A 288,358-nucleotide genomic window follows, 5' to 3' on the forward strand; every position below is an offset into this window, starting at 1 on the left:
AGAAACAGTGACCTAACTATAACTACCTACTGATATATACCTTTTGACACCACATACGAAACACGATCAGCCCATCTCACTGACACAGACACATGGGCCCCGGCCAGAACTACTTTCAGAAGAAAATCTAAATTTGTGCCAATCTTGCCCAGAGATAACATTGATGTTTTTAGTGACCTAGTCAAAGAAGACTTGGATAAGTTACTAAGAGATCGAAAAATCTGTAACAATGTGAGCAAAGATCAATGGAATACGATTAAAAGCCTCCAGCAGAACACTGATATTATCATTAAACCCTCAGATAAGGGCGGAAATATTGTCATAATGCCAAGAGATTAGTATGTAGAAGAGGCAAAGAGACAGTTATTGGATGAAACATGCTACTGCAAAGTAGATAAACGCTATGTAGTTAATCTGCAGGAGCCTTATTTTAAACAACTGGAGCACTGGGAAAATAAGGGTTTGTTGACATGGACGAAGAGAGATATCTCCACAAAGAAAATCCCACAACACCAACTTTTTACCTACTACCAAAGGTATATAAGAACATGACTAAACTACCTGGGAGGCCTATAGTCTCATCCATAAATAGCCTTTTTGAACATACAAGCATTTACATAGACCACTTTCTTTTTCCCTATGTAAAAGAACTATCCTCATATGTGAAAGACACTACTGATTTCATCCATAAAATCTCCAAAATTGAATTGGATGAGCACTGCTGGGTTGTAAGCCTAGATGTCGAGTTGCTTTATACAAGCATTAGACACAAGGATGGCATCAAGGCATGCCAGTTTTTTCTGAAACAACGGAAACTGGAATATTTGGAGCATACCTGCATGTTACTTGAAATGATCCGACTATGCTTGAATGAAAATGTTTTTCTGTTTGATAAAACATACTATAGACAACAACAAGGGACTTCCATGGGCACCTGCTTCGCCCCCAGCTATGCCAACCTTCTGGTTGGCTGGTGGGAGAGGCAGGTGCTCTGGAATGACCTTACGGAAAGATGGGCATTGAATGTGGTCAAGTGGATGAGGTATATAGACGACGTCTTTTTTATTTAGCGAGGACAACTTGAACTATTTTATTGATTGTCTTAACATCAACAATGTGAATTTAAAGTTTACAAGGCACTACAGTAGAGACTCGGTAGATTTTCTGGACGTCAAAGTCATTAAAGCAGACAATAAATTAACTACCTCGCTTTTCCGCAAAGAAACGGCAGGGAACTCGTTACTCCATTCCTCCAGTGCTCATCCTCCAAGTTTTAGATGGGGAATTCCATTCAGTGAATTCTTAAGAGCAAAACGTAACTGTTCCACTGAATCCCAGTTTCAGAGAACAAAGGAGGAGATGAAAGAGAGGTTCAAAGCTAGGGGGTACTCTAATAAATCACTCAGAGAGGCAGAATCCAGAGTTGAAAAAGTATCAAGAGAAGAAGCTCTTACCCCCAAAGATAGAATTCTGACAACCAATCTTGGAACCCCGAAAGTGAGATTTATAACTAAATTGTGTAGCCAGTCAAATCAAATATGGCAAATATCAAAAAACAGATGGGAGTCGCTAAGACAAGATCCCATCCTGAGAAATGCTGTCGGTACCACTCCGAGCATCTCATACCAACGAGGTCAATCTTTAAAAGATTACTTAGTGCAAAGTCATCTATCCCCTAAAGAGACTGACTGGCAATGAACCACTAAAGGCTTCAGGAAATGTGGGAATTGCAATGAGATCCTTCTACCAAAAACAGGAATGAAATGGAAGATCAACACTCTGATCACATGCACTACAGAATATGTGGTGTACCTAATACGTTGCCCTTGCAACCTATGGTATATAGGGTCAACCACAGCTTCTGTAAAAAAATGCATCTTAGAGCACTGGCGTGCAATCACTAATCAGGACTTCTCATATAGCACTGGAAGGCATTTCAGTCGATTCCACCAGAATGATTCGTCCAAAGTACGCTATATAGGGATTGCAACGATCAGAAGCAATATCAGAGGTGGAGACAGATTGGGGGCACTACGCAAATTAGAGTCAAGGTTGATTCTATTGGCCGGTACCCACTTTCCGGGTGGCCTAAATATGGACGAGGAGTTACACTCCCACCTTTAAACAAACACACTATTCGAAGCAGACAGTGGTGGAGAGAGTATAAAGGCTGTATCCTCATCACGTAAATTCATACCTTTTAAAATTTCCCCTTCCCGCACAACCTTACACCTCTGTCATTTATACCAGCTCTACTCAACAATGGAATATATGACGTAAAAGATTTAAATGTATTTTTACATTTTCTTGTTTGGTTATTGAAGAGTCAATATTTGATTTTTTTAATGAAATATTGAAAGCATATCAATATACTTTCTCCTTTTTCTTCCTTTTTAGGTCTGGAATAGGAAACAACAAAATCAACCTTCTTCTGTATCCCTTTTTTTGTACCTCTTAGTTCTTTGCACTATAGATTGTTAGAATGTAACAAAACATGGGTGCACAAAAATTATAGTGATCAAGTCAGGTATGTGAAATAATACCATGAATCACATCTGAACTTTAATGGTCAAATATGGAATATTGCACTGATGTCTTCTTTATATTTTCTATTTTGCTTGGATTAACGAATTGCGTACAAATAGAATTGGTCGAATCAGATATACGGTACTATACCCTGATTTGCGCCGTGAGCTAGAAAGGTTGATTACGAAATAGTGCCCTCTTACTATACCTGAACTTCAGAACACAATTTGTAATAATCTTTTGAACTAAATTGCAATAATAAACTGGTTTTCACCTTTCACTGTAAATATGATGTAAATGTTCACACAAAAAAAACACAAGTATCATTATTAACTATAGCACTTTAAGTCAGTGACGTTAACTGATTATGATATGAATCCAAAACTGTGGAAACTTCAAAGGAAAGATGTTTTCTATTTTCATTAACTTGTGTGCAATACACCTTTAAAAAGCAGTATGAGGTGAACGCGGGTCATGTGACCAAGAACAACTTGTTGTTCGAAACGCGTTATCCCTCAACTTTGTGACTGCCAAATTAAAGACCTTTGGAACGAACTACGGGCTCGCCTGAATTCTTTGTACCTGGATTCTGTGTTCGTATGTATATATATATATATATATATATATATATATATATATATATATATATATATATATATATATATATATATATATATATATATATATATATATATATATATATATATATATATATATTTATATATATATATTTATATATATATATGTATATATATATATATATATATATATATATTGGTTATTTGAAGATTTATTTTCACACTGATTTGATGAGTCTCTGGCCCTTTTTTTAAAAATATTTTGTTCTTGTTCACTACACTCTTGAAACTGAGCCTTTGGACTTCCTAGTACACACACTCCTTGAGTATACACTGTGCACAAGCCTGGAACTTTTCTGTGAAGAAATATGTTATATGTTATATGGGTATTTATTACTCTTGACTATCCTGGCGCGGAACCAAACCACAAAGAAATCACATAACCGAAACACAACATTATTTTAGTAAGCTTGATTGAAGAGGTGAGTTTTAAGAAGCTTTTTAAAGCAGCTAAGGTCTCTGGTGTCCCTGAGAATAAACGGAAGGGCATTCCAGAGGGTAGCTGCTTTTACTGAGAATGATTGACCACCCAGTCTGGTGCGCCTAAAGCGCGGTGTTACCAGCCGGCGTTGGGAAGCTTACCTGAGGTGTCTGCTAGGCACGTGGAACGTCACTCTTTCCCTGAAATAAACTGGGCCAGTATCGTGTAGGGCTCGATGAGTGAAAACCAGAGCCTTGAATTGAACTCTTTGGGCCACCGGCAGCCAGTGCAGTGAGGCCAATTGTGATCTTAAGGAGGGGCAACATTTTTGCTTGCTTCCACTGCCTAGGAACCGTTGCAGATTGCAGTGACCAGTTGACCATAGCTGTAACTTCTGTCACTACACAATCTGCTACTCCAGCCAAAACTCTTGCCGGGCAAGGGTCCGCGGGAGAGCCCGATTTAAGAGATTTCAGCAGAGTGAGAATGTCCGATTGATCGGCCATAGTAAATTTGGCAAGGCAATTGCTCGAGGGAGAGCCGGGCGTCACCTCCATCGGAAGTGCGGCAGCAACACTCAAGGCAAATCCCTCTTCAATAAGCTTGATCTTGTTAATGAAAAAGGAGGAGATCTCCTCACACCAGTCTGCGGAAACCGGAATCTTTTTTTCCTACGCTAGAGGCGACAAAAAGCTTTGGACTATAGCGAAGATCTCCTTATCATTGTTATCCGCCTTTAAGATTCTAGTCGCAAAGTAGGCGCCTGTTGCAGTCTTAACTGCGGTATAGTATTCTCTTTGGACTAGGTGGAGGTCGGCTTTGGCTTGTGGAGAGTAAGCAGCCCTCCAGAGCCGCTCAGATTTTTTACATGACCTTTTTAGCTCTTTAAGCGCTGGCGTATACCAGGGTTGAGAGGGTAGAGTGCGTCGGTGGATTTGCGAGGCAGGTTTGGAAGTGGCCTCTACTCCTCGACTGACCCAGGCATTGAAGAGGTCCACTTGGCCCTCTAGATTGCTAGCGAGAGCCATCTGGGAGTGCGTAAGGGCTTCTGCCAGCCCAGGGATATTAATTTTCCGTACTGGGGGGCCAGCCAGAGGAGAAGAATGGCGTGATGGTTGTGCCATGGCCCAGGAGAAGTTGACTACAGCATGGTCGGACCAGGTAACCGGGTGGGGATCTTTAAGGGCCAGTGTGAAGTTGGAACATACCAGGTCCAACACATGTCCACGGGAGTGCGTTGGTTTAGCGACCCACTGAGTTAAGTGTGTTATACCTAAAAGGTCTTGGAGAGCCAGCACATCTGGGGAACCGGGAGAGACCCAGTGAATGTGGAAATCTCCAAGAAGGAGAAATTTCGGAAAGCGTAACACGCGTTCCGCTAGTGCGTCTCCTAAGGAGCTTAGAAAGGAACCAATCGGCCCCGGCGGTCTATAAATCAAAGTACCTCCTACGGTAAAGTGAGGGGAAAGAATGAAGGAGAAGTCGAATGCTTCTCCCTCCAACACACTCAAAGATTTATCACAGGAGAAGGCCCATGCTTCCCTAAATACTACAGCAGAGCCGCCCCCTCTACCTAAGATGCGATCGGCCCTAGCCAAGCGGTAGCCACGTGGGACAGCCAGTTCTACCACTGGGGCACAGGAATCGCTAAGCCACATTTCAGTGATGAATAGAATGTCCAGATTATTGTCCCGGATGAGCTCGTAGATGTTATCGGCATGTTTCACCATAGAACGGGCATTGATGAGGGCAGCCTTAATTAAAGGCTCGTTCTGGGCTTTCGGCGCCGAATGTGTTAGGAAGGGGGGGAGGTGGAAATTGCAGTCCTTGCATTCCCATCCCCTATCGGGGCACGGAGGGCACCTTTGCAGACCTACATGAGAGCCTGGGTTCAGAGAAAGCAGGGTTTCGCGACTGTAGGTGAGTGAGTTCGAGATGTCTTGGACTAGAAGGGCAGCCGGACCGGCCCTGGGCACGGGCCAGGCGCGGACGGGCGCAGACGGGCTTACCTTAGGCGCACCATCGGCGCGCCATCGTCGCGCCCGCTGCGCCCGTCCGCTGCGCCCTTGCCAACACATGGTGATAAATACTTGTCTCTAGTAACTTTGACACAGTTATTGATTTATTCTCTGTGGTACACTTTGCTCAAACCTGTTTTTGGAGACACTATTTACTAACTCTTCTGCTCATGTGCAGTAACCACACTGCTTCCAGACTCGAAACGCCACTGCACATGTGCCAGAAAATGACGCTGTCCTTTGAACTGATTTTTCTCTGAAAGTTTCTTCAAAATCAATGTGCCATGGAGACATTACCATTCTCCTCAGGAATCCAGTTGAAGTGTGCCACGCACTGTTCACGCACGCGCAATGAATTGCATTTGTCCCAACTAGTAGACTGCAATGATTTTTCATTGTGTACACTGGCGGCCATCTTCCTATGTCCTTGCATTTCTTTAAATACTGAGTGAAACAACATCATCCTGCAAGGATATAGTTTCTTTCACAATGAATATTGCCTGACAAACAGATATTTGGCATTTTTTAGCTTTCTTTCAGAGCTTAGGTCATTACAATGCAGTGGGTTCTTGACAGGCAGTGCCATATCTACAAAGATGTGGCGCTGCTCTGCTCTCTCTCCTTCCTTTGGCCCCTTTTACGCTAACATGCGCCAACACAGGTGCCCATGAGCCATAGTGTAACAGTGTCTGCATTGTCTGAAGCATAGTTATTTCACTTGGAAGGGTCTCTTCCAGTAACAAGAACTGTTAATGCCAATAGTTCTGGCTTTAAAGGAATGTTTTATGGTAATTAGAAGCATTACAAGTAAATCTCATGGAAATTGATATGTATTTGTGTGGAAGCAAAGAACTGTTGAAAAATATTTGTGTTGGTTAAAAGGTCAGGTGACAGTTGCACTGTCAAGCCAGAGCTAAACGTCCTTGTAGGTTAATGACTGCCCTCCTCTCATATGTGTTGCTGCCAGGGAAAAACAATATACATTATTTAGTTATCCATGACACTTTCAAACCATTATAATGTCACATATGTGCCCCTAAAAGTTCATGCTCAGGCAGCTGGATAAACAATATGATCACAGCGGTGTGGAGGGCACACACTTTTTTGTGGAAGCAGACAACTTCTGTCCTTTCAAAACATGTACTCCTGGTTCCCAACATGTGGGAGGAGCCAAAGCCCCTCTCTAGTGATGCTCACATAAATGTCTGGCGACAATTGCGCTGTCGCGCCAGACCATAAAAACTATGCTTTAAGGCTTTTCACACTGTGTTTGTGTGCTGTATGATGCAGCACACGGGCAAAGTGGGAAAAACAAGAAGAAATAAAAAAAACTGCCTCAATAAGGCTCAGCATTCTGGCGCAAATCCCTCTCTACATTACTTCGTAGAGATTGATTTGCATCACGACTCCTTGATGGTTGCAAGGGGACACCCATGCACCACCAATGGAAAGTCCTCTTGACGCAAAGCAACACAAGGCAATGCATTACGCAACTTTACTTTACTTTAGGTTACAATCCAATGCATTTGAGATTTGCATTGGATTGTAAATCCTGAGGGAACACTTTGTGTTGGGTTTGTGTTAGAAAAGGCTGCTAGTAGATCCAGGGGTATGAGCCTTGCCAGAGATTCTGATTCTGCAGTGTATCATAATCAATCCGACACTAACAGCAATACCATCTTTTCTTCCATGATAATGGCTCAATGAGCTGAACACTAGAAACAGAAAAATTCCGCCGGTCAGTAGTTGAAATCCTGAATAGCCTTCCATCATTCTGGAGTTGAAAAATTGAGTAGCATAACTTGGGTAATAGTAACATCTGTTATTAACTGTGCTTAGAATGCCAGAAGCAGTGGCGTAACAACAGCCCCCTCTAAGCGGGGGTCGGGGGCAAGCTCCAGGGGGCCCCTGAGGTTCTGTAATTCTCGAGACTGACTCCATTTTATATTGTGCCACCATTTTGTGTTGCCCTCACGTAGGCCTGTGAAGGTAGCCTGGCGAACAAAGTGGCCTGGCCTTCTTAGTCCATGTATACAGTAACTAGGTTTCTTTCTGACTCTGGAATGAACTGTAAGAAACTGACCTCTTCACCTGAAACTGACCTCGCAAAACCAATTTCCCTGATCGATCTTTGTCTGAGATTGCCAATCAATGTTCAGGACATCGTTAACCTTTAGTTTCCTTGTATATGCCTTATCTTGTTCATCATCTGTTACTGTTTCTTTTTTATGTTTCTTCATTACATGGGTTATGCTTTTAATTATAGGTTTGTCCGGCTTTTGGAGATTGAATTTGGGACATTCCTAATGATTAACTTTTGGGTTGGGATACTGTACATGTAATCATGCCATACCCTGCAGTGTCATCTAAATCAGATTAACCTTTGTGAACTATGTAATTATAATGTTTTGCCCATATCCTGCTAAAACCCCAAAGGCTACTCACCTGCTGACCCTCCAGATTTTCCATTTGTTTAGGAATCTAATTGGTATAACTCCCTTACATGCCTGAGGCAGGATAAAGAGTGAAGTAAGACCATTCTAGCAGACTGCCTCATTCAGTTGCTAAGGCTTCTGTGTGACGTAGTCTCACCTCATTTAAGGTTAATAAAAATGTTCTTTTATATTTCAGCTTCATGCCCAAATTCTTTATTATTGGTTTGAATGGACTAAGTATCAGTGAGACCCCTGAGAAGGAGTTCAGATTTCTTCACCCCATCAGGCACCGTGCCCAGGTTGCGGCTGGGCGCTCCTGACCGGGTGCAGAGCACGGGGAGCCCCCCCCATGCACTTTGCAGGGGGGCCCCCTCGAGCAGCGTTACACCACTGACCCAAAGTGTGGTATGATCGACCATGTAAACAAAACAAGCTATTACATCAAATGGCCAGAAGACTCATCTTCTGTGGTGTCATTGAATTTCTATGTATGACACACATGTACGGTTGTCATTATGTCCACTACTGAAACTAACTAAAAAATTGAGGCTTACATTGTGTGGTCCACTGCAGAATTAACTTGCATTACTTCCTGGTTGCCGCTGCATAGTAGGATCATACTTGGGTAGCCACATTTAAACAGGAGCAAAATGATCCTAATTAAAATAGAAATGGAGGCTTAGTTTTGTAAATAAAAAGTAATAAATATAATAAAACAGTTTCGACCGCTCCGCAAAGCTATCCTCCGGATGTAATTAGGAGAGGCCCAGAGCACATCAAGTTTACAGCCACCATCGTAAATCTTATTCATAGAGGCCCGGCTGTAACGAAAATGGAGATATTTTTAGTGACATAGAAAAAGCAATCATCGTTCTGAGTTAGAGTCTCAAAAAAAGAGGAAGTTTATTCATTGCACGGCAATAGAGAATCATGACATTTTTTAGATCTCTACCAACAGCTGATGCTCCTTTAAAGAGGTCTCCTGCACGACTATAGGGATTAAGTTGTCAAAATGTTTGTTCAATCTAGAATGCAAACCTGGGACTATCGTTCAAAAATTGGGAAAGTGCTGATAGTTCCCAGAAAAGGAATGGGTGGGCAGTGGCGGCTCGCATAGGGCGTGCTGCGGGGCAGTGAGGTCAGGGCGGGGCAGGGTGGGGGTAGTAAACTCGGACATACGACGGAACGGAGGAAAGTAATTATCATGTTCCTCCGTTCCATCGTATGTCCGAGTTTACTACGCCCCCACCCTGCCCCTCCCCTGCCCCACTCCACCACCCCGCAGCAGGTCCTATGCGAGCCGCCACTGTGGGTGGGTGATTTTTCTTTCTTAAATTTGGGAGGAAACAGGAATAGTGTTTGACCTTTGCAGGGGCCTCTTTCAGCCTGCTTTTGATTGTTTGTTTGCTAGGTAGTTTGGTTTTTCATGGTAGAGAGCTGGGTGCGTCATGCAGGCCGTTTTGAATATGCTTCTTGGTTTGAATAGTAGCCTGTTGAGTTTCTTAAGTGTGGGAGTGATATTATCATAGTGGCTCGCTCCAGAGAGAAGTCTAGCCACTGCGTTCAGTGAGGCTTTCATAGGGATAAGGTGTTCTTATGCGGTATCAATGATCATTGCATTACCTAAGCCCAGCTTAGAGAGGACTAGGGATTCTACTATCTTCTTTAGGTCTTCAATGGGGATGAAGAGTTTGATTTCTTTTAGGTGTTTCAACTCGTAGAAGGCAGTTTTTGCTGAGGCATTAATATGGTATTTCATGCTCAGGTTTTTTTCAAGTGTAATCCCTAGTGACTTAACAGATTTGGAAATAGATAGTTTACAGTTTAATGCAGTGAGGTTGCCAAGCCAGTTATGGATTGGATAGGACTTTCCTTTTGGCTGCTTGAGGAGGAGCTCGGTTTTGTTGGGGTAAAGCTTTAACAGGTTCTTGGTCAGCTAGGATTGTCCCACAGAAAGAGTGTTGTTTAGGTGCTGCATGTTGTAGCATGTTACGTATTGGGCCTGTAGTGGTGAACTAAATGAAAGTCCTCCATTGGCCAGTGACATGTGACAGACCTCTTCAATTATTACATGTTTGTTCAGTATGTCATGGGCGGTTTAGGGCTGTTGACAGGTACAGTACTGGGTGAGGGACATGATCTATAGCAGTTATGTTTTATGTGAATGTGAGAATATCAAGTAGTGTAAGGCAATTATTATGCCGTCTGTAAGAACTACAGCATTAGTGAGTGTTGCATTTTGCATAGTACTGTAATTGCATTTACATGGCACTTACTACCCTGAAGAGGTATTGTAGTGCTTCACGTCGAGCAGCAAGCTGCTCTAGAACCCAGAATTTGTAGGGCTTTTTGGCTTATTGTTGGTTATTAGGGTTAGTCTTGCACTCTTAGGGAAACTATGCATGCATTTATCACAGTTTCTATGCAGTAGATAATATTATTAGGAGTTAGATGTGCTGTTTTGTTAGAGAGGGGAATTCATGAATTCATGCATTGGTTGGCAAAGTTGATAGAAGCTACAGGAGAGGTATTGTTAGTTTTCAGGTGTATTCCTTTTAAAAGAGGTATTGCAATATTTGAAAGGAGTTGTGGGAATATGTTGAGATACAATGATAGGGACTAAAGCAAACATACATTTGACTTAAAGTAGGCTGTGCTTGGAGAGAGGAGGCATGCAGCGGAAGGAATGGAAGGAGAGAGTTATATGAAAGAAAAATTGACAATCAGAAGTTTCAATTCAAAGTTTACATGCAGGGATTTTAGGAATATTGTGGAAGATTCTTGAGATTGTATGCAAAACAACATTACTTGCATGTGTTGCAATATTACTGTGGGCCTTCAGAACACCAGTGAGCACACACATCACCATCACCTGTGGGTAAATAGAGTTAAAATAAATATTTTCATTTTCCCAAAAATCATATGGAAGAATGACTTAGTGCGCAAGTCGGTCTGGCCATCCTAAGACGGACACTCTCCCTCCATGACTGCCCCGCGATGCCCCCCCCCCCAAGACTTTGCCCTTTAAACTTGAAAAATAAAACAATAAACCTGTTTTATTATTGTATCATTTTTCAAGGTTGAGGCTGCTGGCGGGGGCGGGGCAAAGCTCCTACGCCATAGTGGATAGATAGGTTGTTTCCAACACAGGCACAATGAAGTGTGAAATCTTGCACCTTGCTGGCATTCATCCTTCCCTTAGCGGTAATCAGACACACAAAAGGAAAGGAAAGGCTCTGCTTAGCAAGTTCCTCAACCCAACAATAGAAACTACAGCCTGCCCCCCCCGTACTTACCATCTACCACCTAATCACTTAATCTTCCCGTGCCTAAAAAAAATAAAAAATAAACAAATGTGGCCTTGTGTAATGTAACTAGTGCTCAAGTAAAGCGTTCAATACCTTCGAGTCAAGTTTGCGCTAAATGAAATTGCACAAAAGCAAAGTGCAGGACTAATTAATGCATGCTGATAGCCCTGCACTCAGCGCAGACATTTCTCAAGTGCCTAGCAGTACACTTTACCTTTAGTTCACAACTTCACAAGTAAAAGTGTCACAATAATGTCAGATCAATTTAGGCTGCCTCTTAAAGCGTGAAGAGTTGTTGGACAGCGCTGCAAGAACGCAATATGCCCTGCCAACAACGGCACTTGTACAAACGGCTACACACACTCATCTCCCAGCGCCGTCAAAGATTAGCACTTGAGCGCCCCTCCCCGAACCCTTCTTACCGAATGACAAGTCATCAAGTGCATCTTGATCGAAATCACTCACCAAAACCTGCAGCTGCACCATGCCCTACCCAACTTTTCTTTCGTGCTCTCTTTGGTCTGTTAATTCAGTGCTCTGTTCCTGGGTGTCTGATGATAAACATATAGTTGTTCTCTACTGTGATAGAAAGCTGTGACCTGCAAGACACAGACCCATCACTGTAGCAGATGGAATCCCCAGCGGGCAGTCGTACTGGGGCTGGAACCTAGATTATACAAGTGCTTAATTTGTAGTGGACTAGGGGGCATATTTACAAGGGCTTTATCTCTTCTTTTTTCGTTTACAAAACCAAAAAAACAGAGATAAAACAAGTGCCCCATTTACAAGAGGGTGCTAAGATGCATAATCGTATATTAGCACTCTTTTTCCCAACGCCTCCCTTGGCATCTCCAATGAGCAAAGTGGGTGTTACTGGGCGTACCCCAGATGGACTACCTTGCAAATATTGCTGATGTTTACATTGCAATATTGACATGGCAGTCCACATGATTTTAGCTCACATTAGATTTTGGCAAAAACGGCTGTTTTCGCCAAAATGTAACGTCTGCTAAAATCCTGACTTAGCCTTTCCTAACATAGGGGGTGGGTTATGCTGATACGACCCTGTGGGTCGTATCAGCAAGGTTATTGCCCTTTTGTAGGGAACATCACTGGAAAACCAGCAATGTTCCCTTCAAAAGGGCGATGAAATCGCTATCTCTGGAATTTTTATCGCCCTGGAGTAACGCGTTGTTAATTACGCACTTCCAGGGCGATAAATACCAGAGATAGCCTGCGATAATATAATTATCGCTAAGCACGGCCAGCGATAATAGGGAAATTGTACAGACCCCTCAAATACGACAGACAACCAAAGAATGTCTTGATAAAGGTGGACCACAATTACACGAAACCACCGAAACGCGTCAACGCATCTGCATAGTACAATTAAAACCTACACCATTAACGTTTATATCTAACAATCTCTAGTGATAAAACAGTGGTGTATACAACTGGGATTTCTTTTAATGTACAATTTGTATTTTACCATTTGTGTGTTTTACAAACCTTTGTCTGTCTTTTGTTTTGTGCAGGTCACAATACAAGTGTTATTGTTGTTCCCCCAAAACATTTTTAGGCACTATAATCTGTATAAAATGTGTTAATGAATTGTTTTTAATTATATTTTGAGTTTAATAAATTTGTTAATCCTTTCACTTCTGTGCCTATATGAGTTCTTACAGAGAGAATGTTCTTTGAGGCTAATTTTTAGCTTGTGTTGTAATCATCTTCAAGGGAATTATCTCTTTTTCACTCGTTGTCAATATGCCCCTAAGTGTCAGTGCACAAGACTTTGCTCTGAAAACCGTGGCCGGTGCAATGAAATGTCGGAGCACTGAATGCCAAGGCTGTGGGGTCTTCAAACAACCGCAGGCCTCTTTATTCCACTGCCAGACACGCCCTGTCCTTTATCTCATTCTTACAGACTCCTGCTTTCTTCCTTTATGATGGTTTTTTCGTCATTCTTTTCCTCCGTCTTTCTGCTTTGTTTGTTTTTCAGTCTCTTGCTCTCTGGTGCAGAAAAATAACTGTTAGTGCACAAAAATGAGTGCCGGTGCTCCCCGCCGGCAACCACCGGCTCAGATTAAGCACTGGATTTTACACAATGATACTTGTTATACACAAATCATCACTGCTGGCACAACAGTCCAGTGAGCTGCGATCCATAGTTTGTACAGATATCTCTACAGCAGGTGCATTAACCCACAGAGATTGGTAGTAGTGCCAAGAATCCCTTTAGCTAGCTCACTTGAATCATAATGACGCAACGCCAGTCGGCTGCATACTGTTCGCGCAGAAGGTGCATTATCACAATGAGTTATTTTGTCAGCTTTAACCCAAATCGGCCCACCACAACTTTGCTGAGCACAGCACCCCAGATTCACTAGTCTCTGCGCGCCTGTGGAGACCTCTGCGACTTTGGACCAAAGCCCCGCTTAGACGACAGGGAACAGGCTGGTGCAGAAAGGGTAAAAGGGACAGGTTTTAAAGGTCCAGAGTCCTCGGTGTGCCAAGGTTATTTATTTATTAATTTATTTATTTGCAAAGTTTTATATAGCGCTGGCTAGACCCGTAGGTATCAGAGCGCTTTACATGAGGATCAGCAAGTTAAAGATTACATAATTACTTCAGTTACAGATTCCGAGTATAGACATAAGAGAAAGATAGAGGGAGGGAAACATAATGGGGAGGCGAGGAATGCAATGTCAGATGTCCGGCTGAGTAGGTGACGGCCAAAGGGGTGAACCAGGGCCGAACTCCTCTATAGCTGCATAGGACAGCTCCACCGGGAATCGGCCAAGGTTGATCGAACTCCCAAGTGAGAACAGACAGTCAAAAAACATGCTATTACACGATAACATACGTTATTTTCGTGTTATGTAGAAAAGACAAAATGTCTTATGTGGAATGAAAGGAAGAGGGGGAGACGTAAACAGGGGAAAAAAGAATGCAGGTAGCATCAGGCAGACTAGAGGGGTGGAGGGACTTCAGGGGAAACAAGCAGTCAAAGTGAAAGATAGACAAGACCGTGAAGCAAGGTTAGTATGATGTTAGCTTGGTGTGGTGGGTACGAAGTATTTGAGAGGCAGCGCAGTGGGCACTTGGTCCTCTCCCCTGTGGAACTCGCACAGGTCTTCTCTACTGGTGCATGTAGAGCCATACACCTACCTCAAACAGGCAAAAATGTTGACAATGTGTTGAACCTCCAATTACCCTAAACAATGTTTGCCCTGAGAGCCACCATAGGGACTTAACCCCTCCCATGTTCATGACGAGCTGAGCTCGTCATGAGCCACGGCGCTCGGGTGCTCATGATGAGCTCAGCTCGTCATGGCCTGTGGAACGCTCAGGTGCGGGGAGAATTCCCCTGCTGTGCTGAGCGTTCCACGGGAGCCGGAGCAACTGTGACGAGCTCAGCTCGTCATGGGCACAGGAGCGCCATGCCTCATGACGAGCTGAGCTCGTCATGAGCATGCGGGCGCTGTGCGCGCCTCCTCCCCCCAGCACAGCGGGGAAATTACCCTCGCAGCGAAGGGGTTAAACACAAACTGCATCATGTAAGGATCATTCCCAACATACACAAATCTGCACCATAAGTAGACATGGAAAGAAAAGCAACCAGAAGCATTCACCAGGAGATGCCCGTCCACAGTACAAAATCCACCAACTCCAGATAATCTTGAATATAATGTAAGAAGGTCATGACCCATTCAGATGGCAAGCTGTCTCCGGTGCCAGGTATCTGAAGGTTACCACCACCACTAATGTTACTGATGATCTTTTTCAGGCCAACTGAGAACCAATCTTGAGAAACGTACTTCTAAAATGGCGGATTGGCATGTCTAACCAATCGGATAATTCGCACATCTAATTTTGTTAAAATGAATATCGACTGAACATACTTTTGCGTAGAAGTTTTTCTGTAAAATTGATTCTGCTTTATCCAGCTTTGTTTTTCGGGTAGCACAAGCTATGGAGGGCAGTAAAATGTTGGAAATCGCTTAGAGACAAAGTTGGATGGGTTCTCCCAGTCTTCAAGTCATGTTTTTGGGCGAACACGGCCACATATACTGTGATTTTATTTAATGCAACAACCCACCAGGTGGTAGCCTCTATCTATCATCCCAAATTGTGGCAAGACGTCTAAGGCATTTTTAGTTTTTGCAGTTTCAAGAACCTAGCTATATTAAGAAATAAGGTTTAAGACAGTGGAGACAGCTCTTTGCATTTGGAAGGATTGGCAAATGATTTTTAATATTGCACAAATCACAATCTACACTGCAAAACGAGATTATACATGGTTACCATGGATTTTCCAAGAGGCACAATGCAGTTTGGCAAGAATGTGGACTCTGTCATATGGAAGACCTCAAGCAAAAAAGGGGAATTAGCCTCTTTACAGTGTATTCTAGTACATTATATTATCCAGAAATCTAGCTTTTATAAATATGTAAAATTACATTTAGACACAAATTCATGATATTATTGAGCATTTTCAGGATCGTAACCAAAAGGCTATGATCCGCCAATATGTAACATATTCAGGAACTATGTTGAAGATGATATCAAGAGACATTGAACTACTGGATGCCCCCTGTGGGCCCCCAGAGTGAAGGAGAGGTGGGGGTGCACATGGGGGGGTACCATTTGCATAAACAAAGTGGCAGGCACCGCTTGGTGCCTGCCGCTTTGTGTATGCAAATGCACACGTGCATTTTTAGCATTGTGGCGGGCGGTGCTGAGAGCACCGCCTGCCACAATGCTAAAAATGCAGGATGCGCCCGCCACAGTGGCGGGCACATCTTAATGTCCCCCACAGGACCCCGCCCTCATGGCGGGCGGTCCCAATGACCGATAGGATGGCGGGCGGACTAAGTCCGCCCGCCATCCTAATGACCCCCTAAGTTTTGAACTCACTAATTTGGTATTATTTTCTGCAAATCATAAGGTTCAACATTTTAAAGAATGCCCCAGCTATATCAAACATCACCCAGGCTCTTCAATTGAAGATGCCGTCTGAGGTTTAGCAGTGGGAGTGATGAGGCTGATTTAGAGCAGAGACTTGGTACATGTCTAAACATATTATCGGTCAAACATTTCTGAAAGACTACAGTTACTCACCAGCTCTGTTGTTGAGATTTCAACACGCCTAATTCTTTTTGTGTACAGAGTTTGAATGTAATGCAGATTTGCCATTTTGTTTTTTCATCTGTGGTTATTGCCAGGCTCCGCACCATCGAAGCTTGAGGTTCGAATGATCCTCGATGATAGAAATTAGACAAGTTAAGCTATTGGACAGTATAAATTAGATGCCGTTTTGTTCAAAGTGAAGATAATGAAGGGCCCAGAGACTATATGAACTTATAATACATGAAAACCTGCAATATTTGTATAGAAGTTATGTTATGTTATGTTAAGGCCGTACATTTAGAGCGCACGGCTACCCAAAGAGGTGTCCCGGCGCTTTAGCAAAGAGACCTGAATCCAAGAACACAACGACAAACAAACGCTACAGTCATAGTGATTACACGGAAAAGAGCATGGTCTTCAGCTCTTTCCTGAAAGCCAAGAGGCTGTTAGCTTTGTGGAGGGAGAGAAGTCTGTCTCTAATTTCCTTATTGCACCTGCTCAACTGTAATAGGTTATTACATTTGAGTTGTGACGTCACTACACCTGCTGCCAGAGTCTGCCACTGAGGGGAAAGGCAAGTCATGGACCATAATGAAAATTGCACTTTAAACCGTTACAAAAAAAATTGGCCTTTCCTTCTTCTGTTCTATTTTTCTAGATGAACAGTGATAAGCAGCAAGGGGCTATTTATTGCAAAATGGTTATTTTTTTCATGCTTGAATTCTGAGCGACACCATTTTGATAAATCTTACTTGTACTAAATTGATTCTAATTTCTTTTTGCAATAAATAGCTAACTGCTTTTTAGGGAGTTTCATATTGAATTAGCTATTCTAATATTATTCTTCATGTTTACAAACATCTTATCTCTTTCGTATGAAGGAGCACTACATCAACAATATAAGTGGTTTGTGGAAAGGGTTATGGTGCGACCATGTGTTATAAGGAATAAAGTAGACCCTGCCATACAATATAAATATAGTGCAAGCCACCTCGGAGTGCCAGGATCTTATGAAGGAACTCAGCTGCCTGCCTCATTCCTCTATATGGTTACATAACTCCTCATTTGACTTGCAATAGCCTTATAATGCATGATAGGGTAATCTTTATCCCATATATCTAGGGAGATGATCAGAGCTAGATTGGTCAGAGATGTTTTGTAACAACTCAGGCCCAAGTACTAACTTAGAATAAAATTTAAGTCTGTGGCTTGGTATGTTTCCCCTTCTCTTCGACCCTTTGATTTACTTATCTGCAATATGTAAGATGCAATATCTCATATAAACTGCCAACACTTTCTCGCCATAAAAAATATTTTACTTACTGTGATATTATTACATACGATGTATGCTAAGCAGGACAGATACCTATTTGCCAATGGCTAGGGTCTGGGGGCAAAAGACTGGTTAAGGTGAACCTTATTCAATTTGTAATGGTTTGTTTTTATATGGTTATCTCCTATCCCATTCATCTGAATCAAAGCATGTGGGGATCTGCTTAGCATTTCAAAAACATTCTAATTTCAGTCAGTTGTAAACAAGTTCCATACACTCTTCCTCCATCACATGGCACTTGGCAGTTCATGTTATTTATCAGTCTCACTAATTGCTGTGTGTGATGTGGAAGTTAATGGCCAAGGCTTGTTAATCTTCTGTCTCTCTCTAGTGGATGATAGAAAGGGATATATGGGCATTGCTTTTCAGTGGGCGTCTCGTTCATTTGCACACCGGTCTTAATCTCCCGCCAGCTCTGACTTTTAAATTAACTGCACCTGTGACACCTTCTTGAATTTAAAGACCCACATTCCTTAAAATAATACATACTATTTTTGATGTTTAAAAAATACTTTTGAAAATCCTCATACTTGGATTGTAGTTCTCTGGCATGAGGATGAATATAAACACACAGGCCATATGTATAAGGAGATTGAGCCACCTGCATGTCACTTTTTTCAACGTTTTTTTTTCTTCAGATTTATGCAGCGCGAGCTCGACCCGCAGGTAATGGAGCATTTTACATGAGCACCAGTTACATTACACAAGGACATATGCATTATTCCTTTTGGTAGGCATGGGGAGAGAGAGTGCTTTACCCAGAATCACAGGATGTGACGTCTACCCGAGGCTCGAACCTTGGTTTCCCAGCTCCAAAGTTGCCAGCTCTAGCCTTGAGACCACATCCTCGTTCTGGTGGCGCAATGCTCTACACCATATTAACAATGGGACATTAAGCCACTTTGCATGGCTTAACAATACATTGTAAATATGGTACGCTTTCACGCATGTATCTGTGTGAAAGGGGTGTGCAATGGGTGTTGCTTTGGGCGTTCACCCGTAGCACCCATTGCTGTTTGACGCTGTCCCAGATTTACAAGGGTGTGTAAATCTGAGACAGAGCTATAAACTAACGCCATGCAAAAGAAAGCCTTAGATTGGCGCAACAAGGAGAAATACTTTTATTTCTCTTCATTTTTGCTTTTTACATGGGTGCTGCATTGTGCAGGACACAAAGAAAGAGTAAAATACCATAAACATTGTTTTTGTTCAGAAAGGTGTCCCTTCCTGCACAACAATCATTTAATTATGGCGATTTGCTACTTCTATGTGTCCTGCAGAATGCTGCACACATAGTAGTAGAAAGTCTCCATCATTGATTGCAGTGGCGTCACTAGGGTTGGTGTCACCCGGTGCGGGTAACTCATGGTGTCACCCCTCACAACTTACCGGATGGACCAACTCACCCTCTGCCTGCACCAGGTCCCCTCTGGTTACACCATCTCCCCTCCGCCTGCACCATCTCTCCCTCTGCCTGCACCATCTCTGCCTCTGCCTGCACCATCTCTCCCTCTGCCTGCACCATCTCCCCTTTGCCTGCACCATCTCTCCCTCTGCCTGCACCATCTCCCCTCCGCCTGCACCATCTCTCCCTCTGCCTGCACCATCTCTCCCTCTGCCTTCACCATCTCCCCTCCGCCTGCAACATCTCTCCCTCTGTCTGCACCATCTCCCCTTCGCCTGCACCATTTCACCCCCTGCCTGCACCATCTTTCCCTCAGCCTACACCATCTCACCCTCTGCCTGCACCATCTCCCCTCTGCCTGCACCATCTCCCCTCTGGTTGCACCATCTCCCCCTGTATCCACACAATCTCCCCACCGCCTACACCATCTCTCCCTCTGCCTGCACCATCTCTCCCTCTGCCTGCACCATCTCTCCCTCTACCTGCACCATCTCTCCCTCTGCTTGCACCATTTCACCCTCTGCCTGCACCATCTCCCCTCTGCCTGCACCATCCCCCCTCTGCCTGCACCATCTCTCACTTTGTCCACACTATCTCCCCTCTGCCTGCACCACCTCTCCCTCTGCCTGCACCATGTCTCCTCTGCCTGTACCATCTCTTCCTCTGTCTGCATCATCTCCCCTCCGCTGCACCATCTGACCCCCTGCCTGCACCATCTCTCTCTGTCTGCACCATCTCACCCTCTGCCTGTACCATCTCTCCCTCTGCCTGCACCATCTCCCCTCCGCCTGCACCATCTCTCCCTCTGCCTGCAACATCTCTCCCTCTGTCTGCACCTTCTCCCCTCCACCTGCACCATCTCACCCCCTGCCTGCACCATCTCTCCCTCTGCCTGCACCATCTCAACCTCTGCCTGCACCATCTCCCCTCTGCCTGCACCATCTCTCCCTTTGTCCACACTATCTCCATTCTGCCTGCACCGTCTCTCCCTCTGCCTGCACCATCTCTCCCTCTGCCTGCACCAACTCACCCTCTGCCTGCACCATCTCCCCTCTGCCTGCACCATCTCTCGCTTTGTCCACACTATCTCCCCTCTGCCTGCAACATCTCCCCTCCGCTGCACATCTCACCCCCTGCCTGCACCATCTCTCTCTGCCTGCACCATCTCACCCTGTGCCTGCACCATCTCTCCCTCTGCCTGCACCATCTCCCCTCCGCCTGCACCATCTCACCCTCTGCCTGCACCATCCCTTCCCCTCCACCTGCACCCCCTCCCCCGCCTGCTGCTCTTTTAACCCTTTCCTCGTCGCCTTCTCCGCCCCCACCCCTCCCCCCCCCCATGGTTTCTCCCTCACAGTTCTCGGCTTTTCTCAAAGTGACTGAAATAAACACATGAAATGTGCTTTGAATTTGTGCGTGTGCCGCTGAGGATACGTTTAAATAGACACAGAGCAGAGGCGAGGCTGCAGAGCTGTGTTACATACACAGCGTAACCAGATGGTGTCACATCATGTGAGGGTGTCACCCGGTGCGGTCTGCACCCCCCGCACCCCCCTAGTGACGCCAATGATTGATTGTGTATGTGCAGGAAGGGGCCACATTCCTGCACAAACATGCAAAGCAGGCACTCTTGCACTATGGCACAATGGTGGCTGTGTTGGCACTAGGCATCTATTTTAGTGCCTGCGCAAGAAAAACACAGAGGTGTGCTGTATTCTTGTAGTACATACGGTGCATCCCTATGTTTTTGGAATGATACATAGTGGTACTGTAAAGTTTGCGGCAGTACTGCACTGCACCATTTCCTTGAACATATTCCCCACGGAGTGGAATGGTACGTTGGAAGATGACCAGCCAATCAGTAAGCTCCCTTTGCTGGCCATATCTAATATTACAGGCCCCAAAGGAAGCAGCCTATGGCTGATGGGGGCCACCGGCACTCATATTTGGGGACAGGCACTTATTTTTTTGCATCAGACATTTACGAGAGCAACAGAGAGAAAAACACACAAAACTGAGAGACCAGAAAAATGCCACAAAGGGAGAAAACAGGAAGATGCAAGTGTGGGATTAAAGAGCAAGGAGTGTCTAGCAGAATATTAAAGAGGCATGAGATGGATTTAGGACTACACAGCCTTGATATTAGGTTGCTGACATTCGATTGCACCAGCCGTGAGCCTCTGGAGCTCAGCCACGGTCACCAGCACACATTATTTTACAAGTTATGCACTAAATATCATAGAACATCTTGGAGCACTAAGGGGCACATTAGGATGGCGTTGTAAAAAGGAACCGCCCGCCATAAAGGCGGGGGTCCCGTGGGTGCCTTTAGGATGCGCCTGCCACAGTGGTGGGCGCATCCTGCATTCCTAACATTGTGATGGGCAGTGCACTCATCACCGCCCGCCACAATGCCAGGAAGGCATGTTGTGCACTTCCATGCACAACATGGCAGGCACTGCGCGGTGCCTGCCATGTTGTTTATGGAACTGCAGGGCGGTACCATAGGTACCCCCATGTGCACCCCTACCCCCCAGGAGTCCCTCGGGGCCCGCAACAGGCACCTCAAGCAGATTCTACATGCCTTTCCGTTGTGGCAATGCCGCAACAGAAACGCATTTCAAAACCAACATTCTAATATGGCTGACGGTGTCTTTCAGAAACGGCCACCATATTGAACCCTTTTCCGCCCTGTCGACATATCGACTGGGCGGAAAAGCGGCAGACGGTATTTCCGTCCGCCGCGGACCCCACAGCCATTGTAATATGGAGGGGGGGTCATTTCTGCACGGATGGCGGGCGGATCGCCCCCGCCGGGCTGTCGGTGACTACCACCGGCCCAGCGGGGGCGATCCGCCCACCATCCTAATGGGGCCCTAAGTATTGAACTCACAAATTTGGCATTATTTTCTGCCAATCTCAAGGTTCAACATTTTAAAACATGCCCCAGCTATATCAAATACCACCCAGACTCTTCAATTAAAGTTGCCGTCTTAGGTCTTTCTGTGGGAGTGATGAGGCTGATTTAGAGCAGAGGCTTGGTACATGTCTAAAATTATTATCGGTCAAACATTTCTGACAGACTTCAGAAAATCTCCAGCTCTGTTGTTGAGATTTCACCACACCTAATTCTTTTTATGTACAGAGTTTGAATGTAATGCGGATTTGCCATTTTGTTTTTGCATCTGTGGTTATTGCCAGGCTCCGCACCATCAAAGCTTGAGCTTCAAATGATCCAGATGATAGAAATGTGTCAAGTTAAGCTAATGGATCAGTAAAATTAGAAGCAGTTTTGTTCAAAGTGAAGATAATGAAGGGCTCAGAGACTATATGAATTTATAATACATGAAAGCCTGCAATACTTGTATAGAAGTCTGTCTCACATTTCCTTATTTCACCTGCTCAACTGTAATAAGTTATTACATTTGAGTTGTGAGGTCACTACGCCTGCTACTGAGGGGAAAGGCAAGTCATGGAGCATAATGAAAATTGCACTTTAAATAGTTACAACAAAAACTGGCCTTTCCTTCTTCTGTTCTATTTTTCTAGATGAACAGTGATAGGCAGCAAGAGGCTATTTATTGCAAAATGGTTATTTGTTTCACGCTTGCATTCTGAGCTACACCATTTTGTTAAATCTTACTTGTACTAAATTGATTAAATCTTTTTGCAATAAATAGCTAACTGCTTTTTAGGGAGTTTCATGTTGCATTAGAGATTCTAATATTATTCTTCATACTTACAAACATCTGATCTCTTTCGTATGAAAGAGCACTACATCTAGAATATAAGAGGTTTGTGGAAAGGGTTATGGTGTGACCATGTATTATAAGGAATAAAGTAGACCCTGCCACACATTATAAATATAGTGCAAGCCACCTCGGAGTTCCAGGATCTTATGAGGGAACTCAGCTGACTGCCTCATTCCTTTATATGGTTAAATAACTCCTCATTTGACTGGCATTAGCCTAATAATGCATGACAGGGGATACTTTATCCCATATATCTAGGGAGATGATCAGTGTTGGATTGGTCTGAGATGCTTTGTACCAACTCAGACCCAAGTACTAACTTAGCATAAAATAGAAGGCTGTGGCCTGGTATGTTTCCCCTTCTCCTCGACCCTTTGATTTACTTTTCTGCAATATATAAGATGCAATATCTCATATAAACTGGCAACACTTTCTCGCCCAAAAAAGATGTCACTTACTGTGACATTATTACATACGATGTATGCTAAGCAGATACCTCTTTGCCGATGGCTAGGTTTTGGGGGAAAATATTGGTTAAGGTGAACATTATTCCATTTGTAAATGTTTGTTTTTATATTGTTATCTCCTATCTCATTCATCCGAAGCAAAGCATTTGGGGATCTGCTTAGTTTCAGTCAGTTGTAAACAAGCTCCATAAAATCTTTCTCCATCACATGGTACTTGGCAGTTCATGTTATTTATCAGTCTCACTAATTGCTGTGTGTGATGTGGAAGTTAATGGCCAAGGCTTGTTAATCTTCTTTCTCTCTCTAGTGGATGATAGAAAGGGATATATGGGCATTGCTTTTCAGTGGGCGTCTCGTTCATTTGCACACCGGTCTTAATCTCCCGCCAGCTCTGACTTTTAAATTAAGTGCACCTGTGGCACCTTCTTGAATTTTTAAAGACCCACATTCCTTAAAATAATACATACTATTTTTGATTTTTAAAAAATACTTTTGAAAATCCTCATACTTGGGGTGCAGTCCTCTGGCATGGGGATGAAAATAAACCCACAGGGCATATGTACAAGGAGATGGAGCCACAGGCATGTCACTTTTTTCAACTTTTTTTTATAATCAGATTTATGCTGCGCGAGATCGACCCGCAGGTATTGTAGCAGTTTACATGAGCACCAGTTACATTAAAGAAGGACATATTCATTATTCCTTTTGGTAGGCATGGGGAGATTGAGTGCTTTGCCCAGAATCACAGGATGTGACGTCTACCCGAGGCTCGAACCTTGGTTTCCGAGCTCCAAAGTTGCCAGCTCTATCCGTGAGACCACATCCTCGTTCTGGTGGCGCAATGCTCTACACCATATTAACAATGGGACGTTAAGCCACTTTGCATGGCTTAACAATACATTGTAAATATGGTACCCTTTCATGCATGTATCTGTGTGAAAGGGGTGTGCAGTGGGTGTTGCTTTGGGCGTTCAACCGTAGCACCCATTGCTGTTTGACGCTGTCCCAGATTTACAAGGATGTGTAAATCTGAGACAGAGCTATAAACTAACGCCATGCAAAAGAAGGCGTTAGATTGGCGCAATAAGGAGAAATACTTTTATTTCTCTTTGTTTTTGCTTTTTCTATGGGTGCTGTATTGTGCAGGACACAAAGCAAGAGCAAAACACCATAAACATTGTTTTTGTTCAGAAAGGTGTCCCTCACTGCACAACAATCATTTAATTATGGCGATTTGCTACTTCTATGTGTGCTGCAGAATAATGCACACATAGAAGTAGAAAGTCTCCAACATTTATTGTTTATGTGCAGGAAGGGGCCACATTCCTGCACATACATGCAAAGCAGGCACTCTTGCACTATGGCACAAGGGTGGCTGTGTTGGCAGGAATCTATTTTAGTGCCTGCGCAAGAAAAACAGAGGTGTGCTGTATTCTTGTACATACTGGGCATCCCTATGTTTTTGGAATGATACATAGTGGTACTGTAAAGTTTGAGGCAGTACTGCACTGCACCATTTCCTTGAACATATTCCCCACGGAGTGGAATGGTACGTTGGAAGATGACCAGCCAATCAGTAAGCTCCCTTTGTTGGCCATATCTAATATTACAGGCCCACAAGGAAGGCTGATGGGGGCCACCGGCACTCATATTTGGGGACAGGCACTTATTTTTCTGCATCAGACATTTACGAGAGCAACAGAGAGAAAAACACACAAAACTGAGAGACCAGAAAAATGCCAAAAAAGGGAGAAAGCGGGAAGATGCAAGTGTGGGATTAAAGAGCAAGGAGTGTCTAGCAGAATATTAAAGAGGCATGAGATGGATTTAGGACTACACAGCCTTGATATTAGGTTGCTGACATTCAATTGCACCAGCCGTGAGCCTCTGGAGCTCAGCCACAGTCACCGGCACACATTTCTTTACAAGTTATGCACTGAATATCATAGAACATCTTTGAGCACTAAAGGGCACATTAGGATGGCGGGCGGACTTTCCGCCCGCCATCCCTTTGTAAAAAAGGAACCGCCGTCCATAAAGGCGGAGGTCCCGTGGGTGCCTTTAGGATGCGCCTGCCACAGTGGTGGGCGCATCCTGCATTCCTAACATTATGGCGTTCAGTGCACTCATCACCGCCCGCCACAATGCCAGGTAGGCATGTTGTGCACTTCCATGCACAACATGGGAGGCTCTGCGCGGTGCCTGTCATGTTGTTCATGGAACTGCAGGGCGGTATCATAGGTACCCCCCATGTGCACCTCCACCCCCCAGGAGTCCCTCGGGCCCGCAACAGGCACCTCAAGCAGATTCTGCATGCCTTTCCGTGGCGGCAATGCCGCCACAGAAACGCATTTCAAAACCCACATTCTAATATGGCTGGCGGTGTCTTTCAGAAACGGACACCATATTGAACCCTTTTCCGCCCTGTCGACATATCGACTGGGCGGAAAAGCGGCGGACGGTCTTTCCGTCCGCCGCGGACCCCACAGCCATTGTAATATGGGGGGGGGTCATTTCTGCACGGATGGCGGGCGGATCGCCCCTGCCGGGCTGGCTGTGACTACCGCCGGCCCAGCAGGGTCGATCCGCCCACCATCTCAATGGGGCCGTGTTAGACCCGTCTGCTTCTGAGAGTCCCCTCACCACTATGATTTCTTTTGTTCCCCTGTACCTCCCAAAATTTGTCGCTTTTTATTTGTCTACCAGGACTTTTTATGTGTTTCTCATGGGGTTAGATGTTCCTTGATGCCCAGTTGCTCACAAGGTTTGTGGCACCTATTTACAAGGCGCCTGGCCCAAACCTGTGGCATTACAAACTGGGGTTGTCAACCTGTATAAATGAACTTAAAATGGTGGACACCCTTTTTCCTCATGTGAAGTGACTCCCATTGGAGCCTTCATGAACCCTGGCCTTTTGAGGTTTTGGCGCCCTTTGGTTGGCGCGCATTTCTGACAGGAATTCTTTTATTTTCCTCAGGTACACAAAATGGCTGCTCTAGAACCCCAGTACGGTGGCTGTGAGTGTCCTAAATACCCCTCAAGAGTGCCTTGTCATTGTCACAGCCAGAGAAGGTTCTAGAACCTTCTGGCTCGTGCCAGTACCCCAGGGCACTGGCTATATAAGGCCCAGTCCCTGGCGGCCATTTGAGAAGATGATGATGAAGTTCAGATTAGAGAAGAGATTCCAGACTTGACACCAGATTGACACCTGCCCTGTTGACCCCTGAGGTGGCTGGTAGCGCAGGCAGTAGAGCAGCAAAGGGTTGCTGGCGTTGTGTCTGACTGGCGTTCCAGTCAGCTACGTGAGAAGTGATCTAGCGCCTACAGCGCCTGCCCAGCGAGTACCTCATTGCCCCCAAAAGACTGTGGCCAGATTCGTGTGCCTCCCCGCCCCCCCGGTGGTGAACTGTGATCGATTTATCAAGTCGCGAGGCGAGAGCAAGTTCGCCGCGACCGCGATCGTCAGCTGTGCCCCCTTCGCGACAGGTGCCTCTAGAGGGGAGCTCGGACGTCTCCGAGCCCCACCAGCGTAGAGCGCTTCCTGCGCAGATAGAAGGTGAGGTGGTGCGCCGGGGCGGGGAAAGGCCGGCCTTCGTTGGGCGGGACCAGCGTCTCTGCCACTCCCCAGTGACCCGGGAGCTGTAGCTGTGGGCGGGAACCCCCCTGTATGCGGAAGTCAGAGGGAGGTCCGTGAAGCCCCTGAGAGCCCCGTCGCTAACGAGAGTAGTGCTGTGCCCGACTGAATCGTATCTTGACTGCAGCCGATGTGAGGTGGGCCCGTTTCCTCATAGTGAATGCAGCGTTTTGAAGGAACTGTGAACCGGCATTTATTTGACTGTGCGCAAAGGTTGTGTGACCTCTCCGGCAGCCCGATCGTCGATCTAATGACTTTGAACTGGTGCCGCCTGTGCTCAAGTGGTGCTAAAGCCCGTAGGCGCGCATAGACTTCACCGGCAAAGCAGAGATCCTATCTCGGTGACCGCCGAGTGCAAATGATGTATTTACTGTGTTTCCTTGCCTTCTAGATATACGTGCATACGCCTTGAGTGATTATTAAAGAGTCCCAAACCTTATTTTGTGCTCAGAGAAGCCGTATACCTGGTCATTGAAAACAGCATAAACTGTAAGAGTTATCTTTCCCATTTGAAGCGTATTGCACATGTAATGATTCTAAAGTATTTAATTGGTGGCAGCGATACCAGAAGAAACATGTGGTTGTTTATTTAAATGAACCAATATTTATTCTGATATTTATTCTGATATTTATCCTGATATTTATTCCGATATTTATTGTGATACTCATCCCTGAAGTTATTCTATTTATTAATACTATTTATTACCAGAACTGTATGACCAAAAGAAATGTATATGTGCTTTCCCAGTCAACCCTATTTACAACAAAGAACTTTTATATAAAGGAATCGTATTTTTCTACAGAAGTGGTGTGGTGTCCTTCTTTTTGGTGTGGATGTACAAGGAGTTATTATTGGGTCAGAGCCGGCTTAACACTACAGCCTTCACTTGCCTTGTCACTTGAGCCAAGCTACCCCCTTTGTGCTGGGCTTGCCCATCGCAGGTCCAACATAAAATTGGTGCTCAGAGGGTGGGATTGCGAGCCGTGCTTGTTTTGAACCCCATAATAATTCAGTGTGCACCACAGGTACACACCTGGAGTTTTCTCCTAGCGGCCCTCCAATTCAACGTTTTGTTTTTTCCAAATTCTTTCCTGGAGGTGGGTGGAAGTGACCCTCAAAGTTCTTATCCTGGTCATCTACTTCGGGGTGGTTGTCCACACTTTTCACTGACAAGATGGAATTCGAAATGTCAGAGCTGGAGACCTATACTGTGGCACAGCTCAAGGATTTCTGTCAGGAGAGGGGAGTGTTTGTCAGGCGAGGGGCCAAAAGAGAGGAGCTCCGTACTAGTCTGCGAGCATGGGTGGAAGCACACACGGAGGGAACGGTGGAGGAGGAGGAATCGGACAGAGGTACTGTCATTGATAGGACTGCGGAATGTCCCCCGGGGGTGGGTGAGATGTCAATCAGCCCCAAGGCAACCTCACGGGAGGGCAGCAGTGTGTCATCGAGAGGGTTGTCAGAAACCGAGTTAGCTGACAGGAGAGAGGAAAGACTGTTAAGGTGGGAAATAGCAAAAATGGAGTTGGAAGAAAGGAGGGAGGGGAGGAGGATGGAACACGAGTTCAAGCTACGAGAACTCGAATTCCAGGCCCCTAACATCACTCCGAAGGATTTCGAGTCAAAGGAATTTGCCAGGGAGCCCAGGCCCCATTTACCCAAAGACGTAGTCGCCAGTTATACCGCTGGAGACGACATAGCCAAGTGGCTGGCAGCCTATGAGGTCTCCTTAAGAGCCCATGGGATCCATGAGAAGCATTGGGGTGGTGGATTATACCGGTACATGCCTCCGACAGGTAGGGATTAAGCATGGGCGTAAAATCCGCTCCGCTCGCGGATTTTTCGGATTTTCGGCAAATCCGCAATCCGCGAACGCTCGCGAATTTGTCGAAAATCCGTGAATCCGCTCGCGGCGGATTTTTTGCTTGGTTGCGGCGCGCGGCGTGGTGCACGGCGTTCACTTTCCGTCATTTTAGCGTTTGCCGAGTTGTTTTTCTTTGCGAGTGACGCGCCATTTTAGATCTTGCTGCGTGTTCCCGCGGGAGTTTGTCGCCCGCGAATACGTACTCGCGGCTTGCCACCTTGCACAGCACACCTCGCGAGAGTTCGCAATTGCGAACATGTAGTTGCGGCGGAAAGGAACAATCTCGCACTTGCGAAATAGAGATTTTGCAATTTCGCACAAGAAAATCACCAGCAAACAGGATAAACCTTCAGAAAATTATGATTTTTATCAGAATCACTCCTCAGGTTGACATTTGCATGGCCTTTTTTTTTGCAAGGAGTCCATTTTGGGGGGGGGGGGAAGGAAGGAAGTGCCCCACAGTCTCCAACTTCCTGTTCCTGTCCAGCAGGCTCCTCCCAGTGCTTTGTCCATCTCCTGGTCACTTTCATTTGGATCTGGAGCTGGAAGGATTACTTTTTGTGGGTGCTGCTGGATATTTGGATTTGAGGCCTTTTTGACTGTCTTTGGATCACTTTTGGATTAGAAATCAACTTTCACAAGTAAGTTTGTTTGGGGCATTACAGTTGCTGCAAGTACAATTTTGGAACTTTTTCAGAAAATTAAATAAATTATATTGTGGGTAGCCACAGTATCCAGTAGGACCAGGGTTGGTTATGGGTGCATGATACAACTGTTTTGTTGAATTTAAACACCATTGAGGCCATGGATGGGCTGGGATTGTGCAGATTTTATTGTTTTTTGTCGTTTTTTTGGGCCTGCTGGTGTGGCCCTTTGCCCAGGGGTGGTGAGTGTTGCATGGGCCTAGTCTTTCTGTGGGGTGTCTTCTTGAATTTAAACATAATTGAGGCCATGGATGGGCTGGGATTGTGCTTATTTTATTGTTTTTTGTCGTTTTTGGGGGGCTGCTGGTGTGGCCTTTTGCTTGCCCAGGGGTGGTGGTGGTGCATGGACTGAGTGTGCCTGTGGTGTTGTCTCACTCTCTTTGATGTAAACATCATGGATGGCATTGGATTGTGGTGATTTCTGGCTGTTTTTCTGTTTTTTGGGGGTGTACTGTTGATGTGGTCTGGCCATGTGGGTGGTGGTGGTGGCCATCTTGAGTGCTGGCTGGTACAGGCAACATGTGCTTGGGGTGTAAGGGGGCCATTTTGAGGAGAGGCAGTGTCTGAGGCCTGCACTTATTTTGCCTACTTTTCATCCCTTATGCCCAGGGGTAGTGAGTGTTGCATGGGCCTAGTGTTTCTGAGGGGTGTCTTCTTGAATTTAAACACCATTGAGGCCATGGATGGGCTGGGATTGTGCAGATTTTATTGTTTTTTTGTCGTTTTTTTGGGCCTGCTGGTGTGGCCCTTTGCCCAGGGGTGGTGAGTGTTGCATGGGCCTAGTCTTTCTGTGGGGTGTCTTCTTGAATTTAAACATAATTGAGGCCATGGATGGGCTGGGATTGTGCTTATTTTATTGTTTTTTGTCGTTTTTGGGGGGCTGCTGGTGTGGCCTTTTGCTTGCCCAGGGGTGGTGGTGGTGCATGGACTGAGTGTGCCTGTGGTGTTGTCTCACTCTCTTTGATGTAAACATCATGGATGGCATTGGATTGTGGTGATTTCTGGCTGTTTTTCTGTTTTTTGGGGGTGTACTGTTGATGTGGTCTGGCCATGTGGGTGGTGGTGGTGGCCATCTTGAGTGCTGGCTGGTACAGGCAACATGTGCTTGGGGTGTAAGGGGGCCATTTTGAGGAGAGGCAGTGTCTGAGGCCTGCACTTATTTTGCCTACTTTTCATCCCTTATGCCCAGGGGTAGTGAGTGTTGCATGGGCCTAGTGTTTCTGAGGGGTGTCTTCTTGAATTTAAACACCATTGAGGCCATGGATGGGCTGGGATTGTGCAGATTTTATTGTTTTTTGTCGTTTTTTTGGGCCTGCTGGTGTGGCCCTTTGCCCAGGGGTGGTGAGTGTTGCATGGGCCTAGTCTTTCTGTGGGGTGTCTTCTTGAATTTAAACACCATTGAGGCCATGGATGGGCTGGGATTGTGCAGATTTTATTGTTTTTTGTCGTTTTTTTGGGCCTGCTGGTGTGGCCCTTTGCCCAGGGGTGGTGAGTGTTGCATGGGCCTAGTCTTTCTGTGGGGTGTCTTCTTGAATTTAAACACCATTGAGGCCATGGATGGGCTGGGATTGTGCAGATTTTATTGTTTTTTGTCGTTTTTTTGGGCCTGCTGGTGTGGCCCTTTGCCCAGGGGTGGTGAGTGTTGCATGGGCCTAGTCTTTCTGTGGGGTGTCTTCTTGAATTTAAACATAATTGAGGCCATGGATGGGCTGGGATTGTGCTTATTTTATTGTTTTTTGTCGTTTTTGGGGGGCTGCTGGTGTGGCCTTTTGCTTGCCCAGGGGTGGTGGTGGTGCATGGACTGAGTGTGCCTGTGGTGTTGTCTCACTCTTTTTGATGTAAACATCATGGATGGCATTGGATTGTGGTGATTTCTGGCAGTTTTTCTGTTTTTTGGGGGTGTACTGTTGATGTGGACTGGCCATGTGGGTGGTGGTGGTGGCCATCTTGAGTGCTGGCTGGTACAGGCAACATGTGCTTGGGGTGTAAGGGGGCCATTTTGAGGAGAGGCAGTGTCTGAGGCCTGCACTTATTTTGCCTACTTTTCATCCCTTATGCCCAGGGGTAGTGAGTGTTGCATGGGCCTAGTGTTTCTGAGGGGTGTCTTCTTGAATTTAAACACCATTGAGGTCATGGATGGACTGGGAATGTGCAGATTTTATTGGTTTTTGTCGTTTTTTTGGGCCTGCTGGTGTGGCCCTTTGCCCAGGGGTGGTGAGTGTTGCATGGGCCTAGTCTTTCTGTGGGGTGTCTTCTTGAATTTAAACACCATTGAGGCCATGGATGGGCTGGGATTGTGCAGATTTTATTGTTTTTTGTCGTTTTTTTGGGCCTGCTGGTGTGGCCCTTTGCCCAGGGGTGGTGAGTGTTGCATGGGCCTAGTCTTTCTGTGGGGTGTCTTCTTGAATTTAAACATAATTGAGGCCATGGATGGGCTGGGATTGTGCTTATTTTATTGTTTTTTGTCGTTTTTGGGGGGCTGCTGGTGTGGCCTTTTGCTTGCCCAGGGGTGGTGGTGGTGCATGGACTGAGTGTGCCTGTGGTGTTGTCTCACTCTCTTTGATGTAAACATCATGGATGGCATTGGATTGTGGTGATTTCTGGCTGTTTTTCTGTTTTTTGGGGGTGTACTGTTGATGTGGACTGGCCATGTGGGTGGTGGTGGTGGTGGCCATCTTGAGTGCTGGCTGGTACAGGCAACATGTGCTTGGGGTGTAAGGGGGCCATTTTGAGGAGAGGCAGTGTCTGAGGCCTGCACTTATTTTGCCTACTTTTCATCCCTTATGCCCAGGGGTAGTGAGTGTTGCATACTTGCATGTCCCTAGTCTTTCTGTGGGGTGTCTTCAATGTAAACATCATGGATGGCATGGGATTGTGCTCATTTTTCTGTGTTTTGTCGATTTTTTGGGGTGTATAACTGAACTGATGTTCCTCTGTCTTCCATTGCTTTTAGGTGCACAAGAAGACTCAATAGAACCACCAGTGCCAGGAAGAAGTCCTGCAGCGGTGTGTGCAGCATAACGTCACGCGACGTCACGTCTGGACACAGAACCCTCTGCAACTCGTGCAACTGCTGCCTGCTGACCTGCTCTGAAGAAGATGGCCCCAAAAAAAGTAACCCGTAGCTCCTCTAGCAAGAAAGGTGCCAGTAAGGAGCAGAAGAAGCAAGTTACCAAGGACACTGGTGTGCCGCCCGCCCCTTTTTTTGTGAGTAAAAAAAAAAGTATGCCTGCAGCAGCTGCAGCGGGATCTGCTGGGGACCAAGCTGGCAGCAGCACCCCCGCTCCATTGGGCTCAGTGCCACCACCACCACCACGCCAACTTAAGTCCAAGCCCTTGAGTGCTGCAGAGGCAGCCAGTATACTTCTTCAATCACCATCGACCAGTGATGTTGGCTCATCGCAAGAAAGCAGCAGCAATGTCCCTCAATCAACACAGGTTGTTGTAGCTCATCTGACGAGTGTTGAACAACCACAGCGGCAACAACAATCACATGTGCAAGTACAAGCCCAAGTACATGTGGAAGGAGAGGCAGCGCAAGGAGATGCGCATGCAGAGGTGCATGGAGGGTCACAACAAGTGCCCACAATAGTTGTTCCTCCCGAAGTAGGGGCACATCAGGAAATCGACAATCAAGGCGAGGTATCATTTGAGGAAGCCACTCCTCCTGATGATCCTTCATTGTCTTCCACAACCCTAGCAAGGAAGAGATCAAGGGTGGTGTCTACATCCTCTTCAAGCACACCTCCTTCTGATGATACGGATCAAACTTGGGAACCAGCACCACAGCCGTCTGAGAGTGAGGCACACCATGATCCAACAAAGGTACTTAAGCGTAAAAGGAAGCTCGTCCAAAGTCTCAGACTTATGGAGTGTGATGAGGCTCAACAAGAAGTGGCGGATACTGCTGCTGATGAAGACTCTGCCAACGACGACCCAGTCATCATAAAGGTCACTGCAGCCCCAGCGGGCATGCAGCAAACAGACATTTTGACCCTAGCCCGAAGAGCTGCTGCGCGTGATGATGATGATGATGATGTTGTCGATGAGGAGGCAGTGGAAACACCACAATCATTGGAGTTAAGTAGTACACCAACTCGTCCCGCTTCCATATTTCTTTCTGGCAAGAAGAGACCTGCGTCAACCTCGACCTTAATTAGTGGCGGTGAAAGTGGAAAACGTACAAAAGTTGGCCAATCCAGATCCTCCACTTCATCTGGCATTAGCTTCATGACCACCACCACCACCAGTATCGCCGCCTCCTCCAGGTCCCACAGACACTTCAAGTCCCCAGTTTGGGACTTCTTTACTGTTTGTCCCAAAAATCCAAGGTTTGCCATTTGTACCCTTTGTAAGCTTGCAGTTAGTCGTGGTAAGCCAGGTAGCAACTATGGTACCGGCGGCCAGAGTGGTCATCTTGACAGAAAGCACGGTGTCCAATGGTTTGCGCACCTAGCTGCGATCAAGAAAGGCCAAAATCAAGGAAACGTTGATGTTTCATCTGATGTTGACGAGCAGGAAGAAGACGTGTCAAACACTTCCCTTACACCCAGTACCCCTCTCAGCAGCACACCCAATGTGAGGCACACTAAGAGTGTTGGAGCGAGTGAGACACCAACGCACAAAAGTTCACCAGCGAGCAAAATTGGGTCAACGAAGTCATTATCAGCCCGTAAATGCTTGGTCCAGGCCAACATTAGAACAATGCTTACTTCAGACGTGCCATATGAACGCAACCACCCACTGACGCGTCTGTATAACACTAAGCTGGCTAAAATGCTAGCTGTGGACCTTCTACCTTTTTCTTTTGTAGAAGCGGTAGGTTTTCTTGAATTAGTTGCAACGCTCTGCCCTAAATGGAAGGTTCCGAGCCGGTTCTATTTTGCCAGAGTTGCGGTTCCAGCACTACATGAAGATGTGCTGCAGGCGATTGGGGCAGCTTTGCAGAAGAGTGCTGTTCACACAATACATCTGACAACAGACATGTGGACCAGTGGCCCAGGCGATGATTACATGTGCATCACTGCACACTGGGTCTCTTTTTCAGGTGTTATAGCAAAGCTAAACGCAGGTGTTGACCCGGACCAAGTTTTCAAAGCTGCTCGGAAACATGCAACACTAGCCATGTTTGCCTTGGAGAAAAGTCACACAGCAGAAAACCTTTTGGAAGAGTTTGACAAAAAGGTGTTGTCAATGCTATCCCCCCTAAAACGCAAGATTGGTTATGTTTCCACGGATAATGGCGCCAATGTAGTTAAGGCCATGTCACAGGGTCACCATGTTAGAGTGCCGTGTTTGGCGCACTGTATCAACCTGGTAGTTCAAAAATTCTTGAGTGATAAAGAGAGTCCAGCGTTCGAGGTAATGGCCACCTGCCGCAAAATGTGCAACCATTTCAGCCATTCTTTTAAGGCCCGGAAGCATCTGCGGAGACTGCTACTTCAACGTGGAATGCCAGTGAAAGCACTCATCCAGGAGGTGGCAACACGTTGGAACTCAACCTTCTACATGCTTGAGCGTCTGCATGAGCAGTATACGGTACTCGATCACTATTTCTTGACAGAGGCTACATCTCAGAAGGAGGACCTGCGGATGAGTAAGGCGCAATGGGCCATAGTTAAAAGCCTGACAGACATGCTTCGTCCTTTTGAGTTCTTCACGCGTGCAGTCAGCCAGGAGGACTGTAATTTGGGAAAAGCTATCCCATTGTTGTGCATACTGGAGCACCAACTGATGGCGGTTTCTTCTGAGTTTGAAAAAGATGAAAAAAAAAAAAACCATTTCATTTTGTCTGAGAAATTATTACATCGCCTACGTGGTGATGAACGTCTTAAAAACATCAACTCAGATCAGCATTACATTTGTGCTACTATTCTGGATCCACGCTACAAAAAGGCGCTGGCAGACAACGCATTCTTTCCTTTCGCTGATGCAGATGTTCAAAAGTACAAACATTGGTTAGCCTGGTCAGCCAAGAGGTTTGAAAAAGAACGGCAGGTTATTGAAGGAGAAGCCAGTACATCAGCATCAGCATCAGCAGGCCATCCGCAGTCACAAGAATCCACTTCTGCACCTGTGGCTGGGGCACAAGTGACCTCTCAGCCGTTAAAGACACCGGCAACTGGATCATCTGCACCACACACAATGACAACACTAACAGTGGCTGGGGAGGAGGATTGGCTAAGTTTGATGGGGTATGGTTCTCTAAAAAATTTCACAGGCACAGCAAAAAGTAAGCAAAGTGGAGGAACAGTTGATGACCTTGAGTCGATGGTGCAGGACTATCTGAATGACTCAACAGTGGTCTTTCTTAATGAGGAGCCATTGCAGTATTGGCATGGCAAAAAACAATTGTGGCCACAGCTCTACAACCTGGCTATAAACTATTTGTCTTGCCCACTCGCAAGTGTGTCTTCTGAACGTGTTTTCAGTGCTGCTGGTGGCATTGTAACTGCCAAACGGAGCCGCCTATCGCCCAAAAATGTGGAGCGGCTGACAATGATCAAGATGAATCAGCACCTCATACCACCAGATTACAAAGTGCGAGAAAGCACGCCACATGAAGACGATGAGGACAGCAACGTAGATGAGGGGATTTTTTCTCTGTTCGGTGCCACTGACCTCATCCAGCCTGAATTCGCAGAGTATGATGACGAAATCTTGTTCTTATTCCCTGACACCGAGCCCTGAAAATGAGACAATCAATCAAGAACTTTCTTTTTCGTCCTTATTCACTTTTATTCCTGTGTGCTTTGTGTCTCTCTTTCTTTGTTTTGCACAGTTAATTTAATTCAAACTTTAATCACCTAATCCCAAAAACAAGACCATCATCAGAACTGTCTTCACTTGTTTGCTTATTGATTTGAAGGTGCCGCAGTCTACATTCCTCAGGTTCACAAGTTCTGAAGAACATGCTCCTCTATCCTCCTCCTCCAGACTGCGATTTCCCTCCAAGCAGAGTGCTGGATTACGCACAATGAAGAAAGACTCAGCACTTGTGGGGGTGTTGTACTTCTTTGCGGGTGAGTTGACGGTTTTGGGCCCATTGCTGTGAAGCTCTAATAATGGACAAAAGTGTTTTGGACCAAATATGAGGTGGAAATTTCTTGCCGTTTTTGCTGACTTGCTTGCCTTTGAGGTGCTCTTTGGCGGGGTTCCGGGGGTTTGTGTGTAATTTTTGGTGTCTGTCGAAGCACTGCTGCGACAGTCTAATCTTGATTGCATTTGCTTTTCAGGAAATCCGTGGTGGAAAACAGGAGTTATGATGATTGATGATGACCTAGCTGCACAGCGCGTTACTTTGGACCGAAGGCCGAGAGATATTGTAAGTATGAGATTTAGCTTTTTCGCTGTTTGGGGGTGTTGTCGGGTGTTTTTTTGCGGGTGGGTTGGCGCCGGCGGGTCTTGCCTGGGGCATTCCTGGGAAGGTCTAATACCGGATACAAGTGTTTTGGACAAAATCCATAAGGAACAGCCTTTTTTTTGCCATTTCTTCAGACATCTTGCTCAATGTAGCCTTTTGGGGGGCTTCCTGCTGTTCGTGGGTGGGTTGCGGCCGGGGTCTCTGTCGAAGCACTGCTGCGACAGTCTAATCTTGATTGCATTTGCTTTTCAGGAAATCCGTGGTGGAAAACAGGAGTTATGATGATTGATGATGATGACGACCTAGCTGCACAGCGCCGCGTTTGGACCGAAGGCCGAGAGACATTGTAAGTATGAGATTTAGCTTTTTCGCTGTTTGGGGGTGTTGTCGGGTGTTTTTTTGCGGGTGGGTTGGCGCCGGCGGGTCTTGCCTGGGGCATTCCTGGGAAGGTCTAATACCGGATACAAGTGTTTTGGACAAAATCCATAAGGAACAGCCTTTTTTTTGCCATTTCTTCAGACATCTTGCTCAATGTAGCCTTTTGGGGGGCTTCCTGCTGTTCGTGGGTGGGTTGCGGCCGGGGTCTCTGTCGAAGCACTGCTGCGACAGTCTAATCTTGATTGCATTTGCTTTTCAGGAAATCCGTGGTGGAAAACAGGAGTTATGATGATTGATGATGATGATGACGACCTAGCTGCACAGCGCCGCGTTTGGACCGAAGGCCGAGAGACATTGTAAGTATGAGATTTAGCTTTTTCGCTGTTTGGTGGTGTTGTGTCGGGTGTTTTTTTGCGGGTGGGTTGGCGGGTCTTGCCTGGGGCATTCCTGGGAAGGTCTAATACCGGCTAGAAGTTAGTTGGACAAAATCCATAAGGAAACACCAGTTTTGGCACTTTTTGTAAGTTAGGGTTCGTTAGGGTTAGCCCTAGCAGCAGGATTGCATGTGTTTAGGGGGGTTCTATTGCAACGCGGTTCTGTTGTTGTAGAGCACTGTTGGAGCGATGCTGGCTATGGATACTTTTGCTTGCAGGCAAGTGGTTTAAATACAATCCACGGTCTGTATTTGGGTCTACTGTTACTTTCAAAGTACGTTTTGTAACCATTTTTCTGCTAGGCATCGTTTTTGGAGATATGATTGGGTTCTTCTACATTTTTGCGACTGGCTTTAGTAAGGGTCTTGGTGGGAGCATTGCTGGGAAGGTCAAATTTTGTTCTAAAACACAGTAGTACACCCACCTTGAGGGGAAAGATCCGCTATAATATTTTGGCCATACTTATTGATCCTTAAAAAGGTGACTCAGACAGAGCACGCAATTTCAAAAATATTGTACTGTCTATTAGGGAAATCAAAGTGTGACTTTTTGAACCACACAGCGTACATACCTTTTATTTATTTATCAGTGGTATTGTAATAGCACTTCCTGTTTTCCGTTCAATAATTACAGGCCGGGTTTCAGTCAACATCCGCCAGGCAGGCAGTGGACAGGGTGTCTCTTCTGTCAGTGGTCACCACCACATTGATGGACGAAGCGTCAGCTGGAATGGAGGAGTGCCGCCAATAAGAGGAATTGTTTGCTGCATGCAACTTACTTACCAATTTCAACAGGACAACTCCAACAACATACGCAATACAGATACAGTATCCATTGTTGTCTTTTATTCTATGAGTGTGACTGCATGTGCTTACCTTTACTTTGTAACCAAAGATTGTCTGTAAACTCTGTATCTTCAATTATTGTTTGTCCATGCTCTGCTTTTTTTTCTTCTCTCAACAAAACCTACCCAAAAAGAAACCCCCATTCCCATCCATTTTACAAACCCTAACCCTCTTCCCCCGGGCTGTGTTGTTTTGCTTGATGTCTGACTAAAATGACATCAATAATTCCACACACTTGCTGGGGAGGATAAGGTGATAGCAGCAACAGGCTGGTGAAGGAATACGAGGATATCTTCTAGACTTACTCAGCTTCAGTACTATATCTTCTAGTAGTAGTAGCCAATGTCAAATAAATTCAACGCAAGTACTAGTTATACTTGCAATACTTTACCATTTGTTAGGCTACATTATGGCACTGTTCTAGTGTACTGTCACCTGCTATTTTCTCGATCGTACCGTAACCGTTGTAATGCTACAGTAAGGAGTACAAACAAGGTTTCGTTTTCTTTTTTTCCATAGGCATGCAACTGCCACTGTGTCACACCACTAGTAACACCGCAATGAGGAAATGTCACCCGCCCAGGAATGACAACGTTAATCCCCATTTCACCTGGAGCCAGCCCTGGGCCTAGCCCTAATTTCTAACACAAATTACAGGTAAGATAAGCGTTTGGTGGGAGGTAGTATAATGGAGTATTATTTCGGAGTAGACAAGAGTTTGACGGTTGTACTACTAAAGTCCTACGACTGTTCAGGAAAACAAAGTTACTGTTACACCCCCGCCCCCCACCCACCAGACTGAAAAGCAGTAAAAAACAGGTATGGTCAGATAAAGTAGTTGAAAAATATATTTATTTATCCCTAACAAAATAATCTCCCTCACCCACCCTAACCCCAACGATTGTCTCTGAAACGTCCCAAAACGATCCCAACTCCCAAATCCCACCCCCCAAAAGTCTATAAAAAAAGGGCAAGGGACACTCCACTACTGGAGGGTGCTGGTGCTGGTGCATGATGCGGCATGGGCATCATACTCCTTGCGGAGGGTGGCAAGCTCGGAGCGGAGGCCCTTAACCAAGGTCTTATACCTCAGGACCTCCTGCTCCAGGTTGGACATGCGGACTCGTAGGCGGTGTTGGCGTTCCTTGCAGCTCCTGTGGGGGGCAGCTGGTGTTTCGGGTGCTTGGCGGTGGCGGTCGGCTTTCTTAGCCCGGCTCGGTCCCGCTGGTTTAGTCACGGAGGAGGATGCAGTCGAAGATGTTGCCCCGCTCGACTGCGTGTCCTCCTCCTCCTCCAGGGCCACCAGCCGCCGATACTCGGCGACTGTGGCCTCCAGCCTCCGTTGCCGGGCCAATCTAGCCTGCTCCCTCCTTGTTGTTGATTTGGAAGAAGGAGCAACTATATGAAGAAAGAAAGACATAGTCTGTAACCAATGCTCCTTATTAATAACACAAAGTGATTGAGCCGAAAGTTGGGTCACAGAGTACAAGTAGCAAATTGAAAGCACAGTACATAACTATTGAGGACAGTATCTATGTAACCCTCCCACTTCTGCATCCTTGCTCTAACAGTAGTGGTAGTTTAATGAACTAATTCTACGACCACTATGGACTTCCATTACAGTCGACTATGACAGTACACCAGTCTTATTCTTCTTCTTCTCTCTTGTTTAGGGAAATGGGTACGTTATCTTATGCAAGCCGGCAGAATGACATGGACACAGCACAGTGAAGTTGCACCCGAGAAAAAAAGTTGCACACCATGATGATGGAGACAGACTTGCGTTACTGTACCGGTCCAGTACATGCAGGTGGTGAAGCTATTACTTTTCTATTACGGGTGGCACTGAGAATACTCTGTTACAAGGGCTACTGCTTAATTAATTTACCTTTCACCCTACAGTGCAAATGAGTACTAGAAAAGGAAACTGAAGAAGCTAACTAATTTGATTATCTATCACTTCACATGGGACGTATTTAATGACAGATGAGATGACTTTAGGTGCTTTGCTTAATATTGAGTGAACACAGTGATACACCCACACATGAATGACGTACTACAAGTAAACTAAAGTTATTAAGAGAGGTACGGAGTGTCCACCGTAATAACCAGATATATGCTGTGAATGCAAACGCAATACAAAGTACTGCTACTATTCATGGTAGTATTGGACACATTTACAATTTCTTTTCCTTGCCTTCCCTGCACTGGGACGGACGTGCGGGTGCGGTGGTACATGCTCTTCAAGGTAACACTTACTTCACCTGGCGACCATCTACTCTCTCTAGATACACATTTGCTATGTAAGAGTCAGAGAATACCATGCTCCAGGCATCCATTCATTCAAAGTATACGCACACATACAGTTTCTGTTTCACCCACCCAGGCTGCTGTCCTTCCACCCATCCTTGCTTCATCATTGACCCAGCCATGCACCATACCATATTCTTTCCTTCCCAGCCACCTCTGGGTCCAAGCAAACACATATCGTTCTTCTTTGCCAGCCATCATACAAGTTCGCGTCCCACTTACTTACACCCTTCTTTCGCTTTTCGTTCATCCCATCCATCACGTTCGTCTAAGAACTTATTGGGATTCTTCTCACCAAAAACTTCACAGCTAAGTCGAAGTACATTTCGAGGAGGCTACTACCTGGTTGATTTGTAATTGTAATACACCCGTGCAGAAAGCACACTATGCAGTCTTCAATCTCAATAAGTAAGGAATATATAGCTTACCTGTTTCCGCCACCACCGTTTGATCCCCCACAGGAACGGCCACCAGCTCTTCTACCGCCGCATCCTCCCCAGAGGCCTCCGAGTCCAAGTCCAACACATCAGCCACCTCCGCGCTGGCCCCGTCACCAGATGTTACATCTACAAAGTACATTTAAGAAAGTTAGAATACACCACTCACTACTATATAATATTTGGTCTAGGAGAAATGTTAAAAAAACAGAATACAATGTAATAATTTGTGACTGTCTACTCCATAGTAAAAATGTCCCATTTTCCAGGGAAGGCTGTTGTCTTGCTGCACTTTTATGCACAACTGATGAATGCTTGCTTTTGATTTTTAACACGCACCACTTTTTCTCCTAACAGACAGAAGCTTGACTCCTGAGTCCTAAGAACACGACCAGGATCAAGTTCAAAGTAGGTGAGAGTTCGGCTCGACCACAAGAAATGTGTCCAATTAATCGTCAGCACTAACCACTTTTCCGTTTACAGTTAAATAGTTTTATGACAAAGTAGATTTCAATAAATGTGTTTACTTTTAATAAAGCTTTTACACTTAAATAGACTCTGTGGTTTTTGTTCCTCTAGACTAGAGTGGATGAGCTAAAGGTTTTGGAATTTTTGCAAGCATGAGTGCCTCTGACACTTCTTGACTGTGCTGTGACTCCGTACTACTCTCTTGTCCTGCGTACGATAATCTAGAGATCATTGGGGATCTATAATCGGTGACTTCGGGAGCTGAATGACTCTGCCACACTATCTAGTCAGTAAGGAGACAGTGCATAGAGGTATTGCTGAATATAATGGGAGTCCAATGGAATTGCCAAATGTCCAATCTTAGTTAGCTACACAGACAGACTAATAAGAATAGTCTAGTAATACCACAGGGAGTCATATTCGAGGCAGGATAAGAATTTATATCCAGTCTACAAGAAGATCAAAGACGATTTAGAAAAAATCGAATGAGGAACGCTAGGAAAAAATAGGTACTGTTTAGTAAAATGTAAACTTACTGGGGCCAGCAAAGGAGCCCTCGCCTGCCCGATCCTGGCCTGCATCCTCAGCACCCTCCTCCTGTGTCCTCTTGCCCTTGGGGGGAGCTGATGTACAACATGAAAGAAAGAAAAACCATAAAACATGGATGAGATTTTTCAACCAAATCAAACATTTCAAAAGAACAATAACAACATATTTTGGAAAAATAGCAAATAGATAGACAACTATTCCACGGGATCTATCTCATGTGGTATACTACGTTATTCGTATTGCCTGATTTGCGGAACGTTGACTTAGAAAGTTCCTATGTAACTCAATAAACAGACTACTAAAGAGGTTTGCCTAGGCCTGGCACTGCAGGCAGTAGTGCACAACACGTGACAGACAAAGTCCATCCTGCTTGCAGATCAGTGAATACTCAAACTATCAATCCACCCGCCACCACCGCCACTATTTCTTCTGATAGCCATGTGACTGTCTAAAGGAAGGACACTGGACTTCAGTCTGTTGGGGCTGATTTATAAGTCCCTTGCGGAAGTTGCGGCTGATTTTCCTCCATTGTTGCGTGCCTTTTCTGACGCAGCGGCAGAACAAAAGACTCGCCATGGTGTTGGTGCGGCGTATATATTAAAAAAAAAAACACATATGGGCATATGGGCGATGCATCACGTTGTAAAGCCCTGCGCCATCAGGGGGCGTTCCGGCGCAAGGGAGGGCGTACCTGCGCAGGAACGAATCCTAAAAGTGGCTGAGGGAAATCTACAAGATGTCAATCAGTCATTTTTATGACAATGATGCATGACTCAAACCCTGCGCGCTTGAAGCCGACGTACGGCTTGATGCAGCATTGGGGAGATAGGGTACCCCAGAGCATTGCTGGAGCTGCGCCATCGTTGGCACGCAACTCCAGCAATGCGCTGCCTTTACGGCACAGATGCGTAAGGCTTCTGTGACGTTTTGGGCCAATGGGTGGTGGTGGCATGGCACACAATTACTGCCGCATCCCTGCTACTTTGCAGGGATGCGCCGGTAATTGAAAATATGACCCTTACTGTCTAGCATTACGCAGTTCTTTTCTTTACAGTACACTGATACATAATTTCTCAGGCCAATGAAATGCTTCTGAACACAACATACAAAACAAAGAAGCATAGTAGCAAGCAAGGCTACTGAGAAGGAGAGCAGTGCACCTGAAAATGAAATGCATAGAAGATTTTGAAATATAATTTACCTCAATGTAATCGGCAGCATTATTGCTCTTGGTAAAGAACAAAGATTTGCAAATAACAGAGCAGGATAAAACAGAGTAGTAAATGTACTACTACTACTACTCACCAAGCCCGGGGACCTCTACGCCGAGCGCGTCCAGCAAGTCCCGCTCCCGGTCCATGACATCGGTCCAGCGGTGGGTGGCCTGGTTATATGTGCGCCGGACCCCAGAGATCTTGTACATGGCCCGGCACACCTTCTCCCACCGCTGGCGGCGCTCCCGGATGCCATAGCCGGTCGCGATCTTGCCGCCTCCCAGGATCGTCTTGGGGAGGCGGCGCTGGACATGGAAGATCAGTGCCGCCACTTCCTCCGCGCTAAAGATCTCCCTCGGGACCACTTGCTCCCCCCTTAAACGCCCGCACGGGAGCCGGGCACGGGGTGCGGGACCCTTCCCCTTCTCAGGGTGCTTCCCGGCTCCCTTTACCATGGTCTGGGCAGAAATAAACTTAAATGATAAAGAAGAAATAGAATAGTGAAGAAGAAAATAAAAGAGTTTAAAAAAGTAGTTTAAAAGTAACTAAAAGCTGCAGAAAACACAAAAATATAGAGCTAGAAAAATAGAGGGTTAGATAATAAGTAAAATTAGATCAAAAAAACTTCAAACAAGCAAAGGATGGCAGAGATTGAGAGAGGATAGAGAAAGCATGCCCAGAACCATAGCAATGAATGAGAAACAAGATGGCCGCGCCCGTTCACGACCGCGTGGGTAAGTTCGCGCGAGATTTTCCTTGCGAGTACGCGCGAACTTGTACTCGCGAGCAGCACACTTTGCGAGATTACACATAGCGGGCGGAAACGGAATTACGTCACGCCAACAAGATGGCCGCGCCCGTGTACGACCGATAGGGTAACTTGGCAAACGAATAGCTAGAAGCGCCTCGCGAACACGCGCAAGATCACGCGAACATACACGTCGCAACAAAAACAATTTTGTATTCGCACGTATTCGCGGCTTCCGAAATCGATCTCGCACGGATTCGCGCCCCAAATAACGCGCGAAATTGCAAAAAAAACGATTTTAGCTAAAATGAAAGCAATGAGCAGGTGCAAAAGTTCAAACTTAACATTAGTAACATTCAAGGTAGTGCTTCCTGATGGGCCCCTCCAGAGTTTGCAACAATTCTATGACCCTGCTATGACCCAAACAGCAGGCTCATAGAATAGCACCATAAAGGTCCTGTAAAAAAAAAAATTCACTGCAACAAAAAGCAAATTACAGATAAGGAAGGAAGCAGGTGCCAGCCAGACTGGAACTTTCAAAATTACTGACACATTAATGAAACACAAATTAATTGATGGCAGTTGAAGAAGGGCAGGTGTGCTAGCTTTTTTCAACCACCATAATCTACAGTAATAAATAAACCTAATAGGTGCCTGTGAGGATGTACTAGAGGGTGGCATGGGTGTCCCAGAGGGTGGCAGTGGTGAAACAGAGGGTGCTGTGAACCTGTGATGATAAACCAGACGTAGAAACAACATAGTCGCGGCCGTTGCAAGCCGAAAAGTAAGTTCGCAATTGCGAACTTGTCCCAAAATCGGCGCGAACACGCGCCAACACAAAAAACGGAAAAATCCGCAAGTCCGCTAGAGTTCGCGGATCTTCGCGGATTGCGAATCCGTAAATACGCAAGTTCGCGGATTGCCAATCCGCAAAATCCGCCCATGCTTAGTAGGGATGCCCTATTGGCCCTAGACCGGGAGGAACAGGTTAATTACCCCGCCATGAAGGTGGCGCTCATCAGGAAGTTTGGGTTGACCCCTGAGAAATACCGGCAAAGGTTTAGGGGCAGCCACAAGCTGAGCTCACAGAATTGGGTTGACTTCCTGGATTTTGCTAAGAAAGCCCTGGATGGGTGGGTACAAGGTAAAGAGGTGGAGGACTATCGAGGGTTGTACGACCTGATACTCAAGGAACATCTACTCGAGAAATGTCTTCCCAAGCTGAGGCAACACCTGGTAGACAGCAAACTTACTTGCCCCCGTAAGCTTGCTGAGGAGGCGGACATTTGGGCAAGTACCCGAGTGTCCACGAAGGGGACGGGAGGAGATTCTCAGAAGTCCGGACAGGGCGCTCCCCAGAAGAAAGAGGGGGGAGATAACAAGAAGCAGGAGTTCTCCAAAGGCCCCCAAAATACCTTTAAGGGGAAAAGTTTCTTCTCCACTTCTAAGGCTAACCCGCAGAAGAACCCTAATCCTGGCCAGAGTCAGCAGCCAAGGGTTATCCATTGCTATGAGTGCGGTGGTATTGGACATTATAAGGGAGACGTGAAATGCCCAAAGAGACCACCCCCTCCCACTGGAGGAAAGGCCCCGGGAGTCGCTAGTGTAGCGCTCGGGGAGGAGATGCCCTTAGTTAAGGGGGGGGAGTGGGCGGGTGTCACCTTAGTGTCCCTGGGTGATCGGGAGGTGGTTCCAAAGATCCAGGTGCCCTCAAATACTACCAAGTATGGGCAATGGGTCACCATCAATGGCCATAGAGGGGAAGCTCTGAGAGATACAGGAGCCAGTATGACTATGGTAAGGAGTCATCTGGTGTCCTCAGAGCAGGTGATTCCAGGCGTACTTCATCGAGCCGCGATGGCTGACGGCAGAATGGGCCACTATCCTGTGGCCGAGGTTCCCTTTGAGTGGGGAGGGGTTGCAGGTTCACTTCGAGTTGCCGTAAGCCCCGCCGTGCCAGTCGATTGTCTGCTGGGCAATGATATGGAGCACAATGCTTGGAAGGAGGTGGAATACCGGACTCATACTGAGATGCTGGGTACACCTGATTGGGCCTGTGTGAGTACCAGGTCTGCGGCTGCTCGGGAGGAGAAGTCGCGTGGGTTGGAGCCTGGAACAGAGGCCCACCCAGCTGCTGATGAGGGAACATTTCGAGGACAGGAGGAGCCTGCCTCGATGTCCATGCCCCGTGAGACGGATAGGCCACCTGTGGAGGTGGACCCGGAGTCCGCGGAGGAGGACATGGTTCCGTTGGAGGACTTGCCTATCCCCGCTGAGTGGCGAGTGGAAGGAGGACCATCCAGGGAGGAACTGAGCAAGGGACAAAGGGAATGTCCCACCCTCGAGGGTCTGAGGCAACAGGCTGAAGCCCAGGCAGCAGGTAACGAGTCTGGGAACTATCGTGTTTACTGGGAGGATGGTCTCCTCTACAGTGAACCCAGGGCGCCAGTGCACGGATTGTCACGGGCCCTGGTAGTCCCACAGTGTTACCGAGCCTTCCTATTAGAGTTGGCTCATGAGATTCCCTTGGCAGGACACTTGGGTCAGGACAAGACCTTTGCCCGGCTTGTCCCCCACTGTTATTGGCCTCGAATGAGGGTGGCGTCCGACACATACTGTCGGTCATGCGTGTCATGCCAAGCCAGTGGGAAAACAGGGACGAAGCTGAAGGCTCCCCTGGAACCACTTCCCGTCGTTGGCACCCCCTTTGAAAGGGTGGGAATCGACATTGCTGGGCCCCTAGATCCACCTACATCATCCGGTCACAGGTTTATCCTGGTCCTGGTGGATCACGCCACAAGGTATCCAGAGGCAATTCCTCTGAGAACCATTACTGCACCAGTAGTGGCCAAGGCCCTGATGGGGATCTTTACCCGAGTGGGATTCCCCAAGGAAGTTGTGTCTGACAGGGGGACCAACTTCCTGTCAGCATATATGCGGGCCATGTGGAAGGAGTGTGGAGTGACTTACAGGTTCACCACTCCTTATCACCCACAGACCAATGGTCTTGTGGAAAGGTTCAACCAAACCTTGAAGGGTATGATCAGAAGTCTACCCGAAAGCCTGTGGAGGAAATGGGACGTCCTCCTACCCTGTTTGCTCTTTTCCTACAGGGAAGTGCCGCAAAAGGGAGTGGGCTTCAGCCCCTTCGAGCTTTTGTACGGGCACCCTGTACGTGGACCTCTCAGCCTGGTGAGGGACTCCTGGGAAAAATCTCCCCGAAAAGTTCCCCAGGATGTGGTGAGCTACATGCTGGCCTTCCGAAGCCAAATGGCTAAGTTGTGGAAGCAAGCTTCTGACAACTTGGAAGCCAGTCAGGCGGTCATGAAAGCGTGGTATGACCACAACGCTCACCCAGTGGAGTTGGAGCCTGGCCAGAAGGTGTGGGTGATGGGGCCTGGAGAGCTGAGTGCCCTCCAGGACCGTTGGACAGGCCCCTATGAGGTATTGGAGAAGAAGGGCAAGTCTACCTATCTGGTGGAAGTAAAGACCCATCGGCATCCGCATCGGGTGTTACATGCCAATCGCCTCAAGCCCCACTACGAGAGGCCCGAAGTCATGTTGGTTATGGTGACTGACGGATCGGAGGAAGAGGACACGGAGCCTCTCCCCGACCTTTTTGCGTCTCAAGAAAAGGATGGGTCAGTGGAGGGAGTGAAACTCTCGCCAACCCTGACTCCTGAACAGCAGGAGGAATGTCGCCAGGTCTTGGGGTCATTCGCTCCTCTGTTCTCCCTTGTCCCGGGTAAGACCCATCTGTGTACCCATGACGTGGACACAGGGGACAGCCCACCTGTAAAGTCAAAGTCTTACCGGCTGTCTGACAAGGTGAAGGCCAGTATCCAAAGCGAAGTAGCTAAGATGCTGGAGCTAGGAGTCATCGAACCTTCAAGTAGCCCTTGGTCTAGCCCGGTGGTGTTAGTTCCTAAAGCTGCCCCACCTGGCACCACACCAGAATTGAGATTCTGTGTGGACTACCGAGGACTTAATTCGGTAACCAAAACGGATGCTCATCCGATCCCTCGGGCGGATGAATTGATTGACCGGTTGGGAGCTGCCCAATATCTCAGTACCATTGACCTCACTGCAGGGTACTGGCAGATTCCCATGTCTAATGGAGCCAAGGAAAGGTCAGCCTTCTCCACACCTGATGGACACTACCAGGTTTGCGTCATGCCCTTTGGGCTCAAGAACGCTCCTGCCACTTTTCAGCGGCTGGTGAACACAATCCTCATCGGGATGGAGTCATTCTCTGCTGCTTACTTGGATGACATAGCTGTCTTCAGTAGCAGCTGGGAGGATCACTTGCAGCACTTGCAAGCCGTTCTCCAGGCCCTGGAATGGGCTGGCTTGACGATCAAGGCCAGCAAATGTCAGATTGGACAGGGGTCGGTAGTGTACTTAGGACACTTGGTGGGCCAGGGAACGGTGCAGCCCCTTCAGGCGAAGATTGAGGCAATCATGGCCTGGAAACCCCCCAAGACCCAGACTGAGGTCCGAGCCTTCCTGGGCCTCACAGGTTACTACAGACAATTCGTGAAGGGATATGGCACTATCGTGGCACCCCTTACAGAACTCACGGCCAAAAAGCAACCCAGGAGAGTCATTTGGACGGAGGCTTGCCAGCGAGCCTTCGACACTCTGAAACAAGCATTGTGTAAAGCTCCAGTCCTGAAGGCTCCAGATTTTTCAAAAGAGTTCATTGTCCAGACAGATGCATCCGACATTGGCATTGGGGCGGTGCTATCGCAACTCAATGAAGAGGGTCTGGATCAACCCGTGGTCTTTCTGTCACGGAGACTGCTTCCCCGGGAACAGAGGTGGAGTACCATCGAGCGGGAAGCCTTTGCGGTGGTCTGGGCACTGAAGAAGCTGCGACCATATTTGTTTGGTTCACACTTCCTTGTTCAGACAGACCACCGACCCCTTCGTTGGCTCATGCAAATGAAGGGGGAAAATCCCAAACTGTTGAGGTGGTCTATCTCCCTACAGGGAATGGACTTTCGGGTGGAACACCGGCCCGGAGTTGACCACGCCAATGCAGACGGTCTCTCCAGGTATTTCCGCCTTAGTGTTGAGGACTCCCAAGGGGTTGGGTAGCTCTCCCCACTTTCAGCTGGGGGGGACGCGTGTTAGACCCGTCTGCTTCTGAGAGTCCCCTCACCACTATGATTTCTTTTGTTCCCCTGTACCTCCCAAAATTTGTCGCTTTTTATTTGTCTACCAGGACTTTTTATGTGTTGTCTCATGGGGTTAGATGTTCCTTGATGCCCAGTTGCTCACAAGGTTTGTGGCACCTATTTACAAGGCGCCTGGCCCAAACCTGTGGCATTACAAACTGGGGTTGTCAACCTGTATAAATGAACTTAAAATGGTGGACACCCTTTTTCCTCATGTGAGGTGACTCCCATTGGAGCCTTCATGAACCCTGGCCTTTTGAGGTTTTGGCGCCCTTTGGTTGGCGCGCATTTCTGACAGGAATTCCTTTATTTTCCTCAGGTACACAAAATGGCTGCTCTAGAACCCCAGTACGGTGGCTGTGAGTGTCCTAAATACCCCTCAAGAGTGCCTTGTCATTGTCACAGCCAGAGAAGGTTCTAGAACCATCTGGCTCGTGCCAGTACCCCAGGGCACTGGCTATATAAGGCCCAGTCCCTGGCGGCCATTTGAGAAGATGATGATGAAGTTCAGATTAGAGAAGAGATTCCAGACTTGACACCAGATTGACACCTGCCCTGTTAACCCCTGAGGTGGCTGGTAGCGCAGGCAGTAGAGCAGCAAAGGGTTGCTGGTGTTGTGTCTGACTGGCGTTCCAGTCAGCTACGTGAGAAGTGATCTAGCGCCTACAGCGCCTGCCCAGCGAGTACCTCATTGCCCCCAAAAGACTGTGGCCAGATTCGTGTGCCTCCCCGCCCCCCCGGTGGTGAACTGTGATCGATTTATCGAGTCGCGAGGCGAGAGCAAGTTCGCCGCGACCGCGATCGTCAGCTGTGCCCCCTTCGCGACAGGTGCCTCTAGAGGGGAGCTCGGACGTCTCCGAGCCCCACCAGCGTAGAGCGCTTCCTGCGCAGATAGAAGGTGGGGTGGTGCGCCGGGGCGGGGAAAGGCCGGCCTTCGTTGGGCGGGACCAGCGTCTCTGCCACTCCCCAGTGACCCGGGAGCTATAGCTGTGGGCGGGAACCCCCCTGTATGCGGAAGTCGGAGGGAGGTCCGTGGAGCCCCTGAGAGCCCCGTCGCTAACGAGAGGAGTGCTGTGCCCGACTGAATCGTATCTTGAATGCAGCCGATGTGAGGTGGGCCCGTTTCCTCATAGTGAATGCAGCGTTGTGAAGGAACTGTGAACCGGCATTTATTTGACTGTGCGCAAAGGTTGTGTGACCTCTCCGGCAGCCCGTTCGTCGGTCTAATGACTTTGAACTGGTGCCGCCTGTGCTCAAGTGGTGCTAAAGCCCGTAGGCGCACATAGACTTCACCAGCAAAGCAGAGATCCTATCCCGGTGACCGCCGAGTGCAAATGATGTATTTACTGTGTTTCCTTGCCTTCTAGATATACGCGCATACGCCTTGAGTGATTATTAAAGAGTCCCAAACCTTATTTTGTGCTCAGAGAAGCCGTATACCTGGTCATTGAAAACAGCATAAACTGTAAGAGTTATCTTTCCCATTTGAAGCGTATTGCACATGTAATGATTCTAAAGTATTTAATTGGTGGCAGCGATACCAGAAGAAACATGTGGTTGTTTATTTAAATGAACCAATATTTATTCTGATATTTATTCTGATATTTATCCTGATATTTATTCTGATATTTATTGTGATGCTCATCCCTGAAGTTATTCTATTTATTAATACTATTTATTACCAGAACTGTATGACCAAAAGAAATGTATATGTGCTTTCCCAGTCAACCCTATTTACAACAAAGAACTTTTATATAAAGGAATCGTATTTTTCTACAGAAGTGGTGTGGTGTCCTTCTTTTTGGTGTGGATGTACAAGGAGTTATTATTGGGTCAGAGCCGGCTTAACACTACAGCCTTCACTTGCCTTGTCACTTGAGCCAAGCTACCCCCTTTGTGCTGGGCTTGCCCATCGCAGGTCCAACAGGCCCTAAGTATTGAACTCACAAATTTGGTATTATTTTCTGCCAATCTCAAGGTTCAACATTTTAAAGCATGCCCCAGCTATATCAAATACCACCCAGACTATTCAATTAAAGTTGCCGTCTGAGGTCTTTCTGTGGTAGTGATGAGGCTGATTTAGAGCAGAGGTTTGGTACATGTCTAAAATTATTATCGGTCAAACATTTCTGACAGACTTCAGAAAATCTCCCGCTCTGTTGTTGAGATTTCACCACACCTAATTCTTTTTATGTACAGAGTTTGAATGTAATGCGGATTTGCCATTTTGTTTTTGCATCTGTGGTTATTGCCAGGCTCCGCACCATCAAAGCTTGAGCTTCAAATGATCCAGATGATAGAAATGTGTCAAGTTAAGCTAATGGACCAGTAAAATTAGAAACAGTTTTGTTCAAAGTGAAGATAATGAAGGGCTCAGAGACTATATGAGCTTATAATACATGAAAGCCTGCAATACTTGTATAGAAGTCTGTCTCAAATTTCCTTATTGCAGCCGCTCAACTGTAATAAGTTATTACATTTGAGTGACATCACTACACCTGCTGCGAGAGTCTGCCACTGAGGGGAAAGGCAAGTCATGGAGCATATTGAAAATTGAACTTTGAACTGTTAGAACAAAAACTGTCCTTTCCTTCTTCTGTTCGATTTTTCTAGATGAACAGTGATAAGCAGCAAGGGGCTATTTATTGCAAAATGGTTATTATCTCCACGCTTGCATTCTGAACTACACCATTTTTGTTAAATCTTACTTGTACTAAATTTATTCTAATATCTTTTTGCAGCAAATACCTAACTGCTTTTTAGGGCGTTTCATTTTGCATTACAGATTCTAATATTATTCTTCATGTTTACAAACATCTTATCTCGTGTGAAAGAGCACTACATCAAGAATATAAGTGGTTTGTGGAAAGGGTTATGGTGTGACCATGAATTATAAGGAATAAAGTAGACCCTGCCATACATTATAAATATAGTGCAAGCCACCTCGGAGTTCCAGGATCTTATGAGGGAACTCAGCTGACTGTCTCATTCCTTATAAGGTTAAATAACTCCTCATTTGACTTGCAATAGCCTAATAATGCATGACAGGGGATACTTTATCCCATATATCTAGGGAGATGATCAGTGCTGGATTGGTCTGAGATGTTTTGTAAAAACTCAGACCCAAGTACTAACTTAGCATCAAATATAAGGCAGTGGCTTGGTATGTTTCCCCTTCTCCTCGACCTTTGATTTACTTTTCTGCAATATGTAAGATGCAATATCTCATATAAACTGGCAACACTTTCTCGTCCAAAATAGATGTCACATACTGTGACATTATTACATACGATGTATGCTAAGCAGGACAGTTACCTCTTTGCCGATGGCTAGGTTTTGGGGAAAAGATTGGTTAAGGTGAACATTATTCCATTTGTAAATGTTTGTTTTACATGGTTGTCTCATATACCATTCATCTGAAGCAAAGCATTTGGGGATCTGCTTAGTTTCAGTCAGTTGTAAACAAGTTCCATAAAATCTTTCTCCATCACATGGTACTTGGCAGTTCATGTTATTTATCAGTCTCACTAATTGCTGTGTGTGATGTGGAAGTTAATGGCCAAGGCTTGTTAATCTTCTGTCTCTCTCTAGTGGGTGATAGAAAGGGATATATGGGCATTGCTTTTCAGTGGGCGTCTCGTTCATTTGCACACCGGTCTTAATCTCCCGCCAGCTCTGACTTTTAAATTAAGTGCACCTGTGGCACCTTCTTGAATTTAAAGACACACATTCCTTAAAATAATACATACTATTTTTGATGTTTAAAAAATACTTTTGAAAACCCCCATACTTGGGGTGCAGTCCTCTGGCATGAGGATGAATATAAACACACAGGGTATATGTACAAGGAGATTGAGCCACCGGCATGTCACTTTTTTCAACGTTTTTTTTTTTTTGCAGATTTATACAGCGTGAGCTCGACCCGCAGGTAATGGAGCATTTTACATGAGCACCAGTTACATTACACAAGGACATATTCATTATTCCTTTTGGTAGGCACGGGGAGATTAAGTGAGTTGCCCAGAATCACAGGATGTGGAGTCGACCCGCGGCTCGAACCTTGGTGTCCCAGGTCCAAAGTCGGCATCTCTAGCCATGAGACCACATCCCCTACACCATATTAAAACCTTCAATGCTACAGGGTATTTTTCTCCTGTGCTGCAAATCGATATTTACCCTTATTCATGACAAGGTCAGCTCGTCATAAGCACAGCTCCAGTGGTACTGCACCCATTCCACATATCTGTGTGAAAGGGGTGTGGAATGGGTGTTGCTTTGGGCGTTCAAACGTAGCACCCATTGCTTTTTGTCGCTGCCCCAGATTTACAAAAATGTGTAAATCGGAGTTAGAGCCATAAACTAACGCAATGCAAAAGCAGGCCTTACATTGGCGCATTGTGGAGAAATACTTTTATTTCTCTTCATTTTTGCTTTTGCTGTGGGTGCTGCATTGTGTAGCACACACAGAAAGAGCAAAACACCATAAATATTTTTGTTCAAGAAGGTGTACCTTCCTGCACAACAATCATTTAATTATGGCGATTTGCTACTTCTATGTGTGCTGCACAGACAGCAAGGCGCAATTTCCTACCAGCAAAATGAATCCTTCAACAACTAAAAATATCATACGCTCTGCTGTACACAGCCAAACTATGCGTTGACACAGACGGCAAACCATGTTACTTCACGGATTCCAAGGCTGCCATGACTTCTCCTCTCTTATTTGCAATAGCAATGAAACCACTAGCTGCTCGGCTACGTCAACACCACACAGGGCGAGGCACTGGCTTTACGGCCAGATGCCTTGTGGTATCTATGTATGCTGATGATATTACGCAATATATTTGTGAACCTCACAAGCATCTAGAGCCCATGATGAGAGAGATAATCCTTTTCGGTGGCCACTCTGGAGTGCACAATAATTGGAATAAATCCATACTGTTTCTGCTTACTGAAGCTATGCGCCCTTACCAAACAGAATACCCACTAAAATGGGCAACTGAACTAGCCAAATATCTCGGCATATGGGTAAGCAGAGACCAGGAAGAACTCTGGAGGGCAACTTTTGGCCATGCAGTAGAGTAGCTCAAAACTAGGATCCAGGCACGGAACAAACTTCTGCTTTCAATGGCTGGGCGCATTGCGTTAGGTAAGATGGTCGTCTTGCCAACATTTCTATACCTATTTCTCAATGTCCCACTCCCCCTCACAGCACAGTTCCTTAAAAGGCTACATTCTGCCATGATATCGCTGACATGGGCCGGCTGACTGCAGAGGATCGCTTAGGAAACCCTGACACTGCCCTTCACACGTGGCTGAATGGGGGCCCCAGATCTAAAGTTGTATGCGCTCTGCACTCAGGCAAGTTTTCTACATTTCTGTTTATACCCAATGCCGTTTAAGCCACATTTGGTGGTGGAAGCGGATAAGATATCTCTGTGGCCAATAACAACAACACTCTTCCAGCTGTATAAAGCACCTAAAGATGAAATAAATAAGGTAGAATGTGTGCGCTCAGCTTGGGAAGGCAACAGCAGATGGACAGGCTCCGACATGTTATATGCACCATCTGTTGCACTGGCAGAGAACCCCTCCATCCCCTCACTGCATAACAAAGGAATGGCACATCGAGCCATATATACATATTGAACGAGGCGTTTTGTCCGGACCACTCGACGTTTTCGTCACATGCAGACTACTGGCGGTCTTGCTGTCACTCAGTATACGGGGCTATTAATACTAACCCGTTATCAAATTGAGACGCCTATACTATAAGGATTCGGGCGTTTGGAGGACATTGGATATGCCTTCTAATTTTGTAGTCAGATATATATACAAGAACAAAGATACAGCTTATTGAACACTGTGTGATCACGCTGCCCGTCCTCTGTGAGGAATTCCATGAGAATCTGCAGTATATCAAAAAGACACTCTATATAATTGTGTGACTCATATACTTTGTCCTGAAGAAGGTGTTGGCTTTTAAACTCTATGCCCACCGAAACGCGTTGATGCATTATCTGAGTATTGACGCAATAAGTCCTTGAAGCAACAACTCTAATCAAGATAGCGATACATGTGATAGAGTGAGATTGTACTGTTTGGACTATTGTGTCTTCCTCAGCTGTATAGAAATTATATCTTCCTTTCTCTTGTGTCCTACCTGTGATGTACATTTTTGTGTTAAAGAATTTTTTTTAATGGCAATGTATTGTTGAACATGTTTTAATGTATATTTGAATACATTTTGCATAATTTTTAAATCAACCTACTTTTTATATTTTCTCCTTTGCTCCTACTTGATTTGAATGCAGTTTTGTTGATTTTGTACTTCTTGTTATCATAGCTCAAAGGGGAAATTTAGTTTTGACAATTGTCGTTTGGTACCCTACTTCTTTGGGTCTTTGGGTCCCTCTCTTTTACTAGAGACATCGAGCCAAGGTACAGGACTTACATACATATACAGACCTATACCTAGACGGACAGTTTCTCCCCCCCCATTACTAATACAGCAATGCGCGAAGCAATATAATTGGATACTTTATTATACTATCAAATCGGAGTGACCTGTAGAAATACAAACCACGTGTTCCCAGACACCCCACCAGCCAACACGGCGCTTGAATATGCACATACAGCCACAACACTGCAGAAAATTATAAGCCAACTCATCACCACTAGCAGCCTCCCCACTGGACACTGCACTGGCTCGCCAGGCCTGGAAAAAGAACATGGGCATGGGCTTGACTATGGATCCATGGCAATCCTGCTGTAACCAGGCTGAGCGACTTTCCCTGAACTACAGATTGTGATTGATACACTTCAAATATCTACATAGACTATATCGCACCCCAGTGGTTCTCTATAGGATGGGACTGGCGAACAATGCAAGTTGCTTACGGTGCTCTGCTCCAGTAGCCACATTTATGCACCTAGCTTGGACGTGCTTACGAGTAGCGGGCTACTGGCATGTGGTATGTGAGACAATAAGTGCCATCCCATCAGACCCCATAACACCAGCCTTTTGCCTATGTGTTTATTGGGATATGTCAAGGAAATCCCAGACACAAATTGGCGATTAGTAGCGGTATTATTGCTGCTGGCCAAGCGTAGGGTGGCACTTCACTGGCATCGTAAACCAGCACCATTGGTTCAAGCATGGCTCACTGATGCTGCACACTGTCAGATGCACCTGACCACATATTGGGACCTCATGCCCCCAGCGAGTCGTCCACACAATATACGGGACCCACTTGTAACATACCTTCGTCAATTAGATGATACTGAAACAAATCCACGCTCCCCTAGCGTACATTCATAAAACGAACTACACCAGGTCTTTGCGTGAAGATAAAGCATCACCTTGCCTGTTCCTAAATGATCATTGATCCCACACGCTATCCACACCAGTAACACCCAAAATAATTACATGTGCTACTGTGTAATTTGTTGACATGCTTTTGTGCCAAATTGCCATCGCAATTGAACATTACCAACTTATTATACTGGAATGAAACTAAATGTATGCCACTCTTGAAATATGAATAAAGTCTTTAAAAAAAAGTGCCTGCGCTGGATGTCAACTCACCAAAATTACAGAGGTAGAGGAAGTTACGTAATGCCTCTTTGGTTCATCTATGAAACAACTGGGTTGACCAATTGCCCCATTCTTCACCTCTCAGTTTCCTCCTCTTTACTCATGAGGTTCTTGTGGAATGTGTTTGGATTGGAACTACAGGAAGAAAATAGGGTTCATTGAGCGTTGCGTACTTTCTGTACCTGCAACTTCCCTCTTTACCTGCAAGACCAGATGTAACAAGGGCAGTGCCAGGGGTAATACAGGCAATGCTAAACTTGTAAACAAGTCACAGGGCTCTGGTGAGGAGGCCACTGCAGCTTGCACCACACATTGCCCCTGCCATGCTGCTAATGATAGTAACAGCACATCTACTAACCATCACACTTCTGTAAGTGGGACAACTCTGACTATTCCAGGCCCCTAAAGCTATAAGAGTGGCTGTAGCAGCAGATAATAGTCATTTTGAATGTATATTGAATTAATAATTGACTGCTGTTTTGGTGATCACAGACAGTGCCTCCTTGTGGCAAACTGTCACAAGCACCGATGTTGACAATTAAGTGCTGGTGCCGAGCACCGGAAAGCACCGGCTCAAATTATGCACTGAATACAGGGCTCCTGGAGGTAGCTCATGCTATGTCTGGCTTCCCCCCTTTTTGACATCGGTGGTCCCCGCTACAGTGATCCCTCAAAATCTAAAGCAGGTACTTATTGGTGGTGATATATTGAAGCAGGATTCTCAATCTTTTAAAATTGCTTTTCTAATATATCAGACTGAACGTTCATTCAATGAAAGCAAAAGTGGGTAAAGTGATTAACTGTTTCAAGGTGCATATATATATATATATATATATATATATATATATATATATATCCAAACAATCCTTCGTCAATAGACAAAAAGAAGCCGAGCCCAAATCCTTAGTAGTGTGTAATTTTAATAAGACATGTAGCAAACAACGCCCGACACGTTTCGGTGCAGTCGCACCTGTGTCACGGGACCAAGATGCGGCCTCTGCCTTACACCGTGAGATAGAACCCTGGGCTATCACAGGGTTGAACCTGGCCCTTTAGCAGTGGTGTCATTGAGCAGGCCAAATGACTAGAGTGGCTCCATTCGTCGGTAAACCTCAATTATCACTGACACTAACAGGCTATGCAGGTTGGAGACTGAATGTGTCTGTCTGTAATGCAACTGGTGCTCATGTAAAGTGCTCTGATACCTTCAGCTCAAATTGGCGCTGTATAAACTTGCACCAATTTTTATTTTTATTTTAACACAGTGAAATTGGCAGCCCTCACTCCAACAAATGATGCAAGGGCGCCTTTATGTCTTGATCCAACAGGAAACAAAACAGAAAAGAAAAATCAATAATGTCAGTCTTAATATTTATAATACTGTTCTATGGTTTTTGTTCACTGTATTGTTGACGATTTTCATAGAAGTAGAGCAAAAACACTTTTGCATATATGACGTCTTCCAAATCTACATTATGTTAATTTGAAATCCTTGCCACCCAGAGGACCTAGGGTCTAGCCCAGTTACTCTTGCAAGTCGCACAAATCCGTCTCACAAATACAATGCTAACTGCCATGGCTGTCAGAAATAGTACACTGGTTAAAGGATGCTTTAAGAAGTCCCTTTATCCTTCACCACCAAAAGTCAACTCTGTTGTGGTACCCAAGCTCATTGCTCTTCACATTACAGCAGAATGCAGAGTGCCTAGACCTCTTTCATTTAACCTAATGAAGTCGGAAGATACTGTCCAAACTTAGCTCCTGATTTAGAGTTGGGAGGATGGGTTACTCCTTCGCAAATGTGACAGATATCCTGCCCGCTATTACAAGTGCATAGTGCATTATAAATAGGGCTTCCGGGTTTATGGTATTAATTTTTTCAACACTTCAGTCTGTATTTATCCATATTTATTCTTTGGCCATCTTGTTGTTATTTATTTATATTTGTTTAGTATTTTGTGAATAAAGGAAACCAGAACTTGCATATGTCCAAATTTATTTAAATGTGCACTTTTACTTTGATGCTGGTTGTGTTTTAGCAAATTTACCAGTCAAATATAATAAAACAGTCAACCCAAATGAGAATAATCAATCAATCAATCAAAGCATTTGTATAGCGTGCTACTCACCCGGAGGGTCTCAAGGCGTTTGGGGGAGGGGGGTCCGCTACTGTTCAAACAGCCGGGTCTTGAGTTGCTTCCTGAAGGAGAGGTGGTCTTGGGTCAGGCGGAGGTGGATGGGTAGGGAGTTCCACGTCTTGGCAGCCAGGTAGGAGAAGGATCTTCCTCCCGTTGTGGCTCTTCGGATGCGGGGAACGGCGGTGAGGGCGTGGTTGGTCGATCGAAGCTGGCGGGTGGGAGTGTAGAAGGTCAGGCGGTCGTTGAGGTATCTGGGGCCTTGGTTGTGGAGAGCTTTGTGTGCGTGGGTGAGGAGTCGGAACGTGATTCTCTTGCTGACGGGGAGCCAGTGCAGGTCTCTCAGGTGTCCGGCGATGTGGCTGTGTCGGGGGATGTCCAGGATGAGTCGTGCTGAGGCGTTCTGGATGCGTTGGAGTCTTTTCTGAAGTTTGGCTGTGGTTCCGGCATAGAGGGAGTTGCCGTAGTCCAGTCGGCTGGTGACGAGAATATTAGCCATTATAGCACTAGCATATTTTGAGATATACAGTCATTTAAACAAATCTCATCGTATTTTTTTGAATGCCTCATGAAGTCAATATGCACAGCTACTGGCCTGGAATTTGTGAATGACAGAATGAAAAGTTACTTAAAAGAAGCCAGATTTTCTGTATTTTTCTCAGTTTAAAAATAAATACTGAAAAGAAACCGATTGCTTTCTGTCCATATTTTCCTAAAAAAGTCAGTAAAAGCAGAAAACTACGAGCCTTAATTATAACCTATTGCACTTGTAATACGGTTGATGGGATATTCATCATGTTTGTGACAAAACACCTACCCACCAAATTCTCAATTAGGTCCTTAGATTAGACACCATTTTTCACCCATCCCTAATTCTCAATTTTACATTTGCCAATGTCTCTACCACATTAACTTTTCAGATGTTGTGCATGACCAGGTATATGTGCATAGGCAACAAAACAATAGGGATGTCGTGTATGACTCAAGGCTTCAGGGCAGCTGGTGGAGACACAGCTCAGCTTCTTCTTAGTAGAGTTCTCGCTTGGTGAGCTCCACTGAGGAGATGTTGATATCATTGATGATCTGCACTTTGGTGATGAGCGAGAGGTGCTTCAGGCGGTGCCTGTACTGCAGGATCTTAATGTCATCTATGAAGACCTGAAAATGTTCTTGGTCGGGGTAGATTTCAATCTGAAAGAGACAAAAGATGTTTCAAAATGCACCACCTGGAGCGATTTTATGCGTTGACAAAACTGCAATCCTGGAGAAGGTCTTAACAGCCCTGGTGTGGTCATTTTCCCTCTCCATGTATCCTTCTGTGCCATGGACAGACACAGGTACAGGTGTGCGCACTCACTCAAAAGTGCATGCACTCAGGCACACACATGACTTCACCAATAGTTCACTTTCACATTTATTAGAAGCAGAGCACAAATATTTTGTTTGTGGTGTGAATGGATTAATGACCTTGGCCAGTGGAGTAACAAGAGTCCCTGGAGCCCCCACGGTGCAGTGGGCCCTGAACTTCAAATAAACCCCTCAAGCACTGTGCATGGGTGGCGGCTGAGAGCTCCTAACTGGGTCCGGAGCAAAAGGGGCACCTCCTGCATGCACTATGCAGGGGGGGGGCTCGAGTTTCGTTACGCCACTGAGCTTGGCAAAATAGTTTTTCTGATGAGTGAGACAGTGTGTTGAACACTTTTTAGCATTCAAAAGATGAGTGAGGATTGAGTATAGTACAGAATTTCGAATCCCGAATATCAATGGGGCAGGATATCACTGCAACAGTATTGAGGGACAAAATAGATAAGAGCACAGAGGGAGGAAATGATATATTATTCGTAACTCTAAATCAACATACCTTAGTGCAGGGGTTGCCAACCTTTTTTGTACTGAGAGCTACTTATGTTCAATGAAACGCACTAAGGGGCTGATTACGATGGAGGATTTCCCGCATCCTCCGGTCCGGCGGAAGCCCCCGCCGGCCCGGAGGATGCGGGAAATCCTCTGCGGAACCACCAAAGACCCACCGCCACATTAGGATGGCTGGTGGGTCCTGGTTTCAGTCCGCTGCTTTTCCGCCGCGGTTGACTTACAACCGCGGCGGAAAAGGCCTAATATGGTGGCGGTGTCTCTCAGAAACCGCCAGATATATTAGGATGGCTGTGCAAACATGCTTTTCCGCGGCGGATTCTCCGCCGAGGAAAAGCATGTGGATCTTCACCTCGGGGCCCGTAGCGGGCCCCCTGGGTGAAGGGGGGGTGGGGGTTGCACATGGCCTTTGCGTGCACGAAGCGGCAGGCACCGCGCGGTGCCTGACGCTTTGTGCATGCAAATGCACTGCTTTCATTTTTTACAATGTGCGGGTGCTGCTTCAAGCAGCACCCGCCATAATGTAAAAAATACAGGATGTGACCGCCAGGGTGGCGGTCACATCCTAATTGCCATGGAGGGACCGCCGCTGCCCATGCGGACGGTCCCTCTTACTCAGGGGTGGCGGGCGGACGCAAGTCCGTCCGCCATCATAATAGGGCCCTAAGGGCCAGATGTAGGAAGGGTATTACCGGTCGGTAACAACCGAAATTAACGAATTTCGGCCGTTACAGACCGGTAATAGGCTTTTATGATGTAGGGGCCGAAATTAACGATTCGGTAATTTACCGAATCAGTAATTTAAGGATTCAGTAAATTACCGATTTCTTAAATACCGATTTGGTAAATTACCGAATTCCTAATGTAGGGAGCACTTAAATGAGTGCTTATCCCATGTTAGGATTCGTTATTTACCACCAACTACAAGTTGGTGGTAAATAACGAAAACACCCCAAAAAGCAATTTTATGCAAATTGTTTCAGTACCATGTTGCAGACATACATGCCCTTAGGGCATGTATGTCTGCAACATGTGCACCCATACACAATTGAGGGGTGCAACAGGGTGTCAAAGTGACACCCTGCCACCCTTCAATGTTTTCCCCCTATTACCGGTAATTGACATTCATTCCTATGGGCCTCCAGGCCATGAATTGGTAACTACAGATTCGGTAAATACTGAATCTTAACGATTCAGTAATTTTTACCGAATGATTTGCTACATAGCATTTACCGATTCGAAAATAGCGAATTGGTAAAATTCTGTATTTTCGAATCGGTAAATGCTATTTACCTACATCGGGCCCTAAGACAGCTACTAATATTATTAGTGCTGTATAAATAACGGCAGCAGAACAGGAAATGCACTCTTAGGGTAGATTTTATTCTAATTTACTCGGCATTTAGTACTATTTTCTTAGTGCAAAATGCACCCTTGTGTCCAAAATGGATGCAAGGATGCATTTTTGCACCGAGAAATAGAGCTAGATGCAGCAGAACACAATTAGCGAGCATCCGTTTGCGCTCGCTAAATGTGCTCTTGTAGTAGGATTGTTTCCCAAAATTACACAAGCAGGTGCAATCACATAATTATTGGTAATTCCGCATCAGAGATTATCAAAAATAACTCTGATTACTCCAGAGTAATTGAAATTCCACCCAAGCCTTGTAGCGATATTCTGCCCAGTCAATATTCGGGACTCGATATTCCCAGCCTGTACCATGAGAATTATATAACCTAAGATGAACAGTACCTGGATAGTTGAATCCAACAAAATACCCAGAATGCCCAGAGCACCCTGGAGGTAAACAAATTCACTGACTATAGTTGATAATTTGCCCTCTTTCAAACCAGAGAAAACTCATATACTTCCTGGATAGGAATGTTTAAATAATCAAGTTCACATTCAGGCCCAGATGTAGGTAAATACTATTTACCTATTCTTAAATACCGAATCATACGGATTCGGTATTTAAGAATAGGTAAATATTATGTAGGTCATTTTTCGGTAAATTTTACCGAATCTGTAACATTCGGTATTTACTGAATCGGTAATTACCGATTCGGTAATTTGCCTTCATTCCTATGGGCCTGGAGGCCCATAGGAATGAATGTCAATCACCGAATCGGTAAATACCGATTCGGTAAAAGGGGGAAAACATTGAAGGGCGGCAAGGTGTCACTTTGACACCCTGTTGCACCCCTCAATTGTATATGGGTGCAGATGGTGAAGACATACATGCCCTAAAGGCATGTATGTCTGCAACATGGCACTGTTGGAAAAGCAAAAGAAATCATTTTTCAAAGGTATTCATTATTTACCACCAACTTGTAGTTGGTGGCAAATAACGAATCTTTAACTGAGGAATGCACTAACTTGAGTGCTCTCTACATCCTGGATTCGGTAATTTACCGAATCGGTATGTTAAGAATTCGGTATTTTACCGAATCCTTAAATTACCGATTCGGTAAAATACCGAATCCTACAAAAATGCCACCTACATCTAAAAAGCCCAATACCGGTCGGTAACGGCCGAAATTCGGTAATTGGGCTACCTACATCTGGCCCTAAATCCTATGTTTTCTGGCTGTAGGGACAGTAGCATTTTAATAAGAGAATATAATTTTACGAGTTGGGGGTCACTTGGTGGCTTTATTCAATTTGCTTTTATTTCAGTTCGAATCCGTAAAAAGCATTTATAAAACTTTTCATACAACGGAGTTCAACACAGTTTCCAATTTTTTTGTATTTTTTTTGTGTTTAAATAGCTGTATTGAAGCAAATAGGTATATGGTACAACAATATAACAATAGTCATATAAAAAAATAGCAGGAAAAAGTTGCGTACAGAATATACAATATAAAGGGATAAGCAACATTAAGATAACTGTCACTGATAAATGAATAAATTCGAAAGTTAGGAGCAATAATAAAAAGTTATACCTAAAAAAAAAATAGCATTTGATCATTTTGAAAAGAAAAGGGAATGAAAAAGGAAAAAGAAAAGTAAAGAAAGAGAAAGGGAAAAAAGGGAAGAAGAGAGAAAAGAGAAGAAAAAGAAAGAAGGAAGGAATAGTTTCCAATGTTGATCTGACACCTTGGTGGCTATACCCAGATAAAGAATATAGGGCCAGATGTAGGTAGGCAAATACCAGTCGGTAACGGCCGAAATTCGGTAATTTCGTCCGTTACCGACCGGTATTTGGAAAATGAGATGTAGGTTGGAATTTTACTGATTCGGTAAGTTACCGAATCGATATTTTAAGGATTCGGTAAATTACCGATTCCTTAAAATACCGAATCGGTAAATTACAGATTGTGCTATGTAGGGAGCACTCAAATGAGTGTTTTTCCCCTTTTAGGATTCGTTATTTACCACCAACTACAAGTTGGTGGTAAATAACGAAAACCTTGGAAAAAGCATTTTTTTCGCTTTTCCAACAGTGCCATGTTGCAGTGTATGTATTTACCGATTCGGTATTACCAAAACTTACCGATTCAGTAATTTTTTCGGTAAAATTACCTACATCCCATTTGCCTGTTCTTAAATACCGAATCGGTAGGATTCGGTATTTAAGAATCTGTAATCTGGGATTACCTACATCGGGCCCATAATGAGCGGCTGTTACAGCACAGGGTCTCCTTAGAAGAAAAGCCCCACAGGGATGTGTTTTACGTTCACCTGGAAGGGCTCCTTTGCCTCCAGCGGGAATGCGTCCGCGCGCTCCTCTTGCCCCCAGCGGCTGGACAGAAACGAATTGCAGACAATCCTTGATTCAGAAAAGCGGGGGTTGAAGTGGAAGGCAATCTGTTCTATCGCGTCCGAGAGGAAATTAATTTCAAACCTAGAAAGAATGTTACAGAAAAAAATATTTACGAGCAGCACAGCTGTGGCCGACATTCCAGAACTACAGAAATAGAAAAGAAATGGAAGAAGAGAGGGTACTCCTGGGTTCTGAATACTTTTCTTTACTCTGCATTTTTGTGCTTTTATTTATAAACCTCGATATTTTTACTCTTAAAAAAATGAGATGAGAGACAATTTGAATGGGTCTGTGCTTTCATGATCATTATAAGGGAAGCACAGTCACGACATAAGATAACTCCCAAACTGCACTAAAGACTTCATCCAAAGACTCATTTTCGTGACACTAAAATTAACTACTGAGGGCAGGAGGGGCAGGCGAACCTTCAATATTTCGACTGCGGAGACTTCTCCATTTCCGTCACCGACATAGCCCCCAAACCAGCAAAATGCCCCCCTCTGCCATGGGAGAAAACTCGCATGGGGAGGTGGGCGCTGTTTTTTTTTTCATTTTCAAAAACTTAGGGGCATATTATCAAGGGGGTTTATCTCTGCTTTTTTGGCTTTAAAAGCCAAGAAAGCGGAGATAAAATTATCTCCCTATTACCTAGGTGTCGCTAACACCAGTTAGCGACAGCTAGTAGGAGATAGCAACCATCTTGGGCCCCACTTTGCATGTCAGTGATATTTATCACTAATGACATGCAAAGTGGGCGTGCCAAGATGTTAGCGACTGGAAACAGTCGCTAACATCGCTATCTCCTATTACCAACTTTTGGAGATATTCGCGCTAAGCGCGAATATCTCCAAAAGCTAACACCTGCCCTGAGCAGTTCTTAGCCATGTTATCCAATGGGAAGTGGATAACATGGCTAAGAGCATTAGCTCGGTAATGCATGAATATCGCTGACTTTTCAGCGATATTCATGCATTGCGGCCGTTTTTTATCGCATTTACCAAGGTTTATCTGCGTTAAAAATCGCCGCAGCGCAGCATTAAATTTTTGTCTCTAACCAAGCAATAGCGATAATTATCAGGGAGATGGAGTACTTTACTCTGACGCCGTTACAACGTAAAACCCGTTTGACAAACTATAAATCACACCCAATTCTCAATTATGCCTAATTGCGTAATCTCAGGTATTTCTTATAACAGTATTAATGAGAAATGCCAGAAATTTCGACATGATTACTCCAGCATGAATTAGGATGCAGACTTTGATAGGGTTCAGGGCTTTAAGTGGGATGCAAAAACTGGGGAGTCTCTCAAAGGGGTGTGGACAATGTAATTAAGGGCGTGGCTTAAAAACACATAAGCTAAAAATCTGTGCTTAGCATAGTGTGCCGCCCGACTTGTATATTGCTGTTTATGTTGCATCCAGATATATGATACAACAAGTAACATCATACCTACAAAAAGTCAGGAATATGGGCTTTGTCAATGTTTGTTAGTTGCATAAGATAAATAAGCAGCAACTATGGCTTGTTACATATAATATTGAAAAAGCTTCCACTTAAAGCCCTGCTGACACCACAACAATGTTGCTGCTCCTGAGTTTCAAAAAGAGAAGGGAAATCCAGAGAGAAAATGACTCTCTTTAAAGGATTTCCCTTCCCCTACAACACTCATCTGGCATGACGTCATGCTGTAACTTCTCCACTAGTGAGAAGTGAGCAGTGTGAGCAGGCGCACATCGATGTGCCTGCTGTCTGCAGTCCGGAAAAAAATGGACCGCCTGTGCCAGGGCACAAAATAGAGCCCGATAGAGACCCGTTTCGAGGCTCCCTTAAAAAACTGCCAGTGCTCGGAACCGGTGAGACCCGAACCACTTAAAACCCTGGTCATAGCAAAATATTTGGGTGGAGTCGCATAAGGCAGTAATTTTTCAGCCTTGAAAGGATAACATTCTGAGTAAATCTGCCATCATTCAAATGTGTTATTTAAAGGCTGCATTCAGATATCTAGGGCAAGCACCTTAAACAATTAACTTATGTCAATATATGTTGTCAACTCGTATTTCCTTGTAATTGACCAGTTATTAACAGTTGTTCATGCACCGCATGTAAACATTATGTGCTGCATTTTTTTATCCCCAACCAAATTCTCCACCTTTGCTTTTTCTCTCCTCCAGCCGTCTAGCCTCCACCAATGTGGTTGGTTCCTGAAAAGCACCTCTACTCCTAAGGCTGAAAGCAGAAGGTCATATCACACCTTGGTATCTTCATTTTACTGCAATTCATCGATCTATTATGTTGTCTACTGAAGTTCTGGGCCCTACCAAGGACGGGCCAAGTTCAATTATCCCCGACTCCATTTTCTTTGTGAAGATCCTGCCCTTGCTGGAGGAAAGAGGCCCTGGAAGCTAAGTTCAGTCACTTCTAGCTCAAATATCTATGAGATTGCAGAAAATAGTGAGTTTTAAACCAGAAGTCACTCTTGGTCCATAGAACGCATTGGGTCTTAGGGAGATTGTGAAGCACAGTTAAGATTTCTCAAATATTCAGAAGTGCACTTTCTAGAAACGAGGAGAAAAGTTACATTTTTTAAGCTAGGAGGAGACTCCATCATAGAGGAGGAAAAGAGCAACCTCCTGCAGTGATGGCTCAAAAAATTAACAGCTGTGGCATATCAACGAGTGTAGCACAAAAAAAAATGTTCCAATGGATACCTCTAACCACAGATTCCTTACATTGTGAATACTCACGGATGCCAGATTGGATCTGGAGAATACTTTCCAGCAATTCTTTAGTATACAAGGGCGTGGCATCGAGCCACTCTGCATCAGCTCCTACCTACCCGGGAAGTAATATTGGAAACATATATAACTGCCATTCCTGTGTGCTGACATCAGTTCCTTTCTTTCTGTGCCTTTGGATGGAGATCCAGATCTTGCTTCCTCAACTTTTCTGTAGTTTGACAGGACTTTTTGTCCAAATCTTCGGAGAGTGTGCAAGGGATAGGTCTCCTTTATAGATTTCATGACTTAAAGCCTGCAGGGACCGTCACAAACAGCCTCTAGTGCCTGGTGTGGTTGCTTGACTCCAGGTCTTGTGGGGACTGTCTCAGGATTAATCCAAAGGCGATCTGGGAATGCGAAACCAAACTCTACTCCACCGAGCACTGTTGGAAAGAGCATAAGGGCTGGACTTGGTCCCATTCTAATTTTTTATGTCATTCTCAGGAAATGTCCTCTTTGACTCTCCATCTTTTCTCCACTCTCATCAGGAGAAGTCTCCTGGACGACATGGTGCCTCTTGATCTCAGTCCCGGTGTCCAACCATGGAGCCAATCCCACAATGTATCCAATTCCAACCCAAATTTCAGCGCCTATCAGCATTGTTTCAACAAGCCAAGGACTTCATGGAGGAAATGTTGTGCATTTTTTGCACCCTTCTGGAGCTGTCTGGTGTGCATGTGAGCCCAAGGGATACGAGGAGACCTTCATTTGGATTACCGGATGTATGACGTTACAACGCATACTTTTACAACGCCTACCTTTACAACGCAATTTTTACAACGCAGGATCCATTACACCGAATATTATTACAACGCATGTTTTTACAACGCATATACCTTTACAACGCATACCATTACAACGTAAGTATTGGTAAGTATATATTTTTTTTAATGTAAATTAATTAAAATTATTTTAATTTAATTTAATTTAATTTAATTTAATTTAATTTAATTTAAATTTAATTTTACTTTATTTTTACCCTGTACCCCTGTACCCCAAAACCCAAACCTAGCCCTGAACCCTAAAAATACTCCTGTACCCAAAAACCCAAACCTAGCCCTGAACCCTAAAAATACCCCTGTACCCAAAAACCCAAACCTAGCCCTGAACCCTAAAACTACCCCTGTACCCAAAAACACAAACCTAGCCCTGAACCCTAAAAATACCCCTGTACCCAAAAACCCAAACCTAGCCCTGAACCCTAAAAATACCCCTGTACCCAAAAACCCAAACCTAGCCCTGAACCCTAAAAATACCCTTGTACCCAAAAACCCAAACCTAGCCCTGAACCCTAAAAATACCCCTGTACCCAAAAACCCAAACCTAGCCCTGAACCCTAAAAATACCCCTGTACCCAAAAACCCAAACCTAGCCCTGAACCCTAAAAATACCCCTGTACCCAAAAACCCAAACCTAGCCCTGAACCCTAAAAATACCCCTGTACCCAAAAACCCAAACCTAGCCCTGAACCCTAAAAATACCCCTGTACCCAAAAACCCAAACCTAGCCCTGAACGCTAAAAATACCCCTGTACCCAAAAACCCAAACCTAGCCCTGAACACAAAAAATACCCCTTTACCCAAAAACCCAATCCTAGCCCTGAACGCTAAAAATACCCCTGTACCCAAAAACCCAAACCTAGCCCTGAACACTAAAAATACCCCTTTACCCAAAAACCCAATCCTATAAAATGTTTACTATAATTATATACGTACCTATACTTACGTTGTAATGGTATGCGTTGTAAAGGTATTTGCGTTGTAAAAAAATGCGTTGTAATGGAATTCGTTGTAATGGATCCTGCGTTGTAAAAGTTGCGTTGTAAAAGTAGTCCGTTTTAATAGTTGCGTTGTAATGGCTGTTTCCCGGATTACCATTGGTAGATCCATTTTGGATGCTGCCAGTGCCTTGTGACGCTGATGGTGGGTCCACCCCAACTCTGGGTTAACACTCATCCAAACTTCACACCCAGTGACAACATATCTGCCGGTACCCTGCGCATCAATGCTGATGCTGCCGACAAAGGAAGAGGAACAAATTGTTCTTTTTGGATTCAGAAGAAAATCCAGAACAGCAACCAAAGTCACACCCTCCTCAGCCTCAACCAAAGCTGATTAAATCCCATTCTGACTTAGGTGGAACCCAACCATTACATAGGCCAATACACATTTCTTTGGCTTCCGAATCTGACTTACACAAGGATTGTGTTGATTGGAATGATACACCCTACTTATATGACGAGATAAATCTTTTCATGGATGCCAGTTGGCTAGACACCTCACTGAATACCGGATTGAACTTCCCCACTGACTCCTCTGCAGAGGATTTGGCTTCCTTTTCTGTGGTGATACAGAGGGCTGTAGAAGTTTTGGGCATCTAACTTCTATTGGTTGTGGTCAAGACCAGCGTCGGAAGTTCTACAACCTAGACAGTTTTCCACTAAACCACTCCTCCCATTTAACATGGCTCTTATGGACACGCTAATGGGTACTTGGGCCAAACCAGGATCTTGACCGCCAATTAACCAACAAGTTGCTAGCTTAAAAGGCCTGCTACTGGAGACCCGCCTTTCCTACTACAACATCTTACACTTGAAAGCATAGTGGTCCAGGTATCAACAAGCAGGCTCAACCAAATTCATTCCCTACTACGGCTCCGGATAGGGAATCCAATCAAAAGGAGTTATTCGGAAAGTGGATGTTTTCTTCACCCAGTCACACCTTCTGCTCAGTGAATGTTAGTTGCTACCTGAGACGCTACTCACATGCATTATAGGACGTGGTCGGCAAGATCGTGCCCACAGTTCTTGATGAATTCTACACCAATATTGTGCAGGTTATGCAGGAAGTCCAACTTGTATAGGAATATGTCATCTGCTCGGGCTGGACACCACCAACTGCTTGGGCAGGGATGTTGGTCCAGCGTGGTGCTTTGATTCTACATGTGGATGATATCCATAGGCTTCTCTAGTGATTTACAGGTGCCACTGATGGACATACCATTTGGTGGCACCAGTCTCTTCGGAGACAAAGCAAACTCGGTCCTTGAGCACTTCAAAGAGAGCAAGAATACACAGCATGCTATCTTGGCCTCCTTGAGCCTGTGCACTAGTATCCCCAGAAGTGTCTGCCCCTCTGAGGCTTTAGACAAGGCTTAGTGTAACTGCAATACCAAGATTCACCTCCTCAACAACAGACCCCCAACCTTTCGAGGAAGTTCTCAGAGATCTGCGCAAATATGTCCAGGCCATCTGGGGCAACATATTGCTCAATCACTAGCTCTCTCGCCACCGTTACCAAACCACATTAGCTTGCCCTCAGTGGCACATAGCAGCCCGATGAAGGTAGAATAGTATTACCTCTAAAGATGGCAGGGCATCACATCAGACAGATGGGTGCTTCAAATCGTTCAGCGAAAATATGCACTACCATTGCTTTTCACTCAACCACATTTACCACCTATACCAGAGAGGGCATCAGAGGACCACTTATCCATCTTCCAGAATGAAGCCTAGGCAATCTGGACAAAGGGACCATTAAGAAGCAGGGACTGGATTTTACTCCTGCTATTTCCTGGTGTCAAAGAAGGATGAAGACCTTTTTCCTATTTCAGACCTTCTCCCCTTCAACTTCTTTTACAAGAAAGACAAAATCAAAATGCTCACGCTGGCCCATGTTCTATCTGCCCTGAATCCAGGAGACTAGGATGTGGTGTTGAATTTGCACAGCACCTATTTCCACATTCCTGTCCTACAATCTCACAGGTGCTACCTGTGGTTCAAGGTGGACCATGAAAATTGTCAGTTTTCCTGTTGCTACCTTTCCTGACCAAAGTCCTGAAGAAGATCAAGAACAACCAGGCCCGAGCCATCTTAGTGGTTCTGGATTGGGCCTGGAGAGTGTGGTCCCAGAACTTTTGGCCATGAGCATCTGTTCTCCAGTCACGCTGCTGCTTCAGGAGGATCTTCAATTGCAGCAGCAGGGCTCACTCCTACACCTGGGCCTGCAGAGCTTACACCTCCATGCATGGTGACTGAGCGACAACAGCTGACTGCTTTTGACCTCCTTCCTTAGGTAGTGAATGTTCTCTTGGCAATAAGACGTCTATTCATGAAAAACCTTTATGTTGGATTTTTGGTGAAGGTTGTGGCATGATGTACTTCTCGGTGGGTACAACCACTGCTAGCCAAATTGTCTGATGTGTTGCTGTTTGTGCTACCTTTGGCCCAGCAAGGTATTGTTGTAGCCATGGTTAATGGATACTTATCATCCTTGTTGACATTTTTTACTTTTCCAAGATTAACCATCATTGTTTAAATCACTGGTTGTGATGTGTTTACTGAAATGGGTACTCCACGTTTCCACCTAAATCTTTTGTGATGCACAGTGTACCTTAATTTGGTTCTCACATACTTGATGTGCGCCCCATTTGAGCCAATGCACAGCTGTGACTCTGAAAACAATCTTCCTCATAGGGATCATCAGCTCATCGCATTAGTGAGGTACATGTGCGGTCCGTCCCAGCCATGTATCACATTTTTTCCAGACAAACTGGTGCTCCAAACTAGCACAGCATTCCTGCCAAAGGTTGTGATTTCTTTCCATGTCAGACAATCCATCACCCTTCTTGCTCCACCTTATCCCATGAAAGAGGAACAAAGGCTGCATCATTTGGATCCCAAAAGAGTTTTGACCTTTGACATTGATCGTAAGAAGGACCATTGAATGAATGATCAACTCTTTGCGGGGTTTGCAGCAGCAAAAAAGGGCAGGACAGAGCCATTTCAAGGTAGATAGTCTTCTGCTTCACAATTTGCCATGCACTGGGCAAGAAGCAGTACCTAGAGTTTCCAGCGCGCCCCCTACAACAAGTCGTTGATACGACTTGCAATGTAATGGCACGAGTGGTAACAATGCGGTCGTTCTAATGACTGCGTTGTAAAGCCAAGCATTGTGAATGTATGTGTTGAAATGTCATACATTCGGCACTACTGTGTTAATAGCGAGGTCTAATGGGAGGGACATTTTTGCCCATTTGGTCCAGTAGAACTTTTTAGTCTGAGCCATTCCATCAACCCACCAACTTGGGAGGAACTGTACTGGTATTTCTTCACAAGGTTAGGAAACTGCAGTTAGAAGTATCCATCGGAAGAACAAGTTACTTACCCTCTGTAGTGCTCCTTCTGGAGGATACTCAATTGACCCTCCTCCCTCTCTGTGCTGTCGAATGGACTATTTTTTTCCTTCGTACACATGTCCCATTTTAGAGATCTGCACACTGTCAAACCTGATCAACCAATGGCTCCACTTTCAAAGGTGCAGACATCGTTCAAAGGGAAAGTGACATCAGTGGGCAAGGGTTGTGGTAATTTGTGGCTTCACCCAATTGCGGGGCGATACGGAATTGATGCAAAGCTACATGATGCCACCTACTGGCTTGGTGAAACTTCCCCGAGGCAAAGGGGATGCCTCGCAAAGAATGACACATAATCTGGTCCTAGGGAGTGACACCGGAGTCGTCCGAGCATGACCTCACCTGCTTCTTTATTAATCTCCTGACATTGTGCCCAGCACCAGAATTCAAGCATGTGTGAATGTGATGACATCACACACATTGTGTCACACTACACACTAGATTCCTCCCCCAATTTTTTTGCTTTGAACACCAACCTCTAAATGGAACATATGCAGTCCACAATGCTGCTTGATGAACTTATACCTAACTGTCATTTAGGAATACATATAGTCCCTTGGTCTGGTGGACAACTGGATATATGTTCTTAAGTGAGAAGGGTGCCGTCGGGCACAGCACCTTCACCACCCAGTCCAACAGCGGGCTGACTGCTACTGGGTACTTGTCAGTTTCTGAAGTTGAGGGCCCTGGACTGGCTGGAGCTTCATTTTGTTCATCACTCCCAAAGCCACTGACATTAGCATCCTCCATGATGGATGTCCAGGAGACTCCCCAATTGAAAATTCTGGCAGCTTTACACTTGCGGAAAGCATACACATTTCTCATAACCTAAGAGGTTCAAAATGGGTCTAAACTAGAATGGGGTGACGTGCAAAAACACAATGGATTGAGCCAAGATCTGTGACTGGGGCTCAATGTTTGATTTCTTCAGCATTCCATCCATCATCTGTTCTTTTTGCACTTGTCGCCCTAAGTGAGAAGGGTATGCCCAGACATGGATCCCATGCTCGCTACGCCACCAGATTCAAGCTAGCCTGACTGATGAGGGGTGATTCCCCGAAACCAGTCCCAGGATGCTTGTTTTTGGTTCCAGGAGAACCTGGCCTGGCAGGTCGGGCTGGACTGTTCCCATGGGGAGCAGGGTCTAGACTGATTTGCATATGGCTGGATCTAACCTGGAATGGGGAAGTGTGCAAAAAAAACAATGGATTTAACCTAGATCTGTGACTGGGAAAGAATGTTTTATTTGGTCAGGATTCCGTCAATCATCTGTTCTTTTTGCTTTTGTCATCCTAACTGGGAAGGGTATTCCCAGTTGTAGGTCCTGTGCTCGCAACGCCACCCGATTCAAGCTAGCCTGACTGATACCCTGAAACCGGGGCCAGGATGCTTGTTTCTGGTCTAGGGAGGACCCGGCCTGGCAGTTTGGGCTGGACTGTTCCCATGAGGAGCAAGGTCAATACTGATTTAAATATGGCTGGGTCTACAATTGAATGGTATTGCGTGCAAAAAATATTGGATTTAAATCCGATCTGTGGCCGGGGGCGAATAAATGATTTGTTCAGCATTCCTTCCATCATCTGTTCTTTTTGCATTTGTTGCCTAAGTGAGAGAGTTATTCCCAGATGTGGGTCCCGAGCTCGCTATGACACCAGATTCAAGCTAGCCTGCCTGATGAGGGGTGATACCCCGAAATCAGTCCCAGGATGCTTGTTTCTGGTCTAGGGAGGACCTGGCCTGGCAATTCGGGCTAGACTGTTCCCATGGGAGCAGTCTAGCAGGACAGATTTGCTTATGGTAGGGTGTAAATTGGAATGGCGTGGTGTGCATAACAACAATGGATTTAACCCAGATCTGTGACTGGGGGTAAATGTTTGATTTTTTTCAGCATTCCGTCCATCATCTATTCTTTTTGCATTTGTGGCGGTAAGTGGGAAGGGTATGACCAGACATGGGTTCCGTGTTCGCTACACCACCAGATTCAGGTGGTGTACCCTGAAACCGGTCCCAAGATGCTTGTTTCTGGCTGGGTCTAAACTGGAAAGCCACGGCATGCTAAAAAATAATAAATTTAACCCAGATCTGTGACTAGGGGTGAATGTTTGATTTGTTCAGCATTCTATCCATCATCTGTTCTTTTTACCATGATTCTTTGTAGTTGGGTCACTAGGAAAGGGTGTCTTTTCAAAGGAAGGCAAAACTTCCTTACACTCGTCCTGTTGCAGATGAGCACCCAGTCTCCTACAGCAATATTTGACTCACGTGCCTGTCTCATGTGCCTGTCGGGAGCTACTCACCTGTGTGTTATTCTGTGCTTGGGCTTGCTGATGGTCACCCATATTGAGAGGCTGTGGGTGACCGTGACTGGGCATGGGGGATAATATATCTTATAGCTCATCCAAACAAGACCACTGGGTTGTAATTTTGGGTGTTCTTCTGTAGGCACTGAGGAACATATGTATGACTTCCTCGGCCTCATTCCATTGTTCGATGCCATACTGATACCTTCATTTAATGTCCTCTTCAGTGTTTTTACTTCTCCATACGACTGTGGCCATCGAGGTGTTATTTTTCAATGGGCAAATCCTGGGCATTCCAGACATTCTTTGAAGCCATCTCTATGCAATGCTGGGCCATTACCGATCTTTATGCTTGGCTTCTAAATAACCTCATGGGTGATAAGCTGCGCCCAACAAATCCCCATAACAGAACATAATGCTTTGCAGGATTATGAATGTCTTTTCTGGGCATTACCTTGTGTGTTCAAAGTTGATACTCGTCATAATCTCCAGGACAGGAAATTTGTACAATGCATCCAAAAGTCCAACATGTGACGCTCGTCTGGTGATCTCCCAAAGGCCATGCTGATATTGTGCCATGGTTCTGTCCTTGACTCTTCCATAATGATAGGAGCGGGTCCATCAGGTGCACTGTGTACTTGGCACTATTGGCACTGGGCAATGGCCTGATCCACATGGGAGTCAAGAGCTGGGAGCCTCAATTTTTAGGATGATCTTTGGGACCTCTTGTATATACTTTAGTATATACTTATATGTGTATGTACTTTGTGGGCTCTGAAGATAAGCCCTAGGACTTGTCTGCTTCCGCTTAGGGACTTCTTTTTCTGTTCAACTGCCTATATTAAACAGTCTTGATAGAAAACGACCACTAGAGGTCAGTAAGATACCAGAATTGCTTTCTGCTGAGAGACTATCTTTTTTAAAAATGTTCTGGCAACTGCCTCTATTTAACGTTCTGGATAGAAAACAACCAGCTGAGGTCAGTAAATACCAGAATCACTTTAGCATTCTCTAGATTCCAGTTCGTAGGAATTGTCGTCAACGAGCACCCGTAGACAACAATATTTTTTTCAAATTTTGTATTTTCAGTGATATGACCACCGAAGGAAATGATTTTAAATTAAAAACAGAGCTTTGGGACTATACTATATCCAGCTGAACTGCAATATTTCTCTCCATGTGTTCCCATACCTGGCGTGTCACGCAGTTTGGTGCTTACTTTCCCTCCATGTTAAAGAACAGCAGATGTTTCAGCACCGAGGCTAATGTGCTGCATAGCTAAATACATATAAGGTCCCAAAGGCGAGACTGATTGCATTGCGAATGCTTGTTCTTATAGCTGTGTTTTCGCTTCGGTGGCACCTTTATGACCAATATGAGCCAGTTAGACAATCTGTCTCCTCATTACTGACAGAATGAATGATGAGCTGAGGTCCACTCAGCAGAAGGGCTTCTCCCATGGTGCTCAATTCAATTTCAATTCAATTCAATTTCATCTTTATTCGGATGGGAGACAGCCATAAAAGTACAGGATAAAATGTTAAAATATACATCAAAACCAGAAACCGGTGCTGAACTCCTCACTCACGTGCCACACTGCCATGGCTGCTATCATCGTCACAGCTGCTTATGTCCTATAGGAAGCGTTCTCACTGGTTGCTCGGTGCTGCTGTATAGGCATGTTGGAGGCAGGGACCATTTTTTGTAGCTGCAGTAATATTGGACAGCTTGACGGTGTGCGGACAGTTTAAAACAGAAAGTCACTTAAGGTATTCACCCACTCCTGCATTACCTCTTGCTGTGAATGAGTCAGGATATTGCAATGTCCTGAGAGATAATTGGCTGGGTTGGTAAATCCTGGCATATACCTAAGTGTGAATTGATATTTTTACAACTGGAGTACCCATTTTTCTACTTGTGAGGATCAGTGTGGTGCCACCCTGCAAATAAGGGAATCAGAGTCTTGTGGTGGGTCATGACTGTGCAAGTTTATCCATAGATATATCAGTGAAAATGGGTGCCTCCCAATTTTATCGCCAAAGCTTTGTTTTTGACGTGGGTGCAGGTCTGTGTTGTGGCCAGGGGAGCTCCACTGGTTTCCATTAAGGTCATGTTTGGTTTGTTGAATCAAGACACCTCCTAACTATGAGCTCAGAGTCATGAGTGGGATTAAAATATGCCATTGTCTTGTCTCGCAGGAGAGAATCTTTTACACTTTGGAAGGCACCCTTTTTGTACTGCTACCATTGTCAGGGTATCAATTTTTTCGTGAGTTCTCGCAGTGATTCCACAAGTGTGGACAGGCAAGGAATGAACCATTGTAAGACCCTAAAACTTTTGACTTACTGAGGGGACTGAGGGGGCATAGCGTCCTTGATGTCTTCCCTTTTTGCAGGGTCATAACAAATGCCTTGAGCAGAGAAAATGCACCTGTAGAATTCTACACCCAATGGAGGAACCTGCTTTCAATTTGTTTAGCGTAAATCCCATGTTGCTAATCCTCGGAAGAACTGCAGATCAGCAGTCCGATGAGCCTCGATGGTGGAAACATAGATCAGGATATCATCGCTGAAAAAATTTGCTCCAATGATGAGATGCCAAAGTTTAGGCGACAGTACCGCCAGAGGCCCAAATGGGTCAAAAGGGTGGTTCTGTAGTGACAGCCTGCTTTGAGTTCCAACTGATGGTAGCTGGAATTTAAAGCAAGTTTTGAAAACCAGCGAGGTTCATTTAGGTTGTCTGTTGTCAGAGTGATGTGACTTTCCCTTTTGATCGCATTGTTGGGAAGGCGCATGTCAATACAGATTTGAATGTGGCTTGGCTGTTTGGGCTTGCTGGCTACAGCCATTGATGAGATCCAGAGAGTGGGACCTTCAACTTTCTCTATGACTGTGGCTTCCTCAAGTCTCTTCAATTCCTCCCCGATTGCTGAGTAGAGGTGAAACGGTATCTGCTGATGTTTGAGGGCCACTGGCCTTATCATAGGGTCAATGTGAAGAGACACAGTAGTGCCTTCAGTTTCCCTAGCCCGTGAAGAGATGTTGGGATTTTTTTTGTATTTCTTCCACACTACTGGAATGTATGGCTGACGCAAACTCGGAGAGTTGAAGTTTTTCAGCTGTAACGCAGCGAGTAGGGTCTCAATTCCTCGATGGGCAACATAGTACTTCACAGTGCATGACGTCTCTGCATGCACCACTGAGCACTCAAACGTGACTTCTAGGGTGAGAGGGGCAGATCCCCTGTATGCATAGATCTTGATGTGGGTCGGCCGCAGCTTGGTCCTAATCAGCAATCTTTAAACTGCCTTTTACTGATTACATAAACTGATATCCCAGTGAGGGAAATTATAGTTGTCCCAAGCATGAGAATTTGACATGTTGGATGTGAACCCCTGACGTGTTTCAGATCTTCGCTGGCACAGACCCTTCCTGCACAAAAACAATCCTGCGTGCTATGCACGGCACAAGGGTGCCTGCACGGCCACTAGGCAGCACATTGTGCGTCAGCACAAGGAAAGGACAGGAATTACGCATTCCTGTTACATATGGCCCATTCCCGGCCTTTCACATTCACGCAGCGCAGCACAGCAAGTAGCTTGCTGTGCTGCGTGAAATAATAATAAATCTTCTCCAACGTGTTATGCTAGAGTCTAGCATATTGCTTTGTCTTTTAGAAATAAAACCAGGTTTTGAAAAGCTCCAAGCTTCCCATAAAGTTTTTGATTTGTGTATACTTTTTTGTGAATTAAAGAATATATTTCATATTTTGTGCATTGCTTTGATGTAAAATTGTTTCTATAATTGTGTCTATATTTTCGAGGTTCAAGTCATAGAAATTGCTTGGGTGGTGGTCCATGGCTACCAAAAGTGATTCAGTGGGGGTCGACAGAAGTCATGGGGTTAAGAAGGGCTGACGTAGAAGACATCAGCAAAATAGCTGCTAGAGACAGCTCTCCACAACCTTTCAAAATAGGCTCGCAAGTCTTTCCTTGTTTTTCCTTATTGCTGGAAGCCAGAAACGCTATGTAACCACGCATTTATTAAGCCTCTCCTTTCCAGGAACCAGGATGCCAAGATTAATCATTGTTTTGCAAGTGTGTGGCATATTTTATATTGGATACTCGATTCTAGTCTCTGCTCCAATTAACATGTTATATTACCCTGAGGCCTGGTTGGTTGAGACCTAAAAGTGATACCCGCGGCGTGTTTTTCATAATTTATTGCGAAGAGGAACCGAAACGCAAACAGGGAAATAATTTGCAAATGTTTTCTATCGAAGTTTAGGAGCAGAAATCGAGGCACATAATGATTGATAGTTCCTGCTATCACAGATCTGTCCTCAAAGGGGGTGAAGGGGAGTATACGTCAGCGGTGACCTGGAAGTGCATCCACAGACGCGCGTGAGCGTGTGCCTACCGAGTGTGTTTTTATGTGTATAACCTGACACAGAGGGCTGTTAGTGGGCCGGGTCCTGCCGGTGCTCAGCACAGGCAGTTCTCAACAAGCATTTTCAATGCAATAGGTCTCGCATTTATTAGAGTTTGAGCTATTGGCATTGTAAATGACAATGCCTTTTATTTATGTGTTGTTTTTAAAATAGATAGCTAAAAGGCATTGTCATTTACAATGCCAATGGCTTAAACTCTCGTGAGACCTATTGCATTGCAAATGCGTGCTTTAAAAATAAAACAAGCTGAAGAGGCCAGACTCAGCAGCTTTTCTTCTTCATGAAGGAAGCATGTCCGCGGTAGTGATGCCAAGGGCCTAAACTCATATAAGTTCACTAAAAATGTATCTTACAGGGAGGTCCTCATTATACCAACGTTTCCAAAATATTTGTTAGTCTGTGCTCTAAGGATGGAGTGGAGGGAACACTGTAGCCTGATGTCTTGTATCCCCGAGGCTCTGTCCTGTGTCTATTTTCCCCTAGAGACGTGGTCTGTGTGTTGGCAAACCCGGGGTAACCGAGTGCCCCAAAGGTATTTACTTGGGATTGAAAAGGAAGAAGTACATTTTTCACTATTAGTATCTGTGGAATTTTGCATCTGAGAAGTCTCTGCAGATACATGTACATCTACAACAGTGTAAATTCCCTTACATATCAACAGTTGCAACAAATATCCTGTGTGGCCTCATTCAGCAGCAAAAGTGCTTCCCCAGAACAGTAAACTCTCAGGCCACTGACCTCAACGGGCTCCATGTCTGGGGAGGAATTGTAGCTTCACAGCCAGAGCGGCCGACCTTGGATCTGGTGAACTAGGTTTGAGTTCTTTCTCGGGAGGATGAGTATAGTCTAGTGATAGTGGCGCCTCACTTAATTGATGGTGTGTCTGTACTGTACTATTTAGTGTGTTATGGTGCTTAGGGAGGGGGTCCTCATCCTTGACCTCATCATTCAGAACTCCTACATGAGAACTGTACAAATTTAGTTACAATGTCCTAGCACACATAAATCCTTATACCATTTTGTTCATATATATACAAAAAATATAGCACTAAATAGTCTCTGTATTCGTATTTTCTTTTCTTTATTACAGTAGTTGTTGCCAACACGTGTTTCGTCGCTGCCTGGGTAGTTCACCCGTGACTTCGTCAGGGCTGTAATATTGGAATCCAGATCAGCTGGCCTTCCGACCGGTTGTACTTCCGTCCCGGCCAATTGACGGCCTGGGTGAGGATGTAGGTATCAGTGATTGTACGCGTCAGCGAACCCCAATATCTAGACCCGTACTCGGGTTGGAAAGAGAATCGCCGGACTCTGAGTAAGGATTGTGGATTCACGTACCAATTTTACTGGGGAAGACAAAGCCACTACAAAGTTCAGCCTTCTCCCTTATTTACCTGTTACGAGCCTTCCGAGACACACGCAAGAATTCTGAACATACAATCACTGATACCTACATCCTCACCCAGGCCGTCAATCGGCCGGGACGGAAGTACAACCGGTCGGAAGGCCAGCTGATCTGGATTCCAGTATTACAGTCCTGACGAAGTCGCGGGTGAACTACCCAGGCAGCGACGAAACACGTGTTGGCATCAACTACTGGAATAAAGAAAAGAAAATACGAATACATAGACTATTTACTGATATATTTTTTGTATATATATATGAACGAAATGGAATAAGGATTTATGTGTGCTAGGACATTGTAACTAGGTTTGAGTTCTTGTTTGAATCACTAAACTTACTGTGCCTAAAATAATGAGCAATGTCCTCTGGATCTCATGTAAAGGGATCTTATGGCATTGAATATATATCGAACTACAAAAAAAATCTTCAAATGTGCCTTACCCCTTTGTAAGTAGTTAGCATTATGCACGGTGCACAGGGTTGTGAATGCAATCCTGACCTTGGCCAGCATCCAGTGTAGTGCTTTGAAGGGTGCCATCAGGTTTCCTCCAGTTGCATGTCAGCCTCCTTGCCCTGTTTTGCGCTTGGTGTCTGTCCATGAGTTTTGTCGAAGGTCTTGCAGGACTAGGTTGCAGTAGTCCAGTAGAGCAATGAGCATCGCTCTGGGTAGCTACACACCGTTTGTTCTGTTGTAATTGTAGGCCTTTGTGGAGCGGTGTAAATTGGAAATGTATATCCGTAATCATTTCATGCACTGGTGGGGTAAATATAGGGCCCGCACCCCCAAGATTCCTGTCTCCTCTGCATGAAGGCGTGCCTACGATAGTAACTGTTGCTGCTGATTTTAATGTGATGGCGGTCGCCGGTGGGTTAAAAGTGCAGCAACACACACTACAGAATGTCAGCTAACCGACCCTGCTGCAGGCAGATACAAACAAGCTTTTCACTTGAAGTTCAGATGAGACAGACGTGTTTAGCCTGCACCCGCAGTAGCATTTAATTTACTGAATTGGATTTACCAAGTGCGATGCATTGCACGGCCTCTGAAAGTGCTGTTCTTAGACGACCAGTGCTAGATAGGTCCCTTGTGCACAAATGAATTGTTCTCTGCAAATGCTGTTGCTGTAAGGAAGACAGTAGCCAATTATTTCCTAAGAGCAGCTACCGAATAACCATGAAGCTGAAAGGGTAGTCAACAAATATTGACAGCAAATATTAACAGCTCTCCCCTATCTAAATGGAAGACAATTCTTTTCATGAAGAAATTGATTATTTTGCTCACTTAGCTAGAATGACCTAAATTCTGAGCAGTCAGTGGAAGGCTATAAAGTTTGTCTCCCTTTACACCCTCCTCATTTCAACGTCTTTTAGACATCATACTTTTTTTTTTACAGACAGAAGAGGCTTCTGTGTGCGAAACAAGCAACGGATTGGTACTTTTCTGGACACTGTTGCTTTTAATATAAAGTTAATTTACAACAGTGTGTCCAAAGCAACCTTACTGCATGGTGCTCTCGCTAACTATGCCGAGTATCTGTGCAAAAAAAAAAAGCAATCTAGTTGTCGGCCTTCTTCTGAAAACAACACACCCAAAGTAGAGCCTCTATAATAATATCACAGTGAAATATTTCCGACTGCAGTTTCTATCGCGGTTTATGGCGATATGATATTGTGACTGAGGCTTTAAGAGGACCCTTTCGAACCAAAGTGCTTAAAACTTACTTAACTAGAATAAGGTTTACAATCTTTTTGACCCAATGTTTTTCCTAAGTTTAAATCAGATGCTATTGAAACACGGTCTCTTGTCATGCACTGGCCGGTGCTAGCAGTGGGGAGGAGACAATGCAAGATGACACTAAGCTGACGCAGCACAACATGCATGTGACAGCTCTGTGCACACGAGGGTCGAGTCTGCTCTGCCCTCTTTTCAGTCCGGTACTAATTAAAGCAATTTCAGTCCTTGCTTGCTGAGGTCAATGATTAATGCATGTCGCCATCGATGCCCTGTGGGACCCACAATGTACCCCCATGAACCCGGCCCTGGCGGTACTCACACTTCTTGGACAGCGCCGCTCGGTTGCTGGGTGCTCCCGGGTAGTTCATCATCATCATCAGAAGTGGTAGATTGGCGGAGGGAGACAGGGGGGAGTCCTCATCCCCCAGCACTGCCGTCCGTCTGCCACTGAGCTCTGGGCTGCTCCCCAAATCTGCCTGCGGCAGGTGCTGGCGGGCCTCAGGGTAGAGGAAGACAGGCGGGGGCAGTGGTGACACTTGGGAGTCGCGCCGGGCGCCATCTCCCTCGTCGTGTCCCCTGACACAAGGGTTCCCCGCGTCGCCGCTGGCCGCCCACCATGGTCGCTTCGCTCCAACCCTCCAGCAACCGCGGGGACTCCACCATCTTCAGCTCCGCTTTCTGCCTGATCGCCCCTGCTGCAGCCATGCCCTGCACCCGGAGCACGAGCCCACTCCCGGTCTACGAGTGCACACAAACTCTGGCTGCTTGACACTACCGTACCCATGACAGTGGTGGAGCCAGCACTTCCCAAATCTCAGGTCCCGTTCCTTATTTTATTACAACAAAAATCGCTATCCTACAACGGCAGAGAAAACAAGAAACAAGGAAAGCGATCACTTTCACTTTCGCAACACAGATGAAGCCGCAAGTGGTGCACGCGCGCCACAGCGAGCCATAGGGTTTCTATTACGCGCAGAAATGCGCGTAATAGACACCAATAGGCCATGGGGGGAGCTATGCGCCCGCCTCTGGCCTATTGTGCGTGATCTTTAAAACAAACATGCACGCAAAGGCCAATAGCAGGCCGCAAAAGTAAAAACACAAGCACGAGAGTGTTCATTTCCAGGGTCCATTTCTGAAACCCTGTCAAAAGGACTCTCGCTGCGCGAACACTGCTGCGCAGTGTAACGCTAGAACTAAAAACAGGTGCTGAGACGGGTCCCTATCAGACTCTCCATTTTTGCCCTTCCTCTCAGGGGGAAAAAAAATCTTACCTCTGCAGCAAAGGAAAGATGTGAGGCCCCTCTAATTTGAATGTGACATCACAAGAATTTACATCATAGAAAACCAACATCACAGTACTTTTGATCATCTTTGTCATTGCTGAAGAAACCTATGGGCATATGTACAACAGAATGGAGAAATATAGCGTCAAGCAAACATTGCTAACGCCATGCTTCTGCATTCTGAAAACGCAGGGCTGGACATTTTCAAGAATATGATGCAGCCCTGCGTTTCCACCATAATGCAAGGGTGCCTGTGTTGAAGGGAATCTTGAAATGCTGTTTTGTAACTTCTATGTGTGCTGCTTAATGCATTATTTATGTGCAGAAAGTGGGACCTTCCTGCACCCAAACGATCATGGGCAATTTGCTGTTTCTATGTGTGCTTCACAAGGGGATTGGATAGCAAATCTTTAAATAAACAAGGCCTGGGGAGGATGCAAGCGGTTGATAGCAGAATAGTTTTGTTAGGTGCACCCTGGTTGTATACCTGCAGATCAAGTTTGAATCTATGCAAGGCACAATCGTCCTTCCTGGGTCCATTATATGAGCGTCATTAAATGGGATGTATGTCAGTACAACGCGATCTTTTAGATCGCGGTACTTGACATCGCAGGTTTTACAACGCAAGTCGTTACAACGACTTGCGTTGGAGGGCGCGGATTTAGGAATTTTTTAATTTTATATTCCAACACCAGTCCCCGTAACAGTAGGGAAGGTGTTGGACTAAAAAAATAAAACATTCCTTATCCCACAGCGCCATCCAGCGCAAGTCGTAGTAACGACTTGTGTTGTAATAGCTGCGGGGAAAAGGTCGTGCGGTGTAAACACCGCGTTGTAAACGATGTTTCCCCATTAAATGGTATAATAGTAACTACGTGGAATGAAACACTATTATATGTAAGTGATAATTTAAATGACAGCTAAAAATACCTTTGGCACACCACCACTGCATTAATACCCAATGAGTTGTGTGCATCCTAACATGCTACATATTATAGGAAAAGGATCAGAATAACATCACTGTTACCAAGCACTGGCAAAGTCAATAGGTCTCTCCTATAAGAACTATTGGCTTTGGCAATGTGTATGTGCCGTGTTGTACACCAGTGTGGCTGTTCTTCAGCATGGTTAAAAGTTAGTGGCGTGGAGTAGCCTTGAGGGGAGTGGTAGGAGTAGAGTGTCATAGACTGGATTTGTTGGAGTAGAGTGTTGTTGAGTGGAGTAGGCGGAATAGAGTGTCATACAGTTGAGTAGAGGGGAGTCGAGTTCAGTGGCAGAGAGTGTTGTAGAGTGCAGAGTCGTAGAGCGGAGTGCCGTAGTGTGGAATCGGGTGGAGTGGGTTGGAGTGTATTGAGATAGTGAGTGAATTGGATTGGAGTAGATTGGGGTGAAGTGAGGTGGATTAATTTGATTAGAGTGGGTGGATTGAAATGGGGTGAGGTGGATTGGTTTGTTGTGGATTGGAGTAGAGTGAATTAAAGAAGAGTGTATTAGATTAGTTTGGGATGGATTGGATTTGGGTGGGAAGGCAAGATGGCGGCCGCTTGAGACCGCAGTGCGGGTCGCTCAGTGCTCTCAGTTGAGAAAACTCTGCCCTAAGATGTGGTAGTGCGCACTACACGGACTACACGGACTGTCAGCGAGAGGCTATCCCATAGGAGAACATCGGCATAGGCAAAGTGATCGATAATCTGGCCTGGCTTATGTCCCAGTGAAGCCCTGTCTCATCGCCCTGTCTCATCGCATAATGGTCTCAGAGAACCTTCTTAAAGAACAGACTGCGCGTGTGAAGAATCAAATTCCTGCGCTAGCTACGGCAATTGGACTCGCCCTTATTCAATACTATTGTCACCTTACTAAAAGACATCAAGACTGCTGCCTGTCCTACCTGCGTTGCTCCGAGGACTTTGAGCCGAAGCCAAAGCCGAGTGAGTGCTCTGTGGGTATGCCACCGAAGAGTGCTGCCTCGGCAGCAGCTGCTGCAAAGACGAGAACGGCGAAACTCGCTCTTCGAGAAAACATGGAGGCGTCCATAAGAGGAGCGGTGAAGAGTCCGGCTGTTGTGGGGACCCCGGAGAAGACGCCCGGCAAGTCGAATGCAGCGGCTGGTGCCGCTCGGAAAGGCGGCCAGAGTGCTCCCTCGGTGGTAGAGCTCCTCCGTAAAATCCCGGGGAAGCTCCTTCCGGGTCAAGGCACACAGAGTCAGTCGGGAGCTGAACACGCATCTCAGATGCCACCTACAGAAACTGAATCGGCTGTCGTTACAGAAACTGTTACACACAGAGGAGAACGGACAGAAGGAGAGGGAGCCCGGGATAATACGGTGAGCAGGATTAATGTGGAGAGTTTGGACGGGGTGAGGAAGGATGCACTGGTGATAACAAACGGGCAGACTATTGCAAGTGGGCTGGCTGACTCACTGATAACAGTCCCGTCATTGATGAATGCTAACCTACTCAATACTCCCCCTTTGACTGTAACTACAGGAACTGTTGATGGCATCCCCGGGGGTATAAACACTATATCAGCTACACAACCAGAACTGTTGGAAGGGTCTGAGAAAGTAGGCGTAGTTCTTGTACAACCTATTATATCCTCCTCGGTTATCTCGGGTGCAGATACCAACGCAGGCAATCTTGGGGTGGTTAGTACTCCACACAATACTCCACACAATACAGAAACTGCAATCCCTGTAATTCCTTCAATTCCTGTCGAATTTTAAAATCACAGTTTGGAGCACATACATCTAGATCCAGTCGCAGCTATACCTATGGAGACCCAGGTCGAGGCTCGGTTGGAAAATCAGGGCGCTCTGCAGCTGAAACAAAAGGCGATACTCCTCGAAGACCCATGTAACCTGAGCGATGACGACCCAGACAAGGATAAAGACACGGATAAGGATAAGGATAAGGACCCAAGTGATTTCTATTCTTTTTCGGATGAGCTGGGCTGGTCAACAGGTACAGGCTCACACCTAAGTGACTCTAGTGACGATGAAACTAGTATTAAGGCGGTGAACACTGCTCAAAAAACTGTATTAAGACACAGAAGGAGCCATCCCGATTCTGCTGAGTTGGCATTGGACTACGCATCTACTAGCAGTATGCCTCCCATAGTCGCACCAGCAAGTCTACATGGATCGACCCAGCAGCCGGAATCAGGGTCTTCAATAGATAAGTCTGCCCCTACGATCGAGACTGTGCTGCTAGCCATTGCGGCACACCGAGAAGAGACTTCTCACGATGGGCGGAAGTCACAAGCAGAGTTACGGAAGGTGCAGGGAGTGGTCCGCAAGCTTTCAAGGAAAATTACCTCGTTCAATGACCGAATGACTGAGATGGAGACGAGAGTGGTGGGTAATGAGTCCGAGATTGCCGCAAATCGTGAGCAGATTGACACCCATGAGAAGGAGCTCTCTGATTTGATCTGGAAACTGGAAGACATGGAAAACCGCCTACGTAGAAATAATCTGCGGGTCCTGGGTGTTCCTGAAGGAGCGGAGGGGGACGACGCTCGCTCCTTTATGGTCAAACTATTGCAAGACTCCTTACCAGAACTGTCAGCGTGGAATTGGGACCTAGAGGTGCAGCGTGCACACCGAGTACCTTTTACCATGCGAAATGCCCCGAAACCCGGTGCATATCCAAGAGATTTATTAGTATATTTTGGCAATTTTATATTGAGACAGGCAGTTTGGGAGAAAGCGAGGCCAGAGGCAAAAAAATCTAGTGGTCACATAACCTATTTTGTACGCCCTGACTTCTGTCACACAACAGTTGAGCGGAGGTGGCGCTTGCGTCAACTCATTAAACCTTTTCAAGATAAGAAGCTTCAGGCGTACTTAAATAATCCAGCTAGATTGAAAGTAATCAACGGTGACCAAACAAAGTTTTTTACCTCTGAGGTTAAGGCAAAAGAGTATTTAGATAGCTTTTCATGAGAAGAAAAAGAGGGGATAAAAGTGTGTACGACTGCTCTCTTATTTTTTTTCTTGTTCAGGATTCACAACTTATGGGTCCGGGATTTTGGTTAATTGTTAATTGTTTAGTTTGAGAGCACTAGAGCGACAATGCACGTCCATCACCACAGACTCTAATGGAGTCTAATTGCCTCATTTTTGGGAGGGTGGGGGGGGGGTTCAAGGGTCAAGGGGTGGGGGGGATGCAGCTGGGAGAAAATGTTTAAAAAAGGCAATCATGATTGTAGAAGCAGATTCAGAAAAATAAACTGTAGTGTTAACGTAGAATATAGAGTTAAGTTTGGTTTCATAGCAGATTTAGATTGGGAAAAAAATACAGCGCAGTATGGCTAGGGTAAAACTCTGCTCCTGGAATGTGGCTGGTCTCAATGATAGGGCAAAAAGGGAACAAATGTGTGGGATAATTACTCAGAATGCATTTGATATAATATGTCTTCAAGAGACCCATATCCCTTGGGCGGAAAGGGGAATATTAAGGGTCCCTGGATTTAACTTGCTGGTATGTACATCTCATACCTCTAGGACTAGAGGGGTTGCTATTTTTGCTAAGTCGTTTTTGGGTGAGGCCATACGGGCAGCTGCTGATTCTATGGGCAGGTGGGTCATCATGGAACTTAAGTTCGGGATCACAATATGTTCTATGTATGCCCCTAACGAAGATGACCCCTCTATATTTATTGAACTCGAGACAGAACTTTCATCTTGGTCTCAGGCACTTATATTTTGTGGTGACTTCAATATCTCCTTGCCAAAAATGGATCTAGCACATAACCAAGCTCGAAATAAATATGCTGCCCGTAAGCCTAAAGTCTATAATGCTGTTTCCCAACTCAAGGAAAGTTTAGGCTTGGCTGATATATGGGATTTGAAGCAACCGCAAGACCCAGGGTACACGTACTTTTCCTATCCTCACAACAAGTACGTCCGCATTGATTATATTTGGATGCCTAGTAATTGGGCTAGTCAGGCAAGAATTTTTAAATTACCAAAGATTATAGCGGACCATAATCCCTTAGTACTTTCTGTTAGCATAGATAATATGGCTAGACCTCGCTCAAATTGGACCTTTGATAGAAAATTGCTTGTCAATAGGGAATATATTGAGTATATCAAGGCATGGGCGCAAGGATTTCTGGATTGCAATCGATATAGTTCATCTAGAAACACGGTGTGGGATTGTTTTAAGGCGTCAATACGGGGTGAGACACTCAGTTATGTAGCTAGGCAGAGGAAAGAGAGTGCAATTTTAAATGAACTTCAGCTTCAAGAGCTAGCTAGAATAGAAGAGAAGCATACTGCCATAATTGCTCAGGGTGGAGAGGGGGGTTCAATCTTGAGAGAAATGGCGATTCTCAAAGCAGAGATAAATAGTAAGCTTACTCAAAGGGCAGCTGAGACCTATCAATCCCATCGTAACAAGATTTATGAAACAGGAGAGAGGGTGGGGAAGCAGCTTGCACTCGGCACTCGTCAAAAGCAGTCTCTCAATTCAATTGCGTGCATAGAGTCAGAAGGTCAAGAATATACAACACCTGAGACTATATTAGAAGTCTTTAAAAAGTTTTATGAGAAACTGTATAATAATGAGGACTCCTTTGACTCTGCTACAATTAAAGAAGAAGTGGTTAGATGGGCTGCCGAGTCTGAAAGCACCCTAGGGGTAGATATGGTTACTAGACAAGATTTAGAAAGAGATATAACTATGAGTGAAGTACAAACTGCTCTAGCAGAACTAGCTGCGGGCAAGGCGGCAGACCCAGACAAAATTCCACTCGAGCTTTTTAAGATTCTGGGTAATATTATAACCCCTCTACTCCTCGATTTATTTATAGGAATCCAAGTCAGCGGCACTCCCCCTAGATCATGGTTGGAAACGAATATTGTGGTCTTTCCAAAAAAAGATAGACCTCCTAAACTACCCTCATCCTATCGCCCTATTTCTCTTATCAATTCAGACTCGAAGGTATACTCAAAGATCTTGGCTAATCGGCTCAGAGGGACTATCGAGCGACTGGTCTCTCCGTGGCAACACGGCTTCATCCCGGGCAAGGGCACTACAGATCACACTAGGCGTGTCATTGCCCTGTTTGATGCCGTGGCTGTCGCGGGGGGCCGGATGTCGGTGGTCCTCCTAGATGCCGAGAAGGCTTTTGATCGGGTCTCATGGGGATTCTTGTGGGCAGTTTTAGAGCAAAATAATATGGGACCATGTTTTATGAAGTCTTTAAAAGCAATGTACTTCTCACCGAAGGCCACAGTTTTGGCGATGGGTCAGGAGTCGACGCTTTTTGATATATCCCGTGGGACAAGGCAGGGATGCCCATGTTCCCCGATTCTCTTTGCCCTCTATATAAATCCCCTTATTTTAAAATTGTTAAACGCTGAGGCAATTAGACCAATTACTTTGGGTCCATTTGACACTAAAATATTAGCCTACGCCGATGATGTGGCGGTAGTAACATCACACCCCACGGAGGCAATAATTGAAATTGAACAGATTACTCAAATATTTGGCCAAGTCTCTGGGTATTCCTTAAATAGGGATAAAACAATGGTTATATGTACCCAAAATACTCAATTTATAGATTCCAGGAAAGTAGAAAGTGCTGTTTATCTGGGAGTCCGCATATCCCCTAAAACTGACGAGATCACCAAAATAAACTATGATCCTCTTATACAAAAAATTAAAACAGATCTAAAGCGGATAGATGGCATACATCTCTCGATTATTGGAAGAGGCAATTTTCTTAAGATGAACATTCTACCCCGGGTCCTCTACTTGTTTCGGGCGATCCCGTTATTGGTGGATGATAAAACTATCAAGGTCCTCGAATCCCAGATGAGTAAGTTCATATGGGGATATGGGAAGATAAGGAGATCTATCCGCTTTTTATCTCTTCCAGTTATAAGAGGGGGGCTTGCAATTCCAAATTTGGGATTCTACATGTTGGCAGCCTTGCTTCAGCAGATGAAGCCACTATTGAGTATAAAATCTCTGGAAAGCGAAGCAGGGGAGAACCATATACCTTCAATATTTGAGCTGGTTATCGGGGATAAGGCTAGAGGCCTCCTAGTAAAACAACTTGAACCTTCATATCTCAAAAAAGTGAAATTTAAGATTATATTGAGTGTCTGGGGTATTTGGAAGAAAACTAGAAGACATCTGAGCATTACTATGTATAATAAGTATACCTCGTTATGGCACTCTACCTTATTACCACCACCTATATATGATGTGATTGCTAGGAAATGGGAAACTTGTGGCGTTTTAACTCTTGGTGATTTTTTACTGTTTCCTGCTGGTCAAAGATTCCAACAGCTGCAACTTAAATTTTCTATTCCCAGCAATAGTGCATTCAAATTTATTCCGATCAGTATGATTCTAGACCTAAAAAGTGCGGATATCATATTAGAGAATATCCCTCTATTTGACTGTCTATTAAGACCTCTAACTAGGATCGGCACGATCTATGATATTTTAATTGACAGTCAACGGGATGATGTTGCTGCTGTTGAGCAGGGCTGGTCAAGGAAACTAAACAACCCCAATGTTGATATTGATATGTCACTTATATTGTTAACAAAATTGTTTATGTCTTCCAATTTGAAATCACAGTTGTATAAGACTCTGTATGATTTATATTTTACCCCTGCTAAACTCTACTCTTGGGGGAATAGAGCTACCTCAGAATGCCCTAGATGCGGAAAAACTGCGGCACATCTACTTCACATGCTCAATGAATGTGAAAAATTAGTAGTTTTGAAAAATATGATAACGGGTTTCTGGCAGGAAGTGTTTGGACATCCAGTGGCCGAATCCCCCACCTTGTACATTTTGGGCTATGATAATACACTGTCACACACCATCGAAGAAGAAACATCTCTCTTTTTGGGGACAGCTGTGTATCGTATTATATTAACAGCACGTTGGAAAGATACAGATCCCCCTAACTTCCAGATGTGGTTATCTCGACTCTTAAGAATGTTTAATCAAGAGAAGGTGATTTTTGCCTGTAAAGGTATGAGGGCTAAAGCCCGGGGCATTAAGATTTGGAAACCAATTGAGAATTGGAGTAATAATATCAGAGTGGCTAGCTAGACTTTGCCCACTAATTTAAACAATGTCGTGGTCTTTTTAAAAACAAATTATTATTGATATCTGCTCCTTATTCTAATTGTTGTTTTATTTTTGTTCTTGTTAAATATGTTTGGAGACTAAAATGCTGCTCTTTATGTCTGTTTCTGCAATTATGAGATGTCAAATAAAAAATAAATAAAAAAAAAGGATTGGATTTGGGTGGATTGGATTGGGGTATTTTGGAGTGGGGTAGACTAGATTGGTGCAAATTGGAGTGGAGCAGATTGTTTTGATTTGGAGCTGATTGGAGTGGGGCAGATTGGAGTGGGGCACATTGTTTTGGACTGGAGTGTGGCAGATAGCTTTAAGTTGAAGTGAGGCAGATTGTTTTGGGTTGGAGTGGGGGAAATTGTTTTGGATTGAGTGAGGCAGATTGTTGTGGGGAAGATTTTTTGGGATTGGAGTGGGGCGGACTGGATTTCAGTGGGATGGATTGGGGAGGAGGTGGATTGGATTGGGTTGAGGTGAGGTGGTTTGGATTGGTGTGGGGTAGATTGGATTGGGGTGGGTTGGATTGATGTGGGGTGGATTGGATTGGAGTAGGGTGGGTTGCGGTGCATTGGAGTGAAGTGAATTTGGATTGAATGGTTGGACTGGGGTGAGGCAGATTGTAGTGGGGTGGATTGTAGTGGGGCGGATTGTAGTAGGGCAGATTGTAGTGTGGCGGGTTGAAGTGGGACGGGTTGTAGTGGGGCGGGTTGTAGTGGGGCGGGTTGTAGTGGGGCAGGTTGGAGTGGGGCAAATTGGAGTGGGGCAAATTGGAGTGGGGCAGATTGGAGTGGGGCAGATTGGAGTGGGGCAGATTGGAGTGGGGCAGATTGGAGTGGGGCGGATTGGAGTGGGGCAGATTGGAATGGGGCAGATTTGATTGATTGGATGGGGCAGACTAGAGTTGTGCAGATTGGAGTGGGGCAGATTGAAGTGGAGCACATTGTTTTGGATTGGATGGGGTAGACTAGAGTTGTGCAAATTGGACTGGGGCAGATTGTTTTAGATTGGATGATGTAGACTAGAGTTGTGCCGATTGGAGTGGGGCAGATTGTTTTGGAGTGGGGCAGATTGAAGTGGGAAGATTGGAGTGGGGCTGATTGGAGTGGGGCACATTATTTTGGACTGGAGTAGAACAGATTGTGGTGGATTGGAGTGGGGCAAATTGTTATGGATTGAGTGGGGCAGATTGTTATGGGGAAGTTTTTTGGGATTGGAGTGGGGTGGATTGGATTGCAGTGGGCTGGATTGGGGAGTGGTGGGTTGGATTGGGTTGAGGTGAGGTGGATTTGATTGGAATGGGGTAGATTGGATTAGGGTGGGTTTGTTTGCTGAGGGGTGGATTGGATTGGAGTGGGGTGGACTGTGATACATTGGAGTTAAGTGAATTAGGATGGAATGGGTGGACTGGGGTGTGGCGGAGTGGAGTGGATTGGAGTGTGGCGGATTGGGTTGCAATTGGACGGATTGGGGAGGGTGGATTGGATTGGGGTGAGGTGGATTGGATAGGGGTAGGTTGGATTGGAGTCAGATGGAATGTGGTGGATTGGAGGGGGTGAATTAGGGTGGAGTGGGGGACTGGGATGAGGCAGATTGGAGTGGGGCTGAATGGAGCAGAGCAGATTTTTTTGGATGGAGTGGGGCAGATTGGAGTGGTGCAGTTTGTTTTGGACTAGAGTGGGAGGATAGGAGTGTGGTGGAGTGGAAGTGTATGGATTGGTCTGGGTTGGATTGGATTAAGTGGGGCGGATTCGTGTGTGGTGAGGTGGATTGGCGTGGATTAGCGTGGATTGGAGTAGTGCGGATTGGAGTGGTGTGCATTGGGGATGTAGTGCATGATTATGTGTTAAAAACATAATTTCAGAAAATACACATAAGAAAGAAACAATGTAGCTTTGCAATACAATAATCTAGTGATCCAACAGTATAGCGCTGTGAGGGCAAGGACAGGGCCTCTTTGGTCTGGGCCTCCTAGCACTACATAATGGCTACAAATCCTTGCGAAAGGGGCCCACATCTAGACTTTCCAACCTGATGGAGGGCAGCGAGGCCCACCTGCCCTGGACTTTGCAGAACTGGATAATGGCCCAATTACCAGTGAATAGGGCCCCACACCTAACCTTGCAGCCTGATCCGGTGGTTCCAGGCCCAGGGGATGAGTATCACCTCCCCTGTGCCTCAAAGCAGTAGTGGGACACGCTGCTAAACACTGCTCTATTGTGCGAGTCTGAGCTGGATGCTCCCTCCTCCCCTCATCAAACTGTCCTTGCCTGTTAATGTCCGGCTCCTTTTGGAAACAAAAGAGTCTTCTGTTGCCTGGAAACAGAATACACAAAGGGCAGACAAGACTTCTCCACGGGCTTTTAACCGTGGTGCTGTCCTCCTGCCGTCGTCCCTGAGAGCCCACTTTGCTGCCGTCACATCCCCTACCAAGTCTTTCCACCCCCCCCCCTTCCATGGTTGCAGCCCCAGGAAGGCTACCACACCCTGACCAGCGAGGTCAAGACACCTCGCTTAACATTGGCAATGTGATCGCATTGTGGAGGGGCCCTGAAGGAGGAGGTGGGCTGACTATGAAAGTGCAGCCTTTCAGACAGAAGCGGGGCCCCATGTTTTGAACTGAGCGCGGGGCCCTGGGCAGCTGCCCACACTGCCCATGCCTAGCGCCGGCCCTGGTCTTATATAGTCTCATCATTTCAGAACTGAAGCATTTTAAATTTTATATACAACGAAGCCGTAGTTGTTGCTTAATTATCATATGCAACTAACATCCATTGGCAAAGCCAATTGTCCTGGCTTGTTGTAGGTATAATCAGGGCTTTCAGTGGGATGAAAAAACTGGAGGTCTCTTAAAGGGGCGTGGCCTATGTAATTAAAGAGTGTGGCTTAAAAACACATAAGCTAAAAATCTGTGCTTAGCATAGTGTGCTGCCCTACTTGTATTTTGCTTTTTCTGTCTTTGCATCCAGATATAACAAGTAATATCATGCCTACAACAAGTCAGCGATTATTGGCTTTGTCAATGGTTGTGGGTTACATAAAATAAATAAGCAGCAACTATGGCTTGTCAAATATAATATTGAAGAAGCTTCCGCTTAAAGCCCTGGTGACACCATGACAAAGTTGCTACTCCTGAGTTTCAAAAAGAGAAGGGAAATCCAGAGAGAAAATGACTCTCTTTGAAGGATTTCCCTTCCCCTTCAATGCTCATCTGGCATGATGTCATGCCGTAACTTCTCCACTAGTAAGAAGTTATCAGTGTGAGCAGTGCACACTAGTGAGAAGTAATCAGTGTGAGCAGTGCACACTAGTGAGAAGTGATCAGTGTGAGCAGCGCACACCCATGTACCTGCTGTCACTGCAGTCTGGGAAAAAACGGACCGAGTGTGTCAGGGCTCAAAACCGAGCCCGATAGAGACCCGTTTCGAGGCCCCCTGTAAACAAGCATTGGCATTGCCAATAGGTCTCGCTTGTGGGACCTTATAAGTATTTAGTTTTGCAGCACAATATCCTTGTTGCATAATCGGATATTGTGCTGCAAAACTAAATACTTCTAAGGTCCCACAAGCGAGACCTATTGGCAATGCCAATGCTTGTTGCATCAATGTTTGAACGAGGCCCGGCGAGGCAGTTTGAACTGAAATGGAGGCCTTGGGTGTTTTGCAGCGTCAACAAGTCAGCTCACTGGTGCTAAATCAACATGCATTGCCCTCGGGGCCAGCTCCGTGCATACTAAATTAAAATATGTTCCGTTATTACAAACTAAAAATGTACTCTCGCTTACAGTAGAGCGCGGGACACATGGGTGAAAAAAACGATGTAATTAATGAATAAAGGAGACTTTTATATGCAATATTTAAAGAACACTTTCCTATTGGATGCCTTCCAATGTCAGGTGGTGTTGGTGAGAATTGTTTACCGATTTAAAAACATGCACTTTTTAAGTAGACGATAAAAGTTGCAACAGACTGCCACTTACTCAGTAGAGTTACATCCCCTGCTGCCCTTCAAACCTTGACAAACTGACCGGAAGTACACGTTTGAAGCAGAAACATTCCCTTTCTATTAAGCGATCACCTCATTTGCATAATTAATTGAGAACAACTGCAGCAAGCGCGCGCCCAAGCTCTGATTGTGAAGAGGTACACGGAAAAGCATGTTCCTGCAGGCCTCACACTTTGCACATACCTTTAAGTTGACAGCTGGCTACCAACCTGCCTCTTGCGTCAAGGGGGACTCGGAGCCAGGGATGGGGGTTCAGCCGAAATATTTAGCACTAACGGGCGCATATGTACAGCGAGGAAGGCCAAACTACAATTCCCGGCATGCATAACATTTGTGAGAAAAAAACTTTTCATAGTTATGGTGACCCGACATATAAGCAGAGGTTAAAGGTGCTTCCTGGTTAGACAAAATGAAAAGTGCCTTTGTAACTGCCTCGGGTCAGGAGAGAATCTATTTTGCTGGGTCCATGTGTGTGAAGTTGGGCCAGGCCATATTTTTTCCTATGCATTCTGAATGGAACCAAAAAAAAGACCGCCAGTGAGAGAGACGGGACGCGATCTACGAATAAAAATGCAATAAAACATTAATAGGCGAAACATTCTCCATGTAAGAGAACCGTCGAGGAGAAAGACGAATGAGTGAAAATGATTTACATGATAACGAGGGCTGAGGCTAAAGAGGTACGGACAGTGGAAACAGTGAAAAGGGGATGAGGAGGTATTAAATGTGCACGAAAAAAGCAAAACGGAATCTAGACATGGACTGTTGAACGAGTGAAAGGGAACAAGAAGTCAAATGACTGGGTAAAGAAAAAATAAAATATTTAACAAGCAAAAGCAAATGGAAGCAAATGGTGGGGGCCAGAAGGAGGAGGGGGTGCGAGGGATGAGGGAACACGGCCTGGGGGAAGCTGGCTGGGGAGGGGGAGGAGAAATGCAAGGAAGAATAATTAGGGGAGGAGAAGCCGAGAAGCCGCAGAGCGCACGCTGGGCGAAGCCCTTTGATGTGCTCTGCGGCAAGATGCAATTAGGAGGGAGGGAGGCTGATGCGCGTTCATGTTGATCACGTGGTTCATGTGAACTTCGTGAAAACGCCAGGCAAAAAGCTGGTGGTTTCACAAGCAGTTTGCCTACTTGAATTCTCGCTCCGCTCGATGCGCTTGCGCGCATCGATAGGTCGCGAGACCTAAAAACTGCTGGTGCTCAGCATCGGTGAGACCCGGCCCAGTTAAAGCCCTGGTTATAATGTTACTTGCTGTATTATATATTTGGATGCAATGACAAACAGCAAAATACCTGATGGGTGGCACACTATGCTAATCCCCGGTTTTTAGCTTAGGCGTTTTTAAGTCACGCCTGTAATTACATAGGCCACGCCCCTTCAAGAGAACCCCCTCCCCCGAATTCTTCCATCCCACTTAAAGCGTTGCAGACATCTATTTAAGTTTTTGACCCAGTCAACGTATAACATGGAGAAAGGGTACCCGGAACGCCCCTGTCCCCCTAACTGCCTCTCCACCCCACACACACACACACCCGGGCTCGCAAACGGGCACCCACATAAATCCAAGGACATGGCGCCATTGTAAGGAGGCAAGGGCAGAGAAATGCAGATATCTCACCAGGCTGATGTTGAGCTGCACTGTGATACCCATTCGTTGTAGCCTTCCCTCTAGCGCGTGGTGTGATCTTGGCCTCTGGTTCACTCTTCAGAATCACACCCAGTGTTTCCACGCATTATCCTCTTGTTCTCTAAAGTCAAGCGTGGGGAGGGAGTCCAGCTTATTCTCAGTTCAGTTCCTGGCACTTTTCTTTTCTTGTGCTGGTTGCAGACCTGCCAAGCTAATACTCAAACACCAAGCTCCTCTCAGACTGTCAGACAGCCAAGAAGAAGAGATAAAGACCACTCAATCCCTGCTCAGTCTCTGACATACCCTGTATTCCTGGCCAAGTGCTGGGTGCTGTTAGAAGGGCACCGAAATCCTTCCATCTCTAACTCTTTTAAGAAAAACAAATACAGTACATTGGAAAAAAGAGAGTTTCGCTCATGATATTGTGAAGATAATCCAGTCTCAGGATTAAAATAAGTGTAACAGCAGCTAAGTAAAGGACCTGGCTCACACTAGAAGTGCTCAGTAGAGTCGTTGCACAGTACAGCTCATGGGCTGGGTTACTCTGCACCAATGCCAGTGCAATGTTTCATTGTTTCCAAATTACATTTCTAATGGCTGATTGGAACAAATGTTGTTGCACCAGCCAATTATATCAAATATCTCTTTATACCTGGAAGCAGTGAAAATATCAGTACAAAACTGCACAGGCAACATATGTAATCTGTAAATATTTGTGCAAAATGGCACCAGCATTGCTGCAATCAATGTCACCCGATTGCAGGAATGCGACCTTTAATAGGGTAAATTCAGAGCAGTGGCAGGCACTGGTGTGGTGGCTCTGGAGATGGACAGCTGAAGGAGCTGCGCTATAATATATGGGGGCTGGTGGAGGGTCACTTGTACCATTTGTGGTTATCAGAGATGATCATGACACACTATAACATAAAAAAACAACAGCCGCCTTTTATATCTACTAACTCACCAACAAAGACAGCTGGAGTAAACAATGAAACAATTTCTCTTATGTCAGAGTAAAACCAAATTGGACTATTTTCGCATATTTTCCTATGGTTATCATTACTCGTGTCACAGAAAAATAGAAATATTCATTTTTTTTTTCATAGAGGAGGGAACAGAAAGCCCGGGTGCACCGAAGAGAGGGACCGATCTAGGATGTACTGCTGGTTGGATCCTCACTTTAAGAACATGGATACCTATGTATAAAGAATCTATGTATACGGTGAAAACCTCTTTACTGAGGACTTCTTGCTAACTTCTCTATCCTAGTGCTACTAATCATATTGTTGCCGTTTGTTTCCTGAATTTATTTATGCTGTCAGTGTTTAGCATTACCTGGGAGATTTGGTGAAAATGACCTATAGATAGATAGATAGATAGATGGATAGATGGATGGGTGGATGGATGGGATGGATGGATGGATGGATGGATGGATGGATGGATGGATGGATGGATGGATGGATGGATGGATGGATGGATGGATGGATGGATGGATGGATAGCCGGACAGACGTAGAAATAGAGGGATGGATGGGCAGAGAGATAGATAGAGGTATGGACAGATAGATAGATAGATAGAGGGACAGACAGACAGATAGATAGAGGGATGTACAGATAGAAGGACAGACAGGCAGAGAGATAGATAGATAGATAGATAGATAGATAGATAGATAGATAGATAGATAGATAGATAGATAGATAGATAGATAGATAGATAGATAGATAGATAGATTCCTTACGAGTTCTCACTGGAGGTGGTCTCTCCCTTTACAATAAGGCTCCATCCTGGGCAGATCCCATCTGGGCAGTGAACCTCACACTGTATCGACAGGGAAAAAAACAATACATTTCACAGCCAGTCCAAGCCCTTGGCAGGGTTTTATTTAAAAAAACACAAAAACATTTTATTGGGGTTCCCACATTTCTAGGATCAATACACGTTGTTATTAACCCTAGTTACAGACATATCAATGAAAGGCATATCACAAGTACTGAATCATGGGTACAGGTGGGCGATATAAAGACTGAAAATGCATAGCATTCGGATGATGCCTTCAAGGAGCTAGTCCTTCCCAATGATGCGGGATGCCCTCCTATGTGTGTACCCGGTAAGGGACGGTGGGAAGAGTTAGCTAACTTAACTTGGGGACTAACCAGGAGTAGGTGACGGGATGGAGGTGGAGGTGGGCGGGTAGGTTCTTGTTGTTTGTGGTTATACAGGTAGGGTTGCAGGCCTGGGCGGTGAGTGGCCCGGGATGGCATGTTCATGCATGCTGTGTAGGGTACATCGGGAGGGAAGGCCTGCTTGAGACCTTGGGTGAAGGCATGCAGTGGTACAACTCGGGGAGGACCTGCGACGATGGGGGTGATAAGGCATTCTCAGTCGTTTGTCGGAAGCTCTGAAAAACGAATGGTCCATCCAGACCTGCAGTGCCTGGGCAGTATAGTAACTTCTGCCCCTGGACAAACCGGCAAGTGAATGAAATGGAGATTTATATTGCGCAAACTTAGCCCAATTAGCATCAAGGCGCAGGAAGCAGTGGAAGCAAGGGGGTGTTTAGCAGAATTCCTCAGGACAGGCGGTGGGCTCGAAGTATGCAGGACCTTCCCACCATCACCTGGACCGGATGGGTCTAGGCAGGTTGGGTTCCTGGCAGAAGCAGGCGTCAGATTGTCGGTATCGATATGGGCCTAGTGTACAAGCCGTCCATCGTGATAGCCATTGAAGCTGTGCCACAAGGAAATATGCTTCAAACAACGGGGCCCCCAGTGGCTTAACATAGACCCCAGCAGCCCCTGCGTTGCGGAGGGGGAGGGCAAGCTCCAGGGGGGGCCATCAGCACAGTACTCTGGCTGGAGAGCTCCTGATTCAGTCCAGAGGGGGACCCACACGTACCTTGCTTGGGGGGCCCTCAAGTTTCGTTATGCCAGTGGGGGCCCCCAGTCCTCCCTGGTCGGCTGGCAGCTGCATCTTGGCCAGGGTGACTCTTCGACGACAATTACCCTAAATAACCTTGGCAGGGTTTTATATAACTGATATGCTGCAGAGATTTTAGGTTGCTAGTTGTAGGTTTTCCAGTTTGACAAAGTTATACCTGAATTTCTACATCACCAGTTGATTATGCCTTTGTCCAGAGTGGTCACAATTTTGGTGTCTGTCTATTAGTGTTAACCGCTTCCGCGCTACCGCGTTTTCCCGCTGTGCGCTGGAATTTCAAAAATGGCTTGTTTATGACAAAGCCAGCTCGTCATCCGCGTAGCGCAGGTAACGCCCATGACGAGCTGGCTTTGTCATTAGCGCGGAAGGGGTTAGTAAAGACTTAAACGAGTTATAAAAAGAATAGGCAACAGGAGTCCGAAGTCCTGTGCTTAATTTGAGCCGGTGGTTGCAGATAGGGGGAACTGGCACTTTTGGTGACCAGCACTTATATTTCTGTATGAGATATTTACGGGGTGCAAGAGCGGGATAAACAAACAGATTGGAAAGATGGAGGAATAAAAAAGATGGCAAAACGGTCTCAAACAGAAAGCAGGATTCTGCAAGAGCAAGAGGAAGGGGCACATGGGGCCTCATTTATGAGGCTGTGCATCACTTTTACGCCTCTGATGCGTCACTTTTTGTGATGCACCAGTGGCGTAAAAATGCGCCTTGTTGCGTCATATTTACAAAGTGACACATCTAGTTAGATGCGTCACTTTTGTAAACCTCTGCGCCACATTATGCCTGCGCCAGATATAATGTATGCAAGGGGGGCGTATTGACGCAAGAAAGGGTCGTAGAAGTGACGCAGTGAAATCTATGAGATTTCACTGCGTCACTTCTAGGACGCCATTGCGTCAAAATCATGCGCCTGCCCCACAGCAGGTGTAAGACTGACGCAGGCCCTTTCACATGGGGCTTGCCCCATGTGAAAGGACGCATTGCTGGAGTTTTGTGACACATTCCAGCAATGCGTCACTTTTGCGCTTACAAATACGTCAGAAATACTGATGTATCTGTAACTCCTTGCGACATGATGCTTCATACTGAAAATATGACGCATCATTAGTGTTGCAAGGAGAGCGCAGTGAAAAGTGACACATCGCTGTTTTCACGCAGCGATGTGTCACTTTTCATAAATGAGGGCCATAGTATCTGGTAGTGGATTAAAGACTACCGGCCTTGGTATTCTACCCCCCATGTTTGATTGCCCCGGCCGCCGGCTTCTGAGCAGAACTTCAGCCACTGGCACTCTGTCTTTCACAAATAAAGCACTGCTGAAGTCATTTATATTTATAAATTATGATCGGCAGCATATTTTAGTTTCACTTACATATCCTCCAAATCAGTAAGCTGAACATTTTTACTCTGAAAGCCTGTTTAAGTGGCTTTTCACTACCCAAATCCCAAAGGAAGGCCTTTTTGTATTGTTTTCATCCATCATAAATCAGCATTCTGATTTACAAGAACAGATAAAATCAAATCCCACAGGTTTCAGTCTAATGAGCAGCTCATCAGCCTTTTCCTCTTGGAATCAGGGCCGGACTGGGAACCAAAACCGGCCCTGGCAAAGTGCTTGGCCGGCCCCCTCACCCCCCAGGGGGTGGGGGGTACAACTGCGCTCGTTGCCAGCATCGGTTTTTGGCCGATTTTGTTACAAGGCCATTTTTTGCCGCAACGCTGCAAAAACGGCCCTGTATCAAAAACGGCCCCCAGGGGCCCAAAACCGTCCCCCGCCCTTGCGGCGCACCGGGGGATGGCCCGGTGCCCGCAACGGCCAGTCCGGGCCTGCTTGGAATCATAGTCAACGACTGATGGAAAGCATCAGGCAGGCAACCTGGCTACCAACAAAGATGGCTACAGGCAGGGCCGGCGCTAGGCAGCATGGGGAGCTGCCCAGGGCCTCGCACTCAGCCCACCAGCACGGGGCCACGCACTGGTGATGTGTCCTGTTGTTTCCCTGGCGAACTATTTCAAAGAAAGGTGTCGCCTGCAATTAAGGTCCTTGGGAGGGGCCCCCCTCCTCGGGCCTCTCAGGGATGGTGTCTGGAGGCATAGGGGAGGGAGAAGCTCCCTTCAATTGCAAGGAGACCCATTCACAGACACTGTGGGAGGTCCATTATCCAGCATTTTTTGCGCCCCCCCAGTTTTAACTTTTAGCCCACAAGCAATTCTCACACCTAACAACTGAAGGTGAGAGAAATGCTTGTGGGCTGAAAGTTAAAACTGTGGGGGGGGGGGGGCGCCAAAATGCTGGACAATGGGCCTCCCACAGTGTCTGTAAATGGTCTCCTTGCAAGGGGCCACTTATCTACATTAGAGGGGCCTCGCACATTCAATTTTAGCCCAGAGACTCGCAAATCCTAGAACCGGCCCTGGCTACAGGGTGCGCAAGCTCTCACACTCAACTTTGCGCTAATCAGAATCACATAAACTATCCAAAAACTAGATACGCGGACAAAGTGGCTTCTGTAGTAGGAGGCTACTTTCCCTCTAGGGAGGAATTCTTAAGCCTAGCACAGCGGTCTGGGAGACCACTCAGGAGGGGTCCACCACCAGTTTAACAATTTAATATCAAAAGATTAATAAAGCATATGTACATAAAATCAATATGTAAAATAGAAAATTGTAAAACCAACAAAAGGAGAGCATTAATTAGAAGCAAAGAAAGATGAAGTTGTATGCTAGAAAATATCATATTATTTCCTTTTTTCAGAGAAAAAACAGATTTTTAAAAGCTTAAACCTTCCCATAGAAGATAAAAATGTAACATTAGTATTTGTTTTTATGTGAATTAAATAAAACATTTCATAATGTTTGGCTTTCTTTGATGTATACTTGTTTTTCTATTTTTGCATATTGTTTTGCAGTTCATATCATAGAAATTGCTTAGGTCAAGGTTGTGGCTTTCAGTAGTGATTCAGTGCTTGTCCGGAGAACTCAAAAGGATCAGAGCCACGGGTCTAGCAGAATGAGTAGGAGACATTGATTGGCTTATATGCTACATATCTACTAGAAGTATATTTTATAATACTTAAAGATTGCATGTGTGCAGTGGCTGCTGGCATGGTACGGGGTGATGGGGTGAAAAAAACAAAATATTAAAAGAAACACATTCCTCTTCATGGCCGCCGCCTCTCCTCTGTCACTGCTTCTCTTCCTGGCAAATCCTGGAAGCAGGAAGCACACAGGCTCCCCTAAGTCAATCACAACGCTGCTGTTGGCAGTGTTGTGATTGGTGTGAGCACCGTGGTTCGGCACTGAGACAGGGACTGTGAGCCTATGCATGTTCTCCACACAGGCTGTGTATTACTGCCCGGTGGAGAAGATGCGAAGTGCGCATGACAGTTTGGCTGACCCAAGAAGGCCGGCCAAACCGTCATGCGCACTTATTGTGCAGAAACCACTCCTCCTCCCAGGCTGTGACACTAGCCCCACCTCACCCTAACCCAGCCCATAGCTACGAATAATAAAATGATAATAACAATCTTATTAACATTTTATTTTTCCTTTTTCCACTGCTCTGAGAGCAGTGGGGGGGGGGGGGGTGCTCTTCCACCTTAGTGGAGGAGCCATCCCTGCATGTTTTGAAGTTAAGGAATTTGATGTGATTGTCTGGCTGCTCTTTTGATAGTTGACAGCCGCGGTCGGTAGTGGGTGTTCCTGCAGGGCGGTGACGTGGGGAGGGGAGGGGCAGGGTGGGGGGGTAGTAATGTATGGATTACGGAGTTTAACAGGTAAGTAAACATATAAATAAATAAAACGAATTTCGTTGCGCGCACTGCATCGCATTTGGTGATGCAGTGCACGCAACGAAATTTGTTTTATTTATTTATATGTTTACTTACCTGTTAAACTCCATAATCTATACATTACTACCCCCCCCACCCTGCCCCTCCCCACGTCACTGCCCTGCAGGAACTCCTACTACCGACCGCGGCTGACAGTTGATACTTATACCATTCATCTTTATCCTATATCTATAGATGAATACATACACTCTATGCCTTATAATGCCATTTATCTGCTCTCCAGTGCCACAGGTGTATGGCACTACTGGGAGCAATTTCACTATTTGTCTTATAGGCACTGGAAGTATGGGTTTCGGGGGGGGGGGTGCTGTTGTCCCCCTTAATAACCATGCTGGAGTTCATAAGGAGAATGAGCAATAAAGATACCTTTATATTTTGTATTTATCTTGTCACATTTGATGTGAGTTCAAAGGTAGATGTTAGACGTCCTGCCATGACTTCTGAGAAATTGCTGCTCATTCTTTTAATATGGTAATAGTGTTAACTTTTCTTTCTCTGACAGAAAAATTAGAGGATTCAAACCCCTAGGATTTTGTAAAGTGAATTATCTGACAATCTTGCTAGGGTACATAGAGAGTGTTAGTAATGGCTGTAGTATCTTACATTTTTCTAACACACATTTTTTAAATACCTGTAAATGAACTGTAAAAGTTTTTCAAAATATATCAGCATTTTGGAAAGCACAAATGAAGCACATTTAAAAATAATTGTGTGGTGTGATGTAAGCAACAATTTTAATAGGATCAAAACAAATCAAGGCACTTTACCTGGTGATGTAAAAATGATAAATATTTGCAAAAACCCAATTTCCACACATTTTTGTGTGCTGTATAGTTTTATCAGTAAAACTGCATGTCTCGCAAAGTTAGTGGCCATTTCAATGGAAAACAAGATGTCTGTAAAGGACAGTGCACTTCCACTTTATGTTATAGTAATATATTTGAAACAGTGTGCTCCAAAATGCATTATCTTCGACTCTTCTGGTGAATGGTCGTGATTCGTTTGATGCCATTTTTTGTGTATGGGACGCTTGGTTGTTTCACAATCGGTATGACTTCAGTGATGTAACATTGATGGCAGATCCCTCACACTGAAAATTGATCCATCACCACTGATTTGCCTTTGAGCAAAGTGCATTCTTGGCCCTCCTCGATTTCTACCACCCTTTTGGAACTTAACACAGCGCGTTTCAGCTTCGCTTTTTACCACTGTCATAGCTAGTTGGGATTTTCACATGAGTGTGCGGAACTCGAGCCGACATCTCATCTACCGCGGCTTCGCAAATGGAGTGCCTCATTATCTGGTGTGCATGTGACCATATGTGCCTTAGTGGAAGTTGTGTGTCTCGTCTCTGCCTGCTCTAGGCAGGTGCTCTCTCTTTGAAATTGATATAAATATGCAATAGGCCCCAGTGCTGTGGCATGTTCTATGTCTGTGAACTGCATACTGAACAGTGGTCCACAGGTTCTTTCCAAATCCTAAGCACTGAAAAAGCCATTTTATCATGTATCAATCTTTTATCAAATAGTAAAATTAAAGCAACACATTTGAAAGAGCGATAAATCTATTAATTATACTTATCGTTATCACACTAATTAGTTCAAATTAATTTAATAAATAATAAATATGCTTAAAAGTTATGAACGTTCACAATAATAATATTAAGAAAAGTGAAGAGAAGAGAAAAATACCTCTGTTTACCCACTCCTCCATCACTAACAATCTCCAACAGAAAGCATCCTAGAATGTTGCTCTGCTTGATGAAGTCTGCTTGGGATTTGAGACATATTGAGAATCATTCTCCAGATGGTCCCTTTAACAGTCAAGCAGTTCTCGGCTGATCACCCAGACTAAAATAAATCATTAGTCAGGAATATTCTGCAGCACATTTTAGAAAAGAACACTTCAAATTGACTCTGTGGACTTCCACTTGAATTCCACAAAACCGCTTACTCGTTGTGGGCTTGCCAAAGCAAGACAGCACTGCCAAAGATCAGCTTCATTTGCCCAGCCTAATAAATGAAAGGTATTAAATATGTTCTCCACTCGTTTTCTAGCTTGGGGGAGCAACAGACAAATTACAGAAATGACTCTTTAATGTTGAAAAACCTACAATGGATCACAGGATTTTGGTGCATCCAAGTTTACCATTGATTCCCCCGAGAAAAAAGGCCGAACCTTAATCTCAGGAGCTTCATTTTGCATGGAATAAGTCATGTATGCAATTGTACTACTAGTCCTAGATGGGCATAGTATTTTGGGTGCTGCTTTGTTTCAAGGTTTTCGAAAGATGAGAGCTCCATTGCAGACAATGAAGTGATCCAGGGCCATACATGGCTAGTGTAGGTCTTGAAACACAGCTGGGTTAGAGAAATTGAAGCATGCATGTTTGTTTGTTTGGCTGGTCTGAGACGGCTGGTCAAATGGACATGCGCACTTCTAAGTGCCCACCAGTGTTCCCTGTCATGGCCCAGCTGGCCCCACATGCATGTATGCCTCAGCCAGAGCCAGTCACAGAGTTTTTTTTATATTATTGTTTTATTATCATTTTATTTTTCTGTGGCTTACTCTGATCAGTGGGACGACGCTCCTCCGCCATTACAGAGGAGCCGCTCCTGTGGATCTGTGGTACGTGAGATACTGTATTGTACATGGTGATGCACCTGTACAGAAGGAACGGTACACAGATGAGTGAAGGGAAACTGGAAGCTGCAGTTTCTCAACACTGAGAACCAAAGACAGGCTGGACCTTAATGAGACTATCATAAGACTGCTTACGGGACGTCCAGGCATGCCGTACCCTGATAGAGAATGATGCCATCTCATTGAATGTACGAACAACTAAGAAGTGAGCTGCAGTTTTGGTCTGACCAGAAGCCTACCTAGAGTGAGATATGCACATTGCACAAGTAGTTCTGCTAACAATGAATGTAAAGTTCATTGTCCTACCAACTTCTAAGTTTACCATAGAAATGGTAAGGGCACACACATCAGTAACTAAATATAATGCAAAGACAACACAAAGAATTGAACTTGCTGTTTGGCTCTTATGAATTCTGAGTTAAAGCTCAAAAACGAATCTCTGCAGATGAATGCAATATAAATGTGCTAATTGAGAATAATGGGCAGCCACAAATATATAAACTAATACATAATTTACCACTACTTAATATGCTTCCTTAGGGCACTATGCTACAGTTTTTTTCTGTTAATTAAAAATGAACTACAGCGTGACTTATTTTTATTCACTCGTATATATTGGTCTTGAAATGTCGGGAGGGGAGAGGCATCTTGGAGAGCTTTGTGATGGAAGTGATGTGAGAGAATTAAAACAGCTTGGTTGTGGCCGAGTCCTGTGAAAATATTAATGTTTACTCCTTGAATATTATTAGGATTATTGTGGGAAGCACTTTCCTGTTGTGTGTGGGGCAGTTAGGAAAGCTATTGTGCAGAATGTATTATTCTCCAGATTCCCTTTCACCTTCACTCCCATTTATTTTTGGGATGGGATGTTGTTACTTCATCATTATTTATATCACACGCTAGGAAAAGGCAATCTGCACCAAAAATGTAACTCAAATTGTTTAGATTTGGACATGATGGATACGAAATCTGTAATCATATTTAACACACCTATTTTAGTTTTGGGACTTTTGGGGTGTGAGATATTGTGTACTAGATCAAGTGCCTTTGGTCAAAAAGGATAGACTTTAGTGGAAGCATCCTTACACCTAGGGGCTTATTACGATGCCGGTCGAAGTTGCCTCCGACCGACACCGTCTCAAACTCGGGATCATCCGACCGGCATCGGGTCATCGGTTTCAACCGCCTGATTACGATAGGACCGAAGGCTGTTGGAAACTGGCATCGTAATCCTGACCGCAGAAACGCCGTTCATAGGAGATTACGGTGCGGTTTGGACTGGCTGGAAGACTCTGTGAGTCAGTTGGTGAATCAGAATGATCGGCCGGTTTACGTTCTGACCGTGACATCATATTTGGGAGGTCGGACCACCAACCGACCATGTTGGTCGGAAAGCTTCAAACCACGACCGGAAAGCCTCCGAATATCGGTCGGAGGCTTTACGACCGACATCGTAATTGTCCCCCTAATCTGTGCCTTTGCTTGGAAGAGCCTAGTTCTTCTGGAATCTAGTCACAGTATTCGAAAAGGGCATTTGATATTCTGCATTTAATAATGCCAGCGAACTCACTTAATTTTGACATGGTCGGCGACTGGCTGCCGCCCCCCCTCAACTCACCATACCAAACCCAGGATACAGGCTCATGAAACATGGTTAACTTTTGGAAGGCGGGGGGGTCGCGAAACCCCCCGGCCGTATTTATTAAGATATAAGATCATAAAATTTAATTGCATGATAAACGTTTTATACAAAATCATCAGGACATTAGATACAATATTGTCAACAAATTTGAGAGCCTAACCTTAACAGAGACTCTAATACAGATTGTTTCCTAACCGAATCTAACATCCTCATCTAGATTTTGCATACTACATTTCTGGCCATATGGCAAGGTCGCTAACCGGTGTCAGGTCCTACGAGCTGCGCCTTACCTAGAGATGTGCGCATGCGCAGCCGGGCCCGGTAATTACCCGGTCCACGCCGTGAACTCCATTTACCCACTAAAGGAGGGCCCTTACTCTGCGCCATCCGGTGACGTCATGAGTATGCGCGCGCGGGGTGGCTACCAGCCTAAGGTAAGCGTGACTACTCCAACCCGCGGCCCTTTGAAGCACCAGTTACCTTGCCCCTGAAGTTCTAGGAGGGGCCAATGGCCCCTCCCCCTGGGCGGGAACCTCCATGGGATGATGCCCGCCCCCTCAGACCTTAAAATTAGCTGCTCACCGGTCATGACCTTACCGCCACAGGCCAGCATTGTTAACCGACAATCTGGCCTCCCCCTTTCTTGACCTAACCTAGAAGGTGTTCACCTAGCAAAACCCTCCAACCAGGCCAAGACATTATTAGACCACAGGACGTTCCCTGCTTCCGTCAAGTGCACCCCATCCCTCAGGTAGAATCGTTCGCCCCAGATACACCCATGTGGAATCGTCTGCAACCGGGGGGCTCGGAATGGTTTGTCCAACTGTGTGTTGATCCTCTTTACCGAGTGATTCAACGCCCTGACCGAGTCCCCCCCTCGCCACTGCCACCGAGGGATAAGTTGAGACCATACTACTGTGCAACCCGGGCAAGTCCTGGCCACCCACCCCGCAGTGGAGATGATCTCCTCCATGAGTATGCGCCTCCCCAGTTTGGCCAGGTCATTCTCCCCTAGGTGAAGTATCACTACTGACGGGAAGTTGGGCTGCTGAGCTAGGAGTCCCTGGAAGAAGTTTCTAAACTGACCGATGCACAGACCCCCTCTCCCGAAGAATGAAATGTCTAACCCTTTCAGCGCCGCCCTCCTCTTACGGTCTCCTGAAAGAAAAACATGTTTCGCCCGCCTCACATAAGAGTGGCCCACAATCCAAATCCTCATTGTCCTGCGTCCATCATGCTGCTTGTGCTGTGATGGTGTAGATCCTTGACCCCTGGCGGTGAGTTCCTCCCCTGCGTCACAGGTTTGAGAAACTGCAAGAACCAGAAAACATACCAAGCGTGAGAATCATCCTGTCATAACATGTCAATCCGTACATATCGTTTATAACAATCAGATGACCATCTCCCAAGCTTCTTCACTCTCTCAGCCGAGAGACCTCCTAGCACTGCTTAAGTTGCCGCCCCTATCCTAAAGGAGTGAGTGCTAAATTCCTTGGGGTCTAAACCTGCTTGTCTCACCGACAGTTCAAGGACCCGCCTAAACTGGTACCTAGTCAATGGTGTCCCATCGGCATGACACAACAGTGCACCCCCCGCCGTGCCCTCCCGTAGCCTGTGGAAAACCTCCACATGAGAAACCGGGCAACAGGGGTTGGTCCCGGCCCGGTGGAGCACTATGGTGTGACCCCGAGATTCCTGGTCAGTTTTTGACCTCTGAATTGTCACCCACATAGTATCCTCTCTGATCCTAACACTAGTCAGTTGTAGGCCGCCCAACTTATCCCCTTTTGACCCTGCCACCAGTTCACCAATTCTTAGAGCCCCATAGAAAGCAAGGGAAAAGGCGGCTTTGAACAGATGTATCTCCCATTCTGAGCTACAAACCTCGTGCAGTGCCAACAATAAGGCTGCCAGCCGCGCCAGTCCTATGGGCTTTCTTGTATCCGCAGAGTGGCCCTGCAACCGGCGCCATCCCCTCATGGCTTTGCGCACCATAAAATTATTGGTGGGGTCTCGCATGCCTTTAGCCTGCGCAAAGAAGGAGACCGCCGCCCTATGTCTGCCTGCGGCTGCCACTGATCTCCCCTCCCTGTGCATCCATTCTAAATATTCCGCAAAGCTATCCTCCTGTGCCCACCTAACCTCCCAATCCTGCCCTAAGAAAGCGCGGTAAGACAAAAACGCCCCTTCGTAAGCTGTCTTGGTCCTGGGGGCTAGGCTAGCAACCACGAGGTCCTGTAATCTGGGGCACCAATCTGCCAGAGTACTGCCGGGAAGTGCGCTGGCGAGGGGTCTGCTGCAGGAAGATGTTCCCTGAAAACCTGCATTTTAAAGCGAGAAAGGGAGTCAGCTGCGTTGTTGAGGACGCCTGGGACATGCTTGGCTCTGAAGAGTACATTCCATTTTAAGCACTGAAGCACAATCTCTTTAATCAGGCGCAATATGAACGGACAGCGTGCCCCCTGTTGGTTTATGCATTCGACCACTGTCATGTTATCCGACCAGAACACCACTGATTGGTTACATAGATGTTCTGGCCAGCCCTTCAATGCCACCCACACTGGGAAAAGTTCCAGGAAGCCAATGTTGGCGGTCAAGCCCCATGTCCTCCATTCCTCCGGCCACCGTTGGGCGACCCACTTGGTCCCTAGAATGGCGCCAAAACCCACACTACCTGCAGCGTCTGTCCATAAACCCAACTCTGCTGATGTAGCGGGAGGACCTGACCACACTACCCTGCCATTAAAGTCCTCCAGAAATGCCATCCATATATGCATATCCTGGCGAACCTCAGCTGACAGCCTAGTGCGGTGGTGCCTCTCCCGTAATCCTTTCATGGCCTGGGCAATCGAGCTTGAGAATGGGCGCGCCATTGGGATGACCCGTAGTGCAAAGTTCAGTTGCCCCACCACTTCCTGCAGCTGCTGCAAGGAAACCTTGCTTTTACATAGGCATTGGCGCAGAGCTGCCCTAAACCTAGACACTTTGTCCTTGGGCAACCTGAAGCATCCCTGTACTGAGTCAATTTCGATGCCCAGGAATTCCAAGCAAGTAACCGGGCCAACCGTCTTCCCCGGCGCAAGTGGAACCCCAAAAGCCCGCATGAGCACGCAAAATTCCTGCAGTGCCCAAGCACACTCCTGAGAATCTGCCGCGCCTAGGAACAGGAAATCCTCCAAGTAATGCATGACCTGTTGGTGGCCCGTCGCCTGTCTCATGACCCATTCTAGAAATGAGCTAAATGTCTCAAAATAGGCACATGATATGGAAGGGAAACAACATTTACAACGCAACTTTTACAACGCACTACCATTACAACGCATTTTTTACAACGCAAAAACTTTTACAACGCATACCATTACAACGCATGTTTTTACAACGCAAGTACTTTTACAACGCATGCCATTACAACGTAAGTATTGGTAAGTATATAATTTTATTTAATAATTTATATGTTTGGTTTTTTTTAACGTTTTAATCTTTTGGGTAAAGGGGTATTTTTAGGGTTCAGGGTCAGTTTTCAGTTTTTGGGTAAAGGGGTATTTTTAGGGTTCAGGGTCAGTTTTCAGTTTTTGGGTAAAGGGGTATTTTTAGGGTTCAGGGTCAGTTTTCAGTTTTTGGGTAAAGGGGTATTTTTAGGGTTCAGGGTCAGTTTTCAGTTTTTGGGTAAAGGGGTATTTTTAGGGTTCAGGGTCAGTTTTCAGTTTTTGGGTAAAGGGGTATTTTTAGGGTTCAGGGTCAGTTTTCAGTTTTTGGGTAAAGGGGTATTTTTAGGGTTCAGGGTCAGTTTTCAGTTTTTGGGTAAAGGGGTATTTTTAGGGTTCAGGGTCAGTTTTCAGTTTTTGGGTACAGGGGTATTTTTAGGGTTCAGGGTTAGTTTTCAGTTTTTGGGTACAGGGGTATTTTTAGGGTTCAGGGTTAGTTTTCAGTTTTTGGGTACAGGGGTATTTTTAGGGTTCAGGGACAGTTTTGGGTTTATGAGATACAGGGTTTTTTTTGGGTTCAGGGACAGTTTTGGGTTTTTGGGGTACAGGGATATTTTTAGGTTTCTGCGTTAATTTGGGTTTTGGGGGTACAGGGGTACAGGGTAAAAAAATTAAATTAAATAAATTAAATTAAATTATATTAATTACAATTAATTTAAAAAAAATATATTATATACTTACCAATACTTACGTTGTAATGGCATGCGTTGTAAAAGTACTTGCGTTGTAAAAACATGCATTGTAATGGTATGCGTTGTAAAAGTTTTTGCGTTGTAAAAAATGCGTTGTAACGGTATGCGTTGTAAAAGTGTGCGTTGTAACATCATAGATCCGATATGGAACAGCCCATGGGCATGCATTTGTCCATGTAAAACTTGCCATCGAAAGTGAAACCTAAAAGGTGGTGATCCATCGGGTGCACCGGGAGGAGACGGAAAGCGGATTCTATGTCAGATTTAGCCATCAATGCCCCTGGTCCTAGGGCACACAATAAGGCAACCGCCTGATCAAATGAGGCATATTTTACACTACAGATCCCTTCGTCAATCGCATCGTTCAAGGATGCACCTTTAGGCGCAGATAGGTTGTGGATCAGTCTAAATTCACCTTTCTCTTTTTTAGGTACTACTCCAAGTGGTGAACACACAAAATTAGCAACAGGCACCTCCTGGAAGGGGCCGGCTATCCTGCCTAAGGACAGTTCCTTGGTAATCTTAGCGGACACTACCGTTGGATTTTGTTTTACTGACAATTGGTTCCTGCAATTAGCGCTACCTGTGAAACCCACTACCGGGATCCTAAAACCTTGAGAAAACCCCTCCTGAAGTAGGGTGGCCGCTGCGTGGTCAGGGTATCTATTCAACCATGGGATCAATGCCAAGACATCTATTGGTGTAGGGGGGGCCCGGCTCGTCTGAGTTACTCTGGCTTCCCCCTTCCCCTATGACCATGGTTGCCTTGCTTGGACCTGCAGGTTGTCTCGGGGTTGGACGGGTGACCACAGACTGCACACGCATGCCTAAATCTACAGGTGCCCTGGGCTCTTGTGCATGTGCGCTTATTAAAATCCCAGCATACCCCTCTCCTTTCTGACCCCCCCCTATTCTTCCCCGGGACCTCATTCCCCTGGGTTGACCGAAAGGGCTGTTGGGGCCTGGCGGAGAACACCCGGACTGCACTGGTGGCCTGAGATGGGGCAGTGTCACCTGAGAACTGCTTGTGCCAGGACATAGAGTCCACCTTGTCCCATGCCAGTGATGCGTTAAATTCCTTGGCTTTCCTGAAATTTACATCATACTCTTTCCACGCGTCCCCAGTGTATTGATCGCTCCACCCCACAATCCTGCTCTGGTAGCAAGCCATTGCTGCCTGCACATTTGGGGGGCGTTCGGCCGTGATAGCCGAAAGGACAGAAAAGGCCCTGATCCAATTCTTCAAAGTCTCATCTACTCTGAACCTGGAGCATTGTGCCCTCCATTCACTCGGATGCATCCATTCCTTCAATATCTTGGCCTGCTCCATTTCCCTATTGTCTAGCAACAAAGAGAAAATGTATACATATTTTCCCGCCCAAATCATTTCCTTCACTGCCTGGGACACATGTTGCCCCAAGTTTTCACTCCTGGATGGCACTAGGCCGTCCCCCAAGAGAGGCAGCGACACTTCCTTACCATTGACGGGCACTTGGGCCGGAAGAGCACTATCACTATTCGCCTGGGCGGGACTGGAACCTGTAAGGGAAGAAGATGATGGCACCGCACTACTGTCCGCCGCCGTTGCAGCCTTAATCTTCTCTACCAATTTTTCCGCTTCTGCCACATGATCAGATGAGGCAAAGCACACACCCCCCTTTTGCAACCACGGCAGCAAGTCCGCTATCCGAGAAACCAATTCTGGAGGAACTGAGTCTAGGGTACCTGCTGGGACTGCAGGCGCCACTGGGGGCATGACCGGCGGCACAGGTGTAATAGACAAGGGTGCGGCCGGTGGCGGCAGGCCCGTGACTGGGATCGGTACCACGGATGAAGGGGCAGGCCCCATAGGTGGGAGCTCCGGCGGGATGGCTGGAGCCGGTGCCGCGGGAGCTGGAACCACAGGCATAGGTGTAAGAGGGGCCGGGACCAAAGGTACAGGTGTAATGGGTACCGGGACTACCGGCTCAGGGGCGGGGGCAGTGTACCTGGGCTTCTTGGCCTTAGACCTCTTAGGCGGGGTAGCAAAATCCCCCCTTGGCAAGGGGGCCGCCCTCTGGCGAACAGGCCTACCCGATGGGCCAGGGGAATCATCAAACCTCTCATTGATGCGAGCCTCTAATTCATCCACCTTCCCCAACCGTTTGTTAATGTCACTCATTTCCCGCATCATGGCCCGCATCATAACCTCCATCCTGGACCCTCCTTTACCACCCCTTGGCCCTGGCATGTTAAAAAACTGCTGCCTACACTCCTAGTGTCACAATTGAGTGTACGTGTGGTTAGTACCTTCACCAGATGGAGGATGTCCAGGGGGCTTTAGGCACCATGCAACGGCAACCGCAACACCACCGGCTTATCCGGCTATGTCAGGGGTGAGTAAACCTAGTGTAGACCCACCCGGCGGCTACCAGGAGCGATGAAATGCTAGCCCCCCGCTCTCCTCTTACCGATCAAATCCTGCGTGTTACCACCGCCGGTCTTGACTTCGTGACCACGTCCACCGTCCACTCCTCCGGGCTCACTGTACACAAGATGCCAAGTTACCGTATTAAAATGCCTGCAATAGAAAGGTATTAATCTCTGGGAATGGCTCACTCACGCCGCTACACGCACACCAGAACCATAAAAATTATCCTTGAGCGTGTGCTCGCACCCCTGCTGGCAAAAAGACAGTCCCCGGGGCAGGAGAGTGTTTGTAGTAAGGCAAAACAATGTATTTGCCCTTAATTACGCCCCCCCTACAGACCCCCAGAGACCTTGGCACAGTGTAGCACCCCAGTAAAGATTGGACCCCAATGTAATTCCTACATGTGGCATATAAGTTACAGCAGTCTTTCACCCCCACTAAATTACATAAAATTCATAAGAGAAGCACCAACATGAATCAATCACAAAATATTGAAAGAAACGTTTCTCTAAGTCAGCAATAAATGCCACCTTTCCCCTGGTCTCCCATCCAATTTCTGCCCTGGTCGACCCTGCTTCGCAACCTATTTCAACTGCTTTCAGCAGCCTGCCAATTTCGTGGCGCGCAGCACTGCAGGGGAAGACGGAACAAAGTCAATTACACTGCCTGCGAGGGCGGAGAAAGCGAGTTTTCCGCGTGATACGCGCCCAATTGCAGCCTAAAATCCGGCTGCGCCTACCCGCACCCGCCGAGAAATACCTCGTTCCAATTCCCACCGACGTAGAAAGCAGAGAACACGACGCTCAACGTGGCTCCGACGCCCGTGGAACCAGAGGACTGCCTGCCAACCGCCGCCGCACTCCAAGGAAGCCGGGACCGAGCTCGGGCGACCGCCCCTGTACACTTGCGAACCAGAGGACCCACGAACCGCCTGAAAGACAAAAAGGAAAGAATAAAACAAGAAGCCCCCGAGCGCGGGGCACGACACGCTGTGGGGGAGCGTCCAGGGAACAAGAGGGTCTCCCGGACGCTCCCTGCCTCTTTATTCCTAAGGGGCCCGAGGGGGGGGGCGGCTACGCCCCCCCACCCGGCCCCTTCTGTAGCCCGCCCCCCTGACCCGGAAGTCCTTCAATGACATCCGGGTCAGGGAGGGCGCCACCCAATCGGTGGTGAGGTGTGCCCAGAAGGGCACGCCCCACCACCGAGAAGCCTGGAGGAGGAGGCGGTCGCCGCGCCGCCATGCGGGCGGGGGGGCCGAGAGCCCCCCCTTTTCATTTGCTGAGTTAAAGTGATCTGTCTTCGGAAACAAGTTTACATATTTTCTGTTATCATGTTTCTCACTCCAAATTTCGTATTAACATTTCACTATATTATAAGGCTTGGGGTGAGGAAGCATCCAGTCATTATACATGAATTCTACAATGTCATACATTTTATGCACTAATGACATAAAATATATTTTCGGTTTGGATGTATAGAACGCACTCCACAAACATATTGGTGAAAGATCAAACAATCTGTGTCGCAAAGTTAAAAAAATTTGATTATTTATTCAAGTGTGTACTTACTTCCACACCTAGATGTAACTCTCCACATTTTTGCTATGCAGCATTCTTAGTGGAGGTTTACTCCTAATGATATGTCACACATATCTCCAACCTGCCAAATCAGGGAGCTCAATCTCATAAAAACTGAATTTATGAGTCTAAAGTTACTAGCAGTAGCTCTGCACTTCTAGGTGGAGATCTTCATGACCCAAGTGGAGATCTTCCTGTGGGAAAGTATGGGGAACATTATCTCAACTTATTTTTCTTTAAAAATATATTAAAATATTTTAATGCATGATATGAATGGTAATTAATTTAAACAGATGTATAATTAATGTAGAACTTGTAAAATAAAATGTTACATTGTGTATTAATGTAATTTATATTTAAAAACAATAATAATTAAAAAAATAACCCGCCCCAAAAACATTTTTATTTTTAATGTACATCTGACAATTCCTTTTTAAAGGTGTGTGTTCACTTATGTATTTAAAATAGTTTTTACATTTTTTAAATAAAAATTACAGTTTATTTTATTTTTTCAAAACATTTGTTCCTAGATTTTAAAGTAAAGCAATTAAGAATTATTTATTTGTATATATATGTATATATTAAATGTTAAACTAATTTAATTTATTTAACATTAGTTCCTATGAAATGTTACTTTCTTTTCTTCCCGCCATTATTTTCTTTGGGAGTGTGTTGCAGTACCAGTGGTTGGTCATGTGTAGTGCTTGCTTTACTTCGTAGCTGGGCTAGGGTACATCGGAGCATGTTTTGACTCTTTGGTGCTCTAGTAGTTTTAGAATGTAGTTTGTGAATCTACTCTTCTGCGGATGTGTATTTTTTTTTAGAATGCACCTCCCTAAACATCTACTTACATTTCCCAAGACCCCTCCCATATATTATTAGAAACTCCCATTTTTCCCTCCACACTCCGAGTCCCTCCCATTTTTACTACTAAAATCAGTTGTATGACGGAACAATGCATGCAACTACAATCCATGTCTTTTCTTCGCCATCAGTACAATGCAGGTGTCTTTCCAAAGCATGCACTTACAATGAACACTTTTATAACGCATATGGCTTTATCACGTATGCCTTTACCAATAAAACATCATTATAAAGGCATGGTTGCTTAAAACATATGTATAGCCAAATGTTTACACAAGCAGGCACAATCACTCACAGCTGAGCACACTCAACCACGCTGCCGTTATTTACCATTGTTGAATTTCATTACGTGTCATGCATCTCCAAGTGCGATGCAGCGCGCGCAACAAAATTTGTTTTATTTATTTTGATGTTTGCTTACCTCTAATCGGCCGTAATACGTAGTTTACTACCCCCCACCCTGCCCCTCCCCCGCCCCACATCAGCACGCAGCAGCACTCCCACCACGGGCCGCTACTGCTTCCTTTACTCCTGGATTAGGCAGAAGTGCTGATGTAGGTTGGGTGACCCACCACAGTGACACTTGCTAGCTTGGAGAAGTGAATTGGGATAGCAGCCATCTTCGTGTTCAACATCGGACTCCCAAATCCACAGAAACATGAGAAAGCACTGCCTATTGACTAGGAAATGTGTGTATGTCAATGGAAAACTAGCTATCACAGCACATACAAGGGAAGATGTACATGCCAACGCAAACCTATATGTCACAGTGCATGCAGCACGCACAATAAAAGATTCCTGGTCCTTCCATACCTGGAGTAGTACAGAAAGTACATCCAAAGAAAGATTTGGGTGCCAGTGTAAAATTGCTAGGGCACAGTAGATACGGCACTACAAACAAACATGCATGAGACAATGTAAAACTATCTGGGGAAGAAGATGCTACAGCTTAGGAGGAAAATGAGCTTGCCAAAAATGAGCATGCTAATGTAGAACATTCTGGGAAGTAAAACTATGTGGATGGAGTACATACAGTACAAAACTGCCTGCTGGGTCTACCTTTTCAACAAATAACACCCCAAACTGGCCGCAGCTCTAAGGCGAGCTGGTCTGCTAGACTGTGTTCATATCTGAACTTCTTGTGCGGCCCCCTGAGGTCCCAGGCACAGCCCCGCAGTCGAAGATGGAGGTGCCTTACCTCGGAGCTGCAGACCACCCAGTCAACAACGCAGTCATAACCACACATGACCATTACCACGCATCTTTACAACGAACATGACATTACCACGTTAGCCTGATTTCATAGTAAAAGCATGCGTGGTAAAGGCATATTCGTTGCAAAGGATGCATGGTAATAGACATACATGGTAAAGGCATGTCCTTTGTAAAGGATGCGTGTAATGGACATGCGGGGTAAAGGCATGTTCGTTGTAAAGGATGCATGCTAATGGACATGCATGGTAAAGGCATGTTCGTTGTAAAGGATGCGTGGTAATAGGCATGCATGGTAAAGGCATGTTCGTTGTAAAGGATGCGTGGTAATGGGCATGCATGGTAAAGGCCCCTCGCAGTCCGGCTTCAGAGCCAACCACAGCACCGAGACCGCCCTCATCGCAGCCACCGACGACATCCGGACCCTGCTCGACAAGGGGGAAACAGTGGCCCTCATCCTCCTGGACCTCTCCGCTGCGTTCGACACGGTCTGCCACCGCACCCTAGTCCAGCGTCTCAGCAACATCGCTATCCAAGAGAAGGCACTGGAGTGGATCATCTCGTTCCTCGCCGGAAGAACACAAAGAGTCCGCCTCCCCCCGTTTAGCTCCGAGGCCACCGAAGTCATCTGCGGCGTCCCGCAAGGATCTTCACTCAGCCCCACCCTCTTCAACATCTACATGAAACCTCTCGCAGCCATCGCACGCCAGCACAACCTCAACATCATCTCTTACGCCGACGACACCCAGCTGATCCTCTCCCTCACCAGAGACCCCGACACCGCCAGAACCTGCCTACACAAAGGGATGAAAGACGTCGCCGAGTGGATGAAGGACAGCCGCCTGAATGTTGAAAATTAGTACGTTTTGGTGAACATTATCTGCGCCATCTTGCCTCTTCCCCTGATGCCACACTTTTGTCGTGCGCGCCCGCCATTTTTTAAGATGCCCCGATCAGAACGAACCCTTTTGCATGCCGCTGGCCCCTGGCATAGCCCTTCGCCTTCACTAAGCCTGCACGCTGACCACCCCCTGCTTGCACCTGCCTTGAGTCATAAACCCCTCTTCGGCGCTGCTCTGCCCCAGGCCCTCATCCTGTTCCCAGCGCGACACCTCCCTGCTTCCCTTTCATGATCTCCGGCCCTTAGACGCAAACCCCCTTTTTCCCTGTGTGCCCGTTTTGTCTTCCCCGTTCCCAGGCCGACACCCAGCTCTGCCGATACCATTCCTTGCCCCTCCCCGTACAATAGAAAGCTTCCCCCATCAAAGGATCCCCGGGTTGATCAAAGCCCCCACTCCATGAGATCCGATCAAACCCCCCACATTCCGTGAATCGGCGGAATATCCAGCTGCGTGATACTCATCACCTGTTGTGACTAGGGTGGGGACTTCGACTGTAAATGTGTGTGGGTACGGGCCCAAAGGGGATTTCCGGGAATGTCTTTTCCATACATCAAAGCTTTAACATGAATGTGTAATCTACAATAAAGTCATAAAACAGTGTATAAGAGGCCAGGCCTCAGAAATGTATCTAGAGCACCTCAGAACGATACCTTCTGCCGGTTTTGTTGTGTTCTCCTCCGGAGAGAATAAAAACCTTGTTTCCTGCTTTCCAGTCTCCAGCGCCTGCCTCTTCATTGATTAAATAACTAGAGGGTCACAGAGGCAATACCGCCGGGCAAATATCGATTGTCCCCGGCCCGACTCAGTTTTCAACAATTGGCGTCCCAAACGTGGGGCCCATCAGCGACTCGTGGATCCAGTGGGAGAGGTCCCGACGACAGAGTGAACGACTGCAACGATCGGGAGAGCTCTTGCCCAATAGACCCTCGTCTGGCAGCCGATCATCCGAACTTCACTAGTTCCGAACAGACCTCTCTCGAGTGATCTACGGTCCTGACTGGGGACCATCAGGAGTGCCGTGAGAAATACGAGAAAAAGAGGACGATCGGGCGCTGGATTCGGAAGACAAGAAACTGTCCACATGGTCCGGGTAAGGTCGTGTAATCACGACAAGTTGCGAAATGATTGCTTGATTGTTTGATTGTTTAAAAATACTAGTATTGCTCTTTATTTATTTGGAGATTCACTGTCTACAAACGGAGAAACAACGGGCTCTCTCTTTGCAAGCAGTGGAGGATAGGTAGGGCAGCAGCCGTGCTTATTTTTTCTCCCCCACTCAATAATTACTTGAAACTGAACTGTTGTTCGCAAAACTATTGTTTCCTGGAGATTCCCTGTCTGCAAACAGGGAAGAGACCACCCTTTTTGCAGATAGTGAAAAGGGTAGGTAACGCAGATCTTTGCGGACCTACTCATTCTCCCCATTGTTATTTATTGGTCTTTTTGTTATTTTTTGATCCATGAGGTATTCACTGCCTGCAAACAACGTTGAATAGAAATATTCTGTCCAGTCTTTGCACCTAGTGATAAGATAGGCAGTGCTGACTTTTTAGTCCCTCGTTACGAGCCGTCATGTCTGTCTTCTCCCCACTGATTAATAGCCTGTTTAGCCCGGACCGTGTATTAGAGGTGGACCATATAGCCCCACTAGAAGGCACCCCTAATAAGGACATGTTCATAAACTATGGATTAGTCACCATAGCCTATAATAAATTGTGGCACAGGTATACCGAAGAGAGTCAAGACAAACAGTGGCCACTGGCAGGATCCTTTGACCTTGATAAAATAGAAACGTTAGAAATAGCCCTTCGAAATAATAAGACGACGCCAATTATGCTCGACAGTCTCGGTATGTGGCGCAGAGAGGCTATGCAACGACAGAGAAAAGACGAGGACAAACCAAGTAGAGAAATATACCGACAGGACAACCCCAGGACACCGCTACCCACAACTTATCCCCCGACACTATGCAAAAGACGACCAGACTTAGGGCCAGACCAATGCGCTTTTTGTAGGTATGTCGGACACTGGAAAGCCCAATGCCCGACTCTACTGAGCGTGAGTAAAGGCAAAGGGCCGACAGGAACGACAGACCGGCAGTACGAGAAAAAGCGCGAGACAAAGAAGAACCCGACTTACACAGACAGACCAGACAGAACCACCACGTTTGATTATGCCCGATGGCACAGATTTCGCCAGGACAATTTCAGCGGCATGCTCAAGTTCTCCTAGGTCGGGCAACGTTAAGACGGGAACCCAGCCTCGTTTCAAATTCACAGACGGAAAGAGATAATTATGACCAATAACTGTTTTATGTTCGTCTTGGGTCTTTGTATGTCGTACTTGTACTGTCCCCCGTCTGAGTTTGTGTGTATGTAATGTACAAATCTGCGTCATCCCTCTACACGTGTTTCCGTGTTACTCAACCTCTGTTAGCAGAAACTTAGCATAAAAGCAACCTGGAAAGAAAGAAATGGTAAAACAAAATCCGTAGACCATTAATGAACTTGAACTTTTAATTTAGCACAACAAACAAGGAATAATAACGGTAAACTGTAGAAAATGAAAGTCAAACAGAACATTCGCCCCCCCCCATTCTGGAACCTTCCAAAGTAGGGCAGGGTTACGGCTACGCCCAACCAACGGCAACCCATATAAGGCGGGCCCGGCCGCCAACTCTTGGTCAGGAAATCTTAACGTATGGGGGAGCCGGAGGAGAGGCAGGAGCCAGCAGCCTGGGCAGTTGTAAGTAGTCCCGCCACATGTCCAGAGAAGAACGAGGCACCTCTTTCTTTTCCCTTCCGTAACAGCCGCAGCAGCTCTGGACGGCGGGATGTCCTGCACGTACCTCCACAACAATTTGTCCAAGTTGGGCTGGGAGGGAGAGGCGACGCGGACGAGCCTCTCCCACCTCCACCGATAGGAGGTCTCCCAGCCCCCGGCCCGACGCCGAACACCCCCAGTCAGGCGATGGTGCCAATACTTCCACAGCACCGAACACACCATGGTGGCACCCCAGTACTTGCGCAGCACCGAACGTGCAATGGTGGCCATATTTTCGGAACACCGAACCTGCAATGACTGCACTGATACTCGTGCCGCGCCGAATGCGCGCCACAGGTGGCCATACTCCCACAGCACTGAGCACAGGACCTGGGGAACACCGGATGTGGAGAGACCTTCATGCGGGGCGATGAAAAGGAGCGGCATGGAGTGCACCGGGAGAAGGAGACGATGCGAACGAGTCTCCCTCGCCCCCCCCCCCCCCAGGTGGGGGCATCACAGCTGCACCCCAGCTGAACGTCCCGCTTTCACACAACAGGGACCTCTTCCGTTCACTCCGAAGGATCTCTCCCACTCTTGCAAACTCGACGAGAGTGGCCCCTGTAGGGCCTCAAAATGGCGTCTGGGTCCGCTGGAAGGCGGGCCCCGGCCACTAGAGTAACTTTGACCAGCAATATAACTCGAACATTTGCCCCCTGGAGCACGAGCCCCCATCTCCGACAGCATCTCCGCAGCCTTGAAGATCCTACAAAGGTCCCCGGCGGAACCTTCGGCCTTTGCAGGCTTCCGGTAAGGGACGGCTGCCTTGATCGCCAACGAAACAAACATGACATTGCCACTCCTTCTGTTAGCATGAATTCTAGAACTGCCGAAAAGGACTCTGGTCCAAACTGCCAGTAATGGGAAACATTTCCCCCTGATGCTGCTTCCGGACTGAGCCGGCCCCGCCCAAAATGGCGCTGGTATCAATCGGAACTTACGAACACCTCGTGGTGTTCCTTCGCACTAAAATAAACTTGATGTTCTGAGATTTTATATGATCCTTTGTACACTTGGCTAGAAAAGACAAGGAGAACTCACTCGACGAACAGTATGAAAGGATCCCCGTTACAAATGTTGATTACAAATGTACAATGTATTATATTTTTTATAACTGATGTAAACCTCATTTACGACGCACACGTACGGTATGCATATAGGAAATCTGATTACAACTATTATGATTATGCTTCTAAATTATGAAAATAAATGCCCCCGAACCCCCAGCCAATTAATAGACGTTTTAGTTTCTTACAAATGAATGAGTAAAACTTTCCGATGTTTTTATTGCTGCAAACGACACCCCCCACTGTACGCACTTTAGCCATTACCACGACCGGCCAAATACGACCGCACCCTCATAATCCACATGCTGAAATGATTTTGCAAAATAAAGTTTTTTTGAAACTATGGACGGGTATTGCATGCCTTATTTTAAAAATGTGGGATCGGTGGGAAAGTTCTTTTCTATGCACCCTACTCTGCTCTCTCTTTAAGGTTAAAAGAAGATGGTTGCCCAGCCCTGGAGGACGGATCGGATCGACAACACGACACTCCGCCTTCAACGTACGCGACTGACCCATGAACTCTCGCGTAGAGGAAGACCTTGACTTCCAAGGATGGGTAAAACGAACGGTGTAAATGAGGGAATGTAAAAGGAGGGTGAAATGAAATAATGTAAATGTTATAAAGTACAACGTTCCAAAGTATCAGGGAACGGAGCGGACCCAAGAACCGAAGAACCTTAGAACGCCACAGCGTTGAAAGAGGTTTAAGGATCCCGATAGTGAGATACGTCCTTTGACTAGATACCTCGCACTAAGCACCTCTGGTTTCCTTTTTACGTTTCCCCGCACACGACCTATATGGACACACTACCCCCCTCGACTCCAGAAACCATATCCCCGGGGACCCTGCCCCGAGGAGGAAAGACGAGTAAGAGGTAAGTAAAGGACTTATGAATCCATGTATTTGAATATGCGCGAATGCTGTCTCCCCCACCCCCCTTTTTTTCCTCCCTCTGCAGGTTACATCAGAGATTACAGCCGAGGTGTGGCGAAGATCTGAAGTCTTGCCATGTCTAATACACGAAGCGGACTAGCGCCGCAAGGTGGTGTCTAAGCGCGCCTGCAAACTACTCACGTATCGAACAAACCCGAAAAATTAGCACAACCTGATAAAAAGTGATCACCCTTAAACCAGACCGGACGAATGAACCCATGTCACGTATGATGCGAAACTATGAGGGAATGTGTGTGTGTGACTGAGGTGTCGACCCAACTGGTCGAAGGACCGAGAATGCGAGAAGTGCGACAAAATGGTACCTCCTTTCTTCTTTCCTTTTTCTCAAGGCACGTCCCCTCTACCCTGTCTAATGCTCAAACTGCATGATTACAAGATTCTAACGCAGACCCGTGAATGTCCTTTACTGTGTAATGCACTAAATAGCCTTTCTTGAATACCCTGCCACCCTCCCTGTTGCACGTGTACTATTTAGCCTGCCGTTGCGCTCTCTCTCTCTCTCTCTCTCTCTCTCTCTCTCTCTCTCTCTCTCTCTCTCTCTCCCTCTATTTTTTTGCACTCCCACTCTTCCGAGTGATTAGCCCCGAAATTGGCAGACTGCCACCCCTAGCACACCACCTAATTGGCTTCAAATACCGTCAGTATTTGCACAAAAACTTGTCTTTAATACAATCACCCTGAGGCCGCGTCATTTCCTCTCCTTTTCCGCTAGAAGTCAATGAACCGAGGTTGGGCCGTAAGGGAAAGGACAGGCAAGACGACAGAGGTTCCCTAATCTGGCCCGAAATAAGGGAACTACATGTCAACGGCTCCTATGGTATAAAACAAGGACCTCAGAATACGCGACCCTCCCCGCCCCGAATTGTCACAATACCCAAACCGGAAAAATGATCACCCCTGTTACCTCCCCTGTATCAGCCGCCCAAAAACTGGAATTATGAAACTGCCCCTCATTTCCGGTTGTGAGAGATGGGTCGATTTATGCCCTTACCACAAGTTTCCTATGTCCCTGGTTGTTTCCCATAAAACCCCTGTCCTTCCTAATTAAGTAATCGGGCTGTAAAAGGTTACGTAGGATCCAGAATGATGTTTTACAAGGTTAACAGACTAGTCCAAGGTAAAGAAATCATCGAAATGAACCCCGTAGTAGTTGAAAAGCAGGATGCATCGATAGAAAGGAAATGTTTAGCCATGTTCGTCTCTCAGCAAAATACCTGTGTAGTACCATGTTGATGACTCATAGTACCCTTTGTAAATGTAAAACTCTAGAGAACGGCATATCTTTGCCAGGTTCGTCTCACGAAGGTGGGTCACCATCAGATGAACTGTCGTGACTGTAATAAATAATTGTAAAGGAAAGTCATAGTAAATCCAACAGGCCCGTCACCGGTCATTCATATGCCAGTTGTGAACACTAATATAACGGGCATTTTTCATTCTTTGCCTGGAGCTGGGAGAGAAATAGACTTTTTGATTATCTTCATCTGCAAATTCTCTAAAGACTGTCTTTTCAAACTTGTTTAAGGGTACTGCTGTTGGAGGAGAGAAGGACCGGATGTGGGAGCACGAGGCCTGACTACAGACTAAGGAACACCTGCGACATTAACCAAGGCGAGACCACGACAGAAAAGAGCTGCAGGACGAGGCACTGTTTTCGACAACATGAGAAGAAAGGGTCGACCTGATGCCCCTGCTCGATATCCAGTGTTTGTCGACAAGTCCCCGCTCTCTGGATTCGGTCACACGCCCGCCTATTTGAAGTCTCTCGTTCCCCTAGTTTGTTCCTAATTTGGCCTTGCTCCATCCCCCTTTTCCTCTGACCTACCCTATGGACTGTTTTGTGCGCTCTTCTTCCATCTGAACTTTCTGACAATCACCTCAAAGGACACAGGGCGAAAAGGACCTTTCCGACCAGAAACGCGAGGAAAGGGTCATGCCCTGCAACGCAGAACTTAGAACAGAGCTGGACTTGTAGCTCCACCGCCGGTGCTCAACAGCGCCAACGAAAGGCAACAAAGAATGATGAGAACTCGTTAAACTTCGAACATTTGACATCCCCAATCGCCGTTCCTGCTAGACCTCATTTCTCTCCCAGCCGCCATTGTACTGATCATGCTCCAATCCGAACCTGATATATATGTAATCACCTGCCAGTATGAAATATACTCGCTGCTCTCGCTACAGAATCGTTTTTGTATTGCATTCCTATGACTTTCCTGCTAAACAAATTGATCAAAGTTTATCAAATAGGTCCACCTCCTAAAAACTAGAAATGTTAAAATGTATTGTTTACAACTCTTTTTCATCTAGGGTTCCTACCGTTTTCTTTCTCATGCCCACCACAATAGAACCGAGTAGAAAATGAACCAGCAAGATGTCTTGAATATGTTAAAGGGAGGACTGTTGAAAATTAGTACGTTTTGGTGAACATTATCTGCGCCATCTTGCCTCTTCCCCTGATGCCACACTTTTGTCGTGCGCGCCCGCCATTTTTTAAGATGCCCCGATCAGAACGAACCCTTTTGCATGCCGCTGGCCCCTGGCATAGCCCTTCGCCTTCACTAAGCCTGCACGCTGACCACCCCCTGCTTGCACCTGCCTTGAGTCATAAACCCCTCTTCGGCGCTGCTCTGCCCCAGGCCCTCATCCTGTTCCCAGCGCGACACCTCCCTGCTTCCCTTTCATGATCTCCGGCCCTTAGACGCAAACCCCCTTTTTCCCTGTGTGCCCGTTTTGTCTTCCCCGTTCCCAGGCCGACACCCAGCTCTGCCGATACCATTCCTTGCCCCTCCCCGTACAATAGAAAGCTTCCCCCATCAAAGGATCCCCGGGTTGATCAAAGCCCCCACTCCATGAGATCCGATCAAACCCCCCACATTCCGTGAATCGGCGGAATATCCAGCTGCGTGATACTCATCACCTGTTGTGACTAGGGTGGGGACTTCGACTGTAAATGTGTGTGGGTACGGGCCCAAAGGGGATTTCCGGGAATGTCTTTTCCATACATCAAAGCTTTAACATGAATGTGTAATCTACAATAAAGTCATAAAACAGTGTATAAGAGGCCAGGCCTCAGAAATGTATCTAGAGCACCTCAGAACGATACCTTCTGCCGGTTTTGTTGTGTTCTCCTCCGGAGAGAATAAAAACCTTGTTTCCTGCTTTCCAGTCTCCAGCGCCTGCCTCTTCATTGATTAAATAACTAGAGGGTCACAGAGGCAATACCGCCGGGCAAATATCGATTGTCCCCGGCCCGACTCAGTTTTCAACATGAAACTGAACTCGGACAAGACGGAAGTCCTCATCCTGGGATCTTCGCCCTCCGCCTGGGACAACTCCTGGTGGCCCCCAGCCCTGGGCACCGCACCCAAGCCAACCGACCACGCACGCAACCTGGGCTTCATACTGGACCCCTACCTCTCGATGACCAGACAAGTCAACGCCGTCTCCTCATCGTGCTTCAACACCCTGCATATGCTTCGCAAGATCTTCCGCTGGATCCCGACCGAGACCAGGAAGACTGTCACCCAGGCACTCGTCACCAGCCGACTGGACTATGGAAACGCCCTCTACGCCGGAACCACAGCCAAGCTACAGAAAAGACTCCAGCGCATCCAGAACGCCTCCGCCCGACTCATCCTGGATGTCCCCCGACGCAGCCACATCTCCAGCCACCTGAGGAACCTGCACTGGCTCCCCGTCGACAAGAGGATCACGTTCCGGCTCCTCACCCACGCACACAAGTCTCTCCACGACCTGGGCCCCAAGTACCTCAATGACCGCCTGACCTTCTACACGCCCACCCGCCAGCTACGGTCCACCAGCCTCGCCCTCGCAGCCGTACCACGCATCCGAAGAGCCACCGCCGGAGGAAGATCCTTCTCTTACCTGGCTGCCAAGACTTGGAACTCCCTCCCCATCCACCTTCGGCTGACCCAGGACCATCTCGCCTTCAGCAAACAACTCAAGACCTGGCTGTTCGAGCAGTAGCATACCCCTCCCCCCAAGCGCCTTGAGACCCTCCCGGGTGAGTAGTGCGCTATACAAATGGCATGATTGATTGATTGATTGATGTTCGTTATAAAGGATGCGTGGTAATGGTCATGCATGGTTATGACCGCGTTGTAATGGCTGTTTCCCACTAAAATCTATACCTACATGTGCGAAGAGCTCCCCCACCTTGGCAGAGATCCATGAAGAGAAATAATGAGCAAGCCACAGGTCTCCAAACTTAGGCTTCTGATGTGCATTTTGTAGTACCTGAGAAATATTACTGCAGTAGTAATTTATGTATTCCAAGTGCAATTTGTGACTCCGGCCCATTGTTCTGAAGTATTTCACGTTGCTGTGCTATCCGGGACTTCACATTATTGAGAACAGTGTTTGTTTTACTTTGCACAACAATGGGGCTTATGCAACATATTGATGTAAGGAGGAAAACCTTAAATCTCCTAAATTACTTGTCAGGCAAGAGCATTAACCGCATGCGTGCTAGCGGTTTTCCCGCTGCGCGCTGCGTTTTTCGAAAAGCCGCGTTACATGACGAGCTCAGCTCGTCATCAGCGTGCGAGCGGTGTAACTCATGACGAGCTGAGCTCGTCATGAGCGCGGAAGGGGTTAATGTGCATGGAGACAGCAGGTCAGCTAGCGCATACCTTCTAACTGGTTGCTGTCACATAACTTTCTTTCGATCAGGGCTAAACCAATGAAAACAGGAGTTGCTGTTGGAAGAGCATAGTGTAGAAGGGCAACTCTACAAGAGAGCTATTTAAAATCATTCAGACCTTCACTAAACCTGTAGTGTGCGAGAGCCCAGATACTTTCACTCAAGTTCTATGTGATGAAATATCTCAGTTCTTTGAGGACAAAATAGAAGGGATATATAAGAAAATTACTGCAGTCTCGGGTCCCTTGGATACTGAGGCCCTTGAAATTTTCCCAACGGTGACCTCTGGGGAAACCCTTCATGTTATCCCAGAAATAACCATTAAAGACCTGACTGCACTTATCAACCAAATAAAGACAGGCTCTCCTACTGATTTGATACCCGCCAAACTAATTTCCCCTCTGAACGAGATATTAGGACCCTCTATTCAGAAATTGCTCAATCTCTCCTTTGCCGAGGGACTACTCCCACAATCCTGGAAGGAAGCGGTAGTGAACCCTATACTCAAAAATTCCACCTTGCCCTGGTCAGAACTCTCCAACCTTCGCCCGATTTCTCTCCTTCCTTTCATCAGCAAACTGGCAGAGAAACACGTTAACACCATCCTCTCCAGCTTTATCGAGGCGACAGGGGGCCTGGACCAATCTCAATCTGGGTTCAGGCCCAACCACAGCACTGAATCGGCCCTTCTTTCTGTGACAGATAAGATCAAAATGTCACAGGATAGAGGCGGCTCCATGATTCTAGTGCTGTTGGACCTGTCCGCAGCCTTTGATACCGTGTCTCATAACATCCTTCTCAGCCGTTTGCAGGGAGTAGGAATTGGAGGCTTAGTGTTATCATGGTTGGAGAGCTTCCTTTCCGGGAGATCACAATCTATCAGCCTGGGCCCCTTTCGTTCCATCTCAAGGGTGCTCACGAAGGGGGTGCCACAGGGCTCATGCCTTAGCCCTACATTGTTTAATGTATATGTGGCCCCCCTTGCTGAGATTGTGCGGAAATATGGGTTCATACCGGTTTCCTATGCTGATGACACCCAGCTCCTCTACCCTTTCAGCTCCATTTGGCCCCAAAGTCAAGGAGAACTTTGCTGAGGGTATGAGGGCAGTGACACATTGGATGGCTGTGAACTGCCTCCAATGTAATGTGGGAAAAACTGAGGTCATGCTCTTTGGCAAAGCGAGTTTCCTCTGGTCCCCAGACTGGTGGCCAATAGATCTTGGCCCAGTACCTACATCCAAACCTCATGTAAAGAATTTAGGGGTTAAGTTGGACCAAAAGCTGACTTTGAAGGAACACACCAATTAGATCGCAGGGTTGTGTTTTCATACCATTGGCCTCCTTAGACGTGTCTTCCCCTATCTCCCTGCCACCTATAGGAAGACACTGGTACAGGCCTTGGTTACCAGCCGTCTGGACTACTGCAACGGCCTGCTGACATTAGCAAACGCAGATGCAGTAGGTCGTTTGCAGGTAGTGCAGAACACAGCAGCAAGACTGGTCATGAGTGCACCGGCCAGGACCCCCTCTAAGCCCTTGTTGAAAGAACTACATTGGCTCCCCATACGGCAGCGTATCAACTTTAAGATATGCTGTACGGTCCACAAATGCCTTTATGGAGCAAGTCCTAAATACCTGTCACAATCCCTTGAGTTATACCAGCCTAGCAGGTCTCTTCGCTCAAGCAATCAAGCCCTTTTAAAACCCCCTGCCACAAAGAAATTCAGACAAGGAGACCGTGCATTCTCCTCGGTTGGACCTGCCTTATGGAATAAACTCCCCACTGACATAAGAATGACCACTAACCATATGTCTTTTAGAAAGACATTAAAGACCCTTCTTTATCAAGAAGCATTTCTGTCCTTTCAACCTCTCATGTCACACTATCTGATGATTCTTAGCTGGCAAAGCGCGGAGATACCCTTACGGGATTGATTCCAGCGCTATAAAAGAAATTAAATTAAATTAAATTAAACTCCATTCCTGAAGCATCACCTTGGCCACCTAATCAAAAGCAAAGGCATCAATTCCACTTGAACCACATCTGCCTCTTATTCTTACTCTAAAGGGTTTGTTGTATTAATTAGCATTCAAAAAAGCAAAATCTAAAATAGTGTGGGTTGCTTCATTCAGGTTTTTTTTTTCAAGCCATAACCCAGAGGTATTCAGCTGTACACTTCTCCAGAACAACAGCAGGAAAAAGCTCCCTTGAGATCATACCAGATCATGAATACCTTTCTCAGTTGTTCAGTCTTCAAACACTCAATGCTTTCTTCTTGCTTATTAATCTAAGAGGCGTCTAAAATGAAAACATTCCGCCTTATCTCTGACAAGAGGAGCAAACAATACCTGTCACTGGTGAAGAAATGTCGGCCCCTGGGAATAATTAGGAGTGATGGAGCGTCAGCTGGCAGACTCCACTAAGTAAATGCCTTGCATCTGTGTTTGCCCTCCTATTGGAAAAATATGAGCCCTGTCTCGCGCAATGCAGGAATGCTCATTTTTTCAACGTAAAATCTAATCAAGGGAAATTTAATTATTTGGAATATGAAGTCGTTCAATTAAAGATATGCAATATCGTTTGCTGTTGAGGCATGCTAAATAGTCTTGCGTTGAAGGGCATGCAGTAAAAATACCTCAATCAGTGGTTACAGAGCAGCTTTGAAGAATTCTGCCTGGCACACAGTATGCAGTATGTGGAAGAAGCGGTAGTGGATCCACGGTTTTGATTGGATGAACCTCTAGGGGGCGTGGTCAGGTTAAGGGATGAGGACTGGGAGGCATAGGGGAAATTCGAGTATGCCAAATTATTCTCCTAGAGAAAGACCATTGTTGGGGGAAACTATATATTTCCATATTTATGCACTACATAGATATCATACTTGGTTATATTTCTCACATGCACTATCTCTAACCAACTGGTCTATCTCAGTTTTCCCTGTAACAAGCTTCTTGAATCTGCAGAGGCTGCCAATCTGACATTGCCTGGACAAGCTCTTCAGCAGTTCAGAGCCCGCTTGGAGGTCACTTTGCTTTTCCTGACTTCCACATAAGTTTGCTCATCAGGTTGTTTGTTTCTGCCTACACTGCATGTCTGTATATTTGGCACTGTGCCTGTCTTACATTTCTCTGTTGCCAATGCTTGGCCCGAGTCCTTTTCTGGTTCTGCTGAGGTTGCATTTCAGTATTGTATATATGGCCCAAAGACCATGGCTAGGGTTAGACCTTTAATTGGAAGTAGCGATTAGGGCTTCTGGTCTGATTGGTTGCTGGACTAGGTGTGGGACTTAGAGTAGGGTTAGTCTTTCTATTGGAAGTGGGGACTAGGGTTACCTGTGCCATTAGTTGCATGGAATTGTTTTGGGACCAGAGGTAGGGCTAGGGCCATTATTGGACGTAGAGATCACGTTTTCTGAACTGATTGGGTGCTTGGACTAAGATTGGCTATAAGGTCCTGGTCACCAATTGGTTCTAGATTTTAGGGCTAGTTTTGTGATTGGATAGTGTTAGGGCTAGGGTTCCCATTGGCTGAAGGGGTCACCTGATTACTAGGGCTATAAAAAAGGCCAGGGTGTGGGTGTCTTAGCCTGGGCGTCGAGGCTAAGGGCAGAGAGGACAAGGGCAGTTGCCTGTTTGAGCCTGTTTGAGACTGGTCAGGACTAGGGCCAGAAATGCTGCCCTTTTTCTCATTTAGCAACACCCATCCCACACCATCCACATCCATAAACAGATGAACACGCTCACACCAAATGTACACCATGCACAACACTATGCACAGATTAATGTACCAGCATGCACTACAAGCCCAACCAAACCACATCTACGCACCCTACTATCCCAACTACCACACATATCCACCATCACCTACAAACAGTACACAACTCTATCCTATACCACTAACCAATACACTCATCACTAACACAACGCCAATCAACACCATACATAACTACATCCCATTAAGACACACTCTCCCTTCAGTAATTACACCTAACAGTCCACCTATTATCACTAACAAACATATAATCATCCTTCCATCAGTTGTCCAACAAACACCCTCCTCTTCCTTCTAACATAATAACACTAACGCACAACACACACACTGCACACCAACACACTTTATAACTCTTGATCAAAGCCATTCTAAGATAAACACTCTCACCTCTACTTCATTCCCTCCTACACACTACATACACTCTACTCAAAAACACATCACCACCCCCTCTACGTCACAACCTCCTCTCACAAACAATACTACACAACCAAATCCATTGCATGAAACATATACATCAGCACCCTTTTTCAATACTCCTCAAAAGCAAAACATATCACACACACCAGCACAACAAGATCTTCAAAGCGCAAAACCTCATAATAATTACCATCACAAAATACAAATATATACCCACCTTTCTAACCACACAAGGGAACAAATTCCAATGCCAAGCTTTTACTCTTCCACCACACCTAACACAGACACAGCAATACAGCACCTCTCTTCTAACCTTCTCTCATCCATTGGACAATTTAGAACATTACTACATGACCCACATGCTGCACCACCTCCCCTGACTCATACACCTTCCGCCTTGAACACACGCAAAAAATATGAGCAACATGCCACACATCACAACTTTGCTTCCCCATGTCTACTTCACAACAATGTTACACCACAAAAGTAACACAGCACTCCAACTCACTCTCAAACACCGTCTCCAACACATACACATGCAGACCCATCAAAATGCCTTCTTAGCATGCTGGATGAGGAACACGATACAGAACAGCTACACGATTGCTATCATAATACAGCTAATACCAGCACTAAAAACACACCTGCTACAAACCCACACAATACTGATCACTTGTAGTATGAGAATAAAACCATTAAGGTGTCTTCAAAATGTATTTTATTGCAGAAATGCAAGCACCCACGACCGGACGCCTCTGCTCCGCTCCAGGACACCAAGCAGCTGATTAACATTGCTAGAATCCTGGAGCAGGTTGGAGGCATCCGAATATGGAACACAATTTATAAACACACAATACAACATGTGTCCTCGCACTGTGGTACAGCGCGAGGACATGACTTCAAACCAATACATTACAACTTCTCCCCCTTTACAAGGAAGACAAAATTCAATCTTACAAAATATATAATATAATTAAAGACATGAAATATGTTTATGACAACACATAATCATTTAACTTTGCAGGCAATCGCCTGCAACGAATACCCAATTCCGAATCAGATTGAATTTTATTATTAATAGTGTTAAATATTGAATTTGGAAGACCAGACCCAGTAGAAAGGTGAACAGAATTACTACATTCAGTTGAACTGACAGTACTTGTCATTGGAGTTTTGAGCCAAAAAGACCAATCACAGTGATCAAACTCTTCTTTAGTTAAATTGAGTAAAGAGTGTGCCTGTGAGGAAGACAAATGTACAAGAGCTCTCCTGTTTCACCAACCTCTAGTGCCAAGTAAAGCAGAAGCTTTATTGATTCAAGTGACCTGAACTGGACACGAAAATCTGGAAGCACCTTTGGTGACCTTTTTAGGGTTTTTAATAAGAACCCAATCACCAACTTTTAAATCAGATGAAATCAAATCTTTACCAAAGTCATGTTTAGACTTCATGAGGTTCTGTTTTTTTAAGACTCTGTCAGATAAATCTTTAATGCTAACCTTTTTGCAATCAAGATTGAGATGAGCATTCTTTTGAGTTAACCAATTGGGACACAATTTGGTGTGAACAAGCCTATTTCTCAAAAGAGAAAATGGGGAAACACCTTTTGTACAATGCGGGGAAATGTTGTAGGACCACAACTTGCTTTCAAGAAAATTAATAACATCTTGGCGAGAGGAAATGGCTGTTTGTATAGCATCCTTAACCAATCTGTTAGCTCTTTCCACCAAGCCATTAGATGTAGGAGAATAAAGAGCAACTTTATAATGAATGACATCATGTTCATTTAAAAATGAAGTAGAACATTTCAGAGACAAAATGAGAACCATTGTCAGTAACAACAATAGAAGGTGAACCCTCAATCAAAAATAATTTTCTTAAAAATGTCACAGCATTGGTAGAATTAGCTGAGTCACAAGAACATGTGATACACCCATTTAGAATGATAATCAATCAATAAAATAAGGTATTTCATATCATGAGAAAGTAATTCATACGGACCTGAAAAATCTAAAGCAACTCTTTCCCAAGGTTTCTCTGGGAAGGGAACAGGATGTAGGGGAGTATTCATAACTTTCCATTTCTTGTCAGAAAGTAAACACTCATGACAGGAGTCAATGAAGAACTTAACTTGAGATTCAATGGATGGCCACCAATAATGGGATTTAATGAGTTGAGACGTTTTCGATATACCAAGTGTGCAAATTGAATAATATCATTTCAGATGCCAGAGGGAGGAACAAAAACTTCATGTCTCATTACCAAATCATTAACCATGGATAACTCAGAGGCAACCATAGCAAAAGCCTTCAATTCATTAGAAAGCTTTCTACTCTCTGGCCAACCTTTTGAAATGTACTCAGCAACCAATTTCAAATTTTCATCCCTATTATACGCCTCAAACCAAGATTGTTCGGTAATATTAGGACAAAGCTTGATGGCATCAAGGGTAGCAACCAAACATTCTATATCCCCAGCTTCTTCATCTCCATGAACATCTTGAAGAGCCATGCGCGACAAACAGTCACCTCTGAAGTTTTTTCCCCCAGATATGTGTTTAATGCAAAAATTGAACTCATGCAATTTAGACAAAAGTCTGACAAGCCTTGAAGAAGCTTTACCAAGACCATCGCCATTGAGAAGTTGAGTGAGAGGTTTGTGATCAGTATATAAATCGAACTCACGTCCCCATATGTAATTTTTGAATTTTTCTATAGCCCACACACAAGCGAGAGACTCACTTTCTATGGTACTATAATGTGTTTCCGAAACTTTAAGTTTCCTAGAAGAAAAAGCTATTGTATGTTCTTTTCCTGACACCCACTGACCTAAGACAGCTCCTAAACCCGTTAAACTGGCATCTACCATTAAAAAACATCTTGAAGAATCATGAAAAGGATGTAAAGCCGGAGCTTCAACAATCGTGTTCTTGACTTGATTGAAAGGGGCATCAATATCCTCTGACCATTCAAACGTTGACCCCTTACGTAAAAGAGCACGTAATGGCTCTACCAATTGAGCATAGCCTTTGACGAATGGAGCATAATATTCTGCTAGACCCAGAAAAGATCGAAGAGCATATTTGTCTTTAGGAGGGGTGGCATGTGTGATGGCTTTGATAAGAGAAGTTTTCGGTTTGATGTCCTCTGGTGACAAGGTATGACCTAAATATTCTAAGGTCTGGGTACCAAACATGCATTTATCAGCCCTGACTGACATGCCAGATTCATCAAGTTTGTGCAAGACTGCATTTAAATTCGACAAATGTGACTCCCAATCATCAGAAAAAATCAAGATGTCGTCCTGGTAGGCTTGGACTCCGGGCATGTCTTCAAACAGATTGCCCAGAATCTTCTGAAAGACACTGGCCGCGGAGGCCAAGTCAAAAGAAAGTTTTAAATATTTCTAAACTCCAAAGGGAGTACCAAATGTGGTAAGTTCCTGGCTATCTTTGGTAAGAGGTACCTGGTGGAAAGCTGATCGCAAGTCAATAATAGAGAAATATTTTGCACCCCCCAAATTAGCCAGCAAATCATGAATTTTCGGGAGAGGGTGGCAGTCAACTAGGATATTTGTATTTAATGTGCGTAAATCGGCACATAATCTCACCTCGCCATTTTTTTTTCCGAACTAAAACGATGGGAGAAACCCATTCTGAAGAGTTTGAAGGTGCAATAACACCATTATCACATAAATATAAAGGGACAGATTTGAGTTCTTCCTTAATGGGTACAGGCCTGACCTTATGAACCACAGGATTTGCTTGAGATTTTAGCCTGATTTGATGTTGAAAACCTTTTACCGTACCTGGTTTGTCAGAAAAGACATTTGGAACCCTATCTAAAATTTGTTTTATGTCAGAACCATGATCAGTGAGGGCTAGACATACAGATTTCACAGGTGGAATGGGGATGTAACCTTGGGGAGGTTCACCAACCGCAATGGGATTTTCAGAACTAGGAATTAAATATAGACCCATTCTTGCCATCCAATTAAATTGCGACCCTTAACAGCAACATATATTTTTGTAATGATAGACCTACCTAAACATTCCAATCTAGAGTTAAAATAGCCCAGCATGTCAATGTCAAACTCACCGAATGCTTTCGGGTTGACATCAGTTTTAGATAAACAAATAGAATTATCCCATTTTTCATAAAACACAACATCTGACAAAATGGTGATAGGAGAGCCAGAATCAGCCATTATGGTAATCTCAATATCACCAAAAAGAACAATTGTTACTTACCTGTAAACAGGTGGTTCTCCAGTATTGGTGTCTTTCATAGATTCACATGCTTGAATAGTCCCCGTCGTCGAAGTGGGAGTCCCACGGTAAATAAAATAGCAATAATGCTAAATATATATAAATATATATAAACATAATATAAGATAAAGAAAGGAAATACAACTGAAAACCTCTAAAAAGGATTCCTACATAGGAATGCAAGGTAAAGAGAAAAACTATTTATAACACATTAGTGTCATTATGTTAGTCCAAATTACAGCCAATCAGGCGCCAGCACCCTCTAGAACCTTCTCCTCAGAAGCTCAAGCCCTCAGATTTTCGTAGCACGAAGTAACCAAGAGCGTATGAGGAGAAGAGAGCCTCTGAGGGGAGGAGGGTGGGTCGCATGTGAATCTATGAAAGACACCAATACTGGAGAACCACCTGTTTACAGGTAAGTAACAATTGTTCTTCTCCAGTATTAGGGGTGTCTTTCATAGATTCACATGCTTGAATAGAATAGAAAGCAGTAACCTCCGAGAACTGAGATTGCTAGGCATATCAAGAAGAAATCAAGACAGTACTAATAATAATACAGTCATATAACACATCATAGCAATCACAGGAAACACAAGGAGGAGGCAACAGAGGCTCACCTTACTGAAAAAGATGGCGAAGCACTGCCTGTCCCACTGCGGTATCCGATTCATTGATGGCATCCAAACAGTAATGTTTGGTGAAAGTGTGCCTGCTGGACCATGTCGCTGAATGGCAGATCTGATGAAGTGGCACACCAGCAAACAAGGCGCTGGATGAAGACATCGCCCTCGTAGAATGAGCCCTCACTGAAGACTGCAATGGTTTGCCCGCTTGTTGGTGGCAGAAGGCAATGGCTGAAGAAAGCCACGGGCAATAGTCTGTTTGGAAACTGGATGTCCCTTGCGCAGTCGTCCGTAGGCAATGAACAGTTGGTCGGACTTGCGGAAGGGGGCAGTTCTGGCAATGTAAAATTTAAGGCATCGTTTGATGTCCAAAGAATGCAAGCGCTGCTCCGCCGGAGACTGTGGGTCCGTAATGAAAGTCTTGAGGAACATAGGTTCATTCAAATGAAAATCCGTAGGTACTTTAGGTAGGAAGGAGGGGTTAGTGCGGAGCGCCACTCCGTTAGGTTTCAACTGAAGATAAGGCAGCCTGATAGTGAAAGCGTGAAGGTCGCTCACGTGACGAGATGAGGTCTAAGCCAAAAGAAGTGCAACCTTCCAGGTGAGGAATTTGAAATCCGCTTTATGGATAGGCTCAAATGGTGACTTCATAAGCTGAGATAGTACCACATTGAGGTGCCAAGATGGAGGAGGGCGCCGAACAGGTGGGAACTTGCGGAAGAGCCCTTTGAAGAATTGACGTATGATCCGTGATGAACAGAGGGAAGAAGAGCCATCATGTCGGAAACGAGATATTGCAGCTAAGAAAACTCTCAGCGTGGCATGAGAGAGCTCTGACTGAGCGAGGCTCAGGAAGAATGGAAGAAGCTGCTCAGGAGTGGAATGGATGGGATGGATATTGGCTGTGGCGCACCAATGACAGAATCGCTTCCACTTGAGTTTGTAAGTCTTGACGGTAGACGGAGCCCTGGCATGAGCTAGGATGTCTCTGCATTCTTGGGATATGTTCAAGTCAGCGAATTCAAGGTGCTCAGGTTCCATGCCCACAATTGTAGCGTGGAGGGGTCCGGATGGCACACTTGGCCCCTGTCCATCGTTAGGAGGTCTGGACGGGGACGCAGAGGAATGGGCTCGCACTGGGACAGCAGAAGCAGTTCCGAAAACCATGCCTGCCTGGGCCAACGAGGTGCGATCAACAGGATGTGGCAGGGCTGCCTCCGCATTTTCCACAGTACCGGCGGTATTAATGGGAGTGGCGGAAAAGCGTAAGCGAATAGATTGCACCAGTCGATCAAAAGGGCATTCCTGCAGGACCCGGGGTGGGGATGCCAACTTGCATAAGACGGGCATTTCCGATTCTCCAGTATTGCAAAGAGGTCTAGATCTGGGTGACCCCACTGGCGAAACACAAGATCTAGAGTCGGTTGGTGCAGTTCCCATTCGTGTGTCGAGGAAGTGGACCTGCTCAGAGAGTCCGCCAGGGAGGTTGGACACGCCCGGAAGGTGGACAGCTGTCAAGGTGATGTGATGGTGGAGAGCCCAATCCCAGATCGACTGGGCCAAGCGAGACAGATGCGGAGACTTGGTCCCTCCCTGTTTGTTCACGTAGTGCATACTGGTGGTATTGTCTGTCTGGATTAGCACTGACTCCCCGTGAACAACCGGGAGGAAGGACTTGAGCGCTAGGAAGATCGCCATCAATTCTAGCCTGTTGATGTGCCACGTGCGTTGCGTTGGCGTCCACTTGCCTTTGATGGATAAGCCCTGCAGATGAGCGCCCCACCCCTCCAGGGAGGCGTCCGACGTCAGCGTAAGATCTGGAGCATGAACGAGGAAGGACATTCCCCTTTTCAGATTCGTGGGCTGCGCCCACCAAAGCAGGCTCCTTCTCATGCGAGCTGTGACGGCAACTAGGTCGTTGAAGGACCCGGAGACCTGACGCCACTGTAAGTCCAGTTCTTCCTGAATGGGACGGGTGCGCAACCTGCAATTTGGGATCAGTGCGATACAAGATGAAGCCATTCCCAAGAAGGACTTTAACGTCCGAACAGAAACGGACTGTTTTCTTCGAATGAGGGAGACCAGACGAAGGATCTTCTGACGTTGCTCGTTCGAGACGAACGCTTTTGAGAGCTGCGTGTCTAGGATCGCTCCCAGAAAGGTTCTGGTTTGCAGAGGCGCAAACTGTGACTTTTCGACGTTGATGGTCAACCCCAGAGACTGAAACACTTGCTGGCAAAGGCGAGTGTCCTGACCCAGCTGATGGTGGCATTGAGATCTGAGCAGGCAATCGTCTAGATATGGAAAGATTTGCACTCCTTGTAGACGCAGGTGAGCCACCACAGGGGCCAGTACCTTCGTGAACACATGAGGAGCTGATCGCAGTCCGAAGGGCAGAATTTTGAATTGAAAATGCATTGGTCCTACCTTGAAATGCAGGTACTGGCGATGTTGTTGGATTATTGGGACATGAAAGTATGCGTCTTGAAGGTCTATGGTAGTCATGAAATCCTCGCTGGATAGAAGACACAGGATTTCCAGTAAAGTCAGCATGCGGAACGATTGTGACTTTAGGAACTGGTTGAGAGCCCTCAAATCCAGAATGGGTCGCCAATCTCCGGTCTTCTTGAGTATGAGGAAGAATCGAGAGTAAAAACCCTCTCCTCTTTGATGTTTTGGGACCACTTCGACTGCACCTTTTAAAACAAGAAGACGGACCTGATGGTAAAGCTCCTCGAGATGTGGAGGAGGCGGGCAACGAGGTGGCGTGCAAGGAGGAATCTCTACAAACTCCAGGGAATGACCCCGTTTGACAATGTCCAAAACCCAGCGGTCCGAGGTGATCGAGGACCACTGAGAATAAAACAGAGAGATTCGTCCTCCAACACTTTGAGGGTGACAAAAGTCATTGGCGTTTTGTATTGGATCCACGATAGGAAGACTTTCCTCTGTATGGTTTGGAGGGCTGTTGACGAGACTGCTGATTGGGCGTGTAACGTTGGCCGCTCTGATTGTAGGAGCGGTATTGTTGCCCACCTCAAACGTTGGAAGAAGTGCCGCGTCCGCGCGCACCTCGAAAGGACTGCTTCCGAAACTGTAACGTGCCCAAAGACTTTGCCGTATCGGTGTCCTTCTTAATGGACTCAAGGGCGTCATCGATATGGGATCCGAATAGCGATTCCCCATCATATGGCATGTCCAATATTTTGGATTGGACTTCCTGCCGGAAGGAGGTGGACTTCAGCCAGCCTTGTCGTCGGAGTGCAGCTGCACTTGCAAGCAGACGGAAACCTGTGTTAGCAATATCGACTGCACAGTCGATCATTTCTTCCGATGCCCTCTGACCATCGCGAAGAATCTGTTGGGCGTCAGCCTTGGAAGCATCAGGTATGGGTGCCATGAAATCTGAAATGTCTGACCACATCTGCCGGTCATAACATCCCAAGATGGCTAAGGCATTGGCTGCCCGGACAGATGTTGAAGCCATCGTTGAGAACTTGCGGCCAATAGCATCTAAGCGTCGACCCTCTCTATCCGGAGGGGCTGTGATTTGGGATGCTGGATTCCGTGCTCTACGCTGTGCGGCCTGAGTTACCACAGAGTCTGGCTTGGGGTGAGAAATCAGGCAAGCTGGAGAACCAGTTGGGGCCTTGTACTTTTTCTCAAGGCGCGGTATCTGAGCAGGTAAGGAGTTCGGAGCATTCATGAGTTTAATTCCCTCCTTCCAAACGAAATCGATGATAGAAATTGTGTGTACCTGCTTATAAGGTTTATCTTTAAAATCATAAAGAAAACAGTCCTCCTCGCGTTGTGATCGCGGTAATTTGAAACGCTGAGCCGCTTTATCCATTAAAAGGTGGAAGCTGGCGATATCTACAGGTGGGGATTCACCCGAGTTCCCAGGCTGAGGAGAGGGCGTCTGTGCCCGATAATCATCCCATTCAGCCATATCCTGGTCACCTGCATCACCATCCGAGTTGTCAGGGACCTCTCCGTCCTCACGTTCTGGGACTGCCTCATCATCCGCATCCTGCGGGTAAACAGTGGTATGGATTAGAATTGACGTCTGAACTTGAGACGAAGTTGTAGGTGGTAAGACAGGCGGCAAAGAAGGTGGAGGTAGTGACACAGGAGCAGGAGATTGTACAGGTGTGGTCTGCGGTGTTGCTGGAAAACGGCGGTTGTAATCATCCAGCATATGTTGGAGATTAGAGATCAAGGTTAATGGAATGGTAGCCATAGGAACTTGGACCAACTGCTCTCCTTGCTGAGACTCTTGGTCTCCGCCATCGTCGTCAGAATCAGAGTCTTGACATTTAATTATCAAATCAGAGGGACTATGTGCCGCCCCAAACGTGTCCCCTTCATGCTCCGAGTCTGTGTCATGCTCAGATGTAGTTGCAAACATCAGAGAAGGTGGTTGTGGCTCTGGATCAGAGATCTGTTGGCAGGGAACCGTAGTGCGATGATGTGAAGATTCAGAAGTCTTCAACGGCACCAATGGCAAAGAGGCAAACGAACTCGGTACCGCCGTCGACGGTGCCGTCGTCGTGAACGTTGACGAGACTGACTTGGCTGTCGACGAAGGTAATTTTGGAGTAGTCTCCGTCGACGGTGTAATCATCGACGGAGTCGTCGAAGGGCGATCCACTGTAGACGAAGTCGTCGACGGGACCGTCATAGAAGCTGGTAGAGTCTCCGTAGACGGAGTCTTCGTCGACGGGGCTTTGGTCGACGGTGTCTTCGTCGACGGGGCTTTGGTCGACGGTGTCTTCGTCGACGAGACCTTGGTCGACGGTGTTTTCGTCGACGAGAGCTTGGTCGACGGAGTCGTCGACGACGACGATCTCTTCGGGTCTGCTGTCGATGAGGATTCTCTCTTCTTCGTCGACGAGGAGATGGGAATCATTGACGGAACAGGTTTAGATGGCAACGAAACCCTCGTCGACGTGTAGGCTGTCGACGATACCGTCGTCGACGACGAGAAGGCTGAAGTGGTAGTCAGCGTCGTCGTCGAAGATGCAGGCAATGCTGTTCTCGTCGTGGGAACGCTCGTAGACGCTCCTGTCGACGGCAGAACTTTAAGAGGCGTGGAAACACCTCGAGAAGCTGCAGAAGACGCCTGAAAGCCCGGTCTCGTGGGCGTAGAAGTGGTAGGAGTGGCAGAAGACACCACAGGAGCCAGAGTCAAGGCCAATTTAGGCTTTTTGAGGAAAGGAGATGGAAACTCCTGAACACTACCACGCTTAGAGGATGCTGTAGAAAGACCAGATTGTAAACTTTCTGCATCGGACAGTGCAGAATCCTTGTCCTTAAGACGTTGCAGCCAAAGGAGAAGACGGCCTTCTCGGTCTTTAAGAGTCTTAGTAGAAAAGGTTCTACAGAACTTGCAGCTGGCAGCCTCATGATCAGGGTATAAACAGTAGATACACTTCTGGTGGGGGTCCTTTTCAAAAAGGCGCAGCTTCCCACAAGAAGAGCAAGGTCTGAATAAAGACTTCTTACTTGACATGTTGAGATAAACACTGGAAACTAGATGAGTAGAGTCGAAAACTGAGCAGAGCTCAGGGAGACTCCCTTCACACGACGTGCGTTAGAAAATCTGAGGGCTTGAGCTTCTGAGGAGAAGGTTCTAGAGGGTGCTGGCGCCTGATTGGTTGTAATTTGGACTAACATAATGACACTAATGTGTTACAAATAGTTTTTCTCTTTACCTTGCATTCCTATGTAGGAATCGTTTTTAGAGGTTTTCAGTTGTATTTCCTTTCTTTATCTTATATTATGTTTATATATATTTATATATATTTAGCATTATTGCTATTTTATTTACCGTGGGACTCCCACTTCGACGACGGGGAATATTCAAGCATGTGAATCTATGAAAGACACCCCTAATACTAGAGAAGTGCAGTGCCTACAGGGCCTTTAACTGATTTTGAAGATACAATTGAGTTGCATTCAATAGAAACTACCATATTTTGAGATTGATCAACACACTCTTCCACATTCTCAGGAAGTTCTATACTGTTAACTCTGGCAGGTCTCTTCACAGATCTGCAAGAACCCTGAAAATGACCCAACTTCATACATAAAACGCATCTTCTCCCAAGAGCAGGACAAGTGGGGTTATTACCAAGATGAGACTTCGACCCACACCTGTAACAAAAAGCGTTACTTTTCCTATACATTTGCTTAAACGGTTTGTTGACATTCACAACATTAACAGAACTTGGATTTTCAAATGAAACACTTTGACCAGGAGTGCGAGGTTGATCATTCTGAAGAACCCTGGATGTGGTAACAGACCTCTCAATACTTTCTTGCGATGTCAATAGTTTCTTGTAGTGTAGGTTTCCTACAACTTAATAAACGTTCTTGAATTTTTTTAGAGTAGCAGGCAAAAACAAATTGGTCCCGAATATATATATATCTGGGTTCGCTTCAAACTCGCATGTTGAGGCTAACACTCTCAATTGTGCAATATATTCTTCTACTGACTCATCCTCACATTGTCTCCTTTTGAAAAAATTATGTCTCTCGAGCATTTCATTAGACTCCTCGTCATACTGTTTTGCGAGGCGAGATAAAGCTTCCTTATAAACATCCCAATGATCAGCGTCACCAGCCTCTCCGGCAGGAGTTGGAAATTTTGGCAGATTTTCAAAAACATTTTGAGCTGCGACACCCAAACAACCATAAAGAATCGCCACTTTCCTTTCTGGTTAAATTTAACACCATCAATAGCAATAATGTGATTTGCAAGCTTTAACCCATTGACGCCAAGGAATGGTTGGCTTACCGGGATGTTGTAGAAAAGGAGGAGGTTGAGCAAATTGCTGAGAGGAAGCCATAGCACAAGTGAAGACTGAGTGATAAAGTCCTATTAAAAGCTATGCATTTCTAAAATATCCTATAAATCTGTAAATAAATAATTATAGGACACAAATTATTAATAAAATCATTAAAACACATATAAATGCCTTTTGAGCAAAAGTAATGCCCTGTCTCTTACAATTGTGAAATGACAAATAATGCCTAGTCTCTATAATTGTGAAATAATAAGTTCATGCAAGGTGTGCTTGTCACCGTGAAAAGATGCAAGCCAAAAGTGAAATTGAAGGCTTAAGTTAATGTGTAGGCACTTTATTTTTAAAGTACAAATGGTGTGCCTGTCACCGATGTACAAAAATGTATGAATATCGTACCTTAAACGAATAAATAACCCAATGTTCGTCTCTTCTTTTAGGTGCAGCACTAGCGTTTCACAACGTTGCCAGGCAACCAATATGTAAAATGGCTGCCTGACGCTGCGTCGTGACGTGGTGATTAACAGCGTTAGACTCACGTGATAGAAGCAGGATTACGCTGTGTTGATGACGTGCCGTTAAGCCAATGAGAGCGAAGAAGATGATGTGTAAGCCTGCCGTTGAAGAGGGGAAAAGGCATCCAAAATGCGAAAAAATCAAAAAATCTTGAATCCACTTCGGAGGAGAGTCTACCGGGTGAGAAGAACAACCATGAAGAGACGGCAACGCAGAGGGAAGAAAACGAGGTGCCGATGTGGAAAAAAAATCTGTCGGTGAGTGCTTGTGGGGAAATGGATTCAAATCCCGCTCATCGTCAAATGTAGTATGAGAATAAAACCATTAAGGTGTCTTCAAAATGTATTTTATTGCAGAAATGCAAGCACCCACGACCGGACGCCTCCGCTCCGCTCCAGGACACCAAGCCACTGAATAACGTTGCTAGAATCCTGGAGCAGGTCGGCGGCATCAGAATATGGAACACAATTTATAAACACACAATACAACATGTGTCCTCGCACTGTGGTACAGCGCGAGGACATGACTTCAAACCAATACATTACATCACTCTTCTACCAAACAAAGTCCCACTATCACCAAAGGCCACTCACTAAACTGTCTACTAATAAATGCCCGATCCCTCTCTAAAAACAAGCATCACATCTACGACCTTCTCACCGGTGCAAAACCAGACATACTATTCATAACCGAATAATGGTTGGTAGAAGATATGGCTCCAGTCCTGCATGAAGGCATTCCTCTAGGCTATCAAATAATCAAAAGCAGGGGTCCCTCAAGGTTCTAACATCTCGCCCATGCTTTTCAACATCTACATGAAGTCATTACCAGTACTGATCAATAGATTTCACCTTACGTGCTATAACTATGCAGATGACACGCAAATACTTCTTCAACTGGAATGCTGTAATAAAAGTCTGATGGTCTTGTCCGATAAGATAATTTGAAGTTTAATCCAGAGTTATTCACCCACAATAATCAAGCGCCCTGTCAACCCGGATTTCGTTCAGCAACTGCTGTCACTGAAAGAACCTCGAGCCCAGAACACTCAAAGAGATTCAAAGCAATACAATACAACTTAAAGGCACATCTTAAAGAAATCATCTAAACATTCTATTACATCACCTTTCCCCTTATCAGAACAAAACAAACAACAAAAACAAATTATAACTAATATCTTACAAATTCATTGAACCTTGTTGGAACATTTATCAGTCTACCATTCTGGCTGAAAGAAGTGGAAGGCAAACTGGAAGTAGCATTCAGATTTAAATTACACTGATCACCGATCTTTTCACCCACATTAGTTTGTAACCAGTGAGCCCAACCACAGTTATCAGAAACATTTTTATTTTGAGCCCTATTGACCACCATGGCTTGATCCCTGGACATTCTCACAAGTTGCCTCACATTCCATCAGCCATTTTCCCCTAAGAAAGCTGCTCCTTTACTTATTTTGACTCCATGAACTGGATTAGAAAAAATGGAATTCCCTTTGGCTATTTTGAACGGCTTTTTCATCATCACCCAGTCCCCCACCGAAATTCATGAATAACTTGAGCACTTTTTCCCATCAAATTCTTTTTCATTATCTCTTGTTTCTCCTTCACCACCTCAGCCAAATTTGTACGTGAACCTTCCCAACCAACTTCAGGGCATTTCTTATCCAACCAAGCTGGGAACAATGCCGAGTGAACCTTCCTTCTTCTCAGCAACTCAAAAGGTGTAACCTCTGTCGTACAATGTGGAGAGGTGTTGTAATTCCAAACCTTTTCTTCAATAAAGGTCCCCACCTCCAGACCTGACGCAATAGCTGTCTGAATATCCACTTTCACCACTTTATTACCGCGTTCAACTAGACCATTCGAGGCAGGGGAATAAAGAGCTACTCTAAATTGTTTTACATCCTGAGAGGTTAAAAATGTACATATCTTTTCGGATACAAAGTGCGTACCATTATCTGTCACCAAAAACGTAGGCGCACCTTCCAACATGAATAGCTTTTTCAAAAACCTTATGGTATTGTCCGAATTAGGTGCGTCTACACATTTATAATACAACCATTTAGAAAAGTAGTCCACTGCTAAAATAATAAACCTCATTCTCTCAGGTAAGACATTATAGGGTCCTGAAAAATCCAACCCGACTTATTCCCAAGGAGAACTGTAGGGTGTAAAGGGACGCTAGGTGACTTCCAATGTTTAGCTGAAAGTAAACATTCTTCACAATTGTTGACCACTGACTTAACCTGCGCATCCAGACCAGGCCACCAATAATGTAATTTAATCCTCATGCTTATTTTTGTCACCCCTAAATGAACATTATGCGCCCATCTTATGATATCCTTTCTAAGTTCAGAAGGAGGAACAACCTTATCTCCCCGAAGTAAGATATTGTCCTTTACAGATAACTCCTCTGAAACTTGAGCCATAGTTCTTAGAACTCCAGACAAATTTCTCACATCTGGCCATCTCCCCGAAGAAAACTCAATTGCCTTGGACAAAACTGCATCCCTCTCTCCTACCTCTTTCCAAACTTTTTCTGAAACTGAAAGTTTCAATTCATCAATGACATCCACCAAAGTCACACATTCCACATCATATTCGATTAAATCCTCCACCTCCTCTTTATCCAGCGACATTCTGGACAAAAAATCCACCCGAATATTTTCCCCACCAGGAATGTGTCTCAAATCAAAATTGTACTCTTGTAACTTTGAAACTCGTCTTGTCAACCTAGGTGATAAATTGTTACTTCGCGACACCGTACTGAAAATAAAGGAGAGAGGTTTGTGATCCGACAACATAATGAATTTACGACCCCAGACATACATCTTTAACTTCTGGGCCGCCCAAACACAGGCTAACGCCTCCCGCTCTATGATACTGTAACGTTTCTCAAAATCCTTTAGGGATCTCGAAGCAAAAGCGACCATTCTTTCAGTACCATTAACCTCCTGACTTAAAACCGTTCCTAAACCACTCATACTTGAATCCACTGCAATAGTAGAAATACAGTCATCGCGGAATGCATGCAAAGGGTGAGCCGAAACAATCAACTCTTTCACATTATTAAAAGTTACCTCCAAATCTTCTGACCACACACATTTTTGAAAAATTCTAAGAGGCTCAACCACCTGGGCATAGTTACTAACGAACCTAGCATAGTATTCAGCTAGCCCTAGAAAAGAACGCAGAGAATCCTTGTCAGTGGGAGCTTTTGCTTCTTTTAAAGCCTTAATCACAGAAAATGTTGGCTTAATACCAGCACTTGATATAGTGTGCCCTAGATACCAGCTCTTCCACTCCAAACTTGCATTTATCCTCTCTAATAGTCATTCCCCGTTCACCTAACAAAGAGAGAACCTTCCTTAACAAAATGTTGTGCTCATCCAGACTACTTGCAAAAATAAGATTATCGTCCAGGTACGCCTGAACCCCTTTCAAAACCTTAAGTAAGGTGTCCATTAACCTTTGTAAAACGCTGCCCGCTGACGCCAATCCGAAAGGGAGTCTCAAAAATGTAAACGCCCCAAACGGAGTGACGTAAGTGGTCGATTCCTGGGATTCTTTAGATAGTGGGACCTGGTGGTAGGCAGATTTGAGATCTATTAAAGAAAACCATTTCACACCTCCCAGATTTGCCAATAACTCCTGAATCTTTGGGAGAGGGTGACAATCCACCTTGATGTTTTTGTTCAACCCTCTGAGGTCCGCACACAACCTAATTTCATTATTTTTATTTCGAGCGACCACAATGGGGGCGACCCATTGTGACGACTCAGTAGGTTGTATAATCCCTTGTGCATATAAATCCTCCAACATTTAAGTTCTGCTCTTGCACTTAATGGTACATTGCGAACCTTATGAGCAACAGGGGAAGGATTGGGAAGTAGTCTAATCTTATGCTCTACACCTTTTACCAGGCCCACTTCATCACAGAACACATTTTTGAACTCTTTTACCAGGCCTCCACGATCAATCTTCATATTCTCAATAAAACAAATCGACAACTCTCTAGCCCTTATGGGATTTTCATCCCCTGGAACCAAATATAACCCCATTCTGGCAAGATCTTTCCATCCCAAGATATTCTTCCCTTTTACTGCCACATATATTTATGTACATGTGGATTTTTCCAGGATTTCCAAATTACCCATGAAGAACCCCAGCATATCAATGTCTTTTTCTCTGAATGCTTTAGGTTTGACGTCCGTTTCCAAAAGTTCCATTTCCTTGACCCATTTTTCGTAGAAGGTAGAATCCCGAAGAACAGTGATGGGCGAGCCGGAGTCCGCCATCACTTGCAACTGCACTCCGTTGATAGTTGAAGAACATAAAGGACCTCTAATCTCCTCATCTCCTGTGTCCAAAGTTAACAATAGATTGTCCATGGATTCAGCACACTCATCCCAATCAACATTGTTAATTTTTATACTTTTCTTTTGAAACCTACACACTTTTTGGAAGTGGCCCACTCTCTTACAAACTGAACAACGTTTACCTAAAGCTGGACAGCCTTTAAAATTTCCAATATGGAATTTCGAGCCACATCTGAAGCAAAATGTTTAACTTTTTTGTTGAATTTGTTTTACTCCTTTATCTTTAGAACCAACTACATACAGTCCATCATCTTCACCCCCTTCTGAAACTAAACTAACTTCAGTAGTTGCCTCAGACATCATAGCTTTAGTTGATAAAACTGACCTCTCAATACTTAAATCTAGATAAATAACTTCTGAGAGTGTTGGGTTCTTACAGCTAAGAATTCTTTCTTTGATTTTAGGAGAAGCACAATTAAACACCAACTCGTCTCTAATATAGTTGTCTAAAAGAGGACCGAAATCACAAGAAATAGCTAAAACTCTTAACGCAGCTACATATTCCTCAATCTTCTCATTCTCGTTTTGTTTGCGCTTATAAAAATTATGCCTTTCAAGCATAATATTAGGTGATTCATCAAATTGTTTTTTTAACCTAGCTATAGCCTCAACATAAACATTCCATTGTCTATCACCTGATTGACCAGCAGGGGGTGGAATGGGAGTAGGACTGTTAAAGATACGCTGAGCCGCTAATCCCAAAGCAGAATGGTTTCCCGAATTCAGAAAATGCACATTCTTTAACCACCACTAGTTGCCGAAGATCACTCGAACCAAGGTGCTCGTTACTGTAAATCCACACTTTTAACAAGATTCACCACTCTGAGACAAGTATCAAATAGCGAGGCAAGTACTCAACAGCAGGACTCCCCATTCGTAAATAAACTCGTAAAACGAAAAATTTCGTCCAGTTACTCCACCTCTGAGTTGCAAGACAAAGGCAGCCACACCAAAAAAAAAAATAATCCTACCGCAATCCGACCACAGTCCAATATTTGATGAGAACTAAACGTCGATACTGTCGCAGGAAAATGGTGTTTTGCACTTGCTTTTGGCAGAAGCTCTTGGCAACTTGTAGAGTAAAAAAATATATATATATTCTTGCGTGGGTCGGTGGGTGAATAAAGATGATCCCAATCGTCGCCAAACTGTAATAAAAGTCTGATGGTCTTGTCTGATAAGATAATTTGAAGTTTAATCCAGAGTTATTCACCCACAGTAATCGAGCGTCCTGTCAACCCGGAGTTCGTTCAGCAACTGCTGTCACTGAACGAACCCGGAGCCCAGAACACTCAAAGAGATTCAAAGCAATACAATACAACTGAAAGGCACATCTTAAAGAAATCATCCAAACATTCTATTACAAATGCCCCAAAGACATCGGAAAATCACCAATTTTCAGCTGTCTCAGAGCCGTGGATCAGTGGATGACCTGGTGCCATCTCAAATTGAATGCTTCAAAAGCTGAAATACTCATGTGTGGTGATTGGAAACATTACAACCCGCTTGCCGCATGGCCTGATGAACTGGGATCACTGCCTAAAGTATCGATGGAAGTAAGAGACCTCGGAATGACCATGGACTCCAAGCTGTCGATGAATGTCCAAGTGGATAAACTAGCAAGATCAAGCTTTGCTACTATAAAAAAGCTGCAACGAATTTTCCCGCATTTGGGATTTCCACACAAGGTCCAAGCTACCATCCCCCTTGTTCTGTCCAAACTCGATTACGCCAATAGCCTCTACCACGGATCACCGTTAACGACCATGAAAAGACTACAACGGATTCAGAACTCGGCTGCCAGACTACTCTTGCATATCAAACCGCGAGACCACATCTCCCCTGCCTTGAAAGCCCTGCATTGGTTACCGGTTGCCAGAAGATCGAAGTTCAAGCTGCTTTGTATCACCCACAAAGCAATACATGGAATGGGACCACTCTTCATCAGGAATAAAATCACCAAACACATTCAACAAAGGAACCTCCACTCTAAAGGAGCATCTCGCCTCAAAATCCCAGCATACAAGAAAAACCATGGATGGCACATCCTTCTCTGTTCAAGCAGCCAAACTATGGAACTCTTTACCCCCCAACATAAGGTCCACGACAACCACCTTATCTTCAGAAAACTACTCAAGATTTGGCTCTTCCCCACATAAGCACCATACGCAAACAGAAATGTACAGCATTTTTTTCACTATAGATAAGTACCTATCTTTGTGTATTACTTTGTATAAACATGTAAAATAATTATGTTGTTGAGAGAAAAAAAAAATAATAATAAATCAATAAAAATCATCTTTGGTATACATGTACATGCTTCCATTGTGCATCTATGTACCTTCCATGTACTTGGATCTGTGTGTCTGTTACTTTTCTCCTGAAAAAGCATATCCAATGCACTACCCTATTTCTCATCCTGTGCCTCTATCAATATCTTTAATCTACATATACTTTCCTCCTTTATGTATCTATATACTTTCAATGTAATTATGGATCTATATATTTGTCACTTTCTTCTAATTTAGCATTTCCAATGCACTACCCTATTTCACAGCCTATACTTCGCTCAGTATATCTTCTAGCCCAACCTTCTGACTCATCTCAAACTTCTTCTACTACTCCTTCCAATGCACTACCCTATCTCTCATCCTATACATCTATCGATATATCCTCTACATCCACTCTCTCGTTTATCCCAAACCCCATACCACTACTATGATTGCCAAAATAACCCTTTCTAGACTCTCTCCTACTCTACCCCTCCTTGCATCATCTGACACCTATTTTACTATACTGATCCCCTAAAAAAAACTTTCTTAACTCTTCCCTCTGTCCTCCCCTCCCAAACTCCTTTTTACTCATCCAAACTCCTCCTACTGGTAAGACCTAAAAAAAAAAAAATCCTTCACTCTTTTATCCCTCCACTATCCTTTTCAATTGAAATTAACAGACTAACATGTTCACTTCTCAAATTACATATTAAACTATACTAATATACTACCCAAATAACTGAATAACATATCCACTACTCAAATTACTTCATATTGTTTTACTATACTAATTTTCAACAGTAATCCTTTATAGGTTCCGGAGAGGCGTGCTACTCACCCGAAAAGTACTTCAACACCCATCAGGGGTAACACGTGCTATATGAAAGCAAATCTTTTTTCCCCTTTTATCCCTCCGCTATCCTTCTCACTACAAACAAGTAACTGACTAATATCCACCACTGATATTACTTCATATTTCACCATATTAATTCACCACTAATCCTTTGTAGACTTCCTGAATACCGTGCGTCAACAAGCGCTATATAAATACAAACCTTTGTCCTCCTCTATCCTTCTGCTATCATTCCAAAGCCAATTAACTCACTAACCTATCCACCACTTAAAATGTACTTGCATGTTTCACTATACTAATTCAACACTAATCCTCTATGGGTCCCGGAGTAGCATACTACTCGCTGTAAAAGCGTTTCGACGCCTCGTCAAGGGTAGTAAGCGCTATATAAATGGAATTATAATACTTCTGCCTTGTGACCAACAAGCATTGGTACCAACAAATATATTTCATTTTGTTCCTGAACAACTGCTCAGTGGCGTCACTATGGGGGTGCGGACCGCACCGGGTGTCACCCCATCATGGGGTGACACCAATCTGGTTAGTTACGCTGGCTGGCTTGCTCTGCACTGCACAGTGGAGTGCAGCCTGAGCCTCAGCCTCGCCCTCACCTCTCTGCTGCCAGTGCTGCTTTATTTCATTTATAGTGGTGCACAGTTGCTGTTGCGCACCTGCTTACAAATTAAAATACAATATACTGCAGTCAGTGCACAGCACGTCGCCACGCATGCACGCACCGGTGGTGATGAAGCTGGTGCGATGCGGATTCGCGGCGTGCCCAGTTTAAGGGTCCCTGGGCCGTCAATCTTAGCGCTACCAATGACGGCCCTGGGACGGCCCCCGCGCGCTGTGCTCCTCTGCTCAGACGCGTTGCGGCGGTCACGCGCCAGGGAGGAGACGAGACGGCAGCGCAGGGGAGTGCATGTGGTGCCCTGCACTAGAATAAAGAAATCGTCACCAGCCACCATCTTCTTTGATATATCGCGAGCGCCCGGCCCGGCGTCGTCAAATTTGGGACTGACTCAGACTCAGTTCTTGGGTGACGGGTCCGGTGGCAGAGGTGAGAGACTGAGAATATCATTTATACATTAATTGAATGAAGTTAGAATTAGAAATGTGGCAGTGCAGTGGCAAAGGAGAGCTTTAAAGAGACGTGTCAAGGAGCGATCATCTAATCAGGATTTATTTCAAGAGCTGGTGTTGTTCGCTACATTATTTATGTGTGTTGTTGTGTCTGTCTTCTTTCTACTCCTCCTGGGCGCATGCCAGCACTCATCCTCAGAACCCAGGTAACACGTGACTGCCCTTGACGAGGCCAGGTCCCCCGTCCGCCCGAGGACAGTCACTGTCAGAGCCAGAAACTCTCTTTATACCCGGGCCGGGCCCAGTCTACTCTATACCAGGGCCGGGCCCAATGTACTCTGCCCATCCAGGGTTATTTTTTAGACCCGGGGATTCGGGGAATATCACAGGAAAGACATCCATTGCCAGTCTACACCTCAGAATGATTCCGCCCAATGGAAAATAGCGCGCCCCAGGCCCGGGAAGCTCCCTCCCTCGGTCGGCAACCAGGGCACCGGGTCCTCATTTCACTCGGCCCAGTGCCGGCCTGTAGTGAGTTTTAAAAAAGTTGGTTCCATCATTTGTCAGAGAGGTTGGAAAGGGCTAGGCTGGCATCTCCCTTACAGTATAAGAATACCTAGCATTGAGTAAAATTAAGTAAAGTACAATTTGTAGGTATATGCTGTTCACCGACCAGGAAACACATTATACTTTGCTTGTGCCCTGAGTTAGAGCTGGAGGGTGGGCCGGTGGGTTAGAGAACTCTGGGGTTTGAGAGGTCCTCTGTGGTTAAAGCCTTGGAGGGTGCTTGTGAGAATGGGCTGTCCTGCAATCGCAGTACTGCTTAGTGGATTGCATGGTGGTATGTGCAGGGGTAAGGAGGAAAGGTAGCACCAAGGACCTTTCCATAATCTTTAACTTCCTCCTTGCATGAAACATAGTGTGTTTCTGTAGCTAGGGTTGATAGTGTGTTTCTGCAGCTAGGGTTGAACTCTTCATGTAGCTCACTTGTTCTTGGCTGGGTAAGTTGTGTGATTGGGGTGGTTGAATTTGTTGCGGTTCTATCTTAATTGGCACCTTGTGGTATCAATGAGAAGGCTTAAAGTCCTGGTGAGTTGGTCATTAACAGATCCAGAGGCAAGTATTCATATCCTGTTAATCTGGGAGTGGGTTAATCCGGGTGTTGCAGGCGAATGAATAGTGAGAAGTCTGGGGGTGACTACCTTGTCCCTGTGGATTTTGAGATGTGTTTTACCAGGATGACGGCTATCTGCCTTGTTGATCTAAAGATAGTTTGTACCCAGCGCTGATGAGCCGCAGTGCTACTCCTTTAAAGACCTCTAGGTGAAAAAAAACAGATTCCTCAACACCAGTAAAATATTTTGTCTTTTCGCAAACACCTTTTTCTTGAAAAAAGGCACAGAAACAGCAATGAAGACTGAGGGGCCCATTATGATGTCGGGCGGGGGCAATCCGCCCGACATCCACACTCGTTTTCCCACCCCCCCGCCATATTAGTATGGCGGGGGGGACCTCGGCGGACGGAAAGACCGTCCGACGATTTTCCGCCCCGGTCGCCTTGCGGCCGGGGTGGAAAAGGAATATTATGGTGGCGGTGTCTATCAGACACCGCCAGCCATATTATGATGGTTGTCTTTAGGTGCCTTTCCGCGGCAAAAGGCATGCGGTCTTCACTCTGGGGGCCCCCTGCGGGCCCCAGGAGTGAAGTATAGGTGGGGGGTGCACACGGGGGGTACCTGTGGTACCCCCTTTCATTTGCATTAACAAAGCAGTAGGCACCGCGCGGTGCCTGCCGCTTTGTTAATGCAAATGCTGAAATGCATTTTTAGCATTGTGGCGGGCGGTGCAGAGAGCACCGCCCACCACATTGCTAAAAATGCAGGATGAGCCCGCGACTGTGGCGGGCACATCCTAATACCCCCCACGGGACCCCCGCCCTTATGGCAGGTGGTCCCGAATTCCGACAGGATGGCATCCTAATGACCCCCTGAGTGTTCTTGTTCTGTGATACCAGTTGTCCTACATGGCTCCTTCATGGGTTGGGACTGTAGGTAGGGTGTTTCAAGATGGTTGTTTTTTTCTCCCTGTTTTCCATCATCCCTGCCAGTTACAGTGCCCTGCCCAGCAGTCTCACATATATGCCACATGGTTGGCAGCCTCCCTGTTTGTCCATCTTTGTCCACCAGCCCTTCAGGCTGGAACCCCTTGCCCTCTGTGTCCACTGGCGGACTCGGAGGTCCATGCGGTAAGTCGTGAGGGGGTGGCAACATGAGTTACCCGCACCGGGTGACACCAACCCTAGCGGGGTTGTCACCCGTTGCACACTGCAACTGCTGTATATAGTGTGTTTCTTTTATTGATCCTGGGAGGGCACAAAAGTATTTCCCTCACAACTATGCCCAACGGGGTAGAGTATCCCAATTTGTGGAGGGTGTGCTGCAAACCCCTCCACAGCACAGAGCACAAAACACATTTATTTAATAATTTTTAATGGCTGGATAACGTTTGATTAGGCTATTTATAAAACATACAACTTCTAAATATAGGGTGATACAATTAATCAAATATCAATTTGATCTGATTAGTACTTAAGCATACAGTTCTTTCTAAAAATGAAAAGCTAGTATTTCTGCGCAAATAGTATCATGCGAAGATTAATTTATGGCAAAAAAAGGCAACTCTTACTCAATAAGAGGCAATTGATTAGTCTAAAGCTCTGTCTGTATCTAGAAGTAAATTCTCAAACATGCTTGCTACAATCATATTATACAGAAGTCTCATTATATTGTGCAAACATGACATTATGTGCAGAGATGTTTTTAGGGCATGGGCAGAGTGGGCATTTGCCCAGGGACCCAACCTTTCAATGGGCCACCTGAGAAAGTGAACTTTCTGCCTTTGAACTCTCTCTGCTGTATTTCCCTGTCTAACCCGCTCTGCCTACCTTTATGACTGACTCATTCTCTCTACTTCGTGTCTTAAGGAATTTTGAGGTCCTGGGTGAGACATATTTCAATTGTTTTTGTGTGACCCTGTTAAAGTTTAACATATAATTAAGTATTAATTGGCATCATGCAGCATATTATGTGTCAGTGTTATTATGTTATAGATATTTTAACAACTATCAATACTGTTGTCGCAAAGTCGCAACTTATTAGTAAAAGTTTAACACCTGAATAGAGCAATTAGCAATTGGATGTTGAAAAGTTAACGCTAGCAACAGTTCATCCAGCCTGCAGAAGAAGCTTTGAACTTTTTGTTTAATAACTTTTGATCCATTTGAGCTAGAACCTGAACTTTCTTGTGAAATCTGTAAATGATGCTGCTAATAGTGGATATGGTGTCAAATGTGGAAAATCGATAATTATGTTACAAATGTTATGGCCACTGAATCACAAAGTTCCAGTGGCCCTAAGCATACCCAAGAGTGCTCTTAATGTAGCCACCTATGCAAAGTGGGTAAATGGCATCTATGGCAATGATGTCATTGTTTATGTCATTTTTAGGTCTCGCCTACGCAGCGCGCATATGCTGCTTAGGAGACCTTTAGCCGTCGTGCAGCTCTTTTTCCAAGAACATACTGGTGCTTGTGGCTGCATAACCTTGCGGGAGAGCGCAGGGGTGCGCCACAAGCACGAGGATGTGCTTCGAAAAAGAGCAGACTGCTCTTCCAAGCGCGCGCGCACTTCTGTCCTCGCCCACACGTCCCGGCCACTCACTCGCTCCGCCTTCTCCGTTTCTTTTTTGCTCGCGCTTCTTTTGTTCTTTTTAGGAATTACGTTGCATCGCTCTGTGCGAGCTCGTTTATTTTTAAACATGCGTAGCAAATTTTTGCTGTGTTACTTATGCCTTGAAAAATACCCTTTTAAGCTAAGGAGCATTAGATAGAACAGCCTACAAAATATGTGATATATTTATTTTAAGAATCTTACGGGCTGTGTTTCATTATGCCACGTTTGCGTAATTGACTAAACTGTAAGTACTAATGTAATTTAAGTTAGTCCGTCGATTCTAACATGGGTGCATTAATTGCTGGAAGCTTCCAGAAGCAAGTGTTTTCTCACGAAAAAGTACACATTTGCCCCAAGTGCTTTCATAAGGGAGCTGCATTGGATGTTTCTTTTTAACTTCTTAAGGTGTGGCTTTGTTTGATCTTACATAATCTGAGATTAGATCGTTATCCTAGTCAGTGGTCTTAACTATCCTTCTCATACTCAACCACCCCAACCACATCCTCCATGCATGGGCCAGTAGAGTCATTGTCTGATCTGGGCTAGTCTGCACAGTGATAAGTCTGGTGGAACCAGGCCTTCCCATTCTTATCTTCCCTGACAACCCAGATGCCGTTCTGAGGACAGGTGAGCGCATGCAAGTCTTGAAGAACATTCTCACTGGATACTTTCCCAAAGTGGTGAATGGCAGTCTATGCCTGCTCGTATTGTTATGTTACCACAAGTGATCTACAGAATGCTATTCTTCACGACTTTCATTGATGCTCTCACACCACATTTGTGTGGTTTCTCATGCTAGGTGTTATAAGGCACCTATATTTCAGGTTGTGCAGGTCTGTGACCATATTGAAAAACTTTGCATTATTGGAAAGCAGTAGGGCAAAGCTAGTCACCCCGTTTTTTGAGGCCTGTGTAAAAATGAAAGATCCAAACTAAAGTTTTGTACCTGGCATGAAATTGAGCAAACTCATTTCCCACTACTGTCCGTCAGTCTGTTTAAGTTTAGGAAATGGAGAAAATATTTTTTCACCATTTTTCAAATCTATAGAATAAGACTGTGTTTGAGGCAGAATGAGTCTTTCATATTTTAGGTCGAGCCTGGGCAGCGCATGCACTGCTCTGCGAAGTATGCTGTATTGGAGGGGAAACATCCTTTACAACGCAACTTTTACCCCGCACTACCATTACGACGCAACTATTACAACGCAAGTCATTACAACGACTTGCGCAGGAGGGCGCTATAGGATAGGGAATAGTTTAATTACTATCCAACACCTTCCCTACTATCCACGGGGACTGGAGTTGGAATAGTAAATTAAACTATTCCACTATCCAGCACCCCGCAACGCAAGTCGTTGTAACGGCTTGCGTTGTGAAAGTTGCGTCGTAATGGCATGCGGAGTGAAAGCATACGTTGTAATGTCATACATCCGTATTGGAGTATGAACTTAAAGCTCCACCCACTCTCGGCCAATATTTTTCAGTGGCTTGTGTATTTGTTTATCGAAAATGCTGGCTTCTGATTCGTTAATAGGCTTGTTAGTCACTCCTTAGTATCACCTTGTCTTTATTTGTAACCTCCCATGAGGACTGTCTAGCCCTTTTACTTCTGTTGTTACACGGCATGTCTTAGTTGGTCTGTAAGCACTATTTTCTTTAACACTTTCACTGCGGCGGCTATTCCGCCACAGTGCTAAGGGGTGGGGGGGCCGCGCTGCGCTCCCGTGCTTGTGACGGAACCTCTCCGTCACGCCCCTCGGGTGAGCTGTACTTGTGACGGAACGGTTCTGTCACGGCCCCGCCCGCTCAATAGAACGCTCAGCACAAGCGCGGAATTCGGGCCGCGCAGGCGCGGCGAGCGGGCCGTGACGGAACCGTTCCGTCACCAGCACAGCCCACCCGAGGGGCGTGACGGAACGGTTCCGTCACAAGCATGGGAGGGGTTAAAGAGTTTCTCCTACTGCAGGCATGACATGCTTTCCTGCAACATTCAGTGCTGTGCGCACTTTCACTTTCCAAGCAGCACGGGACAATGACGACCGCTTCTTTGAAGTGAAATAGGTTTCACATTTACAAAGGTTTGAGCTATTGGCATTGTAAATGACAATGCCTTTTATTTATGTGTTAATTATCAAAACAGATAAATAAAAGACATTGTCATTTACAATGCCAGTAGAATAAGCTCTCGCAAGTGCGAGACCTGTTGCATTGCAAATGCTTGTTGTCATTGGTGACATCATATATGATGTTTTCTGTAATGTTATGATGTTTTAGTTTGTGATGTTATCTGTTCTGTCACGTGTGAAGTGATAGACAAGAAATTCGCATAAAGTGATGAATAAATATACCATTTATGTGACACCGAATATTGCTTCTCACTTGCAAATGGCAACAATTTAAACTTTTATAGACAGTAAATGCATTTGTAAACTTGAATACTTTGCTGTGAGATTTATAACCTTACAATGCATTCACGTTGGCATTTTAGAGCATTATTTATTTAACATTTGCATTAACATGCATGTCACTATACATCGTTCAACAAGGAGGTGGTTTCAACATTCTTGTGTTTAAAATGCAAGTCCATAAGTCCTTGAGAGAGAAAAGTAAATACCCACACTGATTTCAACCTTATATGGATATTGAGATCAAACAGTCTTCCCAAATGGACTGAAGTGTTTGTCCTCAAATTCCTCAGAGACCATAAAACCTTCTTTCTAGTTCTTGTGCATTTTTTATGGTTCTGTAGCATTAAAAAAAATTCTGAGAGTTTCGGCTGATCTCAACACTTTCTGAGGCTTCATCAGGACCTTCCCAAGGGCCTTCAAACTATGCGAAATGTTACAAAGTAGAAGATCATTTTAATTTTTTTTTACACCATGTGGTTTACTTACACTAGCCTAGTCTTGCACCCTATAAGGGCTGTTCTTTGTCCACTATTCCACTTTCCTTGTCTTTCCCAACCAGCTTGCAAATGCAATCATACTAAAAGCAAATAATTAAAATAATATGTCCTAAAATAGCATCTCTTACATATTGTAATCTCTCAATAAAATATTTACATTTTCAAATTAATTAATTGGGTACAAAATACTAATTACAAGCGCCTTGCGCCACCGCTACGTCACTTTTTTTGACGCACCGGCACCGCAGTGTGCTGCTCCATATTTACAAGGCCACGCAAAGCCATCCTTTGTGGCTTTTCATGGCCTTGTAAATATGGCCCCTTTTTACACATGGCTTTGCGTGAAAGGGGCGTGCCATGGGTGTTGCTGTGGGTGTTCTCACGCAACACCTAGGGATTCTGCCGCATTCCCAGATTTACAACTTTTCGCAAACCTGGGAATGCGTCAGAATCCTACGCCTCCCCAGGGGAGGAGTAAGGCGGTGCAACAAGGAGAAATACTTTTATTTCTCCTTGTTTTTTCCTATTTCTATGCGTGATGCATTCTGCAGCACGCATAGAAAGAGGAAAACGCTTCTTGTGATTGTTTTTGTGCAGGAAGGTATCCCTTCCTACACAAAAACAATCATCCCTGTGGCGCAGGCACTCTTGCATTAGTGTGCAAGGGTGCCTGCATTGGCACATGGCAGCCAATTGTTCAACAGCAAGCACAGGGATGTTGTAAATATGAAGCATCTATACAACTTTTAAATGAGGCAGTTTGGCGCAGCAAAACGGCATGCGGTGCCGCGCTGCTTCATTTTGTTTTAAATAAGGCCCAATGTCTTTGCCAGTTGCAAATGAGAAGCAACATTAGGTTTGACACATGTTCAATTCATTTATATCAATGAGAGAATTTTTTATTTATCAGTTTTAATTCCCCCATCTCTCCATTGTTTAAAAAAGTGTCCCCTACACGTGTCATGTTATAAGTGAGATGAGCATAAAGCCAGGTGGCATCTGAAATATGTTTGCAAAGCATATGATAACATGCAAATGCCATTGACTTTTAGGTTTCCGACTATAGCAATAATATTACTTCAGTTTTTATTAATGGGAATTTTACTGGCTTCATTATAAGAAAAAAAAATTCTTGTCTGAGTAAAGAACCATAGGTTTCCCTTAGCAGAGGTTTTCAGTTTTTTTTATTATATGGGCTCTGATGAACAAAGTGTGGGTTTGTAAAGCAAAGTTTAATTTCACCAACTGTATTGCGACTCAACATCAGTTTTCTCCTGCAGCTGATGTGCAAAATAGTTGCAGCGCAAAATCGCTATTTGCAAGGAGTCACAAAATTTCTTGTCTCATTCACATGCATGTGGTGAGATTTCTTCAGCAACTCGTGATTAGCTGCACATGTATGCATGGAAGCCTGTGAGGGACAGTAGAGTGCCATCCCTGCATTTACATTTGCAGAATGCCTGTCTTTAAAAATAATTCTAGCCCTTATCCCTTTTAGAATAAAAAATAAAATAGGTATTATGGAATTCTCAGCAGACAAAGTGGTAATGGGCATTCTGTTCTACTGCCTCTTCCCTGATGCCCCCAGTTGCAATTCACAGAATGGAAGCTGTCTCTCTGACAGCTTCCACTTTGTGCATCAGTATAACCTGAGTTGTCAGAGCAATAACCTACATGTCAGTGGTGTGTGGCCAACATTATGCTTGAAAGATTGTGATGCATTGCAATGAGAATTAAAAAATGACCTATCCATACATGAATTTCAGCCAGGGAAGCCAGCCTTACTCAAATACATGGCCAAAGACCACGCCCAACCCCAATTACCTGGAAGTATTTGCCCACAACATTTGGGCATGGACTGTGGGCTCTAGGTAAAGGGTGTGTGTGGCTTTCATTGTGCTCAGCCCCTCATGACCAAAGTGGTGTATTTCCTATAGCAACACAAAAAGATAATGGACAGCATACTGAACATTGTCCAACATTCACCCCCAGTCACAGATCTGGCGCTGCTCCCCAGGGGACCAGTCCAGCCAGAGCTGCAAGGCCAGGTCCTCCCTGGACTGGAAAACAAGCATCCTGGGACCAGTTTCGGGGTATCACCCCTCATCAGCTAGGTTACCTTTACCTGTGTGCATACAGGTGAAAGGGGCAGTAGAGAATGACTGCTGTGAAACTCCTCAAACCGAGGTGCTGAGGCTCCTGGGAGGAAAGAAGTGTGCAAGTGTCTACCACTGAGATCACAAATGAAAAGGAATATCACACTAATCTTCACACTAAACCTCAAATTTGAAAAATACCTAAAACATCACATTCTCAACATATACCGGGGTTATATACCGGGGTTCATAATCTCTCCTTTGACCTTACTTTCTATTTCTCCTGCATTGGTTATCTTCAGTTTTTTCCTCACCCTCGCCTCATTCTCCAGCTTTACATATCATACTCTCGTCTCTGACATTAATTGCTACACCCATGTATATTATTTACATGTTCATTGCCCACCAACTACCTGAATTTCTGTCCCCCTTTTCTTAATATGAGATGTACCAGCGTGTTTTGTTACCCTGAAATATTGCTATAGTTATTTTTGCACCCTTTTAACTTTATATGAGATGTACTCGCGTTTTTGTTTATCCTGAACAACTGTTTTTCTTGATTTCCTCTGTTCATGTAAAGCGCTCTGATATCTCTGGGTCTAGCCAGCGCTACATAAAACCTTTCAAATAAATAAATACATCTCATTGCTGTGTACATTGGCTATATTCCCTGCACTGAGTTTGACAGGCCAATAACATTTATTTAATATTGAGTTTTAATTTAATCATCTTTACTGGGTATTGTCTAAGAGGTATGCCGAGCTGCCCCTCTGAGGTAAGTTCCGTATCCCGCCATGAACTCTGCAAAGCTGCTGCTGTTACAGGAAACAGCCTAATGGCGCTCTTTATTCCCCATAAATCGAGGCCTACACAAAGCACACTCGAATCCATGACCGCGGGCTCCCAGACTAGAGATGTAAGTGATTTAAAAATACAAAGAAGGCCGGTGCCTCACAGCTGGCTGTGGAAGGGCTTCGGTGGTTTTATTGTCCATCTGATAACTAAAGTCACCGCTGCTGCCCGTGTACTAATTAGCGTGAATTAAAGCTCTGCAGAGAAAGCCATTCAGCCTCGCTTAATGGTCTGACTTTACAGCGAACCCCATAAATAGCGGCGCCCGGGGGCTGAGAGTGGAGAGGAGGTGACTGCATCCTTTCATTTGCGGTGTGTCTAACAGCAACCCTTGGTCTGCGGCGGTTGTACCAACACTCATTTCTCACTTGTGTGTCAATCTCCAGGGACATTTTAAGGATTTTGAGGGACCTCTTTTTGGAACAGCTCGGAATGTATGATCCAATTTCAGCTCTTTCATGCCCTCTTTGGCTAAATCACTGACAGTGCACAGGCACACTTGTCCAAATTTAAATGTGTTTACATCTAATATTCAGGGACAGTGATGTGTGTTTTCAATACTGTACCACAGCAGCAGGTCACAAATATTACTGCAAATAATCTCTGCAACATCCTCCCATCTCTAATATGTGAGGTCCTGTTTTGAACTAAAAGAAACTTTTTTTAATGATTTTGCATAAAACATAAACACAACAATTCTCTGCAAAATGTCTGCAATAGACTCTCATACATCTCCCATATTAAAAATAAATTAAAGGAGAAAGGTATTAAAAACAATCATTACAAAAAATATTTCAGGGCTTCAGGGCAAGACTCTACAGAACTGGCTCTATCAGGGGGGCCGCTGTAAGGCTGGAGACCTGTGCCGCAGACAACTTTCCCATGCCTTAAAAGGTCTCTGTCTATCGCCCATAATTCTATCTACACTTCTACTTTTCTATGTCTGTCTTCATTTGCCTAGAAGTTGGATCAGGACCTGCTACCACCAGATGATGACCTCAATAATCTCATCAAAAGCTGCAAAGACACTAACTCTGCTCACTATAAAATTAGGCCTACACGAAATGTACATTAAGCCGGAGTAATTTGCGTATTTTCAAAATATTCATGTTCTGCTTGTTACACAAAATTCGTCAAATTATGCCATTATGCCGCTTTGCATAATTATGCACCATTTGGGATAAAAATGTACAAGAAATTGCACAATTATTGGTGAAAGTTTACCTTAAACGCACAACAACAACAGAACACAAATGGCTGTTGTTCACGGCATTCTAGCAACCTATGGGTTGGGAGCAGTGGTTGAAGTGTGTAGGGACATCTTTCTCTTTCAAAATCAGTTACCACACCCCAATTGTGAGCTTCAGAAAATCATCAATGGACAACAACCACAGTTGTAGTCAAAAACATTTATACAACTTTTTCAAATCACAAATAGGTGAGTGATATCCCTCTCTGACCCCATCCTATTTGTAATTCAGCAAGCATTGCAAATGCCCTTTTAAGAGTCAGGAGAATTTTCCAATTTGTAAACGGGCTTTTACAAAAAGTCCCTTGGGGTAACAATTCTGATGACTGCAAATGTCTTATTACTTACCGGTAATCTTCATTACCCCGATTGGGGTCCTCCCCGTCCCAGTCCTAACAACGTGAGGCAGTCCTGCCTCCACCCAGCCAATCACAACGCCAGTTATTCAAAGGTTACATAAGCCCCTCCCACCTACCGCCATGCCTGTTATCAACAAGACTCCGACACAAACACAGCTGGAGGGCGGGAGGGTACAGGACTGGGACGGGGAGGACCCCAATCGGGGTAATGAAGATTACCGGTAAGTAATAAGACATTACCCCCTCATGGGTCCTCCCCGTCCCAGTCCTAACAACGTGAGGAACTCACAAGCAGAGAACCAACCAAAAAACGCAGGACACCAGGGATCCATGCAGAGTACAAATCAGTAAAGATCAATGAACAGCAACGTCCAAGATGCCAACAGAAAAACAGCCAGCAGAGGCATGTAAAACAACAAGCCAAGAAGGCAGCAGAAACACGAGACGGGACAGCGGGTGGCCGCCCAACAAACTCCCGGACAGAAAACTCCAGCCGCCCCAGCCCAGGAAGCAGGCACAGAACGTGTCTAACGACCCAGCACCAGAGATGGAGGAGGCAGACCCAAAGGACCGAAAAGGCAGGCAGACCGCCAGACGCACCCACTGACTAACCTCAGAACCGGAAACCCACAAACCCAAGCCAGGCCTCCACAGGAGACAAACAGGGCAGGAGAAAACGGAAAAACACCAGGGAACGAAGGTGGGAAAAACCGGAGAGCCCAGCGAACCACCAAGGAAGGGGGAACAAGGGACCCCCCAGCAGGTAAAACAGGAAGAAACACCTCCAGCTGCCAAAGGAAACGGGAAGAACCCACAGGCAAAAAGGCCGGAACAAGCCACAAACCAACCCAATCCGGCAGGAACTCCCAACAGGGAAAAGAAACGAGCAGAGCACCCAAAGCACCAAACACACCCAACCAACGAGCAGAGGTGATGGCCAGCAAAAAAGCCACAGTAACAGACAACCAGAACAAGTCAGCTACCAGCAAGAGCCCAAAAGGGGGCAACATCAGACCCCCCACCAAACAGCAGGCAAAAACCCAAGAAGGTACGATTACAGGAGAGACCGGCCGACGAAGCCGAAAGCCTAGAAGAAACCGACTCACCAAAAGGGGCAAAAACCACCAAGGAGGCTCCAGGACCCCGACAAGCACGAACCGCCGCCCACTGAGAAGACAAAGCGGAAGGGGCAAGGCCCTGTAAAAAAAATAGTCCCGAGAAAATCCAACACAGAGGCAGGATCCCCCAGCACAGGAACTACCCAATGGGAAGAACACAAAGAGAAAAAAGAACCCCAAAGACGACCACAGCACCCAAGGGTCGAAGGCCGACGTGACAACGTGATGCCACGAGCCACCACAGAGGAACAGCCCAAAGACGCCAAAAACAGCCGCACAAGAGCCAGGCCGTCAGAAGCAAGTGACATCAGGGCAAAAACCAGCTGTGGACCAAAAAGCAGAGCCGGAGACAATGAAGTCCGGCCAAACCCGACCCCCGCCAGCAGCAGCAGGAGCGGAAACAAAGACAGAGAGGCCAATGATACAGACACCTACACACACCCCCTTACATCCCCCGAATATGCAGGAGGAGAAATAGGAGGGAAGGCACACAGAAAGCCCGAAGGCCAAAGAAATGAGCAGGGGCCAATCAAATCCACACCAAATCGAACTAAACAAAGAAATGCGCCGCCGAAGCGAGCACAGAGGGCACAAAACAGAGGACAGGAGGAAACGGCCCAAGCAGCGTCTACGAACGAAAATGCAGACAGACCCGAATACAAACCCAAAGCCCACAGAGGAGACATGGCCCAGAGAGAGCCGCGGGAGCCCGAACTACCAGAGGCATCAGACACACCAATGAGCCATAGCGTTGTGGGAACAACACATGGAAGCCAGCAGGAACAGAGACAACCAACTGGTCCCCCCAAGAAGGCCCAAGCAGCAAACAGCCACGGGAAGGCCAGCACGAATCAAAAAACTCGGCGGCCACCAAGGACCCCAATGTGGCGCCCAACCCCAAGGACAGGCGTCCAAGGACAACAAGAGGAGAGAAGGGAGCTGAAAACGCACCCCAAACACCAGGTCGGGAGAGCAAAGCCACCAGGCCAAAGTAGGAACCAGAACAGGGGAGAGAGGAACCAGAGCCATGTAACCTGCACGAAAAAGGACCCAAGGAGCCAATCAGAAGAAACACCAAGGACAGGAGGAACAGGCAAACCCAAGGAACCACAGCCGCGGAGGCAGCCACCACCTCCAGGAACCGCAACCAACCCCAAAGGGCAGAAGGGCGACCCAGCAGGACCCACAAAAGAGCCAACAGGGAAGAGAACGGAGCCGGAGGGCGAAAACAGCCCCTTGCAAAGTGACAAACAGGCCCCGAGAAACCGAAGGCCCCGAACAGGAACCAGAAGAAAAATGGCCAGAACCACAACGAACCCCAGAAACCGGAGCAAGGCCACAACGCCACCATCGCCAGAACAGCCACAAGGAGGGTGGAAGCAAAAACCGGACAAAAGCCACATAGGTTAAAGCCAACAGCACCCCCCAGGCGGTCACCCACCCAGGTATGGACCAGACCTGACCCTGCATAACCTAGAACAACAGATGCAAGCAGAGAGGAACCGCCAACCAGCAAAAAACCTGCACAGCAGGAGCCAGCACCGCGGAAAAAACCTGGGGAGCAGGAGAGAGGTCGAAAGGCAACACCCGAAACAGAGAAATGAACCCATCCACAGCAAACCGCAGGAACCGCGGACCAGCCAGACGGATGGAACGTGAAAAACAAACAACACCCAAAACAGGAAGAGGGGAATGACAGACCGCAAGGGGAACAACCGACCAGCGGCACCAAAGGTATAAAGCCCCGGGACACAGACCGTGCAGAAAGGAACCAACGGGCGCCAGGACCAAGAACAAAGAGGAATAGGAACCCTGGCCCCGCTCCGCCACCGGAACCAGCACAACAGCGCCCAGAGACAAAAAGAGACCGACGTCCAAAGAAGAAGGCAAATGCAACACGGGTCAAAGGACAACGGGGCAACCGTGAAAACAGCCCAAAAAGGGGGACAGTCCGGAAAGGAATCCGGAAACCAAGAGCAAAGACCGACAGGACCCACCAGTCGGAAAGCAGACCGGACCAACAAGCCAGGAACAACGGATCCGAGCCCCCAAAACCGAAACAAAAACAGCAACGGAGACGGGGAACCCACTGCCAGATGAACACCAGGAGTGGGACACAGACCCAAAGAAAAAGACGCAACCGCAACCACCAGGTCACAGAGACCCCCCTCCCAGGGCACAACAATACCCAAAGCCCCGGACGACCAACACCCAGGGGGAGCCGTAGGCGCAACAGAGGCCGGGAACCAAACGGAACACAGCCTCCCCCACCCCCGACCACGAAAGGGCCGAGAGGAAAACAGAGCACCACCACACAGACTGTCAGTAGAGGGAGCCAAAAAGCCAAGGAGCCATAGAAAAACAGACAGTGGACCAAGACGCCAGCACCACGTCAGCCGAGGAGAAGACGCAACCCATCAAGCCAAGACAGGAAGGAAGGCCCGCAAACAGCCAAACTCCACACAACCCATGAGAAGGAACAGTGAAGTACAGGCCTAACAAGAGCCAGCACGCAGCCCAAAAGAAGAAGCAACACATGGAAATGCAGGAAAGTGAGAGACAAAGTCCGCCAGGCGAAACCGCCATCCCAGAAAACGAGGAAAAACCCTGCGCATCAGCACCAAGCCATGCATCAGACAAGATATCCAACAGGACAACATGGAAGGAAAAGGTCAACCACCACAGAGTAAACAAACCGTGTGGAGAACCCCACAACATCCAGGGATCCAGGGCCACATCGCAGGCCCAGGCAGCGCAAACTGGGCAGCCAATACCAACAAGTGTTCAAAAGCACAGATTGAAACTATATCAACCCAGGTAATTGGACAGCATAGGCAGGAAGATCTCGTGAACACCAGTAGCCCTTCACAGTAGTCAGCGCAGCCCCAGAATCTGCAAAAATGTCATCCACCTGCAGAACCAGGAAACTATGCCGCATGGAAACAGCCCAGGCAGGCACAGGTGAAGACGACCCTTCACACATGGTGAGTGAACCCGAGCAATCGAACCAAACAGGAACTCACCACACAATAAAGGAAGTGCCCAGCAACCTCCAAGCAACACTGCCCCCAATCACCAAAACACACAACGTGAGACCGGTGAAAATCACAAGGGCAGCCCTGTAGTTTCCACCCACAGCTCCAGGTCAAAAGACCATGACCGTGGGGGCCGGACGCTGCACTAGAACCACAGCGCCGGAACGACCCGGGGCCAGGACACCACGAAAACTCCCCGCCCCAGCCCAGCACATGAACGGGGAGAGTCCCTGACCCCAGAACAGGAGCGCAGCAGACCGGGGGACCGGAGCGGCTGCGCAGAGAGAAAAACCCACAGGAAACAATGCAGAAGTAAAAAATTGCAAATGAAATAATCCCGTGAAATTCAAACAGAAAAATAACGCAGAAGCATAAAACTGCAAATGAAACACTCACGGCACCGTCCTGAAGAAAAACAGAAACAGAAACAGGAACCGGGAGCACCAGCGTTCCGACCGCCGTCGGAGCAGAAAAAAAACCAGGCATGGCGGTAGGTGGGAGGGGCTTATGTAACCTTTGAATAACTGGCGTTGTGATTGGCTGGGTGGAGGCAGGACTGCCTCACGTTGTTAGGACTGGGACGGGGAGGACCCATGAGGGGGTAAAGGGTTTTGTACAACAGGTCATAGATCAAAATCTGTAGCCCAGGAGTTGCTTCTTTCCAGATTAGACTAAGGAAACTCGCCTTCGTGTGAACCCATGTTATGCTCCCTATGAAATGCACTAGAAATCCTTCTTTTTCAAAGACACTGGCTAAGATCATTATCACCCTATGGTTAAAAACCCATCTATTTTTACACTTTTCCGTTGTTTGGCTTATATGTTTGTTCTTGATGATTGTCTGAACCTGTTCTCTTGTAAAGTATTCTAATGTCCTCGGAAGGAGCTTGTGCTATATAAAACCACAAATACTTAAATAAATAAAAGCTCCTCCTCCTTTTTTGGGGGGGATCCTGTGAAATGAACAGTCAGTGTGCTACTTGACAATTGGAAGTTAGAGGTCTGTTCTTTGATCAGTGCCACCATGTGACATCACCTGAGAATGATGTATTTTGTACCTGCTACTCTGAGGACCGATTCACAAAGAGCCTCCGCTCTCATGACGGAGGCCCAGTAGTTGTGGTTGGGGGCCCGCACTCGTGCCCGAGGTCGAAACATCGACTAACTAGAATATTTGAACTGGCTAACAATGGATTAATAATTACTATGCAAACCTCCTTGAATATGAAGTATGCAATTGATATTTGCTATCAACAGATGGGTAGTTCCTCTGCCAAGTGAATGCAGACAGTTGCTCCAAGAGGCTGGGGTACGTGTCGCTAGGAGATCTGCAAATCAGATCTTAGTGCGCTCACACACCTGTTAGGGTGTTATGCTTCATCATTGGGCGCTCCTCGTCTGGCCGGCGCTGCAATGCCTGACGGGCCTGGGGGCTTCTTTATCGGAGATGTTTTGATCTGAAGATGCCGTAATGATTAATGCAAGTGGGAGTTTTTTTATGAGTCTAATTTTAAAATAGGCTCTGGATCCCAAGCACAATCAATTTAATCAGAGATGGGCCCAAAGACTAGGTAAAAACAGTGGTGCTATCTTGTGGCCCTTAGGTACCAGGATAGCTACTAGTCGAGAATGGTCACTAGTGTCATGAGGTCAACATGTTTCGTGCCATATATGCCCAACCGTCGGGCGGCATTCCGTCAGGACCAATATTCAGTGTGTCCCCTGCCGGGCTACGTGCCCCCTCGCTAGTCGAGGAGGACTTAGTAGTGTGTGCCGGTAACCCCTACTAGGGTGCCGTTTAGCATTTCTACCTAAGAAAGGGAAAAACAAGAGGTGAAAGCGACATAAGTAGATGGTGTGTCAATTAGGTGCAAAAGTTATTACAAGTGCAGTAGTGTATTCACAAGTCCTACTGGACGGGGTGACGTGTATCTGCTGTGTGTTGCAGTAAGGTCGTCACTCCCTGTCACAAAGGGGTACAGTAGGCATAGGAATTAAAATAAAGAATTACGAATACAAGTTTAAAACTGCTTATGCGCACAGGTAGACACAAGACATCTCTATGTGTTGTTAACATGCTGGCCTTGTCCATTTCCCTTTTAGGGTGCCATGTTTCTGGCAGTATGGTAACTTACCTCAATAGAGGTTGGGTAGTGCTTTATAGATGGATTGAAGGGTCCCGACCACAATAAGGGACACCTTTGGAAGACATAAGAGGAGAAGCACCCATTGACACCACATTCAAGCATTCTTATTTCATTTTATTTTATTTTGACAGTTTTGTATAGCGCAAACAAGACCCTTGCGGGTATCAGAGAGCTTTCCAAGGCACATAAAGGTGATTTGACAAATACATACGAATATAATGACTTAAGCAAATACATTCCTGGTAAAAGTTGTTGACTAGCACATATCAAAAAGTATATATAAGAAAGTTCAGGTGAATCTAGCTAAGAAGATCGCTTCACTTCTTTTTTGAAGAAAGCAGCGGACAGATTCAGTCTTGTTTCTGTGGGTAAGGTGTTCCAAATCCTGGGAGCCATTCCTGAGAAGGTACGATTGTAAGTTTTTTTCTTGGAGAAACGTTGTGGTTTAAGTAGAAGATTATCAGAACTCCTAGTTGTTCTGCTACCACCCGATAGTACTAGTTTCTCTGCAAGGTATCGTGGTGTTTTTTGGTGCAATGCCTTATGAGTCATACAGGCGATTTTCAAATGGATTCTGGCCTCAAAAGGTAACCAGTTGAGGGCACGTAGGTCGGGGGAAATGTGGCAATTTTTTCGGGAGCCTGTGATGAGTCCAGCGGCTGTATTGATTGAGGCTCTTAGCGGAGCAGTTGTTGATCTGGGAAGGCCGCAGAGAGCGACACTTCCATAATCCACTCTGGGAATTACTACGGCTTGGACTGCCTGTTTAAAGTCATTCGCGGGTATGAATGGTTTCAGTCTTCTCAGGGTGTTCATCTGAAAATTGTCTCCTTTAGGTACAGCGCTGATTTGTTTCTGCATGTTTAGATTATTGTCCAGAGTTATTCCTAGGGATTTCGCAGAATCAATAATGAGAGGTTGACCATCGAGTGCAGTTAGGTGCTGCATCCATTCGCGGATCGTGTCTGTGTGTTTGGGGGGAGCGATGAGGAGGAATTCTGTTTTTGGTGTGTTAAGTGTTAGATGGTTGTTTGCCAGCCAGATCTGTGTTTTTTGGAGCGTTGAGTTAAGGGACTTGATGTCTTCAAGAGAGTCGACCTTAATGTAGAGCTGTGTGTCGTCAGCGTACACGTGATATTGGATGTTTGCGGAGTTGAGAAGCTCAGTGAGTGGTTCCATAAATAGATTGAAGAGGGTGGGGGAGAGGGAAGATCCCTGGGGAACTCCCAAGGAGACTGGGGTGGGGTTAGATAAAGATTGGTTGATCTTGAATCTTTGCGTTCTGTCTTGGAGGAAGGAAGTGAACCAGTTTAACACTGTTCCAGATAAACCCATTCTATGTTTTAAGAGTTCTAGTAGGTTGCTGTGTTTGAGTGTATCGAAGGCTGGGGATAAGTCAAGTAGGATTAACAAACAGGCTTCATTTTGATCCAGTATTTGAAGGGCGTCATCTATGACTGATTCGGTACAATGCCCAGATCGAAAGCCTGATTGGAATTGATCTAGCAGATTGAAGTGGTCGATATGGTTACTAAGCTGTATGTGGACACATTTTTTGAGCAGTTTCGCCAGGGTCGAAATGTTGGATATGGGGCGATAGTTGTTCAGGTCTGACGGATCAGCTGAAACTTTCTTTAGAATGGGGGTTACCTGACCAGCTTTGAGGATGTCGGGGATGGTTCCTTGCAAAAGAGAGGTGTTTATAATCCTGGCCCATAGGGGCACTAGCTGTGGCATGAAGGTCTTTAAGTGGGTAACTGGGAGAGGATCTGTGAAATGGTTAGAGGAATTAGAGGAATTCAAAGCCATGAGCGTATTCAAGATAGCTTCTTCGCTGTAGAAGTTGAAGGTGGTCCAGGAAGCGTTGTTCTTGAGGTCGAGCTTTGAAGAACAGTTAGGCGGGGTCACTGGTGTAGTCAGCGTGGTAATAGTGTGTGGTTGTGGAATAGTGGGTCGTTACGTAGGTCTTTCTTTAAATTCTCAGTCTTTGTAGTAAAAAAGTCGGCAAGCCCCTCGCAATTGGGAAGTGTTTCCGGACTAGCTTGGGGGGAGTGGGAGACCCCCTTTGATTGAGTTTTGATTATTCCAAAACGTTTTTGGGGGCGATTCTTAGCTTGGTCTAATTGTTTACATATGAAGTAAGCTTTTGAGAGTCTAATCTTTCTGTAGTATGAGTTTCTAGTGCTTCTTAGTAGTTTGAGGTGGGAAGCGGATGGAGCGGATCTCCATTGTCTTTCAATTGCTCTCAGCAATCTTCTGTCTTCATTTAGTCTACCATCGTACCAAGGGTTTGAATCTTTTGTGGTGACTCTTTTCAATTGTAGGAGTGCTATGTTGTCAAGTACCATGTTCATAGAATTGAACTAGTGATCGGTCAAGTCCTGTACATTATCTAATCTGTCCAGCGGTGGTTTGAAGATGTGGCTGACGGTTGCGAGTGTGGAAGGATTGAAGTTATCGAAGTTCCTCCTCCAGATTTTTGTTCTCTTAGGTTGGATAGAGAGTAATTTCACTACTTCCTTAATATGGAAAGTGGTTATGTGATGGTCGGACCAGTTGCTAGGAAGAATCGATTCAAGCTGAATAGGCGCTGCTTTGGAGATCACTAGATCAAGTGTTGAGCCCTTATCGTGGGTGGGACTATCACAAATTTGGGACAGGTTGAGATCGGACAGGAAAGCTTTAAGGATATTAACCTCTGGTTTATTTAGATCGTTCCAGTGGAGGTTAAAGTCCCCCAGGAAGATCTGGGTAATCTGTTGACCGACGTTTGTTGCTAAAATATCCATGATGTGCTCAATGAAGGTAAGGTTGTTACCGGGAGGATGGTAGAAAGAGTGGAGTGAGCATATTGGTTTGTTATTGCTCGAGATGTCTAGGCACAGTTATTCACATGAGGAGAATACCAGGGAGTTGGAGCGGTTCACAGATAGGTTGTTCCTATGAATGCAGGCAATGCCACCCCCTAGCTTATCAGGTCGATCAAGTCTTGTGATGTAATTGTTTGGGGGAACTAAAATGTCTAAGACGGGTGAGGATGATTCGTTTAGCCAAGTTTCCGTCAGGATGATAAGATCAGGTTCATTAGTTATAATTTGGTCAGCTATATCGGCGGCATGACAAGATGCTGATCTACAGTTTAGTAGGATACATTTTAGCTGGGCCTTGGTCAAAGTGGTGCTCTGGTCATGGGAGATGGGTATTCTCTAGAGGTTATTTTCGTTAATACCTCTGGGGGCATGCCTTGCACTTCTAGATGCATTGGGCTGGATGGGTTGGATTAGGGACAGTGTCTGTGTGTCGTCTGTGTGTGCTGGTATAGAGGGAAGGGAAGGGAGTTCGTAGGAATGAAGCAGGGAAGTGAGCTCACTTGTAGATAGGGTTCGCTTTTCCCTGGTCGGGCGGGATGAGGCATTAGGGTAGGGTACTGTGTTCCATTTGGGGAGTTGAGGTGGGGAGCTAGAGCATTGCCGGTGCATAGGGTTCGTTAGTGAGATTGATTGATGCCGGATCAGGTCGTGCAGCGTTTGGATGTCCTCTTTTATTTGTTGAAGGGATAGAAGTATCTCATCGAGTCTAGGGTCAGGTGTTTGAGTTTTCATGCTGGTGGCCTGAACTGTGTTACGACGAGGAGGGGTTATTGCTAGTGTGGTGTCCCGGGGCAAGAGGTGAACTGGTTTCGACGCATGTTGGTTTTTCATTGTGGGAGTCCATAGTGGAGGGCTGGGTGGAGAGAGGATGTGAAGGGGTGTTGCTGTGTACTTTAGTAGGATCTGATTCGATGTGTGACATATTTGTAGAGTGGTGATAACTAGGGAGAGGGGAGGTGAAGAGGGAACGTGAGGGGTTATTGGTATGTGCTATGGGAGGAGGAACAGTGAGATTTGTAGTGCAGGGAAAGGGAGAAGATAGGCCAGCGGATGGATCTGGAGTAAGTGTGTGGGAGGATGAGATTGGGGTAGTGCCAGCAGTGAGGTGGGTGAAGGTGCTGTTGCGGAGATGGGTTGGGGTAGTGGGGGACGCGGTCGCGTGAGGGAGATCTGGGGGCGAGGTAATGCGAGTGATAGGCGAGGTGGATGTAGAAGAGATTGTGAAGGGGCTGGGGAAGGGGGATGGGGAGTCAAGTGAGGAATATGACAGAGGGTTAGGAGAATGGTTTGTAGGGGGAATGGAATAGGATCTTGCAACCTTCGCTTTGATGCTAGGGAAGATGTGGTCCAGTAAATTCAAGTTATGGTCTGCTGCCTGCATAAGGATAATCCCAGTATGATAAATGGTTAATGCAGCCGTTGCTTTGTAGAACGGGGAGGGGGTGATAGTTATTGTGAGACCGTGTACATTTTTTTTGATTGATGCAATAGAGAATATGGCGAGAAAGGCTTTACGCCATTGTGCCCTCCTTTTGGTGTAGAAGATGATGTTGTTAGTTATGTGTCCTGTGTTATTTGAAAAGTAAGGGTCAGAGATTGGGGTTTCTGGGTGCAATTTTAGTAGACGATGTTTGAAGCTTTTGGCTGCCTTTTTTGTGAGGTTGGGGGGGTATTTGATGGAATAGGTGTGTGGGCCCATAGGCTCCATAATATAGTATGAGAGTTATGGAAAAGAGAGGTGGACTGGGGGAGCAATATTTGGGGAGTAAGAGAAGTTGAAGGCCTCCCTGTTTATTGCGGGTTAAATAATATCAATCTATTTGTGGGTTAGAGTGTTGGATGTTGAGAGCAGTGGATGTGCTCTGTGGAGGTTGCATAATGTATTAATCGTTCCAAGATGGCTGCTTCTTTAACTAGTGATGGAAAAGATCAGTGGATTAGTCCTATTACTCTTTCTATGCCACAAAAACTACCAGGGAATTGTCCTTTGTCAGTTTCTATGAGCATCAACCTGCATGGTCCTTTCTTTCTGTTTGGTGATGTGCTGAGTGCTATAGGTCCTGTGTTTTGCAGTGGCTTGAGGTGAGTGGTCCTTTCTTTGTGTTACCCCTACAACTAATTAGGCAGTCTGAGGTTCCACAGTTTAATCATAAAATGGTGGGGCTTGTGCTGTATATCGATTCTTTCATCAAGAAATGTAATCGTTGGTGATAGAGCATCCGCGCTGGTGTTTCTACTGAGTGATGCTCGACATATGAGGATATCCCTGCTGTGTGTAGTGGAGCTGTCAATAGTGAGGGCCTGACATTCTTAACCGAATGGGTATGTGCTTGGGTAGCACAGGACATACTGGCGATCAACGCTTATGCAGGACATCGGGTCATATTTCGAAACCCTAATTTATGTACTGGTTCCGTAAATGTATTGGTGCTAACTTCCCTTGCTAAAAGGGCCACACAAACCCTGAGACCGATTTACATGCGTTACCAAGTGACGGAGTTTAGTGTGGAGGACCTAGTCCCACTCCCCACATAACTTACTTGATAGTTGTACGGGACACTGCCGTTAGACCTACTCTCCTCCATCCAACCTGGATTGCAGGGACTGTGTGGCGGTGTCCGTGTCTAAGTAGCGGTGGTCACGTGGGTCACGTTGAATCCCAGAAGCACAGGACAACGCAAGGCTCGATGATAAACATGGTGGCCATCTTGGAGTGGGTGACATGATATATAGTGTATGGCAAGGTGTACACGGAGCAAAAATCAAGCGGTTATCATGTTGGCGCTACCTTGGATGTCTTAACAATATAAAAGAATTGAAAGCGGAGTAGGTCTTCTATTGGGACCGTCGCAGGGAAGGCACCCGCTGTGTGAATGTGTTTAGTGTGGTGGCCATCCTGGTGAGTCATGGGTGTAGATTATCTAGATACATGATCTGATTACCCAGCCCCTTATTTGTACGTTTGTGGGTAGTAGCCAGTACCTTGTAGGTGGTCTAATTGGCTCTCCCTAATAATTCTCAGTGGTGGATGTAGCGCACGTCATACCGGAATTGGTGGGGGCATGGTGCGCTCTTCATGTTGAAGTCTAGAAAAGGGGAAGCATAAGTGCAGATCAGGTTCTGTGCACAATGTCTGGGGGTTACGTGTTTAGTTTGTTCCATGGAATATCATCATTCAGGCCTAGAGACTGTGAAGAAAGGGAAAAATCCAGCGCTGCTCCATTTCAAACAGTTTCTGCTTGCTCCCGGCGGGGTTGGTTTCTAACACTGACCAGTACATTTCCTCTGCCATGTGTGGATGAGCAATAAAGTGTGTACTCATTTTAGTGGTGTTTTACTGGCATCTGATGTCACTCTGGTGTTCAATGATCCTAGTCTTTACTGGACGGGTAGTTATCCCGCCGTTCCTAAGTGGACACGAGCATTCAATTAAATAAATACAGATCTTGGTATTACAGTTAGTGAGAGTTTGTTGTGTTCAGATCAGGTTTTTGTTTGAGGGTCACTTCTTTTGTATGTTTGGTCAGGCAGCAAACTTCACATTGACCGCAGGGGTAATGTCTCTTTACCGGGGTCGAGTTCCAAAGTGTACTTTGCATTTGTTTAGGTTTCACAAGTGGGCGTATATGGCCAACATATCTCATAAGTTTCATGGTGAAGTGTGGCATCGGGATGTCCAGGTTGGCAGATTGGATGATTTTCCAGTGTTTCCGAATCACTCTCTGTATCCTTTTGGACTTTGGTGTCTAAGTGGTCACACATGTGATGTTGTCTTCCTTTTCTTTATGTTTGGGTTCCAGCAGTGCCTCTCTGTTGTTGTCAAGTGCTCTATTGTGGGACCTCTTTATAACTGATGTTGGGTAATTGCTGGCTTCCAAGTTCTTGCTCAGTGAGGATGCTTCCTTCTTGAAACTAGAGATGGTATTGCAATTTCTGCGCAGCCTCAAAAATTGATCTAAGGGGAAGTTGTCCCGTAACGCCTTTGGGTGGTGACTCTCGTAGTACAGTAGTGTGTTGCAATCCATGTTTTTTTTAAGGTGTTAGTTGCTATCTCTCCGTCATCCAATGTGATGGTTAGGTCCAGGAAGTGGATACCTGTCATGGAGATAGTGCGGGTGAACTTAAGGAAAGGGTCCAGTGTGTTCACCCATGTGAAGAAGGAGTTGCAGGTAGTTTCATCTTCCTTCCAAAAGCAGAGAATATCGCCTATGTAACGCCTCCAAATCAGGATGTTGTCGGAGTATGGGTTGTTGTTCAGGATGTTCATGCGTTTTAACTCAGCCACCAGCATGCCAGACTAGAACTCAGCATGCCAGACTAGGGGCAAAGGTACTTCCCAAGGAAGTACCCTGGATCTGGTGGTAAAGGGTGTCTTGGAACTGGAAGAAGTTTTCTCGCATTGCTATGGTGGCACAGTCCATAATAAAGCCAAACCGGGTCTGTGAGGTCCAGTTCTGAGCTAGTAAGCGCATGTCCACGACTCTCAAAGTTGCTTCTTGGGGAATATTTGTATATAACGCCTCCACGTCTAAGGTCATCAAAAGATGAATCTCCTAAAGTATTCTAATGCCCTTGTAAGATGCTTGTGCTATATAAAACCACAAATACATAAATAAATAAAAGCTCCTCCTCTTTTTTTTGGAATCCTGTGAAATGAACAGTGCGCTACTTGACGGTTGGGAGTTAGAGGCCTGTTCTTTGATCAGTGCCATAGTGCCATAGTGCGACATCCCTGAGTGAGATGTCTTTTGTACCTGCTACTCTGAGTGCCTGATTAACAAAGAGCCTCTGCACTCATGGCGGAGGCCCCGTAGTTATGGTGGGGGCCCACACTCGTGCCAGGGGTTGAAACATCGACTAACTAGAATATTTGAACTGGCTAACAATGGATTAATAATGAACTATGCAAACATCCTTGAATATGAATTTTGCAATTGATAGCCATTTGTCTGTTATCCTAATATGAGGTGTTTGGTTCACCGATTCTCACTTTGATCACAACTAGCATGCACTGTGTTATCACATTTTACTTTTGCTTTTTGGAGTGCCGTCATTAAATGTGGTTGGCATTAGAAAGAAAATTCATTCTAACTATATGTTATACATTTTGGACTACTGTAATGAATACCTGGAGATGATTTATTCTGGACTCTCTAAAATGATGTACATGATATGTTTTGACTAAGTCTGTAAGAACCCTTGTTGTTTATATTGATAGCTTAACCAATGTTCTGAGGAGTACAAGGTAGTCCCATTGTCTTCTGCTGAGCCATTTACTACAACAGAACTCCAGATGGTTACCGGAGGTTGATTTCCCAACCATTGAAGATGACCCTTTGGATCTCTCCTTCCACCCCCTCCCCCACCCAGGGTAGGTGCAGTTGCCCACAAGTCTGATGTCAGTAACATCCTACTCATTATCAAGACACAGGGTGAACATCCACTGATACTTAGAGTGAGTCCCCGGCTGCACTGTCAGTGCCTGCCATTCAGGGCCGGACTGGGAACCAAAACTGACCCTGGCAAACTGCTCGGTCGTCACCCCCTGGTGGGAGGGTGGGTGCAGCCAAGATGTTTGCGAGGGCCGGTTTCGGCCTATTTTGTTACAGGGGGCTGATATTGCCGAACCCTTGGTAACAAAAACGGCCCCCAGAGGCCCAAAACCGGCTCCCACCCTGGCAGCCTACCGGGGAAACGCCTGGTGCCTGCTACAGCCAGTCCGGCCCTGCTGCCATTGCACAGCCTCTTTTGTCTTCCTTGCCTGTGTATGCTTCAGTATTGCCAGCACGTGCCTAATCAACAGAACTAGCCTCACTTGCATGCGGCTTTGCCCCCCAGCAATAAGAACACTATGTTCAAAGGCATGCCCGCTTAAATGTCTTGCATATAATATTACAGATAAGGCCTTCTCATTCAAATCTATTCCCTCTGACTGGCGAATTGCATGTAATTGGCGCCTGTGCAGGGCTCATAGTTTTATTACTTTACTGTCAGGCATCAAAAAGAGTTTTGTCCAAGGACTGAACTGCTTATGTAATTGGAAATTGAGCGCAATTGGAGGGGATGTGAAATAAGCACTACCCTCCTGTTTGTGAGCTGCAAATCTATACATCCATGGTTTGCAACCACAAATGTAGTCACAACTCACTGAAAGGTTAGAGACGCCAGACGTAGGGTGGCAACCAGTTGGCAAAGTCAAAGCCTTCCCCATGGGATAGCTTCCGCAAAGTCAAAGCCTTCCCCATGGGATAGCTTCCGCACAGTCAAAGCCTTCCCCGTGGGATAGCTTCCGCAAAGTCAAAGCCTTCCCCATGGGATAGCTTCCGCAAAGTCAAAGCCTTCCCCATGGGATAGCTTCCGCAAAGTCAAAGCCTTCCCCGTGGGATAGCTTCCGCAAAGTCAAAGCCTTCCCCATGGGATAGCTTCCGCACAGTCAAAGCCTTCCCCGTGGGATAGCTTCCGCAAAGTCAAAGCCTTCCCCATGGGATAACTTCTGCAAAGTCAAAGCCTTCCCCGTGGGATAGCTTCCGCAAAGTCAAAGCCTTCCCCATGGGATAGCTTCCGCAAAGTCAAAGCCTTCCCCATGGGATAGCTTCCGCAAAGTCAAAGCCTTCCCCGTGGTATAGCTTCCGCAAAGTCAAAGCCTTCCCCATGGGATAGCTTCCGCAAAGTCAAAGCCTTCCCCATGGGATAGCTTCCGCACAGTCAAAGCCTTCCCCACGGGATAGCTTCCGCAAAGTCAAAGCCTTCCCCATGGGGTAGCTTCCGCAAAGTCAAAGCCTTCCCCGTGGGATAGCTTCCGCACAGTCAAAGCCTTCCCCGTGGGATAGCGTCCGCAAAGTCAAAGCCTTACCCATGGGATAGCTTCCGCAAAGTCAAAGCCTTCCCCATGGGATAGCTTCTGCACAGTCAAAGCCTTCCCCGTGGGATAGCTCCCGCATCTGAAAGATCATCCCGCTGTTTGCTACAGTCAGTTCTTTGGGCCGGATTTAGAGCTTGGTGGATGCAGCGGTCGAAGTGCCAAAAGAAAAATATGGGAAAAGAAAAATATGGGAACTGTGAGCCTGGGGCGTAACGCAGGCCCCTGCAGCCCCCACGGTGAGGGGGGCCCGAGCTGCAGGGGCCAGGGGGGCCTCTCAGCACAGTACTCTGGCCTGAGAGCTCCGGATTAAATCCGGACCCCCCCCCCCTTGTACCTGGCAGGGGGGGGGGGCTCATCTTTCGTTACGCCACTGCTGTGAGCCTGACTAGAATGGGGGAGCAGTCAGAGTGTGTGGGTCGGGGTCAGCGATGTGGATAAAAAGAACAAAATATTCTGAAAGTATTTTGTTGGTCTTTCACCTATAGGTAACTGCATATAAAATATAATGCACACACCCTAAATGAAAAAATGCAACTCAAATGTATCTGTGGTAAATGCGCTTTTCTGTTAGGACAGTTTGGTTCGGGAATAAAGTCACTTCAGATGTCTATGGGCGTAAACAGACGGTTACTGATTTGAATGCTAGTCGGCGCCCTGAGGAAATAGTGACGTGTGTTTATAGTGCTAAGAGGTCCAAGCCTGTGACAGAAAGCACTGTGAATGAGTCAGGGATTAGTTTAATACATGTATTACTCACGGTATAAGATAGGTTGCACAAGGTGCGAACAAAATGTGCAAAAAGATTTTGTTTGAATGTTTCAGTCCTCTCAAAAGTCATGTCTTAGTAATGCGCTGATTGTACCTGCTGCAAACCTTTTCTATATCTTCCCGTTCAAAGACCAAATTCCAGATTCTATCAAGTAAAACCTATACTGGCTCCCAAGCAGCCTTTGGATAAGCCAATTAAGCAGTTGTTCACATTAGATTTCTTTCAGGTAGCAGGCACCCTGGAGAGAAGGCTTGTTTCTTCTTTGGCTGCCTGTCCTTTCTCTTACTACACAGTAGAGGAGTCTGCACTTCTTCCTTTTCAACTAGCGGTCACGTGACCGTTCAGGAACAGTTGTTTTTTAAAGAATTAATATGGCAACTGTTTTGATCACCTTATTGAAGCTTGGGAACGTCCGCTTGGGAATGTCGTTCCCCTTCCCACTTTGACCTCTGGGCGGATGAGTTACTCCATCACAAACATGACAAAGATCCTGTACGCCTCAGTACTAGTTACAAAGGCTTGGATGCTCTTGTAATAAGGCTGACAGGCTACCCGTCACAGTAACCCACCACCAAAATTCAAATCAAACCCTTTAACTTCTTTCTGCATTCTATACAGAAAGCAAATCTTTTTTGCTACTTTTCCCCAGCATTGGCAAAACCGATGGGCAAGCTTTCATGAGCTAAACAGCATTTGTGCATGCTAACGGCATTTATGAATGCCTTTGTTTACATGCATACAGACGTGTTTTCTTTGCCAAAGCTTGTTTGGTAAAAGCTACTCCTTTGCCAATGCTATGGGGATTTTTCCCCTGTGCTGGAATTTGACAGATACCACTTTACATGACGAGCTGGGCTCGTCATGAGCGTGCGAGGAGGCTACTGCATGACGAGCCCAGCTCGTCATGAGCGTCGAAGGGGTTAAGCAAAACTCGCTCCTCAAAAAAATGTTAATATGTAATTAATGTGAAGGCAAGAATGAAGGTTTGGTAGGCTTCCAGCCCTGGATTTGTAGGCGTTAGCACAGGGTTGAAAAATGTCCCTTGCCTCAGAACTATAAATAAGGTTCAAGGGGGCATATTACCAACGTTAAGCGATATTTATCGCTAACGATGCTTAGCAACGAATTTTTTACCGCTAAGCATCGTCAGAAATTATCGCAGATAAACCTTGCTATTATCAAGGTTTATCGCAAATGCGATAAACGGCCGCAATGCATGAATATCGCTGAAAAGTCAGCGATATTCATGCATTACCGAGCTAATGCTCTTAGCCATGTTATCCACCTCCCATTGGATAACATGGCTAAGAACTGCTCAGGGCAGGTGTTAGTTTTTGGAGATATTCGCGCTTAGCGCGAATATCTCCAAAAGTTGGTAATAGGAGATAGCAATGTTAGCGACTGTTTCCAGTCGCTAACATCTTGGCACGCCCACTTTGCATGTCATTAGTGATAAATATCACTGACATGCAAAGTGGGGCCCAAGATGGTCGCTATCTCCTACTAGCGGTCGCTAACTGGTGTTAGCGACAGCTAGGTAATAGGGAGATCATTTTATCTCCGCTTTCTTGGCTTTTAAAGCCAAAAAAGCGGGGATAAACCCCCTTGATAATATGCCCCAATGTTCTGCAAATCTCATCGGACTGTATATCTTGCTAGTGCCTGACTGGAAAATCATTAGCATGTAAAATGTGCCACAACCCAACCAGATTGTACCACACCTACTGGTTTGAAAACAGGGGGCCTCATTACAAACTTTTGACGCACTGCAGCGCAAAATAAAAGGGCAGGAATACACTATATCCAACAAGATACGGGTTATTCCTGTCCTTCTCCCCTGCGCCGGTGCACAAACAGCAGCTTTGTGCCAACGCAGATACCCTTGTGGCATGTTGCAAGGGTGCTTGCCTTGCTGGGATGATTGTTTTTGAGCAGGAAGGGACACCTTCCTGCACAAAAAAATAATAATTGATGGCATGTTCCTCTTTCTAGCAGCACGCATAGAAAGAGGAACCAACAACGAGAAATAAAAGTATTTCTCCTCGTTGCGCCATTCCTACACCTCGTACGCCTCCCCTGGGGAGGTGTAGGATTCTGATGCATTTCCAGGGTTATGATTCCTCGTAAATCTGGGAATGCTTCAGATTCCATCAGTGTTGCATTGTAACACCCACAGCAACATCCATTGAACACCCCTTACACGCAGTGTTCTACGTCAAACAGGGAACAAATTTACAAGGCCATGAAAAGCCAAATGGCGCTTTATGTGGCCTCGTAAATATACTGTGGGACAGTGCGCCAATGGAACATCAACGAACGTGATGCTCCGGTTGGTGTAAAAGTGCTGCTAGGGGCCTCGTAAATCAGGCCCAAGGTTTGAGAGAGCAGACTATTTGAGCCATTCATCACATGTGAAAAGTGGAGCAAACACCATTTGCATTGTCCTTGTTACACAACCAGTATGTCTAGTGCAACATCTACTTTCTATTGCTTTTTTCAGCAAATCAAAATAAGTTGAGAGCAAAACACATTAGCTCTAATTGGTAAACATCCTTTACAACGCAACTTTTACCACGCAGTGCCTTTACGACGCAACTGTTACAACGCATGTCATTACAACGCATAGCACTGGGGGGCGCTCTAGGATAGGGAATAGATTTAATTTACTATCCAACACCTTCCCTTCTATCCACGGGGCCTGGAGTTGGTATAGTAAATGAAACTATTCACTATCCAGCACCTCTTAACGCTATGCGTTGTAACAGTATGCGTTGTAAAAACTGTGATGTAAAGGCATGCGTGGTAAAACCATGCGTTGTAACGTCGTACAACCGCTCTAATTACTATCACAAAAACTGAAAAAAATGGGTGAAAAAGACTTGCCCAATTTTGGCACGTTGCAAAATTTAATTTTGGGTAAATTGTAACAACTCTATTTTGCAACATGTATTTCACTTAAATAATAAAGAATTGGGTATGATTTGCTACAAACTAAAGTTTTGCACCAAATGCTAAACATCGGGAAACATTAACTTTACTCCATTTCAACCTCAGCTACCTACTACATAAAAATATGACAGCAAAAGTTCTTTGATCTATTCTTTAAAAAACTAACATCAAAATAGTTTTGCTAAACATTTGCTAAATTGCGAACTATTCCACGATATATGTCCAGTATCCTTATCACCTGAGTTATTGCAGAAGGGTAAAAAGTGAAGCATATAAGTCTGCCGTCAATTTGGCTGGTTACATATTAGGGAAAGTAGCTAAAATAATTTCCACCAAACTAAAGTTCTAAAACATTTCAGAAAAATGTACATACTGATTTCATAGTAATATTGCTTTGTTTCAATGCTAAGAAATAGAACAAACCAACGTTTCTAATTTTAAACGAGAACGGGCGACTAGCTCTCTAGCAAAATCATTTGGATTATTTTATTATTTCATAAGTAGCAAAAATAAAAAATAAACTAGATATTTAAATGTTTAAGCAAAAACGGTAATGGACCAGAACTTCTTAATTAAACACAGTGTTACATATCTAAAATGATTTCAAGTAATAGATTACCATTCCTTCTTATCTGACCCAATGGTTCCCAATCTGATCTTTCTTTTTAGCATTGATACAAACATTCAAATGCATTGTGAATTGAAGCACATATTTTGATCCATTCTCAGTTACACAATCATCAAACATGCTACAAAATAATTTTGAAAAATATCCCCTGACATCTCTGTCATTTGAAAACGTTGAAAACATATATGCTATTGTATTAAGTAGGCAAAGCTAAAATATTGAATCATCTGATCCTCTTATTTTTTGCCCTGGCACCAATCTTCTATGCTGTATGGCCATTGGCGCCATAGTATATAACTACTGCAATTGGGCAAACACGTGCAAAACATGTTGCTGCTTTTATATCAATGAATAGCCGAAACATGTTGTATCATCAAACCATATTAGATAAAGATTTTGCACATGGGCTATTCTGTAACAATTTGATTTTTATTTGTTCTCTGTGTTTTTTTCATTTGTTTTGCCATTTTTCTTCTGAGTGCATGTGAACTTTTGGTAACTTCAGAAGATCTAAGCATTGCTTGATCGGAAGAAAGCTATGTAGGGAGCGAAAGAGTCCTTTCCGCCAAAGTGGTGGCCACAGCTGATGTTTTGCGATTGAAGCTACTGAGCTACTGAAAGGTCTCTTTAGAAGCCCATCTCAATCGTTCTGTTTTCAAGAGTTTCCTGAAGCACCTGTGATTGGGTTGGGATCTCGGCTGAGTGCATTGCATAGTCTCTGGCTTTGCACTCCCAGTGATCTGTCTCTGCTTTTATCCACCTTATGGACCATTACTGACTGAGGCTAGCAGCCAGTAATGGAAGTTTTCTGGCCGGGGTCTGGCGTCGTGATAGGTTTTGCACGGTTTTAGGGCTTTTTTTTGCAGTAAACTTTTTGGATGGTGCGGAGACACTTGATTTTGATGCTGGCTCTTTTTCGAATTTGAAAAGTCTAGCAGGGGTAGTTTTCCTACATCCCTTTTTTGCACAACCAGCAAGGATGGTGGAGATCCGTTTGCACCAAATTGTTCACGTGGTAAAAAAATTAGCTAGGTGTAATAAGGCTCAAGTCACCCAATTGTCAAAAGGAGTTTATTCCCAGTTTGCACGCTGGACCATACTGTGTGATCCTGGGCAAGTTGCCAGCCTTTCTTCAATTTCCCCCCAGTCAAAATAGGGAGTATAGGGAATGGCATATATAGCAGTTTCATAAACTATAGATAAAGGTACATTTTCAATTTGCATAAAACTATTACTATGTCCGAATGCATGAGGTGCTTACCCGTAGCGCCATCGTGCCGGTGAGCGTTCACCCTGTCTGATCCGTGCACCGGCTGTAATGTACATGCTTGATATAGCGCCTGGAGGTGGGCGGGGATACTGTACAGCACACGCAGGGGTAAACACCAGTCTGTGAAGGGAGGTTTGGTTGGTAACTCCTAAATTTTCGAATGGGGTGAGGGAGGGTGTACAGCTGTGAGGCACGGGGAAGGAACAGTGTTTGAATAACATTCCCCTCTACTCGCGCCTCTATTAAGCCAGTGCGTTTCCACTTCTGAGAATAATAAACGTTCACATAATGAGGGGATTACTTTCGAGCACAGAGCATTACAGAATGGAATCTGCCGCCCTCAGCAGTCTGCGTTCGAAGCAAAACACCCGATGGTCACGTTAAATCTAATTCCTATTGTCCCTAATGTACGTTGTGCAAAAGGGCACACCTGGCAGCAGGCCACAGCGCCGTTGAAGATAAGGAAGTTTGGGGTCAGAGGCCATGACTGCATTTAGTTACAAGAAAAGCAAATCGTTAAAAAAAAAAATACATTACACAGAATTATATATATATATATATATATATATATATATATATATATATATATATATATATATATATATATATATATATATATATATATATATATATTACATATATATATATATATTACCTACTGGCGATAGCCAGTAGGTAATATATAGTTAGGACCTAGCTACCATAGGAAATCCGCAACATTCTATTGGGAATAACTTTGGCGCCGGTTGAGGAATTTGCGTGTAATTTTCCAAAATTTTGGCCAGCTCCGCCGCGCTCCTTCCCTGAAAGTTTCGGTGGGATTCGAGAAGTGGGGGCTGAGAAAAAATGGGGGTCCCAAAACGTGTTTTCCCCATGTTAATTTCCATAGGACGTTCTGACAAGGCTACAGCTCGAACCGCTGAACGGAATTACACCAAACATGGCAAAATTGTAGGGATTGGTACGCAGAAGTGCCTTTGCTATATTTGGTGAAAATTGCTCCAGTGGTTTTTATGAAAATTAACTTCAAAAACACATATATATCTGGGCGGAGCCTAACCACACATCTCATCATGAGATCTGATTGGCTGTCAGCACTTCATCCAAGAAGTGTTGGCAGCCATCTTGGGACCAATATACATGATAGTACCTCATTAAAAAGCATTGTAGTTAATAGAGGGTTTTAGGACTTTAGTTACATTATAAATCATTTGTTGATGGTACCATACTCATTTTAGGAATTGTGGTATGTTCTAAGGTGATTTTACCATGTGAAAAAGCCTTCTGCTGGGATATCATGAATCATGTTTGAAAGAAAACTATTATCTCATGCTTTTCCCACAGTGGTTTTGAAGGGGATCTATGAGCAAAACTGAAAACATATTTTCTGTAAATTCACATTATCTTTCTCAGTCATGTGAGCATGAAGTCTGACATTCTCAGTAAAACATGTACATCCAACAAGGACAGAGTCTGTCAGTTGATTCCTTTGTGTTCTACTGCAGCCTCCTAGAGTGTTCTAAAGAACAACTAGAGCGCTAACAGTCCTACTTATTACAAAGGTATGGCACACCTGAAGCCATCTTGATTGGAATAAAGTGGTAACTCTTAAAACATTTAATTTAAAAAGGAACAAAATGAGGGGGTATATTTTGCCATAGAAAGTATGATTAGTGCTGCAGAAAGAAAAATTAGGGCACATTTTGAGTGACTTCCCAAATCCTCTTCTATTTCATTAAAAAATTCTGACATGCAGTCTCCCAAGATGGCCACCAGAGACAAAAGAGCCCAAATGTAGCCCAAGTATAGCCCAATGACAGAATGTCCCAGAGTGTTCTAAAGAACAACTAGAGCGCTAACAGTCTTACTTATGACAAAAGTATGGCACACCAGAAGCCATCTTGATTGGAATGAAGTGGTAAGTCTGAAAACATTTAATTTAAAAAGGAACAAAATGAGGGGGTTCATTTTGCCATAGAAAGTATGATTAGCAGCAGACTTCCCTGGTGAGCAGTAGCTTTACTACAGTGATCTAATGAGCAACTAGAGTACTAACATTCAGAATTTATGGCAAATGTGTGACACATCTGAATGCCTTCTTGATGGAACCAAAGTAAACAAACATTGAAAATGCAATAGATCTCACCCTCGTTTAAGTTAAAGCCATTCTGTTTGTAATGAGGTGGCTTTTTAACTTTGCTTTTATTAGTGTTTTTAAAACTTTCATGTAAATAACATGCATATGTATGCATATATGTATATGTATGCATGCATTTATATTTGTATTTATATAGATATGCAGATTATATGTGTTTATATATGTATGTATATATATTTATACACATACATAAATGCATATGCACATATATGCATATATATATATATGTATATATGTGTGCGTGTAGAGAGAGGTAGAGGGGTAGAGGTAGAGAGGTAGAGGTAGAGAGAAGAGAGAGTAATAGAGTAGAGAGTGCGTAGTAGAGAGTAGTAGAGAGTACTAGAGAGCAGTAGAGAGAGTAGCAGAGTGAGTAGTAGAGAGTAGTAGAGTGAATAGTAGAGTGAGTAGTAGAGAGTGAGTAGTAGAGAGTGAGTAGTAGAGAGTGAGTAGTAGAGAGTGAGTAGTAGAGAGTGAGTAGTAGAGAGTAGTAGAGAGTAAGTAGTAGAGTGAGTAGTAGAGAGCAGGAGAAAGTGAGTAGTAGAGAGTAGTAAAGAGTGAGTAGTAGAGAGTAGTAGAGAGTGAGTAGCAGAGAGAGAGAATAGTAAAGAGTAGTAGAGAGTGAGTAGTAGAGTGAGTAGTAGAGAGTAGTAGAGAGAGAGTAGTAGAGAGTGAGTAGTAGAGAATAGTAGAGAGTGAGTAGTAGAGAGTAGTAGATAGTGAGTAGTAAAGAGTGAGTAGTAGAGAGAGAGAGTAGTAGAGAGTGAGTAGTAGAGAGTAGAGAGTAGTAGATAGTGAGTAGTAGGGAGTGAGTAGTAGAGAGAGAGTAGTAGAGAGTAGTAGAGTAGTAGAGAATGAGTAGTAAAGAGTGAGTATTAGAGAGTAGTGGAGTAGTAGAGAGTAGTAGAGAGTAAGTAGTAGAGAGTAGTGGAGAATATTCCAAAGATTGGCACAGCACCACTTGCACAATAAGTCCAATCAAATCATATCACTTAGAGTCCTTATTGAAGCGCTGAATCTTGATGTATATTCAAATGTTTTTATTTTCCTTAAGTTTATGTACCACAGCCAGCTGACGCGTTTCGTTCTGTACAACAGAACTTCTTCAGGGCGTTCTTATTTCCTTCAAGTTATGTCGGTATCCTGTTGTCATATAACTAGATATTTCTTCCAAATGTTAGACGAGACGTAAGTACATTCTTATTCAAAGTGACTATGTATCAATTTTACCCACACAATTCGGGCAGACTTGAGTAATTTATAGCATCCTCAAAGTCAGTCTTTCAAAAATTCCAAAGTATAGGACATGATGATCCAAATCCAAATGTTTCTCAAGAAAAGTCATTTTCAATCGTTCGGAATCTCGGCGTTGGGGCAGATATGACCCAGGGACCCCCAGTATGCAAGGGGAATTAGTCCCCCCTCTGCAAACGCGCCAGTTGCCTGCGTTGCAGAGAGGTGTAAAAAGAGGCATGGCCTCATTACACCTTTGTGCAATGCAGCCCCCTGGCGCATACTGGAGGTTCCAGGTGGGCTAGTTGGCCCCCAGGGACCCCCAGTATGCAAGGGGAATTAGTTCCCCCCCTGCAAACGCGCCAGGGGGCTGCGTTGCACAGAGGTGTAACAAGGGGCATAGCCTCATTACACCTCTGCAATGCAGCCCCCTGGCGCATACTGGAGTTTCAAGGTGGGCTAGTTGACCCCCAGGGGTCCCCAGTATGCAAGGGGAATTAGTTCCCCCTCTTCAACCATGCACGGGGGCTGCGTTGCAGAGAGGTGTAAAAAGGGGCGTGGCTTCATTACACCTCTCTGCAATGCAGTCCCCTGGCGCATACTGGAGATTCCTGGTAGGCTTTCAGATCTTATATAGTTAGGAGCTAGCATTAAAAAAACCTTTAAAATTCACTGAAAAAAACATAGGTTTCAGGCCTTATATAGTTAGGAATTAGCATTTAAAAAACCTTGCAAATTCACTGAAAAAAACATAGGTTTCAGGCCTTATATAGTTAGGCATTAGCATTTAAAAAACCTTTGGAATTCACTGAAAAAAACATAGGTTTCAGGCCTTATATAGTTAGGAATTAGCATTTAAAAAACCTTTAAAATTCACTCAAAAAACTATAAGTTTTAGGGGTGTTCTAGTTAGCTGAACATTTCACTCATACAAAACCATTGAAATTGCTCCTATATAGTTAGTACAACTAACTATATTTCGCGCACCCGCAATCCACTGCTGATGATGTCACATATTACATCATTCATGACATGGTCAGTGACATCACTGATGACATCTCAAATGACATCCCTGATGACATCACGGATGACATCATCCACGTGACAATCACATACACCTTTTCATACACTAGTAAAATCTTTCATCACTCTTTGTAAAATAAAGAGTATAATAATTGAATCCATTGTTACAGCAATACAAGTATCTAAAAACCCACTCAGTGAATTTAGATGTATACACACATCTAATCACTTACCTGTAGATTCACTCATACATGCTGTCAATGAACAATAGAACACTATCAAAAATACTTATACACCTAAATCGACATTACACACCAGCACACATCCTATTCACATATGAAGTCATCCTACTCACTTATGCAAACAATGGATCATACTTACATATTTACTTAGCTACACACTTATACAAACACAACTTCATTTATTCATTTAGATAGTAAGTCATACTTAGTGAATTATAAAATCATTATTACAAGTATAAAGTTATCCATACAGTCACTCACACAATCATTGAGTCTTATCTATACTTATTAATATACAACAACTGACACATACACTGCCTTTTATTTTTCTAGTTTGTTGGACATGTACCATTGAGACATATATTTGCTCATCACCACACCCATAAAGATATTCACTCACCCAAACAACTGTTAGAACATGTAGTTTTAACTTCATATATCTAGTGAATCAACTATTCACACATCTTTGGGCAGTCACACTCCCCACCGAAGCACACACACACTCACTCTCCCATACAAATACTCAGTTAACTAATCAATAACTAATACAGACTTTCACATAGCTAGTAACCAACTGGAGAACCAGTTTACACAACAACTGACAAAGTGATACAGATATTCAAACAGTTTAGTCGCTATCCACTATATTTAGTGAGACACTATACATTGGTCAAGTAAACAGTCAATTACACTGCTACTAAATCCTCCATCCAAATATTTATTTTTATATATCCACTCATTCTTCAATGCAAATAGCTATATATATAATGCATATTTAAATAACGAATATGCTACTCACCGTAACACCGTGAGTGATGACCATGCTAAGAGTAAGTGTAAGTGCTGCAGCCGCTACAGGCGCCGGGAAGGAGGGCGGGCGATATGAATGTCAGCAGCCCAACATGCCAAGAACAGATGCATACTGGTAAGTAGCATATTCGGTTCGAGGCATGTGGGCTGCTGAATTCATATCTATAGCATAGAATATATAGCAGTCCCTCCATTAGCGGCGGCCGCCTGTGCCAGCTGCAGCAGTTTGAAAAAGTGTTTTTAGAACAGCCTGCCCTACAGCTGCCTGCTGTTTGGAGTGCATATCTACACAGTAGTGTTTTGTAAATGTGTGTGGTGTAGACCATGTGGCTGCTCTACAAATGTCGTCTAAAGGGATATTTCCAAGGAAAGCCATGGAGGCCCCCAACTTGCGGGTGGAGTGCGCCCTTGGGGGGATTGTTAAAGTGCGCTTTGCTTTTTGATAGCAAATTTGAATACACTTAACGATCCACCTGGCTATACCTGCTTTGGAAATGGGGTTGCCTTTGTGTTGCGCGGAAAAGGCAACAAAGAGTTGTTTTGTCTTCCTAAAATCTTTGGTTTTATTAATGTAATACATTAAAGCTCTTTTGACGTCAAGAGTTTGGAGCATTCTTTCTGCCACTGTCTCTGGATTTTGGAAGAACACCGGCAGTTCAATAGCCTGATTGATATGGAACTGTGAAACCACCTTTGGAAGAAATTTAGGGTTAGTGTGCAGCACCACCCGGTTGGAGTGAATTTGTATGAATGGCTCCTGGATAGTTAGTGCCTGGAGTTCACTAACACGTCGCAGTGACGTAATCGCTATTAGGAAAGGCACTTTCCATGTTAAGAACTTAATCTCACAGGAATGTAGAGGCTCAAAAGGTGGACCCATTAGTCGGGTGAGGACCACATTAAGATTCCATTCAGGAACTGGTGGGGCCCTGGGAGGAATGACTCGTTTGAGTCCCTCCAGAAAGGCTTTAATGGCAGGCACTCTAAAAAGGGAGAGATGCTGCCTGTTTTGGAGATAAGCCGCTATGGCGGATAAATGTATTCGAATGGAAGCAGATGCTAGATTGCATTTGTAAAGATGTAACAGATAACAAATGATGTTGTGCGTAGACGCGTCAAGCGGGTCTATGTTGTGGTCTACGCAATAAATGACAAACCGCTTCCATTTTGCCGCATAGCATGCTCTGGTGGTGGGCTTTCTTGCCTCCCGTATGATCTCCATGCAGTCTGGAGGCAAGTTGAGGTAGCCAAACTCTAAGACCTCAGGAGCCAGATCGCCAGGTTGAGCTGTTGCGGATCTGGTTGCTGAATGTCGCCATGGCTCTGCGTCAAAAGTCTGGGTGTGAGGTGCAGCCTTTGATGCGGTACCACGGAAAGTTCTAGAAACATGGTGTACCATGGTTGGCGTGCCCACGTTGGAGCAACCAGGATGAGCGTCATCGAGTGTTGCTTTAGCTTTCATGCCACCAGCGGTATTAGAGGTGCTGGGGGAAAAGCGTACGCAAATTTGCCTGACCAGTTCATCCATATCGCATTGCCTTGCGACTGTGGGTGCGGGAACCTGGCGGCAAAGCTTTGGCATTTGGCGTTTTCCCTTGTGGTGAACAGGTCTATCTCTGGATGACCCCACTGCTGGAAGTACGGGCGGAGTACTGATGGATGTAGTTCCCACTCGTGCATTTGGTGGCTGTACCTGCTGAGCAGATCTGCCATCTGATTGTCCCTGCCCGGGAGGTGTTCCGCCATGAGGAAGATGTTCCTTTGAATGGCCCACTTCCACATGCTCTGAGCCAGATGAGAAAACTGTGGAGAGTGTGTACCTCCCTGCTTCTGAATGTAGTACATGGCCGTCATGTTGTCCGTCCGGATCAACACGACCTTGTTGCACAGATGTACCTTGAATGCCTTCATTGCCATGAAGATTGCCATCAGCTCTAGGTGGTTGATGTGCATCTTCTTTTGCTCCATTGTCCATAGTCCCTGCACTGTGTAGTGGAGTACATGAGCTCCCCAACCCTGGAGAGATGCGTCTGTCGTTAGGATGATCTGTGGCACAAGCTCTTGGAACGGTCGTCCCTTGCAAAGGTTGTGTGGATTCCACCAATGCAGAGATTTGTATGCATGACCGGTCACCAACACTAGGTCTTTTAACTGTCCGTGAGCCTGATTCCACTGACGTGCTAAGCACTCCTGAAGCGGACGCATATGTAGTCTTGCGTGCGGGACTATGAAGATGCAGGAGGCCATCATGCCTATCAACTGCATGAACACTCGTGCTGGAAGCGAGTGTTGCGGTCTGAATTTCTGTATCAGCAATTGAATGCTGTTGATCCTCACTGAATTTGGCTGTGCTGTTGCCGCCAGAGTGTTTATTGTCACGCCCAGATACTGCCGTACATGGGCGGGCTGAAGGTGTGACTTTGGGTAATTCAGTGAGAATCCCAGATCGCGAAGAAGGTGAATGGTGTGGGACATGCTGGCAGCGCACTGCTGGGCCGACTTTGCTTGGACAAGCCAGTCGTCCAAAGAAGGGTAGACGTGAACGTTTTGTCTCCTGAGGTGCGCAGCCACTGTCGCCAGGCACTTCGTGAACACCCTGGGCGCTGTAGTTACTCCGAAAGGGAGGACTTTGAATTGGTAATGTTGATTTTGAATGGTGAACCTGAGGTATTTTCTGTGTGACGGATGTAGCGGAATGTGAAAATATGCATCCTTTAGATCTAATGTTGCGAGGAAATCCCCCTGATTGAGCAACGGAAGAACCTGCTGCAGTGTGAGCATATGAAAGTGTTCCGATAGGATGTATTGGTTTAGGGGTCTGAGGTCCAGTATGGGTCTGAGGGACCCGTCTTTCTTTGGGATTAAGAACTACAGGGAGTACACTCCTGTGCCTCTTTCTTCCACTGGTACGAGCTCGATTGCCCCTTTTTGCAGCATGACGAGTACCTCTTGCTGCAATAAGTGCAAATGCTCTGTGGACATAGGACGGTGTTTTGGGGGTATGTTGGGTGGAGTGGATGTCAACTCCAGACAATAACCGTACTGGATAAGCTTTCTGACCCACCTGTCTGTGGTGATGGATTTCCAGACTGGCAGGAACTGTTGGAGTCTCCCCCCGACCGGTGTGTTATGGTCGGGGGGCAGTGACAAGGCATCACTGTTTGTTGGCGGCGGAGGATCGGGAGCTGTTGTTTCCACGACCTCTGCCTTTAGCGCTGTTTCCGCGATAGCCACCTCTACTTTGTTTGTTGTACGAGGTTTGTGTGCCACTCTTATTGTACTGTGTTTGCTGGGACAGATAGCCTCTGGAAACACCTCGTTTGCTTGAGCGACGAAAAGAACCACTCCTGAACTGCTGGGACTGGAGAGCCCCCATAGACTTTGCAGTCTCGGTGTCCTTTTTGATTTTTTCTAGGGTGGTGTCCACCTCAGGTCCGAATAAGTGATCAGGGTTTACAGGTTGATTTAGGATGGTGGTTTGTATCTCCGGCTTGAACCCGGAGAATCTGAGCCAGGCCTATCGCCGCAACATTACACTGGTGTTAATGGCCCTGGCCGCGGTGTCTGCTGTGTCCAGTGCACACTTAATAGACGCATTTGAGATGAGTTTCCCTTCTTGTATGAGCATCTCTGCTGTCTCTTTATATTCATCTGGCAAGTGTTGTAACAGGGTCTCAAGTGTATCGTAATGTGCCCTGTCATATCTGGCCAAGAGTGCCTGAGTGTTTGAAATGCGCCAGATATTGGCCGCTTGAGCCGCCACCCTTTTCCCTGATGCTTCTAGCACTTTAGAATCCTTGTCAGGGGGAGGAGCATCACCAGTAGTTTGTGAGTTTGCCCTCTTCCGGGCATTGCAAACAGCTAAAGAGTCCAACGGCAACTGGCCCTTGATGTAGGTAGGGTCCCCAGGCGCCGGCTTGTACTTTTTTTCAATTCTTGGGTTTATAACCCTGGCCCTTGTGGGTTCTTTAAAAATGTCTGCAGCATGTTTTAAGACACCCTTTAGCATTGGCAGAGTCTTTACGGACTTTTCAGAGGTGGAACAAAAAATCCACCTCAATAGGGTCAGCATGGAGCTGGACGTCATGATTTTTGGCTGCCCTTTCAATAAGCGCATTAAATGCCGCTGAGTCCTCAGTAGGCGATGTTTTCACATTATACACTTGAGTGTGTGGGGCAGTTTGTGGATCCCCTGGGTCAGCAGCATCTGCCCATGTGTCATGTTGATCCTCAGGATCAGTGTCTGCAGGGCAGTTGTACTCTTCATAGTCACCTTCCCCAGCCTCCACCTCTGAGTAAGTGGGCGAGATTGGAGCAGTGTCCTGTCCACGTGGAGCTATTAGTTCTACCAGAACGGGTGAATCCGTGGAATCCTTCTTTTTCTTTAAAGGAATTGTGTAGGACTCCATAGGCTGTGCTGGGGTGATCTTTCGTTTGTAGATAGAAAGTTTACCGGTGTCGGCGTCGATGAATTGTTCCGACTGCTCCTCCAGCAGGGGTTGTCGATGCTTTGTGCCCACAACCACAGGTGTAGGCTTTGGCCCCGTGGACACCTTCATGGACGCCTCGACAACCGTCTTCGGCGCGAATGCCTTCGGCACCACTTTTGGCGGCAGCGTAAACTGAATGGGCGCTGTCGACTTGTGCGGTTTGGTGGCAGGCTTCGGCATGGAAGCATCCTTCGGATCGGCAGCGGAAGCTTTGTCCTTAATGCGTTTTAGTGATTCCGACACCTGCTTCGTGAAGGAGGCGGACGGGTGCCTTTGAGCCACCACCAGGTGCGGTTCCGAGGGTTGTAGTACTTTTGGCCTTGTCCTGCCAACGCGCAGGATCGACAACTTTTGTAGCTCCGAGTCCTTTGTCTGTGTCGACGGCCTCGGCGCCGAAGTCCTCGGGTCGACGACCTTGACAAGTGCTTTTGGTGTCCCAGTCTTCGGCTCGACACCCTTGAGCGAATTCACCGAGTCGATAACCTTTTTTGGCTTTGTCTGCACCGACAGGTCTGAAGACTTGGAGCCGACCAAGGCGACACGCACTTTCTGTTTCGACGCCGCCTCTAGCAATTTTGGTTGTGTAGACACCGAAGCTTTCTCTTTCGGTTTCGATTTCACCAGTTGTGGCTCTTTATAAGTGTCTGTAGCCAGACCCGGAGGCGAGACTGTGGAACTAGGTGCAAGATCTTGGGAAAGGCCATGTGGCAATCCCTCGACCTGAGCCGTACATATTGTTTTAACGGGGCATAGCTCCTCGCTTGAGCTATCTTCCGTGGCCCCATAGGCCTCATCGTCGTCTCCTACCTCGTCGACGATTTCTTCAGCATCAAGTATTTCTACGTCTGCGTCGTAGTTGGAGTCGATCTCCGCCGCTGGATTGGAAAGCGGCTCTTGATCTACCTGCTCGTCTGCCTCTTCTTCCTCGGTATCGAAAATGTTCACTGGGTCAGGTGCCGTCTGCTGGGCCTCCTGGCGCGCTGCGCGCCGAAGTCGAATTGTCTTCTTGGATCGGAAACGAGAACAAGCCATACAGTTGGCTTCATCGTGATCCGGCGACAGGCACTTGTTGCACACCGGGTGGACGTCGATGTGAGGATACTTCGAGTTGCACACGGGGAACCTTTTGAACGGGCTCCGTTCCATCATGGTTCGTCGAAGAAGGCCTGTAGCGTCGACCGGGCCTTGAGCACTGAAGAGCCACGCGGCTTTTCCGGATGTCCGATTAGGGAACTGAGCTGGTACAGAACCGGGCACCGATCGCAAGACAATACCGACGATAGGAAAGGCCGTCGGGCCAAAAAGAAAGTTTCTATTGTTCCAAACTTGAGTGATCAAATATGCATCCGAACCCAATGGTGGAAAAAAACTATCTGGGGATGGAGTCGATGCCCATGCGCACTGTAGTCCAGGGGAGGAGCCACCTATCTCGTGATACTTCGAAGACTCTTCCAGGACAACAATGTGCAATCATCCGGACCCAACACTAGGCGGCGATCTATGCTATAGATATGAATTCAGCAGCCCACATGCCTCGAACCGAAGCAAACCACATTCACTGGATGATGTCATCAGTGATGTCATTCGAGATGTCATCAGTGATGTCACTGACTATGTCATGAATTATGTAATATGTGACATCATCCGCAGTGGATTGCGGGTGCGCGAAAAATTGTTAGTACAACTAACTATATAGGAGCAATTTCAATGGTTTTGTATGAGTGAAATGTCCAGCTAACTATAACACCCCTAAAACTTATAGTTTTTTGAGTGAATTTTAAAGGTTTTTTTAAATGCTAATTCCTAACTATATAAGGCCTGAAACCTATGATTTTTTCAGTGAATATATATATATATATATATATATACACACACACACACACACACAGGCACACACACACACACACACTCTCTCTCTCTCTCTCTCTCTCAATAATGGACATGAGACCAAAATGGACCATAAAATAAACATTAACTGAGAAAATTGCAATACTAATAATTACATATGCATGGAATTGAACGCTTTCATGACCAATGCTGGCGATTTGACAGGGTGGAGGGCCACCCATGTTGGGTGATCAGGACCTATTTCACACTGACAAGCTTTGACTCAGAGCAAGTGAGAAAAAGAAGAAAGGAATAAGAAGGAAATGACAGGAAAATATTGACAGAGAGACGAATTAGGGATGAGCAAGAACCTGCAAGAGTGAGACAAAGAGACAGGAAGTGTGGGGTGGTGAAAGGAAATAATTGACTGCTGTCCCTCAAGCCCTCCTATTCTTTCTCCCACTTCTGCATCATCAGGCAGTTTGAATCCAGTCCGGCTATCAGACAGTCAAGTCGATCAATGACCAGCGGGGATTCACCACTCCCTGTTTCTCCTTTTTAAGAAGATATGCCTTTGGGCGGATCTGAAACTCCTTGTTCTATCAGCAGTTTATCTTCTCTGAAGACCGGTCATTCACTCCCCTATGCTTTCATGGGAGTTGCCAGTACTCCTCAAAGCTCTACAGTCTCCTCTATTCAAACCTGTAGTAACAGGGGACCTTACATTTCTTTTGACTAAGGTAGCCTTCTTGATGGTCATTTGTTTTGGGAGGAGGGTTCATAAAAATGGGACTGTATGAAGACGATGGACAACGAGGTAATAACCCAGTTACGTACCGGTAATCTTCAATACCTGCAAAGCTGGGAGGCAAACCTGTGTATCAAGACTGATACGACGAAGACCTGGACTCAGAGTAATGAAGATCACCAATAAATAACCAGGTCATTTTTCAATGTCAGACTTCGGTTCAGAGCATGAGAGATAAAGTGGGAAAAAGAAGAAAGAAGAAACAAAAACAGGGAAACATTGATAAGAGAGCAAGCATAAATGAACAAAAACCTGCACGAGTGAGATAAAAAGACAGAAACTACAGGGTGGTGAAAGTAAGAGGCCAAGGAGGGAAGCAAGTCTAGCCAGCATTTGGTATTTGGCAACTCCAGCATTTGTCAGTACCAGTGGTAGGATAAACGTTGGACACCTGCACTTATTATTAATATTTTTTATTTTACAAATTATCTTTTCTTCCCCTGCTCCTTTCTTTCCATTCCTCATAAGAGCCGCAGTCTGATGGCCCCAGTTCTCCCCACTTTACTCTACATTCCATCATGTTATCTCCTTCTCAGATGCATCTTCACCATGAAGAAATATTCACTAGTTTTTTTCCTTGCACATCAAAGACCTTCTGTGCTCCCGCATTGGCAGCATTGGTATTCAGCAGTCTTGGAATTCAGGCATTTAGGAGGACTAGTGGCAGGCTCTTGAGAAAACCATCTTGAAATCAAGCAGAAGCGGCCCGTGCAGGTAAGAGCGGTGGGCCGGACTTGACAGACGATGACGAAAACAAGATTTAAGTCTTATTATAAAGATACTCAATTAAGATATACAGTTGTTCTGTGCTATGTTCAGGAGCATCCTGATTAAGTTATAAGGTTTGCATGTATGAAGAAGCCATCCGAACATGAAGGACCATGGGTGGCCTTCTACCAGTAATCATAACCACCGGAGAACTGCATAATTTCACCAGTATTTTGTTTATTAGAAGCATTTCTCCCAGCTTACGCCACTATGAAATTTCCTGATGAAGGGAAGTTGTAAAGACTGAAATGCGTAGATAAAATAATGGACAATATTTAATAAAATTGGATAGAGTATAACATTTAAGTTTCACTTAAATTTACTTTGAAAATTCAGGGAATAGGAAAACATAAGAACAATCCTTTTAAGCTGAAAGTGAATTTCTATTGAGTGTTTTTCGTGGAACACTCACAGCATGAGCGAGATCATATCACTCTCCTGAACGACCCTTGTCCAAATCCATGTTAAACTGTTTTATGCAAACGTGCTTAGCTGGTAAAAGATTACTTGGGGATGTGGAGAAAGTTATAGAGACACACTGCTTGCAAGAGTTGTGAGCTTTCCCTTTATATTTCATCCATTGTCGTCGACTCTCTGCTTTCCTTTTATCCTCAGTTCTAGTATTGAATGTGCGATATTTATAAACACTTGCCTGTCTTTTTTCCCCATATTTAGAAGTTTGTCTAAGGTACCTGTACTGCTTTTAGGGCCATATGTATCATCAACCTGATTTGCGATTCTCAAATAGCGATTTTTTAGAAATCGCTATTTGAGAATCGCAAATAGGAATGTATGTACAAAATCGCAATTTTTAGCGATTTCTTAGTATTCCTTAATTGCGATTAGCAAATTGCGAAATACAAATAAGGAATACTTTCCCATTCATTTCTATGGGCCAGGAGGCCCATAGGAATGAATGGGAAGTCATTCTCAATTTGGGATTTGCAATTTGAGAATCGCAAATTGAGAATAATTTCAAGGGTGCAGGGGTGTCCAAAGGACACCCTTTTGCACCCCTGAAATCAGCATGGGTGCACATGTGGCGCACATACATGCCCTAAGAGCATGTATGTGCCTCACATTGCACTTTGAAAAATGATAAAAAGTGCATTTTTCAAGGAATTTCTCAAATTACCACCAACTTGAAGTTGGTGGTAATTTGCGATTCCTTAAGGCCGATTTGCATTTTTTTTATGCTTCACACATTGCATTTAAGGAATCACAAAATTTGCGATTCCTTAAATGCAGTCGCAAAATAAGGAATCGCAAATTTTGAGATTCCTTATTTTACACGCATATTTCTTTGATACATACCATTTTGCACTAATGCATTCGCAAATGCCGAAATTCTGCGAATTTCGGTGTTTGCGAATGCATTAGTGCTTGATACATATGGCCCTTAGTCCCTAGTAATAGGAGACAACACGTGAGGAACAATGACAGCGAGCACGGCATGTGAATAAGACAGTTGTTTTTTGTTTCCTTCTGCCTTTTCTTTCCCTTTGTTGTCTCCAGGTGTGTTGGAACCTTGTGGCCTCCCCGCCCTCTCCCTTCCAGCCGCGGTCCGTGCAGGTAACAGCGGTGGAGCCGGGGGGGGGGGGGGGGGATTTCGACGGACGATGCCAAGGGAACATTTATTTTTTATTTAATTTTCTTCCCTTGGCATCATCCCTCGAAATTCCCCCCCACCAGGCCCCATCGCCCCACCGATGTTACCTGCACGGACCGCGCATGCTCCCTTCCATCATTCTACCTCCCACTTACTCCTCTCCCCCCCTTTAAAAGTATAGAAAGATAGTTTAAGTAGTCTGATTGCTTATTCTGCTAGCAAAGATTAAAACTGCAGAACTGAAAGCTACCTGATATGCATATTCTAATCTAAAATGTATTGACACATTCATTTTTAATGTCTATATTTGCAGCAGATTCCGATAACTCTTTTTGGTGATGTCCACACCGTCTGGACATTTTCATTTTCTGGCTCCCATGGCATTCAATTTACTTTCTCAAAGTAATTTCTGCTGTGATATATTAAAAAATCTCTCACCCAATCCCATTTATTTTTCTTTCGTTATGGCTCCTTCTGCATCAGATAATGTTACATTGAGCCAAGGAATAGTGTGTGTTACCTTTCTTTCCTCGCTTGCCCTTTTCATTTTCTGAAGGTAAGTCTTAATAAGTAAATTGCAAAGTCAGTCAATGCTCCCTTGGAAAGGTATCTTCAGTGTCCCAGTGGCTTCATTGCACCAGTTTTTTTCTATGTGCATCAATGAAGGTATTTGTGATTCTGTTGCCACATCTTCAGGTTTCAAGCAGTAGCAGATATTACTGCCTTTCAAACATATGATATACCATCATCGAACCAATTGCTCAATTTATCCTCTTGTCGATCGCATCTTATTTCTAATTTCCTGGGATTTTATAGAAATCCTGTGAATGTGTTTACTACTATGCAAAAGCGGGAATAAACAATATCTATTTTTTGGCAAAGCTAAAACATTGCAGCGGCAACAAATGATGCACGGAAGGCAGAATAAATCAAACATTCACCCCAGTCAAGATATCTGTGTTTAATCAATTGTTCTTTTACTCATTACGCCAACCCAGTTTGGACCCAGCCATATGCAAATCAGTCTTGAAGCTGCTCCTCATGGAAACAGTCTATCCCGAACTGCCAAGCTGGGTCATCCATGGCCCGGAATCAAGAATCCTGGGACTGGTGATATTCCGAAAAGAGTCCTAGGATGCTTGTTCCCGGTCCAGGGAGGGCCTGACCTAGCACTTCAGGCTGGACTGTACCCATGGTGAGCAGGGTCAAGACTGATTTGCATATGGCTAGGTATAAACTGTAATGGCATGGTAAGCAGTAAACGATGGATTTAGGTTCAGATCTCTGTACTGGGGTGAATGTTTGACATTGTGCAGCATTCTGTCCATCAATTGTTCTTTTTGCAAGCTAAACATTAGCATATGGGATACTTGTTTGAAAGGAAAGGGGGTGAGTAGTGTAAAACTGGATCAAAGCCTACTAACTCTTTAGTAAACCTATTTGCGTAAGCAATGTATCATCCATGAGCAAACACAACAGCTCCCACCCAGTCAAGTCTATTGCAAAATGTTCATTAATTAGAGTCCAGTGCTTCCTCACCAAAGTCCTCACTTTGAAACATATTTTCAAGAGGCTCCTTCTGACTTCAGCTCTCCAGGGGAAATGGGAGGTGATTCAAGACTTCCAGGAGTCATGAGTCACTAACAAAGGCATTTAAAAATATTAGGTCACTGGTTTATTCCATTTGACCTTTTTGGAATTTTCCTTTGTTTTATGTAGGAGTGGTCATAATTGGTGTTACTCTGTTTAGCGTAATAACACAGAATTACCTACAAATTCACCAAGATTATGCAGAATTACACTAGAAGAAGAATTCTGTATTTAGCAATATTTTCTCACAGTAAAAATGCCCTCTTGCATTCAAAGTGGATGTGAGGGTGCATTTCATGCAACGAAATAGTGCTAAGGGCAACAGAACACAAATAGAATTGTGAGCAGCCACTTACTCTCGCTAAATGTGCACTTGGGGTAGGATTTCCCCCAAGTTACTCCCGGGACTTTTCTCTAGTTTCTTAGTGCTAAATGAACTGTTGAATCCTAAATGGACATGAGGATGCACTTTTTACTCTTAGAAAATAGCACTAAATGCAAAAAAAATGAGCAGAAGCATGAGCAGTGGCTCACCCACGCAAAATGTGCTATTGTTGTAAGATTTGGTTATTCCAAATGGTAAACGTTGTTTACAACGCGGTGTTTACACCGCACGACCTTTACCACGCTGCCATTACAACGCAAGTCGTTACCACGACTTGCGCTGGATGGCGCTGTTGGTTAAGGTATATTGTAATTTTATATTCCAACACCTTCCCTACTGTTACGTGGACTGGTGTTGGAATATAAAATTATAAAAATCCACAATCCGCGCCCTCCAACGCAAGTCATTGTAATGACTTGCGTTGTAAAATCCACGATGTAAAGTACCACGATCAAAATGATCGCGTTGTACTATCATACATCCTTCCAAATTACTGTTAATTGCATGAGCTGGAGCCATTGTATTATTATCGATAATTCCATGTCAAAGGGTAATGTGGAATTACTGAAATTACTCAGATTAATCCAGCATAATTTAAATTACTCCCAAGCCTAGTTTTATGTGGGTAGAAACGCAAGTGACTTGAACAACTGGAATCAACTTCTGTGACTTGCATCTTTGCTTAAGTATGTCTCCTGTATGCATCTTCTTTTCTTCTAGGCTAATTGACGACCCAGGGTTTTTGAGAATTCTAAATGTAACCTCCATTTGGTTCTGGATGAAGTAGTATGCCCCATGTGATAGGCCTTTGGCAAGAGGTGCCCTCCAGGTCAGCACTCTGCCAGCTGTTCATGTAGACTTCAACACACTGCACAATTTGGATATGTTGGTTGCATCACTAATTTACATGGAAACCCTATAACATGTTATAATATTTATGTGCTACTCATGTGTTGGGCATCAAGGACAATTGGCAACCACTGTAACTCTGACCTGGTGGGTACGGCTCACCATGTACAAATAATATGGACTGGCCGTGGGGTCAAAATCCCATAGGCTATACAGGGAAGTTCCTTTTAAAAACATCTGTTGTGCGGCTACCTGGTGCTGAGAGTTGACGGATGCTTTCTCACGGTCTCCTTTTTTTTCCTTAAACCTCATCAAAAGTTTCATTCTCAACACGCCGTCACTTTCGCTGAGCCCCTCCATCATTCTTCACCTTACTATATTATTCGGTTCTCCGCTAGACCCTCAAAAAATAAGATGGTCACCCCAAGAGCGTACGGAATCATCATAACTGGCCGTACGCAGACTCAGATCAATGGTCATAAGTTTAAAGAAAATATAGGAATACATTTGAGTAGATAAACAATTTTTTATCTGCGGGGATAAAGAAAAAAACAATTTCGACTTGTTTTATTGGGAGTGGTAAGATCTCCAGACTAATCAGACATTTGTTGTGAGTGATGAATAGCAATTGAGGATTAGGAACTTTCTCCAGTCCCTTAGAGAGCATGCTAGCTTAGAGAACATTGGAATCCAGGACTGTAAATATTGCTTTATTTAATTTCATTGAAGGTTGACATAGGCTACGTACATAGCTTTACCGTTAGGAGTACATATAGTGTGTAAATCGAAGATGTTATTTTATGCAAGTTTAGGGTGCCTACAAACCAAATATTCTTTCATCAAATAAGACCATCAACCATGGACCTTTAGCTAGACTGGTTGAGGAGGTCTGAGACCCCCTTTCCAAGGAACTTTGGGCCTCATTTATGAAAAGTGACGCATCCCTGCGTGAAAACAGTGATGCTTCACTTTTCATTGCGGCCTCTTTGCGTCACCAATGATGCGTCATATTTACAGTGTGACGCATCATGTCGCAAGGAGGTACAGATACGTCAGTATTTCTGACGTATCTGTAGGCGCAAAAATGACGCATTGCTGGAGTGTGTCACAAAAGTGACGCAACTCCAGCAATAGGTCATTATACATGGGCAAATCCCATGTGAAATGTGCCTGCATCAGTCTTACGCCTACCAAGCGGCAGGCGTAAGATATTGATGCATTGTATCCTAATGGACGCATTGCGTCCTAAAAATGGCGCAGTGAAATCTTATAGATTTCACTGCGTCACTTCTACGACCCTTTCTTGTGTCGGAAAGCCCCCTGCATATATTATACCTGGTGAAGGTATAATGTGGCACAGGGGTTTACAAAGTGACGCATCTAGGTAGATGCGCCACTTTGTAAATTTTGTGCAACAAGGCTCATTATTTACGCCACTGGTGCGTCACAAAAAGTGACGCACAGGCGGCGCAAAAGTGACGCAAGGGCTCATAAATAAGCCCCTTTGAGTCTGTGGATGGGACGCCTAGGCCTGTCGCTGCCTCTCTGTTGCACGGAGTGCCAGAGGGAGTATGCACCATTTTCTAACTGCCAAGAAGGCCCTGGCGACCCTTCCAGATGTGCAGTCATTTATTTGTTTGGGAGAAGAGATATGGTTTATTTTGGGTCTAATAGCCTGAACAAGGCTAAGTTTATTTAGAAGAAGAAAGCAGGCTGGCACATTTGAAGCAGCCAGCATAAGGAGATGCTTGTTTTAAAAACGCAAATGATTGATGGGGAGAGATAGGAAGCTAGAGGAAGCTAGCGTTTGTAGGATGCTATTGGCCTCAGAGAGCTGTGCGGATACTTATTCGTTTTTTTTATCTGGCCTTTTTCAAACTGTTGGCGTCATAGACATCTGACACCAAAAGTTCAGGTGATTCAAAATAAATAATTTCTTTGAGACTGAGAAAGGAAATTTGACATACCAAATCCTTAAAAGCTCTATGCTGGCTATGTGATGAGAGCAAAAAAAAATATTTAAACTGAAGCTCACAGAGCTCAATGCCTTGCATTAAATATACATCCAGGCTTGATTCTCACATTATTACTCCTGTCAGATGTTTATCATCTGGCAACAGCAAAGCTCTTGGTGAGGACTAGGTCGAAGAGAACCAGAAGAACAGAGCCAACTTAGAGATACCTGTCATAAATGATGTCTCTGGCACCTGCAGAATTGCCTTCAACATTGATATACAATTACAACTAAGTTTAAGGGTGACCACATTGATAAGTGCATATAGTAATAATAGTAGTCATTTGTTTATACTCTGCCTTTGTACATGGCCAAAGAAAAAAATGAAAGACTCCCATTCACAAGGAAAAAACTCCTTTTGTGAAAGGGTCATTTATGTTTTTGAAACTCCATCAGTGGTATTTTGTTTTCTCTTAACAAAAAAGTTTGTTGAATCGGTGCATTAAACCCTCAAAGCTCTGAAGGTTTAGCTGGTGGTGGCCCCAGCACAGGGATGGCTGCCAGGCATGAGGTGATCCCTAGATATAGTGGGCGGTCCTCCACAGGGGCATTGAAGGACCTCATGTCTGCCCTCCTGGTAGACAGTCATGCTGAGTCCCTTAATTGTTCGAGGAGATTAGCCATGTCATTTGCTCATCTAAAGTGTCAGCACAATTAGTTGTTTGAAGTTAAAGGTACTTCAAGATGACATAATGTTATTAAAGATTCCATTCTTTTAAATTGGGCTGGATTGAATAGAACTTTTATCCTTTGAAGGTCTGGATCTGGATCTCGTGCTCAGGCATAGTAATCTCTACTTCTTTTTGCAGTCATTCCCTGATGGCAAGAAACACTTTTCCTATATGAGAGGATTTGTTTTTACTTGGGTGATTGTGCATTCAGCCCACCCAAGGAAGTCAATGAAAAGATCCGCCCTTGAATAGCGGGCTCCTAAGGGTGGGGTGGTTCCTTCTATAGGATTCCGAAGTGCGCTGCCAAGCAAAAACACACAGAATACTCCAGGTATTGAACTGTGCAGGGCAATGAGTCTTTTTAGGGAAAAAAACACAACCGCCACCAAGGTTGGTGGGAGGAAGGAAACCTAATAAGTAATCAGACATGCCCATGGGGTAAAATGGAAAGAATTACATTGCTCCTATCCCTTTGCCTACCTTAACCTTAAATTTATATTGGCTTGAAACTTGTCAAATCACACGACCTCTCAGTAGTCACTACTCCTACTTACTATCAAATGATCACCAGATTACCGTCCACCACTTACGGTGATTCAACACAAGCTCTAGACTTAGCCAGTATGGATCAGCCATTATGGACCTTCAAACTACTGGACAGTGGTATTTGTAAATGGCGATTGAGAGCCCTACCTTCATATGTGTAGTATTTTACATGTACAGGGGCACGTGACACAGGAAGCAGGTACGTGTACTGACCTCATTTTTATTGACATTACTCTTTTTAATATAGTATACCTTAATTTCTGCCAGAGCATTTCTCAGACCATGCTGTCTCTAAAATGAGTTCCTATCCGGCATGCCTTTCTCACCAACCTATCTCAGGCACACTGCTCATACAGGAAGTGATATCCAGTGCCTTATTTATGAGGGCCTTACGCCGACGTTGTGTCACTTCTTATGACGCTGCCACGGGTGTAAACAATGCCCCACACTGCGCCCTATTTACAAAGTGATGCACCTAGGCAGATGTATCAAATTGTAAACTCCTGCGCTACATTAAACCTGTGTCAGGTATAATGTATGCAGGTTGGGCGTTCTGGCACAGAAAAGGCTCGTAGAAATGTTGCAGTGAAATCTATAAGATTTCACTGCAACACTTCTACGGCCTCACTGCATCAGATCCTTATGCCTGCTTGAAGCAGGCATAACGGATGATGCAGGCCTTTTGACATGGGGCGTGACCCATGTGAAATGGCGCATAGCTGGATTTGGGGTTGTTTCCAGACACACTCCAGCAAAGCACCATTTCTGCGCCAACAGATACATCAGGATTCCTGACTTATCTGTCAATCCTTGCGACATGGAGCGCCAGACAGTAAATACAGCACATCCATGGTGTTGCAAGGAGGGCGCACTAAAAAAAGTGTTGCATCACTGTTTTACCACAGCGATACAACACTTTTCGTAAATGAGGCCCCCAGTTTCTAAATTGTAACATTTGGCGACTCTTATGCTTTAGCATCTGTGCATCACTGTCAAGGGAGGGCATCTGTCTCGCATCATGTCAAACTCTAATGATGAAAATTAGGTCCCGGTCCCCAAAAATGAGTGCCAATGTCCACCAGCGGTGCAAATCAAGTTTGTGAAAAGGAGGACTGGGCCAGGTAAGTGGCTGAAAGTGTCAGAAGCAGAATGGGGCCCTTAGGGGGTGGTTAGGGGCAGAAACTGAAAGAGGTCAGAGGTTAAATAATCTACATTCGATAAGTGGACACTCCCACAGACAAAGAAGACTTCAGTGACCCAAAATCAGAAGCCACCAATAAGGCATGTTACATTGCATTATGTTTTGTATTAACGTTATTTGTAGAGCACACCTATACCAACGTTTCTTGGCGCTGTAGAGGAAAATTAAACAACACATACCAAATTCAAACTAAAACCCTTAAAACAGATTTATTAACCAAAGGGAAAGTAACTGTGAGATGTCTGATAAGTGGGCAACTGGTTTAAAGGCAGAAGAATGACCACTACACTCTTACAGCAACCAACTCAAAGGTCAACAGCAACCAACTCAAAGGTCAAAGAACAACTGCCACAGTATCGAATGCACAGCAAAAGAAACCATGGAGTAGAATGAATCTCCTCATCATTGTGTTCCATGATGTCAGAGATATTTTGGGGCTTGTTTTCACAGGGGTTTGGAATGAGAAACATGGCAAGGAAAACAAAAGCTAACTGAAAAAAGAAAAACTGTTTTGCAAAATCCCTACCCTTAACCATGCATATTTCTTACAGTGCCTAAGGAAAGCTCTCTGGGGAACCTTTAACCCCTTGAATGCTCATGACAGCCCCCGGCCGTCATGAGTCACGGTGGGCGTGTGCAAGAATCCCGCCCACTATTTAAATTGCCCGCACAGACAAAAATGTGTGCTGCATGCACGGGGTTAACACTGGAGGACAGAGTTACTGTGGTATTACAAGAGGGGCCAAAGAAATGGTGGATAACCACAGAGGCGTTTTAAGGCCTAGGTAACGTGGGCCCTGGCGCAGGGTCCCAGCCTTTCTCGGGGCCCCCTGATAGAGCAGCTCCATCCTACAGATTCTTGCACTGATGACCTTGAATAATTCTTGAGCGGATTGTTTTTAATACAGTATTACTTTAATGTATTTTTAATGCAAGTGATGTGTGAGATTCTTTGAAAGGCATTTTGCAGAGAATTGTTGTGTTTATGTTTCATGCAGCATCCATAAAAAATGTTCATTTTAGATCAAAACCGGACCTCACATATGAGGAATGGGGGGTGTCACGGAGATTATTTGAAGTAATATTCGTGATTTGCTGCTGTGTTACAATATTGGAAACAGGTCACCATCCCCGAATATTAGATGTAAACACATTTAGAATTTGAACCAGAGTGCCTGTGCACTGTCAGTGACCTGGTCAAAGAGGGCATGAAAGAGCTGAAATTGGATCATAAATTCAAAGCTGTCTTCAACAGGGGCCCACAAAATACGTTTGGCCCAGGGCCCCCAAAATCCTTTAGATGTCCCTGAATTATCTGGGAATTGGTAATTTCGGATTCAGTTCCCCTGGTAATTCCTCAGTTCACCTGGAGACTTCCACCGCTTTAGCTGTTACTGACCCCAGTAAAATTAGGAGGGTCTTTGGAATCGAGACCAGAGAGTTCGGAAAATAGGAGTTCCTTTTAGTAAATAACAGCCAGGCCAGGTTACGTTTATCAGGTGGACCTGACATGTGTAAGTTACGCCTCTGTAGGTTAGAAAGTGTTGCCTGTAAGGAAATCGGGTGTAACACATCTGCAATGTAGAGACAGCCTGATATAGAACTTTCTGAGGGTGAGTGATATTTTCAAAAAATCTGCAATGTAGAGACAGCCTGCTAAATAACTTTCTGAGGTTGGGTGATGTTTTATTGGTTAGGTGGAATTAATAAACACAGACATTACTCCAAGAAATACATATTTACTGAAGAAAGGTGTTCCAGTCATCAACTGCATAGCAAGCAATTGAAAATGAACAGTGTGAAATTCCACTTATCTGCAAAGTAGTAGAGTGTTTACAGTGCAAGGGGTCAATTTCCGAAGCATAAAAAACAGCAGAAATTGATTCGGCATCTTCTAATACCTATTACTGCTGGTAAAAGTTAATAACTCGCAGCTGGGGGTTTTGGTGTAATCATACGCCCAAGTAGCTTTCCTGCTCTTTTTATGAAGTTCCGAGTGAATGCAACCACCACTGTTTTCAGAACAACAGTGCCCTCTGTCGTCTGCATGAGGTGGTTACAAATAGCATGCAACAAGAACGAGAGAAAGACAAAGGTGATCGATCGTTGTAAGTATTAGGGAATGCCAAATAGGGATTTTTTGCGAATCGCTATTTGGTATTCGTTAGCCTATCACTAATATACAAAGGGGTTATTTAGCCTTATTTCTAAAAACTATCACCAATGTTGAAGTGCACCTCTTCATTGACTTAATAAAACCAAATCCCTGACCTTGCCAATTCCTTATGAGGATGACAAAGTTACCGAGATTATTCCAAAATGAGAAAAGCCTTCACACCTAGATACATATAGATTGTCCCTTTGTCTGTAGGAAATAAACAACTCAAGGTGACAAGATCAGATGTAAATTACCTCTCAAACCCACTGATCCTCACTTGCAGGTTGTGCAGAGTTACGGCCAGATTAATCAAGGTAAGGAATTGCGAGTCCTTAATAGCGAATTTTAAGGATTCGCTATTAAGGACTCGCAAAACGGGATTCATGTAGGAATCGCAATTGAATTTGCGATTCCCACTGATTCCTTATTTGCGATTAGCTAATTGCTAATCGCAAATAAGGAATAACTCCCCATTCATATTCATTCCTATAGGCCTAAAGGCCCATAGGAATGAATGGGGAGTCATTCCTTATTTGCGATTAGCAATTAGCTAATCGCAAATAAGATTGCGATTTCAAGGGTGCCAGGGTGTCCAAAGGACACCCTGTAGCACCCCTGAAATGTAATCTACATTGGTGTTGCGCACACACATGTCCAAAGGACATGTGTGTGTGTGTAACATGCAACTTAGAAAAATGCATTTAAATGCATTTTTCTAAGTGTTCGCAATTTACCACGAGGTTTGACCTCGCGGTAAATAGCGGCCCAAAATTGCGATTTCGCAATTTTAAAATGGTTCATGAATTGCATTTAAGGAATCTCAAATAGAAATTCCTTAAATGCAATTCCTCGCAAATGTGCGGATTCTTTATTAGCGAATTTTGCATTTGGGATGATGAATCCCAAATGCAAAAATTGCACTCGCAAAGGGCCAGATTCTCAGAATCTGGCCCTTTGCGAGCGCAATTTAGCTTGATGAATCTGGCTGTTAGATCCCACAGCAGTCGCCAAATGGAGATGAAACCTACACTGATAACCTCGAGGGAAGTAAATAATGTGGGTGTGATTATAGACTCCAAAACCCCCACTTCAAAATGAGGTCAAGCACATGACTGAAGGTGCGCTCAGAATATTATGACACCTTTCTTTCCTTACCTGGGTTTCCACCACACGGACGACCAACAACATCTCTAGTACTGCAACACATTCTCTACTCAACAGGTTCTACATTGGACTCACAACACACCTAAAGAACAAACTTCAACAAATCCAGGGAATGAAGTGCTTTGGACCATGTAAAGCGTATACCAGCGCTATACAAGTACCAGTGCAATGTAGAATTTACCCCAGCAGAAGTGTCTGAGGCTGAAAGATACCATATAGGCAAACACTAGGGAAGGGACAGACATGTCTGGTGCTAGAAAGTTCTCCTAACGCACTCCACAAATGAGAAGAATCACAGAGTATTGCCTCATCATCAGCAACAGTCTACACAGTCAGCCTTGAAGGAAATGGTAGAAGATTCGAAATTGCTGAACAATGGGACTCAATTCTAAACACTGACATTGTGGAAAAAAGTGAAAAGGATGGAATTAAAAAATAAGCCCATGGAAAAGATAGAGGACAAAGAATTCTCATTAGCACCAATGTTCTTAAAAGGACTGGGACAATTAGAACCTTGATAAATATAATGGTGAGTTTAAAAAAAGATTAACTAAAGAGTCCAAATGTACCTGAATAGGAAACACCAAAGATTCCATACCTAGGAGCTTCATAGATGTGTTACAGAAATGTACTTCAAAATAATCCTTCATTTCTGGAAATGTTTTGAACACTTATCACATGACAACAGCATCCAGACAGCAGTCTTACCCGCAGTAAAGGATTAGTCATTTCTAAAGTTATCAGAAGCCTGAATATCTTTGTATGTTCTAGAGACCCAAGCCTATCACCGCTTTGCGATAACACCTGAAAACTCTATGGGGCATATGTATGAAGCCATTTTCCCGTTCGCAAACAGGCCGATTCTCAGAACCGGCCCGTTTGCGAACGGGAAAAAGCCTTTTGGGATGTATCATCCCAAAAGGCCCTCGCACAATAGGGAATCGCAAAATTTGCGATTCCCTATCCTGCAAATGCATTTAAGGAATCACAAATTGCGATTCCTTAAATGCAATTCTGGAAGCACCCAAGTTGTGCGATTTTGCCTTTAGAAATCGCAAATTACCACCAACTTCAAAGTGTCATGTGGCGCACATACATGCCCTTAGGCAATTTGCGAGTACCTAATGGGTATTTGCAAATTGTGAATGTCTTCCCATTCATTCCCGTGGGCCTTCAGGCCCATAGGAATGAATGGGAAAGTATTCCTTATTTGCGAATCACAATTTGCGATTCGCAATTAAGGACATATGTAGGAATTGCAATAAATTTTGTGAATCCTACATACATTGCCTTTTGCGAGTCCTTAATAGTGATCGCTAAAATTCACTATTAAGGACTCGCAAAACGCATGCATGATACATATGCCCCCATGACACAAGAAAAACCACCATCCAAGTGTTATCCAAGCCAACTTCATTCCCTTTACGCAAAGGTCTTAGTTGTTGTTGTATATCTTTTAGGCACTACACTAGCGTGTTGACTTTCTCAGACATTTTTGCCACTACAGAACAATTTCTCTGCAGCACTAGAAATGACATCATCTTCTTAACAGCAATAAAATTAGATTCAGAAGTAGAAAAAAAGAACTTACCTTACCTTCAGCCAGCTGTGTCGCACTCTTCTGCTCCTCTGCAGACAGGCTCCCAGAATCCCCTGCAGCCAATCCTGGCGCTGCTCTCACAGCTTGAAAGCAGCATGAGGACTGACCTGAGCACCCTCGATTTGCACTCCCAGGGAGACTGGGAGCCTCTGCCTACTCTCTCCAACCCAGCAACGCAGCTCAGGTTGGAGCCAGCTTCAGTGCACATGTGGGTTTCGCCATCCTGAGATGCACGTCTATTGGCTAAGACGTATGCCGGAAGAAACACTCCGCAAGACGCAAACATTTACGGAGAACAGTATACGGCTTTCGAATTGAATAAGAAGCCGCTAAGCCATCAGTACGAAGCGACGACAAACGGACGCTGCGAGAATAATCAAAATCGCAAGCTGAAGCTAACTAATAGAGAGCACCTTGATACACTTTCAAATTCACCATTAAGTAGTGAATTTACTCGACCTTGTTTGGCGTATTGGATGTTGTGAGGTTGGTCCTGACGAGAACCCCAATAATTGGAGGGTTCGTAGCGCGTAGACCTTGTATCTACCAAACACTTGCCTTTAATAATTGAAACCTACAGTTGGCATCTATTATATTAAATTAATTGGAATCTTAAAGCAAGAATAATTGTGAATTCTGTATAGGATACAGTTTCAAACATATGACTAGTAGAAAATGTTGTTTGGTTTTCTTCTTTTTTCATTTATGTAACAGTGTAAGAAAATGTGTTGTACGTGTGGTTGTTGGATGTGGAGAGTGAGTGGTGTCTGAGAGTTGCTGAAGGAAAGTTTATTTGTCTTGAATTTTTCTTTGTGTACTGTTTATGTTCATTTTTCACATTAATTATTTTTTTACATGTATCAAAGTGTTTTTTCTGGAGAAATTTTGATAAAAATTGACATAATGAAATAAAAGCTACTAATGAGCTTAAAAGTGCTTTGATGGTTGTGCAGCGCATCTTTTGGAACTAAATCATATGAAGTAAATAGCAGTATAACCAACAAAGAGAGCAGGTTTGATGATGTCCCGCTCTCTACTGCAAGTTTGAAAAGTATTTCTGATACGCTGGCACATAAAATTCCACTTAAGTGGAGTCACACATTGGTGCTGGACACTCTGGATGGATAATGGGACGTCAATGGAATTTATTATTTGCTAAATTGACCCTTACAAAGATGTCCTGCAGTGTAGACCTTACTGAACGGATAATTTTTCAAAATAAATATTTTGTTAAGGAATGTTCACAATGAAAAACGTTCATCCCACCAATAGACTTTTGCTTTCACAAAACTCTTGATTTTTCAGATGAAGTTGCAAATGCAAAAACCTTTTCAACTACATGAAGTTTTTGAAGTTTCCAGGATAAAAAAATCACAAAATTTGAGGAAGTGAAGATTGGCAATTTCACCCAATCCTAATCAATAGTACTAAGCAACGCTAAATTCGATGTGAAATATGAAAGGTAATTCAAATACACATTGTGGCCTTCACCCACAAAATTTTGTGAAACCTAAAAGCACAAAATAAGTTAGCATTTGGGTTAGATGTAGACTAAAATGTACAAATTCACAAAAGGTTATGCGTCAACACCTATTCTAGTTCACTGGTTGTCAGTTTTGGTTTATGGTGTTGTTACATGAATTGTGCTCAGTAACAGAACTATGCTTGGAACCATAGATCTATAGGGGCGGATTTATGATAACTGGCGCATCCCCAGGGATGCGCCAGTTATTTTGCGCCGCTGCTCCGCCACCCATGGTGCGCCGCATTTACAATGTGGCGCACCATGGGGCAAAAACGGCACAGATGCGTGACACATCTGTGCCGTAAAGGTGGCGCATTGCTGTAGTTGCGTCGCAAGCGCGACGCAGCTCCAGCAAGGCTCGGGGGTGCCCCATCTATACAATGCTGCGTCAAGACCTACGCCTGCTTCAAGCAGGCGCAGGGTTTTGACGCAGCATTGGCCTGAAAGTGACTGAGTGAAATCTTATAGATTTCACTCAGCCACTTTTGCGAGGCGCACCTGCCCCGGAACGCCCACCCTGTGCCGGAACGCCCACAAGTGGCGCAGGGCTTTACAACGTGATGCATCTGCCTAGATGCGTCACGTTGTAAATGGGTCATAGGGATGCGCCACGTTTACGCCGCAGTTGCGTGACGCAAAAGTGGCGCATTCCCATCATAAATCTGCCCCTTAGTATATAGGGACTGAGTCACCATACCACCTCAGTGTCTATGAGTCCAAGTCTGACTAGCTATAGTGCCTCACGTGCCCTCCAAATCTTACCAGACAAACAAGCGAGTTGGCACCCCCAGAACACAACACTTTCGACCCTCTCATGGATCGTGGTAACTGGATACACTCTTTCGCTCTCTAAATTGTAACTGTCTACAATAAGATAACCAGAAGACACAAAGGAAGTTTAGAATATTTATTTAAACTATTGTGCTCTAAAATGCAGTACATGTGCCGGAATTAGGAAACAAATGAACATTAAAAATACAGTTAGCATGGTTAATAAGCCATACACAATTAAAAGCCCTGTCATTTTATAGGACACAGCGACCTGACCCCCTCTTCTGCTACTAAATGTAAATGAATATATTTGATAGATGTCTGGGATTACTGCCAGACCCAGTACAGTTGCATACACAGATGGACCCTGTACATCTCAGCGGACTCAGTGCTCTTGTCTCAGAACTCTTATTCCATGTGTGAGTTTTTGGCACGTGTCCTCATCTATATGATGGGACATGTGTGCACATAAACAACAGCTGTGTTCTTGTGTTATGTCTAGGTGTTAGTGCCTGGCCAGAAAGAATAACAAGAGACATTGTTGTTTGACCTTGTCAGTGTTGTTCAGACTAAATCCTAGAAAAGAACAGAATGCAAAAACATATGCAGGTTCCATGTAAAAGTACAATTTGGCACAAAAGCAAGAGTGTTTACATAGTAACATGTGCAAAGAAAAATGTGGCCTGTAATGTGCACAGTTAGGCTAACATACTGAAAAACTACAATGGGCTATGCAGGGAACACACAGCAGTGTAATGTGTGTTTTGCATTTAATTTATATTTTAAATAATTTTACATGCAGAAATCCCTTACTGTACACCTCCATAAAATATGGTGTGTTCCCTTTCCATTTCCCACCTTTAAACCATGTTCACTGTGTTTCTGGGGAGCAAAATGTGACACAAATAATTTGTGAATACTAACAAATTTCCAATTCTAATAGTGCTTGATTAATGATAGGCATAACTCGCGTAATTTCGTGTATTGTAAATGTGTAAAGTTACCCCACAATTTCACACAATTCTGTGTAACTTTGTGAAATGCTTCTCACACTCAAAAAAATACCTGATGGTCCATTTGGGTATATCAACACGAAAATGAAATTTCAATTTGATTTCCAGTTGTTTGCATTCAAAACTCTGCCGCTCATGTTCAGATTCATAGTTTTGCTTTCAAAAGGCTGCTCGGTGTCGTAAGGCTCTAAATAGGGCAGACCATCAAACGCTGGTTTTCCTACTTTATATGCATGACAGTTGGCAAACAAACTAAAATGTGCCCGACACAATTTGCGCACAACAGGGAGTGTTTTATTTCTCGACAACTAACTCCTGCCATCGTATCCCCCTGCCCACTAATGCCAGTGCATCATCATTGACCTGTTTAACACCACTGACTTTGAATGTAGATAATGAACAGTTCTGAATTAAGGAGGCCCAAGATTGGATTACCTCTTTTTTTATACTGTCGTATATTAACTGCTACATGCTTTCTTCTTGTTTTTAACAGTTGCTGTACATTGTTAACTATGTAACTTCTTTTAAAGATATATGTTTATATCTAAATAAAGATTTTTAGAATTTGAATTTGAATTTGTAGATAATGAAATGGTGAGTACGTGGTTAGGCTACTGTGACCAAGGGCAGGGTACACCTTAGCGTGTGTATACCTCCCTGGTCACGTTCACTGGTCCTGACGAAAACCTGGTAATAACAACTGATGGTTGAAACATGTATGTAGACCGTTTTTACTGCACTCTTTTTTGCACTTTTTGTTCACTGGAAGATACCGAAGGTCAATCTTACCAAGTACGGCATCTTAACAACTCTTTTAATATTGCCAGTTGCTCCAGAACAAATATTTTTAGTTAAATCTGGCCGATTTTTAATTAACACCTTTTTCACTCACTTTCACAACAAAATAACCTGCTCCACTGTAATCAGGTGTCGTAGCACACCCGGATAGCATTCGGCTATTCGGGTGGGACCCCAATGATGAAGTATGTCACCAAGTAGGTTGGTGAGTGAGGGGTCTTCTTGAGAAAGGACACTTTCCTTTCCTTTGCTCTTTTCTAGAATACCACAAAGGCAGTGTTCTGTCTCCTGGGTATACTTCTCATTCTAGTTTGTTTAGATAATGAAATGGTGGCATTAATACCATTTGAAGATATCTAAGAATTTCTCAACAATAACACAGGAAAAGCACAGCCGAATGAGGATGAGGTACATCTAGGCAGAGCTACAAAAGATGAGTCTACACTAGTCTATGCCACATTACCTACACATTACAGAAGATGCAGCAAGAGCATGCATCTCTGGACATCTTACATGTCAAGAAATGTGATCACGTAAAGTGTATGTACTGCCTGTTGTCAAATGACTTTAATTTGTGACCTAGGGCATGGTTCACATGCAAAGTCAAAAATCTAAGAAATGAGATTTACATCTATGCCTATCTTAGTTCTCAAAGTTTTTTGATATTCACAAAGCTTGGATTTTTACAGGTGTAGGACCTGGACCTCTGAATCAGATTTAGCCTCCGATGGCACCAGGACAAATTGCATTGTAGGGTTAGGACTGAACCCTGAGACCAAAATTGACCAAAGTTATCTCCAAGAATGTGGCAGTTATTTGTTTGGTCCTGTTCAGGACTGCAAGTCTTTCTGTGGTGGTCCAAACATGAAGCACGAACATTCGAACATCTGCCCTAAAAGTACGTTCACTAATGGTCCTGTGACGAGCGGGCCTTGGGTCACCAGTTTCAACAGGCAGAGCCACTGGATATTCCAGCATTTGAAACCCTGTGCTTACCCTGACTCTAGAGTGGAACCAAAAGTTTTGGGTGACAAGAAATTAGTTACTTTTTTGATTGATGTCTAACATTTGCCAAACTCTAAATGATCCCCTATGTCGGAAGATTGTAACCAAATGCCAACACAATCCCATGTTTGTTCTCTACAGAAAAGCTTACTTGCCCAGTAGAGGAATTTCTAACAAAATGCTTTCATGAAATGTGTAGGTGAGTAAATACCTGTAAATATTTTGTGAATACCCATGGAGTTCGACTTGAGCATAAGCATAAACCCTTTGCAGAGCCACTGTCAACACTTTTACCATCAACCCACCCCTTTCCTCATCTTTTTCCTCGGCCCCCCACTTAGCTACCTTTACCACACCAATGGAGATGTCAACCTGCTTGGTAGACTTTTCTGACTGATACCTTCCTTTCGCTTAAAAATGTTGATACTGTGAATCAGAATCTCCAATTTAGAAATAGAAAAGACACTTTTTATCCTTCTGAGTGGCAAATGCCCTTTTAAACGTTTTTCTGAATCATATCTGCTGTGTTTAGTCTGAATAACCCCTTGCAAGTATGGTACAAGTATCTTCAATACGCATTTAGCCACCACTTAACCTTAAGATTGTTGAGATCTCAGCGCCCCAAGTGTAAACACCCAAGACATTTAAAATCAGGAATATTTAGCCCAATCCTACTCCTATCAAGCAGCATCATGACACAGCAGTAGCGGCTGGCAGTGAACAGGAGTGGGAAGTCGGGTGGGAGCCGCAGGGGAAATTACAAAATAAATTAAAAAACAGTAACCTCCTCGCTGTGTCTCCTCAGTCATCTCTCTTACATTGTCCATCGTCCTATCTACAACAGAACCAGGAAGCACACAGGCTCCCTCCCCTGAGCCAATCACAAAGCTGGAATGCAGTGTTGTGATTGGTCTGAGCAGCGTGGCTCGGCGTTCAGACGGAGAATGGGAGGGTGGGCATGTTCCCCACCTGGCTGTGTAATGCAGCCTGGTGGGGAACATTCAAAGTGCGCAGCTTTATAGTGCATCAACCACTCCTCATTCCAGACATCACGGAAGTCCCAGCCCCGCCCAACATGGCAGAAAATAAAATAATAACCAAAAACACTTCTGTAATTATCATTTTACTTTGTTTACACTGCTTCGCGAGCAGTGGGGCGACACTCCTCCACCTTAGCGGAGTACACATTTTTGGCACTACACTAGTGTGTTGACTTTCTCAGACATTTTTGCCAATAGGGAACAATCTCTCTACAGCACTAGAAATGACATCATCTTCTGAACAGCTAAAAAATTGTATCTAGAAGCAGGTGATTCAGGTCTATTGCCAAAGTCTTTGTTTACCTTTACTTCATTAACATGCACTCAGAACAAGCTGTATGTTGCTTCATAAACTCTACAGAACTCTCCAACCATCCGAACAGAGAACATAAGAGTGAGAATGTGAAAGACATGAATTCAAAAATAATTCTCAAATACTGTAATAGGAAGGCGGACAAGCTTTCAAGTCTCCCAACCCATCTTCTTAGGTGGCTAATACCCTTGGTCCACATAGCAACATGTAATCTTGAAAATCGAATGGAATGCTATCAAACATAAGCAGAAAAGGTATAGTTGACTCTTAGATATTTCTAGTTGTCCAATGGCAGGTAGGTGAAGTACATTCCATTCTGTATTATCCTTTGCATTCTGGATCTTGTAGTTTTATAAGCCCCACCACAATTGTGGATCTCCATGCTCAAGCATTCAAAGATAGACCTCGGACAGGATACACTAGTCACATCTGACATACAACAGTTTGAGACCCCAACATTCCACAATGTTACAGATAAGTGATTTGAGTCATGACCCATGACTAACATGTCTGGCTAAAGGTCATTTTCCAAATCTTGGTCAATTTGTAAATCTTCTCTGGGCTGGAGTGGGAAATCCCAACGTTAATTACTTGTGCACGAATGGATTCCCGGTGATGTGTTTTCTGTCTTAGTATGAATTCACCGATGTTATATGTTTTCATAAGATGCAATAAAAAAGATTTTATGTAGCGCTTCTTTTTAAAGGTTTTTAAACGAAATAAGCTATTTCTTGACTAAAAAACAGAATGACATGACAAAACAGAATGGGGACTTCAATCTGCTGAGCACAGGTGTTTGTCAGGCTCATTGCTCGTTGACAATCTAGGGTGATTGTTCTGCTGTCACTGTCTCTCTTCCACCTCACAGATCTCCCCACTGCTCCTCATCTGACTAAGCCTCACATTGTCCAGGGCAGATTCAAATATAGAATGCTGAGCCTGGCACATTCATCTCTTTGTTGCTTTCTCTGAGTGTTGCATTCTTTAACTGAACATGACTTTTACTCAACATAAATGTGCCACTCGGCACAGATGTGGACATGAATGACTCGGCCCAGGTTTATCTCGACCAGTGAACTTAAAAAGCATGATTTGAAAGTTTAAGGACTCACAAACACTCCAATCTCTGCCTCTAACTGAAGATAGCGGTTTATTGCATCTGCCTATCCCATTTACTGTTCTGACCTGGTTGTCTATACAGGACACCATAGCATGGCAGCAGGCCAGAACCCCTCTGTCAAGGCAACTGAAACCTTCAGAGATTGACAATAGCCATGAATATTAATGAGTTGTATTTAGAGCTACACTCTATTATGTGTACTTTCTTTATACCATGTTTGTGTCTATGGGCCACATTTATCAAAAATCCATTTTGCATTCCTTAAAAATCGAACTATAGGTAACTGCTATTTAAGGAATGCAAAATGGTATGTAAGGAAATGGTGATAACCTAATAGCGATTCCTACAAAGTCGTGATCACAATTAGGTACTCGCTATTAGGTAATACTACTCCATTCGTTCTTATTGGGCTACAGGCCAGAGGTGGGAATGGTTTGTCATTACCTACTTTGCGATCACCTAATTGGTAATCTCAAATTAGGTCATGCAAAACCAAGGGTGGCCAGGGGCATAAGGCCCCCCTGAAGCTCCCCTGAAAAAACAATGTGAACATGTAAAACTCACCATGCCCCACATGTACGTGCTACATGGCACATTAAAAAATGCATTTGTTGTGCATTTTTCAAAAATTGCACATGGTTAGCCTCGACTTAGAGTCAATGGTAATAACATTTCCTAAATGCACAGTTTGCATTTAAAAAATGCTTGGTACATGTGCTTAGGAAATCGCAAATTGCGATTCCTATTGGTAGTCGCAAATTTAGTTAATCGCAAAAAATACTGATTACCTAAAATGCTCTGCCAAAGCCTTTCATACATCTTGAAAGGCTATTTTACATTCGAAAACGGCTGAAATTAGAGATTCGCACCATTTGCGATTGCAAAATAGGTTAATACATATGGCCCTATGTCTCCTCTTCCCATTCCCTCATACCTCTGTTTGCCTTGTCCCTCTCCTCGTGTGTATCAGCTTTTTTATGTAGTGCTGATATGTCTCATGCAGCCTGTCTAGGTGATATATGTTGGTAAGTCTTCAGCCAAGCTGGTTGATGATAACTGGTGGAACATCAACAAGCTTGTTAAGATAAGGAGACAAGGATGAAATTCCCGTACGTTTTTGGAGGAGAATGATGAGTTATTTTGGCTGCTCAGTTGGAAAGTAACAAGAATTCCTTAAATGGAGTTGTTCATTAGGATTCCATTTTTATGGCAAGCAACAGGATAACTGCAATTTAACCCCTCGGGTGCGCTGCCGATTTTGCGGAAGTGCGGCACTTCCGCAAAACGGGCGGGGCCGCGTCGGCCATTGGCCAACGGCAGCACCAGCGAGGTGGTGCAGCCGTCGGCCAATGGCCGACGGCAGCATGGAAGGGGTTAATCAGCGTTTTAACAAAGGACAAGTATCTGAGGAACACAGGATGATGAAAATGTTGTCAGAGTTCCAGGAAAGTGGTGCATCCCAGGCACCACAAGGGCTATCTGTGAGTTAGAAAGGAAGCAAGGGGAAACATTCATAGCCCCAAGCACGGGCAGCGCAGAGGATTGTTCAGGCACAATGGGGGTGCACTAATCTGAGCAGGGCAATAACCCATATTTAAAAAGGTTGACTGGGTCACTGGAAGGATGGATGAAAGACCATAAGAAGCTCAAAGTTTGTGGGCACATAAATGACACGGGGATCTTTCTGATGGCGGAAGGAGACAACCTCTCAGCGGGCTGGGGGAAAGATGGGGGCAGAGTGTAAGAAGGAGTAAAGAGCAATGGAGCCAGGCTTTGGGGCAAGGATGAGTGCCTGGTCCTTGAGAAGGTGGGCTCAGTAAGATGGTTAATGTGGGTTCCTGTGTGAGGACCACAAGGAATCATGCAATTTCAAAAGTTATGTGCAGATCAGAAGTGTTTGGGACATAGGATGTTGGGGATGGGAGTTACTTAGATGCGGCAGGTTGGTTTAAAACCCTTAGTTCACCCATTTGAAAGGGTCGCTTGTGTGGGTCAGCCGAAGGGCTGAATACTCTGCTTGCCAGTTGTAAATAAAGCAGCCTTTAGTTCTCAAAGCAAGCAGAGAGAGGGGTGATCATTTCCTCCCATGAATCTATGGAAATCTGAAGCATTTATTAGAAGTGTCATGAAGTGAGGTTTGCAGCAACATAACATGCTGTTAAACGGTCAGCTAAACTCTCTCGGGAGAGCATTCTGAGTAACCTCATGCAGCTTTGTGGAGGGTGGGGGGAGGGTGAAGATGGAAAGAGGAAGGGAGAGTAGGGGAGCATGAGTAGAAGAACAATAACAACACATTATAATACAACACATCTTACCTCCACAATGAAAGGATATAGTGAAACGGTTCAATATTTATACCATATTTTCCAAGCAGGAGCCCTTGATCTGTGAAAACTCTTCACGTGGTCAGCAACAGAATCTGTGTTCACACAGGTTAAGTCAGATGTATTGGAGACTTTAGAGCTTGAACAGGAAACAGACTCATTAAGTGGTTGGGTATCTACAGTACTGGCACCTACAGTACAAGGCATTTCAAAATGGGAACCATTAGAAAAATCATCATTATTCTGAGTGCCAACTTCATCATGCAAATCATTGAAATGACACAAGGCACATCTCTTACACACAGATTCTTAAAGCTCCAACATTTATCATCTTTGGTGATTACATTTCCCTTATTGATCTTAGTAACTTTGACTGGTTTGGAGAATGAACTTTTGCCCTTGTTGGCATATCTTGCCAAATGGATTCTGCCATTTCATCAACCTTGATAGTGATATCAGCTACTCTATGCAAACATTCATGTTTTTTTTAGAAACCCCTTGTTTTGAAAAACTTTAAACTTAATCTCTTTACTTGAACATGGAAAGTTTTCTGCACAGAAGGAGGAAATTTAGCCTTACGCCACCATGGACAAATCATAGATGTGGGTTGTCTACCCTTCAACAATTGAAACGGGGAGTAACCAGTAACCGAATTCGGTCTGATTCCACAAGCCCACAATTTATCTTACGCATCTTGAATCAGCAGGACAGAGATGCAATACTGTAGGCAGCTAGAAAACACGCTCAAATAGCAATACACGAATACCACTATTCAGTGCTTCCCTGACTTCATGCTGTAGAAGACACAAAGATGAAGCTTTAAACCGATGAAAAGAGAACTCAGCAAATTAGACATTAAAAGATGATGCTCTTTACCACCAGTTGTCAGGGCCTTGGCCCAGAATATGGCCTGCACCAGAGGAAACATGGGATTGGTTAGAAGGCCGAAGACCAGTCTCAAAACAACAAAACAAAAGATTTAATAGAGCAAAAATGTCTGACCAGATAGTGTACACCTGGCCGCAGCCTCAATGGGGGCGAGGCTGAAGGAGTTGCAACAACACACGCTACGGTTGGCAGATGGGGACTCAAGCAAGAAACAGCAGGCATCGAATTCAGCAGCATCGATGGAACCCCAAAGTCCAGCACTACATACTCAACTGACAACAATGAGCTCAGAATAAGTGGTGAACATCTGCAAAAGAAGCAATAGGAGACAGGAAACAAAAGAATAACTTCAAATAGTATGAAGGAATAATGCATATCAAGTACTACAAAGAAAGGGCAGAAGACAGTGATTTCAATTCTGATGTGGATTCCTGGAGGGGAAAATTCACAGACAAGTAGGACACAAAGGGGCATGGTTGGCAACAGCAGGGTCTGGGGGATGTGAGCAGGAGTGATAATAATGTGTGCGTGCCCCCAGCTGTTTATTCTTTTGCTTCTAATGAATAACTGAGTGGCATATGTGCAAACTGGATTTTGTAGTAGGTGAAGTAGTACTACTCACAGGCTACAACATGCTGTTCACTAAGCTGTGGACTAAGAGCCCAGCCTCTGCCTCGCCTTTCCTTTCTATGCCACCACTTTGGCGGAGATCTCTATAATAGTAAGTGATTGTTTTATTAGTGAAGGTGGGAGGGGCAAGAGAGAGTGGTTGGAAAATGGGGAATACCTACTATAAAATGGGAGGGGTTCAGGGAAAGGTAAGGGAGGATTTAGGGAGGAACTGGATACCGCACTCCCATTGCTATTCACAAAACACATATCTAAAGTTTTGAGAGCCTTAAATGTGACAAAACAATAGGAAATGTACCCCCGCCTAGCCTTGGAGAAAGTGAAGTACCACACATGGCTACTAAAATTGCACCACGTAGGAAATAATGTTAAACAAATAAGGTCCAGTTTAGATTTGTCACAAAGGCGACCGTGTATCATGTCTACCAAACTGAAGGTCTGCCCGCCTCATTTAGAGTCAGGCGTACCTTCAGTGTGTCACAGGCAGAGGCTACTCCGTCTCCTCTGTCGGCATACTCCTCTGAGGGCCCAGGTCATCAGATGTTTTGTAATTTGTCCCTCCACCCAATTTAGAGTGGGTGAATAAATTGCAATTTTTCACTGTCCGTCACCACCCAGTAAAACCTGAGAACTGCAGAATGATCAACCACTCCATGGGAGAAACCTCCCATGGCGAGGGGGTCTCTGCTTTTTTATTTTTAAAAACAAAATCCCGTTTTGGGATTTTATTTTTGAAAATAATCAAAAACATTGAGGGGCAGATTTACAATAACTGGCGCATCCCCAGGGATGCGCCAGTTATTGTGCGCCGCAGCTCCGCTACCCATGGTGCGCCGCATTTACAATGCGGCGCACCATGGGACAAAAACGGCGCATTGCTGGAGTTGCGTCGCAAGCGCGACGCAGCTCCAGCAATGCTCTGGGGGGTCCTATCTGTCAAATGCCGCGTCAAGCCTTACGCCTGCTTCAAGCAGGCGCAGGGTTTTGACGCAGCATTGGCCTAAATGTGCCTGCGTGAAATCTTGTAGATTTCACGCAGGCACTTTTGCGAGGCGCACCTGCCCCGGAACGCCCACCCTGGGCCGGAACGCCCACATGTGGCACAGGGCTTACAATGTGACGCATCTGCCTAGATGCGTCACGTTGTAAATGGGTCGCAGGGATGCACCACGTTTACGCCGCTGTTGCATGACGCAACGGTGGCGTAAACGTGATGCAAGTCCGACATAAATCTGCCCCTACATGTTTGCCATACGGCTCCAACATCTTGACAGAGCTGTGGATAGACTTTTCAATTCATTGACTGAAACTGCCGTGATGCTGGTTCCTGTGAATGCAATAAATGTCCACTGGCCTGGCGGACATCTGTAAATTTGACAGGTTGATACTCCCTAAGGGTGACCTCATCAGCCAAACTCTTAATCGGGCCCTAATTCTAATATTATAATATAATTTTCTATTTTTTTTCATTTATTTAACCCTAAGATTTTTATTAGGTTTTAGGTTCCATTAATGGCAGCAAGCAAACGTTTTGAGTTATGACAGTCTACTTCATATCTAACGAATGTACACTGCAGCACAAATGACGGTGTGACAACTAGTTGGCACCCTTCCCTTGCTGCTGCTGTTGTCACGTGATATACTTTCCAGAAAGCATCAAAGAAAAACAGATAAAGACTTCATTTTAGACACATAGGGGGCAAATTACGATGTCAGTCAGATCTCAAACGAGTAAGATAGAATCTGTTCTCCAGGTTAACTACCAAAATAAATACGGTTCTGACCCTTCCAAAGTCGAAACAGGCATGTAGCGAAGGACAGAGTCCATTTATAGGGCTCTTTCTATTCTGCCATCATTACAGGATTTAAAAAACAAAAACATGAACTTTACCTCCCCCTTGGGGGGCAATGCTGCCTGCTGAGTTAAAAAGTTTAATTTTTCCTAGATCCTGAAAGGTTTGCTTGACATAAGCAAGCCATGGAATTGATACCATATTGCCTGACTTGAGGCAGTCCTCTAGTACCAAACGGCAAAAACTCGTTTCAGGTGCGGCCCACAGTTTAAGCCACAGAAGCAAGGGAGACATTCTCACTTGGTCCTCCAGATAGGGCAGGCCCAGTTCTCAATGTGAAATGTAACTTGCAGTGGATTTGAGGATAACCAGCAGCCTACCCAAGAATTTATTTTCAAGAGACTGCAAGTTACCCAGCTGGCGTGGCCCAAAGTGGTCCTTATGGTGCATAAGATCTGACATTTCTCTAATTGGATTGTGCCCTAACTTTTTTGCAAATCCAAAGATCGCCTCACATGTCCCAGTAAACATCTGGGTTCTCCGGCTAAGTAACTGATGCCATTTAAGATCTGACGAGAGGAAAATAAAGTCGATTATACTACCTCTGCCCCTCCCAACAAATGTAGATGGATTAACCCCTTCCACGCTGATGACGAGCTCAGCTCGTCATGAGGTACACCTCTCGTACGCTCATGACGAGCTGAGCTCGTCATGAACCGCGGGATTCCGCGATTCTCAGCGCACAGCTGGTAAACGCGCCGCGCGCATGTGGTTAAGAGTACCCTCTCTTTGCATGGCTATTGAGATGTGTACCTTTTGTGACATGACTCTCCAGTTTAAGGCTTCCCCATTTGGTGAATGCGTGTGGGATGTTTTCTCCATTGCCAATCTGTAATCCCACAGGCATGTTGTCTTGCGGAGAGGGCACCTAACAATATTATAATCCCCACACCAGAGGAGGGACACGTGATTACTTTTGCTTTAAACTAAATCTGAAATAAAACTGCTCAACTCATCAATTATACAAACAGTTTTGTTCTGAAAAATAATTAAAATAGAAATTAATCAACAAGGACATCTGCAAAGTCTGATTGGGACAAATTTAAAATGTGATAGCATGGGTTAGAGACTAATTCCACAACGCTGATATTACTAACATTGACAGAGACTAAAACGGTCAAACCTCCAATCACCCTGCCTGAATCCAAAGGGATAGTTGAGGGACAAAAGGATTGGTAACCCTCAATGTGAAAATGATCTAACACCCAGGTCTCTCTGTAGCATATAATATCAAATTGCTATTTGAAAAGTAACCAGTCATGATTTATCAGTTTCTGATGGATTTCCGCGATGTTCCAGGAGAGTAATTGAAATCTGGGAGGAGCAGGGTATCCCAATTTTCCTTATAGGGGGGGGGGTTGTATTTGGAGTGACATCCATCAGGAGAGGAGGAGAGGGGAGAGGATATGGTCCATCGGCTAGACTGCCAACTTTGGTGCTGGAAACCAAGGTTCGAGCCTTGGGGTCGCGTCCACGTCCTGTGATTCTGGGCAAATCACTGAATCTCCCCGTGCCTGAATGTGTCTTTGTGTAAGGTATCCAGTGCTCATGTGCATTCGGGTCGAGTTTGCGCTATATAAATCTGCATTAAAAATAATATATATATATAGTACTAACAGGATGCATCTGTAGGTTCTGTCAATGAATAGGAAGAATTAATAACATACAAAATCTGCATGTAGGCGAACCTCCTGTACCTATTTTTTTAATTTTGCACAAGTTTCACTTTAATGCGAAATTTTCACACGAATAGCACTTTAGTTTTTTATATGGAGAAGGAGTACATAGTTTATAAAATTGATGAAATGAAGTTGCCCAATTTAGGACAATAACCCACTTGGGTAGTATTTTGCAGTTGATGTACATAGAGAACCAGAAGAGGTATATATGAATTTAAAAGTATTTATACTATGGATATTTGTATATTTGCACATATTTATTGCCATTACAGATTGGTGTTAATATGGGAATCTTTTTTTTTCCTGATTTTAGACACTGTGTCTTTTATTTAATGATGAAATGTTCTGATGCAAATATGTTTTCTATGTCTATTTTTAACTGCATCGAGCGTGGTAATTGAGGCCCGTCCTTTTTTAAACTATAAGTACCCTGCCAAATGCTTTGCAACATGTCATGTGATCAAGCCTCTGGAAAGAGGCGAAACGCGTCATGGCGGGCATGCTGGCGATCTTATGCACGAAATAAAAGCACGGAAATAATCAGCACCAGACTTGGGTTTTGCTCATTGTCATTTCTTCTCCTGCTAAAACACTGGCTGGATACATGTTTGCGTGTGGCGAGAAACTTTTCAATATATTTATATATCCAAACACAAAGTTTGCCTGCAAAATAGAGGAGCCCACGAGCAAGGTAAGGAATTCAGCTTTTATTCATTGTAGAAAGCATCCTGCAAAATGGATGCAAATACAGCAGCAGCTTCAAAAAGTCAGCCTGACGCGTTTCGCTTTCCAACTTCTTCAGAGGCACTGACTCAAATGCTCCCAGGTAAACATTTTCCAGGCAGCTACACAGTAATTTAACTCCCGCCTCAGTGGGCATGTCCCAACACATGGCCTCATGGTATATGTAGTGTCCTGTCTTTCTCTAGTGAGTCGCCTGCCTCGGAGTCCTAATATTGTTCAATTAAACCACAGTGGGGTGTGCTTCATCACATCGACTTCGCAGCTGTCATCACCTTCCCACAATAGCTCCTTGCTCCCATACCGGTGGCGTTGTAAAGCGTCTCCGTGGTGGGCTGAGACAGCCCCAGGGCTACCTCTGCGGCTCAGGCACGCCGCTCCAATCCAAACACAAAGTTTGCCTGCAAAGTAGAGGAGCCCACGATCAAGGTAAGGAATTCAGCTTTTATTCATTGTAGAAAGCATCCTGCGAAATGGATGCAAAAATACAGCAGCAGCTTCAAAAAGTCAGCCTGATGCGTTTCGTTTTCCAACTTCTTCAGAGGCACTGACTCAAATGCTCCCAGGCAAACATTTTCCAGGCAGCTACACAGTAATTTAACTCCCGCCTCAGTGGGCGTGTCCCAACAAATGGCCTCATGGTATATGTAGTGTCCTGTCTTTCTCTAGTGAGTCGCCTGCCTCGGAGTCTTAATATTGTTCAATTAAACCACATGTGATCAAGGCCGCAGGGACGGTCGAAACGCGTCATGACAAGCTGTGTACTTGGGAAATAAACTTTATGCTGCAACAAAGTTGGTTCATGCCTCGTATTTCACCTGAGGGGTGGAGCGCTGCTGCGAGGTATGGCATATATTTATATACTTCAAACTAAGAAGGTTAGCAGATCGCTCCGGGGCACACTGAATTGCCTAATAGCCACAATGAAATCACGAATCACTGTGGACCCTTGAATTTTTGATAGCGAAACTGCGAGACCCACTGCGGGTAAAAATTGCTATTATAATACCACAAGTCCCACAATGCCAAGTGTTACTAAACGGCTCAAGACTACAAAAGACACGTGAGCAGTAGACTGTGGAGACAGCTGAATACAATCGCACTAAGCCATCTCACCCTGAGGAAAGAGCAGAGAGCTCTGAAACGCGTTGGTGGAGGTTTTGACAAACGGAGGATATGCTACCTTTCAAGCAATAAAGGTTGTGAACAGACCAGCTGCTGTGGTGTGCCTCTTTCAAAGCAGAGCAGTTTTTGGATTATAAAATAAGCGACGGCTTCGGTCGCAGAAGGGAGCACCGCCCAGCTGATTAGGAGGGAGCAGTGGAGGATGGGACTGTCTCAGCAGGAACGGTTCCAGCGGAACAGACGGCGCAGCAGCGCTTCAAACTAAGAAGGTTAGCAGATCGCTCCGGGGCACACTGAATTGCCTAATAGCCACAATGAAATCACGAATCACTGTGGACCCTTGAATTTTTGATAGCGAAACTGCGAGACCCACTGCGGGTAAAAATTGCTATTATAATACCACAAGTCCCACAATGCCAAGTGTTACTAAACGGCTCAAGACTACAAAAGACACGTGAGCAGTAGACTGTGGAGACAGCTGAATACAATCGCACTAAGCCATCTCACCCTGAGGAAAGAGCAGAGAGCTCTGAAACGCGTTGGTGGAGGTTTTGACAAACGGAGGATATGCTACCTTTCAAGCAATAAAGGTTGTGAACAGACCAGCTGCTGTGGTGTGCCTCTTTCAAAGCAGAGCAGTTTTTGGATTATATATATATATATATATATATATATATATATATATATATATATATATATATATATATATATATATATATATATATATATATATATATATATATATATATATATATATATATATATATATATATACAGAAAACAAGGTTACCCTCAGTGGAAGAGCCTCCAGACACGTTGTAAGAGCACTTGTCTTTAATGGGGAACAGCAGAGCAGGAACAAAACCGTGCTTTTAAAAGTACATGGCAGCCTTCGCCAAACGCGTTTCAGGTCTCCCCTTCGTCAGTGGCTTGAGGCATTCTGATTTTCCAGGCAACACGTGCTGCTACTTTATCAAAGGTGAACCACCCCCAGTGGGCGTTGCCATCAGCACAGCATGCTGGTTCACGTAGTTGCACACAGGTATTACTCAAGTGAGTTGTCGCCCAGAGTCAGTTGTGGAACATTGTACCCCAAGTGGGTCAAAACAAAGTCTTGTAAACAAGCGCTGCTTGAATAGTGTTCCGCATAGGCTCATGCCTCCCGTTACACCGAAGGCTTCACCGCCGAAGTCTCCGCGGGTCCGTTCTAGCAGGGGGGCTTCTTCCGCGGCTGGGATGGCCGCTCAAATCCAGAAAACAAGGTTACCCTCAGTGGAAGAGCCTCCAGACACGTTGTAAGAGCACTTGTCTTTAATGGGGAACAGCAGAGCAGGAACAAAACCGTGCTTTTAAAAGTACATGGCAGCCTTCGCCAAACGCGTTTCAGGTCTCCCCTTCGTCAGTGGCTTGAGGCATTCTGATTTTCCAGGCAACACGTGCTGCTACTTTATCAAAGGTGAACCACCCCCAGTGGGCGTTGCCATCAGCACAGCATGCTGGTTCACGTAGTTGCACACAGGTATTACTCAAGTGAGTTGTCGCCCAGAGTCAGTATATATATATATATATATATATATATATATATATATATATATATATATATATATATATATATATATATATATATATATATATATATATATATATAGTGGCCTTGTGTAAAAAACTTTCCATGGAGATCATTTCTCTAGGACCTGCTGCCTTATTACAGGGCTGCAACACCGAGGCCCTTATTTATGGGCATTTGGCGTAGGTAAGAGAAGCAAGTCATCTTGCTGCGCTGCCCTACACAAAAGTGAAAGGGCAGGAATGCACCGCATTTATGCAATATGGTGCATTCCTGTCCTTTCTCCTGCACCGGCGCCGTTTTGGCAGCCTAGGACCATCGCAAGCACCCTTGCACTATGGTGCAAGGGTGCCTGTGTTGTAGTCAGGATTGTTTTTGTGCAGGAAGGGGCAGAATGTAACAGACAGAAAGAGGAAAAAATAAGGAGAAATTAAGATATTTCTCCTCGTTACGCCTCACCTCAGGAGGCATAAGGGTTTGGCTCACTCCAAGGTTTATATGATCTTGTAATCTGGGGAAGCGTCAAAATCCATGGGTGTTGCATGGGAAACCCCACGGAAATGCCCAGGCAACGCCTCCCAAGCACAGAGTAAGACAACGCAGCAATTTGCGCTGCCATACTTTTCTCCAAACTATGAGGCCATCCAAATCCATGCATTGTGGCTTTGCATGGCCTCATAGATATGATTTAGTAATCTGCACTGCTGGAGCATCACAAAAAGTGATGCAACAGCGAAGCAGGGGGCTCATAAATAAGCCCCCAAGTGTTGAATCTGTGCATAGTGTAATTGCTCTTTCAGATTAAGACAGAACTCTTTCTTGCGATCATTAAAGGATTTGATGTGTCCCTTGCTTTAATTCAGACCTTTAAAATACATAAATATATAAATTAGAATTAAAGTAGTATTTGTTTATTTTAAAATGAAATCATAGAATTAAATTAAGCCTTTAAACGTTTGTAACTAAACTATAAATAATTAAAATTATTTCTACACTTACTTTTTGAGAAAATGTAATTCATATAAAAAAATTGTTTTCCTGTGTCTAGGAATTTGTTTTAATTGTATTCTTTTATGAAATCTTATTTATACTTGAATAAATATATTTTAATTAATTCACTTTTTCACACACATTTTATGTAATGAGTTAATTTCCTGCAAGGTTTTATTTTAATAGTTCTCAGTTTTATATTTGATGTTAAAAAAAATTTTTTTTTAAACAATAATATATTTTAATACTTTCCTCTATATTTTCACAGGATGATACCTACGACAGTGGTGGATATCTCCACCTACATGAGAAAATGTACTAGTAAAACCTTCTTGTAGGAGATTCATCTTATGACTCGGACCGATTACCAGTAGGAAGGGTGACTGAGAGCTACTGGATGCAGCTAAGCACTGGACCAGGAAGTTTGTTAATCAATTTCCAAGAATGGCTTTCTATTTAGGGATGCTGAAAGCTACCAATCACCCGGCAGGGATGACCATGAAAGTGCTGAAAATAATTGATTAAATGGCAGGGAGGTTTACTTAGAAGATACTAAAAGTGGCTGAAAAACCTGCAAGGACAATTGCAGAGCCTTGAATTCAGGGCATAAGTTTAATTACAAAATGTAAACAAATATAAAGATTGATTGTAATTTAAAAATAATAAAACTGTCGCCTCAATTCATCCAAAGCTGACCAGTGTGTCTGATTTGGTAGGATCCTGGGAGGTAATCGAATGGGGTCCCACCTCTCTGCTCCTTATTTACTGTCAACAGTAGCACAGCCTACCTAAGTCACAAAGAGACATTGAACCACTAAGTCAAAGTATTTGAAGGGTCTTAGATGTGGATTAGTTTGATACAAATGTATGTCTTGTTTCTGTGTTAATTTGGTAAGATAGCTTACTGGACTAATGCATCCACTGTAGAGATCTGTGTGTAACTTGAAGGCCACGTGATCAAATTCTGGCATGTTCACTTAACCTTTCCTCCTTCTGGGATTAATAAAGTGAGAACCATTCAGTAAGGTAATACTTAACCGCATGCGTGCGGGCGGAATTCCGCCCGTACGCTGAGATTTACTCATTCCCATGTTTCATGACGAGCTGGGCTCGTCATGAGCGTGTGAGGAGGCTACCTCATGACGAGCCCAGCTCGTCATGAGCGTCGAAGGGGTTAATCCCTGCTATCAGTGATTTGAGGCGAGCTAAAGGGTAGGATGCTCTTTAGGATCATAGTTATTGTTTTATTAGTTGCTGGTGGCTGTAGGTGTGATAGTTAGATGAATGTGAGAGTCTGACAGCATGAGGTGTGTGTGTGTGTGTGCGCGGATGAGTGACATTTTGAGGCACAGTAAGTGGAGCACACCTGGAAAGTCAGTGGCATTTGGAATATAAAACATATGGAAAAAGAGAAGGTTAGGAGGAGGTCCTTTGGAATAAGTCCACTTATGATCAGTGCCACTGGATTTATGTGATTGTGCGGATGCAGCAATGTTCGCTTAGTTATAGATTTTCCGCATTTGCCACATATTCCACCACTTTCTACATAATCTGCAGATTTTGACAAAGCAAATGTTGTTCCTAGCTCATACAGTTCAAAAGTTACTAAAAACGCAGCAACATGTGTTGCCGCGCAGTGGAAGGCCCTTTGCAAAGTTGGACTGGTCACCTTTCTGTTGCTTATTACTATATAATCAAAAACACACAAGCAAATAGAGAGGCAACAATACAATTATTTTTTCAGTGCTCGATGCGCGAACTTTAAACTGGACTGCCGCCAGGTCGAGAGACTCGGCGTCCCACAGGGGCATTTTTAAATAACCTTCCTCCTTCTTACAGTGTCGCATATCATAGCGTACACTAGCAGCTGTAGCAGTACGTCGGCACTGGACTTAAGCGGAGCAAAACAAGAAACCTTGTGTCGACTGTTGGAAACAGTGCTATTCTTTACTCAAGGTATTGTATTGTTCCCTCTCTATTTGCTTGTGTGTTTTTGATTAAATGGTTATGGTCCTTTGGCAGTAGACTAAAAGAGGTGGTCAACAGCTTTGAACAAACTACTTGTAGTGTATAGGAAGGTGGTGCAGCTACTAATTCCCTTACTTCCAATTTCCTGTTTTGTCTCTGCTTATTACTATAGTTGGGTGTAAGCTGGCCCCAAAAGGTGCAACTAATGCCCAAACAATGTTAATATGTTTAAAACTGACAAAATAATGAAGCCTTACTATCAGAAAATCTGCCACATAATGCCGCATAACTTGCTTTTTCTTGCAGCATAATATACTCAACCCTGCCACATAATTTGGCCCACCTCTGCCGCATAATTCCAGTGGCCCTGTTTGTAATCCGTGGCTGCTGAGCAGGTGTACAAGAAGGCCTACGAGCCTGGAAATGGCCTTCATGTAAATTATAGTGTTTGAGCAGGTCAACTAGCCCTCTTTGTATTCAGGAAGCATCCAGAGGGAATGAGAGGTAAAACCAAAGAGCTGAAACGTAGCTAGAAACAGCAGGTGTAATCTCATTTCAGCTGATAGATACTGTGCATACACAGAGAGTGCTCTTTAGTCTGACACACCTGCTCTGTTAGCAGCTGTACCAAGGGGGTTGCCGGCTCATCACAAAGGACAATATTGCAAACTATTATTTTATATAGAAAAACAAATATATTTAAAGCTAAATATGTAAGGAACTGTGCTGTTACATATAGTGCGGGATTTGCCAGCTACACCAGCATTGAAATGAATGAGGATTTCTAAATGTATGTATGTACGTATGTATGTATGTATTTATTGATTTATTTCAGAATTTGAAAAGTGCAACATTCACCTGAAGGTATCGTGGCGGTGAGGTTCTAAGGCCGGAGAATCGCTGGAAACATACAGAAAATATGTATTAGCAGGCAATGAATACCTAGTAGACTTAGATTGAAATTTGTTTCCAACAGAAAGTAAACAAATGTTGTAATTGTTTCCAACATAATGTAAACAAATATGGCTATATAGCATTCTAAACAAAGTAAACATGCATATATTTAATCTAATCAATGCTGTGCCAGAGGCTGCAGGAGAAGATAGGTGTGTGGAAGCTAAAACGAGTCTAAAGAGGTATTTTTATGCTTCATCAAGCATTATGTTAAGATACTACTTTTATTACATAGCAGACTTGAGGGAGGGGAGTGTAAGTATCTTTCGTGATATTGGAATTGTTGACTTTGTTAAATCAAAAGACCCAGATAAGGTACTTTGGACCTCAAAAATGAAGAATGCATTTAAAAAAAAGTGGGTGCAAACAGCGCACTGACTTTTAACTAATGTATTGGTAGTTTGCAAACCGACCTATTTAATAAATGGGTGCTCCATAAAATACTGAATCCTAGTGGGTCGCAATTGAACCCTCTCTATGCCTTTCACCTGTAGTTGTAGCGCAGTAGAAAGAAGGTGAGATATTTTGGGTATAGATTTGTGCACTATTAACAGAAGCATTTGGGTTGGTTGTCAACCTCTCCTACATAAACAAGAAATGGTCAAAACATTGAGAATAGCTCATTTCTCATTTTTTGCCATAAGATTTAGATTACGCTTAACTCCAGAGGAGCTGCATGCAGATTCAGAAGCTTGTTCTCACAGGTAAATATACACATGGGACATAGGGGCATATGTATCAAGCCTTGTGAATGGGAAAAGGCCTTTTGGGATGTATCATCCCAAAAGTGTATCGCAAATTAGAGATTCGCAAAATTTGCGATTCTCTATTTTGCGATTACATTTAAGGAATAGCAAATTGCGATTCCTTAAATGAAATGTATGAAGCACCTAAGTTGTGCGAATTTGGAATAAGAAATCACAAATTACCACCAACTGACAGTTGGTGGTAATTTGCAAATTCTTTGAAAAAAGCACTTTTTAGCTTTTTTCAAAGTGCCATGTGCCACACATACATGTATGTGCGCCACATGTGCACACATACATATTTCAGGGGTGCAACAGGGTGTCCTTTGGACACCCTGGCATCCTTGAAATTGCATTCTCAATTTGCGATTCTCAAATTATGAATCGCAAATTGAGAATGTCTTCCAATTCATTCCTATAGGCCTCCTAGCCCGTAGGAATGAATGGGAAGGTATTCCTTAATTGCAATTCGCCATTTGCTACTCACAATTAGGGAATGCCAAGAAATCGCAAAATATTAGCGAAATATTTTTGACATCCCGTTTTGCGACTCTCAAATAGCGATTCTCTAAAAATTGCTATTTGAGATTCGCAATGACAGTATTTGATACATATGCGCCTTAGTCACTTGTAAATCTATTACTGCGTCTAAGTGTAAATATACACTTTTTTGCTATTCCCATTTCTGAGTGTAGATTTATACCGAAGTGCAGACTTACATATCTACTTCTTCTTTCATAGTATTCTTGCTCCCTCGCTCTTCCATCTTTGATATTGTATTACCAGTTAATATAGCACACCTATCTGGTATAGCTGCACCATAAAATACTATAAATAAACGCAGAAGTACTTGAAAGGCAGATTAAAAAACATACTATTTCGATTGTTCAGCTCGTCAAATGGACCCGGTTGATTAGTGTGTTATTGTATTTCCAAAACAGATTGTTTGCAAAATTCATCGGCTTTCTTGGAATAAGACAATGCTCGCTATCTACATGGTTTGACACCTCGTATGGGGTTGTAAGCGCTATATAAATGCAATTACAACTCAATACATATCACATTTGTTTTGAAGTACGTTGATTTATATCTCAAAAATCATATCTTACATTCATAAAGACCAGCATGTACAACTGATCTTTTACTTAAAATGTCAGATTTTCGCCTCTCATTTTTCTTTTAAATAACCCTCTTCTTCCTTAGCCATTCTCTGCATACCTCTTTTCGCAGGGCACACCCTCTCTAATTCACTGGCACGTTTTGTATTTCTCAATTTGCCCACAACTCATGTCAAAGATCACAACATCCTGTATTGTAGATTTCATATCCCTTTATTGATGCATACATGCAGTTGTCTCTGTTTCTTTTGTATTAGCGGTGCAAATCATGTGCACTGCAGGACTGTCAAACTGGAGAATGCACAATGTTTATTCTTTTAAAAAGTAATATCTCTGCAACCTAACACCATCCAACCTCTTCTGGCTCATCTATTAACCACACCAAACATCTGCTCTAATGATAACATCTAACTCCTATTAATTCAATCTACTACTAAGAAGCTAGAGTGAATACATGGACACAAAAACCAACAGTAACAACACTGAACTAACTAACCTCGGGCCTGGAACAGCGTGCTTCCCTGTGTAAAGCGATGCAACACAGGGATAGTAGGTGCTAAATAAATGCTATTACAATTTAAATCTTCTTTTATGATAAAAGCATAGTTGCATATCTACAATCGCCTATCTTGCTCTAAAAGTGACAATAGACGACTTTATAACTGTAAGCGCACAACATTGTCACTATTACCTTTACTACCTCATGTATTTTGGTTGCTCACAATTTTTACTCAAGTATTTTGTTTGCTCACGATTGTCACTATTACCTTTACTACCTCATGTATTTTTGGTTGCTCACAGTTTTTATTACCTCATGTATTTTGTTTGCTCACAATTGTCACTATTACCTTATGTAAGTAACGTATGTTTTTGCAATCTGTTCTTTTGTAATGTTTCTCATTATGTTTCATTTCTGTTCCTAATGTGAAGCGCTCTGACGCCTTCGGGTAAAGTCCGCGCTATATAAAAATGCATAAATAAATAAAATAAATAAACAGTAGATGGCGCTAGTGCTCCAGTAACTTGAAATCAGATTTTAATTCACGGGGATAGAAGATGTTAGCCGGCGCATCCATTCGCTGAGGAAAAGGTGACTTACCAATCTTGCTGGTGTTTATGGAAAAACTATTGTGAAGGGTAAACGAAAGGCTTACTGTGAAAATAACTCAACTACAACCTTGCTTCAGCTGGTTTAAGATATCATCTCCCTACAGGCACGCAACACCCATTGGGCTCACGGGGCTTTAGCCCCTCCCCCCCCCCTATCTTGCTCTAAAAGTGATAATAGACTTTTATAACTGTAAGCGCACAACATACACAGTAGATGGCGGTAGTGCTCCAGTAACTTGAGAAAGATGATGTTAACAGGCGCATCCATTCCCTGAGGCAAAGGGGACTTACCAATCTTGTTGGTGTTTATGGAAAAACTATTGTGAAGGGTAAACGAAAGGCTTACTGTGAAAATAACTCAACTACAACCTTGCTTCAGCTGGTTTAAGATATCAGGGGCCTTATTTATGAAGGCCTTGCGCCGCTGGTGCGCCGCCGGTGCCGGTGGGGGCCCCCCCCCCTATCTTGCTCTAAAAGTGACAATAGACTTTTATAACTGTAAGCGCACAACATACACAGTAGATGGCGCTAGTGCTCCAGTAACTTGAAATCAGATTTTAATTCACGGGGATAGAAGATGTTAAGCGGCGCATCCATTCGCTGAGGAAAAGGTGACTTACCAATCTTGCTGGTGTTTATGGAAAAACTATTGTGAAGGGTAAACGAAAGGCTTACTGTGAAAATAACTCAACTACAACCTTGCTTCAGCTGGTTTAAGATATCATCTCCCTACAGGCACGCAACACCCATTGGGCTCACGGGGCTTCAGCCCCTCCCCCCCCCCTATCTTGCTCTAAAAGTGATAATAGACTTTTATAACTGTAAGCGCACAACATACACAGTAGATGGCGGTAGTGCTCCAGTAACTTGAGAAAGATGATGTTAACAGGCGCATCCATTCCCTGAGGCAAAGGGGACTTACCAATCTTGTTGGTGTTTATGGAAAAACTATTGTGAAGGGTAAACGAAAGGCTTACTGTGAAAATAACTCAACTACAACCTTGCTTCAGCTGGTTTAAGATATCAGGGGCCTTATTTATGAAGGCCTTGCGCCGCCGGTGCGTCACTTTTTCCCATTTTAAAAGTGGCGCACCGGCGGCGCAAGGCCTTCATAAATAAGGCCCCATCTCCCTACAGGCGCGCAACACCCATTGGGCTCACTCCCCCCTCCCCCCTCGTGTCCGTCAGCCCGGGCAGAGACAGCTTCGCGGGCTTGCGAGCATCTTATTGCAGCCGCACCCGAGTACGTAACAGGTCTTTAAAAGACCATTTACTTGCAAATGAGGCTTTTGTTGTGTGTTGACCCCTTCTTACAGCCACTCTGTCTAAGGTGGAAGAATTAGCACCCCCCCCCCCCCGAAATATTTTTCTGCCCCGTCCCCCCCCCCCCCCCGAAATTTGGCTCTAGTTGCCCGCCGGTCTCCCTACATAACATGCACGGGAAAGTGGTCTCTCAGAAGCAGGGACGGATGAGGCATAAACATAGAAGTAGGACACGCGTTTTGCAGCCGCCTAAGTCTAGTATAATGTCGAAGAAAACCTGGGTACAGGGAAGTTTTAAGGCATGGGCAAGGTGAGTTCTGGCCCTGGGCACCAGCTTTTCAGGGGCCTCCAGATAGAGCCAGTTCTGTTCTGCAGAGTGTTGCCCTGATGACCTTGAAAAATTCTTAAACAGATTGTTTCAAATAAAGTTTTTCTATAATTTATTTTTGATGGGGTTTAGGGGTTTAGAGTCTATTATGGACATCTTGCAGAATAATGTGTTTATGTTTCATGCAACGTTCCTTAAAAAAGTTTCTTTTCGATAAAAACAGTATTTCACATATGAGAAATGGGAGGGTGTCACTAGATGTAAGCAGATTCAGAATGTGGATGAGTGTGCCTATGTACTTTCGGTGACCTGGCCAAAGAGGGCATGAAAGGGCTCAAATTTGAAGCTGTTTCAAACAGGAATCCCCAACATGCGTTTGGCCCAGGGTCCCCAAACTCCTTAAGATGTCCCTGCCCGGTCACATTTGTTAATGAAATTAGTGGAATCGGACACAAGTACAGTGGCTAGTTATCACCCCGATTTAGGCCCTGAGTTTCCCCCTAGTTTTATAAAGATATATGTAGATAATCAACTCCTGTAAGACATTCCTACTAGGAAATAAATTCCTCGCCCCTGTCTATCCGGCCATAGAAGATTGGTTCCCTTACTTTGTAGCTGTAGTGATCTTCAGCAGTCAATCAAAACACAACTGTCTTCTATCTAAGTCTTTTAGGTAAGTAAGTAAGTAAGTAAGCTTTATTGTTTGGTTAATTAAAACCGTAACAATGGTACACATAGACCTTCAATATTAGATCAATTAAAATATAATACAGGACATGTTTTTCATCTTTTCAATAAAATCAATAAACACATTCCTTCATGAGACTTCAGTAATTTTTGTTATTTCTTATTATTGGTTATACTAAAAGTAAATGTTCTATCTCAGTCCACAGCATTTGGCACTGTGACCACGATAGTTCTTTTGCACAAAATGGGACAGTTCATCTATGTAGCCTCACTGGCCCTGTGCATCATTTTGGCAAATGTCACGTCTAATTCACTTTCCTTCTCTGATGAGGTGCTGCACGGCTCTCCTCGATCTGAGTAATGTTGACCTGGCCCCAAGTCAAGTATGCAGTTTTTCATAACTGAAAATTTCCCGGGTCCAAGCTTGATGTGCTGCTCCAGTCCAGTGCAGTCCTGTTTTATTATGTAATACACAAGACTGCAAGTCCTAGAATTCACAGAGAAACCTAGACTAGAGCAGCACATCATGCCTGATCTGGAAAACTTGGCAGGGCTGTGTTTTTTATGCTACCTATATTAAGGCAAAAAACTCTGATTATTTGACATTTGAGTGCCCTGTTTACATGGCTGGTGGACACCCATCTGTTGGTTAATTTCTTCATTATAAAGTATAATTTGATTGTGCTCCCGTGGGGCAGTATGGTGCAAATTAATAACCTCAGTTCCAAGATTTAAAACATCATGGACATCGATTAGAAGCAGCTAGGGGAAGTAGCTGTTTCTCTTACCTTGCACTTTGGTACCTCTGAAACTGTCCTTGATACCCCTTCTCCCGCCGTGCATTGCTCCCATACTCACAACCGCTTGGAGGGCCTCCTGCCTTTCAAGTTGCTTCTCCTCGAGGTTGGGAGCTGTTGGACCCATGCTCTGGCCTCGGCGGACACCCCGCTTCCTACGCCTCCTCGACTTCTGCACATGCCATTCACCTTCCTCCTCCGCAGCATCAGGCCGCGTACCCTGCCATTGCCCAGTTTCCTCCAGCCAGTCCCACACGTCAGATGGCGCGTCGAAAAAGGCAGGCCCCATTTCTGGTGATCACCCTGAGCTGGGAGGGGAACAACAAGGAGTACTGCAGATCCAGCTCCCGCAGCTGCTTCTTCACCGCCAGATAGGTGCTCCTTCGTCTCTGCACTGTCGCCGTGTAGTCAGGGAAGAACATCACGCGGCTATTCCCCACTGTTAGCTTGTCCAGCTTCCTTGTTTCACGCAGCACCACATCCCGGTCACGATAGTTGAGTAACTTGAAAAGAAACGGGCGAGGTATGGCACCCGGGCGAGGCTTCTGCGCCGGCACCCTATGCGCTCGTTCCACTGCAAAGTGCGGGGACACCACCTCCGAGGGCAGAAGGTCTCTCAGCCAGGATTCGGTGAAGCTCTCCGGGTCCTTCCCTTCCTCACCATGCAGGAGACCAACCACGCGAACATTGTTGCGGCGCGAGCGGCCTTCCGCATCCTCCATACGGTCTTCCATCACATGTACCCTGTCGAAGATGTCCTGGAGCGCCGAGGTGTGTTGTTGCATCACCGGTTGCATCTCCTGGAACGACCGTCGCTGCTCCGTGACTGTGTTCGCCAATTTATGATGGTCTGCGCGGAGCAGGATGAAGTCGGACGTCACCTTGTCTATTCGGGTCTCAAGAGATGTCTTTGTCTGCCCCAGCGTGGTGCCAATGCGTTCCACCGCCGCCAGTACGGAGTCCATCTTGGCTGCAAGGGCTGCCGCCGGGCCCAGGCCATCCCCCTGCGGGCCATGCGAGGGGCCCGATCCATCTGCTACTTGCTGTTTCTGCAGAGTTTTATCTCTAAGCCTGCCCATCGCAAGCTGCTGCGCAGACGGCATCTACTCTCTCTGACCAACTGTCCGACCCCCTGTCCCGGTCCCCACCAAGGGCTTGGTGGAGAAGGCGCTCCTGCAGGCCAATGCCAGCGGAGGCTGCTCAAGGAGGCTCCGAACCAGACCAGTCATCCCCGCAAGTAAGGCTCCAGCACCTAATGGATCGCACTCACCTCACTAGTGCTTCAAGGTGTGATCAGCCGGCATCCCTCAATCCAGCGGGGCACACCCCTGCAGTCCCGCAAGGGTCTCACCCCAGCAGACCCACACCTTTAGTTCACTGCTGTGCCCTCCCCGTGACTACCGGGAAGGCAGGGCCCGGCGACGCAATGTTAAGATCCAGTGGGCTACGCCCGTGTCCGAATGTGCTGGGTCCTCCCTGAGCGCGCCACCCAGTACGGGCCTGGGGCAGTCAACCAGAGATCAGCGCCAGGCGGGGTGATATCAGCGGCCCCAAAGGTGAGTTTGGTGCTGTCAACGAAGGGGGGGAAAGGTGCAGCCGCTCAGTCGATCCCAGGCAGCGTCCAATGCTATTAGCCGCTCCAACACCACTGTCCAGTCTGGGGGCAATCCCCGTCCGGATGGGGCAGCTGCGTCTGACTATTCTCAGTCTCTGTCAGCCAGCACCAGCCCCACGCGCACCCCAGCAGCAGCCCACCACACTCCGCAGCCCACAGTGATGGCGTACCTGTGGAGACCCAGGCGGCTATTGGTCAGGTGCCTCCGCACACAGATGGTGTCCACGGCAAAACGTCAGCAGTCCCAGCAACTGAGGCCACCTCCTCGCAGCCAGGGCCAGACAACTCCGCAGTCCGTGTTCTCCCACTGGCCTCCACACGCAGGATACTGAAGCGTTTCGGGCACAGGAGAGTCAAGATGGCGCCCACGCCTTCACCAAGATGGCGCCCAGTACCTTGACATGCGGCCCAATAGGTTTAAGGCTCAGGCTGATGTTGCCACTCGGGCGTCACGAGCCTCGGTCAGCTAGCCTCCCGCAATCACCCTCCGGCCCAGGGGATCGCCCAGAGCGGGGGCATCCAGGCCCCGGAGGCCCCCAGGGCTCGGGAGGAACAGCGCTGCCATCCGGCGGCCCTCTTGCTTCCCCGGCTACCGCGTCCCACAGTCTACAGCGGCGTATGTCGCAAGGGTAGCTCTACCCCCCGCGGCACTCCCAGCTTGCAGGGGCCTCCCGGGCCACAGGCACAGGCTGTCACCACACCTCTGAGCCAAACGTGGCACTGTCCTCAGGGTGTCCCCCTGCGGGGCAGGCGCACCACTCACAGCACTCTCCTCTGTCCTCACGCTGACAACCTCCGCACCCGGGCCGCTAAGTTCCCCATCCGACCGCAGGAAACCGACGCCAGCCTCCCAGGTCTCACAGCGCCTCAGGGCCTCCCCTGCTGCGCCCTGAGTCCCGCACTGCGCTGGCGGCAGGGCCCGCTCTCGTCAGCTCCAGCGTCATCAGCGTGAAGGGGGGCCTCAGGGTGGTTGTCGCAGGTCCAATTCCGGCGGCTGGCCTCCAGGCGTCACCAGGCCGCGATCAGCTTCGGCCTCCGGTGATTTCACGCGCCGCTGACCTTCAGCGCGCGACCCCCACCGCCTCCGTCTGCCGCTCCGCCTGCAGTGTCTTTAGGCAGGACTGGTTCCGCCGCAAGCCCCGCAGTCCTCCGGGGGGCCCGAAGCAGCACCTGGGAGTCCGGGGCCTCTTTCCGCCGCAGTAATGGCCGCTTTTCACTCTGCGCGGCCCTCCACCGCGGGTCGCCTCGCCGCTGTGCACCAACCCAGGTGAGCGCCAGCCAGCGCGGGAGGTTCCCGCCGCGTTCCCACACCAGCACCGCTCTGCACAGGCTCTGGGGGCACCACCAGCAGGGTAAATAGAGGATAATTGGGGGTTATTGAAGCTGAGCTCTAAGCTTGCTGGTCCGCCATGTTGGCTGGCTAGCCACGCCCCCCCTACATGTCATGAGTCTTATGATGACCCTCAGTGGCCAATGACCTGTATGGATGATACTGCCATAGCCTTCACACCATGGGGCTTATTTATAAACGCCCGTGTCACTTTTGCACCACATAAGGTGGTACATGTGTGACGCAGGGCTCTCATTTCGATTACCACCCGACATGGCTTTGAGTGGCCTCATGAGTAAGGTGATGAAGCGCAAATCGCTGCATTGCCTTACTCTGCGCCCGGGAGGCGTTCCATGAGCGTAGCGGTGGGTTTGCCCAAGCAACACCTATGGAATTTGACGGTGCCCCAGATTTACAACGTGATGTAAACCTGGGGAAGCGCCAAATCCGTATGCCTCTCGAGGTGAGGCATGACGAGTAGACATTTGTTTAGTTCTCCTCGTTCTTTCATCTTTCCATGTAATGCAGCACACATAGAAAGAGGAAAGCACCTCTTAGGACTGTTTTTGTGCAGGAGGGTGCCCCTTCCTGCACAAGAAAATCCTGCATTTAACGGAGGCACCCTTTTCACCATGATGCAAGGAGGCCTACTTTGGTGCTACGCTGCCGAAATGGCGCTAGTTTAGGGGAAAAAACAGGAATGCACCTTATTGCTTAAATACGGTGCATTCCTGCCCTTTCACTTTGGGGTAGGGCAACACAGCAAGGTTCCTTGCTGCGCTGCCCTATGCCAAAACCCTATAAATAAGCCCCCAAGTGTAGAACTGAGTCATGAGTTGCCCTTGGGCCTGGAGTGTTGTAGACTCATCAGACGGTGTCATTTCACTTCTGAATGTATTTGTGTTGCCAATAATAGTGTCTCTGAATTTGTTAAGAAAGATTGAAAACGATCATAAAAAATAATAACAATAATAATAATAATATTATTAATAATAATAATAATAATAATAATAATAATAATAAAAATAATAATAATAATCATCATAATAATAAATAAGCACAGTGGTACTAGTCTGACACTGGGAGTTCACCAAGAGTTTTATCGAAGCTCCAGTTTAGTGAGTAAAGTAATGTTTTTGACTGTTAAGAGAATCACTTTCCGACTGCTAACCCACGCACACAAATCACTCTACGACATCGGACCAGAATGCCTCAACTCACGACTGTCCTTCTACACCCCCTCCCGCCAACTACGTTCCTCCAGCCTAGCCCTCGCCACTGTACCGCGCATCAACAAGACCACCATGGGAGGCAGATCCTTCTCATACCTGGCTGCTAAAACATGGAACTCACTCCCCACTTACCTTCGCCTCACCCAGAACCACCTAGCATTCAGAAAGCAACTTAAAACGTGGATATTTGACAAGTAATCCTCCTCCCCTTCCTAAGCGCCTTGAGACCCTCTGGGTATGTAGTGCGCTATATAAATTCTCTGACTTGACTTGACTTGTTAAGTGGTCATTTTTAACAATTATTTTGAATATGGCATGTATCGTTTTTCAGTTATTGTAGCCTTGTTTTGCCACTTTCCAAGTTTCTGCTTTTTATACATAGTGCATGGGCCTGCATGACATTTACTGTTACTTGGTTAGTGATGCTTAAATGTAATTGGTTGCAGAGAGATCCAGGTCTCCAACTTGATCGATGACATCATTGTATCCCCTAGGACACTTCCTGGTACTGTAGCAGTCTAGTGATTGTATAAATAGGCAACATACCTGAAACCTCTATTGAAAGTCTCCAGATGAATGTGTGTTGTGCTCCCAGCTTATATATGACTTTGCTATTAAATAAGGGGTGCAGAGAGAGCCTCATTAAAATTGGGAAGTGTAGGGTCAGGACATTGGACTGGCAAAAATTAAGGGGGCAGATTTATGAGTTCTGGCGCATCTCTGTAAATCAGCAGGGATGCGCCAGAACTGATGCGTCACGCAATTCCCTCCTTGCGGCACCATGGTGCAAGGAAGGGCAGATGCGTGACGCATCTTGTGGTGTACGGGCGGCGCATTGCTGGAGTAGCGTTGCAAGTGCGACGCAACTCCTGCAATGTACAGAGGCCACCCATACATAACGTGGTGCGTCACTCCTTACGCCTGCTTCAAGCAGGCGTAAGGATTTGACCCAGCAGCGTCGTAAAACTGACTCAGTGAAATCTTGTAGATTTCACTGCGTCAGTTTTACGGGGCTTTCCTACGAGGGAACGCCCACCCTGCGACAGAATGCCCACATGAAACCTGACACAGGTTTCATGTGGCGCAGGGCTTTACAACGTGACGCATCTGCCTAGATGCGTCACATTGTAAATAGGTCCCAGGGATGCGCCACGTTTCCGCGCCGTTGCGTGACGCAACAGCGGCGTAAACGTGGCACAAGTCCGACATAAATCTGCCCCAAGGTGTTTAAGGCAGAGCTGTGGTGATGGTATTCATTCTAAAATATGTCCCTCAGGCTTGCTGGTTCACTAGTGTCTCAGGCCAGGCTTTTCCCAACAGGCTGATGTCCCTCACTGCAGAACAGAACGGGAATGGTGCATAGTTACCTGCAGGAAAAGTGTGTGCTCATGCATGAGGTGACATCATAACATGTAAGTAGATCCAATGCTGTTGGGATGTAGAAGAATGAAGGAAAACGTGTCACAACAAGGCACATATTGTTACAAAATGTTGGATGAGCTGAAATCAATGATAAAACACCTTTATGTGAATTGAATCCAACACACCTCTTTACTTTTGGATTTATTGAATCAATTCTGCATAATAGCAGTCTTTCCACCACTATTAGGAATGCTTGGTCCTGCTGGGTATCGTTCAGTGCCTAAAGTGTGTCTGCTCATCTGCTAGGATGTCTAAAACGTGTGTGCATTTCTATAGGCGAGCCAGCATTAACACAGGTGCAGGCCGAAGACAATGGGGTACTCCTGCAGAAGAACACTCCACCTCTGTCCCTCCTCATCCTCTACCAGGTCACTTTCACCAGAGGTGCAGAGATATGCATCTGTTTCACTTGGTGCACTGGATCCATGGTCTTCCAAGTTTGGAGCATCCGGGGCAGAGGTTACCTTGGCAATGTTCACTAAGTCAGAGGTAGAAGGCCTATCCCTCCACTCCATCATGGAGGAGGAGGATGGAAGGGTGGCATGTCACATTTAGGCCAGTATGCCACATGCAGAATACAAGTGCCTTTGGCAGGTTCAAACCAAGATGCAGATCAGACAGGCAATGGGAAACGCGTTTGTCTCATTCACCACCATCATGTGTAAAGGGAGTAACTTCTCAGTGTCTGAACAATCCAAAGTCTGCATGTAGGCACTGTATGCCCACATTCTCTTAACACCTGGAGCCGACATGATTTGTTCTTATTACTACTTATTAATTATTATTTTAGAGCTTTATATGGCTGCTTTACATCTTATGCAAATAACTTTACTCGAGATACATGTGAGGATGTGTGTGGGCTATAACAGTTGACCAAAGAGTGTAAAACAATACAGCAATAAGGTAGGTAAACAGTCAAGAAACATTAATGACAATTCAGCATTAAGGTAATGGTATTAGTGAGAGATTATGAGATGCACGAGTCAGGCGCCAGCATTTGACGATCGTGTCGCTGGGGGTTGGGGCTTTGGGAAACGTGGATCCGCTTGTGCGCATGTTGAAGTACTTGTTGGCAGTTAGGATTTGGGATCCCAACAGAAAAGGAGGGAATATAGCGGAGGCTCTTAGGGAGTGAGTTCCAAATCCTAGGACAGATGCAGCATCTAGGGTGGAGCCTCAGGTGACATTGTTTTTTATTATTCTCCAGACCAGACTCCTGGTGGCTTAGGGGTTAGCCCTGTTTTTCCTTCATTTTGCATTAAATACTGTTCTGTGTAGAAATTGGGGTAAGGTGTAATACTTCCTGGGGCAATGTGAAAAGTGACCTTTGGTGCTTCACAGGAGGGTTTTTTGTGCTAAGGGCTGGGTTCTAAAACTAAGCTATTTAAATAATATTCCATGATTCTATTGGCTGGAATATTTGTTTCCACAAGTCTAATGGGAGCTGAGCCCTATAAGGCGTTTCTAACCTTAATATCGACTCCAGAAAATCATGCTACCGTAACCTCATGGGCAAAATACAGTGAACCAATACATCAACAAGCTAAGGGGCAGATTTACAAGGACTGGAGCATCCCTGCATATTGGCAGGGATGCGCCAGTACCGATGCGACACGCAATTCTACCCTTGTGCCACCACGGATGCGTCGCATTTACAATGCGGTGCACTGTGGCGCAGGGATAGAGAGATGCGTGTCACATCTGATGGCGTAAGGGCGGCGCATTGCTGGAGTCGTGTCGCAAGCACGACGCAACTCCAGCAATGTGCAGGAACCGACCATACCTAACGTGTTGCGCTACTCCTTACGCCTGCTTTAAGCAGGTGTAAGGTTTCGTCGCAGCAGCCTCTGAAAAGTAACTATGTGAAATCTTGTAGATTTCACTGCATCACTTTTATGAGGCTTTTTCAAACGGAATGCCCACCCTGCATACATTAAACCTGACGCAGGTTTAATGTGGCACAGGGCTTTACAATATGACACATCTCCCTAGATGCGCCACGTTGTAAATAAGTGGCAACGTGGCACATGGTTTACGACGCTGCTGCATCACAGAAGTGACGCAACAGCTGTGTAAATGTGACGCAAGGGGTTTGTAAATCAGCCCCTACGTTTTTATAGGTAACATTTAAGTACCTTGAGTATATATACATCTATTTACCTGCAAATATGTGCATTTACTTTCTCTATATTTTTCCCCTCTATATTTTAGCTTTATTTTGCTAGCATGATGTGAAACCTACCCAGGGCTCTTGATGATATGCTACAGAGTGCTAGAATGCTCGTGGGGCTCACACATTGATGTGCAGGCATTCCGCAGGAGCCGGGAGCAGTAGTAACTGAGATGGAAAATTGGTGGGGAGGTGCAATGTTGATTAGGAATGAGATGCACAGCCCTGCTAGGTACAATGGGACCAGCAGTCCGGAAGAGGCTTGTACCATCAGCAGTCTTCCAATTTTTGCTAAACAAAAGGGTGCGGACAGTGCTTAGTTTGTAAAGAAAATAAGTGCCAGAGTTCTCATCAGGAGGCCACTGCAGCTTGCACCACACATTGCCCCGCCATGCTGCCGATGCTAGTAACAACACAACTACTAACACTCAAACTCCTACAAGTGTGACAATTCGGACTATTCCTTGTCCCCAAAGCTATAAGAATGGCTTGGGCAGCAGGTAATAGTCACTTTTAATGCATATTGAAATAATAATTCACTGTTGTTGTGGTCATCATTAAATTAGCCAGACAACGCCACCTTGTGGCAGACTTTCCTTTCACAAATGCCAGTGTTGACCACCGGCTCAAATTAAGCACTGGTTGAGGAAGAGTTACAGGTATAATCAGGCAAGGTGTCCCAACTCATACGGGACCCACAAGCAGAGTGAGGTGGGAGAAGATCTACCCCTCCAACACTGGCAGCATATTGCTACACACCGTCACAGAGAATAACAACACTACAAGTTAGTAATGCAATTGCGCACAAATCATGGTAAATTGGTCCTGGCTACTGAACTTTAGGCTCTCCGCAAGTATGAGCATTAGCCTCTCCGAACTGTCGGAAATTATTTGGTCACTGAGTAGGGAGACATTGTCTATGGTAACAGACAGTGTGAGACCTTCCTTCCTGGATAGACTTGCTCTTGATAGGACCTTTAAGGTGTGACTTGAGATGGGTGTATGTCAATACAACGCGGTGTTTACACCGCACTACCATTACAACGCTGGTTTTATAACGCAAGACGTTACCACGACTTGCGCTGTAGGGTGCTGGACTTAGGAATAGTAAGATTTACTATTCCAACACCAGCCTACGTACAGTAGGGAAGGTGTTGGAATAGTAAATCTACTATTCCTTAGCCTAGAGCGCCCTCCAGCGCAAGTCGTGGTAACGACTTGCGTTGTAAAACCATAGTTGTAATGGTAGTGCGGTGTAAACAGCGCGTCGTAATGGATGTTCCCCCTTGAGACGCATGACTGAGAGTTACACAGGTGAGACAGCAATATTCTGCTGATGGTTTTCTAAAGAGATGCCGGGAGCATGTCCAGGCATAATCACACTCCGTTAAGAGTAACCAGAAGGAGCGCTTTCAACTTTTAAGCACAGACCTCATGCGAAAGATGGGAAAAATGGGGCAGGGTCTTATTCAAACCATTAAGGAAAGTCAAAGGCCGTGCTTGGTTTGTAAACTAATGAGTGCTGTGCCCAAAGTGCTGCTCAGAAGCCGGATGCTTGTAAATGTCAGCCCGCTAAATACCAAGGGGCAGATTTAACAGCCCCATGTGACACTTTTGCCCCGCTGTTGCGTCACTTTTGTGATGCAGCGTAAACAATGCGGCCCATTTACAACGTGATGCATCTAGGGAGATGTGTCACGTTGTAAAGTCCTGCATCACATTATACCTGCCTCAGGTATAATGTATGCAGGGTGGGGGATCCCATGCAGGAAAGCCTCGTAAAAGTGACGCAGTGAAATCTACAAGATTTCACGGTGAGATTTCACTGTGTCACTTGTAGGACGCCACTGCGTCAAAACCTTACGGCTGCTTGAAGCAGGCGTAAGGAGTGAAGCAGTACAATCAGTATAGGTCTCAAAATGCATTGCTGGAGTTGTGTTGTGCTTGCGACACAACTCCAGCAATGTGTGACTTTTGGGCCAACAGATGTATCAGAATTTCTTATAGATCTGCCCCCAAGACTCTGTAGTCTCGAATACATCTCAGATCTCTTTAATTCACTGCCACATACTCCCTGCACCTTTATCTCACTCTTGCAAGTTCCTGCTTTTTCACTTGGTCACTTTTTTTAGTCATTCTCTCCCTCCTTTTTTCCCATTTGTGTGTTTTCCCTCTCTCACTCTCGGGAAGTATCTGATGAGGAAAAATCAGTTCCGGTCCCCAAACATGAGCCCCGGTAGGCCCCACCGCCAATCACTGGCTCAAATTAAGCACTGTTCAAAGGGAACTCCAATCAATAGTTGAACCAACTGCTGCCACCCAAACTATAGTAGGTGACCTTATCCAACAAGTGACTGATACAGATTGAATGCTTCGGTATTGGAAGCAACGTGTACAAACACGAGAGGATAAATTTGAAGACTTAGAAAAACAGATCCGGTTTAAACAATCTGCATATCCGCAACCCGAGAGAAGATAAGGAGAAGAACAATTCAAATGGTTAGACACCCTGTAAGGTTCTGTGTTAGTTGGAAATAGAGAAATTATGATCAAAAGAAAAGGGGTACATAGTACATTTGGATAAAGAGAAAGAAATCCAATATACTTAGAGACATCTCTATCAAGCATTACTCAGATGCCCTTAAAGGGATATTTTGAAGACAATGAAATCTCAAATGAACTTCTAGTTCCTTGGATTGAAAAAAACTGCTACTCCTGGGGCATTAAAAAAGGGAATCACTAAGCATCTGCACCATGAAGCAGTCAGACATTGATGGGCGTTTAATAGATTGAGAAGGTAAAGATCATTAGATCAAATCTCCTGCAGAAAGCAAGAACATATTGAAACTTCAAAGCCCAGATCCATGACAACAGGTATCCGAAGGTTAAAAGAGGGGAAGTCCATTGGCTGTGGCACCAACAGATCATAAGAAGAACAATAAACTGACAGAAGATTAGAAGCACAGAAGAATGATAGCGTGCAGTAAAGGATGCACAGAGAAGAAGTGCAGAGGGAATAACAAACCAGAGACCTACCAAAAACATACATGATTTATTAATAAGTTTCTAAAAGGGTAATGTCAAGAAATGTATTGTCCAGGGTGCTGTGTTAAAATGAGGCTCATCGATATCCCTGAAGGTATGAACAGGGACACCAACAAAGGCTAGAATTTGGCAAACTTGGTCTAACAATTACATTTGGAATCTGTACTCCCCCTGACTTTATGCAACAGCCCAATATCCTACTAGGATATGATTTTTCTACCTTTGTTTTGCTTTGACCCCTTTCCCTCTATATATTGAAGGTGTTATGGCTTTGAGGTTCACTCTAATGAACACTTTTCTCAAACTTCCTACAGTGCTACCACTAGTTTCTGTTGTTGATGGTCTGTATATGGAGCAGTTCTGGACTGCATTTCACCTGCACCGTGCTTTTGCGCTGCCTTACCTTTAACACAGTTTGTTTTCTTCCATTTAGAATAACTAAAATGCTACTCTGTATATGTCAACCAGCATAGAGTGGCTTCCATTATGTCTGCTGTCTTACTATAAGCGACCTTATAATATATTGATTCCTTTTCTTTGCTTTCTCAGAGTAAATTGGTGGATGCTTTTTACTAAGATATGAGCAAATATTTTGATATATGATCACGGATGGTCCATTGTCAGTTTGTAACACTGCATTTACCCATGTTCAATATTGGTTAGCACGTCAACCCTCTCTATTGTAACATGAATTACAGCCAAGGACTTTGGAAAACATATATATGGACCGAAAATCCTTGCTACTTCTGTTTCAGAAGTTAAGGGATCTGGTAGTTAAATAGAGACTCTAAGGTCCACGGTTACGGGTCTGGTGGTCCACGAACGCAGTGGTGTAGAGTCATCTATATACTTGAAGGGACCGTCATGGTCCTGCCAAGTATATTAGAAGTTTCCTGTCCACCAGGGTTTTCATGGCAGTTCCTCCTCCATGAAAACCCAGCCGGAGAGGAAACAAAGGGGGCCCTACAAGGCTCCCCGGTGCCTCTGTGCCCTGTGGCTGCACACAGGGGGGCACAACATGCCCCCTGTGTACAAGCATACCAGTTCCTGCACGGCATGGACTTTTCAGACTGGACTGCCATGCAGGAATTGTTTTTGGCGTCCCATTGAGGTGCTGGTTTTTAGAGGCACTGCCATGGGAACACCAAAATATCAGCTCCCCGGCAGATAGGAGGAAACTCCAAATCTGGTGGGTGTCCCGCCCACGACTTTGTCGGTGCGGCTACAGGGCGAACCAGGCGCCGCACCGCCAAAGTCGTAATCGGGCTATATGTGTTTACAGTGTTGCCTGGGAATCAAAGGTGAATTTGTAGATAGTCCCTGTTATGACAAGCCCCCTCTAGAGATCAATAGCAGAAGTTTGAGCCCGGATTCCACTGGCACGTGTCCATATTCTCACACTAAAAAAGTCTCATGAGTCAGACATGTACTTCAGGAGAATACACAAAGTTTGGTTCAGCCAGACTCACAATTCATACATGTGGCAACAAATCTTCAAAATAGTGTTGCTTGGAACTTGATGTAGCCAGTATTTTACAAGTTCTTTTTACTCTTTGGCTTGATTATTCAATCATTCATCTTCCTGAGGAAAAATCCGTCAAGGGATTTCAGGACAGACACAAATTGGGAACAGGCTCGGAGAACTCAGGTACTTACAGCTTGTGGGGGTGGGTGATAAATTATTTATATCCCTCCCTACCACGGACAGCTTCCAAGAATGGATCTTTAGTTTCTCATGCAAAACTAGTTTTACATTACTGACCAGCGACTATCCATCACCGCAGACAAAAGTTTGGCTAGGTTCAAAAGGACTGAGAGGCGCATTCAGCAAAACATACTGAGTTGTGAAATAGTCTGGATGTTATTAAAGGGCCAGATGTTACACATGCTCTTGTAGGGTTGAGAAAGTGACAGCACAAAGTGCAGACACATTCCTTCAGAGGGACAGGGCCAAGGCCGAGCTGTGAGGACTTGTGCTCCTGAAGACCATTCCCCTGCAGTATGTCCAAGCAGCGGAGCATGAGAGAGAGAGAGAGAGAGGAAGAGAGAAAGAGAGAAAGAGAGAAAGAGAGAGAGAGAGAGAAGAGAGAGAGAGAGAGGAAGAGAGAAAGAGAGAAAGAGAGGAAGAGAGAGAGAGAGAGAAAGAGAGAAAGAGAGAGAGAGAGAGAGAGAGAGAGAGAGAGAGAGAGAGAGAGAGAGAGAGAGAAGAGAGAGAGAGAGGGGAAGAGAGAAAGAGAGAAAGAGAGGAAGAGAGAGAGAGAGAAAGAGAGAAAGAGAGAAAGAGAGAAAGAGAGAGAGGAAGAGAGAAAGAGAGAGAGAGGAAGATAGAAAGAGAGAAAGAGAGGAAGAGAGAGAGAGAGAAAGAGTGAAAGATAGAGAGAGAGAGAGAGAGAGAGAGAGGACGATAGAAAGAGAGAAAGAGAGAGAGAGAAGAGAGAGAGAGAGGAAGAGAGAAAGAGAGAAAGAGAGAAAGAGAGAGAGAGGAAGATAGAACGAGAGAAAGAGAGGGAGAGAGAGGGAAGAGAGAGAGAGAGGAAGAGAGAAAGAGAGAGAGAGGAAGATTGAAAGAGAGAAAGAGAAAGAGAGCGAGAGAGAGAAGAGAGAGAGAGAGGAAGAGAGAAAGAGAGAAAGAGATAAAGTGAGGGAGAGAGAGAGAAAGAGAAAGAGAGAAATAGAGAAAGCGAGAGAGAGAGAGAGAGAGGAAGAGAGAAAGAGAGAAAGAGAGAAAGAGAGAAAGAGAGAGAGAGAGAGAGAGAGAGAGAGAGAGAGGAAGAGAGAAAGAGAGAAAGAGAGAAAGAGATAGAGGAATAGAGAAAGAGAGAAAGAGAGAGAGGAAGATAGAAAGAGAGAAAGAGAGGAAGAGAGAGAGAAAGAGAGGAAGAGAGCGAGAGAGAAAGAGAGAAAGAGAGGAAGAGAGAGAGGAAGAGAGAAAGAGAGGAAGAGAGAGAGAGAAAGAGAGAAAGAGAAGAAGAGAGAGAGAGAGAGAGAAAAGAGAGAAAGGTAAGAACAGAGAGAGAGAGAAAGAGGAAGAGAGAAAGAGAGAAAGAGAGAGAGAGAGAGAGAGAGAGAGCGAAAGAGGAAGAGAGAGAGAGAGAGAGAGAAAAAGAGAGAAAGGGATAGAGAGAGAGAGGGGAAGAGAGAAAGAGAGAGAGAGAGGGAGAGAGAGAGAGAGAGGAAGAGAGAAAGAGAGAGAGAGAAAGAGAGGAAGGGAGAGAGAAAGAGAGAGAGAAGAGAGAAGAGAGAGAGAGAGAGAGAGAGAGAGAGAGAGAGAGAGAGAGAGAGAGAGAGAGAGAGAGAGAGAGAGAGAGAGAGAGACACCCAGCTGGTTGTAGATGTGCCCTCTACGTGTCGGTAAAGTTTCACCTATAATACTCCTGCGCGTGAGAAAGCACCCCGGTTGTTTGTAGAATGCAGTGTTCTCACTCAATGAAATCTTTTTGCATTATTGACAAACAGCAGATGTTTATTGTGACCACGAGGTTAAACATAGAGGCATGGAGTGATGCATTAGCCCACTGAGCCGCCAGACAGAGCGCTGCACAACACTGAACCTAGAATATTAAAAGACACACAGATGATGGACAGAATGCAGAGCAAATCAAACATTCACCCCCAGTCAATAGATCACGGTAATATCCATCGTTCTTTTGCTCACCGTGCCACCCCAATTTTGACCCAGCCATATTAAAATCAGTCTTGACCCTGTGCCTCATGGGAACAGTCCTGACCGAACTGCCAAGTCAGGTCCTCCCTGGTTGAAGCAAGCATCCTAGCGGCGATTTCAGGGTTTCACTCCTCATCAGCCAGGATAGCTTGAATCCAGTGGCACAGTGAGCCCAGGACCCACGTCTGGTCATACCCGGCGCACTTAGGGCGAGGAAGCAAAAGACACACAGATGCTGGATGGAATGTAGAGCAATAATTGTCATGCCGTATGAGATTCTTTCATACAGCAAAGTGGGTACGGTCATTCTTTTAAAACATTTTTGAATGATTTGAACCCTATGCACAAGCTGCACTTCTAAAGTTAATTTACAACAAGGGGTGGTGATGGACAGAGTCTCTGAATTAAGCAGAGTACTCTCACCCAGTCAAGAGATCAGGGCTAGATCCAACACCGTTTTTTAGCTCATTGCACCATCCCAGTTTCAGAACCTGGCTGTATGCAAATTAGTCTGTCCCTGGCCCAGTGCATCATGGGAACAGGGCAGACCAGACTACAAAAGCCAATTCTTACACTGGGAAGGAAACAAGCTTCCGGGGACCGGTTTCTGCCATTTCAGGCGTCTTCGGCCCGGCTTGCTTGAATCCTGATGGTGCAATGAGCAAGGGACTCACATCTGAGTATACCCTTCCACGCTTAGGGTGGACAAAATAATTTACAACAAGGGGTGGTGATGGACAGAGTCTCTGAATTAAGCAGAGTACTCTCACCCAGTCAAGAGATCCCCGGTAGCTTGTTTCCTTTCCAGTGTAAGAATTGGCTTTGTAGTTTGGTTTGCCCTGTTCCCATCATGCACTGGGACAGGAACAGACTAATTTGCATACAGCCAGGTTCTGAAACTGGGATGATGCAGTGAGCTAAAAAACGGTGTTGGATCTAGCCCTGATCTCTTGACTGGGTGAGAGTTTTCTGCTTAATTCAGAGACTCTGTCCATCACCACCCCTTGTTGTTAATTATTTTGTCCACCCTAAGCGTGGAAGGGTATGCTCAGACATGAGTCCCTTGCTCACTGCACCATCAGGATTCAAGCAAGCCGGGCCGAAGAGGCTGAAATGCCAGAAACCGGTCCCCGGTAGCTTGTTTCCTTTCCAGTGTAAGAATTGGCTTTGTAGTTTGGTTTGCCCTGTTCCCATCATGCACTGGGACAGGAACAGACTAATTTGCATACAGCCAGGTTCTGAAACTGGGATGATGCAGTGAGCTAAAAAACGGTGTTGGATCTAGCCCTGATCTCTTGACTGGGTGAGAGTTTTCTGCTTAATTCAGAGACTCTGTCCATCACCACCCCTTGTTGTTAATTATTTTGTCCACCCTAAGCGTGGAAGGGTATGCTCAGACATGAGTCCCTTGCTCACTGCACCATCAGGATTCAAGCAAGCCGGGCCGAAGAGGCTGAAATGCCAGAAACCGGTCCCCGGCAGCTTGTTTCCTTTCCAGTGTAAGAATTGGCTTTGTAGTTTGGTTTGCCCTGTTCCCATCATGCACTGGGACAGGAACAGACTAATTTGCATACAGCCAGGTTCTGAAACTGGGATGATGCAGTGAGCTAAAAAACGGTGTTGGATCTAGCCCTGATCTCTTGACTGGGTGAGAGTTTTCTGCTTAATTCAGAGACTCTGTCCATCACCACCCCTTGTTGTTAATTATTTTGTCCACCCTAAGCGTGGAAGGGTATGCTCAGACATGAGTCCCTTGCTCACTGCACCATCAGGATTCAAGCAAGCCGGGCCGAAGAGGCTGAAATGCCAGAAACCGGTCCCCGGTAGCTTGTTTCCTTTCCAGTGTAAGAATTGGCTTTGTAGTTTGGTTTGCCCTGTTCCCATCATGCACTGGGACAGGAACAGACTAATTTGCATACAGCCAGGTTCTGAAACTGGGATGATGCAGTGAGCTAAAAAACGGTGTTGGATCTAGCCCTGATCTCTTGACTGGGTGAGAGTTTTCTGCTTAATTCAGAGACTCTGTCCATCACCACCCCTTGTTGTTAATTATTTTGTCCACCCTAAGCGTGGAAGGGTATGCTCAGACATGAGTCCCTTGCTCACTGCACCATCAGGATTCAAGCAAGCCGGGCCGAAGAGGCTGAAATGCCAGAAACCGGTCCCCGGTAGCTTGTTTCCTTTCCAGTGTAAGAATTGGCTTTGTAGTTTGGTTTGCCCTGTTCCCATCATGCACTGGGACAGGAACAGACTAATTTGCATACAGCCAGGTTCTGAAACTGGGATGATGCAGTGAGCTAAAAAACGGTGTTGGATCTAGCCCTGATCTCTTGACTGGGTGAGAGTTTTCTGCTTAATTCAGAGACTCTGTCCATCACCACCCCTTGTTGTTAAGCACTTCTAAAGTTACCACAGCCAAAAAGGGGTCACAACAGTCGTAAATCTACTACAGCTCAGAGCTGGAGTGAGTCCAGCATCACCCAGGACCAAACACTGATACTGTAGCACCCTTCCGTAGAACATAATGGAGGCCGGAACTTAAAATAGAACCACCTATAAAATGCTGTTAAATTTTAAAAAAATCCCTTTAAAAGATTTACATAAAATTAATTGTTAAAAAGTTATATATTAAAAAAAATTTAACTATTTACTTATAAATATTTTAGCAACATTTTTAATTTAAAAATACATGTATATTTTCTGGGATGCACAACCTGATTGGGGGGTTGGTGTGGGTGGATGGTGGATAGGGGCTGTTATTGTTGGTTGTTTGTTGTTGGATGCAGTACTCACCAGATCTGTCACTATTCATTCCTTCTATGGATAGCTTAACACACCTAGGGTCCATAGCAGCCAAACACTTTGTTAGCTCCCTAAGTGTATCACTAAAACCAGGGTTCAGTGCAGGGAGGCTCCGGGATCGGGGCCTTCCCCCTGTCCGATATACTGGTGTGCTGTGCGTCTAAATGTGAAAAATAACCTGTATCACTTGAAACGTTCGTGGCCTTAACGACCACCCCTGAAAGCGCGCTTGGTACAGTCATACCTGGCCAGACATATGGCAGACATTTGTCTCCTGCAGGAGACCCGCCTCAGGGAAGCTACTCGTTTTAGACTAACAAGCAATAGATGGGGTGAGGTACACACGTCCAGCTATACCAATTACTAACGAGGAGTGGCAGCACTGATTAGGAGGGGATTGCACTGGCAGACACAACAGGCGTTAAATGACCCAGAAGGTCAGTACATACCATCAAGGGGGACATTGTACAACCAGCCGGTTATCATTGCCAACGCATATGGCTCCAACGTGGACGACCCCAACGTTGGCATAAGATACAGTCATTGGGGGACGCTGCAATACTTTGGGGTGGGGACTTCAATATTGTCCTGTCGCTTTCAAACTGCAGAGCGGGCATGTCGTGTACACATAACCCGCAAGCCACGGGGGTCTTGAATAGTTTAATGTTGGGCCATCACCTGATTGATTCTTGGTGCACGCTTCATCCTACTGCCCGAGAAGGCACATGCATTACACAGCAAAATCATGCACGGTCCATACTTGACTTCTGGTTAACAACAAAGGACTTACATGCCTGGGTTAAAGAGGCAAAGCACCACGCCCGCACACTTTCAGATCATGCTCCGTTTGCTTTGGTCCTATGGGCGCCTAAACCCTACATTCAGCCTTTCGCTTGGCGCCTTCCCCCTAATGCACTCTCAGATGCGGCCTTCCGAGAAAGTATCAGGATGCAAATCACAGAATATTTTGAGCACAATACGGGGTCGATAGACGCAGTAGGTATTTTGTGGGAGGCGTTCAAAGTGGTGCTACGGGGGTCCTGCATTGCCGGGCAGTCGGGTGTTCGCTGCAACATTAGGGGAAGTTTAGGCAGACTGGAAAAATAAATACAAGCTTTAGAGACACAATACTTTCACTCGCCGTCGCCCGCGACCCTAGGGGACATTCGTAATAAATTGAATGAATTTCAGGAGGAGGCACGTGAGACTAACTTTTTACATAAATATGCAACTGCTCGCCGTTACGGGGAGGGAGATAGGCCGGGCAGGATGCTTGCAAACCTCTTGCAGGCACCTAGAGGGTCTAATTTGTTACTGAGCTTGCCTACCCTGATGATGCCATGGCGCGCTCCCAACCAACTATACTTGCCACAATGAGTAATTTCTATGCACAGTTGAACACCTCCCGGTCCAGCCCACCTGACCCTATCCTGCAGTAATATTTCGACTCAGTGGAGCTGCTATGGCTTAGCAGGGCCCATCGGGATTTCTTGTATGTTCCATTCACAGTGGTAGTCTGCCTGCCGACAAAGCCCCTGGGTCTTAAGGCCAAATTTTACAAAGAATATTCTGAGCTATTGGCTCCACAGCTCCTAGCTGTCTACCAAGAGGCCACACAATCTGGCATTTTACCCAGCTCTATGCGGTAGGCCATCATTATCACCATACTAAAACCTGATAAGGACCCCGGGCAGTGTGACTCGTACCATCCACTTTCCTTGATAAACCTGGATGCCAACATTTTTGCCAAGCTCCTGGCTACCTGACTCCAACAACTGCTTCCCCTGATTGTCAGACCGGACAAGTCCAGTTTTATACCAGGGAGGTCCACTTCCCATAACTTCAGGACGTTGTTTGCGCTAACACACTATCTCGCACCTCGTGTCCCTGGGATCGCAGCGCTTTTGGACGCCACCAAGGCGTTCGATTCCCTGGAATGGGGTTTCCTGTTTCCACTTTTATATAGGCTGGGCCTGAGTCCTCTCTTTATTCAACAGATTAAGTTGCTATCCACTCTGCCCACGGTGCGCCTGAAGGTCAATGGCCTGATTTCGGACCCAATATCTATTACAACTGGGCACTAGACAAGGTTGCCCCTTATTGCCCTTATTATTTGCAATAGCAACAGAGCCACTTGCTGCCAGATTCGGGCAGCACCATGCAAATCGAGGAATTGGGTTTACCACAAGGGGACTTACTGTGTCAATGTATGCAGGTGACTTTACATTATATATGACAGACCTGAAAGACAACTTTGCGCCTATGACACGAGAGCTAGTGCCTTATGAAGGGTTATCCAGAGTGGCGGTCAATTGGAGCAAATCTGTCATCATTCCTCTGACATCTGAAACTCAGACTTTCGACACGGATTACCCCATTGTCTGGGCGACTGGCCCAACATGATATCTGGGCGTCTAGATAAGTAGCGACTTGCAGGAAATGTGGACGACTAACAATGGCAGGGTAGTGGACTGGATCGAGTTCAGAATGCAGAGATGGAAAACACTGCCCCTTTCCCTGATTGGCCGCATAGCAGTGGCCAAAATGATAATCCTGCCTAAACTATTGTACTTTTTTGTAAACGTCCCTGTCCCTCTAACAAAGTAATTTTTCACATGACTCAGATCTCTAATGATTGAACTGATATGGGCGGGGGGACACCCTAGGATTTCCTGGGAAGTGCCCACGTTACCACAGGCTCCTGATTTCGCACTCTATGCCTATATGCTCTTTATGCCCAGGCACAATTTTTACATTACTGGATACACCCCACACCTTTCCAGCCCCATGTAGCTATTGAACTGGACAAGGTAGTGCCCCTTCCCTTCCCTTAAACACTGCTATCTATCAAACATATAAATGCCCACGTAACGAAGTGGACAATGTTGAGGCTCTGCGCTGGGCATGGGGAGACTCTGTAAATGCACAAATACTGATATACTTTACACCCCTCCATGCAATTGGCAAATAATCCACTGATTCCGCCACTCATGGACAGCAAGGTGGAGGAGCGTGCACACTTATACCATATACAAATAGGCCAGGACCTTTACCCGGGGGACAATTTTCTAATACCACAACAGATGTGTGGCCCCACGCCTCCCTCGGCACTAGACACACTGTTATATTATCAACTGCGGGCATCTTGTAGAAGCAAATTTGGCACATTTCCAAACCCGCCCGACATTACCTGCACTAGAAAATGTACTCACTGTGGAGTCGGGTCGCAAGCTGATCACTCGAATCTATACTATCACACAGAGGGATTATCCGATCACTGTGCTGACGCCCTGCGCGGCGTGGGGGGTGGATCTCGGGGAGAACATCACAGAAGAGCAGTGGGATTTTAGCTGTAGACAGCTGTAGCAGCTGTCCCCTAACTACCGCCTCAGACTTATCCACTTCAAATACATTCACCGACTCTATTGCACCCCGATGCAGCTCCATCGGATGGGATTGCATTCTGATGATAACTGCTGGAGATGTGGGGATCCCCAAGTGTCATTCATACACCTGGCATGGCAATGTAGACCTATTGCCAACTTCTGGCTAAAAATACTGCACCATATTAAGGACATAATGGGACAAGATCTGCCTTGCACACCACTAGTGGCGTTGTTGGGAGTTATTTCTGATATACCACCAAAGTTGAGGAAATTACCGGCTATGCTACTGCTGATGGCTAAGCGACAGGTGGCCCTCCACTGAGGCGCTGCCCCCCCCCCCCCCAACAATGAAGGAGTGGGTCCGTGATTTTACCTACTGTAGGGTCCAATTGGCAGGCTTCTGGGAGCTAATACCTATGCAGTCTCGTCCTCAAGATACATGGGGCCCGTTTGTGAGCTGGTTGAGTTCTGCGGACACGGACGACCCCTGAGAGGAACATCGCTAGGTTGCGTACCCTGGTCTGTGCTGGGCCATAGGGTGGGGTTTCCTGTTACAGTGATTATAAGACATCTTTTTCCTTCTTCTGCTTTGTTTGCCTAGACATGTAAATATACAGTGTGCGGAGAAAACTACTGGACTGTATCATGCACAAAGTGTTGTTATATGTAATATATGCTGATATCCTTGAATAGCTGACCGGCCGATTGGTAAGCACTTTACTGCTGTTTAATTGTGTTATTGTTTGTAATTTTATACGAAATGCCAATAAAAATATATATTTTTAAAATACATGTATATTTAATTTTTTAAGAAAATGTAAGTGAATCTCAACTATATACATACCTTGATTGTAATTTTTTATATATATTAAGCAGAATCAGACATTTTTTACCTTTGTTGGATTTTATACATAATCTTTAAAACATAATTTACATTTAATATATCTAAATTAATGCAATATTTAAAAATATATTTTAAAGTTACTAGTAACTTTTGACATGCAGATGGGGTTGTTCACCACCGGGGTAGGGATCTCTGTACAGTAAAGGATTGGGAAAAGAGTCCATGCTAATTAAATTGAAAAAGAAAATAGGAGAATACTTTACAAAAAAATCTTTAATATTTATTTAAATTGCAGAACAAAATGAAAAGTTACCACAATAGTTCCGTAATACAAATTTAGAAAGGAATCATTAAACAGTATATATGAATTTCAATTAACATTATTTTTCTGATGTGTAAACTACTACAAATATTCCCACCCACAATAAAAAAGTGTTTTATTGTTTTGAATTTTATTAAGTGATGTATAGAATTAATTAAAAGTAATATAATCAATTTGTTAATTTAAGCTCATGTTATGTTCATTTTTTGATGTAAAACACATTATACTTTTAAATACAATGCAAAAGTTTTTATTTTTTGATTTGTTTAACAATAAATTAAGTTTATTTATATGTTTGCTAGTTTATATAAGTAAATTTAATTGAACTTTTTTCCCTATAGGTTGTATTTTAAGTTTTTACCTCCATTATTTTCTATATGAGGCTGTGGCAGTACCAGTGGTTGGCCATGTGTGATGCTAGACTTGCTCCAGTAGTGACCGGAAGTACATTTACAACTGTTTGGGCTCCTTTCAAACTGTAATAACTTTAGAAGTGCAATTTGTGAATAGGATTGGGTTTACTCTTCAGTGGGTAGATGCACGCCCCTCCCTAGACATCTACTTACTCCTTCCGTAACCCCTTTCGTTTTGTAGGACCTATTCCCCATTTTCCAGCCATCCACCTCTGTCCCTCCCACCCTTACTACTAAAACATATACTTACATATGTAAATACTGACCAGTTGGGACAAAGATTTCCACACAGAAAAAGATAAGCGAGAAAGGACCTCTGCATATAAGGTTGGGAATAACTTGTTGTTGTACATTAGTAGTACTTTTGTAGTACTTGTAAATATACTACAAAATGTAGTTTGTGATTGGTCCCAATGTGTGCAAATAGCTATTGCTCCTAATTTTAGTCTGGAAATGAGGAATTACATGTAGAATTTTTTATTTTCCTCACTTAATTCCGCACGTGTTGAAATTTAGTTTATGTTTTCCCCTGGCAGGTTTATCAGGGGAACATTATGGGTGCAGTGTTTACTACAAGTGGCAGCATTCTGATCCCTGTGCAAACAATAGTTTGCACAGAGATTGGAATGTGACCCCTCAATCCCGCTTGTATACTACGTTTTAGCCTCAGTTTGGCTTGATTTCTGAGTACATTTGCATTAGTTTATAGCTCTTCTCGAAGCTGTGATAATTCTGAAGTAAATTCAAAAACGGAAGTCATACATGTAAATAATTGTTTGCGTATCCCAAGAGTATGCACGTGCCCTGCTTCCACTTGTTTTACCATCCACCATTTGCACAGATAATAGACATTATTGGATGTGGAGGGTATAGAAACTGTGCAGCCGTTTCCCTCTCGATCTACAATATATGTGCTGCTAACTCCTGCTGTGACCTGTAGGTGGCGCTATTGAAAAAGGAACTGGTAAAAGGAGCCAGGATTTTGTAGGAAACTGAGAGAAGTCTAAAGCAAAGGAAATTGACCAAAATTTGAATCAACACAGCGCAGGAAACAATTTTGCTACATTGAATGCAAGGGTGAGAGAAAAGCAGCCCTGTATCTGCTAAAGTAACGTTCTGGTTTTATCTCCCCCAGCACTGGTGCATTTATGGCTGACATGTGCCACTGGAATTATGCGACTGTGCGGGCGTAGCGATTTTCGCATTATTTGCCTCATTTGCCACATAATCCATCATCCTCTACATCATCTACAGATTTTTTAACAAAAAAAATAGTTTCTAGCTCAAAAGGTTCAAAAGTTACTAAAAACGCAACAGCAAGTGTTGCTACGCAGTGGAAGACCCTTTACAATGGTTGACTGGCCACCTTTCTGTAGCTTATTGCAATATTTGGGTATTAAACTGGTACTAAAGAGGTGCAACTAATGTCCAGACAGTGTTATCAAGTTTAACATTTACAAAATAATGAAGTAAAACTATTTTTTTTTAAAGTGCAACATCATACTGCATAATAATCATTTTCTTGCCACATAATTTTGTAAAACAAAAAATAAATGCCAAGGCTCTTGTCAGGAGGCCACTGCAGCTTGCACCACACATTGCACCTGCCTTACTGCCAATGATAATAACAACACAACTACTAACCATCACACTCCTCCTACAAGTGTGACAATGTGGACTATTTCACACCTCCAGAGCTATATCAATGGCTTGGGTGACGGGTAATAGTCATTTTTAATGTATATTTAATTAATAGTTACCCGTTGTGGTCATCGCTGAATAAGGCAGACACCGCCACCTTGTGGAAGACTGTCAAAAGCACCGGTGTTGACAATTAAGTGACAGTGCCGAGCACCGTAAACCACTGGCTCAAATTAAGCACTGAATTTAATCAACCCAGTCACATAATTTGGCCCTCTGCTGCCGCATAATTCCAATGGGTATGACCATAGTACAAGGTTGAGTACATTTTGTCAAGCATAGGATTTGTAGCAGAATGGGACCCTTCCAGGAAAAAACGTTGCTTTAATACTTTCCCAGTAGGTAAGTGTGCTGTACAGTGCAACACACATGCAAAGTTAGAGAGGTGTTGATACTTTCTAAATTTGCTCCTCTGTTATGCTTGTCTGAAGGAGGTGTCATTTTTTTGGCGCAAATCCCTGTCTACAAATGTTTGTAGATAGGGATTTAAATAAAAACTCATGGATAGTTGCAGAGTAATGTGCATGTACCACTCCTGGTATGCCCCTTGACACAAAGGTGCACAAAGTAGCCCACTGCACTACTTTGCTATACTTTAGGCAACTTTCCGATGTAAACTGTGTTTTTGGTTGGCTAATACATCCCACCACAACACTTTGCACTGGGTCTGCACCACTTTTGTGACACAAACCCGGCACAAAGTATTAGTAAATCTGGATCAAAGTGTTCCTTGAAAGAAATGTGTATTTAAAATTTGAAGACCTTCCACTATTTTCATCCTACCAACCATCCTCTAATTACTATGTAGGATTGGCATAAGATGCTCTTTTTGGATCCCTCCAGTCAATTGGTTCTCTGGCAGTGAAGAGCTTGCTGAGTCCTGTGTTTTGCTGCGTGTGACATTTGCTTGTAAAAATTGCATTATGGAAGTGTTATAGTATCAGTCTCCCAATAAAAATGATACCTCACTTGTGTGGGTGCCCAGAGCAGAGTCAGCCTAAAATATATTTTTTAAACCTGCCCTTTTCGACCCGCTTTGATTCTCCCTCTATCTCTACACTTTTTTGGTACTTCCCTATCACGTGCAGGTGGCCACCCACACAAATGAGGTATCATTTTTATAGGAAGGCCGTGGGGAATGCTGGGTGGTAGAATATTTGTGCCGACAAGTTGATCCCATATAGAAATGTGAAGAAAATGTGATTTTGTTTTAGCTCAAATTGAGGTTTGCAGGGCATTATGGGTAAGAAAACATTGGGGGATCCGAACAAGCCACACCCCTCTAGACTCCCCTGGGTGTCTAGTTTTCAAACACGTCTGGGTTTGGTAGATTTCCTGAGGTGGTCGCCGAGCCCAGGACCAAAAACGCAGGTGCCCCCTTACAAAAACAGGTAGTTTTGAGATAGATAATTGTAATTTCTCCAAAATATGTTTTGGGCCTTTCCCTGTCGCGGACACTAGGCCTACCCACTGAAGTGAGGTATCATTTTTATCGGTAGCCTTTGGGAATGCTGGGTGGATGGGAATTTGTGGCTCGCCACAGATTTCACAACTTTCCATCTCAGAAAAGGGAGGAAAATGTGGTTTTGTTTGTCAAAGCTTTAGGTTTGCAATGAGTTCTGGATAAGAAAACGTGGTGAAAGCCATGCAAGTCCACCCACCCTGAATAATCCAAGGTGTCTAGTTTCAAAAAATGTACAGGTTGGCTAGGGCCCTCTATTCCTGTCCTTCATTTTACAGGCAAAAGCACTGATAGGTTTCTTGCCAATGACTGTAAGGACTCTATAACGCAATCCATGTAATCAAGGTAAACCCTGTTTACATTTCACATGTTATACTTTATGTCTCCTTTCCCAAGTGTATCCGTTTTTTTCAGATGTGGTTTTCCTGTTGGTTTTTCATGCAACATATGCCTCTTAAATCCTGTATACATTAACCTGAGTTGCCTCTTGGAGTCTGTTGAGTTCTGGCTGTTGGTAGGTGTTCATAATGGGACATGACTGAGAGCTCTGGAGATGGAGCAAAAGGAAGCGCAAGACTCTCACAGTGTCATTTGGTGGGTCAATAAGGTGTTCAGACTACATGCTCATCAAAGCATTGAGCTCTTTGCAGAGCATACAAAGTGATAATCACATACATGCCAAGCCCCAAAGGAAATGAAAATGTTGTGTTTACAGGTAAGAGAGTGGATGTGTGTTTGTCAGAGAGAGAGGATAATTAAGGGAGGGAGACACAAGAAAGTACATGCAGAAGGAAACCGTGAAAAGACAGTTAAAATGTAAGATAGGTGGATGCAAGATTTTATTAAGATCTTAGGAGAACTAACAGACTTAGTTGTCTAACAAAGTGAAAAACTGCGGAGGAAATGCTATGTTAACTTATGCTAAGTTATGTGTATTTGTAAAGGCCACTATCACCTGCGAGTGTATCCTGGTACACAGAAGGTGTGTGCCTAGCTCTGCCTATGGTAGGTTGGTTAATTATTTAAAAGCCAGTTTTCAGAAGAGAGGAAAATGTGGAGTGGGAGGTCAATCCACACGTAGGCGCGATGTAAGAGAATAATAATCTTCCTGGTGTGGTTCTGTGTATGCATGGGATGTGTGCGATTAGGAATCTTGTGGACAGATATGTCTGGGTGGTTGGTGGAAGGTGATGCCACAGTTCTGATAGGTGTGCCTGAGTTGTGTAGTACCTTCAACATTTGTGTGAGGAGTTTAAATTGAGCGCATTTGTGTATCAGTAGCCAGTATAGTTCCCTGAGGTGTGGTGTGATATGAGTTCTGTGTGGGAGGTTGAGAATGAGTCTGAATGTCGAGTAACGTATATAGTCTTCTAGTGTGTTGCTTGGTGATGCCGGCGTAGACAGTGTTCCAATAGTTTAATATACTGGTGACTAGGGCTTGAGTGACAGTTTTTCCAGAGTTGCTTGGGAGCCATTTGACAATCTTCCTCAGCATCTTCAGGTTATGGAAGCAGGATGCAGTGACAGCATTGACTTGTGTGCTCGTATTCAGTTTGCTGTCAATGATTATTCTGAAGTTCCTGGATTGGGCTCTGGGTGTGGGTCTAAGTTCCGTCAGCTACTAGCTGGAGTCTCATGGTGAGATGTTCTTCATGAAGACCACTACTTCGGTCTTGCTGGTGGTGATCTTGAGACTGTTGGCTTTCATCCAGTTAGTGACTTCGTTCATACAGGTGGTGAACTTGTTTCTTGTGTTGGGGCTCTTTTCTAAGAGGAAGAGTATAAGATGTGTGTCATCTGCATGGGAGAAGATGTTACTGTTGTGGGAGCAGATGATGTTGGCCAGAGGGATCATGTATGCTTGAAGAAGATACGGCTAAGCGGTTAACTTTGAGGCACTCCGCAGATGGGTTTGGGGGCTCCCGAGGAGTAAAGTGCCAGGCTGACAGCTTGTGTTCTATCCATTCAGAAGGAGCAGATCTGGCAGAGACCGGGTCCTTGGATGATAATCTCATGAGGCACCTGAAGAGGAGGGGTGTGAGGCCATGTCAAATACTGCAGAGAAGTCCAGGAGAATGTGTGCTGCTGTGTCTGTCAAGGATTATGTGGATATTCTCTGTGGCAGTAATAGTTACTGTTTCTGTACTGTTGTTTTGTTGGGCCGGAATCTGGACTGCGTGGTGTCTAGGAGTTGGTGGTTGCTGAGGCGGTCAGTGAGGCATCAGTTGATTAGTTTGTCTAAAACCTTTGCTGGTATAGCAGAAGGAAGATGTGTCTGAGGTTGGAAAGTGTGGCTGGATCCGCGGATGGATTCTTAAGCAGGGTTGTGATGGTGGTATGTTTCCAGGTGTCCAGGAATGTGGCTTAGTCGATGAAGGTGTTAAGGATGGTATTAGTGCTTCACAGATCAGTAGGAGTCCTTTGGTGAAGGTGTGATGGGGGAAAGGGTGAGATTGCAACCCGATTGGATAGTGTCAAAGGTAGCAGCAATTTGGTGATGGTGATGGCATGGAGGGGGAACAGGAGTGATTAAGATCATCCGAAGTCCATTACCCCTATCACAGGCCTTAGTAACGTTTAATTCAATGTCTCATATTTTTAGAATTGAAATGGAGTCCTAGTGACATATTGAGCAAATGGTATTTAATTCCTAATTGTGTATTGGGGATTTACGTACTGTTGTGGGGATTATTTTGTGCAGAGGTTGTCTCTGCAAGTGCTTATGGGGTCACATGGAGTTTGATGTTGAATTAAGGAAAGAGCAGGACTCCAGTCACTGGTGTTGCAAAATTGGGGAGCAGAAGTACCCGGCCCCTTGAGGATACATGTGAAGTGCCGCATGGTGTGCTAAACTGGGGATGAGTTGTACATTGTAGTAAGGTGATGCACACGCGAGTACCTTTTGTTAAGTGATTGCAGGAAAGAGTTGTACCATGCTGCAAGAAAAAACACAGGGCAATGTAATACCTCATGTATTGTGGTCTGAAGCCACAAGTTCCACCAGAGTGTCCTCTAGGACAATGGAGTAGGTGTGTGTTGTTATTTTGCTGTCTCTGTGTCACTGATGCATTGGTTCAACAGTGGTCATATATGGAAGGAATGAAGATGATGCAGTGATGTGGCACGTCTGGTTTGTCCAGTGTGTAAGGCAAGGGGGTGCTGTAGTGACATGATGGGCGTGTATGCATGGGCTCAGTGGACTTGCAGTAGAATGTTGAATGTGGATGATGATGCATGGAATGCTGGGGTCTGTGTGAAGCCTGGGAGTTGATTGCAGTTTGAGGGATAATTGAGCCTAAACAGAATTAATCAGGCTTTGGCTTTAACCTAAGGGCCTAACATGAAAGAAAAAACATATCTGCCACTTAAGTGACTCCAGATTATTGTGTGAAAACCCTGCTCTTCAACTACAATATTATTCATTTAGCTGACACAACTAACAAACCTTGGCACAACCAATAGCTAAGGCTTGTTTTTGGCCTATGTGTTTGTTGTACGATATGTCTGATTGCAATAACAGAAAATTCACAGAGAGACACCCAAATATTGATCAAATGGTCCTTAGTGTGGAGCATGCAATTTAAGCTGACATTTTTTAAGCCATTACCTTAATTACAAAGGCCACACCTCGGGGGAAGGATTCCTAGTTAAGCATCTTTGGTTATGCTCCTTTTAGGGACATCCCATTTTTTCATCCCACTTAAAGCACTTGGTATCCACCAATAATCCCCTACATATGAACACTGCATACCATGCGCACAGTTTCAAAAGTCTGAGCACAAGCAGACATCTCACTTAACCATAACTATGTTCCTGCACCTTTAGTGCATCCCTTTCCAACACACAGTCCCTTTTTGTGACCAGGCCCTATGTATCTGTTGAGGCCAGTCCCACATCTTGATGCACATACTCTAAACAACAGATGCACAACTTGTCAACCATGTATCACAACCGTTAGATTGGAAGTTTACACCTTGGTGCAAAGTTCCATTCCTAAGCAATCTCAATGGACCACTGATGTCCATGGAATCTGTTACCTCCAAGTCATAATTGTTCTGTGAAAACAAGTGTTGGTTGTTCTGAATCCCCAAATATCCCTCTCTCTCTCCCATTCACCCCGGTTTCATTGCTAAGTTTGACCCCAATCCTGTATGGGGTATTTTTGTTATTTTTCATTTTGAGGTCTGGTTTGCTAAAGACAATTTGGGGACTTTCAGGAAGTTGACCTAGGATTGCATTCCTCCCATTGCTTGTCATTGGCTTTGTGGTTTGTAACTCACATTTTCTAACTTTCTATTTCCTGGCTTTATTTGCTTTACGCTGTCCAGATTGTGTTTGCCCCTCCCATTGCCCAAACCTTGTTTACTGTATACTTCCGCAAACTCCCTTTCAGTAAACAGGCCTTTAATTCTTGTTCTTATCTTGACACATTTGCTGTGCATTTAATGACAGAGGTCAAACATCAGGCTTTCTTTTCCATGGAGGTTGGTGTTTATTTTTCTTTCTCTGACCTCAGAGTAAGAGAATTTATGTGACAATCCTTCTGAGTACCCATGTAAGAGGAGAGTGTGTAGTATGTTTTATTTCTAGCACACAACAACAAAAAGGATCTGTGCTGATATTTTAGTATATTTCAGAATTAGTACAAAGTAAGCACATTCTTTTGTAATTCTAACATGTGGTAGAAACGAATATTTGAATACAATCAAAAAACATCAATATATTAGTTGATGACATTTGCACTATTTTTGTTTGGGTGCAGTAAAACCGTATTTTGCTGCAAATATTGTGGTCATTTCAATTGCAAATGTGTCACCTGTAATGGCAGTGTGCACTACACCACTCCACTCCACTCTATGCCATTCCACTCCATGCCACGTGTCTCCACTCCATTCTATGACATGCCACTCCACTCTACACACCACCACTCTAACACCCTCTGCGATATGAACCCCCACTCAACGTCATTCCAAACTACGGCATTCCACTTTACATCATTCCACAACACCTACCCCACTCCACTACATTCCACCCCACTTCACTCCAATCTATACCACTCCACTCCCATGTACCTCAATCTACCCCACCTCACTACAATTTGAACCAATCTACTCCAAACGGCATTACTCCAATCTACCCCACTCCACCCAGTTTACCCCACTCCACTCCAATCTACACCAATCCAACCTAATTTACCCACCCTTCCCAAGTCTATCCCACTCTAACTCAAGCTACCACACTTCACTCCACTACGATCCAATCTGCACCACTCCACCACAATCTGTCCCACTCCACCCCAATTTACCCTATCCCAAATTACCTCACCCCACTCCAATTTACACCACAAAACTCCAATCTACCCCACTTCAATCTAACCCACTTGAATCTACATCGCTATAGCCCAATCTACCCCACTCTCACCCAATCTACCCCCACTATAACCCAATCTACCAAACTCCGCTCCACCCCAATCTACCCCATTCCCCCAATCTACTCCCCTCAATCTAACCCACTTTAATCTACCACACTCCAACCTACTCTACAGCACTCCACTCAAATCTACCCCATTCTGCTCCAATCTACCCCAGTCTACTCCACTCCAATCTATTCCAATCTACCCAATCCGCACCACTCAAATGTACCCCAATCCAACCCACTCCACTACAGTCTACCTGACTCCACTCCAGTCTACCCCACTACACTCCATTTATTTATTTTTGCGTTTTTATATAGCACCAACATTGCCCAGAGATGTCAGAGCGCTTTACCATAGAGCGAAAGAAAATTACATGAGGAATTTAGAGTAACAAGGTAGTAAGTGACAATATGTATAGCTTCTATGGTTTCTCATGTTGAGGGTTGTGTATTTACAATACTCTACTCCAATCCAATCTACCCCAGTATAATTTACTTCACTTCACACCAAACTCCAGTGCAATCTATCCAACTCCTCTCCACTCTATTCTACCCCACTCCATTCCAATCCATCCCACTCCACCACAATCTACCCCACTCAAATCTACCAGAATCTACCCCACTTCAATCTACCACAATCCAATCTACTATACTCCAATCCAGCCTACCTACCCTATTCCACCCCAATCTACCCCATTTCACTCTACCACAATGCACTCCACTCTACCCAAATCTACCCTACTCCACTTCACTCAAATCTGCCTGACTCCACTCCAACCCACTCCACCCCAATCCACCCCACCCCACTCCAATCCACCCCATCCCACTCCAATCTACCCTACTATAATCTATCCCTCCCCAATCTATCCCACCCCAATCTAGCCCACTCCAATCCACCCCTGTTTAGTCCACTCAATTTACCCCTAGCTGCCCCAATCCAGTCTACCCCTATCTACTCCACCCCAATTTACTCCACTCAAATCTACCCCTCTACCCTAATCTACCCCACCTCACCCTACTCCACCCCGCCCTATCGTAATCTACCCCGCACACTCTTCCCGCTTCAATCTACTCCACTCCAATGTATCCCACTCCATTCCAATCTACCCCACTCCAAACTACCCCACTCCAGTCATCCCACTCCAATCTACCCCACTCCACTTCAACCTACCCCATGATTTACGGATTCTGCTGGTAAGCAGAACTGTGTGTTAGGATGACAGGTCGTCACAGTGTAGGGACTGAGTCTTCTACAGCATCAGTGCATGTCAGCCCAATCCTGGCTTGCTCACTGTGGCTCACCTGAACTCCTAACATTCCCAGAGTAACAGGGGATTTTGGTGAACCTCGAACATGACCCTCTGGACCCCAAGGGAACTGTAGAAACAGAGTCTTCCCTTTCGCCACCCACTTATTCATGCATTCATGCATGCCCATAGTAATCAGAAGAAAGACACAAAGAAAGTTTTCAGTACATTTTTTGCAACTATCGTGGTCTATTATGAAGCAAATGTGCTGCGATCATAAGGCTGATGCAACTAAAGAAGGTAATTAGCATTACTAGAAGGGTATAAAGAACGAACATCCAAGCCATCGCAAATTATACATCTGTTGATGTCTACTCTTACTATGTAAGCACAGAGATATATTTGCGATTTATGATATTGGCCTAGGACCTCATACCTGATGCATGCAATTAGGTGGTCTGCATCATAAGTGTAAACTTAGTTTACGCACGGCTTAATGTAAGACACTGCTGTTGTTCCAGAACGGTAAGCAGCCATGACATCGCGGGCTTTACCCCGCGCTGCCATTACGACGCTGCTATTACAATGCAAGTCGTTAGAACGACTTGCGCTGGAGGGCGCTGTTGGTAAAGGAATAGTTTAATTTTCTATTCCAACACCTTCCCTACTGTAACCTGGGCTGGAGTTGGAATAGAAAATTAAACTATTCCACAATCCAGCGCCTACAGCGCAAGTCGTTGTAACAACTTGCTTTGTAAAGGATGCGTCGTAATGGCAGCGCGGGGTAAAGCCAGCGTTGTCATGACATACATCCTTCCAGAACAGTAGTCTCTGCCAGAATTCTCCTCTCTGACCCCCAAGGGGACGGGGCACAGTTTATATGATAAACTATTGTGTTATGTTGGCGATGCAGATTTGCGATGGTGCTATGTCTAGATGTTAGGAACTGTTGCTGGACGAGCAAGGAAAACAGTACACTATGTTGTTATATTTTCGCAGCAACCTTGTACAAAATGTGTAGACGAAATCCCAAGAAGAGTCCCTGAATAACAAACAATATGTACAGAAGGTTCTCAGAAATACAGGCACAAAAACATGTGTGTTATGAAAGCAAGCAGAGGCAGCTGAAAACGCAAAACTAAGGGAGACTGATAGTGGGTCCAGAAAGGAAATCACTACACCCATTCCAATTCAATCTACTCCACTCTAAATTATCTCACTCCAGTCATCCCTCTTCAATTTAACCCACTCCAATCTACCATACTCTAATATACTCAATCTACCCCACTCCACTCCACCCTAATCTACCACACTCCACTACACTCTTCCCCACGCCACTACACTCTTCCCCAATCAATCTCACTCCCCTCTAATTTCCTCTCCAATCTATCATACCTCACTCCACACCACACCCACTCAAATCTACCCCACTCCAATCTTCCTCAATCTAACCACTCCAATCCAACCAATCTACCACACTCTGCTCCAATCTACCACACTCCATTCTACTCCGCCCAATCTTCCCCACTCCACTTCACACTACCACATGCCAATCAAATCCACTCCAGTCCAATCTAACCTGCTCCACTCCACTCAAATCCACTCACCTCTACTCCAATCTACCCTACTGCACTTCACTCTAAACTAACCTACTTCAATCTATCCCATCCAATTCACCCACTCCAATCTACCCCAATCCAATCCACCCCATCTATTCCACTCCAGTCTGACCCATCCTAATCTACCCCACACCACTCTAGCCAACTCCAGTCCAACCTACTCCAATCTACCACAATAGATCCCCCTACACTCTGCCCCAATATACCCCGGTCTACCCTACTACTATCAACCCCACTTCAATTTACCCCACTCTAATCTACCCCAATCTAATCCACTCCAATCTACCCCACTCCACCCCAATCTCTCTCTGTTCAATCTACCTCACTCTGATTCACCACACCAATCTACCCCACTCCACTCTATCCAACCTACCCCATTCCACTCTGCCCCAATCTACCCATTCCAATCTACCCTAACCCATTCCACATCACTAACTTTTAGCCATGCTGAACATAAACCTCACTGGTGTACAACATGGCTAAAACACATTGTCAAAGCCAATAGCGCATATGCAAGACCTTGCCTTGCCAATACTCGTTTAACTCATCCTATTGTTTGCTTCCAATGTGATGTTGCATTTTGTAGTTTTTAGTTAACAGCCCTTGACACAGTTCTTTCACTAAACATTGTGGTTTTGTTATGCAACACTAATTTACTTCAGTTTTCAACACTGTGTTTTAATGTTGAATAATGGTCGCACTAATATTCACTAAATGTTGCATGAGGTGTAATATTACAACATACACGACTTAGCCTAACAGTCATTTAGTGACTCTGAGTGTCTGAATTTAAATAAAATAATAAGCAAGTGGATCATCTATATCCTTGAATAAAATGTATTTATTTTATTTATATTTTAATAGTTTTACACAAATGTGTTGCTAGAATTTTTAGAGACCCAGACAAAATATCACAGTTTGCTTTGGGCATTACCTGACCCTTAGCAACAATGTTAATTTTAAGGCCACTTGTTGCAATCTGGCTCCATCTTGTGGCCTCTTGTGGTGGTGCTGTAAGGCAGCTATGTACAATGATTGCTGTCAATAGCACCAGGAAGCTACAATGGGTGGAAAGTTTGGCTCTAAATGGAAATGTAAAATACCCAGGGCAGTAATTTGGAGGCTGGGGAGCAGGGAGGGTGAAAATATCACATGAGAGGCAAACGGGGTGTGGCTTCCGGAGGAAATGTAAGTATAGAGCCCGAAACGTTGAGTGAAACAAGACTCTGTTTGTGTCAAGGGGACTGTAGTGGGAGCATAACCTACAGCCTTACCGTACAGGTAGTATTAAGGTCAGTGGTTGCTCAGGGAAAGAGATTGAGGACTTGGAAAAGTTTATGCGGGAAAAGAAAATGCCTACAAATAAAAGGTATAGGTATTATAAGGCGGGGAGCAAGAGAGTTAGATAATCGGGTGCTTTAGTGGAAGTAAGAGTATTAGCAATAACTCTTAATGAATGTGGTGGGGTTTGAAGTTTTTTGCTTATCGCTGGAATTCTCAACTTCTGTTTTTCTAAAAATTTTGCATTTCTTGATAAGCGCATGAAGATTGTAAAGTTTCAAAAAATCCTAAAGTTGGAAAGGAAAACCCCTTGTAACTTCTCATTATAGAGCCTTATACCGTTGTATTTTTAAATCCAGGGTTGAACTCAATAAAGTCAACAGTGGAAATGGTACGCCAGGTAGATATGGAAAATGCAGGCGGGAGACAATAACTGGGTTTTCTGGAAAAGTGCAGTGTGCGCCCCAGTATGGGAATAGTGCATTTAGGTTAGGGAGAGGAGGAGGGTGGTGTAATGTTACTTCCAGAAAGTTACTCACTTGACGGTGGATGAAACTTCCGCTGGGTTCTGGCCTCCTGTGCTGCATGTTGAGGGGGAGAGAGGCTATGGGAGTGAGTTAAAAATAAGTCAGGGCCAGTGGGAATTTTTTGATCCAATACCAACCTCATCTTTCTGGTTACCGCCTGTCAGTACCAGTTAGTAGCAGTGATTACCTGCAGTGTTTACTGTCCTAGCCGTATAAGAAGAACCCAGTCATTTCCAAAATTACAGCAGCAGCAGGGATAAAAGAATCAGCAGCTAGTAGTAGTTGTTAAAGTTACAGTTGTGATTGCATTCACTTGCAGCAAGAAGGGAGTTTTGTGATGTTCTGAATATTTTGAGTATTGTTATATATCATCAGTAGGTGGTATTTTCCTTTCTACGTTAAATGGCTGTGTGCTTCATTGTGTGTTGGGTTTCCCTCTTTGTGAGGGCACGTGACTGGTGTTTTTTGTTTCGAGAGCCGGTTCGGCATGTTTTGGCTTTTTGTTGATGGTGTTCACTCACAGACAGGCAGCCTCAATTACTCATGCCCTTTAACTCCTGTGTAAGCAGGTGCCTGTCAAGGGCTTTGATAAAAGAGACGAATAGGATTCAGAAATGAAAAGGTCCAGCTGGCGTGCAGCACGCAGGCCATGTGCTGGAGCGCGCGCATGCTCCCACGCTACACAAACACCGATGAAGGGGGCACTGCGACCAGCAGGCACGTGCACACACAAAAACATTTCTGCAGGGCAAACAAAACTGGCGTGCCGAACAATGTGTTTGGCTTTTGTCCTACAAGTGCGTGGCGCACCAGGGCCTGATGTGCGTGTAGATTGAACTTTTATGACGCACACAGTGAGCAGAGGGGCATATATACGTAACCGTCCAAAATGGAGGGGAAAAAACTTCAAGGGTCTGGTAATATTCATTGCACCTGTGTGGGCTGTAGTGTCTTCACTGTTTACCATACGCAATCAAATCACGAGACACAGGTTGGTTATAAGGCTTCCTTTATTTTCATTGTGGTGCAGCTGGTTACAGGCATGTCCGTCCTGCTTCCTATCCTGGTCAGCTCTGCCGTCCTTCCTGTCTCTAACCGGATGTGGTGTCCGGTGACCTGGTCACCTCCCTCATGACCCACAGGGTCCTAGTGTCCTCCTGTCCTGTCGCCCTAGCTGTCAGGTCACGACATCTCCCCCTTTGTTGCAAACAAATGTTCATGGTACAGTTCTACTGATGGTTATGGTGAGAGAGAGAGAGAGAGAGAGAGAGAGAGAGAGAGAGAGAGAGAGAGAGAGAGAGAGAGAGAGAGAGAGACTCCTACGTTTCATCACACACCGCTATATGTATCAAGCTATTTAGCATTCGCAAAGGCCGAAATTCAGCGAATTTCGGCCTTTGCGAATGCTAAATAGACAAATGGTATGTATCAAACAAGTTTGATGCAAAATAAGGAATAGCAAAATTTGCTAATCCTTATTTTGCGATTGCACGTAAGGAATTGCAAATTTTGCGATTCCTTAAATGCAATGTATCAAACAAAAAATATGCAAAAAATGCCATTAACGATTAGCAAATTACCACCAACTTCTAGTTGGTGGTAATTTGCGAATTCTTATCAAAAAGCTTTTTTGAAAAAACCCAAAGGTGCCATATGACGCCCATACATGCCCTTAGGGCATGTATGTGCGCCATATGCCCCCAAATGTCTTTTTCAGGGGTGCAGCAGGGTGTTCTTGAGACACCCCTGCACCCTTGGAAAAATCCCTAATTTGCGATCAGCAAATTGCTAATTGCAAATTGCACTTTCATTCCTATGGGCCTCCTGGCCCATGGAAATGAAGGGGTAATTTGCGATTGACAATTTGCTAATCTCAAATTAGGAATGCTAAGGAATCGCTATTGGAAAGCGATTTTGTACATACATACCGTTTTGCATTTCCTAAATAGCGATTCCTTAAAATTCGCTATTTAGGAAATGCAAAATGGTTTGTTGATACATATAGCGGTTAGTCTCTTTGTCCCCTTGCATTCTTCTCTTGGTTGCTGTTCTCTGCCATCAGCTCTTGCTTCTGTTTGTCGGTTGTCCTCCTTCTGCTCTCCTCTTGCCAGCCTCTCTTCGTCTGCTTCTAGCTCCTTGCCATGTGCCCAGTGGTGCGGGCCGGCTGGCGCCATCCAGCCCAGGCTGAGAACCAAAATCGGCCCTGGCAAAGTGCTCGGCCGGCCCCCTGGGGGTGCGACCGAGCTCTTTGCCGGGGCCGGTTTTCGGCCGATTTTGTTACAGGGCCGATTTTGTAGCTATGCTGCCAAAACGGCCCTGTAACAAAAACGGCCCCCACCCTTGCGGCGCACCGGGGGATTGCCCGGTGCCCGTAACGACCAATCCGGGCCTGGCGCCATCTCCGTAAGTTCCTCTCTTTCTACTGCCACCCTTCGTGGTGTTTGTTCCCTCCGTGATTCTTTTTCGTTCTCTTCCTCTTTCTCTGGTCCCTGCATCTTCTCTTCGCTTGCGCTCAGTGTGTCTTGCGTTTTTCCAGTGTCATATGTCATGGTTATGAGACCCATGGCTTGGGCGGTGCTGTTGCTCAGCAGGCAAGGTCCTGGGACATCGCCTTTTAGCACATGGATGTCCTCTTTGTTCTTTTTGTCTTTATACCGCAGTTCCTCTGTGAACTTTCCCAGGTTTGTTACCTGTTTCTTTGACCCCAAGGTGAAAACCTCAATCCTGGACGCTCTTAGTGTCGGCTTGGCTTCCATCTTCTCGTACTCTGATGCACACATGACATTGCATGTTGCACCACTGTCCAGTACAAATTCCGCTTCATGTGCTCCTACTCCTAACGTTGCCGAGTCCATCTTTTCCCGTGTGCTTCTGTCTGTTGGGTGTGTTGCTTCTCCTTTTTCGTCTCCCCCACTCAGTTCAGCGTCTGCTTCCGACATGTAATATAGCCTTTCCACTTTCTCTTCTTCCTCTTCTTCGCCTGACCCTCGTGATGAACTTCTCCTTTCTTTGTCGACATATCTGACGTGTCTTGTTGTCGACTCTTGTGGTCTTCCTGTTCTTCCTCTGTCATCTCTGAATTGTACGCCTTTGTTAGAAGGGGCGATCTCAGAGGGCCAGGTTGTTCTCACCCAACCACCCCAGGACCCACCTCTCCCACAGATCTTGCCGAGGCTTATTGTGAGGTCCTCACCGGGGAGGACTTCGAGTCTAGGATCGTACACACTGAGCTCACACCACACGTATGAACAGACACTACAACGTTAAATTTCAATGACAAGTTCTTTATATGCAGTAAAAAGAAGGAAGCACTCTTGTGTACAGAATGATCGAGGGATCACAGAGTCTCTGAGGATTCGGGAAGAGGGAAGCGGGACAGTCTTTAGCCCTTGGGCCAGTACAATGCGTACCCTACGCACAGCTCTCAATCCTCGAGCCGGGGGATACGGGATGATGGTTGCACTGGCTGCTTCACTCACGTCAAGTCGGTTCGGGTCGTGATGGTGGTCTCGATGGTCCAGCCGGACCAGAGTACTCCTCGAGCCGCGACGAGGTCAGCAGGGCTCGGTCCGGAGAAAGTCTTGAAGAGCCGTGACAGCGTCAGCAGGGCTCCGATGGTCTTAGAGAGGACGAGCCGCGACAGCGTCAGCAGGGCTCCGATGGTCTTAGAGAGGACGAGCCGCGACAGCGTCAGCAGGGTTCCGGTGGTTGCAAGTTCAGCTCGAGCCGCGACAGCGTCAGCAGGGCTCAGGTGGTTCAGTTCCTTGTTGCGAAGAGGGAGCCGCGACAGCGTCAGCAGGACTCAAGGATGCGAGGGTCAGCCGCGATCAGATCAGCAGGGCTTCAGGTCCAAGATACAACTGCCCGCTAGTTGCCGAGCGGGCCCAGATATAGTCCGTTGGCCCTTTGATGTCCGGACCCTCGCAGGCGGAGGTCTCATGCCCTGGGGGGCTGGTCGTTGGCGAGGTCCGGCGGTTGGCTCTTTGATCCTTTGACGATGGGTCCCAGACGCCAGCGGGTCTGGAGCCAGCACTGGGGGAGGCCAGAGGTGTGAACAGGAGTGGCCGACAGGGGAAGGCCAGAGGTTTGACAGATACCGGTCTCTCAGGGGAGGCCGGAGGTGCCATCGAAACTCCCTGGCTTATCTCACTCGGGGAGCCCTTTACCCCCCAGCCGGGACTGGCGCACCTTGGGAGCCTGGGTTTCGCTGGGGCCGGGGTCACGCTAGGCCCAGGGAGACGGGAATCTCGGGGAAGGAAAATGGCTGCCGGGCCTTGTGGGGCATGCAAGGTTAGGCGTTCGGAGCCGGGAGTGGGACGAGATAGTCAGGCCTGGTCATTGGTTGCGGGGGACGGGACTTATCGGGGGTCGAACGACCAGGCTCGGGGTGCAGGCTATGCTAACGGGGACGCTGCGCAGGAAACTCAGGGTGCCGGCCTGCGCTCACAGGGTGTGGAGGGCCAGAGCGGACCGCGCCACGAGGCCTGGTCCAACACGCGTCCCCCCCAGCTGAAGGCGAGGAGAACTACCCATCCTCTTGGGGGTTCTCTTCGCTGAGGCGGAAGAATCGGGACAGGCCGTCTGCGTTGGCGTGGTCAGCCCCAGGCCGGTGCTCGACAGTGAAGTCCATACCCTGGAGGGAGATGGACCAGCGCAGCAATTTGGGATTCTCCCCTCTCATCTGCATTAGCCACCGGAGGGGTCGGTGGTCGGTTTGGACCCGGAAGTGAGTACCGAACAGGTAGGGCCTCAGCTTCTTCAGGGCCCAAACCACCGCGAAGGCCTCCGGCTAATGAATGCCACGGGCTGGTCCAGGCCGTTCTCGTTCATCTGGGACAGGACTGCTCCGATGCCATGCTCGGACGCATCCGTCTGGACTACAAACTCTCGGGTGTAGTCAGGGGCCTGTAGGTCTGGAGCCGTGCATATGGCGTGTTTCAGCTTTTCAAACGCCTCTTGGCAGGTGGGAGTCCAGCTGACTTTCTTCGGCTGGTTTTTGGAGGTTAACTCCGTGAGGGGGGTTACGATGCTGCCGTACCCTTTGATAAACCTCCGATAGTACCCCGTGAGCCCTAGGAACGCCCGTACTTCCGTCTGGGTCGTGGGGGCCTCCCAGGCGACGATTGCATCAATCTTGGGCTGGAGAGGGGCTACGAGGCCGCTTCCGACCTGGTGCCCGAGGTAGACTACAGACCCTTGTCCGATCTGGCACTTGCTGGCCTTAACGGTGAGGCCAGCCCTCCTCAGTGCTGACAGCACCGCCCAGAGGTGCTGGAGGTGCTCGGACCAGTGGGAACTGTAAACTGTGATATCGTCCAGATACGCAGCGCTGAACCCTTCCAACCCAGCCAGTACCTGGTTCACCAGCCTCTGGAAGGTGGCGGGGGCGTTCTTCATCCCGAAGGGCATCACCAGGAAATGGTAATGACCATCCGGGGTGGAAAAAGCTGATCTCTCTCTGGCCCCTTTGGTGAGGGCGATGTGCCAGTATCCGCTGGTCAGGTCGAACGTGCTAAGGAAGCGAGCAGCCCCTAGGCGATCAATCAGCTCGTCTGCTCGGGGGATGGGGTGTGCATCGGTTCTGGTGACTGCGTTGAGCCCGCGGTAGTCCACGCAGAACCTCAGCTCGGGAACAGCGCCGGGGGCGGCTGCCTTCGGAACCAGAACCACAGGGCTAGCCCATGGGCTGTCGGAGGCTTCGACCACTCCTAGGGCTAGCATCTTTGAGACTTCGGCCTTGATGCAGGCCCGGACTCTGTCAGGGACGCGGTAGGCTCTGTGCCGTACCGGTGGGCTATCTCCGGTGTCCACGTCGTGGACGCACCAGCTGGTGACGCCGGGAGTTAGGGAGAAGAGGTCCGAGAACTGTCCCAGTAACTGGTGACAGTCCTCGCGCTGCTCAGAGGAGAGGAAAGAGGAGCCTTACTCCCTCTACGGAGCCATCTTTTTCTTTGGTGCACAGGAGATCGGAGAGAGGCTCCGTGTCCTCCTCTTCTCCGTCGTCCGTGGCGAGGAGCAAACTCAACTCGGACCGGGCGAAGTGGGGCTTGAGGCGGTTCACGTGGAGGACCCTCAAGGGGTTCCTGGGGGACTGTACATCGATGAGATAAGTCACCTGACTCTTACGCTCCACCACCTTGAAGGGCCCTGTCCACTTGTCTTGTAGGGCACAGGGCTCCACGGGGGCCATCACCCAGACCTGTTGTCCGGGTTGAAACTCGACCAGAGTGGCATTCTGGTCATACCACCGTTTCATTTCTTCCTGACTGGCCTCGAGGTTGGCCTCGGCCAGTTCTCGGAACTTTCTGGTCTGGTTACGGAGAGCCAGGATGTAACGAAACACATCCGGAGGGGGCTCTGAGGCCGCCGTCTCCCAACCTTCCTTGACCAGACTGAGGGGTCCTCGGACGGGGTGTCCATAGAGGAGCTCGAAGGGGCTGAACCCCAGGGATTTCTGGGGGACTTTGCGGTACGCGTAGAGGAGACAGGGGTGGAGGACATCCCACTTACGCCTTAGGGGCTCTTCGAGACCCATGATCATTCCCTTGAGGGTCCGGTTGAATCGCTCCACCAGACCGTTCCCCTGGTGGTGATAGGGGGTGGTGAACTTGTAGGTCACCCCACATTGTTGCCAGAGGGACTTCATGTATTTCGAAATGAAGTTGGTCCCTCGGTCGCTTACGACTTCTCGGGGAAATCCCACCCGAGAGAAGATCTCCATGAGGGCCCGCCCCACTACGGGGGCCGTCACCGTCCGGAGGGGAATGGCTTCGGGGTAGCGGGTGGCATGGTCCACCAGGACAAGTATAAAGCGGTGACCTAAGGAGGTCCTGGGGTCTAGAGGGCCTACGATGTCGATTCCCACCCTTTCAAAGGGGGTACTGACCACCGGGAAGGGTTGGAGGGGGGCTTTGCGCTTCCCTCCGCTCTTCCCGCTGGACTGACACGTGGGGCAGGACTTACAATGGGTCTCCACATCAGAGCGCATGCCTGGCCAGTAGAAGTGGGTGACCAGGCGATGATACGTTTTGTCCTGTCCCAGGTGTCCCGCCAGGGGCACATCATGGGCCAGGTTGACGAGGAAGCCGCGGAAGCGTAGGGGGACCACCAGCACTCGGGCTGACCCTAGCTCGGCCGACTTCTGTTCGCTGTATAAGAGGCCGTTCTCCCAATAGACAAAGTGGGAGCCGGACTGGTCACCGGCGGCCTGGGCGGCGGCCTGCTGCCGTGGCCCAACCAAGGACGGACAGGAGGTCTGTTCCAGGCAGAATTCGTCGCGGGACTGTCCCCCTTCCTGGCGCCACTGGGCCAGCTCAGGAAGGTCGTCCAGGCTCGTGGTCTGTTCGACGTCAGGGCCGAGGGGGCCTGCGTCAGGGGGGGAGCTCTCTCCGGGGGACAGCTCGGTGTTTTCAAAGGGCTCGGGACCTCGGGGTCCTCAGGGGTTGGCGGTGTGGTTTCGAGGTTCACTCCCTCGGGGTGAGTCGCCCGGGCGGTCATCGACCGGGTGCTCACACAGGCCCATTCGGGCAGGCCCACCATCTCCAGGTGGGTCCGTTTCTCAACCCGCTTCCATGGGGAGCTCTCTAGATCGTTGCCGAGAAGGCAGTCCACGGGCATGTCTGAACGGACCGCCACTCGTAACTCTCCGGAGACGCCTCCCCATTCGAAAGGGACTTGAGCAAACCGGCAGGTGCGGACGGAGTTGTCCGCTGCGATCACCCTGCAGGAGATGTGGGGGACAATTTGGGCTTCGGAGACTAGGTGACGTTTGACTGCGGTGATACTGGCCCCGGTGTCTCGGAGCGCCCCTATGTGGTGGCCATTGACCGTCACCTGTTGTCGGTACTTTTCGGTGTTGTCGGGCAGGGGGGCTCCTGGGACCATCTCCCTATCTCCCAGGGAGACTAACATCATGGCGGCTGGGTCAGCCCCTCGAACTCCTCTTCCCCCTCCTCTTCTAGGGCTACTGAGGTAATGTGGCGCGCTGGGGGCCCCGCAGCAGCGGGCTTTCTGAACAAAGGGCATCGGGGGTCATTGGCATAATGCCCTGGTTGCTGGCAATGGAAGCAGGCTTGGCTGACTCGGGGCCCTGGCTTGGCTGGGGGGAACCCTGCGCGCTGTGGGAGGCGAGGTGCCGGGCTGGTTTCTGGGGGGACTGCGCGGGGACCCTACCTGGGACCCCCTCTGTCTGTTCTGATTCCCCCCTCCCCTCTGGCGGGAAGATCCATGTTCGTTACGGCCAGAGTCTCCTCCGGGCCCCCTGGGGACTCTGGTGCTCACCCATCGATCGGCCTCGACGGCCAGCTTCCGGGGGTCAGCCAACTTGCTGTCCAGAAGGTGCTGTCGAAGTTCTACAAAGCAGTTTAGGGACAAATGTTCATAGGCAATGAGGTCAATGAGTCCCTCGAAGGTGGATACTTTGCTGCCCTTGATCTACCCTTCCAGGGCCCTGCTGTAGAAGTTCACATATTCCACCCAGGTGGTGCCGGGGATTTTCTTGCATTCTCGAAAGCGTTGACGGTACATTTCCGGGGTGAGTCCGTATCTCGTGAGAAGGGCCTCCTTCATGTGGCTGTAGGAGGTCTGTTCGGCGGAGGGTAGATCGAGCAGGGTGTCTCTCCCCTCGCTCAGGAATCGCCCCCATAGCCCGGCCCCCCAATCCTTCTGCGGGACTCGGTGGGAGGTCATGGCGACCTCGTAGGCCTTGAACCATTGCTGGATGTCGTCATTCTTGTAATACTCCTTGACCACATCCTTGGGGATGTGGACTTTGGGTTCCACCGGGGGGACGGCCTCTCGGGTCGCCGATGTTCGGTTGTCTTCGTTCCGGGCCTTTAGTTCGATCTCCTTCAGGCCACGCTCGTGCTCCAGCTGGAGTCTTTTCCCTTCGTGTTCTCTCTGGAGTTTCTTCTCCTCCAGTTCTCCTTGCAGCCGCAACTGCTCGATGGCTAGCTTCTTCTCGGCCAGCTTGAGCTCTCCCTCCATTTTCAAACGGTATAGTTCGAGCTCATGGTTTCGATTGCGTTCTCGGTCGGTCATCTCTTCTTGCAACAGACCTCTCTTCGTGCTGGAATTCCGCGTCGGGGATTCCGTTCTCTCAAGCTCTTGGGCGTGGGTTTCGGTCAGGGGTGGTCCCTCTCCATCGACTTCTGTCGGTGCTGGAGGTGTTGCTCCGCTCTCCACCCAGGCTGTTAGGGCTTGTTGAAGATCTTCTTTGGTGTTCAATCCTGTTGTCGGGATATGGAGATCCTTACAGAATTGTTTGAGCTCTCGGTGTGAATAGTCTCCCAGAAGCTCCATCTGGAAGGTGGTTTTGTCGTTCATGAGGCTCATGGTTGTTCTTCGTTCAGGTAGTGTGTCAGTACTGTACGATCCCTAGACGTAGGTTTTTATCGCGACGCTGCCACCAATGTTAGAAGGGGCGATCTCAGAGGGCCAGGTTGTTCTCACCCAACCACCCCAGGACCCACCTCTCCCACAGATCTTGCCGAGTCTTATTGTGAGGTCCTCACCGGGGAGGACTTCGAGTCTAGGATCGTACACACTGAGCTCACACCACACGTATGAACAGACACTACAACGTTAAATTTCAATGACAAGTTCTTTATATGCAGTAAAAAGAAGGAAGCACTCTTGTGTACAGAATGATCGAGGGATCACAGAGTCTCTGAGGATTCGGGAAGAGGGAAGCGGGACAGTCTTTAGCCCTTGGGCCAGTACGATGCGTACACTACGCACAGCTCTCAATCCTCGAGCCGGGGGATACGGGATGATGGTTGCACCGGCTGCTTCACTCATGTCGAGTCGGTTCGGGTCGTGATGGTGGTCTCGATGGTCCAGCCGGACCAGAGTACTCCTCGAGCCGCGACGAGGTCAGCAGGGCTCGGTCCGGAGAAAGACTTGAAGAGCCGCGACAGCGTCAGCAGGGCTCCGATGGTCTTAGAGAGGACGAGCCGCGACAGCGTCAGCAGGGCTCCGATGGTCTTA

General features: G+C 45.4%; 1 protein-coding gene across 1 annotated transcript; it reads right to left on the reverse strand.

Moving 5' to 3' along the window:
* Nucleotides 1-60,180: 60,180 nt before the first annotated feature.
* On the reverse strand, nucleotides 60,181-187,444 carry GRIFIN (galectin-related inter-fiber protein). The gene is made up of 4 exons (XM_078664197.1): nucleotides 187,370-187,444; nucleotides 99,557-99,636; nucleotides 64,852-65,014; nucleotides 60,181-60,488 (listed from the first exon to the last, which is right to left on the reverse strand). Exons 1-4 carry the CDS (start codon nucleotides 187,379-187,381, stop codon nucleotides 60,324-60,326), a joined length of 420 nt encoding a protein of 139 aa, XP_078520323.1. The 5' UTR covers nucleotides 187,382-187,444; the 3' UTR covers nucleotides 60,181-60,323.
* Between the last annotated feature and the right edge of the window lie 100,914 nt (nucleotides 187,445-288,358).

This window comes from Lissotriton helveticus, chromosome 10, assembly GCF_964261635.1.
Source record: "Lissotriton helveticus chromosome 10, aLisHel1.1, whole genome shotgun sequence".
NCBI lineage: Eukaryota > Metazoa > Chordata > Amphibia > Caudata > Salamandridae > Lissotriton > Lissotriton helveticus.

What these genes read in the sequence shown, in the direction of transcription:
- GRIFIN (XM_078664197.1), bottom strand. An exon ending in ACCACCTCCAGTGAGAACTC is followed by an intron (nt 65,015 to 99,556) that starts GTAAGGAATCTA and finishes CATTCTTTCTAG; the next exon opens with GTTTGAAATTAATTTCCTCT. An exon ending in AGGCAAAGGAGCCCTTCCAG is followed by an intron (nt 60,489 to 64,851) that starts GTGAACGTAAAA and finishes TGTCTCTTTCAG; the next exon opens with ATTGAAATCTACCCCGACCA.